At 50.9% G+C, this 243,793-nt stretch overlaps 12 protein-coding genes and 1 long non-coding RNA gene across 47 annotated transcripts in view; 7 read left to right on the top strand and 6 right to left on the bottom strand.

The window, feature by feature from the left end:
- Nucleotides 1-702: 702 nt before the first annotated feature.
- LOC140606744 (uncharacterized protein C17orf113) lies at nt 703-53,977 on the top strand. 14 transcript variants are annotated; one of them, XM_072780563.1, is made up of 9 exons: nt 703-766; nt 24,612-24,863; nt 44,853-45,001; nt 46,829-46,939; nt 48,533-48,698; nt 50,683-50,976; nt 51,467-51,660; nt 51,948-52,058; nt 52,573-53,977. In XM_072780563.1, exons 2-9 carry the CDS (start codon nt 24,614-24,616, stop codon nt 52,807-52,809), a joined length of 1,512 nt encoding a protein of 503 aa, XP_072636664.1. In that variant the 5' UTR covers nt 703-766; nt 24,612-24,613; the 3' UTR covers nt 52,810-53,977. The 14 variants fall into 14 exon arrangements, with proteins under 14 accessions (XP_072636664.1, XP_072636662.1, XP_072636661.1 ...); XM_072780561.1 differs by lacking the exon at nt 703-766 and adding an exon at nt 18,412-18,824 and having other exon boundaries at nt 50,686-50,976; nt 51,948-52,043; XM_072780560.1 differs by lacking the exon at nt 703-766 and adding an exon at nt 18,412-18,824 and having other exon boundaries at nt 51,948-52,043.
- A 159-nt stretch (nt 53,978-54,136) lies between these two features.
- NKIRAS2 (NFKB inhibitor interacting Ras like 2) lies at nt 54,137-58,081 on the bottom strand. The gene is made up of 4 exons (XM_072780589.1): nt 57,930-58,081; nt 56,853-56,960; nt 56,204-56,445; nt 54,137-55,594 (listed from the first exon to the last, which is right to left on the bottom strand). Exons 2-4 carry the CDS (start codon nt 56,944-56,946, stop codon nt 55,355-55,357), a joined length of 576 nt encoding a protein of 191 aa, XP_072636690.1. The 5' UTR covers nt 56,947-56,960; nt 57,930-58,081; the 3' UTR covers nt 54,137-55,354.
- A 2,192-nt stretch (nt 58,082-60,273) lies between these two features.
- Nucleotides 60,274-90,096, top strand: DNAJC7 (DnaJ heat shock protein family (Hsp40) member C7). 6 transcript variants are annotated; one of them, XM_072780574.1, is made up of 17 exons: nt 60,274-60,903; nt 64,820-65,003; nt 65,422-65,580; nt 69,790-69,988; nt 73,011-73,099; nt 74,152-74,276; nt 74,656-74,769; nt 75,466-75,540; nt 80,144-80,262; nt 81,199-81,352; nt 81,890-82,054; nt 82,896-82,987; nt 86,277-86,350; nt 86,809-86,955; nt 87,230-87,382; nt 89,283-89,345; nt 89,755-90,096. In XM_072780574.1, the coding sequence occupies exons 6-17, from the start codon at nt 74,154-74,156 to the stop codon at nt 89,790-89,792; spliced, it is 1,317 nt and encodes a 438-aa protein (XP_072636675.1). In that variant the 5' UTR covers nt 60,274-60,903; nt 64,820-65,003; nt 65,422-65,580; nt 69,790-69,988; nt 73,011-73,099; nt 74,152-74,153; the 3' UTR covers nt 89,793-90,096. The 6 variants fall into 6 exon arrangements, with proteins under 6 accessions (XP_072636675.1, XP_072636676.1, XP_072636671.1 ...); XM_072780572.1 differs by adding an exon at nt 71,064-71,140 and having other exon boundaries at nt 60,278-60,903; nt 64,820-65,580; XM_072780571.1 differs by lacking the exon at nt 69,790-69,988 and having other exon boundaries at nt 60,278-60,903.
- Nucleotides 68,887-78,952, bottom strand: LOC140606758 (uncharacterized). Its single transcript, XR_012009025.1, has 2 exons — nt 78,384-78,952; nt 68,887-70,071 (listed from the first exon to the last, which is right to left on the bottom strand). It is a non-coding gene; the product is annotated as an uncharacterized lncRNA (long non-coding RNA).
- Nucleotides 90,097-91,300: 1,204 nt separating the features above from the next.
- CNP (2'',3''-cyclic nucleotide 3'' phosphodiesterase) lies at nt 91,301-98,855 on the bottom strand. Of its 2 annotated transcripts, none has more exons than XM_072780579.1 (4): nt 98,718-98,855; nt 96,929-97,598; nt 94,176-94,315; nt 91,301-92,780 (listed from the first exon to the last, which is right to left on the bottom strand). In XM_072780579.1, exons 1-4 carry the CDS (start codon nt 98,718-98,720, stop codon nt 92,331-92,333), a joined length of 1,263 nt encoding a protein of 420 aa, XP_072636680.1. In that variant the 5' UTR covers nt 98,721-98,855; the 3' UTR covers nt 91,301-92,330. The 2 variants fall into 2 exon arrangements, with proteins under 2 accessions (XP_072636680.1, XP_072636679.1); XM_072780578.1 differs by lacking the exon at nt 98,718-98,855 and adding an exon at nt 98,551-98,681.
- On the bottom strand, nt 97,465-124,134 carry ODAD4 (outer dynein arm docking complex subunit 4). Of its 5 annotated transcripts, none has more exons than XM_072780536.1 (12): nt 123,875-124,129; nt 121,097-121,213; nt 120,711-120,861; nt 119,956-120,017; nt 119,519-119,684; nt 117,967-118,191; nt 117,580-117,787; nt 111,503-111,589; nt 109,818-110,014; nt 106,246-106,346; nt 103,606-103,690; nt 100,302-101,270 (listed from the first exon to the last, which is right to left on the bottom strand). In XM_072780536.1, the coding sequence occupies exons 1-12, from the start codon at nt 123,986-123,988 to the stop codon at nt 100,726-100,728; spliced, it is 2,058 nt and encodes a 685-aa protein (XP_072636637.1). In that variant the 5' UTR covers nt 123,989-124,129; the 3' UTR covers nt 100,302-100,725. The 5 variants fall into 5 exon arrangements, 3 of the variants coding, with proteins under 3 accessions (XP_072636637.1, XP_072636636.1, XP_072636638.1); XM_072780535.1 differs by having other exon boundaries at nt 121,097-121,228; nt 123,875-124,127; XR_012009020.1 differs by lacking the exons at nt 100,302-101,270; nt 106,246-106,346 and adding an exon at nt 97,465-97,598 and having other exon boundaries at nt 121,097-121,228; nt 123,875-124,134.
- An 8,334-nt stretch (nt 124,135-132,468) lies between these two features.
- On the top strand, nt 132,469-177,119 carry ACLY (ATP citrate lyase). 5 transcript variants are annotated; one of them, XM_072780521.1, is made up of 30 exons: nt 132,469-132,592; nt 133,294-133,339; nt 136,922-137,108; nt 138,245-138,367; nt 140,366-140,428; nt 140,893-141,083; nt 141,573-141,652; nt 143,236-143,366; nt 144,172-144,290; nt 145,340-145,476; nt 146,384-146,445; nt 147,680-147,797; nt 149,628-149,782; nt 150,292-150,382; nt 151,499-151,528; nt 154,064-154,205; nt 154,490-154,658; nt 157,397-157,501; nt 158,380-158,576; nt 161,928-162,009; nt 162,673-162,783; nt 168,129-168,256; nt 168,845-168,938; nt 171,865-172,019; nt 173,074-173,224; nt 173,425-173,568; nt 174,508-174,621; nt 175,153-175,235; nt 175,676-175,752; nt 176,140-177,119. In XM_072780521.1, exons 1-30 carry the CDS (start codon nt 132,505-132,507, stop codon nt 176,232-176,234), a joined length of 3,468 nt encoding a protein of 1,155 aa, XP_072636622.1. In that variant the 5' UTR covers nt 132,469-132,504; the 3' UTR covers nt 176,235-177,119. The 5 variants fall into 5 exon arrangements, with proteins under 5 accessions (XP_072636622.1, XP_072636623.1, XP_072636619.1 ...); XM_072780522.1 differs by lacking the exon at nt 151,499-151,528; XM_072780518.1 differs by lacking the exon at nt 133,294-133,339 and having other exon boundaries at nt 132,502-132,642; nt 136,927-137,108.
- Nucleotides 177,120-178,626: 1,507 nt separating this feature from the next.
- On the top strand, nt 178,627-188,887 carry KLHL11 (kelch like family member 11). 2 transcript variants are annotated; one of them, XM_072780534.1, is made up of 3 exons: nt 178,627-179,249; nt 179,867-179,988; nt 183,454-183,592. In XM_072780534.1, the coding sequence occupies exons 1-2, from the start codon at nt 178,705-178,707 to the stop codon at nt 179,931-179,933; spliced, it is 612 nt and encodes a 203-aa protein (XP_072636635.1). In that variant the 5' UTR covers nt 178,627-178,704; the 3' UTR covers nt 179,934-179,988; nt 183,454-183,592. The 2 variants fall into 2 exon arrangements, with proteins under 2 accessions (XP_072636635.1, XP_072636634.1); XM_072780533.1 differs by lacking the exon at nt 179,867-179,988 and having other exon boundaries at nt 178,643-179,249; nt 183,454-188,887.
- Nucleotides 188,888-189,013: 126 nt separating this feature from the next.
- On the bottom strand, nt 189,014-194,337 carry KLHL10 (kelch like family member 10). Of its 2 annotated transcripts, none has more exons than XM_072780567.1 (5): nt 194,009-194,337; nt 191,558-192,047; nt 190,223-190,840; nt 189,692-189,841; nt 189,014-189,465 (listed from the first exon to the last, which is right to left on the bottom strand). In XM_072780567.1, the coding sequence occupies exons 1-5, from the start codon at nt 194,200-194,202 to the stop codon at nt 189,091-189,093; spliced, it is 1,827 nt and encodes a 608-aa protein (XP_072636668.1). In that variant the 5' UTR covers nt 194,203-194,337; the 3' UTR covers nt 189,014-189,090. The 2 variants fall into 2 exon arrangements, with proteins under 2 accessions (XP_072636668.1, XP_072636669.1); XM_072780568.1 differs by lacking the exon at nt 194,009-194,337 and adding an exon at nt 193,790-193,957.
- Nucleotides 194,338-194,931: 594 nt separating this feature from the next.
- On the top strand, nt 194,932-204,343 carry NT5C3B (5'-nucleotidase, cytosolic IIIB). 3 transcript variants are annotated; one of them, XM_072780580.1, is made up of 9 exons: nt 194,932-195,086; nt 195,330-195,428; nt 196,027-196,096; nt 196,183-196,229; nt 199,029-199,114; nt 199,678-199,767; nt 201,541-201,703; nt 202,582-202,782; nt 203,859-204,343. In XM_072780580.1, exons 1-9 carry the CDS (start codon nt 195,075-195,077, stop codon nt 203,991-203,993), a joined length of 903 nt encoding a protein of 300 aa, XP_072636681.1. In that variant the 5' UTR covers nt 194,932-195,074; the 3' UTR covers nt 203,994-204,343. The 3 variants fall into 3 exon arrangements, with proteins under 3 accessions (XP_072636681.1, XP_072636682.1, XP_072636683.1); XM_072780581.1 differs by having other exon boundaries at nt 195,043-195,086; nt 196,164-196,229; XM_072780582.1 differs by lacking the exons at nt 194,932-195,086; nt 195,330-195,428 and adding an exon at nt 195,190-195,329 and having other exon boundaries at nt 196,164-196,229.
- Nucleotides 204,344-206,083: 1,740 nt separating this feature from the next.
- Nucleotides 206,084-214,853, bottom strand: FKBP10 (FKBP prolyl isomerase 10). Its single transcript, XM_072780569.1, has 10 exons — nt 214,521-214,853; nt 211,004-211,149; nt 210,380-210,569; nt 210,138-210,283; nt 209,575-209,764; nt 209,257-209,402; nt 208,312-208,504; nt 207,766-207,908; nt 207,430-207,593; nt 206,084-207,112 (listed from the first exon to the last, which is right to left on the bottom strand). Exons 1-10 carry the CDS (start codon nt 214,763-214,765, stop codon nt 206,927-206,929), a joined length of 1,749 nt encoding a protein of 582 aa, XP_072636670.1. The 5' UTR covers nt 214,766-214,853; the 3' UTR covers nt 206,084-206,926.
- Nucleotides 214,854-215,890: 1,037 nt separating this feature from the next.
- Nucleotides 215,891-222,624, top strand: P3H4 (prolyl 3-hydroxylase family member 4 (inactive)). Of its 2 annotated transcripts, XM_072780576.1 has the most exons (8): nt 215,894-216,413; nt 216,824-216,976; nt 217,070-217,241; nt 217,900-218,028; nt 218,905-219,050; nt 219,804-219,887; nt 221,748-221,892; nt 222,188-222,624. In XM_072780576.1, the coding sequence occupies exons 1-8, from the start codon at nt 215,934-215,936 to the stop codon at nt 222,208-222,210; spliced, it is 1,332 nt and encodes a 443-aa protein (XP_072636677.1). In that variant the 5' UTR covers nt 215,894-215,933; the 3' UTR covers nt 222,211-222,624. The 2 variants fall into 2 exon arrangements, with proteins under 2 accessions (XP_072636678.1, XP_072636677.1); XM_072780577.1 differs by lacking the exon at nt 217,900-218,028 and having other exon boundaries at nt 215,891-216,413.
- A 10,819-nt stretch (nt 222,625-233,443) lies between these two features.
- Nucleotides 233,444-243,793, top strand: part of JUP (junction plakoglobin) — a 24,718-nt gene continuing 14,368 nt past the window's right edge. Inside the window, exon 1 of one of the 3 annotated variants that reach the window (XM_072780530.1) lies at nt 233,444-233,599. The gene's annotated coding sequence lies outside the window, so the exon portion shown is untranslated. Of the gene's footprint in view, nt 233,600-234,139; nt 234,256-243,793 lie in introns of those variants that run through there. The other 2 variants (XM_072780531.1, XM_072780532.1) reach the window with 2 other exon arrangements.

Genomic DNA, 243,793 nt, shown 5'->3' with positions numbered 1-243,793 from the left:
TCCCCTGCCAGCAACGTGCCTTTTACAGGTCAATAAAATTAGCGACTGGGGGCAGAGGGAGGGGGGCAGGGGCCCAGGGGTGCTAAGCTCAGTGGCCTTGAATGCGGCTGAACGCACGGAGTCTGGACGCCTGTCATTCCAGGGCTAAATGATGACAGCTGAGGGGCCCCAAGCTGGCATTGGGGGCAGGGGATAGTGTCGCAGGGAGAGATGGGTTGAGGATAAAGACCGGGGCATCTAGTGGTCCCCTCAGTGGTCTGAACCCCTGCATAGCTGACCCCTGGATGGGAGGCCCTGACTTTAGAGGGGGTGACCTATCTCGCACCCACCTTACCAGGCTGGGAGAACTTTCTTGAGCTAGGATGGAAGGGGGAACTCAGGCCAGGAGAGGTTCCCAGGCTTGCTTCTTCTGATGAAGGGTCTTCACGTGGAGCCACGTGGGCTAGGCTGCCCGAAGCAGGGGGCTTCAGGGGGTCCTCGGGACGCAGGCATCCTACCTTTTCAGTTCTCAGTAAGCCAGAGCTCCAGACCCTCCTTGGTGGCCCAGAAGCTCTCCTAGCTTTCTGCACACCTGAACGAACCCGCCCACCCGCCCCGACCGCGACTCGGGGCCGGGCTCGGCCGCGGCTCCCCCTCCCAGGCCCCGCCCCTCCGGGCCCCGCCCCGCCCCTCCCGGGCCCGCCCCCTCCCCGGCCAGCCCGGATCCCCGCGCTCCCGAGCGCAGCGAGAGCAGGTGGCCGCGGCGGGCTCCGTCTCTGCCCTGCAGGTAAGTCAGCGACGCGGGCTGGTCCACGCTGAGGACTCGAGGGCAGGGGCGGGAGATCAAGGCAGCCCCCTCCACCTGTCCTCTTCCCTGGTCTCAAAAGTGGGGGACCCCCAAGGGACAATGAGGACAACCCTTTGGCTCTGCGCACGGACGCTGGGCATCTAAAGGGTGGAACTAAACTCTGGAGAAGTTTAGAGGCTCCTGGCTGGTTATCCCTGATGCCGGGGTGGGCTCTGAGGGGTGAGGAGGGACAGGGCCGGGCATTAGGCACGCAGCTTTCTGGAGGAGAGCAGGGTGAGGGTAGTGACTACAGTGCTCTGGGTAAGGACCCTCCAAGTGCAGCATCCTCTCCCCGCCCTTAGGGAGTGACGGAGTGACTCAATCAGCTTCTGTCCTGTGGGTAAATGAGGTAAGAGTGCTTAGCTGAGCTGGGACCTGTGTTTTCCAGTAAGCCCAGGGCATCCGCATCATTTGTTACACCTGGGTACAGATGTGCATGGGTGAGGGGGATTGAGGGAGCAAGGGATCGTCCAGATGGTCTGGGGAGCCCAGAGAGCCTGGGGACTGCCTAGTTACTTTCTGTGTTCATGTTCCAGAGCCAGGTGGAGAAGGTGATCACCGAAGAGAGCCTTATTGCAGAAACAGGGTGCATTTGTACCCTCTGTATTGGGATTTGGGTTGTAGGAAAGGAGTCCTGCCTCCTAGTACTCAGGGTAGGCTTCCTGGAAGAAGAGGTCCAAGGCTGACAGCTCAGATGTTGTGCTCAGAGCCACAAGGGAGAGTCAGACTTTGGGCATTGGTGCTGGACTGGGGTAGAGCAGAGGATTCCAGACTGTAGATAAAAGGGAGGTCTGGATCCAGCCAGGACCCCACAGACCTTCCAGAGGCCATCACAAGCCCAGGGACAGATAGAGATCCAACACAGGCTTCCTGTGTATGTCTAGTTTCCCCATTCAGTTGTCTCCTCTCACCACCCAAACTCTCATTGTCAGAAAGTTCTTTTTCGTATATGACCTTCATCCCTTCTGCTTCTGTGCTCACTTCTTGCTTCTGGGAGGCAGAGTGCTATAGTGGAAAAAGTGGGGTTGTTGAGGTCAGTTAGACTTGAGTTCTATCACCTGCACCCACCGTGTGACCTTGGACAAGATACTTAACCTCTTTGAGTTTGCTTCTCCACCTGTAAAATGGGGATAATAATAATAGAACCCACCTCATAGGGTGGCTGCAAGGATTATATGAGAATACGAATGGAGCGCACTTAGCAGAGTGTCTGGCGCCTGCTGAGAGCTCAACAAGTATAAGTGTCCCCTCGCGTGTAGGACAGCAAAGCCGATCTGCGGGGGGGGGGAGGGGGGGGGCTGAGGGGGGGTGGAAGGTTTTTTTTTAACTTGGCCAGAGAGAGCACCACCCTTCACCACCACCACCAGCCCCGGCCCCGTGCTGGTCCTGGATCTCAGCTGGACCTGGCTGGGCTGCCCAGGGCCCCTCTCCTCCTCTTTTCCTCGCCCTATTTTTTTGTCTCCAGGGTGAAGAGGGGGCCCCAATGGGGGAGGGGCCAGTGGCAGCAGGAGCCAGGGGCTTTGCCTCAAGGGAACAGAGTGACTTAGAGACCCAAATGAAAAAAAAAAAAAAAAAAAGCCCCGTTGTCATCACCTCCCTGCCTTCCCCACCTCCAGAAATCCAAAGTTGGTATCAAGCCGCACTAAATTTTTCCAGGAAGGTAAATAATACAAGTGACTGAAAATCCTGTTTGGGGGGTGGGGGTGGCCCAAGCTGCCCTCCAATGGAAAGATAGCTTCAGCTGCTGGCCTGAGCTCTGGAGGCTGCTGGGGAAGGCTGAATCCAGTAAGCACCCTTAAACCTGGGCAGGGGAGGAAGTGCCCGTGTCCACCCTGAGTGACTTCAAGGGCTCCACTCACATCCTCCTCTGGCCCTCCCGCTCCCTGTGGAGTGAGAGGCTCAGGGAATGAGCCTGTACATCTCCTTCAAGATCACATTCCCCAGACCTGTGGCTTGGGGGGGGTCCCTGCCCAGATGGTCACCTGCTTGCTGGTAGCCCATGCAAGCCTCTACCCTGGACCTATCCCCAGTGCAGGCTCTGCCACTGGTGTGTGCACCCCTAAAGCTGAGGGCACCTGATAATGGCTAAGGGGCAGTTGTTTGCAAGGCATGAGGGCGGAACCAGGATGTGAAGCTGGGCACCCACCCACATGCGTGCACCTGAGTCCCTTCTGGGGCAGAAAGGAGCTCTCCCTGCACAGCATCATTCTCCCAAAAAACTCCCGGGAGGCAGAGAGATCTAAATCGGAATGTGGTCTTCCAGGTTGTTATGAGAGTGTCCTTGTCAAGACAGGACAGTAGAACATATTTTAATTAAGAGTTTGTTGGCTCGGTTTCTACCTTTTATTTAGCTATTAAATATTTAGACATGTATATGTGGGCCCCCACTTATTCTCTTGCCCTCAGCCCTACAAGTGTTTGGGGTGAGCCTGGCCGCACCCGTATTGAAACTGCTATTCGGTGAATTCCCTTCCTACCCTCTGTGTCCCCCAGGAAAGTAGCAACCCCCTCCCCCCACAGTAAAACTGGGTTTAGGACACGCCCACCTAGACCAGGAAGGAGCTTCAAGGTGAAATGAAGACTGTCAGCTGTCACTGATGAGCAGTCCCCGCTTGGGCTCGCTAACCTCATTCTCCACCCCAAAATTGGGACAGTTTTTTCAAATGTCCTGTGACGCTTACGAGGGAACAGGGAATGGATGAGAGGAGAGAGTTGCTTTGGCTCCTGAGCACGGGGAGGGTGTGGGCTCTCTCTGGGCCTCAGGAGCTCAGCGGAGCTGCAGCAGCAGAGGGGGAGGGATACAAGACTGGGGGTGCTCAGGGATGCACCCCCCCACCACCCCTCCCGCTGCCCTTCTCAGAGAGAGAGGCACCGCAGCCAGGAAGGGGCTGTGCGTCCCTAACGTGGGTCCTCCCATAAGTCTGGATCTGGGGCTTTGGCTGGAGAGGAGTGTGGGGACCAGCTGGCCGGACAGTGGGAGTCATCCCTGGTGGGCATGAATGGCACACTGGTCTCAACTACCGTTGAGTGCCCTGTGGCACCTGGGCATACCGTCTGTTCAGAGGAGAGAGACGCATGGGCTCTTTGTGGCCATCTCTGACGCTCATTGACTCCGATTGGGCTCTTTGAGGATGAAACCTGCCGCCTTGGCCTCATTGGCGCCGGGAAGTATACTTGATGGAACTGGACACAGCCACACTCACACTCAGACACCCTCGCGCAGCCCGGCACACATGCCCACTACGTGAACTCGCAGATGGCGCTGTGTACAGTTGCACCCCCTACACCCGGCTCCAAGTGCAATCTCTAGGTATGGAGCCCCTACTGGCCCAGGCTGACACGGGCACCTGGGCCACCCGAGGGCTTCCACTGCAGCCACAGTCACACCCTCCCCGATCGGTGACTTTTCATTCACCTTGGGTGACCTGCCAGCTTCAGTGGCCAAGGGTTGGCTGACTTGAGGGTGGCTGGGGGCCAGACGCCTACAGTGCTTCGTGTAGGGGATAGAAGACGGCAGCAGTGCCCTCCCGGGACTCCCTGCAAACCCTATTGCATTGACATTCAGCTCCTCCATCCCCCACCTCCAAGTCTGTCCTGAGTGTCCCTAGGCCCTGAGTCTCTCAGCCTGCCTGTCCCTGTGTCCCCTGCTTGGGCCTTCCCCTGCTCTGATGCCTGTCATTTCCATCCGTCCCTCCTCTCTCCCAGTCTCTGGGGAGAGAAAAGCCATCTCTTTTTTGGTCTTTCTCTCTCTTTCCTTTTCTTTGGAGGAGCATCTCTGTCCCTCTCTAAGTCTCTCTTTTTTTTCTTGAAGATTTTATTTATCTATTCATGAGAGACACACAGAGAGAGGCAGAGACATAAGCAGAGGGAGAAGCAGGCTCCATGCAGGGAGCCCGATGTGGGACTCGATCTCAGGACCCCGGGATCATGACCTGAGCCGAAGGCAGACGCTCAACCACTGAGCCACCCAGGTGCCCCTCTTTCTTTTCCTCTGTGTGTCTCTGCCCTTCAATCTCTGTCTCACACACACACACACACACACACACACACATGCATGTGTACACACACACACATGCATACGCACATACACTTCCCCACACATACAGTCTCTCTCCTTATTTCTCAGCTCTATGCCTCCTGATTGTGTGGCATCTTATGAGTTTGTCTTCCTGTATTTACCTCTCTCCATCTCTGCCACTAAGTCTGCATGTGTGTCTCTCCGAACTCTCTCATACTCTCGGGAGGTGTCCCCCCGGAACAGAACAGTCAAATGTCTCTGCATGTGTAGAAGGACAGAGCATGGGGTGTGGTGCTGCCTTCACTTCTGGGCCGCTCCCCTCCCAGGCAAAAGAGGGGAGGAGGAATATCAGGTTCTGGAGAGGACAGATGCCAGCCTGCCTCCCCCGGTTCCTCTGCTGAGAACTTCTGAACTTGGGGGATTTGGCTCCAGACTTCTTCTTCTTCAGCCACAAGGCCCAGGGTCATAGCCTGGGAGCAGGGCTGGAGGTCCAGAGCAACAAGGACGAGAGCCCCTTGTCTGTCTGATTCATCTGATTGACCCTGAGCCAAAGAAAGGGTATTGGGGACTTGGAGTCTCCCTCAGAAGAGGCAGTGATCAGAGTGGGCCTGACTTGACACTTTCCCTTTCCTCGAAGCAGCCAAGCGCAGAGCACCCACCCCAGGCCCAAGCTTCCTGCTCCAAACCACCAGCATGCTCCCCGCCCTGTTCCAAACTCTTCCGCCAACTGCCCCCAGGGTGAGAGGCCTGCTCAGCCTTCCTGCCCTCTCCCCAGGCATCCCCACCTCAGCCGGCCTCTCCTCACTGCCCTGGCCTCTAGCACAGGAGCAGCTGTGTTGGCTGTTTATTTGACTAAGGTTTCCTTGGGTGGGGAGAGGCCCAAACCCACAGACACTTCTCCCCAGTTCAGATGCCCTGGCAAGAGGCCAGTCCTGGCCTGCCACGTCCCACCACCCTCACTGCCCTCCCCCAGGTCCCACCTGCCTCTTCTTTGTCCTCCTGACCTCAGTCCATGATTCCCCGGATGGCCTGATGCTAGCCACCCCTCCCACTGGATGGGCAGGATGGGCAGGTGTGAGCCACACTCCTTATCACCCCCATCCCTCACCTTGGGGAGGGGAAACATCTAGGGAAGGTATTAGGAACTGGAACCCTTGGGTTCTTTGGGGGTTCCCAAAGAGGAACATATCCCGTATGGTTTTCGGAGAGTGGGAGAAGTCTGCCCCTTTGCCTAATCCACTCTCATGGCTGAGGCTTGAGTCGTGGCTAGCGTGAGACTTGAACAGAGAAATGATGCTCTAATGGGCTCGGGACCTCCCAGGATCCATTCCAGAACCATCTCCTTGGGAGTCTAAGGTCCATGCCTGGATCGTGGTACCATACTATATACAGAACTGTCTCATCCTGCCCTCTGAGTGCCTGAAGAGGTAAGGAAATCCCCACTGAGGCAGAGTCTGGCCTTGAAACCAGGTCTCCTCACTCCCCACAGATAGGCCTCCTTACCAGCTTGAGCCAAACCTGCCGCTTGAGCAAAAAGAACCCACTTCTCCCTGCATCTCCCCCTCCCACATCCCCTCTGTCTTAACTGGCCTCCAAAAGAGGCTCTGCTCCCCACCCATGTCTCCTGTTGGAAAGGGAGTGTAGGGGCAGGTAGCATTCTTGTGACCTCATTCTGAGATCTGCTGTCCTAGTTAGCAGCTTCCTGAGGGGAGAAGGACACGAGAAGCTTTTAGATATGGTTTCAACCATCTGGGTGCTAATTGGGAATGCGACTGTCCCTTGGTTGAGTCTGGGACAGCTATTCCGGGGCTTCAGGATGAGGTGTGGAGGTGGGGAGGCTAGAGGGGAGGTCAGGAAGCTTCCCCATATAGCCTAGCCCACAGCCAAAAGTGGGAGCCAGGCAGTGGTGGGGGCAGCCTGGCTGGGAGGCAGCGGGTACAGTTGGCACGAGGACCTGAGCCTCGGGAAGTTGGGCAAGGGGCAGAGGTGAAACACGTCTGACATTGTCTTCTCTCTTCTCTCCTGCTAATGGGGCTCTCTGGAACTTGGAATCATGAGTAAGGGGGGCGGGGGGTGAGCAGAGGTGGAAGACTGTATCTCTGTCCTGTCCCTTTTTTCTCTCAAAGGCCCTTGTGAGCTCCAGCCCATTCCCCGGCCCCACACCCTCGTGACGCTGATTTATTCATTCATTCCACAAATATGTATTGAACACCTACTATGTGTTGTACTTGCTAGGCTTGCCCTGGGAATTCAGGAGGGGATAAGAGAGGGTGAAGAAGAAAGAGCTCGGGGAGGCAGGAAGGAAATCTATCTTAAGAAGGGCAGCGAAGGGAGACGCCTGGGTGGCTCAGTGGTTGGGTGTTGCCTTTGGCTCAGGTCACAATCCCAGGGTCTGGGGATCGAGTCCCACATCGGGCTCCCTGCAGGGAGCCTGCTTCTCCCTCCGCCTGTGTCTCTGCCTCTCTCTCTGTGTCTCTCATGAATAAATAAATAAAATCTTAAGGGATCCCTGGGTGGCGCAGCGGTTTAGCGCCTGCCTTTGGCCCAGGGCGCGATCCTGGAGACCCGGGATCGAATCCCACGTTGGGCTCCTGGTGCATGGAGCCTGCTTCTCCCTCTGCCTGTGTCTCTGCCTCTCTCTCTCTCTCTCTCTCTCTGTGACTATCATAAATAAATAAAATTTTTTAAAAAATAAAAATAAAAAATAAAATCTTAAAAAAAAAAAAAATAAGGTAGGAGCCAGGAGGAAAGGAGTGCTCCAGGCAGAAAGAACAGGGTATGAGAATGCTCCTGAGGTCAGAGGAACATTGCTGTGCTCCAGGGAGAGAAAGAGCCCAGTGTGGCTGGAGTGTCCTATGCAGGGGAGGGAGTGGTACAAAAACATCAGAGGGGCATAGGATCTTTTGACCTGGACATTTGGACCCCAGGATGTTTTGAATGCAAACATTTTAAACCAAAACATACCAGCACTGAAGATTTTTTTAGAAAGTGGTTTCCTGTTTTAACTCTTTTCATCCAATTTAATTCCTTGATCAGATTTTTCAGTTTTTCCTATATGGTACAGCTAAACACATAGCCATTTTTTTCATTCCATTTTAATCTTACTGGAATTATTTTCATCGACATCAATTCGGTATAGATTTTGCTGTCGCGATTTGATCCATCAATTAAAGGCTCCTGGCCTTTGTCTCAGCCATTGTGTAACTGATTGAGTAAGTGCATCCAATTTTGGAAGATCTAAATTTTCAAAAGCATTTGTGGTCAAGAATGGATTCTTCTGTCCATTTTAGTCAATGAGGAGTTTTTCTGTATCTGGTTCTAGCTGTCAGTTGTTAGCTCTACTGGTAATATTCTTAGGAGAGTTGTTTTTCTTTCTTTTTTTTTAAAGATTTTATTTATGAGACACCTGGGTGGCTCAGTGGTTTAGCGCCTGCCCTCAGCCCAGGGCATGATTCTGGAGTCCCGGGATCGAGTCCCACATCGGGCTCCCTGCATGGAGGCTGCTTCTCCTCTCTGTGCCTCTGTCTCTGCCTCTCTGTGTGTGTCTCTCATGAATAAATAAATAAAATCCTTAAAAAAAAAAAAAAAGAGGGGAGTCCCTGGGTGGCTCAGTGGTTTAGCGCCTGCCTTTGGCCCAGGGCGTGATCCTGGAGGCCCGGGATCGAGTTCCGCGTCAGGCTCCCGGTGCATGGAGCCTGCTTCTCCCTCTGCCTGTGTCTCTGCCTCTCTCTCTGTGTGTCTTTCATGAATCAATCAATAAATAAAATCTTAAAAAAAAAGAATTAAAAAAATAAAATAAAAAATAAAGATTTTATTTATTTATTTGAGAGAGAGAGAGAGAGAGAGCATGAGCAGGGGGAAAGGCAGAGGGAGAGGGAGAAGCTGATTCCTCACTGAGCAGGGAGCCCAATATGGGGCTGGATATTGAGACTCGATCCCCGGGTCCTGGGTCACGACCTGAGCTGAAGGCAGATGCTTAACTGACTGAGCCACCCAGGTGCTCTCAAGAGTTGCATTTCTTATCTCAGTAAATCTGTGGGAGGAGTCCAGTGGAAGGGCAGATCTGAAGAGCAGAAGGGTTTAAGGGAGACGGCAGAGGCCAGATATTCCAGGCTGGGGATAAGAAGAGGTGAGAGGGAAGGCTTTGGAAGTTTAGGGGAGGAGAGGGATGTGACTGGATTTGCCTTTTTGAAAGGCTCCTTTTGGTGCATGGAGAACAAACTGGGAAGGTGAGAGATGGAGAAGTGGAGGCAGGGAGGCTGGTGAGGAGGCTGTTATGTCAGTCTAGGTGGTAAAGAGGAGCCATAGATTGAAGAAAGATTGGGGAGACAGAAAGGGTGGGTAACCAGAGCAACCTCCATGTCATTCCCCACCCTCTCAGCCCCTGCCTGTCCCTTCCACTAGGGCCCCAGGCACCTTAGAGTCTGGCCACCTGGAATTTGCACGGGGTGGAGACCAAGGATGGGGTGTTGTCCTTGGGGCTGCCTCCCAGTCTGTCTCCTGGCTGAATGTAGCAGAGGAAGGGTCAGGGATGCCCTGCTGAGATTGGAGTGGGGGGCTGGTAGGGGTAGGGGACGGCCTGCAGATCCACCCAGCCAGAGCACGTGGCTGGAGAGGCCAGGGCAACCGCAGGCTTGGCGGTGAGACAGACCCAGACACAAGGCGCTTGTTTGGCTATGGCTCTGAGCTCAGGGTGTGACCCTGGGCAGGGGTACAAAGGGACCTCTGTCAATGCAGGGCACGGAGCCCACCTGGGCCAGGCCAGGAGCCCGAGAAGTGAGGGAGGTGGGCCTGGGGGTACTAGAGAGAGAAGCTGGAAGCGCTGTACATGCAAGGTTTGGGTGTTGTCCAAGGCAGTCCCTTCTTCTCCTTGATCCTCAGTTTCCTCACCAGTAAAATGGAATCTTCATCCCTGCCTCCCAGACCTGGTGCATTATCAGGACCCACTTCGTTGATGGACTAAAGCATCATCTTCATAGAATTGTGTATTTTTTTTTTGAATTGTGTATTTTAAAACATTATTTAAAAAACACACACAAAACAAACAAACACACATAGTGATTACCATGTACCTGTTTGCTGAGACCTTAATGACTATTGCCTTATTTAATCCCCCTAATAACCCTCTGAGAGAGGTACTATTTATTCTTTTTTTTTTAATTTTTATTTATTTATGATAGTCACACACACACACACACACACACACACAGAGGCAGAGACACAGGCAGAGGGAGAAGCAGGCTCCATGCACCGGGAGCCTGACGTGGGACTCAATCCCGGGTCTCCAGGATCGCGCCCTGGGCCAATGGCAGGTGCCGAACCGCTGCGCCACCCAGGGATCCCTATTCTTATTTTACAGATGGGGAAACCAAGGTACAGAGCTGGCCAAGGTCACACACAGTTAGGAAGTGGCAGACGTAGGATTGAACCCAGGCATTATGGCTATACTATGTTGCTTCCTTTTTTCTTTTTTTAAGATTATTTATTTATTCATGAGACACAGAGAGAGAGAGAGAGAGAGAGAGAGAGAGAGAAAGAGAGGCAGAGACACAGGCAGAGGGAGAATCAGGCTCCACTCAGGGACCCCGATGTGGAACTCGATCCCGGGTCTCTAGGATCACACCCTGGGCCGAAGGCAGTGCTAAACCGCTGAGCCACCCAGGCTGCCCTACTATGTTGCTTCCAAAGAGAAAGGAGTGGCTACCATCCCAGACACCTGGAGTGGGGGGGCCCTGATTCTTCAACAAGGGTAGGGGTGTATGCTGGCACACTTTTGCCTTGGAGAACCCAACTGTGCAATGTCTCCCCTCCCAGGGCCTGGCCCCTGGGGCAGGGAAGAGTGCAATAGGAGAGAGAGAGAGTCAGACTGTACAAGAGGAGCCCAGGATCAGAGACCTGGGGAAGGGACACAGCATGGATCTCTCAGAGCAGGTCACAACCCTATCACCTTTGGCACAGTTATGAGGGCATCTGTGCCCAGAAGAGGCGGGGGTAGATTTGCTATTCCTTCAACTAGGATGAGGCATACCCTTGTGCCATGTGGTCGGAGAAGCCAGCCCTACCCGAGAGCCCCGGGTCTGGCCGGGCATGAAGCATGGACAGAATGACACAGGGGCTTCAGCCAAGGGGCTGAGGTTGGCAAGGAAACAGATCCCAAGCCCACAGCAGTGAGGACCTTCGGGCTCCATGACAAGCCTAGGAACATGCTCAGGACCTGATGGGGAGAAAGAAGGCGCTTCCCAGACTGAGGGCAGAGACGGGTCAGTGTGTCCTGAAGCCGCAGGAGGTCCTGTGGGGGCATGGCTGGGGTGAGTAGTGGGGGGCTCTCAGTGCCAAGCTCTGAGCTCAGACTTCATCTTCTAGACACATCTCAAGATCTGCCTAATTTTCAGAATTACCCGGGTACTTTTTAGAAAGGCAGATGCTGGGCCTCACCCCAGCCCCTAAATCTGAGCCCCTAAAGTTGTAGCTCAGCACAGGATGCCAGAGACAAGCCCCCCAGGTGACACTCACATGGATAGGCACTTGGGAAAACTGTAGGGGAAGGGGTTCTCACCTTTGACTGCACACCAGGATCACCTTGGCAGAATTTAAAATCTCCTTTTCCAGGAGACACCCCAGCCCCATCCCACCAGAACCTCTGATCAGGAGGGGCCCTGTGATCAGATGCTTTCAGAGCTGCCCCTGTGATTCCAGTGAGTAGCCAGGGCTGAGGACCCTCAGGCAGGCCTGTCCTTCACATCAACCAGGTTTGGGTTGAACTGTCCTCTCCTGAGGGAGGCTGGCCACTCTTCCTCCCTGACCTTGTGTGGTTTACTTAGTGACTGTGACAATTGCCCCCAGATTGCAAGCGCCATAAAAGTCCCCTCAGGACTTTTGTTCATTGCTGGATCTCCTGGGTGAAGAATGGAGAGCCTGACTTACAGCAGGTGTCCAGCAGATGTTTATTCTGTGAGTTTACTGAGCCCCTACTCTGTGGCAGGCACAAAAGGAGGCACCTCCCTACATCGTCTCTTAATTTTCCCAACAACTACATGACATAGATATTATTGGGCCCACTTTACAGATCAGAGAGGTGAAGCCACTCACTTAAGGTCTGATGACTCCAGTGCGTGGTGTGTCCTGAGCTCCACACCACCTCCCAGCTGAGGCCATCGAGCAGCCCTGCCATGGGAAGCAGCCTGGGGGCCAGGGGACATGTTGAGCAGCCCATCCGGGGGCGTTCTTGGAACTTCTTGGCTCGTTTTGAAAGGACTCCTTCATGGCCTGCAAGGGCCGAGTGCTTCCACCCCCCTCCAGCGGATTTGAAAGGAGGACTCCTTGATGTGGTCGGCACTTCTCCCTGGCCAGCAAGGTAGACCATGGCCACCCCACCATCTCCCTCCCTCCAACTCAGGGTGACCCTGGGATCTTAGGGTCATTTTCTCCCTGCCTCCATTCTTCTGGATTCAGCTTCTAATACTGAGGAAGGGGAAGGGCCCCAAGGTCCAGTGGGGTGGGCTGGGGTGGGAGGATTCTGTTGAACAGAGTAACTAAATAAGAACATCAGGAAATGAAGGGTGGGTCGAGAAAATTCAAAGTTCTTAATTTCTGCAGGGTTGATCCTGGCTGGTAGTCAAAGCCTTTCCCAGCCTGCTCTGAATGCAGCCCTTTAAGTAAGAGGGAAGGTAGCCAAGGTCCAGGTGAGGACCCTCAGGCCCACAGGCTTTCCCTTCCCTCCCATGGGCAGTATGGGGAAGTCCTCCCAGCAGGCTGAATGCCTTCTTGATCGCCGCTATTGAAGTTAATATTCTAGGGAGGGGGCCACCCTGCTGTGGGCACCCCAGTTCCCACCTCCCTTTCCTCTAGCTCTGGCCTCTCCTATACAACCCAGGCAGCTTTGCGAAGTTGGGTGAGGAGGTTGAAATAATTTCCGTTGCATTGGCAACAAGCACAGGTTGGATATAGCTTTGGACCAGGAAAGAGTGAGGACAGGCTGGCAGCCTTGCAAGGCAAGATGATGGGCAGGAGGGGAGGTGTTTGGTCTGGACATGGGGATGGGCACCCTGGGCGGAAAGGGGAATTGTGGGTGACATTTTGGGGGTCCCACCCAGGCCCATTGGCCTTGTCTCTCTTCTTGCCCCCATTGGTCTCCCATGCACAGCTGTGAGGAAGTTCTTTCTACAGCCCTATCTTTGTCCCTCCTGCTGTAACTAGCAATGCCATCCTTCACACCACCATGGCTCTTTACAGCTTGCAGGGTTTTGTCTGTATGTTATCTTAGTTAATCTCCTCAGCTGTCAGCCTTGGGTCAGGGGAGTTACTAATGGTTATCGTTATGGTTATCCCCATTTCACAGACCAGGAAACTAAGGTGTGGAGCAAAGGGGTGCGTTCCTGGGCACAGGGTAGTAAGTGGCAGAGTTGTACCAAGTGCAGGTTTGCCCAATCTCAAGTTCCTTGAGTTCCCCTGAGGCCCTTCAAACTACTCCCCCAGACAACGCTCACCCTTCTTCCCTGACTCCTCCCCCTGCCATCTCACCACAACTCAGATGTAGCCCAGGCCCAGAGAGGTCATCCCCCTGCCTCTAGCCCAATGCAGTGGAGCCTCCAAGTGGCCAGTATCTGGAGATCATCTGGCCACGGTCCAAGAGAAGGTGATGGTGGCGGTTGGGGGAGTCAATGGTGTCAGCTGCTGCTGCTTCTTTTTGAGCAAAGACTTTTAAAGTTTAATGTGATAATCTCGTCCTGATCACTGCAGACTGAGGACCTCATGCTCATCCAAGAATCCATCACCAGTCTCACATGAGGAACAGGGGGGCTCCACTGGGCCCTCCTGCCTCCCCGCCCCCTATCCTCATGTATGCTGAGGTGGACTGAGCCTTTTGGTTTGGTTTTAGTAGAAAGAAGATGGTTCTAGATCGTGGGAGGGATGATTTGGGCCTCCCTACCTCCAGACCTGGACAACTGGATCCCGATCCTTCCCTTCGACATCTGCGTAGTTAGTGTTCTGGGCAGGTAGGAAAGAGCTGCCCATGAGTCTGGGTGGGAGGCCGGTCAGAGGGCATAGAAAGTCAGCCCAGCCAGGGATGCAGGAAGTCATGACAGCCCCCGCTCCATTTTGCTGTCCGGGAAACCGAGGCCTGCTGCCGTTGCCTCCACATCATGCCTGCCCAGAAGTAAACCAATTAACACCGTGTCTGGTTCTGTGTTCCCAGCGCCTGTCTCATTATTTGGGGATTTATGTCTCGGTCACTGTGAAGGACGACTGTCCCGGTTTCCACTGGGGGGAGCCTGGCCAGCCCTGGAGCTCAGCAGGGTAGGAGGTGGTGCCATCCTGCTTGGGGCAGGATGGGGATTTAATTTCAGGGGGATTTGCAACCAGTGGGGAGCCGCCCTGGGCACATGGTGGCTCTGGGCTATTTTAGGAGGCAAAAGGCTGGCCCCGTTGGGGGAGGGATCATGGCAGATTTGTTCAAGTCTTCAGTGATTCTGCTCTTTTGGTGGGAACAGAAAGGAGCTGTGATGGATGGGACAGGCCCACCTGAGGCTGAGGGTTCTCTCACCCTCCTGGAACCCAGGGGCCCGGAATTACTCTGCATTCCCCAAGCCCAGTTGGGGCCATGAGCAGAATAGAAGGCAGATGGCTGGGCAGGGGCCTATGGCTCCTTGCCTGAGTCCCTTTGCTATGGGCTTTGCTTCAGCTGGAACTCTTGTTACCATTAGTATGAGTGATTAGTGTAACCATCTCATAATTTTGGGGGAGAAATTATATTTATTGGGCACTCAGGGAAGGCCCCACAGGGCTGGGAATAGGACTCAGCCTTAAAGCAGGCACAACCAGGCTCCTGTCCTGTGCAGGCCAGTTCCAAGCTGGTACCATGTGCCAGGCAAGTCCCGTCTCTACTCTGAGCCCCAGCGCCCTGTCCCTCAAGCCGGTCCCCTAACACCTCATTAATGATGTTCATATTATTGGCCAAATGCATGTATGTCAGGCACTCTGCAGGGCTGATCTCCTATTACCCTGTGCATTGCTGTTATGTATTCATACCCCATTTTATAGGTAAGGACACTGAAGCTCAGAGAGGGAAAGTAACTTGCCTCAGCCCACACAGCCAGAGTAAGGACCCCGTCCATTTCTGGTGCTCACAATGAGAGTTGGTTCATTCCTCAAATCCAACCACATGTATTGGTGGATTTGTGTGCCAGACACTTCTAGGGCCGGGGGATCCTCACAGATATGGCAGAGGAAGAGGAGCTAACAGGATGAGACTGGACTGTACTGAGAACTGAGTGGTCCAACTAGACTCGGCTTTGCTTGGACTGATGGTCACTTTCCGACCAGGGAAGGCAATAACCCAGGGCCTGAAGCCCTCCTCTGGTGAGTGGTAGGTGGGCAAGAAGCACCAGTACCACCTGGCACTTCCAGCTCCCATTATTATGAAGAGGCTTTCCATGTTTCCTTCTTTCCCATCCCACTGTTACTGGACAAAAGTCCCCAGAGAATATTAAGATAAGGCCTTCAGAGGCACAAGGACCCAGAGCAGAGAGCGTAGGACTTGGAGTCAACTTGGGTGGGTTTCAACTCCACCCCTTTCTAACTGTGTGGCCTCTGGCAGTTGAACTAGATCAGAGCCTCCCTTTCCTTACTTTCAAAGTAAGGAGAGAAATACCGACCTTTCTGGACTCTGGGAGGATAAAGGTGTGGGAAGAATACAGAAGGCCCACAATTAATGACAGTGTTTTGTCTGTGTGCAGGGTTGGAGTTTGGGGGTGTGTTATTCCTAGGTATCTAGGTGAAGCCACGTCTTTGCAGTGGCACTAAGCTGGCACCTGTGGTCTTGTTGAATGATTTCAACAGGCTGGGCAGAACGGGAGCACCAGCAAGCCTAAGCCTAAGGTCTGGTGCTCACAGTGCAAGAAATTGCTCTTGGCGACTAGATGGGGAGGCTGAGTTTGCCAGCAAATCACGTGTGAAAATAGCCCTGGGGGGTGGTGGTATGGACCTCCCACCCCCAGTTCTGTACAGAGCTGACTCAAGAGTGCAGAAAAGTTAAGAGATGAATAGAAAACAGGGTTGAGAATGGGGAAAAGTGATTCTCTCCCTTGTTCTGTTCTAAGGACATTGAAAGCCTAAATCAGGGGCTTAGGTTGTGATCCCAGGATCCTGGGATTAAGCCCTGCATCAGGCTCCCTGCTCAGCAAGGAGCCTGCTTCTCCCTCTCCCTCTGCTCCTCCGCCTGCTTGTGCTCTCTCACTCTCTCTATATATATCAAATGAAAAAATAAAATCTAAGAAAGAAAGGAAAGGAAAAAAAGCAAGCAAGCCTAAATCAGTTTAGAGGGATATGACCAGGATAATAATACCACTCCACCCCACCCCGAAACAAATTGTTATTAAGTTGCTTATTTCAGGTGGGTTGGTCACAAGCAAGGGCATGAATAAAGGCCTAGAACTACCTCCTCTTAGTGCAGAGCAGTGGCTGGAGCGGGATTTGGGGAAGACATTTCAATACAATGTGAAAAGTACAGTGTTAGGGACCCATACAAAGTGTCCTAGGAGCACATAGGAGTGGCTTCCTGGGGGATCCCTGGGTGGCGCAGCGGTTTGGCGCCTGCCTTTGGCCCAGGGCGCGATCCTGGAGACCCAGGATCGAATCCCACATCGGGCTCCCGGTGCATGGAGCCTGCTTCTCCCTCTGCCTGTGTCTCTGCCTCTCTCTCTCTCTCTCTCTCTGTGACTATCATAAATAAATAAAAAATTTTAAAAAAAGGAGTGGCTTCCTGGAGGAGGTGACCATCTCAGGGGAAGAAGAATTGAGGGAAATGGGTCTCTTTAGCTGGGAGAAGAGAGCCCTTAGGAAGAAGCTGCCAGGGCAGCCCTGGTGGTGCAGCGGTTTGGCGCCGTCTGCAGCCCAGGGCGTGATCCTGGAGACCCGGGATCGAGTCCCGCATCGGGCTCCCTGCATGGTGCCCTATTCTCCCTCTGCCTGTGTCTCTGCCTCTCTCTCTAGCTGTGTCTCTATGAATAAAAAAAAAAGAAAAGAAAGGAAGAAGCTGCCAGCCCTGTTCAGTGGGCTGTGGAAGGGGGTGTGTGTTTCTTCTAAATGACCCAGGAGTGGATCCAGGACCTGTGCATGAGCATTCTAGGAAAGCAGCTTTCCAGCCCCCCATATCCATGAGATTCCTGTCACTGACAACCACCCAATAATGGAATATTCTGTCTTGTGAGGCAGTGAGCTCCCTATCTTTGGCATATGCAAGCAGAGGCCAGAGGGGACAGGATGACCTCGAAGACCTCTTCCAAATCTGAGCAACTGTGATTCTCCATGGACAGACACAGGATGTGGACTGTGCCGGTCAGAGGTGTGACTGGATCAAGTGAGAGGACGGGTGTGCTGCCGGATGGCGAGGGGCATGTGTACCATGACAGTCAGCCCCACCCTGAGCCTTTTTTATAGTAACCACTTTATTAAGATCTCATTCACACAGCATACAATTCCCCAGCTGAAGTGTGCAGTGTAATACGGATTTGCTTTTAGAGTGGAAATGAACTCATGCATTCATTCAGCAACTGTTTATCGAGCATCTGTTAGCTACGCATCAGGCTTTGGGCTGGTGCTTTAGACACGTAGGAGATAAAGGCTGTGCCCTCACGGGGAGACAGGTAAGTGTCCAAGCAGAAGAAGGACATCTTGGGAGATGTGCCAAAAGGGAAGTAAACCCGAGACTGGAACAAGGAATAGTTGGGCTGTGACAGTGGGGTCTGGGGAGGTGACACTGGAGCTGAGGCCTGAGCCTTGAGGAAACAAGCCTGTGAAGGTCAGGGGAGCGTTCCAGGCAGGGGGAACAGCAGGGGCAAAGGCCTCAAGACAGGAGTGAGTTGGTGGGTGTGAGGTACAGGAAGAAGTTCTGCGAAACTGAGCAGCAGCCAGGTGCCCTGCCCCAGGGGGCGAGGCTTGGCCAGGGCTCCCCTTGGTGGGACTTCCTCTTTCCAGGGCCTGGTAAACACAAGGCCTGCCCTGAGCACCATGGGGGGGTGAGCAGCACTGACACATCTTCTTTGGATATACAAGAGCCATTCTATCCTCTTTCTTTGAGACTCGCCTCCTTACCCCATTACTGCCTCTCCATTAAACAGAAGGACGGCAGAGCGTTCTCAGGAGGTCATACCTGAGGCCCCCCGCCTGCCCCTGCTTGGCTTCATGCTCCTGCACTGTGCCACCACCCTGGGCCAGACGCCATGCACTGATTCCCTGGGAGAAATCAGAAAAGAATCCCAACGGCAGGCATGGGTGAAGTTTTCCCCACTGGCTGTCTCCTCTGACCTGCAGAAAGGGATCCTAGGAGTCTGGAGTCTCCCACTTGATGCTCACTTCCTGCATGACTTCGGGCCACTTACTTAACATCCCCGTCTTTCAGCTTCCTGGTCTGTAAAATGGGGATCAAACCAGTTCAGGGAGAGTGGTTATGAGGATTGATGCCATCTCTCCCGGTACCCAGTAGGTGCTCCCTGAATGTCAGCTTTCTCCTTCTCTCCGAGCTCCCCACCCCACCCAGAAAAGAGGCGATTTAAAGGGGGTGGGGAGATCACAGCAGAGCCCTGGGAGGTGGCCACTTTGGGACTCCCTTTCCCGATCCCTAGGACCCTTCAGACGCCAAGGGGCATTCATGCCTGGCGGGGGAAGGGTAAGGATACTCACCAATGGGCCCAGCCCTTCTGCAAGGAGCACCCCTGGGTCTCCCCTCGTCTTTCCTCCCCGGGAGCCCTGCCGCGCAGCTCCTTCCCGGGGTCTCGCCTGTGCTCGGCTCCCAGCGGCGCGGCTCCTGGCACCTGCTCGGCGCCGGCCGGCCGGGGGCGGGCTCGGGAGACCGGCCGCCGTGCTGGGACTCGCAGGCCGGGACTCACCCGCCGCGCACCTCCAGGAGCCGAGAATCCGGATCGTCCCGGGTGGCCGAGGGCAGCTGGATGCGGCCCCGCTCGGGTCGCGAGCGCCGTTCAGGTAGGCGCCGGCGCTGGCCGCGGCCCGCACTCCCGGCTGCCCATCCCGGACGGAGCCCGCTGGGGCTGAGCGCCCAGGGGGCCGCGGCGCGAGCGGGGCGCGGGGGTGCTGTGGGTGGCTCTGTAGGGCTCAGGGACCCTGCCCCACCGTGTGGGGTGAGGGAGGTGGGCAGCCAAGAACTGCACCGTAGTGAACCGCCGAGGTTGGGAGATGGCAAGAAGGACTTCCAGTTCCCCCTAGGGGAAGGGAGGCTGGAAGCCCCAGGGCAGAGAGGGTGAGACCCCCCACCCTACGGAGGGGACAGTTCTCTGAAGACAAGGAGCTCAGCCAAATCACTCCCTTTCATTTCCTAAGGAAACGAAAGAACCCCCAAATCAATCCATCCTTATCAGCCCCTGGGATAAAGTAGAATGGAAGGAGTAGGGGAGGGGTGATTGCCTATTGTGTTTTTGGGGGTGCAAACAGCACACCTGCCCCCCCCCCTCCACTGATATGATTCCTGGTCATTGGAGGCCTTCCTGTCCGCCCTTCCCCCTCCAAGCCCAGCTGCCTCATCTTCAGCAAAGGGCATAGGTGGGGCTCTCCTGGCCTGCCTTCTACCCAGAACTCTCAAACAGACTGGGGACTCCCAACCCTCCTCCCCCTGGCTCCTTGGACTCACGCCCCAGCCCCAGCTTGGAAGCGCTGATGGTGGAGGCATCACTGGCAGGGAATGGGGTTTGAGGGAGCCACCGCTCAGCCTGGGGAAAGCTGGGCTGGACAAGCAGGTCACAGATGAGGAGACCAGGGACCAAGATCCTGGGCCCTGGTGGTAAGAGGGGTGGGGGTCTAGGGGATCTCCAGCACAACAGGTCAGGTTTCCCAGGACTTGCCTGGCAACAGAGGCTAGAAATGGGGGTGCCAAGGCTAATACTCTCTTCTTAACCACCTTCCCCCCATCATCATCTTAGAGGCAAGGAGAGTTGCAGATTAGATAGCAAGAAGGACTTCCTTCCTGGGGGTGGCTTGAGGCTCTTTTGAGGGAGTATCACTGCCCAGGAGAGGCAGCCCCTATCTTTGGGGGTGTCAGGATGGCAGGAGGCCCTCTGGGACACCCAGCCACTAGGGGTGAGGACAGAGCAGGCTGGGGGAGGAGAGGTGTTGGGGGATGGTGACCTCATCTCTGGACCATGGCTCTCCCTCACCTCCCATGCCCTCTCTCTCCCTTCCTTAGAGCTGAGTGTTGGCTTTCAGCACCTCTTAGCCAGTTTACTCCACAAATCCCCAGCACCCAGCATCTCCAGGGGAAGGTGTTGGGCATTCTCTGTCACCACTTTGGATGGTTGGATGGGAAGACAGACATGGCTGCCTTGGTTTGCCCCCCCCCCCCCCACCGCTGGCTCCTGATACCTGGAGTGGAGGAGCTGTTGCCCCATCCCAGGGCCTCCGACTCTGACAAAGCAGGGAGGTATGGGCTGGGGGTTGGCATGGCAGGTCCCAAAGGGCCATCCTACTCCTCTAGGTGGGAGTCTCTGGCTCCTCCAGGGAGTCTTGGGTGTGACCTGGGTGTGACTCCAGCTCTCTGAGCCCACAGGATGGCTGGGGCAGATGCCACCCTGTTAGTGGCCATGCACTGAAGTGGCTAATACCCTCCTCCTCACCCTAGAAAGCTGTCAGCCTTGGGAGTGGGGAGGTGGCAGGAGAGACCAAAATGCTCAGTGGTGGCTCCTCAGGGGCACTGACCCGGGCCCAGGAGGGCTCACACTCTGCTAGGACAAGAACAGACAAGGCCTCTCTTCTTCCAGACACTTCTCTCTGCAGCTGGGTTGGTGGGGAAGGGCAGGATCCCCAACTCCTGTTGGTGATCCTGTGAGTGAGAGGGATGGGGGCTGCCATGGTGTGCACCCCCTCCCCCTGCATCACGTGATGGGAGAGGACTGGCCCCACTCACCTGCCTCTCTTTTCAACTCTGAGCCTTCATTTCCTCATTTGTAAAGCCTCACAGGGTTGTTGTGAGGGTTAATGGAGATGCTGTTTGGCCAGAGGGCAAGGAGCACTCACCAGGTCTTTCTCCATACCCACCCCGCCTTCCTCTGGTGGCTGGAACAGACAAATACGACCTGGTCTTCCCCTCACCCCCACCTTAGAAGCAGCTGCTCTGTGTTGCAGTGGCAACACAGCCTGCAAAGGACCTGAGAGATTACCCCGGCCCCACCCCCTCTCTTTAAAGAGGGAAAACTGAAGCCCAGAGGCACAGGGACTAGCCTAAAGTTGGCCAGCCAGCTGGGCTCCCTTCTCAGAGGCAGGGCCTAGGACCTGGCTGGGGAAGGTAGGAGGGTAGATGTTGGCAGGCATGGGGGAAAATACCAGAGTGTAATTGGGCTCATTAAGGATTTAGTGAGGGAGCCCTTCATGCCGTGCCAAAGGCTGGGGACAGGCCTAGAACCTTCCTCTCCTGTTAACCCTCTGGCAAAAGCAGCTCTTTCCTGAGGACCCCTTCCCCAGGCTGCAGCTGAAAAAACTCCCTGCTTGGCACTGTGTGGCTTCCAAGGTCCCTTTCCAGCCCTCTTTGGACAGGCGGGCCAAGAACTCCACCCTACTGCCTTGCCGAGGGCCCCATGGAAACCCAAGCTGAAGTCCATTCATCATGGCAAAAGGGGTGGAGGTGGAGCCTGGGTGCTCCCTCCACCCCCCCCCCCCCCCAGTTCCCTATGGATGGACAGACAGACAGGCAGCAGCCCTGGCCTCCATCAGCTCTCCAGCTCTGGTGTGAACCTGTCTTTAAATGAGTGGCTCCCTCCACAATCCAACCCTGCTGCAGCTCTAGCCCTCTCTCAGGGAATGTGGGAGCAGGAGGGCTTTACCCCCTTCCTGTGCAAACCGCAGACAGACACCTGGGTACGTGCATGCTCTTTCCCCTGCTTTCACTTGGTCTTTCCAGAACTCAGCTGAGGTTCTGTTCTTGGGCTTTCTTCACATCCCTCCCTCCCAGCCTCTCTGGCTCCAACCCCTTCTGGCCAGGGTGTGGCCCCTGTTAGGGGCTGGGCATCCCGAGGGTCTTCTCAGGAGTTTCCTAGAATCTGTAGGGTCTTCTCAGGAGTTTCCTAGAATCTGTAACACCCCCACCCCCAACTAGAAGTTCAAAAGAGGGCTTGGCAGGCTTTAAGGAGAGGTAGGATAGGTCAGTGGTTAAGGATTTGGGCTCCAGGGTCAGATTGTCTGGCTACGAAACTTCTCAATGCCTGTTCTCTAATCTATGAGGTGGGATAATAGGTTAATAATAGTGCCCACCTCATGGGGTTGTTATGAAGTTTAAAAGAGATCCTATGTATAAAGCGCCTGGCACATAGTAAGCTCTCAATAAATGGGGTTGTAAATCTAAAGAGGTGGCCTGGGCAGCTGGGTAAAGAAGTAGTCAAGGAAGCTTCTAGAAACAGCTCTTCACTGTGTTTCCATGTACTTTGAAGCAAGTCCACCCCCCTATTCTGGGACTCAATTTCCTTTTCTGTAAAAGAAAATGCACCAGCCAGGCCCTGTCCAAGTATAGGTCCAGCTAGGGTGAGTCATCCTGCTTCTTTATAGGGACCAGGGCAGGGGGTGCTGGCCTGCTGATGCTAACCGCAGGGGTTAGACAGATGTGTATGCGCCCTCAAAAGTGTCCACTCCTCCACATTTTCTGGCTGGGAATCATGGCTTAGCTGGGTTGGTGTGGCTCCTGAGGGGACAGCTGGGAAGGCTGGGTCAGGCAGGGCAGGTTGCAGCAGGCCAGCAGCCTGGCCAGAGGAACACAATTAGCCCCGGAATCCAGGCAGGCCCTGTGAGCCCAGAGGCTGTATATCACAGAGGTTTAATCAGCCCCCGGCAGATATTTGTCGGCTCTCTTGGGCCATGTCCTCAGCCTGCCTGTCATAAGTTGCACCAAGATTTCAAAATCCCCCTGTCCCCTCCCTGGCCGGGCCGGCCATTCTCCTCCTAGGGGTGGCCAGGAAAATCTCAGGCCCCTGAAGCCTCTTCCCCACTGGCACGTTGGACCCCTCCTAAAACACTTGCACCCCGAACTTTCTCCCTGGTCCTTCCTCCTGCTGCCAGAGTGGGGGACGACTCGTGCAGGCAGGAATGTGACTCTGAGAACCTCCACCTAGAGCTGAGAAAGTGCAGAATGGAGGTGGGGACTCAGCCTAGGAGGGGGTCCCTCACAAGGTGATGGGAGTGACCTCCCAGGGTGCCCTCTGTGAGCAGAACTGTGCCCTGGACCCCAGACACAGTGCCCGGGAGGCTGGCGGAGCTCGGGGTAGGGGTGGCAGCCTGCCTGCCCCGGGAGTGCAGGAGCGGGGTCCTCCTTCCCGGGAAGGGTCCGGAGCTCCAGCCCTTAGCTTCCCGCGAGCTGTTCGCTGCGCCACCTGGAGGCTGTCGCTGGTACTGCATCCTCGCCGGGGCCCCAGGCTCGCGGGCCGCCGCGCTCAGGCACCCAGGAAAGCCCGTGGGTCCGGCCTTCCACGTAGCAGTTTCTTAGTTCCGTCGCACCAGGTGGCCTGCACAACAGAAATGTATTGCCTCACGTCCCGGAAGCTAGAGGTCCAAAATCAAGGTGTCCTCAGGGGGGGTTTCCTCTGCGGGCTCTGAGGAAGTCACGTGTCCCCGCCAGCGCGGCTCAGGCCCTGCCCGCAGGAAGCCCCTCGTGTGCAGCACAGGCAGGGAGCGGGCACACAGGCCCAGGAAGTGAAAATGAACACAGTTCGGTGTGAGAAAGGGAGCTGGCAACCCCAGAATAGCGCAGGTCAGAGCTGAGGAGTCGGGCAGGAACGTTCCAGAGAAGTGAGTTGGAATGGAAAGATGACATCTGTGTGTGGCAGATGAGGGGTCTGGAGGGGTGGGGTGGTGTGTGTGTGTGTGTGTGTGTGTGTGTGTGTGTGTGTGACAGAGAGAGAGAGAGAGAGAGAGAGAGAAGAGGCTGTGCTCAGCAGACACAGGCAGGAAGGCCCAGGTTGCTACTGAAAATATCAACTGTTGCCACGGCCTGGGTGGCCAACACAGCAAGGGACATCTGGAGCCACGTGGGTCAGGGGTGGGGATGGCTTCACACGCTGTCAGTGTTTGTGAATGTCACCCGGCCAGGCACTGGGCACAGGGAGGTAGGGTTTCTGCACTCACCCCTCTGGCTAGTGGTTGCAGCAAGCGCCACATGCCTGCCTGTCACAGGACTGTCAGCGCCTGCTGTGGGGCTGAGAATAGGGCCCTGGCTTCCCCCAGTGTCACTCCCCTAACCTCACTGCTGCCTCTTCCTCCATGATCCCCCGGCCCCCAAAATCCAAGTCTTCCTCTCTGAGCTTTGCTCTGTGGCCAGGCCCCCAGGTGTCAGCCTCTGGGTGTGTGGACACATGTGACACTCTTCCAGATGTTCCTGTGTTTTATTTTTATTATTTTTTAAAGATTTTATTTATTTATTCATGAAAGACACAGAGAGAGAGAAAGAGGCAGAGACACGGGCAGAGGGAGAAGCAGGCTCCATGCAGGGAGCCTGACGTGGGACCCCATCCCGGGACTCCAGGACCACGCCCTGGGCCGAAGGCAGGTGCTAAACCGCTGAGCCACCCAGGGATTCCCTGTCCCTGTGTTTTAATGCTGCTTTGTTTGAAATGGACCCTGCCATGCTCCCTTTTGCCACCCTTGTGTTGGGAATGTTCAAAAGCCGGGGAGTTTCACCTGGGACACAGGACGGAGGTGTCTCCATGACTTGAACTCCTCTTGCTCCTTCTGTGTGTTCACAACACTCAGCCTGTTTACTGGTCTCCCTCTTTATCTGCTCAGGTATGAAGCGGCCACTGAGTCCCTCTCCCCCGGGTGAGAAGGAGCCCCCCACATCTGGAGCTACGGAGTGCCCCCCTCGGCCCTCAGAACCGCCTAAGCCCAAGCGGGAGAGGAAGCGGCCATCCTACACTCTCTGTGATGTCTGCAACATCCAGCTGAACTCAGCAGCCCAGGCCCAGGTGCACTGTGGGGGGCGCGCCCACCAGCGGCGGCTTCGGCAGCTCAGCTTGGGGAAGACCCCCACAGGGCCAGGTCAGTGTGGAGGGGCAGAGGGACGCTGCTCCCACAGGCTTCTTCTGGGCCCCATGATAGGCTCTGGGTCTGTGGCCTCTCTCTGGGGAGGGTCTTGGGTCTGGGGTGCCCTCAATGGGGTCTCGGGGTCACAAGTCTCCCTGACACATCTGGACAACCTTCCATAGGGTCTCTCAGGATCTGAGGGTCTTCAGGACTGAGGGCTTCTCTTCAGGTCTTTTTGGGGTGTGAGAGCTCTCCCTGTGGGGTCTCTTGGGGCCAGGACTCCTAAAACATTTGTCCAGTCTGAAGCCCCCTGGCATGGAGAGTCTTTCTGATCAGGGGTAGCCTGGGCTCCTGCTCTAGTCTCTGAAGGTCAGCAAGGTACATGACACTCCTGCTGAGGGACAGGGAAAGCCCCTCTTCCTTTGAAGGCTGGACTCCTGGCCAGGATTTCTGCTTCTCCCTGGCTAGGGTGACTTTGCAGAGGTTTGGCTGGCAACAGGGCAGATTTCTGGGGGAAATGGGTGAATGCATTCATGAAGGTGATTCCAACTGACAGGCATATAGGGGCCATGGGGAAAACAAGGAGAGGCAGGCTGCTGGCTGGCAGGGGAAACAGGTTCAGAACCAGGCCCAGTGTGGGAGATGGTCAGGGCCAGAACTTCTACCTGGTTCTTGACAGTAGCCACCAGAAGCCTACTTTGCAGCCTGGGCTGGTAGCTTTGCCAGAGGGCTACACTCTGAACTCTGTAACAAGGCAGCCTGTTCTTTTGGTGAATACTCAGGGGTCACCCACTGTGTTCCCTGGGAACTGGAGACAAATTCTCATCTTATTCCTCACTATCCCGCTCTGAGATGGAGTATGTCTTTGGTCTGAGGCGGACACAAAAAGAACATTAGAGTGTTGTGGGGGCCACATGCGGATACAAAGGGAGAAATAGTGATTATACGCTGGGGATAAGGCCAGAAAAGGCCTCCTGGAAGAAGAGAGCCACACTGAGCTTTGGGAACAGGGGCCTGGGAAGAAGGGACACTGCAGGCAGAAGTCACTGCATAAGCAAAGGCAGGATATGGCCTGATGCTGGGACCAGCTCCTCTACCTGAGCGCTTGGGGCTGGACACCAAGCGTGTGACTCTGAGGAAGAGTGTATCTGACTGTATGGATATTTCTGGAGTGTGTGCGTGTGTGTATATATGTCTGTGTTCAAAAGTCACTCATTCATTCATTAGCTATTTATAGAAACCAGTTCTGTGCAAGCTATAGAACAGTTTGTTTGGAGGATTCGTATTTTACTTTTTTCTAGCTTTATTGGGGGTATTATTGACACGTTTGTCAGTTTAAGGTATACAGTATGATGCTTGCTACACATATGTATTGCAGGACGATTACCACATAAGGTTTGTTAACACCTCCATCCCCTCACATAATTATGATCGTGTGTGTGTTGATAACATTTAACATCTCTCCACTTAAGTAGGTAATACAGTATTGTTCATTATAGTCACCACACTGTGCATCCGATCCCCAGATCTTTTTATTCTTAAGATTTTATGTATTAGGGCAGCCCCGGTGGCGCGGCGGTTTAGCGCCGCCTGCAGCCCAGGGCGTGATCCTGGAGACCCTGGATCGAGTCCCAGTTCAGGCTCTCTATATGATGCCTGCTTCTCCCTCAGCCTGTGTCTCTGCCTGTCTCTCTGTCTCTATGAATAAATAAAATAAAAATCTTTAAAAAAAAGATTTTATGTATTAATTCATGAGAGACAGAGAGAGAGAGGCAGAGACATAGGTGGAGGGAGAAGCAGGCTCCCTGTGGGAAGCCTGATGCAGGACTCAATCCCAGGACCCCAGGATCATGGCCTGAGCCAAAGGCAGACACTCAACCAATGAGCTACCCAGGTGTCCCTTGATCCCCAGATCTTATTTGTCTTACAGCTGGGAGTCTGCGCCCCTCGACCAACATCTCCCCATTGTCCCCACCTACCAGCCCCCGGCAACCAACTGTAATCTCTATTGCTATGGTACTGGCTCTTTTAGATTCTGCATATAACTGAGAACATACAGTTATTTGCCCGGGAATTCATATTTTTCAAAGGTGGCATACCTGCCTGTCAAAGAAAGAGCTGTCTGAAGACCCATGCAGACAAGTTTGTCCAAGATCATAACGGGTTTCGAAGAATACGGTATAAGAATACGTAAGAATAACGGTGCTTGGAGAAGTCAGAGGCAGAAGGGAATTGGCAGAAGTCAGGGAAAACCTCAGAGAAGTGACACTGATGTCACTTGTTGGATCTCGGAGATGGAAAGGAAATCCCAGGCAGAGAAACAGCTCGAGCAAATGCCATGGGGCCTGAGGCCCGCAGCCTGCCGGGAGCGGTGGACAGTGCTGGGTGTGTGGCTGTGGTTGAAGCTGAGCAGGAACCACCCATGAGGGCCTCACAGCCAGGCTGGGTGTCTAGCCCTTGTCCCAAAGGTGATAAGTGTCACTGAAGGGCTCTGAGCAGGAGTTGTCGGTATTTCTAGATGTCTCTAGCATGGGGGAAGGGTAAGACTTGGGGGTGCATGAGAAGAAGGAGGAAACAGGTTCTGGGGTTTTTTCTATAGCAGAGCCAGCAGGACTGGGTGACTGGACGATGTGGAGAGGAAGGTGCCCAGGATGGCTCCAGGTGGGGAAGGCCAGTCTTGCCTGGCTGCCCACCCTTCCACCCCTGCCCCACGTGGCCTCTTCAGGCCCTGCTTCTGGGCAGCAGTCCCTGTGGTACAAGCCTCTCTCTTCCCCTTCTCACCCACCATACCCACCTGGAGAGAGCAGGCGATGTGTGTGCGAGGAGCAAAGGCCACAGCACCAGATGTGGCCAGAGACAGACTGCCCAAGGGAAGGGGGACCCCTTTGTGGGGCTTCCTTCTTCCCACGGTCCTCATCCGCAGAGTTCTGGGTAGGGTTGTGGGGACACCAGGAGACATGATGCCTGCTACTCCTCTCCAGATGATTAAATGGGAAGTGAGTCACTGTCCCTCCAGTCTTCTGCGTGTGCTGGTCTGAGCCAGGATTCTACTCAGTGCCTGCCCTTGGGTATAACAGTCTAGGGGGGGAGACAGCATTGGGGCCAGACCTTTCTTTTTCTTTGTGGGGGGGGGGGCAGACCTTTCTAACAGCCCTGCTGAGGGAGTGAGCAGCACTGTGGGAGCATGAAAGAGTGATGACTAATGCCTAGTGCAAGGGTGAAGGGCCCTCAGATTTCTGGGAACCCTGGAATTGGAGGCTGCAGCCAAGAACCTGTTTGCTGTTAGCCTCATCACTTCTGAGGCTACTCTAGGCCATGACCCCCCAACACCCACCCACTTCCATGGATTTCTCCTGTCTCCTGGATTCTCCGAGAGCTGGGGCTGGGAGAGGCAGCCCCAACAAGAAGATGCTAGCAATTGCCCTGGGGTTAGGAGTGGGGGTGAGGGGACCTCAGCCATGCTGCAGGCCTCTCCCAGCACTTGGTGGGTACTGGGCCAGAGCAGAGAGCCCTTAGGGTGCAGCTGACTGGGGCAGCCTCATCCTCTGAACAACAGAGTCACAGTAAACTTTCAAGAGCCATGAGGCAAAATATGAGGAGCCTTTACCACAGGGCTCTGTTGCTAGACACTAGACACGTGAGGTCTCAGGTCTGTGGCAGCTAGGAGGACCACTCGTTTGTTGGCAGGCTGCTGAAGGTGTGGGGGTGGGATGGTGCTCTGGGAGGCCCCCTGGAACTGTCACTTTGATTAGGGGTCTGTGGGGCTGGAGGCTTGCAGGGTGACAGACCGTCACAGGCAGTGAGGCGAGGACCCTCTCCTGCTCATGCCCCTGAGGCCATCTGTAGGAGGGGGAGGGCGGGGACTCTTCCCTCTTCTCAGAGGCCTCCTCACTCAGCCATACCTAAGTGAGCCTGGAACACCTGGGAGGGGCGCAGCATGGGGAAATGGCAGGTGCCCATGCCCACGCTTCCCCAATTCCCTCCTGCAGGTACTTCCCCAACTTCCCCTCCCCACCCTCCACCTTATCTGTCTCCTACACAGCAGGCCCTTTCATTCTGCAGGAATGTGTGTATGTGTCTTGAGCCATCTTTCCCCACTCCCCTTGTCCTTCCTCCACCCCTCACAGGGTGGGGCCTGTGGGCACCAGGCACCTCCATCCCAATAAGGCTGAACTCAGTGACCCTACTGACGATCACACACATGCCTGTGCGCGCGCGCACACACACACACACACACACACACACACACACAAATTTTAGGTGGTTCTTGAACACCTACACAAAGGTTTACTGGTTCAAGCCTCTTAGCCCCAAACTCTAGTGTGGATGTTGGGCCAGCCCAGGGCAGGAGAAGGGTCCACTTAGTACCCAAACTGCTTGGAAAGCACTTCCATGTGCAGCAAGGCATTCCCTCCTCAGTCACACCTGGAGTAGATGCTGGCACTCAGTTCTCACTTTACATTGGGATGTTGGAGCTCAGAGAGTTTAGCAACATACCCAAAGGCACAGAGCTGGGTTCAGATCCTAACGTGTCTGACTCCCCGATCCTACCCTCCTTGCTGCTGAGGAGAGCAGCATATATTAAGAGACATTGGACCTTGATGTTTTAGGAATGGGGAGGGATGGCCAGAGAAGGCAGACTGGCTCCCAGATGATTCCACAGTACTCAGAACCCATGGCTCTCCTCTGCCTTGTGCCTTGGTATCCTCCACTGGAAAATGGAGATGCCAGCCATCTCCCACTTGGTCTCACCTGGCTGGGGAGGGGAAGGGAGCCTCCCGAAGCCAATCCCTCCCATCTCCCTTCTCTTGCCTGGACTGACCCAGCCATACAATTCACTACAACCCCCCCCCCCCCCCCCCCGCCCACCACCACCATCCTGCAACATGACACCAGAGCGGAGAGAAGGGGATTTTGAGTATGACTTAAGTTCTGACTGGGTCAGGGGGGCCTTGGGTGGGGAGTGCAGAGTAGACTCTAAGGGGGACAGGAGAACACAGATGAAGTCTGATGGTAATGGATTTCAGGGCAAAGGTGCTTTGGGGGTGGCCAGGCATCAGAGTGGCAGGTGGAGGCTGTCCCCCCAACCCCCACGCCCCCACCCTCAAATCCCCCCCCAGCTCCTGTTCTAATCAGGCCCTCCATCTCCTCTTAGAGTCTCTTTGACTGCACAAGCCTCTAGCTGCATTCTGAGCCCCAGAGATCAAAGACCTTGAGCTCAGGTCACGCCTGAGTCACCGGTTTGATGAGCTCCTCACCCCCCACTCCCCGCAGATGGATTAATTTCAGTCCCATCAGGAAGCCCTGGAAGGCCTCCAGCCTGTCCCCCCAATCGCTTCAGTACCTCACTTGGCTGCTGATTCCTCCGCGGGGCCCCTCAGTCCATCCTAAGGCCTTTGGGTGCATGTTTCAGAGAAACGGCTCCCCCGAATGCCACTGGTAAGTTCTTCTTGCAGTCTAACCAAGAGTGCTAGGTGCCTGCCCTTGGGTATACACAGTCTAGACTGCTGCTGTTCTCCGCCAGTGACAGGTGACACTCTCTCTGGACCACCATCACATCCTCCTCCCCCAGGGGCGAACCTGACCATCAGACACTCCCCCCTCCCAGGGACCACCTGGAAATGCAAGCTTGTCTGGGTAGAGAATTAGGGGGCTTAGCTCAGATCCCTGTCCTCAAAAGACAAAGATTCCATCTGTGTCTGGGTGGGTTAATTAGCCGTGGGCTTGAGTTTCCTTCCTCTCCCCAAACCAGCAACTCTGTCCCCCCAGAGCCTCTTCCTAACAAACCTGTTTTCAGGAGCTGCTGCTGCCAACCCCTCCCCAGACCCTCTGCGGGCTGTACTGGCTGCTCCAGAGATTACAGGTTATTGTCTGGTGGAGACAGGATGCTGAGGGGGTGGGGGGCTAGCGCTGGGCCTGGGCTTGGAATGCCAGACTGGATCCAGCTGTGGGTTGGCTGCCTCCCCCCCCACCCCCATTCCACTCCCTCCCAGTCACCAGGTGCTCAGGTGAGTAGAGAGCTGGCCCACAGTCAGGAAGAGGAGGGGGAGGAAGGAGCCAATGGAGGAAAGCAGAGACTAGACTAGGGGGGTAGGGAAGGGTCTGGAGCAGGGGAGTAATGTCAGAAAGGTTCTAGCTGACCAGATGACCACCCCCCTGCCCCACTGCCCACCCCAGGCATTGCCCAGGTAGTAGGTCCAATGGTCCAGGTACTGGACTAAGAGGGACAAGCCGCCTGGGGCCCCTTCCCCCAACACCATGGCCAGTGCTCTGGGATGAGGTGGTAAGGCCTTTCTGGGCCAGTTTCCCCTTCAGCCAAAGGAGGTAAATGTAAGGGGATGATGGGCCAGAGGATGGAGCAAGGCTGGGTAGGAATGAGGGCTCCTGCAGCAGCAAACCCTGAGGCAGGGCTTTAAAGTTCAGCAAGAACTTTCTGGCAGACTGAGAAGGGGCTGGTAGCCCCTCCTTTCTGGAGGTCTCTAAAGGCAGGGTCAAATGCACTGAAGTACAGGATACACTAGCCCGAGACTCTGGGGAGGAGGGGGATGGAATCCACCCCCCACCCCCCAGGCCCTACATCTGCCCCATCCTCCACCCTTGGGGCAGGAAGTGCTCTATGCCTTCCACCCTGGTTGGGATGGGAGCAACTGGGAACCTGGCAGCTCCTTCCAGGCAAGGCGAGAAAGGGCCCTGCCACCGCTGCTTTCCAGCAGGAGTTCCTCCCTCCGCCCTCCCCTCCTGTCCCTCGCATCCCCACCCCTTCCCTCTGTCACTCTCTGGCTGGTTTCATTCGCTCCTCAGACGGCGCTCCGCGGTGCCTCCGAAGGCGAAGGCGGAGAATGCTCTTGGGTGAGTGCTGAGGATGCCAGAGCATGGGGAGGGGGCTCCCAGGAGGGTGGGTCTCTCCTCTCCCTGCCCAAACGTTGGCTGCTATTGTGGGTCCCCAAAAGTTGTCTGTGGAGAGATTCTGGTAGCTAGCTGACTCTTGGTACCTTTTCCCAGGTCCAGGGCTGGGCAGGGGAGCCCCCACTCTGGCGGGGAACAGAGGTGGGGGTGGGGGGTGGAGGGCAGGACTGGTCAGGAAACAGGAGGTACACCTTGCCTGAGGGAGGTGTGCTACACTCTGGGCCAGATGCATATTGCAGGAGCCTGTGCCAGAGGCTCCTTGTATCAAATCATACCTTCAACTGCCTCCAAGGGGCTGCCAGGAGCCTCCAAGGAGGGTTGTGGCAGGTGGGGCAGAGGGATTGTTGAAGAGGGAGTCATTATTTCAGCAGAGAGAGAAAGAGAGAGAGAGAAATGGACAGAGGGAGAGGGGCAGAAATCTGGGTGGCTCCTATCTGAGATCCAGCCACTGCCCTAGGGTTAACACCTCTGCCCCCCACCTTTATCCATGGTCTCCGGGCTCACCTCTCCACACACGGGTTGTTTGGCACTCTTTGAGGGAGACAGCCATTACCTTTTCAGAAGTATTTTTGGGAACCCCTTCCACAAAAGCAAGGGCTGGAGGTAGAGTTCTTCTTGTGTCTGGTCTTGGGGGTCTCCCTCCAGCTCAGGAAGGGGGCTCTGGAGAATGTGGGGAGCACCCTCTGGCCATGGTGAAAATCCTAAGCCGACTGGGGAGTGGGCAAGGAGATCTCAGATCAACCCCCCCATTCCCTACCTTTGGCTCTGTCTTCCTCCTAGATTCCCATTTCCTTCAGTTTTGGTTTCATCTGTGATAGGATGGGCAGCTTACTATTTGAGATGTGTGTGTGTGCCTCAGGGAGGACCCTCCCATCTGCCTTTATGACTTGTGATGGGGCAAGAGAGAGACTCTGGGTTTGGCGACATGAGCTTGTGTGTTTATCTGATGCATTTCATGTTGGAAGGGAGGCTGTGTGCATACACCTATCACCTATTTTTTTGAATACTTCTGTATTTTTATTTTTATTTATTTTGTATTTTTATTTTTAAAAATATGCGTCTGTACATAAGTCTTTGTATATACGTGTCTCTGTGATGGTGCATGCCGCTGCCTGTCTGTGGTTTCGTATTATCTGTATATGCCTTACTAGAGGTCCGGGTGCCCTCCTGTGTCTGTCCCCCTGGGTATATATGATCTGAGTGTGTCTTTGTTGATCTTGCCTGTCTGTGTGTACGTGCGTGCTTGTGTGTAGCCTCTGGGCCCTTCTTTGCCCCCCACCGGTGTGGGTGTCTGTCCATCTCTGCATGGGTACCACTTCTGTATATGCACACATCAATGTGCCTACATGGTCTCATCATGAGGGGATGTGTGTAAGTGTGTGCCTTGGTGTTTGTGCCTGTTGCCATCTATGTGGGTGCCTATGGATCTCAGGGTGTGTGTTCCTGTGCTTTCCTGTGGATCTTTCCAAGCAATGGCAAAACAGCAGGATGTGGTTTGCCCCGATCCTCTCCCTTGGGTGGCAGCCAGAGTGAAGTTAATTCATAAGATACCTGCTCTGTGCCCCAGCCTCAGTTGGACCCCAGGGGGTGGCCTTTTCTCTGCTACTCAGTCTAGTATGTTTATGTTTGACCAGAGCCACAACCCACCCTCTTGAGGCAGCCATCCAATGAGCTGTGGGTCCCAGCTGTGGACCCCCGGTCAGAGTGGGGAAGGGAGGGACTTAGCCAGGGTATTGTGCTGCAAAATGCCATCACAGGAGACCCCTCCTCCCCATACCTGAGCTTTTCATGGGTGTGGGGCTGTGCGGTCCCATCCTGGGACAGGTTTAGGGTCTGCAGTGTCTCCTTTCATTTGAGTGTACCCACAAGCCAGGCAATCTCGTGTGTGTGCATGTGCCATGACTCATGCGTCATCCCAGCAGCCCTGGGGGCCAGGGTTCACGGTGAATGTCAGCAGCAGACGGTGGGTGGTACAGAGCAGTGCTGTGTGAAGGGTGCTGGGGGAGCTTCCAGAAACCACCGGAGACGCCCTGACCTCAAATCAACGTGTGGCCTAGGCCTTGTTTGGGAGAAGAGTGTAACCCAATGGAGGGGTGGGGGTTGCTGCTAGGAGGCATTTCTGAGTGACTATATTGATGGGAAGGGGAGACTAAGTCACCAAGTGCCTAGGCGGCTCCCCTTTTTTTTTAATTTTTTTTTTTAAGACTTCTAATGTCCTTTTTTAAATTTATTATTTATGATAGTCACACACAGAGAGAGAGAGAGAGAGAGGCAGAGACACAGGCAGAGGGAGAAGCAGGCTCCATGCACCGGGAGCCCGACGTGGGATTCGATCCCGGGTCTCCAGGATCGCGCCCTGGGCCAAAGGCAGGCGCTAAACCGCTGCGCCACCCAGGGATCCCCCCCCCTTTTTTTTTTAATATTTTATTTATTTATTCATAGACACACACACACACACACACACACACACACACAGAGGCAGAGACACAGGCAGAGGGAGAAGCAGGCTCCACACAGGGAGCCCGACATGGGACTTGATCCTGGGTTTCCAGGATCACACCCCAGGCTGCAGGCGGCGCTAAACTGCTGCGCCACTGGGTAGGCGCCCCCCCCCCTTTTTTTTTTTAATACTTCTGTATTTTTATTTTTATTTATTTTGTATTTTTATTTTTAAAGATTTTATTTATTCATGAGACAGAGAGAGGCAGAGACACAGGCAGAGGGAGAAGCAGGCTCCACGCAGGGAGCCTAGACGTGGGACTCAATCCCGGGTCTCCAAGATCATGCCCTGGGCCGAAGGCGGCGCTAAACCACTGAGCCACCAGGGCTGCCCTTTTTAAATGGCCTCCACACCTAGCTCATTTCTTCCTCAGACCCATCCTGCCCTGCCCTTTCCTCCTCACCCAGCCTTAATTCGCACTGAACAGATGGAGGAAACTGAGGCTTATAGGTAAGCGTCCAGCCCAAGGCCTCAGAGGTCAATGTCCCTGGAGCTCCAGGGCAGGCCTCTGGACCCCAGGTCTGGGAGGGGTGGTCTGCCACAACTCCACATGCCTCCATCACCTCCTCCCCTCTCCTGGGAACCCACACAGGGGTGAGGGTCTCCTGTGCATCTTAGACTTCTAGGAAGCCATCACGCCTCTCTCCACCAGCACCCCTCCCCCACCGGATCCAAGTATTCCCATTACAAATAACTCACTAGATTAAAAATTGAGCTCCCAGCTCACTTTCTGAGCTTCCCCACCAGGCCAGGGGTATTGAGCCTTCCCGCAGCAGCCTCCCCTAGCCCCCCCCCCGCCCCTTGACCTTTGTAGACCGCACTGTACTTGCAGCTGCCCCAGGGTTGCTGCGCTGCCCCCTGCCTGGGATGTCTTCCCTGGTAAAACTTCTCTTATCCGGCACTTAACCTAACACACTGTCCCCGCAGACCTTCGGCTTCACCGCCCCCCCCCCGCCCCTCTTCCTCTGCGATCCCAAAGCATCTTGCTGGGGCCTCCCAGCGCTCCGTTTGGCTCGCCCCTGGGAGCTCGCCGCGGGGCGCCCCTCGGGGAAGCCCTGCCCCCTCGCGCTGGCGGGACAGCCCGGGCGGTCTCCAGTCCGTGCCCCGCCGCCTGCGAGCGCAGGCCGGGGTGGGGGTGGCCGCGGCAGGTGAGCCCCGGGGCGCGGGCAGGGCGGCCCTCGCCGGTGCTGTGCCTCTGCGCCCCGGCACCGCTAGTGGCTGCTGTCGCTCGGCGGAGCCCGCGGAGCCCGCGGCCAGAGCGTCCACCGCGCAAGATGGTGGCTCCCGAGGCTCCGTGAGTGTGTGCGGCTGGCGCGGAGCCCGGGCCGGGCGGGGCGCCCCCTCCCCGAGCTTCCGGCCGGGGGGGCGGGTGACCGGCGGGGGCCCCGCGGGCGGGGCCGCGGCGCGGGCGGAGCTGGGGGGGGGCTCCGGGACCTTCGAGGGCTCCCCCCACGCGCCCCCCAGAGGAAGCTCCCCAGCCCTCGGCGTCCCGGCCGGGACGAGCGGGGAGCCCCCACCTCCGGGCCCTCGGCCGCCGCCCAGAGCCGGATCCCCTGGGGCCTCCCTAAGGGGCTCTGGGAGGAGGCTGCGGACGCCCTCCTAGGGCCACAGGAGCGCTCTGAGGCCGGCCTGCCAGCCCGACCGGTACACAGTCACCCCAGGGCCCCACAAGTTGTGGCGGCTCACCTCCAGGTGCGCAGGGTGCCGAGAGGTGTGAGGGACCTGGGGCTGACAGGTGCGCCCTCCTGGTCACCTCTTGTTTGCACCCCCCCAGGAGCTAGCCTGGTTCCCTCAGGTTGAGGTAGAGGAATGTCCATGGCTTCGGCTGGGTTGTCTTAGAGCAGTGCGGTCCAATAGAACTTTCTGGGGGTGAAGTAAATGTCCTCTGTCTGAGCCATTTACTACAACAGCCAGTAGCCATATGTGGCTATTGAGATCTTGAAATGTGGCTAGTGAGATTGAGGAATTGGATTCTAAAATGTTTTTCTGATTTTTTTTTCTTTTGTAAAAAATATTTTATTTATTTATTCATGAGAGACAGAGGCAGAGACATAGGCAGAGGGAGAAGAAGGCTCCCCACAGGGACTCCATCCCAGCACCCCGGGGATCACGACCTGAGCTGAAGGCAGATGCTCAACCACTGAGCCACCCAGGTGTCCCATGTTTTTCTAATTCTGATTAATTATAAACAGCCACATGTGGTTACTACCTACCATATCTGACAGTGCCATTTTATTTTATTTTTTTATTATTTATTTATTTATTTATTCTTAGAGATGCAGAGAGAGAGAGGCAGAGAGAGAAGCAGGCTTCATGCAGGGAGCCTGATGTGGGACTCGATCCAGGGTCTCCAGGATCACGCCCTGGGCTGCAGGCCGCGCTAAACCGCTGCGCCACTGGGGCTGCCCTGACAGTGCCGTTTTAGAATCCATCTTTCCATACATCCTCCCAGAGTGCCTACTCTTTTGTTCTTTAATCAAAAACATCCTGGGGATCCCTGGGTGGCTCAGTGGTTTAGCGCTCGCCTTTGGCCCAGGGCGTGATCCTGGAGTCCCGGGATCAAGTCCCATGTGAAAGGTTTCTGCATGGAGCCTGCTTCTCCCTCTGCCTGTGTCTCTGTATCTCTCTCCGTGTCTCTCATGAATAAACAAATAAAATCTTAAAAAAAAAAAAATCCTAGGTCCCATAGTAATTTTATCCTTCTGCAGAATAGGGCAGGATAGCCGGTTTCTAGGTATATGGAAAGGAGTTGACAAACTTCTGAAGGGTACCCCCTTGGAGTTGCACCTTCTCTCCATCCTAAGATCCTTTGGATGGTGGTGGACTGGACAGGGTCACAGAATCATGGGATCTCGGGAGGAAAGGAGGTCAAAAGCAGTTGATTTAGCCACCCAACAGGTGCCCAAGGCCCCACTCCGTTGTTCTTTCTGTTTGAAAACTGGTGCTTCCTTATTCACTCCCCAAATTTTGTGGAGCACCTGCAGGGTGCCAGGCAGCATTCCTTCTCAGAGGTTCAGATGTGAAGTTAGTTACCTTTCCTGCCCTCAAGAAGCTTGCATTCTTGAGAGAGAGGGAGAAGAAGAAGAGAGAGAGTGCCAAGCAATAGAAATTGGAGAAAATAAGATTTGTAAACCCCGAGGTATACAATGGAGGAAACAAACAGAAAGTAGTGACAGAAAAGAAAGGGATCTCCTGGGAGGGGATAAAGAAGTCTCCTTGGAAGAGGGGACCAAAGGGGAAGTGAAATAGGCAGTGTCCAGAGGAGTTGGAAACATTCTAGAAGAAGGTACAGCATATGCAAAGGCCTTGAGTATGGGAACCTGGCACTCTGGAGGAACTGAGGGAAGGCTAGTGTAGCTGGAAGGGGAGAGAGGCACAAGTGGCTACCAGAGAGGTCAGCAATGCCTGGGCATCTAGCTGACCCTGAAAGGGATCCTGGCACTGGCCTCAGAGAACAAGCAGTCACAGAGGGCTTTGAGCAGTATGTTTTCAAAAGCCCCCTCCACCTGCTCAGAGAGGGGTAAGAGTGGAAACTCAGAGTGCCATCCAGAAGTGACTGCCATAGTCCAGGCAAGAGATGCAGGATGTCCTGGATGAGGCTGGTGGCAATGGCATAGAGAGAAGAGACAAGTTATGGGCAGATGGTGGAGGTGGAGCTCAGAGAGCCTGTGGATAGACCAGATCCACAATGTAGAAGAGAGCAGGGGCTGGAGGGGCAGGTTTCTGGCCAGAGCATCTGGGTAGGAAAGCATGTGTCTCCTGAGCTGGGGATGACTAGGAAAGGAGCATATTTGTAGTGACAGACTGATAGTTCCATCTAGACAAGCCACAAAAGTGATTAGATCAAGAGGTGTGATGCCTAGAGGAGTGCTGGGGCTGGGGTTATTTCAGGGTGACCAGCAGAGGTGGTTCTGAAATTTGGGGACAGTTTTAGGTTAGGAAGAGGAGGAGGGGATAACATCAGAGGCCGAGGAGTGCTGATGGGGACAGTGGACATAGGGTCTTAGAAGTCAAGGAAAATGCATGTTTCAAGGAGTGTGAGGTGAGCAGTACCAAATGCCACTTGGCATCTAAGGGAAGAGGACTGATGAGTTTCATTGCATCTGGCACTTCCCTTGTACTGAACAGGCTGCCCCTGGAATTCTGTTCATCTGCCCTCGTTTTACTTATCTACCAAGTGCTAGGTTCCTTGAAGGGTGCTACGTATGTCTATCAGGAGGACAAGACAGTCCCTGCTTTCCCAGAGCACAGTCATCTAACCAATAGCCTCAGAAACAGGAAATTCTTTCATACAGCCCAAATCTGTCCCTCCATTCTCTTAAACAACACACTTTTGCCAAAAGGCATCTGCATGCTGAGCCCTGTACGGGATCCAAAAATGAACAAACGTGATCTTCGCCTTCCAGGAACCAAGTGCAGAGACACACAGAGAATCCCTGGGTTTACCATATTGTATTACCCACACACAGAGAAGTATGGGATACTAGAGGACAGGCACCAGCGGGGGTTGGGGGTGGGATCAGGGTGGCAGAGGGGATTCGGAGCTGCTCTCTAGGAATGCATGGGAATTAGCCAGGGAGGAGGGATAGGAAATTCCAGGCACAGAGGATGAAGGCAGGAGCAGAGTAACAGCTGGGTGTGTGGGGGGAATGGTAAACCTTTGGAGCTGGCCCTGCAGCCAGGAGCAGCAGGAGGCTGGGGAGGGCCTCGCTGGCTCTTGGTGAGGTGTGTAGATTCAGGCAACTACTTAGGATACCAGGGAAGAGGTGGAAGCAAGGGAGCGATCCGTGTGTGAGCCTGCTCTCTGAATGCTGAGCAAGGGATGAATTTGGGGGCTGACTGCAGAGGTGGAGGTAGATGCATAATCCAGGTGAAATAGTGCAGGCTAGAGTCTCAGCGTGGCCTCTGGGGTCAAGTGGACGTAGATACTAACTCTGTCTCACCCACTTACTGCTGTGGAACCCTGGGCAAGGCACTTAAAATCTCCGAGCCTTGGTTTCCTCTTCTCCAAAATGAGAATGATACCACCCTCAGAGAGTACTTGCAAGAGTAATCTTGGTCTTCTCACGTAGTCACTGCAAAGTCCTTAGCACAAGACCTGACTCGGTTTACAGCTGACAAATGGTGGTCACTGCTGCTGTTAGTAGTAGACATTTAGGGGACAGGTTGAGGGATAATAAGGAGTTTTGGCCGTTGGCTGGACGTGGCCTTCTGGTCCTGAACGGCTCACCTGGCCTCGTGCCTGGGGTGGTAGAAGAGTGAGCAAGGTTACAGGCAACCAGCTAGCTCCTTCAGTCTGGGGCCTGGCCCCCACTTCTGGGCTTCCCTTCCCAGAACCACACCATCGGGGTGCCTATGTGTGCGTGTGAATGCACTAGTGTGTAAGTTTAGGGAAGGGAGATCCAGAGAAAACAAATGCCATTCCTTGGCCCCGTGGCTCTGAGAGCTCAGCTTTGTGCTAACTTCATTCTGATGAAATAAATGATTGTGGACTGGAGAGACTGGCCATCCCTTAAATGAGGAGTCAAGGTCTGAATTTCAGTTCTAGTTCAGTCACAGATCATTCATGAGCCCCAAGAACTGCTGTCCTGGACCTGGACTCAGTGTCCCCCACGTATAAAATGTGATTGGACAGATGATGCCAGTCTTTCCAGAGCTGAGTTCTCACATACTTCAACAATCAAAGCAAATCAGTGCCTTGTCCCTGATTGGAAGGAGACCCTCAGAGTGGGCTGGGGCCCCTAAGCCTTCCCAACTTTGGATAAAATTCTATGGCCCTTTGCATGACTCCACTCATTCCCAGTAGTCCTTCCCCATTCGGTCTAGTCCATTCGTCAGTTGGGGAGTGCTCTGCGGGCAGCATGAACCCACGGTGGGCCCCCTAACACCTCTCCCTTGTCTCTTTCATCTCCAGTCTCCCACCGGCGGCGCGGGAATAAACTTCCCCCGCTAAGTTAGATGGATGGTCCCCATTAGCCTGGCGTGCTGCTCCCCTCCTGCCTCCCCACCAGCTTCCATTGTCAAGGGAGGTGCTGCTGTGTGCAGGGGGGGCTGGGGGCCCAGAGCATTCGGGTGGGGATTGGGGGTGCCCTGCCCCTCGAGCAGGAATGGTGCCCCCAGGGAAGAAACCAGCCGGAGAGGCCTCCAACTCCAACAAGAAGTGCAAGCGCTACTTCAATGAGCACTGGAAGGAGGAGTTTCCTTGGCTGGACTTCGACTACGAGCGGAAGCTGATGTTCTGCCTTGAGTGCCGCCAGGCCCTGGTGCGGAACAAGCATGGCAAGGCCGAGAATGCCTTCACGGTGGGCACAGACAACTTCCAGCGCCACGCCCTGCTGCGCCATGTCACGTCGGGGGCCCACCGCCAGGCTCTGGCCGTCAACCGGGGCCAGCCCACTTTTGAGGGTCAGGCTGAGGGAGGAGGGGCCTACCCAGACCTGGAGACCACCCCCACCTCCAGGGGCGTCAAGGTGGAGGTGGACCCCGCCAAAGTGGCCGTGCTGACCACGGTGTACTGCATGGCCAAGGAGGACGTGCCCGACGACCGCTGCTCTGCCCTGCTTGAGCTGCAGAGGTTCAACCTGTGCCAGGCACTGCTGGGCACAGAGCATGGTGACTACTACAGCCCCAGGCGGGTGAGGGATATGCAGGTGGGTGGCAGCCAGAGGTGTGGGGGAGGGCTTGAGGAGGGAGGACATCGAGCTGGTCTGGGTGCAGTGCCAGTATGCCAGGCCCCCGGGGCAGCAGCCAAAGTACTTCATTCATACCTTCACCCAGCAGAATCTTTCACTGAGGCGTACTATGTGCCAGGCCCTGGGCTAGCTGCTGGGGGCACAGCCACAAAGAGGCCAGACCAGGCCCTGTCCTCGGAGGTATGGGGGCTTTCCCTCACTGCCTAGGCCAGAGGTGCAAGCTGGTCACCTTGGGGGCTTGACTGACCCACAGATGTATTTTGTTGGTTTTCACAGTGCTTTTGGAAAACCTAAGTTAGTTTCCAGGTTAAAAAAAAAAAACAAACACAAAAACCAGAGAGATTACATATAAAAATGTGGATTTGTGACTTCTGAAAAGCTAGGTCCCTGTGCTCTCATGCCATGAAGACCAGACCCACAGCCTCTCCATTCCCTTTGGGGTATCACTGACCCTCATCAAGCCCCATACCACCTACATGGCCCCTTGGGGCATGCGAGTTGCAGCCCTGTCCAAGGTATCAGCTCTGTGAGTCCTAGGGAGTGGCATGAGGATGGGGGGAGCTAGATCTCATCCTACAGAGAGATGACAGACGGACAAACTGAGCACACAGTTGGGGCTCTATGTAACTAGGAGGGAACATGTATGTCAATTAATCCCCGAGCAGCAAAGTGGAGGGAGAGCCCCAGGATTAAGAGCTGGGGCAATGCTGTCGAAACTACACACAAAATGCTGCAGAATCTTTATAGTTCCTCAAGCATCTTTACACTCACAAGCACAGCCAGTGTAACAAAAAGTTACATTTATAATTGACTACAACCTTTTAAGGAGCTGAGAGGCAGGTAGTAGCCTGATTTCAGAGCTGAGGAAACTCAGGCTCAGAGAGGTGAAATGACTTTCCCAAGGTCACAGAGCCAGTAAGCAGCAAAGCCAGGATGGGTCTGTCTGCCCCCAAGGCCTCCCCTGCTCAGGACAAGCCTAACTTTGTCCCTCCCTTTCTCTCCCTGGCTGTCCCAGGTGGCCATTGCCAGTGTCTTGCACACAGAGGCCTGCCAGCGCCTGAAGGCATCCCCGTATGTGGGGCTGGTGTTGGATGAGACCAGGGACTGGCCTGAGTCCCACAGTCTGGCCTTGTTTGCCACTTCGGTGTCCCCCTGTGATGGCCAGCCGGCTACCACCTTCCTGGGCAGTGTGGAGCTACAGGAGGGTGAGGCCACTGCTGCCCAACTCCTGGACATCCTGCAGGCCTTCGGCGTGTCTGCTCCCAAGCTGGCCTGGCTCACCTCGAGCCTCCCCAGTGACCGCCTTGGGCATGTGAGCCCGCAACTCCGGGCTGCCTGCCCACTGCTCACCGAGTTACACTGCCTCCCTGGCCGGACAGATCCCGAGCCCCCTGCCTACCTAAGTGAATACGAAAGCGTGCTGGACGCCCTATTCCGGCTCCATGGTGGCCCCAGCTCCCACACGGTCCCGGAGCTCCGGGCGGCACTGGACCTTGCAGCTATTGACTTGGCAGGACCGCGGCCAGTGCCCTGGGCGTCCCTGCTGCCTATTGTGGAAGCAGTGGCTGAGGCTTGGCCTTGCCTGGTGCCCACACTGGAGGCCTCTGCCCCCACCTCCCCTACGGCGAGGCCACTGGCTCTCGCCCTGCGCCAGTTCACCTTCGTGGCCTTCACCTACCTGCTGCTGGACACTCTGCCCACCGTGCAGAAGCTCCCCCTTGTCCTGCAGCCAGAAGAGCCGGACTTAGCCTTGCTGCAGCCCCTGGTGATGGCAGCGGCGGCCTCCCTCCAAGCACAACGCAGCTCGGGTGGGGCGCGCCTCCAGGGCTTCCTGCAGGAGTTGGCTTCCTCCTGCCCCGACTCTGGCGGTGGGCGCTGCACCTACCGCGGCGTGGAGCTGCTCGGCTACTCTGAGGCCGCCGTGCGGGGCTTGGAGCGGCTGCGGGGGGCCTTCCTGGACTCCATGCGGAGGGGACTGTGGGACTCCTACCCCGGGCCCTCGCTGGACGCCGTGACCGCCTTCGCGGCGATCTTCGACCCGCGCGGCTACCCGCAGGCACCCGAGGAGCTGGGCGCGCACGGCGAGGGGGCGCTGCGGGTGCTGCTGCGCACCTTCGCTCCCGCCGTGGTGCGCCAGCGGGCGCTGGGCGACTTCGCGCTCTTCAAGCGCGTGGTGCGCAGCCTGGGGCGGCTGGGCCCGCGCGCCCTGTGCGCCAAGCTAGCGTGCGCGCGCTCCGAGCTGCACGAGCTCTTCCCGGACTTCGCCGCCCTCGCCGCGCTGGCCTTGGCGCTGCCCGCGGGCGCCGGCCTCCTGGACAAGGTGGGCCGCAGCCGCGAGCTGCGCTGGTGGGGGCCGAGCGGGGCCGGGGAAGGCCGGGGCGGCCCGGCGGTGAAGATCGCCGTGGATGGGCCGCCGCTGCACGAGTTTGACTTTGCGCTGGCCGTGGAGTTCTTGGAGAGCGGGTGGGCGGAGGGGCTCCTGGGGTCGCAGCTCACGTGAGGGCGGCCGCCTTCCCTCCGCCCCGCCAGCCCGGCGCCCTGGGCCCTCCAGGGGCCAAGGCGGATTTGGCCCAGATGACCGCCTGACTGTGGCCTCCCACCCCCCTGGCGGGTGCTTCCTCCGCTCCACGCTGAGCCTGGGCAGCGAGCTGGCAGAGATGCTAGATTTGGGGGCACCCTCCACATCGCTCCTGCCCTTGCCAGAGTTTGGTGAGGAATAGCTCACCTTTTCCCCTCTGGATCCAGCCCAGGTTGGGGTCCTAGAAAAGCTGAGGAGGCTTGGTTGGAGGGAGAGAGGAAGACTGGGTCTCAGGGATTGAGGGATTGAGGGAAAGGAGAATGGGTTCTTGGCTCTTAGCTCCCCTCCTGGCAGCATATCTTCTCAGACAAAACTGGAGAGCAGATGACTTTCCTTGGTTTTGACACACAGCATGGCACCTTCTCTGTGCACTGGCTACCAGTTCAAGGGAGGTAGTGGTGCCCTCCCTCCCCTACCCACTGATAGGTAGGCTGCCTGAGGTTCTTCTGCATATGGCTGTGTATATAGACATATACCTCTGTAAGTGTAAAATAAACCTATCTTGAAAATTGTTAACACAAAATCTAAAAGGACTTCTTACGGTTTTGCAATGAGAAGGTCCAGGAAAGTCCCAATGGACTGGATTTATTTCTAATTCTTTTCTTCCTCAAAGTCTGGCTGTGCCCAAAGTTCCTAGCCGTCCCCTGCCCTTGCCTCAGACCTTTAAGACCAAAGACTGTAAAACCACAAGGCTGGACCGGCCGACTCTGAGGACCAGCCTCCAGCCTGGCCCAGGGGTTGGAGGGCTTTCTGCCTCCTGGGAGGAGTCGGGCCTCAACAGAGCTAGGGGAACACATCCCTTCAGATTCCAATGGGTTTGCCATTCTCTCTGTCAGCCTTGCTGTACATGATGTGGGGATCAGGAGGGGGGGGCAGTTAGTGAGAGGGGAGGGGGGCTGGCCTTTCCCCAGGCCTCCTGGGTTTGGGTTTGACTTGCAATAAATGGAAACCCGGTGCATCACACAGTCTCCATGGTGGTGTGTGTGTGTCAGGACTCCTCTGTCCCCTCCCTTGGCCTGACTCTCCGTTAGGGTTCATTGGGGCCCTCAGGCTGCCTCCGGAGGGGATGCGAGGGGCGTCCTTCGGGACTGGGAACTGAGGATGATGTTCTCCCTGATTCTGCTCCCCCAGTTGAGGCGAGAAGAGGCACAGAAGTGGGCTGGGAGTGCCCCTGGGGCTTAGCCAGTGCTACTCTGTGAGGAGGGAGACAAGAGTTTCTGCCCTGGCCCCATGCCCAAGAAGCCCATCAGCCTCTTTTCCTGGCCATGGAGGCCAATGCGAGCCCTGTGGCTCCCCCATTTCAGACCCTGCCCTTCTTCCTCCTGCAGCAGGCCCGGCCTCCAGCGCCCCCAGCCCCCTGCTGGCCTCCCTGCCCCTGCCTGCCAGGCCTCTGCAGCCCCCGCTGGACTTCAAGCACTTGCTCGCCCTCCACTTGAATGGCGCCACCCCGCTCAGTCTCACCCCCAACTTCAGCACGGTATGGGGGGCTGGTGGGTGGGGGGCTTGCAGCCAAGCCTGGGGGTGGGCAGGGAAGGTGGGTGCAGCTGGGCTGGCTCTCAGAAGCTGGGTATCCAGAGGAGCAACATCCCCAAGAGTGACTAGGCACTCCCCAGACAGGGGCCCCCGGGCCGGCTTTCCCTTAGGCCAAGGAATGGGGATGGTGTCACCCCCACCCCAATAACAACTGCTGGGCCTGGAGCCTGGAGGTTACCCTTGAGTGTTTGCATAGGGACATTTATGGGTGATCTGTGCGTGTCTGTGTGCATTTGGGGTGTGCCCTTCAGTTTTAGTTTATGTCTGTAAGGGTCTTTGTGTGTTACTTGTGGATGTGTGTGTTTATAAACAAATTCTTTGTGCCTTGGTAATTGTATGTAGTTAATGTATGTACCTGTGTCTCTGAGAGATTTCTTTTGTGTCTTTGTGTCAAGTCTGTACGTATTTGGTGTGTGTCTTACCTGTGTGTGTGTGTGTGTGTGTGTGTGTGTGGTTTGGGAGATTGTGAATTTGTCTGTGGAAATGTGCCATTTGTATGCGTATGGGTGTGTATCTTTCTGCATGGCTCTGTGATTGTAACTGCCATGGACTCTGAGTCTCTGTATTTCCACATGTGCATCTGTGTGAATGACAAGTGTAGGGAGCATGAATTTTACTTCGCTACATGAGCTAGAAGATGTACCCCCCTTTCTTTAATTCTGAAACATCAGGTGTAATCATCAAGGAGCCCTACTCCAACCTGACAAGATGGTGGGAAATTCAGTCACAGTAGCCCTTAAGAGTCCCATTCTTTCCAATCTCCGGGTCACCCAAAGGTCTGCAGGAGCTTGAGAGCCATGTGGGGAGGCTCTCCTGTTCTTTGGTCCCTTCTATCACTCGCTGACACACCATGCCCACAGCCCCTTGGAAGCTAGTATGGCTTTGGTTGCCTGCATCGTGGGGCATCCTGTAGACTATTCTGGCCTGGTGAGGTTGAGATGAGGGTTAGAACCTCTTTCTGTGCTCAAGGAAGTTTCTGAAACCATGCTTTCCTCTCAAAGCCTCTGTTCTCTCAGGAAGGTTTGGAGAGTTCCTCTTGATAGGCAAACCCAGACAACTTCTGCTTTTAGACCAGTAAGCAGCCTCTGAGAAAAGGGAACATAAAGGCTTAGTTTGATAGAAGGGAAAAAAGAAAAGTTAAAATAAGGAAAAGGAAAAAAACACATAAATTAATATTCCAAAGAAATAATCCTACTATGGAGGGAACCCAGTGGCCTCCATGTGTTGCCACCTGCCCCTTCCTGGCCCCATTCCTGCCCTGGCCATGCTCTCACTCACCCTCTCAGGCCCTGTGACAGTGGCAGAGATGATAAGATAAGCCGTCTCTCCTCTAGCCCCCGGGGCCCAGCACAAGGCTGGGTTATGGAAGAGGATTTCCAACATAGAGTCTTTGTCCCCTCCCTACTTCTCCCTGCCCCCAGCTCTGTCCCAATAGTTATGATTCTTGTTAACGAGGGGATAAAAAACAACCCAGAGACCAGAGGGGCAGCAAGAGATACCAAGGTGATCATCAGGACATGGTTCTATTTCTCATGATCATGGAGGTGACCCTGGCCATCCCCCTGCCTCCAGGCAGAAGCCCAGGCAAACAGAGAAAGTCAGCCAGGAAGAGACTGTTCGTTTTGTGGGTCTTCTATCCACAAGGATGGGGAAGTTCTTCCTGTGTCCTGATGCCTGCCCTCCTCGATAGTCTTTAGTTTTTGGCATTGTGTATTGCCTCCACTTCCAGAGCCGACCCCAGAGTTATTGTGCCCTCCCACCCCCTTCACAGATGGACCCGATCCAGAAAGCTGTCATCAGCCACACGTTTGGGGTCCCTTCCCCTCTGAAGAAGAAGCTCTTCATTTCCTGTAACATCTGTCACCTGAGGTTCAACTCAGCGGTGAGAGGGAGTAGTGGAAACAGGCTGGGGAGGGGGCTGGGCAGGAAGAGGGCTGGACACTGGCTCTTGGGGTCTTTCCTGAAGGAATAGGACTGGCAGAGGGACTGGGCTCTGTATTTCCTATCTCTGGGTGCAGAAGGGGCGCTCCCAGTCCTTTACCCATCCTGCCCTCTCTTCTCTCTAAATTCTTCTGCCTCATCTCTAGTGGCCCTGGGGACTCCGTTTCCCTCTCTTCTGCTTCTCTCCTGTGTTCTGGATCCTTCTGCCAGAGAGAAGACTGCCCTTCCCTGCTCTGGGTCCCAGGGGCCTGGTTTGGAGCTGAGTTCTTAAAGCATCCGAGAGCTAATGTGTTGAATATGTTCATGCCCATCACCTTAATTAGTTTTCACGATACTTTGTGAGATGGAAAGAGGTGCTACTATTATCCCCACTTTTCTTATGAGGAAACAGCCTCGGAGAGGTTAAGTGACTTGTCTGAGGCCAAACAGCTGGTGAGTAGCCGAGCTGGGGTTTGAACCCAGGCCTGGCTGACCCCACGGTCAGCCTACTGATCTTTATACCACAACCTATCCCTACATAGTGGAGAAGCTTCATTCTGGCCTCCCAGGGAAGATTTACCTTCTGTATGAACAACTCTGGGGCTTGGTGAAAGGGTCTAGGGAGGGGGCACAGGGACCTGTCTTTCCTATACTTGGGAGGAACAAGCAGTGACCCCTGGTTGAAGCAGGGAGGGCACTAAAAGGCCAGACTCAGGGGTTCCCTCCAGGTTTTTAGGTTATATGAGCCTTGCAAGAGATGAACAGGACTTTACTTGGAGGGAGGGGCCGTGTCTTCTCCATGCTGGGCCCCTGGCACAGAACCTGGCAAAGAGCAAATGCTCAAAAACCATTTGCTGAAAAAAATGAACAAAGGGATAAATGTTCTGGGGTGCACATCCCCCAAGTGTGAGGACTGCTCTATTCTTTCCATTTGTGCATTTATGAACTTGTAAACTCACATTCGTAGAGCACCTGCTCTATGTACTAGGCCCTTGTCATTTGTGTTCTATTTATTTTATTTATTTATTTATTTATTTATTTATTTATTTATTTATTTATTTATTTTCTTAAAGATTTTATTTATTTATTTGAGAGATCAAGGGCAGGGGCAGAGGGAGAAAGAAGCTCAAGCGGACTCCTGGCTGCATGTGGAGCCCACCTTGGGGCTTAAACTTATGATCCCAAGATCAAGACCTGAGCCAAAATTGAGTCAGCCACTTAACCAACTGATTCACCCAGGCGCTCTTCATGTTCTTTTTAATTCTTACAACCCTGTGAGGTCACTATTGCCACAAAGTTTACGAGTCAGCAAACTGAGGTTCAGAGAGGTGAGGCAACTAGCCCAGAGACACACAGCTAATAAGTGGCTGAGACAGAATTGGAAGACAGAGGCTGCTTGCCTGGGGGCTCATGTATGAGAATGAGTTCTATAAACCCTAGGGTCACACAGAAGCTGTGATGACAAGGATTCACCTCTTGTCTGGCTGGAGCCCCTCATGGAGGGGACATGCAGATTCAACAAATAAATGGTGACTCCAAGCCCTCCCCTCCTCAGAATCAAGCCGAAGCACATTACAAAGGCCACAAACATGCCAGAAAACTCAAGGCTGTTGAAGCTGCCAAGAGCAAACAGAGGCCACAAACCCTGGCCCGGGATGGGGTGCTGGTGTCCCCAACCCCGACTCCAGCCAGTGGATCCCCTGGAGAGCCGCAGAGCAAAGGTCAGTCCTGAACTCTTCCCCACTCCTCCCCACTCCCCAGTCCGAATCTGTTTTTTGGTGAGGGTTTGGGAGCTTTCTGCTTTTTATTTTTGCTTGTGTTGGGATAACCCATACATACAGAAAAAGGCACAGATCTTAAGTGTTGAGCTCAATAAACTTTCCCAGTCTGAAAATACTGAGATCAAGAAACCAGACACAAGCATCCAGAAGCCCTCCCAGGGCCTCCTCCCAGTCACTACCTTGTTGTATTAGCTTCCCAGGGCTACTATAGTGATTGACCACACTGGGTGGCTGAAAACAAGAGACATTTGCTTTTTCATAGTTCTGGAGATGAGAAGTTTGAAGTCAGGGGTGACTGGGGTTGATTCCTTTGTGGGGGCTCAGAGGAAAATCTGTCCCATGCCTCTCTTCTAGCTTCTGGTGGTTGCTGGCCATCCTTGGTGTTCCTTGGCTTATAGATGCGTTCCCCCCAATCTCTGCCTCTGTCTTCACATCACATTCTCCCCATGTCTCGGTGTCTCCACATGGTCTTGTTTTGTTTTATTTAAGTTGTTAGTTAATATGTAGTATATTATTAATTTGGGGGTAGAATTTAGTGGTTCATCAGTTGCATATAATTAATACCCAGTGCTCATTATATCAAATGCCCTCCTCAATGCCCATCACCAAGTTACCTCACCAGCAACCTCCCTCCCCTCCAGCAATTCTGTTTGTTTCCTAGAGTTAAGACTCTCTTGTGGTCTGTCTCCTTCTCTGTTTTTATCCTATTTTATTTCCACATGGTCTTCTTATAAGGACACCAGTCATTGGATTAGGGCTCACCCCCGGTCCACTATGATTTCATCTTAACTACTTAATATCTGCAAAGACCGTGGTTCCAAATAAGATCACACTCTGAGGTTTCAGGCAGATGTGAATTTTGGGGTGACACTATTTATTTATTTTTTTGGGGGGGATGACACTATTTAACAACCAACACCCCTCTCCAGGGGATCTTGACTTTTCTGCCATCGATCAGTTGCCCCTGGTTTTGATGACTCCTGAGTATGGAGGTTTTTTGTCTGGCTTCCGTATTGTTCCGTGTAGCTGTAGTTTGTCTTTTTCATTGCTGAGTAGAGCTCTCTCTCTCTCTCTCTTTTTTTTTTTTTTGAGTGAGTAGAGCTCTCTTAAGAGACCATACACTCTTTTTAAAAATATACTCTCCTTTTATGGACATTTGGATAGTTTCCAGTTTTGTCTTTTTTTTTAAATATTTTATTTATTTAAGAGAGAAAGAGAGAGCATAAGCCAGGTGGGGAGGAGCAGAGGGAGAGGGAGAAGCAGTCTTCCCACTAAGCGTGGAGCAGGACACGGGGCTCCATGCCAGGACCCTGAGATCAAGACCTGAGCCAAAGGCAGCCCTGGTGGGTGGCCCAGCGGTTTGGCGACGTGTTCAGCCCAGGGTGTGATCCTGGAGATCCAAGATCAAGTTCCACTTCGGGCTCCCTGCATGGAGCCTGCTTCTCCCTCTGCCTGTGTCTCTGCCTCTCTCTCTTTCTGTGTCACTCATGAATATGAATAAATAAAATCTTAAAAAAAAAAAGAAAAGACCTGAGCCGAAAAGGCAGATGCTCAGCCGACTGAGGCACCCAGGCACCCTGGAAAGTTTCCAGTTTTATGCTATTATGAATATCGCTCTATGAATATTTCAGTGCATATTTTTGGTGACTTCCGCTTAATTAACAGTTAGCTAACAATTCTGTAAAGTATTGGCTATGAGGGCTTTCTGAGACCCCTCTGTCCAACTTTATATGTTCAGATGGGGAAGTTGAGGCTTAGAGGCCCAGGTCTACCCAGTGAGTTGGTGGGAGACTGGGGTCTGGAATTCATGCTGGCCATCCCTACATCAGGGACACCTCCACTCTGCCATGCCACCCCCAGTAATACCACTACTTAAAATCATGGTCTCAAGATGATTCTTACTTGATGCCTTCCATCTCCCCAGCAGTTCCTGCAGCCCCTCCTCCTGGCCCCCAACTCCAGCCAACGCTGACTCCGGACCCCACACCCAGGGAGCCGGCCCACTCAGACCTCTTGGATCCTGCCTCCTCTTCCTCTTCTTCCTCCTGCCCACCCTGCTCCCCGGAGCCTGGGAGAGAGGCACCAGGGCCTGAGCCAGCAGCGGCTGCTGTGGGAAGTGGTGTGAGTGGGGAGGGCAGGGGCGAGAAGGGGCGCCTCTACTGTCCCACGTGCAAGGTGACCGTGAACTCTGCCTCTCAGCTTCAGGCTCACAACACAGGTCAGTGTGCTGGAGTCTAGGGGAGGAGAGGAGCAGGCCAACTGCTCTCGCCAGCTGCAGGCAGGCTGGAGTTTCTGGGCACTTTGCTTAAGGGCTTGGTGACACAGACATTGTGTTCAGCAGTGATTGGGTGGGCATTCTGGGTCCTCCAGCTAATGCTTGAGGTAGGAGAATTAAGAAGAGAAGTCTGGGGCAGCAGGAGCTGAAGGGTCACTGGGAGAAGGCAGGAAGCACCTCCTCCATCTGTCCTTAGGTTGGATCCAGGAGAAGGCATGAGAAGAGGGTGGGAGGAGGCTGGCCAGAAGTGACAGTAGCTGGGAGGACCTTGCAGAGGTGGGGAAGAGAACGCTCAGGTGGCCGGAAGGGAGAGCAGGTGTAGAGCAGCCTGGAGGCTCAGCGGGGCAGCCAGACTGATCTAGTTCGGAGGGGGTCTCCATGGCCCTTGGAGCCCCTCTTCAGTGCTGATGGGCTGTCATCTCTCCTCCCTCAGGAGCCAAGCACCGGTGGATGGTGGAAGGTCAGCGAGGTGTTCCCCGAAGGGGCCGGGGCCGCCCAGTGCCCCGGGGAGCTGGACACAAGGCCAAGAGAGTGGCAGGGGGCCAGGGGGGCCGACAGGGGCCCAGCGCCCCTTTTCACTGTGCTCTGTGTCAGCTCCAGGTCAATTCAGAGACCCAACTCAAGCAGGTGGGAGAAATGAGGCCTGGGACTGGGGCTGGAGCAGGGCTGAGGGGGTGGGACTGGTGTTGGATGCCAGGGGGGAGCAAGCAGAGGAGGCGGCGGAAGGCTGGAGGGACAGTGGGCTCCTAGAGGGCAAAGGCTAAGATTTACCTCCCCTTCCAAAGGTGACACCCCGTAAATGTGCATCTAACATGTGACTCATGGGTGGAGGATGGGTTAGCCAGTCTAGGATAGTAGTTTGGGGATCCTTGGGGTTCCTCATCCTGTTGCCAGTCTGTCTATCTGTCCATTAGCACCTGAGCAGCAGGAGGCACAAAGACCGCCTGGCTGGGAAGCCCCCCAAGCCCTCCAGCCAGCACAGCAAGCTGCAGAAGCATGCAGCGCTGGCTGTGAGTATCCTCAAGGTATCTGTCTCCAGGCAATAGGGCTGGGCCCCTGGGTCAGGAGGGGAGAGGGTGGGCCAGAAGGGCATGCTGGGGAGACTGAGGGGGGAAAGGGGGTGGGACAGGAAGGCAGGAAGGCAGCCACTCCCTCCCCCAAGGCTGCCTGGGCCCAGGAAGAGCTGGGGGGGTGGGGTGGGGGTTGGCCATCTTGGGATCTGCCCAGAGGAATTTCCGGGGTGGGGGTGGGGGGGTGGGCTGAGATAGTAATCTCAAGGTCAAGAGCAAGGGGTGGGCGTGCATCCCTTAGAGACCATCTCTGCCCCCCACTCCCCATAGCCTCCTTCCTCTGGGCAGGAAGACAGGTGGTGGAGAAAGCCCTTTGGAATGAGTGTTTGGGGGTGGGAAGGGAGGATTTAGGTTTGGAACCCTAAAAGGCACGTCTTTCCTGCAGCAGAAAGCCCAAGGATGGAGCCCTGGGAGGGATAGGATTTTTCCTGGGTCAGACCATGTCCATTCCTCTTTCTCCTCTCTACAGTCGAAACTGGCCTTGCAGAAGCAACTCACCAAGACGCTAGCAGCCCGCTTCCTGCCCAGCCCGATCCCTGCTGCGGCCGCAGCCATCTGTGCCCTGCCAGGGCCCCTGGCCCTCCGGCCTGCCCCCACAGCAGCCACCACACTCTTCCCAGCTCCCATCCTGGGCCCGGCTCTGTTCCGTACCCCAGCAGGAGCCGTCCGCCCTGCCACAGGGCCCATCGTCTTTGCCCCCTACTAGGCTTCTGAGGAGGCCAGGACTCATTTCCCAGCAGTCACGGTCCTGGCTCTACTTCCCCAGATGCCTCAGTTTCCTCCATCCCCCAAGAGACTGCCTTGTACAGCTTAGGACTTCCTGCCCAATCTAGGAAGAGCTAGGCTAGTTTCAAGGGCACCTGCCCTTTACACAGTCTGGACTAGGGATTCCACTACTACCCTCCTGGCCCAAGGACCTTCTATCCCCACCCTTCTCAGGCTAGTGCTGGGCTCCCCTGCATTGCCCAGACTGATTTATGGGGAACAAACTGAGAAATCCCAGAGATCTATGCAAAACCCTAACCCCAGCCCCATGGTGCTCTCATTTCCCCATCTTGAGACTTATACTCCCATGGCCAGAGGCCCTAGGAATATTACCTTTGAGCCTGGGGACAAGTCTGTGGAGGCCCTCCCCATTCAATGGATTCTCTGGAGAATCACTGGAGGTGGCAGATGGGGTCTCAAGCTGGAGAGGGTTCAAGGCTATTTGGACAAGGTGACCCCAGGGGAGTAGAAGACCGTGGAGGAGAAAGGGAGCAGTGTTAAGTGGGGGCAAAGGCAAGGTGGGGCTGGGGCTGAAAGCTTTTTGGGTTCCTCTGCTGACAAGATGGGGTAGGAGAGAGGTAGGTGGGGTGATTTCTCTGGCTGGGCCCAGTTTTAACAGGGGTGATCAACCCCACACAAGCTCTCTCAGCCTTTCATTGATTCCTGGTGAACCCCAGGTGGGTGGGGGGCGCACTAGGTCTCCCTCAGACTCTGGACACAGCTAACACCAACCCTCCTGCCAGGCCTCCCAAACAAAGAGCTTTCCCTCCAGCTCCTCACCCCAAACTGGTCCCTAACACTAAATCCAGCTTTGCCTCCTTGCAAGCAGCACCCAGCTCCCTCACTGTGAAGCTGAGTGTTGGGATCCAGGCTGACATACTCTCAAGACCCATTTTCATGCTGTCAAAGTTAACATTACAACCTCCATCCCACCCCCCAGCACTGCTCCTTCACCCCACAATATGGGACTTTGCCAGTATCCACCTGTATCTTTTCTTTTTTTAGAGATTTCCAAGGGAGGACAAGAAGGGGGGAGGGGAGGGAAACTTTTTGATAACAGTTGTGGTTTTATTTGTGTCCAACGCATCAATAAATGAGTTCAAGCCCGAGCCTGTCTATGCCCTATTTTGACTCGCCCAGCCCTGGGCTGCCTGCCCTGCTCACCTCTCCCATCTTGGGGAGAAGGGGCGGGTACTAGAGGTCACCTGGCTCTAGTGTCTCATCTACGCTGGGTGTGCACATTAGAAGCATGAAGTGGACACGGGAAGTTGTGGGTGACAAGCTCACTTTATAGCATGTTGAAAGTGTAACCACCCTTCTGAGCCCCGACAGATCTGTCAGCTCTGAGAAGCTGCTACTGGTTTGCCTTGTTCTGTTCAGGCATCTGAGGTAAGGAAAGGCTAGAGGAGCACCGTGTCCAGCCTTCACCATGGCAGCAGGCATAGAAACACAGGTAATTTATAAATAGAAGTCCACCTATTAGCTGAAAACAACCACAGGAAGGGGTGAAGACCAGGCCCCACCAGTGTGAGGTCCACTGATTGGACACTGGGTGGGCACTCCTGCCCCCTGGTGGTTGTGGGGAGCAGTGTTTCAGCCTCCAGCGCCCGTAGGCATAGCACCTTGAAGAGGGAGACGCCGAGGGAACAGGAACAGCCAGCCCGAAGCTGCAGGCAGGATCAAATCAGAGGGCTGGAGAGGATCCAGAGAGATCCGGTTTAAACAACTCCCATCACATTACAGATGAGAAAACTGAAACCCAGAGAGGGGGAAAGGCCTTGCAGGGTCCCAAAGCCAGTGGGTGAAGCCCAGCCATCATTCCATCCCATCTCGCCAATGAGGGGGCCAAGGGCTGTGTGCTCCCTGAGCAGGAAGAGGAAGTAAAACAACTGGGACGTTGGGGGTGGGGAAGAGTTAAAGCCCAAAATTACACTTCCCAGGAGGCTGGCTTCTTCCAGCCAAGGAGAGGACAGAAGATCAGGGTGTTGGAGTTGGACTCCAGCACGCATACACATGCGCATGTGTACGTATCTACACGCACATACGTGATGCCCGGACACCTTTCTCTGGAGTCCAGGCTGGTGCCATAAGTGTGAGTGTGTGAGGCTGTGTCTGTCCGTCACTGGCCAGGAAGCCCACAAGTGGGGGACCCCTGTGACAGGAATCAGAGCCTGGACTGGGTACTTCTGCAGGGCAGCTCTGCTTCCTATCCAGGGCAGGTGGTAGGGGACATTGATCCACAACTGCCCCAGATGGCAGCAGGGTAGGTAAGATGAAAGCTGGAAGGGAGGGAGGATTTGGGGGCACTAGCCTAGATTATCGGCACTTCCCAGAGTTGGGAGGGAACAAAAAGTGACCTGAGCCTGGGGCAGCCCAGCTGCCTGGCCTGGGAAGGATAGCTTGCTTAACCCCACCCCTGGAGAACATCTTCCAGAGCCCCAGAAGCCAGAATGAGGCTAGGAAGGTAGAGAAGGGATGGCAGCTCTTCAGCCATCCAAGGAGCCGCTGCCCTTGTTCTTGCGGCTGAGAGGGAAAGCAGACTTGCTCTGAGGTTGGGTCATCTTGCTGGCCAGGTAGACGAAGGGCTCCAGCAGAGAGCGGCGGTCGGCCACAGACACCTCCCACAGCTTCACCTTCTCGGACTTGGCCCAGTGCTGAGCCACGTCTGGGTCTACACGCCGCTGCTCCTGTAGGTCACACTTGTTGCCAAGGACCACGATGGTGACCTAGGGAAGAGGGACAGAGTAGAGGCCTGAGGATGCACCACGGACCTTGGGTTTCGGTTGATCCCTGGCAACTACCTAGGAGTCCTAAGAGAAGGGGAAGTCTGAACGGTTAATGTTTCACATCTTTCTATGTTAGAAACAATGACTGGGGAGAGGGAGGTGATTGCTTTGTCCTCTCCTACCTCTGTTTAAATTCTGGCCTCCATATGGCCGTCCCTTCGGGAGTTTCCTTACAAGCCCTGTATCACCTATGCCCGCTCAATACTAACAATCAGTCTGTTAACTGGTGAGGGAGCAGCCCCCAAATGCCGGCAGCTTAAAGGGGGATTTGGGAACCAAAGAGCCTTCACAGCTAAGAGCAAGGAATCATCATAAAGAAAGATTAGTGGGGGCTTCTGGGGTTGGGTCAGGAACCTCTCTGGTTAAGCTGCTTCAACACATGGCCACCTCCAGGAGGAAGACAGCCTCTAGTGGCCTCCATCCCCCTCTAGCCCCTACCCCACCTCCTGGGATATGAATGAAAAACAGAGTCATGCCAGGCTCCCCAAAACCAGCCCAAGGCCCACTCCATCTCATCACTAGTGTCCTCCCCGATCCCCTCCCATGCACCTCCTTCTTGTCCTTGGACTTGTCGATCTCCTTCTTGAGCAGCTCCACACGCTGAAAGGACTCTCGGCTGTCCGTACTGTAGACCAGGACATAGCCGTCAGTGCAGGAGAAGCAGTGCCGAGGCAGCTCAGCCCCATCTCGGAGCCCCCGGGTGTCATAGAAACGCACTTGCTCCCGCACCCCCCGGTCGGTCTCAATGGAGCCCACGTAGATGTCTTCCTGGGTCTCAATCATCTCAGAACCTGGGACAAAATGAAGAGAAAACTTGTTTGCAGAGAGAAGGAAAATGGGAAACATGAGTGTAACAGGCTTACCAGACAGGGATGGAAAGGAATGTGTGGCTGAGGAGAGAGAGGGCCAGGAATTGACAACAGGCCGGCACGACTAGATGACTTGGGAGGAACAGACATTAATCTCATGTTAATCCCGTGCTAAGCAAAAGTGTGACTTGAGACTTTTCCCTCCCTATGTCAAACACTGGGTTTCCTCTCTCCGGATTTCAACATGCTAGGGTTGGGGTCATTATGCAGATTTCACTCTTTGCTGTACAACAGCCACCGCCACCAGCTTTTAGCCTTTTCATGTTGTGATCGCATCCTACTTATTCTTCAACATCTTGCACTGTGCCGTTACCCCCAACAACACTCACCTACTACATGGTTCCCATACAGAAGCTGCTCCAGGATGGAAGTTTTACCCACAGATGCTTGGCCACACACGACCACCTTGCAGCTCTTCCCCATGCTTAGCCTTCAGCCTTGAAAGACAGGAGCACAATGTATGAGGTGGGATGAAAACAGAGGGCTAAATACACAGCCTCAGGGATTCAGCACTGTCTGTCCCCTACTCTGGTCAGGGCGTATTGGAATGATGCATCTACGTCCTGCTCCGGAACAGTGAGCTATACTTTATGCACCTTTGTCATAACCAGTACATGGCCAGTAACTGGCTCACGGCAGATTCTTGGTAAATGCCACAAAGGTTGGGGGGGGGGGCAGTTTCTGGTTTAAAGGAATCACTGTCCACGTTCCCTTCTGTGCACAGGATGTGGAGGACCAGTTGCTGAAGGGAGCTCTGGCTCAGCTTCCTGTCTTGAAGCAGGACTCCACGGAGAAAGAAGCAGGAATGCTGTTTTGGGTGGATCTGTCTTAAGCCACTCTTGGAGGAGAGTGAGCAAATAAGGAGGGTACTTTGCTTTCCTGTATGACTTATCTGGACCACAACTAATTCCCTCTAATTCCCAGTCAAGTCCGTGGCTAAGATAAAGAACATCACACAAGAAAAGAGTGGGGAAAAAGAAAAAAAAAAAAAAAACTAAGGGGAAAAAGGCTTCGGAGAGGAAAAATCTGTGCCTGCCCTTGAACCGACAAGCCCGGAGGAGGAGGCTCAGACACAGAAATCCCTTCTCCGGAGAGGTCCCAGACAGAGATCTCGTCCGAGGCATTCCCAACACAGGCTTCCAGGAGGAACCCCTGACCTCGACTGCCCCGGAGAGCAGATACAGATGTGGTGTCTCAGACACTTCTCGAGAAAACTCCGGATATAGACCCCTCCTCCCTCCTCGGGATCCTATATCCTGGGCCCTGCAACTACGGGATACCCCCGGGAGAGACTGCCAGGGGCGCTTCCGCCACCGATTGCCCTCGAGGGGGCCCCCCCCGGGGGATCGGAGGCAGGGACCCGCCTCCTAAGGCAGTCCGGACGCGGCGGCCTCCCCGCTCCGTACCTCCCGGAGCCCTCGCAGCTCCCGGGCCGGGCCCCGCCAGGCGCACCGGGACCAGGGAGGCGCCGCACAGCCACAAGCGCTCGGCCGCTCCCGGGTCCTTCCAGGCTCCGACTGGCCCCGCCCCCCAGCTTCCGTCCGGCAGGACCAATTCCGGCGGCGGCCAGCAGGGGACGGACACACAGCGCCCCCACAGGCCGGCGGGGAGAATGACGGCACCTGGGCTGGTGTGCACCTGAGCGCACCTGAGCTCCCTGGACGCGCGGTGGCCCGTGTCTCTGATGCCCAAATGTTCTTTTTCTAAAGGCTACCATAGTGCAGCAGCACTTTTTTTATTCAATCGCTTATTAGTCAGATGTCTTCGGAGCACCTACTCTGATCAGGCATAAAACCACATACTGAGAAAAATGGACGAATTAGACAGGGTACCTGCTCATTAGAACGTCACCGTCTAGAGGAGCTAGACATCTAAACCAACAATTACAGGGCAGCACGGTGAGAATTATTATGGAAGTGCTATGGGAGCACAGCAAGGGGCATTTAACTTCAGGGACAGCGGGCATCACAGAAAACTTCCTGGAGGACGTTATGTCTGCTTTGAGATTTGAACGGTGTGGAAGAAAAGAGTGGAAGAAAAAACTGGCAAAAAAAAAAAAAAACATGGCATTTTCTGGAACTACAAGTATTTGGGGGGTCAATATTGATGGTGGAAAGGAGGCAAATAATCAAAGACTGGGTATGGTAGGTCAAGTTCAAACTGTTTTTTTTGTTTTGTTTTGTTTTGTTTTGTTTTTTACTCATTCACGAGAGACACAGAGAGAGGCAGAGACACGGGCAGAGGGATAAGCAGGATCCATGCAGGAAGCCCAACGATCTTCCTGGGCCAACGATCCGGGTCTCCAGGATCATTCCCTGGGCCGAAGGTGGCGCTAAACCGCTGAGCCACCAGGGCTGCCCTCAAACTGTATCCCAACAGCAGTGGAAAGCCACTGATAGATTTTATGCCAATGAAGTGACATGATCAGTTTTTGCTTTTAAGAAAGTCATTGACAAAAAGAAAGAAGAAAGAAGAAGAAAGAAAGAAAGAAAGAAAGAAAGAAAGAAAGAAAGAAAGAAAGAAAGTCATTGACAGAAGAGTGAAAAAGAGAGAGATGAGACTGGGGGCCAGTTGGGAGACTATATGGAGAAATATAGGAGAATCAACAAGACTTGGTGATAAATTGGGAATCAGGAGTGAGAAAGAAGGCATTTATGGAGTCTCCTATCTTTCTCATTGGGTGACCAGTTGAATGGTGAATCAATTTGACAAGATAAGGAATTCAGGAAAAGAGAATCAAGCATAGCATTTGTTTTTTCCTTTGTCGAAGAGTGGGGAGAGAACTACAAGTTCAACTTCAGTATGTTATGTCTCCAGGATTTGTGAAACACCCAAGAGATCCAGTAGATAGTTGGATATACAGATCTAGAAATTACAACTGAGAAATCCAGGCTGGAAATATCAACAGAGTTGAGGGTCATCTACAGCTAAAATTAAAGCTATGAGAGTAAATGAATTGGTTTAGATGCAAAGAACACAGTGGGAAGATGGTCTAAAGGCAAGTTGGCTTCCTGCAGTAAACCGCAGACCGTGAGCCATTGGTTGACAGGGCAGGTGGTCTTTGAGTCTGTGCCCTCCCAACCTAGCACAAAGTAGGCACTTTGGAGAGGCTAGTGAATGATTGGCTGGATGAATGACTTCCCTCTTCCCACCCACTGAGCCTCTCTCATCCTTCCCTACCCGTTGGTGGGTGTGGCTTCTGCTCTCTTAGCACTGTGAGAGGAAGACCTCCTAAGAAGCCTACTAAGAATGGCACATGCTATGGAAGAATAGAGAAAAGGAGTCCATCCTTTTTTTTAAATTCACTTGCTCCCTTATTTTAGTTCCCCTTGACTTTTTTAACCTCAAACTCCCCCAATTTAACCTCAGAAAGCCCCAGTGTAATCAAACTCCACAAATACTGTTGGTTTGGGTGAGGGAGGTACTACAAAGATTAGGCTGTGTCCTTGCCCTCTCTGAGTTCCCAGTCCAGACTGCATTCGGCAAGACAAGCGTGCTGAGCAGGGTATTTCTATAAAGAGTGAGAGACCTGGGGACACTATGGAGCAGGGACCTCACCCTGCGAGCTGCCTTATAAACTCCAGGGCAGGGTCGGGGGCGCCGTGCTACCCTCCCTAGGCTTAATGCTGAGATGGCACTCCTAGGCAGCTGACATGAAAGCAGCCTCATAAAAGGCTCAGCGTCATTAGGGTGATGAACCAGTTGTTGCTTGGAGATCCAGAGGGGATGAAAGGCGCGGGGTGAAGACGCCCTGCGTTCCCCTGGCTTGGTTGGGCAGGGCTTCCAAGGGCCGATGAAAGCTGAGGGAACTGGGCTCAAAGTGTGTCTTCCTGCCTTTCCCGGGAGGAAGCTGTGGACACACTCAGAGGTCGAGAAGGTAGTAGTGGGGGAACCTTTCCCTCCAGGGTCCTGGGTCATCGAGTCCTCAACCCAACTCAGACTCTCCTGAACCTTAACTGGAGACGCTCTAGGATCGGAAGTTGCTATGGCAACGAAGCTCTCAGCATACTGAGAAGAGCTCAGGCCTAGAGAGGCGCCAACCTCCTCTACCCCCCACTTCCGACCCACGGATAAAGTGGCGCCCCCTACGCACAGGAACCGTTCCTGGGCCCCCGCCCCGGCGCGGAGACCACCGTGGACCTCCGGGGGCGGGAGGCCGCTCTGGCCCCAAGCGGAGCCTCTCGCTGGTAGACGGGCCCGAGGGAGCCCCTCTGGGCGCAGCGCCGCTGAGCTGCTCGATGCTCCAGCCGGAAGTGCTCTTCACCGCCTGCCTCCCACCCGCCTCTCTGGTCCCGGCGGTAAGATGGCGGCTGCCGCGGAGTGCGATGTGGTAATGGCGGCGACCGAGCCAGAGCTGCTCGACGACGAGGAAGCGAAGAGGTAACCGGGTAGCAGGGTAGTGGAGGGCGGGAGCTTCAGCTCCTTGACTCCGGGAAACCGGTCCCTGCCATGGTGCAGCCCCCGCTGAGGCGATGCCCCGCCCCCGCGACCCCCCCCCCGCCATCGGAGACCCCCTGAAGGGGCGCTCCCGGAGGTCGGCCCTCCCCTCCTGCTTCCGCCTGGCTGGGGAGCTGAGGCACGGCCTCGTTCTCTGGCAGAGAGGAACGTCGCCCTTATGGTAGAGGCCGGGTGTTGGGAGTCTCAGAGATCTGTTGTGAGGTGGGGGAGGCTGCGCGGCGACTATGACGACTTCCTCACATCGCCGCCGACCCCCGCCTTCTCTGGTTAACTTCTGTGCATTGTTGTGTGTCAGCACTTTGCATCTCCCAAGCCCTTGTTCTCCTTACTCCCTGGTCTCCTCAGCCCCGTTCCTCAGTGATAGGCCCCAGGGACCACTAGCCTAGGTCCGAGTGTGGCTCCCTTATTGACCTGGGGGTCCCCTCCCCGTACCCCAGAAGTCGGAGCTGGGAGAGAAAGAAGGAAGAGTGGGGGCCTTGTCTCGTGCTCTACACGTCAAACTCCTGCCCTTGCGTCCTTCCGGAGTAAGATCCTCATTCTTCCCGGGACTGCTCTTTCTTGAGTTAAACAGAGGAGGGCAACTGCTTGGGCGCTGTTGGCACTGCTGGGCAGCCGCAGTGGCTCGAGATTGCCAGTCCGGACTAGCCAAGGGAGCTGCTGAGTGAGTGCTTTTCGAGAACACTCTGGATTCTGGCTACAGCTAAGGCAGGTTATTGGAAGTGGGTTGGAACACAGTTGTGGGTAGTCCTACTTGTCCTAATCCTGGAGGAAGAATTCACCAAAACGTCCGGAAGCCTGGAGCCCTTTCCTTAGAGAGGGGCTGCATCCCCCCCCCCCCCCCCCCCCCCCGTCCCCTCAGTCTGCTTTCCTCCTCTTTCATACCTTTGTACTATTAAGCCCTGTATGGATGGCTTCAGTCTGGCTTCATGAGGTCTGAAACCAGGATTCTGAGAATTTTTTACTATCCGAGTTAGAAATACAGGAGGTACTCAGGATGACTTAATAGTTGTCAAGTTTCAGGGTTGTTTACTACAGCCTGTGTCCCAAGATGTGTGGAGAACTGAGAAGCTTGACAAAGTGTGTAGTAAGTCCCCAGGATAATCAGAGAAAGCGGGCATACCAGAGTCTAGTCTCTCTGTTCTTAGTTTTGAGTTTTCACCTTATACCCTAGTTCTTCTCAGGGGTTTAGGATTAAGCGTCATTAGCATCATTAAGGAACTACAAAATGGGAAACAAAGCTCCTCCCCTCTACCTCACACAGTTTACGTTAATTGCAAGGATTTACTTGGTATTGTAAAGAGTTCAGTGGGACTTTTTTTGTGTGTGTTATAAATAGGGACTTGGGCTATATGTAATAATTTGAAAAAAAACCTTCTCCTACTTAGTGTAGATCTCTGACTGTCCCTGATTGGGGTTTTACTTCAGACCCCTCTATCTAAAGCAGGTCCTTCTCTAAAAAACAAACACAGTCTCATAAAATTATAGTAAATGAACCTGAAGATATATTAAGAAATGCAAAAATAGGTGATGCTGTAACATAACCACATGACACAAAAACGTGATATTGGTTGCAGTACAGCGGAATAAGAAGGGGTGTTGACTTAAGCTAACTGCCTCATTTCATGGAATTTAAGATGTCAATTTAAGATGGTTGTAAAATGCAGTTTTATCTACCGCTGAGAAAATGTACTGTAAATTTAACTATGAAAAACTACATTCTTGCTAAATAGGCATATACGTAATACGTATTTATATTGATCTCTTTTAGATATAATAAAACATAGATACTTATATACCACGTATATGAGCAAATCAAAAGGAAAATACAATGAAATTTAAAAAACCACAGTTTGACTTTCTGGCATATAAGGCATCCATAGGAGAGTAGAGACTAGGCTCTGTTAGTAAGAAAAAGCCTCGTTTATGTATGGTTTTCCAATGCTGAAAATGGAGTGACAATCTAGAAGTTTTGGAGGAAGGTGGTTTTACATTTTTAATATATCCTGGAATCCTGTGTAGCCACAACAGAGGGCTAGGACAGGGACATCCCTTACAGATGCCCTTTAGTCATTTGGCCAAGTTTGTGTCTCTTGTTACAGTCCTACTACAGTTCACTTGGGGACACGGGCGTTGATGGGTCTCTGGGGTTGTTTTTGTGAAGTCTAGCAAGGAGTCCTTCCTTCCTAGCATCTTGGCTCAAGGGCGTGCTGCTGCTGCTGCTAAATTGTTACAGTCCCACAGGGGACAAAGTGAGAGGAGCTTTCAAGACTTGGGGCCTCATAGTTGCAGCATTTTAAATGACTGCATGTTTTATTTCATTAGCTTCAGTGTCTCTAGAGAGAAAAGAAATGAATTTCAATTTTTTCTTGCCCATCATTTTGACAAAGTTCTTTTTCCCCCACAGCAGCTGAGAGGCTAAAATAAAAAATGTATTAGTTGGCACTCCAAAATAGATCAGGGTTCTGAACATGAAGGTTTATTTCTTTTTGCCCACCAGAACAGAGAAAGCTACTTAGAGTGCCAGAGAGCTAAATTTCAGTGGTTTTACAATTCAGCTAATTTAACTTAATTTAATTAAATTAATTTCAAGCCTTACACTTTCCTGGAAAGTTGCTGATTGCTTTATCTGATATATGAATACTTGTCTCTAGTGAAGGCCCTCTGGTCACATTTCCTCGACTGGGGAGGTGTCCGTAGGTAGTCTTTATTATGGTAAAATTGAAGTATTTCAAGTTGCTCCAAGTTGCTCATGGATAGAAGAAGCATTCTCTGTCTCAGCATGAATCCGTGAATCCGGTGTGACCACCGGACAATAGGTCTAAAGGAACCAACGAAGCCTGAAGCCATAGATTTAGGAGATAGAACATCCTTATCTGATTCCTTGATCTGATAACCTCTGTATCTGTTTTCATGGTGGACTCAAGGAAGACCATTAGGTCCTTTCTTAGTATCTAGGTATGGTAAACTCTGTAGAATTTGCTTTTTATTTCTCTATTCATGTTGTTGGTGGGAAGTGCTGAACCCTGAATCCATATCCCAGGATATGCTGCAGTTGTTTATTTACTACAGCTTCCTGGGACATTTTGGAGTTCATGGGCATAACTGAAGAGCTTGTGGGGATGCCTCTCCCAGCTCTCCTTTCTCACTCTGTTTTAAATTCTTAGGTATTTGTCTCTCTAAACTTTCTCTTGAAGTTCCAGGGCAGGCAGCTAGACATTTCAGTAAGCCCACAATCTAAATGGGATATTATCTTTTTTTTTTTTTTAAGATTTTATTTATTCACAAGAGACACAGAGGCAGAGATATATAGGCAGAGGGAGAAGCAGGCTTCCTGTGATCCCCGGATCCGAGAATCATGACCTGAGCTGAAGGCAGATGCTCAACCACTGAGCCACCCAGGTGCCCTGGGATATTATCTTTGATCTTAAATCCAAGTCCGTGAAAACACTGCTCTCATCCTTCATTTTCATTTTGGTATACTTCTAAGCGTGGGGTCAGAGGGGAAGAAATGGGAGGTGGGACAAATAAGTCATGGTTGGGACGCCTGGGTGGCTCAGCAGTTGAGCGCCTGCCTTTGGCTCGGGGCATGATCCTGAGGTTGTAGGATTGAGTCCCACATCGGGCTTCCTGCATGGAGCCTCCTTCTCCCTCTGCCTGTGTCTCTGCCTCTCTGTGTGTCTCTCGTGAATAAATAAAATCTTAAAAAAAAAAAAAAATAAGTCATGGTTAAGAAGGGATAAAGCTAGGAATACAGGATCCTGAATACAGGATCCTGAATACCAGGATTGAACCTGATTACCTAATTGATTAATTGAACCTTTTTTTTTTCTTTTTAAAGATTTTATTTATTCATTCATGAGAGACACAGAGACAGAGGCAGAGACACAGGCAGAGGAAGAAACAGGCTCCATGCAGGAAGCCCGACGAGGGACTCGATCCCGGGACTCCAGGATCACACCCTGGACTGAAGGCGGCCCTAAACCGCTGAGCCACCGGGGCTGCCCTGAACTTGATATTAACAAGTAGCAAAATTGTTAAATCAAGGGTGCTTGGCTGGCTCAGTCGATAGAGCATACAATCCTTGATCTTGGGTTTGTGAATTTGAGCCCCATTTTAGTGTAGAGATTACTTAAAAATAAAACCTTTTTTAAAAATTGTTAAGTCATAACTGGAGCTAAGGTAAAGTATAGAGGAAGGGTCTCTCTGCCCTTGCTGCTTTAATTTGGGTGCAAATACTAACCAGAACCAGAAACCAACCAAGTCGAATGGCAGTTGCTCTCAAGTCTAGGCCATTCCCAACGACCAGAAATCTGATTGGCTGAAAACCCAAGCTTATTGAACATTCTAGCCAATCAGGGATGAGTGTAGTCATTAAAGCTAGTATTTTAAAAGTTTTAAAAAGCTGAGTACTGGGCACTTGCCTTTGCTTTTTTTCTCTAGGACTTTAGAAGATTGGAGAACAATGGTCAGCGGCTGCCTAGGTGCCTTGTGGTCTGATGCACAGTCCCTCTGAGAGCCCATTTCTCTCTTACTTCATTAATGTTTGGTCCCTTTTCTCCAGTGCTGAGTGATGTGGAAGTTACTTAGAGGTCGTTCCAGGTATTCTTTTAAACTGTCTGAATTTCAGCAGTAAGAGCAGGATTCATCGTGCAGGTTACCCCAATGTCTATTCATTGTATTGGGTTGACAGGTTTTTTTCCTTCCCCATCTAAATCAGAATAGCAGTTTCTATGTTTTATCCCACCATTGGCAAGGATATGGGTGGTTGAGGCTTTTGAGAATGAAAATATGAAGAGAGATAACTTTCAAAGGCTAATTCTGACATCTAATATTCTCTTGTCATGTTACTTAAAATTTTTGTGGGGAGGCCAAATTGTCAGATAAGCAAAGTATTCACCTTCTCTTCTGATTCTTTTATTAGGCTTTTGGGGAGGGTATGTGAGGAAGCAACATTTTCTCTTATTCTTGGGGAGTTTCTGTCCTAAGAGTTCTTCCTCTGGAAGTTTGCCCTGAGATAGTCAACCACCTGTTAAAGTAAGGAATCAAGAGAACTTTATTTTACTTACTTATTTATTTATTGAGAACTTTAGCAGCAACATACCAGGTGACAATCTAGACTTCCCACTCTGGTTCCCCCCTCCACTCCCACCTCTCCCCAAAACTCAAAGCAGCCTTTTTCTTAATTATTTTCTTAGTTCTAGATTTTTGTTGGATGCTAATGTCCCTAAGAGGATATTAGGAGAGCTCACAGAGTGAGGAACCATGGGATAGAAAATGGTGGGTTTTGGGGTATGTTATGGAAACAAGCCTCTGGCTGTTGGTGAAAGGCCAATGACTTATGTCCTCAGAGTGGCTTCTCAGAAGCAGCTTTATGGTTGGATCCCCTTTTCTGTGGAGTAAAGATTAAGTAGATGCCACAGATTGTGACACTTCTCATTTAAGGAACTAGCATCAATTTATTATGATTGAGTCAGCTATTTCATGTGAACATCTTTCTGAGTGCAATAATTTCTGTCTGGGTCAATTGATTAGTTGGTTGCCCCCCCGCCCCCCCGCCCTAAATAAGACATTGCCAACTCCAGTGTGTTGCCTGGTGTCCTTCCCTGCTCTAGCAGTAGAGAGTGCTATTGCCTTGTCTAGACTGTAACTTCATTTGGTCCCTTCTGGCTCTGCCCCTGTTGAGGCTTTCCCCTGAATGTCTAGAAAGAGAATAATTTGAACTGGTATGTTAATTAGTTACCTTCATCTCCTCCCCTCTTTTTGGGGAGAAGGGTGGGTATTTGTGCATTGAAGTGTAAGCAGAAGCACTTTATTCTAAAGCAAATTGGGTAAAAGAAACTGGGTAGCCCACTTTTACCATCTGGTAGCAATTAGAGAGCCCATCCTCTGTTTTCTCTGGACCATTTTTTTTTTTTATAAGATTTTATTTATTTATTCATGAGAGACACACAGAGAGGCAGAGACACAGGTGGTGGGAGAAGCAGGCTCCATGCAGGGAGCCCGACGTGGGACTTGATCCGGGGTCTCCAGGATCATGCCCTGGGCCAAAGGCAGGTGCTAAACCACTGAGCCACCCGGGCTGCCCTTCTCTGGACCATTTTGAAGCCTTTATTCATACCCAGCATATAGCACCTTGCATTCAGGAAGCACTGAATCTGTGAGATTACTCCACCTATCTCTATAAAACTTGTTATTTCATTCCTAGGCTAGTTAGAAAAGAAAGAAAGAATAATATGCATTTGGTAAGATGGAATAAAAGGCACCTGGCCTCCTTTTACTTTATTCCCTCATGGAGGTCAGAAAGAGTACAACTTGAAACAGGCCCTGTGACGTGCCTTTGGGGACAAGAGGTCTCAGATTGTGGGAAGGAGGAAGGAATTTCTACTCTGAGACTGGCCAAGATCCCATAAATTCTAAAGGGTGGAGGATATTTCTAGATCAATGGACAACTAATAAACTTGACTGAATAAAAGAAAGGGGCGAATAAGCACAGAGTGAAGGTGACATTTTGAAAGTTAGGATGCATAAGGAATATTTGACTTAGGGGCAGTATAAAGTGTTGTTAATAGATAGCTTCTTCTAAGATTCTTCCTGCCAATAAAAGTCTCCCAAATCAAAGGCCCTGAAACATTACTGTGCTCTAACCAAAGAAATCATCTTGTCCTAAGTTGTATTTTTAGCAGTTAGATTTTTCTGTCATATCAGGAGTAGCAGAATACATCAAGAAAATGCAAAAAAGAAGATCTCATCCAAGCTTCTGCATCCCCTTTGATTTAAACTATTATTCATGGCTATTAGAAGAGCTAAACTTGATTAAAAATGTATTATTCTAGGCAAATACTTGAAATAAGTAAAAGCAGTCAGTTAAGTTTTTGTCATACAAAAATATCAGCATATCCTAGGTTGCAAATGTTACAGAATAGTGAACTGTGCTGGTCTTTATTTTTATGCACAGAGGTAACTAAATCTTAAAGTGAGGGGTGCCTGGGTGGTTGAGTCAGTTAAGTGGCTGCCTTCAGCTCAGGTCATAATCCTAGGACTCTGAAATAGAGCCTGATGGAGCAGGGAGCCTGCTTCTCCCTTTCCCTCTGGCTGCTGCTCCCCTGCTTATGTATGCACATTCTCTCTCAAATAAATAAATAAAAATCTTTTAAAAAATAAATCCTAAAATGATACTGTACAAGTGATGAAGGATCTCATCTCTATTTTAATAATTCACAAATACATGAAATGTGAAGCATTTCCAAAGAGAACCCACTTATATTTGAGGGCGTTTTAAAAACTACCATCCAATGAATCCTGCATTAATGAAAGCTGATGAGTAAAATTCGCTCTTTCATTGCTAAGATAGATTAGTTGGCCTAAGGCGAAGAGCTTGCTTAACATCCAACTTAGAAGTATTTAAAGAGAAAATGGAGATTTTTATAGGGCATCTAATTTGGGTCACGTTGCAATGTCAACTGCGGTGTTTTAATGTATGTTTAATTTAGCTGTGCTGTAAATGTGTAGAGTTGACTGGTGATTATAAGCCCATGTTGTCTGAACTGATCACGTGATGCTGAGCCCTGCTAAGACCTGTGTAATACCAAATGATTCCCTTGGCACTGTTCATTGGAGTAATTAGCATCTGTGAAGAATGAGTGCTACATTGGAGGAGAGAATATAACTGCATGATCAGAGGATATACAGATTTTTAACATGTGTAGTGTAGAAGAGCAGGTGCCAGGCTGTAGTTTTGATTGATGAGGTTATTTCTGAAAAATACAGGAATATATTTTAAAATAGCAAAGCCGACCAAGAGTGATATGTAGTCTCCTTACGTGTATCTGTCAGAAGGCCACCCAGGCCCTCCACTGATCCTGCTGTGGTGGACCCTCCCCACCATACCTCCTGAGAGGATAGAAGTTTTTTTTTTTTTTTTTTTAAGATTTTATTTATTTATTCATGAGAGACACACAGAGAGAGGCACAGACACAGGCAGAGGAAGAAGCAGGCTCCATGCAGGGAGCCCGATGTGGGACTTGATCCCGGGTCTCCAGTACCACACCCTGCGCTGAAGGCAGCGCTAAACCGCTGAGCCACATGGGCTACCCAAGATAGAAGTTTTTGAAAATCTCTCAGTAGCTCTTTTCACAGGAATTTGTGAAAATTCAAGTGAAAGGACTGGTTTGGTGGAGGATTGAATCTTTCCCAGCATCTTTTGGTGAATCAGAGGTGAAGCTTACTCTGCTTAGAGGTTGGGTGGAAAACTAGATAAATTAGTTTTTAATCTAAAAACCTTGACGCTGGTTAACAGGATCTAGTGGGGAGAAAACCAAGGACTGTGAAGTTGGGGAGCCTGTGTGGTGGCCTTGGGTGCCTCACTGGCTCTTTGTTGAAGAACTTGTAATAGTATCACCATAACCACTTCAGGATGCCCAGATCTTCCCTAGGAATGCCTTTGAAAATCTGAAAAAGGACTAGAGATGTAGTGTAGCTATTAATAGCTCCTGCAGGTCAGTTATGGCGTGTCTATATTTTCATGTGGCATTATATTTCAGGGATTAGTCTGAATTTTATTGTGTGTCCATAGAAATAATCTGTAGTGTAATTTAGTCCCTTTTGGACTTCTTTCCTCTTTTTGGTTGGTCCAGGTGAACCTAATTAATCCTAATCCTTCCTTTCTCGGTGCTGATGTGTTTGGTAGGTACATGTTATAACTTCACTTGGTTATCAAATCAGTGATCCTGGCGGTGAGTGGAGTGACAGATACCAGCACCAGGCTGTCCTCGATTCCAGTGTTAACCAGCTCTTCTCCTTCTTTTCCAGTCCCACGCCTTTGACATCTCATCCTTCAGTCCCTTTGCTGTAAAGGCAACTTGAACAAGCTTCAGCCCTTTCTCAGACTCCCAGGGCAGGACTTGAATGGATTTGACCCTGGAATTGTTCCTGATGCAGCCTTGTTCAGTTCTTGCTGCTGCCATGCTGGATTCCAAAGATCCACTTTTTCCTCGGCTGGTCTCACTGGGTCAGGCCCATTGGTTAAAGCTTGTCTCGTATTTGGTGGGGAGGTTCAAAATGAAGGAGGGGACTCCACTCTGAGAGTTGGACCTGGAGGCAAAAAATAAGCATTCAGCCTAAATGCACTAAGTGCCTATTGTTTAGGCAGCTGTTAATCAACCATGTTTCTATGAAAATAAGTCCTTTTCATGAGGCAGTTGTGTGGGAATAGCTAATTCTGGCCTGATGCTGTGCAGTGTGAGGTTAAAAACATGGTAACTTGTCACAACACAATTCTTCTTGTTCTTTCTGCTGTGGGCTGACTCTACATTACTCGCTTTGTTTGCTCTAGAATGGAATCTACTCACCATTTACTAAAATGAAATGCATTTCTTGGGGGAGGCAAAGTCCAGTTCACTAGGTCTTGCGTCTTAAAGAGAAAGGAGCCCTGCTCTCTCTGTGACTAATTGTTAGGAATGTCATTTAGCTTGTTTAAATCTAGATTGCAGTTCTGGAGTTGGATTTTATATGCTAGGGCTATTTTATGTCTTAGTTTGAAGAAATACACATTCATTGCCCATGTCTTGTTCCCAGCAGGACAGATTAATTTTTTAAGTCTTAAGAAATAGATACAGATGAGCATTGGAGAGAAAGCTTAGCATAGTAGATGGTGCATAAGCTTTGGAATCTGATAGGTGTGGGTTGACATCCTGACCTTGGGCCAGTTTTTTATCTCTGCTCCTTATTTTACTTCTCTGAGCTATAGGAATAATGAAACACCTGGTAGAAAGATAACATATGGAAGTACCAGGCTTCAGTAATCATTTCTTACTTTCTACAGCCCATGCAGAACTCCCTTGCCTCCATGGAAGTTTGTGTTTCAGGAAAGAAAGGGCACTTTTCTGTAGCTCTACAGATTGTTTCACCTTTGCTTAACCAGCTTTATACTACTAATATGGTGTCTAAGTGTCTGGATACCTTTGGTTTTCTTTAAGCATTTGTGTATTCTTAGCCACTAGGCAGCTGAAAGGAAGACTAGATCTTTTCACATACATTGTGAGCCTAATGTTTCCTTTGAATTTACCACTCTGGTTTTTTCACAGCAATTTGACTCAGCTTCTGACATCCAGTGTTGGGGAAGCCCTTTCTTCAGATCTCTTGGCATATCTGCTCTTAAAGGGTAGGCTCCTCATAGTTCTTAGAATGCTTTGCTTAATTTAGAGTTATAGGATGGTGTACACCGTGCAGAAAGATTGCAATTGGTCCTATAAATCTTGCATTTGGGGGATCCTTCTTGAGGACTTTTAATAGCAGATGGCCTCTTTACAGCCTTGTGCCAGTTGGTGTAATAAAATTATTCAAATAAATTCATGTCCATCACAGTTCAGATCTGTCAACATTTATAGATCATTCCCATTTTCCTTCTCCTTTCTTCTAGCAGCCTTTTCATGTTAGTAGGGCTTGCCAGGACAGTGCTGGAGAAGAATGGAAAGGAAGATCAGGGGGATCCCTGGGTGGCGCAGCGGTTTGGCGCCTGCCTTTGGCCCAGGGCGTGATCCTGGAGACCCGGGATCGAATCCCACATCAGGCTCCCAGTGCATGGAGCCTGCTTCTCTCTCTGCCTCTCTCTCTCTCTCTCTCTCTCTCTATCTCTGTGACTATCATAAATAAATAAAAACTTAAAAAAAAATAAAAAAAAAAAAAAAGAAAGGGAGATCACCTCAATAAAAGGAGGGCAGCTTTGCCATTCTGTAGTTTAAAATACGTAAGTAAATAAATCACAAATCCTTCCATTACCGAGGTGCATAAAATCAAGCTGTAAACTCCCATTACCATCACCATGGTTAAAAACTGGTACTTTTGTCTCTATTTCCCTTGAACTGGGTTCTTTTTTGGATGTGTAGAGGAAAAGAAACAAAGATTCTTTCTTATAACAAAAATGCTAAGATATGTTGCAGAAATCATTTGGGTAAAGAATTATCTTTGTCACTCATTAGAATGATTGTTGGTCATTAGAATGATTTGGGGTATCTTTGGTAGGGGTTACCAGTTCTTTTAAAACATTGTTGGTCATGTCTTATTCGATTCTAGTTCCTTGATCTGGAATATAATTCTCACTTACATAACATTGTTCCTTTTGGAAAATACACTTTGTCTGGTGGCAGAACTTCAAAAAAGGATCTTGGAGTAGGGTAGAAATTCTGATATTATCCACTTGGTGGTTATACAAGGTACTATAGGAATGGTAGAGGGGGCAATAAGTACCCATGTGGATGTGATGGGCAGAGAGAACATCAGTAGAGGGGTATTTCTTAGAGCATGGCTCTGGCAGGCTGTACCTCATATGTTCCTGTTACCCAGGTTCTTGATCTCTGCTATCATTGAACTCTGTCCTCCATCTTAAACACCAGTATGCTATGCTTTTAACTCCTTTGCCACCTGCTTCTGCTCTGCTTGTCCTTTCAGTGACAAATGCATGAGCCAGTTTTCAAGAGAATATATCGTTAGAACTCTAAGGATGTGACCCATTTCACGTTAAGAAGTCATTGCCCCTGAATGGAATGATCTGTAACTGATTTTTTTATGTTTGCTAAAGAAGCAGCAATTGTGACACAGTGGGAAGGAAATACATATAAAAATTCAGGGCACCTGCCTGGCTCAGTTGGAGAAGCATGCAACTCTTGATCTTGGGGTCATGAGTTTGAGCCCCATGCTGGGTGTAGAGACTACGTAAATAAATAAATAAATAAAGTTAAAAAAATTCAGTCTCTATGAGAGATGATCTAAACTTGCTTATTGTATGGAATATAACTATAGGCGGGAATAGCGAGGAAAAGGCACGCAACATGAGAGAGGTTTTTTTGATTTAGCTTGAATATATCTAAGTGACAAAAAAAAATAGCATTGAACAAACCTATAAATTCCTTCAAGCATTGCACTAACTTTCAGTTCAATATGCCTGGGGCTCTAGACCAAAAATTGCTCCTGTGAGATTACAGAGGTTATTCCCTGTGTATAATAACATGCTCCTCTTTCTCTTTCCTTTTCAGGGAAGCAGAGTCTTTCAAGGAACAAGGAAATGCATACTATGCCAAGAAAGATTACAATGAAGCTTATAATTATTATACAAAAGCCATAGGTGAGAACTACTGCTTATGCTGAAGACAAATTTGCTAAATACTATTCTGAGTAGCACCTTTCAGAAAAGTAGCCTTTGGCTTGTGGGTTCATAACTTACTGTGTGAACTCTTTTGGACTTCATGAGGATGATTTTTCCTAGCTCAGATGGGTAGTTCTTCATTTGACAAAGACAGTTTAAGAAGTTCTAGATATAATGGCAAAAAGATACATACCTAAATGCATCTCAGCCATTTCCAGTTCATTTAACTATGTTAGAAAATGGCCCTCATAGATATTATCAAGTCTTAACTACTTCCATGCTCCACTTGCCCACATATTTTATTTTATTTATCCCGTGTCTCCAGGATCACGACATGAGCCAAAGGCAGATGTTTTAACTGCTGAGCCACCCAGGTGTCCCATGCCCACATATTTTAATCCCATGTCAGCATGTTCCTTACTTAACTTGCTTACAAACTCTCCACCCCTAATTCAACAAATATAAATTCATTTTCATCTCTTATTATATACAATACAGTTCCTTAAGAAGATGAATATGCGGGGCAGCCTCAGTGGCTCAGCAGTTTAGCGCTGCCTTCAGCCCAGGGCGTGATCCTGGAGACCTGGGATTGAGCCCCACGCTGGGCTCCCTGCATGGAAACTGCTACTCCCTCTGCCTGTGTCTTTGCCCCCCCCCCCCCCCCCCATCTCTCAGGAATAAATAAATAAAATCTTTTTAAAAAAAAATGATGAATATGCTGACCCATCCCCTCTAAGGGGTGATCAGTACACTTTAAAGCTAAGTGTAAATTATTTTTAAGTAACTTTTATTTTTTTAATTGGTCATACCATTGCTTCTGTCCATTTGCACAGGTAGTCAAAAATTTGGCCATTGCATTTTAAAGAGAGTATGTTAGCATTCCTATTATAGTTTGATTGCCTTGATGTAGTTCTGAGGGGAGATGACCCCTGAGTTTTTGAAGCACTGACCCATGCCAAGCTTTATTTTACTTTATTTAATAAATATTTATTTATTTACATGCTAAGCTTTATTTTCTGCCCTTCCTGTAGATATGTGTCCTAAAAATGCTAGCTACTATGGGAATCGAGCAGCCACTTTGATGATGCTCGGAAAATTCCGGGAAGCTCTTGGAGATGCACAGCAGTCAGTGAGGTTGGATGACAGTTTTGTCCGGGTACGTAATGCAACCATCTGGGGAGGACAGATTGCTGCAGTTGAGTTCCTCTAGCCCAGGACTTCTCAGTCTTAACACTGTAGACATTTGGGACCAGATAATTCTTTGTTGTGGAGAGCTGTCCTGTGCATTATATGATGTTTAGCAGCGTCTCTTTAACCGCAGGTATAAGTAGCTCCCCTTTCTCTCCAGTTGTGACAACCAAACATATCTGTAACATTGCTAACTGTCCCATGGAGAGTGGAATCTCTCCTGGGTGAGAACCACTGCTCTGGCCACTTTCATCCCTGTTGGTTTTGTGTGGGTATTTGTTACTGCTGTTGATTACTCTCTACTTGGCAGTCATGCTCCTTTTCTTCCCTCTTTGCATTTCTTCTAGGGACATCTACGAGAGGGCAAATGCCACCTATCTCTAGGGAATGCCATGGCAGCATGTCGTAGTTTCCAGAGAGCCCTAGAACTGGATCACAAAAATGCTCAGGCGCACCAGGAGGTATGGTTCTGTTCTTGTCTGTATCGAAAGAGGCAGTGTGGTATAGTGACCTGAAAGTCAGAACTAAGAGCTAAAAAATAACAAAAAAACCACCTAAGAGCTAGTCTCACTTCTGACTTTGCCACACCTGGGTAATGAATCTCACTGTCTGAGCCTCAGTTTCTTACATGTAGACAGTGTTTTGAATATTTTTATTTATAGCTTCAGAAATCTATGAAATGGAGGGTTTCTGAGATAGCTGGGGAGTGGGCAGATGCTGCAAAGAACTGACTTTTGAGTACGTTCAAATCCTCATTACATCAGTAGCAGCCAAAATGTATTTTAGTTGCATCTCCATATAGACCCAGTTTACCTTTGGATGCATTTTAGTGAGAATCTGGAAATTCTCAGTCTCATTTGACAATGTCGTGCCTTTGTTTTATGTCTATCAAGGCACGACTCTGGTATTCCTGACTTGAAATTCAAACTAATGGTACAGGTGGGGCTTTAGCCTGCCTGTTGTTAGGAGTCTCGGCTGCATTGTCACCGACTTGATTTGTGAAGTATGTGGTTCTGATTTTCTTGAACTCCTAATTCATCAAAGCCTTGATTTTTTTTTTTTTTTGTGGTTGTTTATTTTTTTTTTTTATGTATTTAATTTTGTGGTTGAAACTACAACGTCATTAAAACATTCCCTTATCTGATTTTCTGGTATAGTTCAAGAATGCTAATGCAGTCATAGAATATGAGAAAATAGCAGAAACGGATTTCGAGAAGCGAGATTTTCGGAAGGTAAAGTACCACTATGGGGAAGTCTCCTCTACAGTTTATCACAAGGCTGTGCATGCGTGTGTATGTGGTGTGAGTGTGTATACACGTGCGTAGTATGGTACGGAAGATCCAGAATAATAAATTACCCCTTCAGTTTGGCTTTGCCTTTTTCTTTCTCTCTCTCTCTCTTTTTTTTTTTTAAAGACTATTTTTTAAGAACAGGTTCACAGCAAAATTAAGAGGATAGGGCAGAGAGTTCTCATAATCCTCTGTCCCCACACATGCATAGCCTACCCCATTATCAACATTCCCCACCAGAGACACATCTGTTAAAGTCACATTTTTGACAGTTATGAATAGAGCTGCTGTAAACATCTGTGTCCAGGTTTTTGTGTGGGCATAAGTTTTCACCTCTTTGGGTTAAATATGAAGGAGTGCAATCGCTGGATCATGTGGTAAAAGTATGTTAAGTTTTGCAAGACACCCATCAAAACAGCTGTACCATTTTGCATTCCTGCCAGCAATGAATGAGAGTTCTCTTGCTCCACATCATCAACAGCATGCGTTCATTCATTCATTTATTTATTTTGCTAAGGTACTTACTTGTTAATTATATTTGGCTTTATGATAAAAAGTGAGTTTAATTGAGTTTGTTCCTGTGTTTGATACAGTAGCCTAAAAGTACGCTGGTTAGTAGAAGAAACACTAGTTGGAATAAAATATTAGGTTTGGATAATCCATTTTAACTTGAATAATGGGAGCTAGCTTTAATTCCTGTTTTATGTGAACTAGATGCAGGTCTAAATAAAAAATAGAGGGGATCCCTGGGTGGCTCAGCGGTTTGGCGCCTGCCTTTGGCCCAGGGCGCGATCCTGGGGACTCGGGATCGAATCCCACGTCGGGCTCCCGGTGCATGGAGCCTGCTTCTCCCTCTGCCTAGGTCTCTGCCTCTCTCTCTCTCTCTCTCTCTCTCTCTCTCTCTGTGACTATCATAAATAAATAAATAAAAAATTAAAATAAATAAATAAATAAATAAATAAATAATAGAGGCTCCTTTAGATTTTTGAATAGTGTACATAACCTGTTGTCCCACCAGTTTGATGTTAGGCCTTTCTGTGAAAGCACACTATTCTTTTGGAGCTATGTGATAGTGAAATTTACATTCCAAAGGGGTTAACCTATCTGAAAACATGGGAAAGGTATAAAAGTTCTAGATAATCTTTCTAGATCTAGTTTATAGTGGTTATACCTCATCTGTATAATCCTTAATTCCCTCCTTTAGATAATATTTGGAAGTAGCTTTCATTAGTGTTTCAGAAGGGGAGGCGAATGACCCCCTAAAAAGGTAAAAAACACTGATAAAGTTTCAACTTTCAAGATCACTTAAAAGAGGTTTGTATCATCCAAGGAACAGATGTTGTTACTTTATATGTGGGAATGTGTTCAGTGCTTTCTGTAGAAGGTACTCAATAAACATTTGATAAAACGGTACAGTTAAGAATTGCTTTTTTTAAGATTTTGTTTATTAGAGAGTGAGCAAGCCAGAGCAGGAGTGGGGTCAGGGGCTAAGGGAGAAGTAGGTTCCCCACTGAGCAGGGAGCCCAACGTGGGGCTGGATCTGGGACTTTGGGATCATGACCTGAGCCAGAGGAAGACGCCCAACCAACTGAGCCACCCAGGTGCCCCAAGAATTGTTCTTAATTATGCTTAAGTCGCCAACTGTGCAGGTCTTTTATTTGGTAATAAATATTTCTGATTAGCTTATACAGAGTCTCAGCATTAACTTATTAGCATCCTTCTTCTGTCCATTGGTTTTAATAATCACAGTGTCTTTGTAGTGTGATTCATAAGGTTGGGGGGGCGTCGAGTGTGTTTGGAAAGCGATTGATTCTGCCTTTTGTCACGTTTTTTGAGGTTTACATAGGCAAAAGCTTTGTCTCAAAGGCAATCTTTTGAGTTTCTTTTCTCTCTTGCCCACTCTGGAGCCAGAATCCCCAGTTTGTGACAGAATCCTCTGTTTGCGACATCCCAGCCCCCCCACTGTAGCTCATGGTGATGTCACAAATGAAGAATTATGATCCTGGCAGGGGAAACAGATGAACTTGGAAGAAACAAAGATCTTCTTTGCCTGCAGCTGTCCCTCGTCATGGGGAGGTGGGGGGTGGGAAGTGAAGCGCTGAGCCTTCAGCTGACACTCCACTGACCCGATGAGCAGAACCATCTCCACACAACGTTGCGAAGGCAACAGGGTGTGGCTGCTTACATCTGACTGTTTCCCCTATACCCCCCAACTAGTTCTATTTCTGTTTAAGGGGGAAAAGTTAGCACCATGACTTTATCTTACATGATGCGTGAACTTCCAGAATCCTTAGAACTTCTAGGATAGTACCCCATGCCCTGATAGAGAGGCATCCCCAACCACTGCTCTGTGAACACTGCATCTTCCCAGTGGGGCAGCTCTTGGTGCTTTCCTACTTCTGCATATTTTCAAATTTAAATTTTTGATTAGGTGCTATTCATTGTTCAAAAGTTAGAAGTATGAGGTGGGGGGCAGGGAGCTAGAAGTATAAACTTACTCAGTGATAGGTATTCCCCTAAACAACTATCTGCCTAGTTCTCACCCGCTAAAGTAATCTGTGTTCTTATTTCTTCTCTTCCCTTCCAGTTTGGTTATACATATATCAAAATACAGAGTTCTAATTTTTCTTTTTTTGCGTGAAAGGTCATGTTCTTCACTGTTCTGTACCTTGCTTTCTTTGCACTTAGTAGACCTTGGAAGTCTTTCTGTACTAATACATGGAAAGGAGCTTTATTCTGTTTTAGAGCTATGTGGTATTCCATTATATGAATGTCTAATCAGTTACCTTTTGCTGGAATTTGACCTGTTATTGCTTCTGAGCTTTTAGACTTCATCTCTTCCTGATCCCCATATTCAGATTCTTAGAGGAAATGGGTATCTCTTAATTCCGCATTTCTCCTTTGGGTTATTTATCCTTGAAAAGAATATGATTCAGTAAGGATCTCCCAGGTATAGCAGCTAAACCAAAAATGAAGGCTCAGGGAACAAACTTCTGAAAAGAGAAAAATGGGAATATATGTTGAGTATAACAATCTGATAAACTATTTAGGGCCATTTAAAATGAAACATTTTGGGGTGCCTTGGTGGCTCAGTTGGTTAAGTGTCTGCCTTCGGCTGGGGTTGTGATCCTGGGGTCCTGAGATTAAGTCCCAAGTTGGGCTCCTGCTCAGTGGGGAGAGTCTCTTTCTCCCTCTCCCCCTGCCCCTTTCCCTGCTTGTGCATGCATGCTCTCTCTCTTAAATGAATAAATAAAATACATATTTTTAAATGAACTATTTTATTGATATATTTCTACTAAAATAGAAGTGGAGGGGCACCAGGGTGGCTCAGTCAGTTGGGCAACCAATGTTTGGTTTCCAGCTCAGGTCATCTTGGGGTCCTAAGATTGAGCCCCATGTTGGGCTCCTTGCTCAGTTGGGGGGTGGGGGGTCTGTTTGAGAATTCTCTCTCTGCTCCTCCCCTGCTTGCACTCCCCTCCCCCCCAAAACCAATTTATCTATCTTTAAAACATAAATAGGGGTGCCTGGGTGGCTCAGTGTTTGAGCGTCTGCCTTTTGTTCAGGTTGTGACCCCGGGGTCTTGGGATCAAGTCCTGCATCAGGCTCACCACAGGGAGCCTGCTTTTCCTTCTCCTTATGTCTCTTCCTCTCTCTGTGTATCTCTCATGAATAAATAAATAAACTCTTTGAAATAAAAATAAATTTAAAAATTAAAAATTAAAAAAATTTAAAAAAAAATTTAAAAATAAAATAGAAGGAAAGGTGGCCACTAGGGTACTTAGTGGGATGTAAGGCTCATGGCACAGGGAGGAGGGAACTGTAAGCAATATTAATAATATAGGGGGGACACCTGTGTGGCTTAGCGGTTGAGCATCTGCCTTTGGCCCGGGGCGTGATCCTGGAGTCCCGGGATCGAGTCCAACGTCGGGCTCCCTGCATGGAGCCTGCTTCTCCCTCTGCCTGTATCTGCCTCTCTCTCCGTCTCTCATGAATAAATAAATAAAATTTAAAATAATAATAATAATATAGGGAGCGATGACTGTATCAGGTTATTTTGGGTATCCTTGTCTTTTGTAGTAACCTAAGCATGGTGAGGTGTGCAGGATAGCAAATAACAGTATTTCTACACTGTTAGTGTAGCTATTAACATGCAGCTTTTAACATGATGATTAAAGTAACAGGCTCTGGAGTCATAGTGTCTGAAACCGAATCCTGTTTCTGTCATTTACTAGCTTCGGTGACCGTGAACACATTCCTTAATCTCTGCATTTTAGTTTCTCATTAATAAAATAAGGTACTTTGTAAAATTTATAAAATTGTCATGAACATTAAATGGATCAGTATATAAAGTACGTAGTAAACGTTCGTTGTCATCTTCTGGATCAACTGCTCCCCTCGTTTCAGTGGTTTAATCAGATGACTTAGATATGTTCCTAACCTCTGATATTACTTTCTTTTGAATCTGTCTGTTGCCTGTGGCCAGACTAAATGAAGATATTTCTAGAGTCCAGAATGAAGAACCTTACTTGCTTTCTTTTCCCCATAGGTGGTTTTCTGCATGGACCGTGCCCTAGAATTTGCCCCTGCCTGCCATCGCTTCAAAATCCTCAAAGCAGAATGTTTAGCAATGCTAGGTCGTTATCCGGAAGCACAGTCTGTGGCCAGGTATGAAATCAGGCCAGTTCTGCATTGAAATGCCAGATACCACTGGACAGGTGCTGTCTGGCAGCTCTCTTTAGCAGGAGTTACCATATGTCCTTTAGGTAGACCAGCTATTGCTGATCGACCTTCCTGGGCCTTAAAACCAAACAGACTGGATTTGAAAACCTACCAGATATAGAAGTACAGTAGGTACTTTAGCTATATATGGAAGAAGAGATCGTGTGAGGTTTTTTGTTTTTTTATTTTTTTTTAAACGTAATTTTCTTTTAACACTTGCAAGTTTGCAAGTTCTGTAAAGGGCAGTAGTAAATATTTTAGGCTTTGCGGGTCATATAGTCTCCATCGAAATTATTCACCTCTGCCACTGTGGTGCAGAAACAGCCATTGATAATAGATAAATGGATGATGTGGCTAGGTTTCAGTACAGTTTGATTTACAGAAACAGCGGTGGGCAGGATTTAGCCCTTTGGGCTGTAGTTTGCCAATCTCTGTTCTAATAATGACTGAGACACATGAAGTGTATTAAAGATAAATATAGGGCAGCCCGGGTGGCTCAGCGGTTTAGCGCTGTCTTTGGCCCAGGGCGTGATCCTGGAGACCTGGGATCAAGTCCCACGTCGGGCTCCTGCATGGAGCCTGCTTCTCCCTCTGCCTGTGTCTCTGCCTCTCTCTCTCTGCATGTGTGTGTCATAAATAAATAAAATCTTTAAAATAAATAAATAAATAAATAAATAAATAAATAAATAAATAAATAAAGATAAATATAGGTCATTTATTTGGGGAAGGTATGGGAAGAGCTTATTGGGATCTGTTGACCTTTGGATGCTTTCCATACTAGACACATGGTCAAGGGAAAAATTAGTGATAGTAATCACAAATGATAGTAATGGTAGGGAGATCCAAACCATGGCTGAATGTTCTCCTCTCTGGCTATTGCAGTGACATTTTACGAATGGATTCTACCAATGCGGATGCTCTGTATGTACGAGGTCTTTGCCTTTATTATGAAGATTGTATTGAGAAGGCGGTTCAGTTTTTTGTACAGGCTCTCAGAATGGCTCCTGACCATGAGAAGGCCTGCATTGCTTGCAGAGTAAGTTCTAGGCCCCAGATCTGAGTAGGAAAGAAAACTTCCTTTTTGAACCTGTGAATCAAAAATGAAAGGTTCTAGGATCACATGAAATGTGATAGCTCCTTTTCCCGCTTTGCCAGGATGCTTGGTCTTTGATTAGAAATTATTTCAGAACTACGTTTATTTACTTAAAAGTAAATGTGATCATGTAGGGTCAGATCCTTCTAATACCTAAGTGTGCTTTTTCTTATTTTCTTCCCTCAGTGAAGAAAAAATAGTAATGCTTATTCTAGGGAGTGGAGGTAAATCCTGGGCAAACAAGTCTCAATGATATTCTGTTGCAAATCTTGGTTTCTCCTGTCCACTCTGTAGGAAGCACCAGTGAGCAACAAAGAGCCCAGATGGTGGGGGTACGGGCGGAGGGGTGGGTGGTTGTGGTAAGGATCAGTGCGAGGCTAAACAGCTGTGATCTGAGAAATCAAAAATAGACTTGGGCCTCTTGTACAGTTGTCTGGGTTTCCTGGATATGAACTAACTTCCCCTTGCTTTTCCCTGTAGAATGCTAAAGCACTTAAAGCAAAGAAAGAAGATGGGAATAAAGCATTTAAAGAAGGAAATTACAAGCTAGCCTATGAACTGTACACAGAAGCCCTGGGGATAGACCCTAACAATATAAAAACAAATGCTAAACTCTACTGTAATCGGGGCACGGTTAACTCCAAGGTAAGCACTTGGTCTGGGTCTTGGGGTCTATGGAGATATGTTTAAGGGACCTCAAAGAGGTCTTGGGGAATCTGCCTAATGAGGGCAGCCAGATGAAAGGAGAGAAGATGATTTTTGTTTGAGAGTTCAGCTTGTTAACAAACTTCCTTCTGAGAGGCAAGCTTTTTTGCCTTTTCCTCGAAATTGAAGGGCACTTGAGGGACAGTTTGGAAGGATATTCCTACCTGTTCTTCCTCAAGATCCCTTTCCTCCACTAAGAGAATGCCAGGGGCTTTGGCATCATTTTTAGGCAAATTTTATCATTGTTTTTGGCCTAAGCAAGTGATTATTTCTTTCTTAGGAGTAATTTGAAAGAAATTAGAGTATGAGGCAGGCTTAATTTTTTTTATCCAGCATAACTGATGGTCACCATGCTCGGCTGGAAACAGTCTGCATCTCCACTGTAGTCCTGCATACTCTAAGAAACAACAGCAGGCCCTTGCTCTTATAGTATTCCAGTAGTTAGAAATCAGAGTAATTCATACCCCTCTCATTGGCCTTTGGGAGAATGGAGGGCAGGAACCACTATTTTCCTGTCTTGTTTGGGCACTACCCTGGAGTGGTAGAGGTGGTTTATCCCTGCACAGAAGTGTGCCTGACTTCTATCCTGTAGAAGAGAAACCGGTTTCGAATCTGGCGTCCTTAGCCCTCTGAGACACTAGCTTTCTCAGTGACCGAGAGTGTGTGACAGTTAGGGGGCTAGCACGACTGATCGTCTTAGAATTCTGAAGCCGTGCTCACAGCCTCCGGGCTCCCTCAGTCTGCAGAGATGTGAAGTATGACTGCTCTCTCTCTCCTGAAGCTTAGGAAACTAGATGATGCAATAGAAGACTGCACGAGTGCAGTGAAGCTCGATGCCACTTATATAAAAGCCTACTTGAGAAGAGCTCAGTGGTGAGTGCCTCCGGCGGGCGAGGGGAAGAGGGAGTTGCCGCTGGCCTGCCAGGGGAATTGCACTGTGGCTGCTGAAGCAGACCCGGGGATGTTGTGAGGTCATTTGGTCCTTCCCCCTGCCTCTAGGTGGGATTGTTCCAGCTCTAGACTATCTTTATAGACCCCCAGCGGAGGAGATTGCACAAGCTCCCTCAGTCTCCCATGACTGTGTCTTACGCCCCTCACGGTCAGTAAGTTTCCTCTGATGCCTGACCCAAATTCCTTTTGTTAAAGTTTAAATCCGTTTCCTCTGGAGATTGTATTTTGTGTTGTACACTTTTGCTCTAACTTGGCACAGTGCTTGGCACACAGTAGGTGCTCACTCAATAAATGTTTTTGTGGGATGAGTGGATGGTGCTTGGAAGAGGAAGAAATAAAGTATCTCTTGGAGACAGTTGAGAGTTGTGCTTATCCTGTATGTTCTGGGTTAGGGAAGACCGTGTTTCAGTTGGAAGGGATTTAATCTTGCTCAGCCTCTCAGCAGTATCAGGAAGTCCCTTTTGAAGTAGCTCTGTGGGCCTTGGTGATTCATGAGCCAGGGTATGCCTACTTAGATCTAGTGTCCCGATTGGCCTTCAGAGTCAGCACACTCCCCAGCTTGTACATCCAGAGTTTTCTGCAGATAGGAACCTCAGTCAGGGCTAAGAGAGTCCTCCCCCCAAATCTATCTCTTTTTATTTCAGATTATTTCCCAGACAGAGAAGAACATTCTATCTTTAAAGTTCCAAAAGGAAGACCTATTTGTTGTATACTAATCCTCCAACACTCATCCTGTTTCTTGTCATAAAATGTCCAGTCAGAGAACTGATGTTACTGATGTCTGGCGAGCCCATCATTCCTTAAGCTCCTCTGTCTCATCAGTGGTGGCGGGTGTGGCCTGTCTCCCATTTAGTTGGCCCAGAATTATCCACATTTTTTAAAAGTAGGAAAATTACTACTGTGTGTGGTGTTGTTTTTTTTTTTTTTTTTTTTTAAGTGGAATTCTAAGTAGATGAGTAAGTCCATCAGAGACATCCACAGAATTGTATTATAGACTCTGTGAGACCAGCTGTCAGTCACCTCTTGTTTGCAAACCACTGGCAAACATGGAAGCTTTGGAAGACAACACATACCCTCCGACCCAGCTAAAGACTCATTTTAACAGATACAAAATGCTATATACAAGTTTACTGTGGTGTTATCTGTAATAGCCAACAAAGAGAATCCCCTAAGTGCCTGGTGGGGCAGAGGTGGCTAGGTACATGACACCATGTCAACTCAAGGGACACTCTAGTTTTAGAACAGGGAATGGGTGAGGAGAAAATTCTTGACTTTTTGGGAAGATAATGGGGTAGATAATTATACCTTTACATGTGTTCAATAAGGAAAAATCAATATGGCTTTAATCAGACAAATCCTTATCTTTATGGAAGAAACAATGTTCTCTGAGTGGGTCTCTCTTTGAGATCCCACCACAGGGGACAGCATGCACTTTTGGGCACAGTTGGGCACATCAATTGTTCTCCTCACATAGCTGGGATTGACACGAAGTAGTGATTAGTTCAGACCAAAGCCTCACCAGAGGCCTGACTCCTGCCTTAGTCTGCCTCAACTTACCCTTAAAGTTGGGGAGATGCCAGATCTTTGCTACATCTCCTGTCTTGGGCTGGAGTTTCCCATTTTCCCTGAAGCTGTGCTTCTCTACTTTTTCTTCAACCTAAAAATATACTAAGTAGGCATATACTTGACATACGGTGTTATATTGTTTCAGGTGTACAACAGAAAAAAATTTAAATGTAAATATCTCCTTGAATTTTATTTTTTTTAAAGATTTATTTTTATTTTTTTTTAAGATTTTATTTATTCATGAGAGACCCAGAGAGGGAGAGAGGCAGAGACACAGGAGGAGGGAGAAACAGGCTCCATGCTGGGAGCCTGATGTGGGACTCGATCCCGGGACTCCAGGATCGCACCCTGGGCCAAAGGCAGGCGCTAAACCGCTGAGCCACCCAGGGATCCCCTCTCCTTGAATTTTAAAAACATGTTAAGTAAAAATGAAAAATCACTATAATATAAGCTTGTTTAATACATTCCAAAAGGACATGGCAGGGTCATTAAGGCTGCTTATCTGATCATCCCACAGCTGGGGCCATCAACTTATATTATTTTTCATCCTGTATATTATAGCTTCATCTCTGAGCTCCTGGTAGCATTTGTGCAGTGTCTTCAGGGCACTGGTTTTTCTATTTTCTTTTCTTTTTTTTTTTTTTTCTCACTATTTTTTAACGAAAGTTGTAAATCATGGTGTTGCCAGAAAATCAGAGATGCTGAAGCAGTTGGGCTCCTGTCTTGCCAGCCATGTCAGTAGCACTGCCTTGCCCTGGCCTCTAAACCTGGTGGGGCTCTGATGTTTGTGTAGGTGGGTTGGTGTAGTGGCAGCACAGTACATTTGGTCTCTGTTGTGCAGTGGCTAGCTGCGCTGCACGGTCACTCCTGCTCCCCAGCTGATGTGGTCTGGCTCAGGAATTCTACCACAGTCTGTGTAAGAGGTAGGCCAGTCTTGGTGTCAGAGATCTTATCAGGATGTGAAAAATGCCACTTTGCTTCTGTGGAAGAGGTGGTCTTAAAAGGTCTGGCAGTCAGTCTGTCAGGCTAGATCCTTCTCCTCTTGGACCAGCCCTTTTCTTCTGCACTATTGAAATAGGAGCAAGTGTGTGTTTAGAGTCTCCTTTTCTCTCATTTACCTGCATCTCTCAGATTGATTAGACTCAGTAGGAACATTTGCCAGCAGCCATCACCTGGAACTTGTCCTTTTAGTGGCTCACTAATCCCACCTCTACTCTGGATTGGAGCTGGTCTTGCATGTTCTACGGCACTACAGGTTTCAGAGCTTTTCCATATCCATTGCTCTCACTTGATCTTTTTTTTTTTTTTTTCTTTTTTGCATTTCAGTCCCAAGTAATCGTTCAAGTAGGTGCCTTTTCAGATGCCTCTTGAGGGCTCTGTGAAATCAGAAGGAACCTTCTCCTGTTGGTTGCTTTCTGCCCAGAGTATCACTTTGCTGGTGGGTGCAAGTGGCATGAGATCTCTCTCTTTTTTACCTTGAGGAATTGGTAGTTAATTTTTTCTCACAGCTAGCTTAAGGACTCCTGTTTAATTAAACATTTCAACCAAAAGTGTGTCTCTTGCTTGAGCTGTGCCTCTTCTACCAGAGCAATACTGAAGGCCATTGCTATTCATGTTGCTGTCCTGCCTTGTATTTCCTTTTCAGTTACATGGACACAGAACAGTATGAAGAAGCAGTGCGGGACTATGAAAAAGTATATCAGACGGAGAAAACAAAAGGTAAAGTGGTTTGAGAGCATGTTTCTCAGGGAACTGTGAGGTCTTACTCTTAGGCCCTTAAAACTGGACACAGGAACGTTTGATTCGGGGATCAGAGATATACCTGGAGCTTATTTAACCACTGGCCAGGAAGAAGTGAACAGAGATGCCAAGTGCCAGGATAGGGCCCTTCTTTTCTGGCCATTAATCCTCTCTGTCACTTTCCCTTCCTTTTGTGTATAATTAGGCTGATGTGAGGAACTGAAATATGAGTAGGTTTTTTTGTTGTTTTGTTTTTTGTTGGGTTTTTTTGTTTTGTTTTGTTTTTGTTTTTTTTAGTTTTCAGAAGAAAACACCATAACACCATAAACGTGCCTGGTATGGTTAACAAGGTTTCTGATGGCAAGGCATCTGGGTTAGGGCCTGGTAAGGGAAACCAGAGTCAGATTTATCCATTGATTCTCGATGTCTCCTTCTAGAACACAAACAGCTCCTCAAAAATGCACAGCTGGAACTGAAGAAGAGTAAGAGGAAAGATTACTACAAAATTCTGGGAGTGGACAAGAATGCCTCTGAGGATGAAATCAAGAAAGCTTACCGAAAACGGGCCTTGATGCACCATCCAGGTAGATAGAGTGTGTGTGGTGAGCAGACTTGGGAAGAACAAACGGATCCGGCCCTGCCAAACTCAGGCTAGAATAAAAGTTTCTGGCTCTCTGGCTGGGAACGAGGTTTTGCTAACTTCCATACTCTCCAAACTTTGGAAGTGCCAGATTCTAAAATTGGACAAAATTGGAATGAGGTTTTGCTAACTTCCATACTCTCCAAACTCTGGAAATGCCAGATTCTAAAATTTTGTTTTCTTGGGACTCAGTTCTTCCCATACTCCTCCCCCTTTAGATCGGCACAGTGGAGCCAGTGCTGAAGTTCAGAAGGAAGAGGAGAAAAAGTTCAAGGAAGTTGGAGAAGCTTTTACCATCCTCTCTGATCCTAAGAAAAAGACTCGCTATGACAGTGGACAGGACCTAGATGAGGAAGGCATGAATATGGGCGGTGAGTTGGTTGGGGCAGTCTAGGATGAGCCTGACAGCTGTGGATTGTTACAGTTTTTCTAAAGACACTCCAGAGGGAAGTCTGTATAACAACCAGTGAGGCAGAGTGATGTGTAAAACCCACCCTGGATGAATACCTGTGATGTGTGAGGTACTGTGATGGGTGCTGGAGATAAAGGTAAGTCAACCAGGTCTCTGAGCTCTGAGAACCCAGTCTTGGGCTTTGCACCCAGACTCACAGGCCACTTCTGACCCCCGGATATGGAGTCCCAACCCAGGGTGCAGAGTGGATACTCAGGAGGTGAGCCCTAGGAAGGGAAGGGTTGGAAGTGCAGAAAGAATACCTTCAGGGAGCTGCAAGGGGCTGAGTATGAGAGGATAGAGGGTGCCTAAGGCAGGAGAAGGTGAGACATGAGGCCCCAGAGTAGCCGGATAACTCCCTCTCCCCCACCAGAAGGCCTTAGCAGCTTGAATAGGGAATAGGAGCCTTTTCCTATGGACTGGAAGTTTCTGCCCACTGCAGGGCATATGCTGACTGAGATTTACGTTCGTCACCCATTCGTGGCAGGCTTCACAGAGTTCAGTTTCCCCCAAAGACTTAAAATGAAATAAAGCATAGCTAGCTGTCAGTGTTGCTGCTCGCCATGAGCTCCGTTGGAGATGAGGATAGGAACTATGCAGTGGTTCTCAGACCAGTCTCCAATGCCAGCCTTTCTCCTCCATTAAGAAAATCTATTGGAATTTAAAATAGGATTGATGATCCTAGATAGTCCTCCTCTCTCTGGTTCAGGGTGTGTGTGCACTTTAAAAACCTAGGTTTACCAGTAGTAAACATTGCTCTGCCCAGCAGTTGAGAGGAGAAATAAGCAGTCAAAAACTATTGAAGAGTTCTAAGTAGGGGAGCTCCGAACCAGAGTTTGGCTCCAGAAGTATATTTATGATGGCAGTGAAGAGGTGGTTTGGTGCAGTGAAGGGGGAGATGGAGGAAAGCACAAATGGGTAGGACAGGATTGGAGGCCACAATGGGAGGAGACGTGGCAGGAGATGGTTGCTGACATATTGGAAGAAGGGAAGGATGAAGCTGAGTGGCTTTGGGTGGCTGACTTGATGGAGCTGGTCACTGAACTAGGAGACCCAAGATGAGCAGATACACAGGCAAGGAAGAATTTAATTTTGGATACAATGTGCCTGTTGCACCAACTGGTGGAGATAAATCCTCTGTGGCTTAGGAAGTCAGGTGGAGGTGGGGACAGCAGACCTGCTGTGGCCTTATCACTAGGCCACAGCACTGGAGACCGGCCAGAGCTGGAATGTTTGCTTCTGCTGCATTCACTGGCCACATGATCTTGAGCAAGTTACTTAAGTTCCTTTGTCTGGTTTTATTGAGTATAATTGGGGATGATGTAAGGTATGCAGAGTACCCACCATGATTGGCACCTGGTAGGTGCTTAATAAACCATGGCTTTTTTTTTTTTTTTCCTGTCATACTGTCTAGACATTGCATGGAATCAAATGAATACTGTAAACCTTAGATCTTATTCCTATATTTAGTGTTAGTATTCCTATATTTAGTTTAGTTTCTAGATTTTCACCCTTTCAGTAGCAGCCCCAGCATTATAGACAGACAGAATGGGGTGTCTCATGTCAATAAGTGCAAATGCCATCGCAGTTGTGATGAAGGTCCAGCAGAGGAGGTTGAAGCAAAGAAAGCTTTCATTCCGGCCCGAGCTGGGAAGGAGGGAATGTGTCCTACAAGTGGGGTCGAGCAGCGTTAGGTATGGAACGTGGGGGCAGATATGCCCACCCACAGTCAGGTTTTGGAAAAGGATGCACATCATAAGTTCCTCTTCAGACATGTCTAACTTTTTCCAACTTTCCCTGTCTTTTGCTCTGCTCCATAGATTTTGACGCAAACAATATCTTCAAGGCATTCTTTGGCGGTCCTGGGGGCTTCAGTTTTGAAGGTGGGTATGCCTCCCACTCTCGGGAGTTCCCCAGATCACAGGCCCATAATGTGACTCCCCCCTCAGGTATAGTAGCTCTTTGAAAGTCAGCGAGGCCCATCTAGCAGGGTACCGATCCACTCAGGTGCTGTTGAGCGTGGAGGCAGGGAGGCTCCTGGGCACACCATACCTTGGGACTGTTAGTGCCACACCTCTGCATGGCCGGGAAGGCATCTCAAAGCTGTCGAGTGCCAGGGCTTCTCTGCAAGAGTGAATGTTAGAAGCTACACACGAGCTGTGCTCATATGTTCCCGACACCCCAGAGCCTAGGCTGGCAGTTTTTCTGTTGGAGTTCGAAGCAGCCCTTGAAAACGAGCAAAGTGATCTTTCCACGCAGAGCCAACTAACAAGCCCTTCTTTTGCCTTACAGCATCTGGTCCAGGGAATTTCTTTTTTCAATTTGGCTAATGAAAGGAAACCATCCGGAACCCAGAAAGTGCAGACTTGCTCAATGTAACCTTGAACGTGGGCACAGCTCACCTCCTCCCTTCATCTCGTCTCCCCGTCCTTAGAGCAGTTGCGTTTTCTTAGTTGGATACCCCTGTGTCTGTGTGAGTGGGGGGAAGGAAGGGAGCCAGCGCGGAAGACTGCGGGGAGGGGAGAGGGGTGGGGGGTGGACAGGGAGGCAGCTTGTGAATTTTTGTTTTACTGTTTAACTTTATTAAAAAAGAAAAAAAATTAAGAGAATAAAATGTTTTGACCCTTTCTGGCACTTTGCTCTGGCAGCTGCTTTGTGTCACTCCAGAGTTGGTAGGCCAGAGCTGAGCCCCCAGCACGGAGTTGGTACGGACATGGATTGTAGGCTCTGCATCTGGCCCATGAGGGGTGTGGGCACCTGGGGCATGATGGCTGGGGGATGCTGGCCACCTCTCCCAAGCCTATTCAGCCTGAGTGCTGAGCAGACCTGAGAATGCTCAGTCATAGGTTATCTGATGGTAGGGGCCAGCACCGCCCACCAGAAGCTACGTGTGTCCAAAGCACACATGGAGCGTGGCTGGGTATGCTCAGGCTGAGCTGACCCAGACTGAGGACGTTTACACAGGCCCTCGTGGTCCTGTTGGCAGTGCAGGCTAAGGGACATGGGGACGGAGACAAAATCCTGCCTCCCTGACCCTTTCAAGGTGGGACACACAGCTCCTGGGCGCAGGGGTCCAGGCACAGACCTGAAGCTCACATGGTTGCATTCTTAGGAGATACCCTTCACCTTATCCACTGCTGTCCCTTCTGTGTGGGAGATGAGGAAGCAGTGACTAGTGTCCTGCTGTTCAAGTCAAGTGTAGTGGTCGTGGCAAGTGATCTTTTTGGCAGAGAGATTTGAGACTTAGACTGACGCTCAGAATTTTAGCACTTCAGTAGCAGAGATGGCTGGGAAAGGACTATGGACCAAATAGGTAACTTATGCTTCTCTTCCTTCTGACCCCCCCAACCCCAACCCCATTCTTTCCAGTCTTCCTCCACCAGCACCAAGGCCACGGCGATAGGATGACTGAGTTAGGCCTGAGAAGCTCCCCCATTGGCCTGTACGACACTCCTGAGGATGGCCTTCCCTAGAGAACTGGTGGAAACTCAGACCAGCACCGTGGGTCTAGCTGAGCAGTCCCTCTGATTGTTTGGGGCTGGCACACCTGTGGGTCTCTTGCCTCAGTTAATGGGGGACGACAGGCTCTGCTCCACGTCCCTCAGACCCAGACACCCCCCACTTTGTGTGCATCTAAGATCAGCCGCTCTCCTTTCTGCCGCCTCATGAAAGCCAACACTGTTCAGCTGCCCAAGCTCACCACAGCTGTGCCCAGCCAGCAGAGGGGAGACAGGACCGATGGCCCCAAGTTGCGGGACAAAGCCAGTCCTGATACACCAGCCCTGGCCCCAGGGAAGACTGAGCTGGGCACAGAAGGGTGAGAGAGACTGCACACGGCCAGGATTAACACGGTTTATTTCACGGTCAGTCTTACAAGTCACTGAGGTTGGGCAAAGCCAGGATAGTAACTTAAATCTCAAGCACTTTCGTCCAGTGACAACCCGATTAGCAAGGCCCTGTTACTGAGCAGTGGGCAGTGGAAGGCACCCCAGAAACCACAGCACATGTACCAATGTTAAAAACCCCTTCCCAGAGGCACTAGCTGGGGCGTGGTCCTCACCAGCCAGAGGGCCACTCTGTTGGCGCTTGGTCCCCACCCACTGGCCCCCTGTGGAGGAGGCAAGCTGGACCCGGCAGACGGCAAGATGGGAGCTTCCCCACCAAGGTACTTGCTCTGGCCTCCATCTTCCCATCCCGATGACACAGCCACACCACTGCACAGGATGGCCAGCCTGTCCCCTGCCTGGGGCGAGACCAATAGCCAACTGGGATGTGGCTGTTGCTTATTCTTCTCTTTTCTTCCCTACTTGTCAAACTATTCCCTAGTTATAGTGTGGAGGAGGAGGGGACAGGCACTTAGGACTGAAGGTGGGATGAACCCCCCCACCTCTCTTTTCTACCCTGGTAAGAAGCCCCAGCCTACCATGGGGCTGTAATGATTAAGATCCAGGGTCAAAGCCCAGGGATCCCTCCCACCCTCTCCAGTTCCCATGGACGCAGTGACCACCCTGTGGGGACATGCAGCTCTGGGGCATCTCTCTGCGCTAGCCAGCTTGGGGCAGGGGCACCTGGGACAGGCAGCAGGGCTTGAGGTTGTGGCTGCGGCTCCAGGCCCAGGCTAGCTCAGCCTTGTCAGCTTCGCTCTGGGTTCCTGAATGGCGCTCCCCCACACCCCTCTAATGTTGAAAGCTTGGGTGTTAAGAGGGGACAAGGGTGGGCAGGAGAAGCTACAAGTTTTTAAAAAGTTACGGAACGGTTAACTTTGAGTAAAAAAAAAAAAAAAAATTTCCTAAAGATCAAGCAGAAGGCATGCTTCCCTCTCCCCCCACTTCTCTTCTAGACCGGGGGGCTGACAGCGGTGAGAACACTCAGATGATGGTGCAGGACTGCAAGGCGCCTCCCTTGCGGCTGCCGTGCGTGGGCACAGGTTTGCCCTTCCCGTAGTACCCCGTGAAGATGGCCCTGACCTCTAGCTTCTTGGCCAGGCTCAGCAGCCAGCGCCCATTGCCCAAGGAGTAGAGTTTGCCCCGGTTTAGCTCACCCACCTCCTCACCTCGGCTGCCCCCCTTCTCCTGCCGCACAATCTCCAGGAGGTCAATGCCCGTCTGCACGGGCTCCACGTCACCCGCACAGCCGAGGGTGATGTGAGCCCGGCTTCCCCGGGGCAGGCTGTCGGAAGGGGACAGCTTGTCCACGTCATTTGGCCACAATGGCAGCTCCTGCTCGCTCAGCTCCACCCGGGCTCCAGCAGTCTTGGGCGTCACAAAGAGGGCAGTGATGGTCAGCGTGAAGGCCTTGCAGTAAGACTTCTTCACCACCTGCAGAGACAGAATGACAGCCCTAAGCTAGAGGTGGTAGCCCCTGGAGCAGACAGTTGACCAAGAGTGGGCTTAGCAGAGGTGGACACCACTGAGTAGAATACTCGGGTAAAAGCTGCGCACAGCCTGTGTTGTGAGAGGACATCTTTCTGCTGCCCCCATCAGGCTGATGTGAGAAAGTGGAGGTGCCAATGGTGCTGGACACCGGGAGCTGAAAGCCAGGCTTCCTGAACTCATCCTGGCTCCCCACCTACTAGCTGCAGGGCTTCGAGCAAGCCACTTAACCTCTCTGCATTGGCTCATTACACAGGGGTGATACTAGAACCTACCCCAGTGTCTGGATGAAATGAGTGTCTGGGTGAAGATTCTAGAACAGTGACAGGCATGTGACAAGTGCTACTGTCATTACTACTCAGCTCAGCCTGGTAAAAGCCACCATAGAGCCCAGGCAATATCCCAGACGACAAGCTGAGGTCAGAAATAAGTGCCTCTGATCAAAATCCACCTTGTACACCTTGGTTTACATCAGCTCACACTAATCAGATCCGATTAAATCTGATTTTCTGAGAAAGACCATCTCTCCCAACCAACCATAAAAGTGTCTCTATTTTTGCTCACAATCCCTTGTGCCGGGTGCCTAACAGGTGCTTAAAAAGTACTGCTGGGCACACGGATGGTTGAGATGGTAGCAGCCAGTGTTACATAGTCCCTCATGCAGCTACGCTAGGTGCCATGAATACTACAGTAAAGACAAACTAAAAAATGCAAGTGGGGGAAACCAATGAACAATCAATAAAACGGCCCTGCATTAACCTAGCAGACAAGTGGGGGAGACAGGTGGAGAGCTGGAGGAAGGCCTGGCTGAGAAGGCCACACCCCGGAAAGCTGGAGACCAGTGCGCACCCAGGCCACATGCCTGCTGCTTAAGGAGCATGCATCAGAGGCGGCAGACAGGAGAGAACGGCTGAGTGGGAGGGAAAAGCGTGGCACCCCAAAGCCAAGAAGCCTCACTATCCCTCAATGCGCCCTACTCCAAGGCAAGGCCAGGCCTGGGACCCGGGGACAGGGACCTCAGAGCACCAGGTTCCCAGGGGAACTCAACACAGGCTTGGAGAGGCCAGAGCAGGAGCCTGCTGCCCGCCCTCCGTCTGCGGATGTGAAAGGCACTGGTGGGCAGGCCTTGGGGGCGAATGCACAGTACTGGGGGCGGTGGCGGGTAGAAAGGGCAGCTGACCATCTGCGCAGCAGAGCCTATGGAGGGGCGAGCTGGAGCAGGAGGTGCCATTTTTTCTTGGGAGGCTGTCTTGTGTCTGGGCCCTGCCTTGAGCCAGCCCCCATCTCCAGAAGACCCTGCCCTTGCCCCACCTCAGCCAGGAGTCCCCAGGGAGCACTCACATCCTGCTGGGCATACTCGTCTGCCCCGGCAGCCTTCCCGTAGTCACAGAACTTGGTTGTGCAGTGCAGCACGCCTGGGGGTCTCTTCCCAAAGTAGGTGACCAGCTCAATCTTCTCTCTGGGCTCATCCCCAGAGACAACTGCAGGGGGAGAGAGTGGGGCCGTCAGGGCAGGAGAGCAGGGGCTACCAGCCCAATACCACTCACCAAGACAACGGGGACTCCAAGGAAAAAAAAACTGGACATCAAGCCTGAGTTCTCCAGCAATCCACCATAATTCACTCCTTCATTAGGTGGTCAAACCAACAGCCACATCAGAGTTACGAAAAGGCCTCTCAATTCCCTGGTTTCACGACTTGTAGATTTTTACACCTCTTTTCCGGACTTGAGAACTAAGGTGCTCGTAACCCAGAGAATAGGCAGCTCAGGCCAAGGGAATTTTGGCTTTATTAGCTACATATTTAGAAGAGGGAAGCGAGTCATGAAAAATGGGGTAGAAAGGCCTAAGGCTGTTGGAGCCATCGTGGTAGGATGGAAGAAGTCAGGAAGTGACATTCCAGCCCACTTACAAGTCCTTTGGCCTGGGGCAGGTGACCGACACTTATCTGTCAATCAAGTACCATTAGGGTGACCACACACCCATGTTCCCAGGGTCCCCGGGGGAACCTAGGAGTGCCCCCTTTCACTCGGGCCTAACAGGACGAGAAGTTACCCAGTCACTGTGACACGTACCTTTCAAGCCTGTCTGATGGGCTGAGAGCCTACCAAGGGCCCAGAGTAGGAAGGGTCTTGGAATATAACGAGAGGATACTTGGCGAGACCTGAAGTATCCATGACTTCAACTGCCTGGCTCCAGGCCTGTGGCCAGTTTGAGCCACTAGATCTGTCCTCTTTACTCTCAGAGTTGAGTCCCTAGGAGGATGTCACTCACCCTCCAGGCGGAGGGAGAGTCTGCTCTGAGAGCACGCCCATTACATTTCTCCTGTTGTGTCCTAGGCAGGAAAGGGTTGCAATTTTTAATGGAAAAGGCAGCTTCAAAAGGCAGTCACCCCACAAGGCAGAGCCACCAACTCTAACCCGGAGCCCTACGGGGTGCTTTTCTGCCAAGAAATTCCAGGTACAGGGCTCACGCCTGGACAACGTCACTGCAGGAGTCACAGCTCCCTGGTTCCCAGCGTTCCAGCTTTAGTGGCCAACAAGAGTTCTCTGAGCACATATCCAGGCACAAATTTTGCCCCTGAGCCACACAGGAATACGGGTGGGGATACTGCAAGTAGGAGGATAATCTAAAATTTGTTAAAGGATGGGATCCCTGGGTGGCGCAGCGGTTTGGCGCCTGCCTTTGGCCCAGGGCGGGATCCTGGAGACCCGGGATCGAATCCCACGTCGGGCTCCCGGTGCATGGAGCCTGCTTCTCCCTCTGCCTGTGTCTCTGCCTCTCTCTCTCTCTCTCTGTGACTATCATAAATAAATTTAAAAAAAAATAAAAAAAAAATTTGTTAAAGGAATAGATGGAGGGGTCCCTGGGTGGCGCAGCGGTTTGGCGCCTGCCTTTGGCCCAGGGCACGATCCTGGAGACCTGGGATCGAATCCCACGTCGGGCTCCCGGTGCATGGAGCCTGCTTCTCCCTCTACCTATGTCTCTGCCTCTCTCTCTCTCTCTCTCTGTGTGACTATCATGAATAAATAAAAAAAAAATAAAAAAAGAAAAGGAATAGATGGATTAGTGGATGACATACCCCTAAGAGGCCACTATAGGACAGTAAAGGCCACCAAACCCTATCCCAAACCTACCCTATTCACTGGCTCAAACTGCCCTTGTCAGGAGAGGTCCAACCCAATTTGGGGAGGGCCCTGCTAGAGTTGACAGCGTCCAGGGCTCTCGCTGTGGCCCTGGGCAGATCCCATACCCCTTCTCAGTGTTTTCCCATCTGAAAATGAGGGGCCTGGACCAGGTGGGAAGCTGTTCTCTGGAGCTGTAGGAGGCCACAGGAGGTGCACTGGCAGTCTGAGACCTAGGACCCATACCCAGGGAAGTCCCAATACTCCTAGCTCTGACTATTTTGCAGCTTAAGATTCTGTGGAATTTTTTTAAGTTATTTTAATTAATTTATTTATTTAAGAGAGCGAGGTAGGGAATGGTAGAGGGAGAGGAGAGAGAATCTTAAGCATGCTCCACGTCCAACATGGAGCCCCACGCAGAGGTCCATCTCACCATCCCAAGATCATGACCTGAGCCAAAGCCAAGAGTTGGATTAAGCCACCCAGATGCCCATTAAGTTTATTTTTTTAAACTAATCTTTATGCCTGACATGGGGCTGGAACTGACAACCCCAAGATCAGGCTCTACCCACTAGGCCGGCTGGGTGCCCCTCTGGAATACTTCATTTCAGAAAGATGGCTCTGGGCTAAACACAAGCTAGACACACGGCACCTGGTTCTTCCTCTCAGGTTGTATGAAACATGGACACGCTTCCTGTGATGCCAGGAATGTGTTTTCCCCCCTGACCCCAGAGACAGTGCTCTCCATCCAGCGGGGAGGGCGGCGCGGAGGAGGGGGGCCCTGGGAAGCAGCTCTCCCCACGTCCCCCTGCGCCTCCACCTCCACCGTGAGGCAGCTCTGCCTCGCCCCAGGTGGGCCTCCACCTGCCGGCCACGCTGTGAGAACGGCCAGTCCCGGGCGCACAGACGAGGGGGGCTTAGGGATGAGGCCGACCCTCTGCGCCCTCCCCGGGCCCCGGCCCCACCACCTACAGTGTCGCAGCTCCTTCTTGAAGGCCTTGTGATTCCCCAGCTCCTCCAGGAAGGCCTGGCCGGCTTTGCGGAGGCTCTCGGAACTCTTCTTGGTCAGGAACCAGCCGAAGTAGAGCGGCAGGAAGTCCTTCTCCAGCCCCGGCTTCAGCTTCTTGAGCTCGTCGGCCGACAGCTGCCACTGGTTCTTCTCCTTGAGCTGGGCGCAGTCCAGCCGCCACGCCGTCTTGGGCTCCACCAGCACCACCTGGTACTGGTACTGGTCGGCCAGCTCGAAGAGCTGCTCCAGCCGCTCCCGCTCGTGGTTGGTGTCATCCAGCACCAGGACCCGCACGTCCCGGCGGCAGTAGGCGGCCAGGTCCTCGTCCAGCCGCTTGTACTCCTCAGAGAAGTCTCCTCGCGCGCCGGGGGTGATCTTGTAGGCGTCGGCGGACACCATCTTGGTGCCATCTCGGTACCTGTCCACGATGACGCGGGCCAGGGTGGACTTGCCGCTCCCCGGCAGGCCGCGCAAGATGAAGAGCGTCTTGCACTCTTGCAGCGTGGCCACCGTCTCCTCGTCCTGCAGGAAAGGAAACTGCAGCTCTGGCTTGTCCTTGGCCCCCGAGGATGACATTTTGCGGAAGAAGATCTTGGGCAGGAACGCGTGGCTCTTTCGGGAGAAGCTTCTGTTCTGTGTGAGGAGGGAATGGGCAGGTGTCAGCCAGCTCACTCGAGGCCACCCCACCGGTGTTGCCCCCTTGACTCCGGCCTCCCAGCCCTGAGTTATAGGTGCCCCCGGAGCTGTGGGCGCCTTCCCAAGCCGAGGAGCCGACCCTCTCCTCTGTCCTGTGTGGCCGCCAGCTGCTCCTGGTCGCAGAGGAGGGAGGGGAGACCTCCTCGGAGCCTTCCTAAACTCTGAACTGCCCCTGCTCAGAGCTGTAGCTTCAAGGGTCCCCCACTGCTGCCACCTCTCAAGGGAAAGTGCGCTGCAAGCGCATGCCTGTGGTTCTGGGAGCGGACCCTAACTTTATATTCTTGGCACCTATTAAGGATGACCTCTTTGGAGGTGGGGCTGCTACGTCTGGGCAAAGCCACAGCTGCCTGGGCTCTGGGTGTGCAGAGGACGGTGGGGGTGGAGGAGGGTTACCCAAAGACTGCCTCCCCTCCCCCAACAGGGGCAGGGACAGATAATACTCTCTTGTCTGGGATGGGGGGGGACAATGGTCCCACAGAAGGGCTGGTGGGGGGCAGGGCGGGAGAGCGCCGGACAAAGGGCCTCATTCACCACGCCTGCCACCTCCTCCTCCGCCCCCGGCCCCCCACAAAGTCGTGGTCTTTGTGCCTGCCCCAGGCCCGGGCGGCCCAGGGCACCTGCGTCCCGCTCCGCCCCACCGCTTTGCTGTGCGTCCGCGGCACCTCTCGGAGCCACGTGCTCTCCCGCCCTAGGTGACGACACCTGTTGCGGGAAGCGCCGCGCTGGCTTTTCTCCGACGGGGCCCCGGCGCGGGAGGCGGCGAGGGGTGCCCGCCCCACCCCCCCCCGCCCCCCCCGCCCCGGACCCGGCGGGCCGAGCTCCCGGGCGCCCGGCCCTGCCCTCCTCCGGCGGCCGTGCCCGCTCCCCGCTCCGCCCGGGCCTCCCCTACCTCAGGCGGCACCCGACGCCCCGAGAGCCAGAGCTCAGCTCCGGAACCTCGGGTCCTCATTTGCATATGCCACTTCCTCCCGAAAATCCCCCCGAACTCCCGTCTTCCGTGGGGGTGCTTCCCCGGCCCGCCGCCCTGCGCCCGCTCACCCCGCTCACCCCGCTCACCATGATGAGGGGGCGCCGCCGCGGCCTCCTCGGCAGCCACTAGCTCTCCGGGGCCGCCCGCCTGCGCGGAGGGACACGGAGCCCAGCGGTGGCGCGACCCCCCGCGGGCCCGCCTTACATAGCCCGGGGCGGGGGCGGGGCGCGGGGCGGGGGCGGGGCGGGCGCGGGCCCCTCCGCGCAGGCGCGGCGAATCGAAACCCGAAACTGACCCGGCGCGGGGCGCGGGGCGCGGGGCGCGGGGCGCGGGGCGCGGGGCGCGGGGCGCGGGGCGCGGGGCGCGGGGCGCGGGGCGCGTCCCGCCCGGGCCGCAAGCGAGCCCCGCAGAGTTCCCCGGGAACCCTAGACAAGACCGGGGCGGCCCCATTTCTCCCGCCCCGCGTCGGGGCTGGGATGGGGCCAGGGAGGCGGGGTCATGCAAGGTCAGCTCCTGTCTTTATTTAAAATTTTGATATTCATCATGGGGTTTTTTGCGTGGTGTCTTTAACAAAATTACGTTAAAAGCACGTTATATGTTGTTTACTGAGTTTCTTGGTGCCCCGTGAAACGGTGCATCTGACATGCCTCACTCGCCTGTTAGTGGGAGCCCGGTACGAACTTCAGTCCTAACCCTTCCTTCCAGGGACTGAAGATGGAGTAGCCGGGATGGACAGATGAATAATGTAGTAAAATCCTAGCTCATCCTCTGCGGCACCTGTTGAGCCACCACCTCCTCTGCGAAGCCACCGAAAGGTCGGTTGGATTTTGGAGAGCGTCCCGCATACCAAGCGCTGTGCTAAGCACTCTTAGGAGCCTCCCACCAACCCCGGAGGTAGATACCCATTCTGCAGAGGACGAAACCCACTTGCTTACGGAGCCCATTTACTTGACTGTACCGCCTGAGGTGCCGCAGGAAGGGTCTAGCCGCCACTCCCACTGCGGACGCTCCCTCTTCTGGGACAGGAGCTTTCTTCCTCTGGGCTGCTGGAGCGCAATGCCCCTGTGAGTGCCAGCATTCATGTCACTGGGCCTTCCAGGCTTCAGCGTGTTGTCCCATCATCATTTCTTCCATAAAGCCCCACACCGTGCCCTGACCACAGCAGACACTCAGCAAGATGAAGCAATGGCCAGTGGTTGTGCACACATGCCTCCACTCCCAGGCTTTTCTTTCCTTTTCCTCCCCTCTTTAAGCTAACCTGGTTCCTTGGAGCTAACCTGTTGACTTCATCATCCTGAACAACTTTCTTTTAGCACCCCTCTCATTTGTTCCATGAGGTCCTTGGACAGGCCTGGGGAAGAGGACCACATTTCCCACCTTGATCACACTTCAGGTCAGGCCTTGCTTGGCTTGGCGTCTGTGTTTATCACCTGGTCAGGGTAAAGTCAGATTTTTTTTTTTTAAAGACTTTTTGGGGATCTCTGGGTGGCGCAGCGGTTTGGCGCCTGCCTTTGGCCCAGGGCGCGATCCTGGAGATCCAGGATCGAATCCCACGTCGGGCTCCCGGTGCGTGGAGCCTGCTTCTCCCTCTGCCTGTGTCTCTGCCTCTCTCTCTCACTGTGTGCCTATCATGAATAAATAAAAATTAAAAAAAAAAAAAACAAAACAAATAAAGACTTTTTGTTTATTCATGAGAGACACACACAGAGAGGCAGAGACATAGGCAGAAGGAGAAGCAGGCTCCCTGTGGGGAGCCCGATGCAAGACTCGATCCCAGGACCCCAGGACCACAACCTGAGCCAAAGGCAGACACTCAACCACTGAGCCACCCAGCTGCCGCTAAGGTCAGAGTTCTGCCTGGAAAGTGGTACCCCCAATTGGCTCATCATTCTTGAGGACTCTTGTGAGGGCGGCAAAATGACAGACTCAAGGTTTGTAAGAGTGAAAGGTATCTATTTAAAGGGAAAACTAACAGAAAGAGGCCAAGGTGACCTGCAGAGCCCAGTCCACATGTTCTCCAATTAAAGGCAAATCTTAGCTGGAAAGCCCAGTCAAATAAGCCCCCCGAGGTCCCTGGTCCTGAGGCCTGCTGCTTCATCTTTCTTTTTCCATATCTTCACCATTTTCTGCCATTGTCACTTCCGCTGTTTCTCCCAGTTCTATTTTCTCTGCTTCTTCTGACTCTTTTTTGCTGGCTTCTGAAACCCTCCTCTCCAGTTCTTCTGATTCCCTTCTGCTTAATTCTCCTGAGGGTTTCTGGTCCAGCTCTGAAGGCCTCCTGTAAATTTCTCTTGATTCCATCCTGGTCACTTCTAACGGCTTCCTGTCTGCCTCTCCCGCTCCTCCTTCACCCAGGTCTCTGGACACTATCTTGGCAACGTCTCCTGAGTCTTGCCTGGTGGCTCCTGGCCCTGTTCTGAAAGAGCTGGCTTCCTGTGCTTCTCTCTGCCTGTTTTCTTCTTGTTCACTCACTGCGACCTTCAGAGTCTCCTGAGACAGTTCATCTTCTGTCTCTTTCTCACTCTCAGCTGGCTCTCGCTCCCAGTGCTTCACCACCTTCTCCAGCTCGTCTCTCCCTCTTTTCACGCTTTCCTTCTCCTTTGCTGCCACTCTCAGACTTTCTAATTCAGTGGCCTCTTCTGAAACACAAGAGAAAGGAAAGAAGAAGAAAAGTAAAACTTTGTCCATCTCTGGGTTTGGTGGCACCTCAACCCATGGGGGCCTGTGTTTCTGAGAGAGAGCACGTCTTTCCAAAAGCAGAGATAGGGAGTCATTGTTTCCTGAGCATCAGCCCTGTTCCAGGCATCAAGCAGGCTGCAGAGGTGATGCTGTGCAGTGGTCATGGAATTAACGGCATAGTGTCAGGGATTTGAGTTCATAGTCAGAGGACATGAAACTGATGACAGAGAAATCACAGCCAGTGGTCGCACTGCAGGTTGAATAAATGGCAGGGCCAGAATTTGAACCCAGGATGGTCTGCTCTCAGAGCACATTCTCTTTACCTATGAAAAATAACACAGGTGCTGGGAAACGACAGAGGGGTTCTTTTCTCCAGCATCCTCATTCGGCATTACTCTTTGTCTCTGGGAAGTACATTCATCATTTATTAGGAGGTTCCCTATCAAAATATGAGCAGCGTCTTAGCAGGAAGTTCAGGTGGAGAGCTATTTTTACGATTAAAAGGATCCTTGTTCCATGTTTTTATGAGCTACAGAGAAAAGTCACAGTGGCCTCCTGAGTTTCCCCTATACTCTCTTTTTGGAAGTCCCTGGTCTCTATGATGCCCACAGGGGCTCTAAATTCACAGCAGGGACAAGGCCACCATGTGGCGACGAAGACCTAGGCAATGCTGCCACCTGCCATTCTGGGAGGGAAGTGCCCAGCAGCTGCTGCGGCTGCGAGGCCTTCCCAGTGAGTTTTCAGGACACCTCCCCAGCACACAGCCTGCCAAGGGAATGGGGAGCCACGGTGAGCTTCTGCCCTTTCCTTGCTGTATCTCTTCACATCTCTTGCCTCCGTGGATCCTGAGAGCAGCTCTAAGGACATGGGAGCAGAAGCAGATTCCCTCCCTGAGGAGCTCCAGCCACCACGTGACAGGCGCTGGGTAAGAAAAGGCTGGCATCTGGCTGCTGGGATACCCAGAAACCTCACACCCAGTTTCCCGCTGCTGCTGCTGTGCCTGGATCAGAGAGGAGAGAGGACTTCAGCGTAGGTGCCTGGAGGGGGCGCTGTCCCCCAGGGAACACGGAGCCTAGGCCTCGCAGCCTTTCCATGCCTGGCTGCTGGAGGATTACGCCAGAGCCCAGCACGCAGAAACTGTAGAACCAAGGTGGAAGCCCCGGTTTTAGGCCAGGCTGCCTGAGACTGGAAGCTTCTGTGGGACTTTTGCCTCTGTGTCCTCATCCAAAACATTAGTAATCCTTATCAATACTTATTTCATAGTGTTCTTGGAGGAATCAGACAGGTCAGCATATATAAAGCCCTTAGAAGAGAGCTTGGCATAGAGGAGGCACTGAGTGGAGAACAGCCTCTCATCACCCCATCTCCTGGGGCCCATCCCCGCTGACTCCTGTGGGGCCTGGGGTCCTCCCAGCCGCCACCTTTTCCCATACCCTATCCTGGAGCTGGGTGGGACAGGGGGATGTCAAAGGCTTCTTTACTCCCTGGAGGTCAGATCACTGCATGCCCTACCCACACAGGCCCAGGAGAGCAGTAGCACCCAGCAGAGGACAATGTGGCTCCAAGTCAGACAGCCGTGTGGCCCAGACAGGTCACCCAACCTCACTTGGCTTCCACTGACCCCCAAAACCAGTACCTACCTTCTAGAGTGGTGAGGACTGAGCAAATCATTCCTATCTGATGCTTATCCTTGTGCCAAGTATGCAGGAAGAGGCCCCCAAAGTCTAAGTTACTGTCATCCTGCCACCATGTCTTTGTTCCTGCTGTTCTCTGCTGTAATGCCCTCCCTCTTCCACTCCGAGCCTGGAAAACCCTGGGGCATTTTTTGGAGGCTAAAGCAGATGATTCTTCCTCTTTGGAGCCTTCTGGATGGCCCCAGAGATAGCCAGAGTTCTCTGCTTGTGCTCTCAGAAGAGCCATTCCTCCCAGGCAGCAAGCAGTGCTCACACGCAAGGATCCCCTTTGCTGACAACTCAAATCTCCTGGCTTTGCCCCAGGGCTGTGGACTCCTCTGAGGCAGGGGCCCCAAACCTCTGGCTTCCCCAAATCCCACACCTTCCCAGCGCATAACAAGTGCTTAATGAATATCTGATGAGCTAACTGGAGAAATACCGGAGTGGCCTCTCAGGGCAGTCAGCGTGGACTTGGACACCAGCCCAAGATGGGCTGGACCTCCTTCTGACCCAGGGGCAGGCTGGGGCCTCAGGGCACCCTGCAGCCAGAATCCCAGCCCTGGATTGGAGGCACTGCTGGGGAGTACAGGCAGGAACCCTGCAGCCACCTCTGGGTGCTCACCTCTCTCTCTCCTTTCTCTCAGCATCTCCCTGTAGTCAGTTTTCTTCAGCTCTTCAATGATGCCCTTGTTGGCATCGTCCAAGGCCTGTGGGTGGAGAAGCTGGTGACCTCTCCTAACCTGTGATGGCACCCACACCTTCCCTTTCTCCACCCTAGCCCCAACCCCAGAAGGCAGGGCTCTGCACCAGCCTTGCTGCCCTCCCAATTTGCCCAGGCTCCTCTCTGAACTTCTGCCCCGGGGTTAATTTATACTTAGGGACCTGGAATTAGCTACACTAGGAGGTAGGAGATACACAGCTGCAGCTAGGAGATACATGGGCCTCTTTGGGCTTAGATATTTCAGAGTTGCCTTTTGTCTTCTCATTTTGGCCTCTTTACTAGGAGCTTCTTTGGGCTCCAGCTATTGTGAAGCCCTTAAAGCACTCAGTGAGGCAGCCAGCCCTGGAGGGGACTTGGAAACCCACTGCTGGGTGGGACCAGGGTGCTGGCCTGTCTCCCGGGAGCCCTGAGGTGTCTGCAGGTTCCCTGGCGGCCTGGGGCTCAGCCTGTGCGCCTGTTGTTCCAGGCAGAGCAGTGGTTAGCACTCGGGAACCATCCACAGAGAGACCACGGGGGCCTTGGATGCTCTTGTGGGGTATTGATCTTCCCCCAGTATACCTTCCCGCCTGGAGCTGCCAGTCCAGGATGATGAGGTGGCAGGAACCTGGTCTCATGAGGGGCCCATAACAACAGGTGCTTCTCACTGCCTCTCATTTTCAAAACTCTGCCCAGCCTTCAAGGTGACCCCAGACCTCTCTTGCTGAGAAAGCCCAGCCCTGCCTTGCCCACCGGGGGGCTCTCACTCTTACACCTGTTGTACCTGGTCAGGGACAAGGGGTTTTTATTTTAACCTTCCTGCTGACAGCAAGCTTCCTGTGGGCCAGGACCATAGCTGTCACCTTTGGGCTGGGCAGCTCAGAGCCAACCTGCGGTCAGCAAGTATTTACTGGGTTGAACTACGGAGCTGTCCCTCTCTGGTTGTAGGGTGATCACGCAGAAGGGCGTTAAGTGGGAGGGGTGGTGCGTACGAAAGGAGGGGCAGCCACAGCACTTCAGTGAAGGACCGCTTTTCCACAGGAGGGCAAGGTGCACACTTGGGGACCTGACCCCTCTACTGAGGAAGAAGACAGCAGTCCCGACCCAAGCTGCCCTGGGACAGGTGAAAGGAGAGCATAGACGGCCACGTGGTGGAATCTCTCAGGAGCGATTTCCCCACCACAACAGGAGAGAGATGGCCTCACCGGGGTCCTCACAAACCATGAGCTCACATCCTAGAAAACCGAGTAGGTCAGGTCTCTCTGCCACTCCCAACCCTTCAGGTCTAGGCTGGTCTACCAACTGTCTAGGGTCCTGTGGTCCTGCTCCATCTGCCATCATAAGCTGGCCCTTGCATCCAGGCCCAGGGGCTCTTTTTCTGCCTCCTGTAGACACCTCAGGGCCCATGGCTTCCTGTGCTTTCAGCGCGCTTGCCCCTTCTCAGCCTGGTCCTTCGTAGGCCAGCATGAGGCCCACCTAACTGGAGCGTCCTCAGCTGTCACTTCCCAGGGTCCCTGTTCTCTTTCCCAAGCACCTGCTGAACCTTCAGCCTGGTCCCTGAGGCCATGCCCCTTGTGGGGCCCCCTAGTTATTATGTCTGACCTCTCTTAACCACGGGGGCAGGCTCCCCAAGGACTAGAGCCCTGCTTAGTTCACACCAGCAGACACTGACTGGGGTCCAGCTATGTGCTGGTGGGAAGCTCTGGAATTTCAACATGGGGCAGCCTAGGGGTGGGGGCGTGGGAGGTGAGAGGCCAGGAGATTCACTCAAACTGCCTGTGCATCTGTAAGGTCAGCATGCTGCCCCTGCTGAGGGTATGTATCTGCCTGGAGCGGCTCTGGCAGCAGTGGCAAATCTGGTGCACCTGCAGGCTTGCCCTGGCTTCATCTCTGGTCTCTGCCTCCAGAAGCTAGGCCAGCAACTGTCCAACAGAAATTTCTGCCACCATGAGAACCCTCCAGATCTACACTCTCTGGAACCCACAAGCCACCTGCGGCTATGGGACAGCCACATTTCAAGTGGTTTGAAATGTGACTGTGGGACTGAGAAAGTGAATTTTCAATTTTATTTCCTTTTCATTCATTTGAATCTAAATAGCAGCATGTGGTGGCGGCTGTCTTGCTGAGTGCTCTAGAGCCTCCCTAAGCATGTGAGGGAGGCAGTCACACTGAATGTATTTCTTGTCTCCTGGAGGAGGCAGCATTTTCCGAAATGCAAGTCCTAACATCAATTGAAGAAGTTGCAACCAGCATTAAACAAAAGAAAATAAAATGGAAACTATAGGAGAATATAACGGGAAATATCAGCATACAGAGTAAAGGTAAATATGTCTTGTAAAACTTCCATTTCTATTGTTTGTTTATCTCAAATAAAAATAGGTTATATTGGGTTGCCTTATAAACTGATAGCAATAGCCAGAGTGTGAAAGCCACTACCCCACCTAGAATGTGGCCTGCAGTTGGTGGGTAATAAATACCCAGGGACTGGCTGACTGAGGGGCTGTGAGCCTGAGGACCCAGCCACCCCCTCCCCACAGCCAGCGCCCAGTGGGGTGGGCAGCTCACGCTGATGATGGCCTGCTGTGCCTCGTTGTTATGGACCAGCTTCGCTCTCTCCAGGGCCTTCTCAAAGTTGCTCACCGCGGACTCGAAGTCTCTCAGCTTGACTGGAGAGCAGGGAAGAGGTCACAGCACAGGGAGATTGTGACACTATGTATTGCACAATGTGGCTGCCTGGCCCCTCCCAGGATCAGTTAGAAGCCCCAGGCCTCGGGCAGCAGTACTGAGCTGCCTACCACCACCCTTTCCATCACATTTCTGAGCCATCTCACCACTAAGGACCAGAACCTGGGAGCCTGAGTCTGGACAGCAAGCCATTCAGAGAGGCCAGAGAGGAAAGAAGGGTCTGGGGTAGGGCCTGTGCACACATCATGTGTCTCCAGGGCAGGGAGACAATTCCATGTTGCCCCAATTTAAAATTGTTGCAGAAGTGGAAATCCAGGGGTGCCTGGATAGTTCAGTGGTTGAGCGTCCACCTTTGGCTCAGGTCATGATCCCAGGGTCCTAGGATGGAGTCCTGCATCAGGCTCTCCATAGGGAGCCTGCTTCTCCCTCTACCTATGTCTCTGCCTCTCTCTGTGTCTCTCATGAATAAATAAATAAAATCTTTAAAAAGTGGAAACCACATATATATATACACATTTTATATATATATACATATACACACATATTTGTATATATGTGTATATATATATATATATTTTTTTTTTCCATCCAGTATGGGGCTGGAACTCATTACCCTGAGATCAAGCCTGAGCTGAGATCAAGAGTCGGATGCTTAACTGACTGAGCCACCCAGGTGCTCCTGGAAATCCATATTTTATTTAATTATTTCATTTTATTTATTTTAAAGATGTATTTATTTATTCATGAGAAACACACACACACACACACACACACACACACACAGAGGCAGAGACACAGGCAGAGGGAGAAGCAGGCTCCAAGCAGGGAGCCCGACACGGGACTCGACCCCCGGTCTCCAGGATCACGCCCTGGGCTGAAGGCAGGCACTAAACCACTGTGCCACCGGCGCTGCCCCCTATTTATTTTTTTTAAATAAGGATTTTATTTATTCATGAGAGACACAGAGAGAGAGGCAGAGGCATAGGCAGAGGGAAAAGCAGGCTCCCTGCGTGGAGTGAGGAGCCTGATGTGGGACTCGATCCCAGGACCCTGGATCACAACCCAAGCCAAAGGCAGACACTCAACCACTGCGCCACCCAGGCGTCCTGACATCCATATTTTGAAACTGTTCATTCAAATTGCCCAAACATGCTGTGAAGGCCAAGAGAGATACCAAAGGGCTGGATGTGACTCACAGGCCAGCAGCTGGAATCTAGCCCCCACACTGGCACAAGCTGAACCCAGAGAGGAAGTGGCAGCTGTCCGAGCTCACTCACCCACCCACCTAGTTAGTGCTGGAGCTGGGACCTAATCATTGACTGGCTGACTGACTGCCCAAGGTGTCTGCCAAAGGTTTCTGAGCCTGAGTCGAGCCCTGTGTTGAGCTCAGTGCTCAGCATGGAATCTGCTAAAGTTTCCTCCTCCCCTAAAATAAATAAATAAGTAATTTTTAAATATTTATTTATTTATTTTAGAGAGAGAGAGAGAGAAAGTGCACAGTGGAGAGGGGCAGCAGAAGAGGGAGAGAGAAACTTTAGCAAATTCTGTGCTGAAAGCAGAGCCTGACACAGGGCTCAATCTCAGGCCTCTGAGATCAGGACCTGAGCTGAAACCAAAAGTCGGACGCTCAAGGGACTGTACCACCCAAGTGCTCCAATAAATCAATCTTAAAAAAAAAGGAGCAGGGATCCCTGGGTGGCGCAGCGGTTTGGCGCCTGCCTTTGGCCCAGGGCGTGATCCTGGAGACCCGGGATCGAAACCCACGTCGGGCTCCCGGTACATGGAGCCTGCTTCTCCCTCTGCCTGTGTCTCTGCCTCTCTCTCTCTCACTGTGTGCCTATCATAAGTAAAAAAAAAAAAAAATAAAATAAATAAATAAATAAATAAATAAAAAAAAAAAGGAGCAGACTGAGGACAACATCGACCCTGAGGGGTACATTGCATTTCCCTCTCAGCTTACTTGATGTCCTCCTAAGAACAGGAAAGGGTTCTAGGGAAAGCACCAGTGTTCACAGCTTCCCCCAGTTTAAACTTCCAATGGCTGTCTCTACTTGTGCTTTTAGGGAAGAATCTCTGATTTGTAAAGAGGCCCATGAAGCCCTGCGGATCTGGCTCCTCATCACCCTCCCCCATCCAGACCTTCAGGGCCCCCAGGGGCCTGGGCTGACACTGGCCTCCCTCAGCTTCTTAAATCCACCAAACTCCTCCCCACCTTCTACACACTGTTCCTTTGGCTGGAAAGCGCTGTCCTCAGCTTTTAGAATAGTTGGTGCCTTCTCATCCTTAAGGTTTCTTTCTTTCTTTTTTTTTTTTTTAAGATTGTATTTATTCATGAGAAACACAGAGAAAGAGAGGCAGAGACACAGGCAGAGGGAGAATTAGGCTCCCTACAGGGAGCCCGATGTGGGACTCAATCCCCAGACTCTGGGATCATGCCCTGAACCACTGAGCCAGCAGGGTGTTCCGCATCCTTAAGGTTTCTACTTCAAAGTGATTTCCTCAGACATGAAGGCAGGAAATGGTTACCAATGGTTATCCCCACTGAATGCCCCACTTGGTGCCTCAAAAGTGCCAAGGAAGTATTTGTGCTAAGAATAATGAATGATGATGCCCTTGACTCCAGTCCCTGCCACATCGCCTCCCTCCCTTGGGGTCCGCTGCACACTGGGGTCAGGGAACTGGACTCTAGTCCCAGCCTCACTGCTTACTAACCTGTGGCCTCAGCAGTTTCCTTTTTTACTTTGTATTATGAAATATTTCAAATATACACAAATGTAGATGGAGTATAGCAAGCCCCTACTACTCATCATCCACCTTCAACAATTATCAAAATATCACCAACTCTGTTTCATCTATTCCTGCTCACCCCTATCCCTTGCTGGGTTATTTTTTACAACTTTATTGAGAAAAAATTAGATATTATAACATGCACCATTTGTAAGTATACAATTCAGTGATTTTTAGTAACTTTATGGAGTTGTGCCATGATCCCCACAACCCAGTTTCAGAACATTTCCATCGTTTTGAAAAGGTCCCTCGTGTGACCTGGGGCAATCAGCTGAACCTCTCAGTGCCTTAGTTTCCTCACCTGCAAAATGAGGACAATCATACCTTCATCCTTAGCTCACATGGTAAGTAGGTGTAAGAGTGCACATGGGAAGGGTACCAAGGCCAGAGGAAATGAGCATTGTTTTGATGATGACACAATGCTGTGCAGATCTGCAGCTGGGCTCCTCAACAGCAGCTTCTGGGGTGTCCCAGGCTCTCGCTGAGCTTAGCTTAAAGAAGGTGTTTACCACACACTGGTTAAAATGGAAGGGTTGATCCTCCACTCTCAGAGTCCAAATTCAGCTGGTGGGGGATGCACTGGGAGGGTAAAGGGTTCCCAGCCCTGGCATGTCAACTCGGCCTAAGAGCTGGGAAAGCAAGGGTAATCCTTCCAGAGCCCCTACCTTGTGCCTGTGCCACCAGAACGCTGGCGTTCAGCTGCCACTCGATGTCCCCTTCTTCCTCAGCACACTGCTGGGACTTCTCACCATAATGCTGGGCCTGCCAGGCCTGGTCCAGCTCCAAGTAGCAGCGGCCGATCTCATGGAACAACCAGGTCTTCTCCAGGGTGGTTTTTGCCAGAGGGATCTTCTCCTCCCACCTGGGAACATGAAAAACCAGGGTCAGTTCTTTCCACGCAAACTGTTTACTCGGCCACAGTGGGCCGAGGATTCTTAGCCAGTGGTGGAATAGAACCTGTTCTCCAACTACCGGTTCTTTCAGAACGGGGGCAGAGCCAATAAGCATTCAGATATTTTAAAACTACCAAAGCCATTTTGGTACATTTACAGATGGAATCTGATACCACAATTGAAAATAATGTTTATAAACTTGCATTTCAAATAACATAAAAATAACATTGAAGAGTATTATTAAGTATATAGGAGATAAAAGCCACACAGGAAAGATGAGAATGGGAAAAAATGAGACATCAATAAAGTGAGATTAGAGTTAGATCTAGTCTTTAAGTGGTGAAACTGAATAATTTTTCTGCTACTCTTCTGCATTTTCCAAATTAATATTCTAATAATAGGCATAAGTTTCTTATATTTTCTTACAAAAAGAAATGAACGGGTAAGTGAATTCTTAAACTCATCTGTCTTTTGGCACATAGACACCAGGGGCCATCCTGAAAACCAAGTTATGTGGAACAGAAGGATCCCCATAAATGAGCCTAATCTGATCCAGCGCTGGGCACCCGGAGGACATTTGTTCTCGGTGCTATGTGAGTGGGCCCGCGGAGCCAGCCCTCCCAGTGCAGGCTTGGCCAGGTCAGGTCCTGCCCTGAGTCTCTCAGGGGCTGAGTTGTGCCACTGGAGCTGGTCACCAGCCCCAAGGTTGGATATCAAAAGTTCAGCAGTTGGGCCATCTGGACAACTCAACCTTTCTTCCCAGTGACCCCATGACCACACTCACAGAAGACCCTCAGAAGAGGTCCCCAAGGTCACTTAGTCTATCAGTTTCTAAACTTGCTCAAGGTAAGGAACATCTGGAGGGCTTGTTAAAAACAGGTTCCCAGGGCATCTGGGTGGCTCAGTTAGTTAAGTAAGCATCTGTCTTACTTAAGGTCATCATCTCAGGGTCCTGGGATTGAGCCTCACAGGGAGTCTGCTTCTCCCTCTCCCTCTGACCCTCCTCCCAACTGATGTGCTCTCTCTCTCTCTCTCTCAAACAAACAAATAAAATCTTAAAAAAGAAAGAAAGAAAGAGAGAGAGAAAGAGAGAAAGAAAGAAAAAAGCAGGTTCCTGTGCTCCAACCCAGACCTGGAAAATCAGAATTTCCAGTCAGAGATCCCAGTAATTCATGCACCTGTGCCCCTGTCCCTGGGAAATTGTAAGCAGAAGCGGGTTCTTTTTTTTTTTTTTTTTTTTTTTTTTTTAGGGAGCAGAAGCGGGTTCTAGTCAATTTAACGGATGAGCCCCAGAGCCGATAAAGTGACTTGTCCATGGTCACCTAGCAGAGCCAAGAGCCAAACTCAGGTCTTCTGATGCCTCTTTGCCTGGCACACTGGCCCTAAGCTGGGAGTCCAGTGTAAGGGTGGGAAGTCCTGGCCCTAGGGTGGGGAAGGGGCAGTCCTTGGTCACTCACGTGTCAATGGCTTGCTGGAATTTCCCAACTCTGGCAAAAACCCTGCCAATGTTGTCAAGGGCTCTTGACTTAGCATCAGGAAGGTCACTGTGGGGAAGAAGCAGGATATGTTGTTCACTAGAAATTGGCCATTCTAGGGGCACCTGGGTTGCTCACTTGGTTAAGTGTCCAACTCTTAATCTCAGCTCAGGTCTTTTTTTTTTTTAATATTTATTTATTGAGGCACCTGGGTGGCTCAGCTGGTTAAGCATCTGCCTTCAACTTAGGTCATGATCCCAGCGTCCTGGGATCAAGGTCTGCATTGAGCTCCCTAGTTAGTGGAGAGTGCTTGTCCCTCTCTCTCTGCCCACCGGACCATGCTTGTGCATGCACATGCTCTCTCTCTCAAATAAATTTTTTAAGAATATTTATTTATTTGGGGGGAGGGGAGACGCAGAGACAGAGAATCTTTCAAGCAGACTCCCCACTGAATGAGGAGCCAGAGGTAGGGCTCCATCCCACAACCCATGAGATCATGACCTGAGCTGAAACCAAGAGTCAGACGTATAAACCAACTGAGCCACCCAGGTGCCCCTCATCTCAGGTCTTGATCCATATTGGGTGTGGAGCCTACCTAAAAAGAAAAAAAGAAAGAAAAAGAAATTGGCTATTCTAGGCACTGTGGAAATTGAAGAGAGGCAAAGAGGGGCAGCCCGGGTGGCTCAGCGGTTTGGCGCTGACTTCAGCCCGGGGCGTGATCCTGAAGACCCGGGATCAAGTCCCACAATGGGCTCCCTGCATGGAGCCTGCTTCTCCCTCTGCCTGTGTCTCTGCACCCCCACCCCCCGTCTCTCATGAATAAATAAATGAAATCTTTAAAAAAAAAAATGAAGAGAGGCAAAGACAGGAGCCTTGGCCTCAGTGGTCCAGTTGGAGGGATGATCCCCAGGATGCATAGCTGTGGCACAAAGACCCTCTCATGCCCTGTGGCATGAATGAACCCCATTGGAACCTTTCCGGAGAGCAACCATCCAAGAGTTTACAAACATGTCCCTTTGATGCACCAGTTCCTTTTCTAGGAATTTACCTTGAGAAGATAATGTGACAAGAACACTTGTTAAAGCATTGTTTTTAATAATAAACATTGGAAACAACCTCAATCAGTGACCCAGCACTGGCGATTTTTGTGTATTAAAAAAGTCCCTAACATATTAGGTTTTAAAAAGTTAGATTAGGGACACCTGCGTGGCTCAGGAGTTGAGCATCTGCCTTTAGCTCAGGGCGTGATCCTGGTCCAGGGATTGAGTCCCACATCAGGCTCCCTGCATGGAGCCTGCTTCTCCCTCTCTCTATGTCTCTGCCTCTCTCTCTCTCTCATGAATAAATAAATAAAATCTTTTTTAAAAAGTCAGATAGGAGTATATACTACATCTGTTGCCCCGTTTGTGCTAAAAATAATAATGCAGGCCTGAGGCATGATGCTGTGTTCCTCGCCTGACAGCAGAGGAGTGAATGGGATCATAAGGTGAACAGGGTACTGAGTCCAAGTCTAGAAGGTGAAAAAGGCTAGAAGCAGATTCTCCTCAGAGCCTATGGAAGGAGCGTAGCCTTGCCAACACCTTGGTTCTGGCCCAGTGATAATACCTTTAGACTTCTAACCTTCAGAACTAGAAGAGAATGAGTGTGGGGCATCTGGGTGGTGCAGGCAGTTAAGCATGTGACTCTTGCGTGTTAGTTCAGGTCAGGATATCAGGGTTGGGAAATTGAGCCCCATGTCAAGGTTCAAGCTCAGTGTGGAGTGTGCTCAGGATTCTCTTTCCGTTCCTTCTCCCTTTTCCTCTCCTAACTCACTTGCTTGTGCTCGCTCTCTCTCTCTCAAGTGAATACATAAAGTGTTTTAAAAAATTAACTTGGGTTGTTTTAACTCACACCGATCTGTTAAAAAATTCGTCCTCGGGATCCCTGGGTGGCTCAGAGGTTTAGCGCCTACCTTTGGCCCAGGGCATGATCCTGGAGTCCCAGGATCGAGTCCCAATAGGACTCCCTGCATGGAGCCTCCTTCTCTCTCTGCCTGTGTCTCTGCCTCTCTCTCTCTCTCTCTGTCTCTCATGAATAAATAAATAAAATCTTTAAAAAACAATTCATCCCTAACAAATTTAATAAGAAAATCGTGCCCCAATGCTCCCCCCTCCCCAGCATCTCCTTCCACTCTCTTCCTCCTCATCACCCCTCAAGGCCCTGCCACTCAGCAGGCTCCTAGGTCCCCCATGAAACTTTGCTTCTTGGACTCATTCTCCCCATCATGGCCGAATCTGCCTTTCAAATATGCAGGTCTCATCAAGCCATTCCCCTTCCCACAGATACATGCACACAAATGTTGCTGTGCTTGATGGCAAAAGTGGGACAGTCTGAGTGTCCGCCCACAAGGATGTAGCTAAAGATATTACTATGCACACTGAAATGGATTTGTCTGGAGCCATTTAAAGAATTAGACCCTTTCTGAGACACATGCTTTTGGGTTTTGTTTTGTTTTTTTAAAGATTTTATTTATTTATTTATTTATTTGAGAGAGAGAGAGCACAAACAGGAGGAGCGACAGGGAGAGAGGGAGAAGCAGGCTCCCCACTGAGCAGGGCTCTATCCCAGGACCCTGAGATCATGACCTGAGCTGAAGGCAGATGCTTAACTGACTGAGCCACCCAGGCGCCCAGAGACACGTGCTTTTTAAAAATCAAAAAATGAGTTGCTTTTAAGAACCCTAGGTATGTGCATATGTACATAAATGTATAGGTAAATACGCTGAAAAGGGGCCAAAGGACACGTGTCAACATGGCCCCAGGTAAGTAAGTGGAGTGTGGTGTGAGGAGAGACTTCTAAGTTCTGCTTGAAGTGCCACAGAGTAACAGACCAAATACAACACTAACACTAGCACTTGTGTAAAAACAGACTCTTCCTCCATTTGCAGTCCTTTCCGGCATGGGAACTAGACTGCCACTCCCCCCAGGTCTCACCTCCCCGCCCTGCATCTTCCATCTGTGCCACTTCTCTCCCTCCCCCTCTGTCCGCTTGGCTGACCTGTCCTCTCTGAAACCCTCTCAGCTCCCAGCAGGGCTCCCACCTGCCTCTCTCCTTGGACTACGGCCATACCGTGCACTTGCTGCTCTGACAGCACCTCTGATGGCAGCCTCCCCTTCTAGAGTTGCTCTCTGTATAGTGTGATGAATGAATAAGTTGTGATATATCAATTCATTCATAATACTATGCAATAAGAAATAACAATAGCAATGAGAAAGCATGCAAACAAATCATCTAGAGTATCTGGAGTAAGAAAGGCTGGGGTGACCAGAGACACTGCTGAGACAAGCTGGGGTTTGAGCTGTGCTTTGAGGGCCAGCAGGCTTTGGGTGGGGGGTTGACATGCAGGGTGGGGGGGGGGGCATGGCTGATTAGGATGAGGGAGTACCTGAACCGACAAACAAGACCAGAGGCCCGTTTATGGGTGGTAAAAAGGGACTAACATTGCCAGAGGAACACCTATGTTTATTTAGTCACTTGGCATGCATTTATTACATGCCCACTATTGGGAAGGTGCTGGAAAAAGAAAGATATAAGACAGTTCTTTCCAAAGTCCACAGTCTAATGGGGGATCTAGAATCCACATGGTGTGTAGAGAGGGATCACCAAGGTGGGGGCAGGGGGTGGATTTCTAAATCATGCTGGGGAGGGGGGGGTGCGTTACTTGGAACTTTCCTGAAGGAGACACATTGACAATTTGAAGGATGGGAAGGAGGGAGTTGATGAAGAAAGAGAAGGGAGTCCTGTTTAGGGGCTACAGGAATAGAGCCATAAGGTATTGGCTGGGGCACAGGATGACCAGGGGCCAGGAGAAGACAGGTCAGGAAGGGCAGCCTGAGTTTAGCAGAATCAGGAGCTGGAACTTTATCCCAATCCTACCACTGGACTTGTTTTGCACAGAAGGGCCAGCTGGGCTACAAGAAACCCAGGTTGGAGGAATCAGGCAAGAGTGAGAAGGGTCTGGACTGAGTGGTGGGAGGGAAACAAAAAAGGACCTCAGAGACAAGGAGGAGGAGGCCCAGACAACATGCAGGTTGGCTGGGTGCGAGCAGAGAGGGAGGGTTCTGGGAAGCTGCCCTGTCCCCTTCTTGATGACTGAAAGGCCAATAGGGCCATCCTCACAGATAAAGAACCCTGGAACAAGAGGTTTAGGAGGAAGATAGGGGGTTCCACTTTGGATACATTAAATTTAGGGTTTCTGTGGGACATCCAAGTGGAAATGCCTTGGAATCAGTTGGATATGCAGGCCTGGCGCTTGAGAGGGAGGTCTGCTGAGAAGTTAAGATTATAAGTGAGTCTTTAGGGCAGAGGAGATGGTTGCATTTGTGGCATTATATATACATATCTGATTTAATCCTCATAATCTCTAGGAGTAAGAGATGAGCAAACTGAGAAGACAAGCAATTTAATCAAATCCACACAGCTTCTGAGTGCCAAAGCTAGGAATCAAAGTCAGCTCTGTCTCCCAAGCCATTGCTTATTTTCTACTTCTGGACTGGCCAATATGTGATATTTCTGTTCAATACAGCAAAGGCCAGTGAGAAATGAACTGGGAATAGATAGCACATGGGGCTCAGGTGAGTGAGGAGAGGGCAGGGGGGTTTGAGAAATACAGTTTGAGGATGCCTGGGTGGCTCAGCTGTTTAAGCATATGACTCTTGATTTCAGCTCAGGTCATGATTTTGGGATTGTGAGATTGAGCCCTACATCAGGGTCTGCACTCAGTGCAGAGTCTGCTTGAGATTATTTCCCCCTCCTTTTCCCTCCTCTTCTGCTCCTCCCCGACTCATGCTCATTTTTTCTCTCTCAAATCAATAAATAAAATCAAGAAAGAAAGAAAGAAGAAAGAAAGAAGAAAGAAAGAAGAAAGAAAGAAAGAAAGAAAGAAGAGAGAGAGAGAGAGAGAGAGAGAAAGAAAGAAAGAAAGAAAGAAAGAAAGAAAGAAAGAAAGAAAGAAAGAAAGAAAAGAAAAATTTGATCCAAACAGAAGAGTGATGTGGAGGGCTATGAAGTGGGTTCAGAGGGAGCCTCAAGTGCCAAGTGATGCCATGTGCTTTTAACCTTCAGGCAATGAGAGACTGAGGCCTGTGTGTCAGCAGGGGAAGAACTGCTGGGTGAAATGCATGCCTCTGGAGGTGACATATGGGAGCCCCTGGGGGCAGGAGAGCCGAGACCTGACTGTGAATGGAAATGGAATGATGGGAAGTAGGGAGAGGCTCAGACTGTGGGGCAAGTGGAAACTAAGTGGAAGAAAGTTGTGGAAGGTTCCAAAGGTTAGAACCAGGATGCCTGGAAAGTGACGGTACCTTTGCCAGGGGCCCTCATGTCTAGGGGAGAGCTGACAGTTGGTATCAGTATTATTATGGATACCCAGCACAGTCTTGAGATCTGTACGTGCGCTTCTCCTGTCCTCTCTCTTCTGCTCTATCGGGAAGGGGCTATTGATGGGCTCACAGGACAGAGGAGACCTGGCTGGGAGAGGTGAAGTGCTTTGCCTGAGGTCCCCGGCTGTGAGGCACAATTTGGAAGCCCAGGGCAGTCTGACTCCAGAGCCCATGCTCCTGGTCAGCACCATTGTACCTGAGGCCCTGCTTCATCTGACCCCTGCCGTTGGGTCTGGCTTCTTCTTGGCCACTCTTCCCCTGGTAAAATGTCTTCATGATACTTCCCACAATTACCATTTATTAGCTATGTCACTCTCTTTGTTTTGCATCTGCGGGGAGATGACCCTTGTGTCTAGCCCCTGTTGTGTTCCCCCACTAGCACCATCTGGCAGGTCTGAGGTTAATGTATGCTTGTTGAGATGATTTGAAAATAGAAATATCCCCTCAGAACCACACTTCTGGGAGCTTTTTGGTATTTGGGGGCCACTGCCTTCCTCCTTGTGGCAAAAAAAGCTGACAAACTAGGTCTGCCCTGTAGCCACCCACCAGCAGCCCTGGCAAAAGGTTGGCTTGGAGCCCCTGCCTGCTCATCTGTGGGCCCATGGGCCTCAGCCACTCGGAACTTCCCTGGGCACTCACTATTCCTTGGCGATTTCCAAGTCCTTTCTGTGGCTCTGTAGGGCTGCGACCATCTGCCCCAGCTCAATCTGGGCATTCCCTATGCAGCTGTACAAGTTTCCAACCAGCTCGTCCTTGTTGGGCACCTCCTCTTTATTCCATTCCAGCACTTTCTTCAGCACTTTCTCAGCTTTCTGAAGGCTCCCTTCAGCACTGCCACTGGTCAGCACTAGGAAGGGAAACAGGGTGGGGGGGGATTCGGTGGTGGGAGCAGCCTCCTCAGGCTGATGGGAGAACCCGCCTCCCCCCCAGATATGACCCACAGGCCAGCGAAACCAGGGGTTTGGGCCCTGGTGTTGCTCTCCCACCACGTGGCAGGGACCTCGCCCTCCTGAGAATGCTACCCACACATATCAATGTCCTCGAGGCTCTTGAGGATGTAGTGGGCTGTCTGTGAGGGACGGCGCTTGCGGTCCCGCAGCCACTTCTCTTGCATCAGCTTCCGGTCCCGCTCGCTGGCATAGATGGGCTTCTGCTGTCTCCAGAAGTTACTGCGGGTATCCAGGTAGTTGATGCCTGTCATGATGAGGTCCTCCACGGTCAGGCCATGCTTAATGGTGCCTTTGATCAGGTCTGGGAAGAATGGTGTGAGGAGAAACTGACTAGAACTGGTGTCTAAGGGAGCCACCTCCTCTTGGCTGGGGATTCCTGCTGTGGGGTCCCCTGTGGGGCACTCTGCTTTGAGCTGAGGAGAGCAAGAGCCTGTAGATAGCAGAGTGGTTCTATGTGGACCCAGACAAGGCTGGAGCCCCTCTTTCAGGCACCCCCTGCAGAACTTATTGCATAGGCCTCTCATGGCAAGATATAAGGAGACAGCAACTGGCAGACAGCTGTCTGAAAGGACTCCAACCCTCAGGGCCCCCTTATTTCAGGTCATGTCCTCTGAGGAGACTGAGTATGAATGTACAACCTGGACCCGGCTGCCAACGCCAAGGGATTCCCCAGGTGCCAAGTGGGCCAGTGTCAGTTGGGGGCTGGAGGCATGTGCCCAAGTCTGCCTGCCTGCCAGACTAGAGGTTAGAGTTGGCAACAAAACTGCAAGGCTTCTTAGGGTAATTTTCAGGCTACCTCTCCTCCGTAGAAGCTCCTCTGGAGGAAGTGTCCAGGCCTCTTACAGAGATGTGCCAGCAGTAAAACTGCTCCTGAGACACAGGCCTGCAGGGTATCCTGCAGATGACCTCAGGAAGTCAGTTCTGGAGAAAAGGCATTCGATTCAAGGATGATCCCTGCTTAGGCTTGTCAGCTAATGGCAGTATGCCTACCCTCCCACCTCATTTCAAGGCTCAGCCTATTTCCTGCCACCACCCCACAGTATGGTGGGAAAGAGCTTTAGGCTGGAGGTTAGGAAGCTGGCCTCTGGGGTCAGCTTCACCACGAACTTGCTTGGCATCTTGGACTAGTTGTTCCCCAGTCAGGGTCTCTCTTGCCTTATCTATAAAAGGAGGAATTAGACCAGATGAGATTTTGGAACATTCTAGGACTAGTATCACAGGATTCCCCTTTTAGCACATCCCAGCTGGATTCCTTTGCCCTTTCTACAAATTGAAGACCCAGGGGATACCCCCTCTAAGGACCAAAGTGGTAAAGGAACTCCAATCTCTAGGGTTCCCTCCCAAGGGTACCATAGTGCTAAGGGCACTGGTTCTGAAATTGGACATCCTAGATTCAAACCCAAAAGCCCTGTTACTGTTTACCGATATGTGACCTTGGGTGCGTTATTTATCTTTCTGCACCGGAGTTTCTTCATCTGTAAATGAGAATGAGAATACTAGGAAAACCTGTCCACAGGAGCATGACGGCTAGTGTCACATGACAGGCTCCATCTTCAGCTCACACATTAAGCATCTGCCCCAGATTTCCTTAGCCCCAAGCTCCCTGTTGCAAACAAAGCATCTGAAACCTTCATCCAATAGGAGCTTCTCCAGATACTCCTTGTCCACGTAGAGCTCGCCCAGGAGCTGGCGGACAATCTTCTCACTCTTGAGCGAGCCCTTCCTCTTGGACTCTCTCTTGGGGTGATGTAAGAGTTGTCTCATGGGATGAGGCTTCTGCTGGGCTTTCATACTCTGGGAAGATGGAGCAATACCCAATAGAGCCTCAACAAGGAGCACAGAGTGCCCAGACATGGCCCCAGAGTCTGTGATCCCAGACATCTCCTCCAGGAGCTCTCTGGGGGTCAACAACCATGGAGTGTGTCTGGTTTGGGGACAGCTAGACTCCTAAGACCCCTGTGGAGCTGGGGCAGCCGTGGGGTTCTGCCCCACGGCTGCCCATGATGGGCAGGAACTGACTGCCCCCAGGTAAGAAGGCCACTGAGACCTCAGGTAAGATCCTTACCTCAGCCTGCTTGCTTAAGAAGGAAAGGTTCCCTTTGTTCTCTAGTTTAATTGAAGAAGGACCTGCAAGAAAAGAAGCTGGGGCTCAGCTATGCTAGGCCCTCAGGCATGACCTATTATACCTTTTTACGTAGAAATGGCTGCCTTTGGGGGTGGTGGTGGTGGTAGAGGTTGAGGCAAAGATGGGTCTGAGCAGGAATAATACTCTCCTAAGAGCCAGGCAAGCCCTCCTAGCCCAAGGCATGGCAGCCAGATTTCCAAACAAAGGCAGTCCCTGAGCACTGGGGGAGCTCCCCATTCCCAGCTATTTCCACACTCTGCCACCCACAGCAGCAACTTGTATTCTCCTCCCTCCTCTCTCTACCACTAAACCAATGGGTAAGGCTGGTCCTTGGTTGCATACATGGTAAAAAAGGAAGCCAGGTACTAGGGAAGATAAGACTCAAGACCCCATTCTATCCTATGAAACCAGGCCAAGGGCAAGCCTAGTGTGAACAGCCTTTGCATCTGGCTTAGAGAACCAGAAGTGGCAGAACTGAGCTCAGTGGATCAGGGCCTGTTCTCTGGATAGACAGTTCCCAATCTTCAACAAAATCAGCAGCAACCAAAAAACAAAAAACAAAAAAAATCATCAGCAACCAAATCCAACCATGAGATTCCCTGCAGGCCTGGTGGTGGCTGCTCACTCATTGTACCTTCAAGCCTAAGGATTCCAAGAGCCTCCCTGATAAGGGCATAGGTCTGATGGTCACTCACTTCCTACTGAGTTGTTGATGGCTTTCTGGGCTTTCTGAATTCCAACTTTGAATTCTCGGTCAGGCCGCAGCTTGTAGCCTCGATGATAGAACACCAGGGCAAACTCAAAGTCTCCCATGGTGTACAGGGTCTCAGCCTTTTGTAAAATCCCCTGAAATGGGAGGATGTCAAATTGAGGTAGCAGACAAGGCCTTATAGGACTTAGGTGTGGTGGTACAGAGGATCCTGAGTGGAAGATAAGGTGGGGATACAGAGGCAGGTAGCTAGGTAGGTGACCTAGTGAGAGAAAAAGGCATCAAACCCTAAGCACTCTGGCTGGTTCTCCAGCTTCTTCTAATCAGAGTCTATGACAGGCAACGGCAGTGGTGAAGGCCAGATGGAGTTACCTTGCAGAAAGTCGGGTCACCCTGAAGTGAAGCCTCAGCATCCTTCAAGGATTGCTCCAGCTCTCCCATCTTCAGGAAGCACTTGGATCGGGCAACCAGGCAGTTCTTATCTGCATTCTGAAGGTGAAGAGCCTAAGAAAGGAACCACCCACCCAGGTTGACAGGCACCAGGCAGCACAAGGTGGGAGCTTGATCGGAAAGAGCACCCAAACCCTCTTGCCAGAATTTTTTTTTCTTAAAGATTTTATTTATTTATTCATGAGAGACACAGAGAGAGGCAGAGGAAGAAGCAGGCTCCATGCAGGGAGCCCGATCCGGGACTCAATCCCGGGTCTCCAGGATCACACCCTGGGCTGAAGGCAGTGCTAAACCACTGAGCCACCCGGGCTGCCCTCTTGCCAGAATTTCAAGGGGACTCCTCCTCAAGGCCAGCAAACAGGTCTCTGGATCCTTTCAGACACTGATCTTTGCTCAAACTGATTGTCTGTATGTAGCTCATCTTGAACAAGTTCAAATCACTAGCTATTATTGTGAAAGGCACTGGTGGAGATGTGTGAATATGCCACTCTGTGGACTTACCACATTTCACCAGATGTCTGGGGTTCCTCCAGCCTGCTCAAGCAATAGAAGCTTAGGAATTTTAGTGTGGACTAAATTCAACCACAACACTCAAAATACATTTCAGAGGCTGAGCATTCTGAAGGCTAACAAAATAGATTTTAGGACATCTGTAACTTGAATCATCCACTCCCCTAACTCTCTTTTTATATAGCTTATTGAGAATGAATCATTATTTCAGGAGATTAAGATGAAAATGCTAGCAAAATCAAAACTGTAATTTGGGCAGTAAAGAGGGAATGGAACACTTCTGCTCCCCATGTCCCCTCTTCTGTTTGAAATCATCATTGGAGGGGTACCTGGTGGCTCAGTCAGTTAAGTGTCTGCCTCTTAATTTTAGCTCAGGTTATGATCTCAGGGTGGAGAGATGGAACCCCCAGGTGGGGTAGGGCTCTGCACTCATTGAGGAGTCTACTCCTCTCTTTCTCCCTCTTCCTCTGCTCCCCCCACTCCCCCACCCCCCACAACTGAGCATACATGCACAGGTACACACACTCTCTCTCTAAAAATAAGCAAACGGGGATCCCTGGGTGGCTCAGCCGTTTAGTGCCTGCCTTTGGCCCAGGGTGTGATCCTGGGGTCCCGGGATCGAGTCCCACATCGGGCTCCCTGCATGGAGCCTGCTTCTCCCTCAGCCTGTGTCTCTGCCTCTCTTTCTCTCTGTGTCTCTCATGAATAAATAAGTGAAATCTTTTTTTTTTAAGATTTTATTTATTTATTCATGAGAGACACACACACAGAGAGAAGGCAGAGACACAGGCAGAGGGAGAAGCAGGCTCCATGCAAGGAGCCCGATGTGGGACTCGATCCCAGGTCTCCAGGATCATACCCTGGGCTGCAGGCAGTGCTAAACTGCTGCGCCACTGGGGCTGCCCAATAAGTGAAATCTTTTTAAAAAATAATAAAAATAAAAAAATAAAAATAAGTAAATAAATAAATCTTAAAAAGAAAAGAAAAAAATCATTATTGGAGCTGTGATGTATTGTTCTTCTTGAGGTATCAAACTGCACTCATACCTATCTAAGACCTTTCTCCTTTTCCAGGAAGAGGAAGTAACTACTGGCTTTTGTGGAAGGTGTCTACTTCTCTCACTTAAAGCTATTTCCCCTCAGGGTGTTCTTTTCTCTTTGCCTGAGGGCTTTTGAATTCAACAGCTGACCCATCTGGCCAACCATTCGGGTTTTGGGGTGTGATTGATGATTGAAAGGGACAAAGACTTTGGGTAGCAGTGGAGAAGGTTGATGTTAGGAGGAGTCTTGGGACTGGTAAGAGGACTATCCTACCATTTCTTCTAGAACAAGAAGTGGGCTATTCGTTGTAAAAGAAATTGTGGTAAGAACATCGAATAGCTTGGGGCGCCTGGGTATTGTAGTTGGTTGAGTGTCTGACTCTTGGTTTTGGCTCAGGTCGTGATCTCAGGGTCTTGAGATTGAGCCCTCAGTGGGACTCCACACTCAGGATGGAGTCTGCTTGGGACTCTCTCTCTCTCCCCCTTGCCCGCTGCGCATGCTCTCTCTCTCTCTCAATAAATAAACAAAACTTAAAAAAAAATAACATCTAGTAGCTTGTGAGAGAGTTTGTATGGTGGTTAACACCTCAGTACTGGAATCTGAGTGTCTGGATTCAAATCCTTTCTCTTGCCAGTTCAGTGATCTCGGGTATTTACTCAACTTCTATATCAGTTTCCTCATCTATAAAATGGAGTAATAACAGAACCTCCCTAGGGTTGTAACTGCCCTTAGCAGCGGTGTGCCTAATATCTGAAAACAGCGCTTAATCCCCACAGGGTGGGGTTGAGCAATTTGTACTATGATGTACAATAATGTTATTTACTCGTCATCATCTGTGAGCAACTGCGTGCTTGAGATTTCGCCACTTGTGCATGCAGCCTCGAAGCCAATTTCCCAGCCAATGATGGAAAGAGACCAGTCACAAGACATTTATGTAAAAAAAAAAAAAAAAAAGGCAGAAGTCACTGTTAATGGAGAGAATGGTTATTAACAGTCAGGCAGGAGGCAGGTGGGAAATGGTAGAAAATGGCCAAGCATGACAGGAGTTGACGGCAGTGCGTCAATCAGGAACAAATGAATAATAGAAACAGTAGGGTCCTCCAGGTACCACTTGGTGATGGGTGACTGGGAGGTTCAGAGACCGACTCACGTTACTGAAGCTGTGGGCGGCTTTAGAGAACTCTCCGCACAGATACAGCCGCTCGCCCTCCGCCATGTACGAGGGAAAGGTGCTTCGCAAGCTGTCGGCTTCTGGGTCCGACATGGTGGCTGGATTCGGTGACGCTGAAGTAGAAAAAGGGAGGAAGAGAAGCCGGAGAACCTCGGTGCGGCTTGTAGAAGCCCTGTCGCTTAGCAACCGGGCGGCGCAGAGATGCTTCCGGCCCCTCCCCTCGCTCCTGGGGCGGGAGTCCCGGGTCCGTCGGCCGCCAGCGTGCGCGTGCGCGTGCGCGTGCGCATGCGCCTGCCCGGTAGCGCCGGGGCGACGGCGTGATAGCCGCGTGGCGGGGGCTGCGGGCGGGCCGCGCCGGGCGGAGTGTGCTGCTGCCGGCTCCGTCGGCTCTCTCCCGTGTCCGGAGTTTACAGCCAGAGAAGTCAGCAGAGCACCGGGGGCAGAATTCCAAATAGGGATAAGGCGTACGTAGCAAGGATATGTGCACTGTGCACCGCCACATGCAGGATGTGAGGATTTGCAAGAAACTTCGTGGAAGATGAGGTTGGGTTTAACCTTAATTTAACAGGGCACCTGGGTGGCTCAATAGTTGAGCGTGTGCCTTTGGCTCAGCTCGTGATCCCGGGGTCCTGGGATCGAGTCCCACATCCGGCTCCCCGCAGGAAGCCTGTTTCTCCCTCTGCCTCTGTCTCTGCCTCTCATGAATAAATGTTTAAAAATCATTAAAAACAACTTTAACGAATTTATTGAGCACCTGCTAGTGGTAGGCTCTGATGCAGGCCTTTCCTGACGTCTTCCCCCATTCCCTCACTATGCCAAAAAGGTAGGCCAGATTCTTCCAGGTTCCAGCGAGCACCTTGCCTTTGCGACGTTACTTTTATTTTATTTTAAGATTTATTCATTTATTTATTCATGATAGACAGAGGAGAAAGAGAGAGAGAGAGAGGCCGAGACACAGGAGGAGGGAGAAGCAGGCTCTATCCCGGGAGCCCAGGATGACGCCCTGGGCCAAAGGCAGGCGCTAAACCGCTGAGCCACCCAGGGATCCCGTCACGTTACTTTTAAAACGTCAACTTCCAAAAAATAAATTAAAATAAAACAAAACAAAACATCAACTTCCAATGCCAATGAGATTGTGACCTCCATTAAGGTAGGGACCCTGTTATAACCTTGTATTTTCAGAATTCAACTGTCTGGCACATAGTAGGAGCTAAATAAATCGTTGTTAAAGTTTAAATAGTTAAAAGATTGCCCTAACTACCCACACGTGTACACAGGAGTACACATAAAAGTGGAGAAATGTGAATAAGGTCAGTGGATCACATCAGCATCTATTTTTTGTTGTGTTATGGTACTCAAGGCTTTTAAGATGTTGCCACTGGGGGAAACTGGGTAAACGATAGATGGGATCTTTTCATTATTTCTTACAACTGTCTCTGCATTTACAATCACCTCAAAATAAAAGTGTAATTAAGAAAAGATGGGCAGCCCGGATGGCTCAGCAGTTTAGCGCCGCCTTTGGCCCAAGGCCTGATCCTGGCAGCCAGGGATCGACTCCCAGGTCGGGCTCCCTGCATGGAGCCTGCTTCTCCCTCTGCCTGTGTCTCTGCCTCTCTCTCTCTGTCTCTGTCTCATGAATAAATAAATAACATATTAAAAAAAAATTCAATGGAGGAAAGGATAATCTTTCAACAAATGGATAGCCATTTACCAAAAGAAAAAACCTTGCCTCACCCTATTACAAAAATTAACTCTGAAGACTTCAATGTAAAAGGTAAAATTAGAAAATCAGAAAAAAAAAAAGTAGGTGAAAATAACAAAGCACAGGGGCACCTGGGTGGCTCAGTGGTTGAGCGTCTGCCTTTGGCTCAGGCCGTGACTCCAGTTTGAGGATGGAATCCCACATTGGGTTCCCCGGGGGAGGCTGCTTCTCCCTCTGCATATGTCTCTGCCTTTCTCTGTCTCTCATGAATAAATAAATAAAATCTTAAAAAAAAAAAAAAGAAAATAGCAAAGCACAAAAACATGAAAAAGGAAAAAATAAATTTGACATAAAGATTTTGTTCTTCAAAAGACACAGAAAAAAATTAAAAAGCAAGATGCCTGGCTGGCTCAGTCAGTAGAGCATGCCTCTATCGATTTTGGGATTGTGAGTTTGAGCCCTGTGTTGAGTGTATGTAGAGATTACTTTTTCAAAGTAATCTGTAAAATGAAATCTTTACAAAAAAAAAAAAAAAAAGAAAAGAAAATTAGGCAAACTACAGGCTGAGATAAAATAAAATATTTGCTAAATGTATATCTGAGGGTCGCCTGGGTGGCTCAGTCACGTTAAGCATCTGCCTTCAGCTGGGGTCATGATCCCAGAGTCCTGGGATTGAGCCCCACATCAGGCTCTTTGCTGGGTGGGGAGCCGGCTTCTCCCTCTGCCTCTGCCTACAGCTCCCCCTGCCTGTGTGCGCTCTCTCTCTCTGTATCAAATAAATAAATAAAATCTTAAAAACACACACACACACACACACACAGTTAAGGGGCACTTGGGTAGCTTAGCCAATTAAGCATCTAACTCTTGATTTCACCTTAGGTCAAGATCTCAGGGTCATGAGATGGAGCCTCTAGTTGGCTCTGCGCCTAGCGAGGAATCTGCTTGAGATTCTCTCTCTTTCTCCCCCGATCTTGCTCGCTTTCTCTCAAAAGTAAAATCTGTATTAAAAAATAGTAATAATATTGTGTGCTTTTTGACAGAATACAAAGCACGCTGTGATCTTGACAGCATCACAATGAAGGATGAAAAATAGTTTTTCTATTTTTTTTTTTCTGGGTTCATAGATGAAACAATGAGACTGAGAGATGTGACAGAGCTTGCCTAAAGCCACATCACCAGGAAATAGGTGAACTGGGCTGGGGCCCATGCCTTACATAGGATGGGTTAGGGTAAAAAGCATTGGAATTAGTTCCCAACCTGTCCCAGCCTTTTATTAACTAGACTCTTTATGTTACCTCGTTATATGGCCTTCTTTTTCTTTTCTTATATCCTATTGTGAAATATAACATAGGTGCAAAAACGTATATGAAATGTACGTATACAGTTTATTAAATAATTATACAACGAACACCCATGCAACAACCTCAAAGGTAAATCGAGAGATATTGCCAACTGGGGGCTCCCTGTGAGACCCCTCCCCAATCACAGTCTCATCCCTGCCTTACCCCCTCCCCAGCAACCACCTTCCTGGTTACTATCCTGGTCTGAGCCCTCATTGGCTCCCTCCAGGATTACTGCAATATTCTTCTAATTAGGTCTCTTCTACCTTTGCCTCCTTCCTTCTCAGCACAACAGAATATTCCTTTTAAGGGACACCTGACTGGCTCAGTGGGTAGAATATGTGACTCTTGATCTCAGGGTCATGAGTCCAAGCCCTGTGGTGGGTGTAGAGCTTACTTTAAAAAAACAAAAAGTCAAAAAAATAAAGTTACCCTATTAAAAAAATATTTCTTTTAAAATACAAGTCAGATCCTGTCACTCTGTGTTCAAAACCCTATAGTGATCCCCCATTTCATTCAGAATAAAACCTACTCTCTCTATCACTTCCTGTGCTCTGGCCACTTGGCCTCTTAACTGTTCCTTGAATAGGGAAATAGTAGACATGCTCCTCCTAGGGCTTTCACTCTGAGTGTTCTCTCAGCCCCAAATGGTTTGGAATTGGTCTGGAATGCTCCCTCCTGGCCACTTAACAGATCCTTTCCCCTCCTTCATGTATTTGTTCAAATTTCTCCTTTGTAATGAGACTTCTCCCAACCACTGTATTTAAACTGTAACCTATTAGCCCTTGTTTTTTGCTATTTCCCCTGATAAAATGTGAGCTACACAAGGCTGAGCATCTTGGATTGTTTCATTCATTGTTCCTCAAGTGCTTAGAATAATACCTGGTTGCAGGTGTTCAGTAAATATGTATTGAATGAAAGCACGAGAGTCCATATTTCTTGTGATAACCATTTCCTTGCTTTTCTAGGTACTTTTCCCACCTATGTATCCATTCCAAATAATATAACTTAGGGTTTGTTTGTTTTAACTCTATGTAAACTGAATCATCTTGTACACATACTTTTTATGCTCCACTTTCTTTTGTTCAACATTATGTTTTTGAGATTCATTCATGTTGTTGCATGTGGCTGCAATTCATTCATTTTCCCCTTCTGTCAAGTTTTTCCTTGTATAAATGATATCTCAACCTGTAAACCATTCGACTGTTTAAGGAAATCTGGCCTCTGCCCAATTTTTGGACAATCTCACAAGTATCTTTGGGCACGTATGTGTATGAGATTCTCCTGGGTCTATCTAGGAGTGGAGTTGCATGGTCTCTGTGTATGTGACTCTTTAGTTTTACTGGATAATACCAGATGGCTTCCAGAGGGATGCAAACATCTGCCCTCCTGCATTGCCCATCTGCAGTATGGTCACCTTTTTGGGCCTCTGTTGCTCCTGTATTTCCTTTGTAAAATAAGAGAATTGGATGAAGGGATTTCTGAGATCTCTTTTGATTCCGATGTTTTGTGATTTTATGATCAAGGAGGCCTAAATAAGCAGCAGTCGTGGCTGCACGTCCTTGAGGCAGTACCTAAATTATGAAGGAGGGAGACAAGTGCACCTTCAAGCACCCTCTGGTGAGGCACAGTCCTAAACTCTAAAGACTGGTGTCGGGATCCCTGGGTGGCACAGCGGTTTAGCGCCTGCCTTTGGCCCAGGGTGCGATCCTGGAGACCCGGGATCGAATCCCACGTCGGGCTCCCGGTGCATGGAGCCTGCTTCTCCCTCTGCCTGTGTCTCTGCGTCTCTCTCTCTGTGTGTGTGACTATCATAAATAAATAAAAATTAAAAAAAAAAAAAAAAAGACTGGTGTCGAGGAGCACCTAGGTGGCTCAGTCGGTTAAGTGTCTGCCTTCAGCTCGGGGCATCATCCTGAGGTCCTAAGATAAAGCCCTTCATTGGGTTCAGTGGGGAGCCTACTTCTCCCTTTCCCTCTCCCTCTGCTGCTGTGCTCTCTCTTGCTCACTCTCTCTCAAATCAGTAAATAAAATCTTAAAAAAAAAAAAAAAGAGAGAGAGACTAACATCAAAGTAGAGACTCTGACCCTCATGGAGACTGGCAATTCTCATTTGTATACCGTGATTTCTGTTTCTGCCCACCCTTGTGAGAATTTCCAAACAGAGAACATGGCAAAGAGAGACAAGAGGCAAAAATAATGAATTCATTCAGAGAGAAGGATACACATGTCAAGTCAAAATCAAGGGTAAGTGATGTGTGTGTGGAAGGAGCTGTGCAGGTTCTGTCTTAGGACAGGAAGTGGCAAACTGTCTTCCTACGGAAGGCATCCTGAAAGAGGAAAAGAGGAGGGAATCTCACAGGAAGACACCTGGTGAAGATGAGGCAGTGGCAATTTTTAGAACAGGGTGAGTGTTGAGCTGGGGACAGACTCTGGGAAGAAACCAGGCAAAAGCTGCTTGGTCTGGCTAGAGAATATTTCTTGTGCACAGAAGCCGGTTCTGGCTGCACCTCCCTTGGAAGCTTCCCCGGGACACATAGGCTCTTGGCCCTTGGCTCCAATTGAAGGCTGCTCGGTGCTGGGCAAAAAATGAAAGTTGCAGGAGTGAGAACCTCCCTCATGCTTCAAAGGGCAATTCATGATGGGCCTCTGCTGTAAGCCCCTGTCTCTGGTTGTCACAGGGAGACAGGTGGGTTTGTTTGTTTGTTTATTTATTTATTTTAAGATTTATTCATGAGAGACACAGAGAGAGAGGCAGAGACATAGGCACAGGCAGAAGCAGGCTCCCTGCAGGGAGCCCGATGCAGAACTGGATCCAGGACCCCTGGATCACATACTGAGCTGAAGGCAGATGCTCAATTTCTGAGCCACCCAGGTGTCCCAACAGGTGGACCCTTGGCCTGGCTGCATCTTGTCTGTCCTCCTCTGCTCTTCTATAATTTCTTTCCTTTATTCACATGTTCATTTCAGCATTTATTCAGTCATGTGTACAAGGAGTGTCTAATGTGTGCCTAGCTCCATGCGAGGCACTGGGGATGCCAAAAGGAATGAGTCACAGTCCTGGGTCTTGAGGAGCTTCCAGCCGAGTAGGGAAGAGTCACTGGATATGACTCCTCACCTTCCTCCTCACCTACTAGTTGGTAGTGGACAGGGTCCAGAGAGTCAGTTACTCATTTGCAAAATGATGATGATGCTTAACTCAAGAAGTTGCTGTGAGGCATATTCATTAGCATCCGTACCTTTCATATAGTGTTTAATGAATATTAACTAAGATGGATTAACATCTAGAAGGGAGTCACTGGGTAGTTCTAATGCTACTGTGGTGGAATGTCTGTAGCCTAGATGCAGAGGTAGTGCCTATATCCTTCTGTATCTGGTGACATAGACTTGTCTTCCAGCCCTATCTAAAAGAGGAGGGAGGTGATTCAAATGGCAAAACAAAAGAGTTTAGGGCTTTTAAGTCAGAGAATAGGAAGGTAAGAAAATGGGGCCCAGACTGATCGATCATTTTAGAGCAGAAGAGCTTCTGCAGGAGCATAGAGGAGCAATGCTAGTTTTTCCTGGGGGAGGTTGAGAGTTGTTGGGGAAAGACCTAGCATTGAATCACTCAGAGAACTGAAAAATCCCAGTGCTTGGTTGGCTCATGGACCCTCTGGCTAGCACCTCTCCTCCCTCACTCCCTGGACAGCTCCTTTCTTGTTGCTCCCACACAGGACGAGTCATATTCGGGTCCAGCAACACCTATATGGGGGACTTACCTTCTCAGCAAGTATTTATTGAGTGTTTACTATGTACCAGGCCCTATTCAAAGTGCTGGAGACACAGCAGTGAAGAAAACAAAGAGCTTCATCTTTGTGTACAAATGCCCCTATATCTGAAGGATAAATTGTTAGAAGTGGAATTGCTGGGACAAAAGCATGTGCATTGAAAATTTTTATTGATATTGCCGAATAGACAAATGTTCTGTTACGGTTTATATTCTACTTAGATGACGGAGGGTATCTTTCTAACTAGAGGGATAATTGCTACACAAGTGATTCCTCCTGACTGTACTCTTCCTGCTAGCCCCAGAACACCTTGGGGGGTTGCTGTTCCCTGAGGCTAGAAATGGAGTACCTTTTTAGGAGATGTTTTCTTTATCTACCGAGGGGTGACCCTTTGAGATTTGTGCTTTTGGGGAAGATTCTTGATAGGGTTGGAGCTCAAGCCACATAGAAGACTCTCTAGGAGCAACAACAGAGAGGAGATGAAGAGTTGTTCTTTCAAAAGGATGACTGGAAAAAAAAAAAAAAAAAAAAAGGATGACTGGGAGGAAAGGAACCAGAAAGTGACATTTGGGATCATTTGGATCATTTGGTCCAGGCATGGGCAGCAAGTTTAGCTGCCCCACTCCTGACCACAACTGGATTGGGGGAAGGAAGGCTTCCCAAAGTTTTTGTCCACAAGAATGTCGCAACATTGTTGCAGTGTCAGTATGACCAGGGGCTTGGCAGGGGGCACAGGCCTGGTGATTCTCTGCACACTGGGCTGACCCTTTCACCTGACCTGGCCAGTGCTCCATTGGTTCTCCTTCCTGGAGCTAGGTAGCTGTTAGGGTCAGTGAGTTGCTCAGGAGACCTGCAGGACTGGGGTGAAAGCTCCAGAATGTCAGAGCAATAGATACATGTCCTGGCTTTCAGGATTGCCTGATTTCAAATATTCTACCCCACAAGTTCACTGGCACCTGTCAGATCTGGTGTCCTAGTTTTTGGTTTGGAAAATAGCCTGTCTCACAGGTAATGGAGAAGGAGGCAACAGTTCATTCATCCCAGCATGGAAGCTGGGATGGCGGGTAAGGGGAAGCAGGAGACCTGCAGATACAGCTCTAGCCCCATGCTAGAATCTCCCGGTGAATTCTCAGCTCCACAAGGAGGTGAGGTGAGTGGGACGCAAAGCGGTGTGACTGGCACCCACTTAGCCCCACCCGCTCACCCCATTCCCGCCCTATCCCACATTAGGAGTTCTAATCTCGTCTCTTAATCTTGCCCCACCGGCTCATTGGAGAGGGCCCACGTGCAAATGCAAATCCAGCCTGCCACTGCTACTTAAAAAAGCGGGTCTAAGCAACTGGTTTCAGTGTGGCCGATTTTAGGTGGCCGGGATACGGACGTTAGTCTCTCCCAAGGGGAGAGAAGAGGGAGACTCCAGGTCTCCAGAACTGCGCTACAGCCCATTCCGCCAACCCCACCCCCACACCGCTCCCTTCAGAGTGGCGGTCGGCCCAGCCCCTAAGTGATCAGGCCACGGCCCCCCGCCCCGTACGTTCTTCTCCAGCATAGACCGGCCCATCTCCCCACCCGAAGCCCCGCCCCAGCCCCGCCCCCAGCCCCTCCCCGGCCCTGCCGGCTCCCGAGAGGCGGTGCCGGCCAGCTGTCTGGACGGACGCTCCAGGTGGACTACAAGTCCCAGCAGACCCTGCGTCCCTCCCCCTGGGGCGGAGCTATACCGGGCAGCGAATTGGGAGGAGCCCTGGCGCTCAGGCTAGGGAACGCGTGTGACCAATCGCAGAGCCGCTCGCTCCGTGTGCCGATGGGGGCGGGGAGAAGCCCGCAGGGGCCCGGACAAAAGCCGGATCCCGGGCGTCTGCTGGAGGCTGGAGCGCTCCGGGCATTGGGCGGTGAGGCGGGGCCTGCGGAGGGAGCGCCGCGCACGGACTTTCGCAGCGAGGTTAGTGGCGGGCTGCTGCCGTCGCGAGAGGGACCCTACCTGCCCCGGGAGCTTCCCGCCTCCCTCCCCCAACCCGGAACCGCCTTCCCCGACGCCGGCTTGGTGCTCACGTGCCCTCCCTGCACCTGCCTGCAAGTTCTGGGGGTCTTCGCTTTAGGTTAGCCTTCGCTCCGAGCCCCGGCTGGTGGCCGCGTGTCGGCGGCCCCACCCCCACTCCCCCACATTCCAGTTTCTGGGAATTTGCACGCAGTGAGCCGTCGTCCTGGCTGCTTCTCCCTCCGCCACGCTGCCTTTGCGCTATCCGGGCGCCCCTCACCCCGACCGGGGGCCAGTCCTTGAGCCTCTTCGGGCTTCAGCGGGCTCCCTTGTGTGCCCATCCGGGTCTCCCCACCGCACGCGGGGGACGGGAAGTAGGAAGAGTGGTGGCCACTCGCCCCACTCCTGCCCGGGCTCAGGCCCTTCCTCAATTTTTTATTTTTTAATTTTTTTTCCTTCCTCAATTTTTTTGTGAAGAGTCGACCGAGTCCCGCGCGGAGAAAGTGGAGGGAGCGAGCGGGATGCACAGCCTTGGCAGCCACGCGGGGCCGGGCGGTCCCACGGTGCCCGAGGCCTGGCCTCGCTGTGGGGACCTGCCTGTGGGGCAGCGGGTAGGACCCTCCTCGCTCTGGAAGTGCCTCCGGGCCCAGCCTCCAAGCGACAGATGGCCAGAGTGCCACTCTCCCTCCCCACCTCAGGCGCTGACGCGGAGCCTGGCCAAGGCTGGGTCCTGAAGGAGCCTCAGGATGCGGCCGCCGCCCTCCTGTAGGGCCTGGCTGAGGGCCAGACCCAGCGCCAGCTGCCCTCCAACCTTGCCAGATACTGTGCAGTACCCAGGAGTTCGGCCTTTGGGAGTCCCCTAGGGTCTGCCTGGCAGGGCAGTTTTAGCGGGAAGGAGCAGTGCATGGCACAGTTTGGCCGGCCAGCCTACTCCCTCCACCCTTTGACTTTGCTCTTGCAGCCTGCTCAGATCCTTGGATATCTGAAATACTGGGTGAGGAAAAGCTGGTAGACCCCAGCTGCCCAGGGCTGGTAACTTTCATCTCTGAGAGAACTTTAACAGGTTGGGCCAAGGTGACAGGAAGAGCCCTTGGACACCGGGTAGCTGGTGTCTCCACCCGCATTCTGACACTATGCTTGCTGCAGGAGGGGACCCTCACAGAATTCTGCTTCTCCCTTTTCCTCCAGGAATTGCTTGTCCTCTCAGAAACAAAAACCACACCAATCTTATGGATACTAACCTAAAAATGAATGCTTTCTGTCTTTCCCAGACAGAGACCCTAAGTAGCATCCCCAGTGGTTCCTCTGCACTGGCTGTGTCCCAGGGGTACATTCCTGGGGGATGAACTCCTTTCATTCAGCCTTACTGTGGGCTGCCTCACCCCTCAGTGGCTGCTGTGGATGAACTCAATCCTGGGTTGCTTACCTGTCTACAGAAAAGACCCCATTCAGCACATAAAGTCCTTCCTTTGAGGGGGGAGAAAGAGAGTGAGTGTGTGTGTGTGTTCAGGTTCCTTGGCATGATTTCCCCCGAATGATTTACTTGGTATTAGGTGACAGTTCCTGGGGCCTCAAAGCAGACCCCGGGGGTCTTAACTCTGTCCTAAAACCACCTGTCATCAGTTTGACCACATAATTCAGCCCTTGGGGAGTTGGTGGCCTGGATTCCCAGATCCAGATTGGTATACACTTGATTTGGGGCGGGGGTGGGGGATGTTTGTTTTGTTTTTTAACACTTTATGTCCCATTGTCACTAGAGCAGATTCTCTTAAGTGATGGTCTGTGGTCATAATCAGAAGCGCCTTGAAATGATATGCACAGTCAGGTAGGGGCACATTTTTCTGGGCTTTAGGTGCTCAGGAGTCTGAGACCTCAAATAGATGAAGAGCCGTGGCCCTAGAGAGACTACCAAGACCCCCCACCCCGAATGATTAAATTTTTGAGCTTTCTCTACCCAGTCTATTCCCTGGGTTTGTGAGCCTTACCCTGCATTGGTGAATATGCAAAGGCCAGATACTGTCCCTACTGTTACTCTATCATATAAATCCTGCCTGGGCCTTGAAAGGCCCTGCCCCATCTAAGCCACAGTGCTCTGGTGGCATCTGTTGTTTTGGTAAGATGGCAAATATGTTCTATCCTATATTGTGCCTGTGTTGTGTCTCCCCCCTCCCTCCAGGACCCTGTGGAAATGATCTCTTGGGTCTGAGATTTGATCTGGGGCTCAAGAAAGTTGTGATTTTTCAGCTGCAGAACATCTCTTTTCTCAGCCTTATCTTTTGTCTGCTTTGGGAGGTGCCAGGTTTGGGGGGTCGTTGTTCTGGGAGTGTCTATCAGACTGCTCTCTGCTGGGGAGGCTTAGCTGAGGGGCTCCTTCCTCCTGGAGTTTGTGATCACTGGTGCCTGATATGTCTGAACTGCTGAGGGTGGTCAGCAGCTGTGCCCTCCTTTCCCTGATTCATCTGCCCTGGGTTATATACTCTGTTTGGGAGGGGGGTGGGGGCAGGTGTACCCATCTGATTTCAGGACCAGTTTTTCTGGTCTGAAGTCAAGAAGGTTGGGAAATGGAGCTGGAGTGGGTGGGGGGTGGAGGACTGTGGGACACTGGGGCTGGTTGAGGCATCGCCTTCGGAAACATGTCGAGGAGGAGCCGGAAGTCATCCCAGGGGAAGGCTAGAAAAGGAAACATTTCTTTTGAGCCCCTTCCCAACTACCCCACTTTGGGCCAGACACCAGACTGAAAGCACCCATTGTGCTGAGCTGGAGACTAGCTGGGAGGCTGAGGGGGCCAGCCAAGCCAGAGTGAGAACCTGAAGCCCCAGCCTGGTCAGTTGGGAGGGAGGTGGAGTGTGGCCTCTGGAACTTTGGCCTGTCCTGAGCTGGGGATGGAGACCAACCTTCCTGGGTATATAACCCAGCCAGGCCTCTAACTCTGCCCTCCTTTATTTGAACGACTTTTCTTCTCCAGCAAACTCAGCAGCTTCAGTTCTGGATCTTTGTGGGAGAGATTGGAGTGACTTTTACTGATCTGGACAAACTCTTAGCATGAATGATGGTTTCCTTTCATTCCCTCCCCCCACCTCTCATTCCTTTCCCCAACTTGCTCCTGTCACTACCCATGAGAGAATGGGTGTTTCAGGACACAGCAGTGGAGTGGGAAAATAAGGAGATTGTCATCACAGACTCTTCTGTGAGGTGAAGGGGGGGCCACGGCCTGGTCCTTGGAGAAATGGTCTTTTCTCTAAGGCTGAGGTGTTAGGCGTTTTCTGGGGACCAGGAATAAGGATTTGAGTTCAAGTCCTGGGTCTCCTGCTTATTAGTTTGACTTTTGGGGCTAGTTATCTTAATTCCTCTGAACTTTTATTCCTCAACTAAGAAAGAGGTGAATTTCAGTGTACTTCCCAGGGTTCATGTAAGATGAGCGTCTACATGCATGTGACCAAAGATGACTTCTGGCTTCCTTCTGAGCTCTGGCTCAGTTAGAAGTGACCAGTACAGAGCGGTCCCCAAAGAGGCCCCTGGCTTGCTCTAAACTAGCTGCTGGGTGACTCATTGGAGCGGGTGGGATGCACTGAAGGTCACTGTTCCCCTGCCCTGTGTCTGCTCTGAACTCAAGGGTGGGAGCCTAATGTCCTGGGAGAAATAAACTCTGAGATGACTCTTCCTCTTTGCTCCTTCGGGACTTGATCCTGCCTGAGGTTAAGTAAACTCACTTGCCTGGCTCTCAGCCTGGTTGGTGATGAGAGTAAGTGTGTGAAGTGGGTGAGTCTGGGCGTGGGGGGGATAAAACCTGTAGGGGGAGTAAGGGTAGCATTGCACAATTCTGGCTGGGCGCCCCGTAGGTCACAGAACCAAAGGGTGTGTTTCCGTGTCTGTGTGAGACCTCGAGTGTGACCAGTACTCGGGTTTGGGTCACACACTGGTATTCCTGTCTCCCCATCCAGCTACCTTTTACTGCGAGACGAATGTGAGTTGGTTTGCTGAGAAGAAAGTAGAGACAGGATTGAGGCCAAGAGTCCTGGGGGAAAATACCACCTTTGTTTTTCTCCACTACCTTCTCTCCCATCATTTCCTGATCCTCCTTCCCTGCTGTCAGAAGTGGTCATTAAGATCTCCCTTCCATCCCTCCGACTGAGCCAGTTTTCTTTCCCTCTCTTGAGAAGCACTAAGATCTGATGTTATTGTCTGGGGGCAGCTGTATACTGATCTGTTTCCCCTGCCCCTTCCTACCAGCTCCTCTTCCCCCAACAGGTAGAGCGGGTCCCTCTGCAGCCATGTCGGCAAAGGCGATTTCAGAGCAGACAGGCAAAGAACTCCTTTACAAGTACATCTGCACCACCTCGGCCATCCAGAACCGGTTCAAGTATGCCCGGGTCACCCCTGACACAGACTGGGCCCGCCTGCTGCAGGACCACCCTTGGCTGCTCAGCCAGGTGAGCCTGCCCTCCCCGGGCCCCTTCTTCCAGGCCCAAGGTCAGAGGAAGAGAAAGGATTGGTGTAGTGGAGACATCACAACAAGTCACGTGATGGCATACTGCCCGCATCAATAGACAGTGTGCAGTGCATTGAGTGGGGTTTTGTGTTCTGCTGTGGACCCCACATGTTGAGGTGCCCTCGTAGGAGACAGCACATGGGCTTGGAACTGGACAAACTGGAGTCCAGATTGAAGCTGTCTGTCGATTAAACATGTGGCCTGGAGCAAGCTGTTTTACCATTCTTGAGTGTCTTAATTCCCCATCTGTCAGGTGAGCGTAACACTCACCCTGTGAACAGTACAGAATTAGCAGTAACGTCTGGAAAGCATTTAGTGTGCCACGTGGCACTTGGTAGATGTTCAGTAAAAGTAGGTTTGTGCCCCACCCCCCAAATGGAGCATAACAGGAATGTGTCCACAAGGAAATGTGCTGTGAACTTTGTGTAGAATGGCTGATAGCCTTGGGCAGCTGGCCTGGAGTCTGGGGTCAAGGCTCCTTCATCTGATTCCTTACAGGGCCATTGTTGGGAAGTGCAGACTTCCTGGGTAGGGCCCAGAGAGCAGGACTAGGACCCGCGGCAAGTTCTGGGGGTGTATATTCCCTCCTGCTGCCTTAGGAGATGGTGCCTTTCCTGGCTAGCAGTGTGTGAGAGTGCTTAGGGGCTGCTTGTGGGGCTTGTAGGCAGGATCAAGCACCGGGATAGGATTGATCAGGTCTCTAAGGTCCTTTGTCACCCCAGGGCTCTGTCTCTATTCTTCCTTTTGGATCACAGGTGCTGATCCATATTCTGAAGAGTTCATGGTTCAGTGAAGCTAAGATACCACATAGAGAGGGTAGTGAATCATTCATTCAGCAGGGATTTGGCGAGCACCTACTCTGCCAGGCCCGATCCTGGGCCATGGATGGCTCTAGATTTCTGGTTAGCAAAAGAAAGGTGTAGGCTGGGAGAGGGGAAGGAAGCTTCCAGAAGTTGACCCTGAAGAGTAGGTGCATGGATTAGAAGCCACACAGGCTTTCCTGTGCTTTGGGTCCCCAAACTATAGCCTCTTGCCCTTCCCTTTCCTTGCTCCACATACAAACCCCTCTCATTTCAGAGTTTGGTAGTCAAGCCAGACCAGCTGATCAAACGGCGTGGAAAGCTCGGCCTAGTGGGAGTCAACCTCACACTCGAAGGCGTTAAGTCCTGGCTGAAACCACGGCTGGGACAGGAGGCCACCGTGAGTATGGGGACAGGTTGAGGTGGAGATGCTCTTGTAACAGAAGCAGAGGCGGTCACCTCCAGATCAGTGGCACTGTGGGTTACCCTTCACCTATCCACACTGTAGCCTGGGGAAGGCGAGAGTCCTGAAGAGCTAACTTGAATGGCAGGGCTAATCATGGTGCCCATTCCCAGCTCTGCCATCAGGGAATGGCAAGATGAGCTGCAAAAGTCACCCCAGTACAGTTCACAGCTGGGTGAAAATGGTGTTTCTTTAAAGGTGATCATGGAGATGGGACTCTGAGGCCCATTCTGGGAATTCCTTCTTTCCTTCCTCCTTCCCTCCTTCCCTCCCTCTCTCACTCCCTCCTTCCCTCCTTCCCTCCCGTGCTTGCTTGCTTGCTTTTTAAAAATATTTATTTATTTGATGGAGAGAGAGAGTAAGAGAGTAAGCACACAGCAGGCAGAGGGAGAGGGATAATCAGGTTCCTAGCTGAGCAAGGAGCCTGATGCGGGGCACAATCCCAGGACCCCAGGATCATGAGCATGAGCTGAAGGGAAGTGCTCAACCGACTGAGCCACCCAGACGTCCCTGGGAATTCCTTTCTTTTCAGTTTCCAGAAAAGGCATGGCAGCTTGTGACGTGTATACCAAAGGGGGACGGGGGTGGTACTGTTCAAGAAGGGAGATACAGACTGTTTGGGGCCGAGAGACTCAGATGAGACTGTTAATACTGAAGAGTAAATTCAGTTTTTGGCTTCTCCCAGCTTGGTGATTAATGTCTGCTCTGTAGATGAGAGCTAAAGTGAGATATGGTTTGGGAAGGCAAGGAGAGGCTTAGGGATAAAATTGCAGTTCTTCTCCCTCTTAGAAGGGGCTGGAGAGGGGGAGGGGGCTCAGGTGTCCCTGAGACCAGGGAGGGTGTGCTGTCCTGTGACTGTGACCAGGGGTGAGCTATTCTCTTCCTTGGCAGTCCTGGAAGTAGGATGAGGATGGCAGTGGACTGTCTTCCTCTCTTACTGGGCTTTCTCAAATTAGCTCTTCATGGTAATTTCTCAGTTTCTGGCTCTTGGAGTCAAGAGGGCTTCTTTTTTTTTTTTTTTTTTTTTAAAGAGGGCTTCTTAAAGTCGTACATGGACCTGGAGGCAGAGGGATCTTGACTGGCCTTTGTGCTTGCAGTCGTCTGGGGAGAGGATGGCAAGGTTAGGGGCTGAATGTTTATCTCCAGGGAGGTCCTTAGGCTGGCCCTTGGGAGGGGGATGCCAGCAATGTCTGAGCTGGCAGCAGCGTCAGTCCCAGCAGGAGCGGCTCATTAGCTCTGATGGATCACTGTCTGGTTCCTGACTCAGCAGTGACGCACATGGGCGGGCGGGGGCTTCGGGACACACTGGGATGAGGACTGTCTCGCCTCAGCAGGCTCCAGGGACACACTCAAACTGATTAGCTCTGCAGGTCTGTTATCCTCAGCCAGGAAAGTGTGTGTGAAGTTTTCCCTGTCAGGTTCTCACTCCCTCCCCCTGCACCCATCCCTGCTATTCCCTGGGCCTGGACTTCCATCCTTGGGTGGTGTCTCTCTGGTTGAGCTCTGGGATGGAGTGCCTTGATTTGTCTGGGCTCTTTAATTTGCACGGCTGACGGCAGGAGGGAGAGGACTCCTGTTGTCTGTGACTTTGGGGCTGGGGCAACATTGTCTGCCCAGCTTGTTTGTCAGCCTCTAGATGAGGCAGAAAAAGAACGTATGAGGTCAGTACACTTCAAAGTGTAGCTGGAATGAGGGCAGTGAACGGAAAAGACTATCTCATGAAGACTTCTTTAGCTTAGGGGTCTGTGACCCCATTGCCCTGTTTTGTTTTTGTTTTTGTTTTTCCTGGAAAACCTAGCTCTGTCAGATGTTGTAGCAGTAGTACTTGGGCCCCACCTCCGATGGGACAGCCAGGCGGGAGGAGCAGAGGGCAGTCCTGTCCTGGGGAACAAGATATGCTGTCCATCCAAGCTTTATATTCCTTGATCCCCATAGGTTGGCAAGGCCCGAGGCTTCCTCAAGAACTTTCTGATTGAACCCTTCGTTCCCCACAGTCAGGTATGTGTGAGGTGGCTTCAGGCTGGGTCTTCTCCCTTCCTTTGTGTTCGTCAACCCTAAAATGGTAAAAGAAGAAACGAAGCTACTGGAGAAAAGTCAAAGGGACCAGAGTCTCTGAAGCTTCACCAGTGGTCTGAGGGTGCCATGGAGCAGGCAGTCCAGAGATGAAGGAAAAGACTTAGTTTGTAGCAGGGAGGAATCAAGGCTCATAACAGAGGGAACTTCTCAGCGCTGAGATGAGAAAGACTTAGAGGTAGGCATCCTCCCCCAGGTCAGTTCACAGTGGCTGAGGTTGTCAGCTAGCGAGGCAGTGACCTTTTCTCTCCTCTTGTCCCCGAGGGGAAGATGGGGGACAGGTCTCCCCAGGTGAGTGTTCCCTACTAGGGTTTTAGAAATGAGACGACAGGGATTGGGCTCCCCAGGTGAGTGCCCCTCACTCCTGTGGTACTGGCTTCCCCTTCAAGGCGGAGGAGTTCTATGTCTGCATCTACGCTACCCGAGAAGGGGACTATGTTCTGTTCCACCATGAAGGTGGGGTGGACGTGGGCGACGTGGATGCCAAAGCCCAGAAATTGCTCGTTGGTGTGGACAAGAAACTGAATCCCGAGGACATCAAGAAACACCTGCTGGTCCATGCTCCTGGCGACAAGAAAGAGTTGAGTGAGAGGGAGGGCAGGCAGGTGGCATCAGGGAAGTGGGGAAGGCTGACAGCTCAGGGCACAGAGTAGGGAAAGCAAGGCAGTCTTCCCCATGAGGGCATCTGCTGACCTGCCCCAGCATCTGGGTGGGAGGGTGGGCACAGCCTGTACCCGTCCCGAGGAGGGACGGGTACTGGGGGCGGACAGGAGGCTGGCTCACATTGAAATATGCCAGCAGTGTCCCTCACCTCGTTGCCCCTGTGTCTGGCATCACCGCCTCCAGCTTAATGCCTGACAGCTCCTTTCCGCCTGGATGGCTGAAGAGTGATGTCCAGGGAGCAGGGTTCACTAGAAGAAAATGAGAGGTTGGCAGGGCGAGTGTTAGGAAGTGGAGCTGTCAGTGGCAGTGAGAGGTTGCTATAGAGAGGGCATGTTTGAGGGGCTGCTGCTGAGCCTGCTCCGTGGCTCCCTGAGGATTGACCATCCCCTTCTCGCTCCCCCTCTAGGATTCTGGCCAGTTTTATCTCTGGCCTCTTCAATTTCTATGAAGATCTGTACTTCACCTACCTCGAGATCAACCCCCTTGGTAACTGGCTCTGCTGGGGTGGGCCTGGGCGAGGGTCAGTTACAATAGGGTCCCAGTGCCTGTGGTAACCCTGACATTGACATTCAGAACACCAGACCCCACCCCCAACACTGGTAGAGGGCAATACAGACAAGTGTGTTTGCAGAGGGATGTCTGGGCTCATGGAGTGCAATCTCCTGTTTCTGAGCTCTCAGAAGACCATGATTATTCCTCTTTGACCAACTCCAGCTTTCTTTGGTTTCAATTTGTTCTGTGATGGGGAAGTCCTGATTTTGATCTCTCTACCTACTGGGTGTTCCTGCCCGTGGGTTAAGCTGTACTGCCAGGATCTGGGCTGCCTCTGCACAGGTCTGACCATTCAAGCCCTTCTTTCCTCTGAGTGCCCTCAGAGCACCCCCCCAGGAGTTGGTCAATCATTGAGCCCCAAGGCTGGGAAGACCTTAGTCCAAGCCTCTCAGGCTGTGAGAGAGGAGGGTGGCGTGAGCTGGCTCTGGCCAGGACTGCTCAGGGCAAAGTCCGATTCCAGATTCTAGCTGGAGATGCAGCCCCTCTAATGAACCAGATGGTTCTGTGCTAACTTAATTAGCTAAATGGCCCTGGGGTGAAGGGAAGATGAATGTCCAGTTAGATGGCAGTAAGTGAATCCTGGCTGGGGGCCCAGTGCACCCCGTGGCTTCTCACTCCCCAGACACTGAAGGCTTCCCAGCCAACCTCAGGAAACCCAGATGTACACACTCTGGGCTTCCCATCAGGGGTATTCTGACAGCAGCCTTTACTTTAATGCTTTTTGTTTTAATGGCAAAGCTATGGAAGGGTCAATGGTTAGATTTAAGGTATGGAATGTACCATTGTACTTTCTTCCTTTTTTTTTTTTTTTAAGATTTTTATTTATTTATTTATTCATTTACTTGTAAATGAACAAATGAATGAATGACAGGCAGAGACATAGGCAGAGGGAGAATTAGGCTCCCTGCAGGGAACCCGATGTGGAACTTGATCCCAGGACCCAGGGATCATGACCTGAACCAAAGGCAGATAGATACTCAACCACTGAGCTACCAAGGTGCCCAGAATGTAGCATTTCAGGAAATGTTTAAAATCTGCCATGGCATAGGGGTACCTGGGTGGCTTAGTCAGTTAAGTGTCCAATTCTTATGCTCAAGTCATGATCTCATGGGTTGTGGGATCATAGGGCTCCGTGCTCAGCAGGGAGTCTGCTTCTCTCCTTCTCCTACTGCACCTCCCCTGACTCACACGTGTTCCCCCCTCCCTTCAAATAAATAAATACATACATATTTTTTTTTTAATGCCATGGCAACTAAAACAGACTTCCCTGTCACATTACCTGTAGGTCAGGGCTGAGGGGTAGTGATCTTAAATGATTTTCTTTTAATGGGGTAAAAGCTGTGTGGAAGGGCCATCTGGTCTTCTGTGGAGCTGGGCAGTTAGTTATTAAGTCTGGGTGGGACCCCCGGGGGGAGGAGGGAGGTGGTTGGTGTGTGGGGAAGCCTGTGGAGGTGTTTGGAGGTTGGTGGTTGTCTCTGCCTGGGGTCTGCCTCTGATTGCCTCTGCTTTTCTTGTAGTTGTGACCAAAGATGGCGTCTATGTCCTTGACTTGGCGGCTAAGATAGATGCCACGGCTGACTACATCTGCAAAGTGAAATGGGGTGATATAGAGTTCCCTCCTCCCTTTGGGCGGGAGGCTTATCCAGAGGTAAGGCTGCTCTGGGGAGGAGATGGAGGGTGAGGGGGACCTGGGAGAGGGTGACTGATCTCAGAGGAACATCAGGCTCCCCTCGTGGGCTGTACATTTGGCAGGAAAGGAAGGTTGAAACCATTTAATTTTCTTAAAACCCCAGAGGAGGGGGTAGTGGGAGTCAGCCAAGCCTCTGAATCATGGCCAGAAATCCTTTTAGACTTCTCTCTTAATCAACCTCCCTGGGCTCTTAACTTGATTTGTTGATAATTCCGAGTGGCTCTTGCTAATCCTGCCAGAGGAAGGTAGTTCTTTTGGCCACTTGCTGAGAATTTTAATTGCTCTTTCCTACCTCATCCTCTTGAGAGGTCCTCACAACAGGATCAGGCCTGTGAGTCATAGCTGAGGCCAGGAGAAGAGGCTAGGCTGGGAGAAGGGATGGGGCCTGCAGGTGGACATTGGGAGTGGGGGCCATGGTAGAAGCAGGGTAACCAAAAAAACCAAACCAAACAAAACAAAAGAAGCAGGGTGACCTAGTGAGGCCTGGGGCTTGAAACGAGGGCCAGGAACTTGAGGTCAGAGAGAAAGGAGTTGGGAAGTGTGTCCCGAGGCAGTGACTGCGGCCATGGGGGTTTCGGTACTTGAGAGACATCATCATGTTTTGTCCCAGGCACATAGGACCTTACACAACTCCTCTCCTTGGCCCTGTTAAGGCAACTGAGGACCTCTTCATGTGTCTCCAGGGAAAGGAGCAGGGTCCTGGGAGCTGGGACCCAATGAAGGGGGTACCTCCAGGGCCCACCTATTGCTCTCTGGTCCCTAGGAAGCTTATATTGCAGACCTGGATGCCAAAAGTGGGGCGAGTCTGAAGCTGACCTTGCTGAACCCCAAGGGGAGGATCTGGACCATGGTGGCCGGAGGTGGCGCCTCTGTAGTGTACAGGTGACGGAGGGGCTGCTGCAGGGATGGCAGCTGGGTGTGTCCGGAGTCCACGTGTGTATGGTCTGGAGCAGACTGCTTCATCTTGGGGTGGGGGTGGGGGTCGGAGTGGGGCTCTTCATTTTCTCCCCTTCATGCAGAGCAGAGGCTCTGGTAAAAGCCTGTATGCTACCTTCTGCAACTTTCTTGTTGGCTTCCAAATGAGGTTATTTTTTATTGGTTTTCATCTCTGTGATTAATGATACGTGCTTCACACAGGTATGATAAATGCAGAGAAGAACCTAAAAGTAAATGTTGCCCGGCTCTTTCCCCACCCCTCCTCCCAGTAGGTCACCATAGTGAGCACGGTGCTGCTTATCCTTCCAGCTGTTTAGATGCCTGTATAAGTACTCATACTTTCACATTCCACAGGAAAATTGGGATTGTATTCTTTTTTTTTTTTTATGATTTTATTTACTTATTCATGAGAGAGAGGTAGAGACACAGGCAGAGGGAGAAGCAGGCTCCATGCAGGGAGCCCGACATGGGACTCGATCCCGGGTCTCCAGGATCACACCCTGGGCTGCGGGCGGCGTTAAACTGCTGTGCCACCAGGGCTGCCCTGGGATCGTATTCTATACCATTTGCAATATCTGGTGGTTCTGCACTATTTCTAGGCAGTGATCTACCATGTTCCCTTCTGTGCCTGGCTGGACCCTCCTCTAGCTGCAACCATTTCACTTCCCTGTTGGGTAGCCTGGCCGGGACTCCTGCAATATGTGATTTTTCCTTGTGTCTGGAAGTGCTCCTTGTTTCTTTGACTTGCCAGTATCAGTCTAGGGCCCCATAATGGCCTGGGGCTAGCAGAGCTCACTGTCAGGGAGCGTCTGGTGTAGTGCAGTTGATCTTCAGGCATGCCTTTTGTGGACCTGGAGGGTGTGAGTCCCAAGAGATTGGCTCCGTGGGCTGGCTACTGGGCTTTGGGGGGCATCTACATGTCCTCCTGGGCACCCGGCTGCCACCCTCTGCCACTACAGTCAGAGCCAGCATTGACTTCTGTGTCTCCCTGGCAGTGATACCATCTGTGACTTAGGGGGTGTCAACGAGCTGGCAAACTACGGGGAGTACTCAGGTGCCCCCAGCGAACAGCAGACCTATGACTACGCCAAGACAATCCTTTCCCTCATGACCCGGGAGAAGCACCCAGACGGTGAGATATACACGCTCCTTCCCCAGGACAGCCCCTTGTGCTGCAGTGGCAATAGCTTTGGGCGAGAAGGCACTTGGGTGGTGGTCCTAGTCCTTTGCAGCCTGGGGTTAGTCCTTCAGCTTCTGGACCTCTGTTTCTCCAACTAGACAGTGTGCAGTGTGGCATCTGTTAAATGTAGTAGGCTCTGGAGAGGCAAGGAAGTGATATGTATATAAAGCCCTATGAGGGACTGCAAAGGGGGTAGCAGTGTGCTCTTAACAACTGCTATAAACTCAGATCTTAGTGGCCTACTTCTTTTTTTTTTTTTTTTTTAAGATCTTTTTTATTTGAGAGAGAGACACAAAGAGAGAACAAGAGAGGGAGAGAGCACAAAGCAGAGAGAAGGGCAGAAGGAGTGGGAGAAGCAGACTCTCCACCAAGCAGGGAGCCCGATGTGGGACTCATCCCAGGAGGGATCACAACCTGAGCCGAAGGCAGATGCTTTACTGACTGAGCCATCCAGGCACCCCTAGTGGCCCAATTCTACGTTTACTATCTGGGCTGTGGGATTTCCAGCTTCCCTTTACCACCTGTCCAGTGTTTGGGGACTACACATACCAGTTTCCCCGCCCTTGGGCCAGAAGAGATTCCCACTAGGGGTATCCAGAAACCAAACTGAGTTTCTCAGTGCCAACTAGGAACAATGTAGAGGTTCCTAACCACCTGCTTGGTGGCATAGGTGATGGAAGGCTGAGTTGGTTAAGATTGAACGGACGTCAAGGGAAGCCAGCCTATTCCCTGCCCCACCCAGCCTCTGTATGGATACCTCTTAACACTTGGGGAACCTTTGCTTTTGAACTCCCTTAGTTGTTGGCTATCTGGTAAGATGTTCATGTCTACCTTTCTAACCCTTCTACTTCAAACACAGGCAAGATCCTCATCATCGGAGGCAGCATTGCAAACTTCACCAATGTGGCCGCCACGTTCAAGGTAATCAGCCACAGAGGACTATGCAGCTTCTAGGGAGTGTGGGTTTGGGGGAAGTCAGGAAGGGAGGTTTCCATAAGCAAGGTTTGAGGCAGAAGCAGGTTCCCATGACTTTTACCCAATTCAGTAGGTGTGCTTATCCCAGGGTTCCTTGTTGGGGATGCAGAAGACACCGGGATAGATTCGGGTCTTCTCCTAAAGGTCACAATGAGGAAAATGGTTCAGTGATCTGGGGCTCTTGTTCAGCCAGCCAGGGCCTATCAGCCTGGGTCTGTGTGCCCAGGTCAGGGGTGTGAGCACTCAGTTCAGAGTATGACTGCTGGTCAGGAAGAATAGCAGCACTATAATGGCTTGGGAGTCATCCCCTTCTGAGCAGCCACCCCAGGAGGCTATTTCTTGTTCTGTATTGTCTGATTGCTCAGTGAGGTTATTCAAAAGAATGTGTCCCATTTAGTCGTTGCTAGAAGTCTTGAGAATAATGAATAAATAAATGTCAGCCTTGAAAATCTGAGTTCTAAAGAAATAGGAAGACCAGGCCTTGTCAGTTTTATCCTAAAACAGGGTCTCCTTCATTGGTCCCAATTCAACAAACAAATCTGAAACAGGTGAATCTTGACAGTTTTGTGTTCACTTCTGAGTGATCCTATAATAAAGGCAGCAGTGTTGATTGGGTGCTCAGGTCTGGAGCAGGAACTGGGTATAGTGCATTCACCTTGGGTGACAGTAGACACTCCACTCCTGACTGAGGGAACCAGCCTCCTGTATGGAGAGACAGAACTGATATGTACCTGTACATTGTCCCAAATTGTTTCCAGAGTTGATATCCTTTGCAAGGGCTGTTCCATAAAATTGCTGGAAGAAGCTTTAGTATTTAAGTGGACCAGGTCCTAATACTTCTGAGAACTCTTGCATAGGACCCTGGCCTTAGTTTCCCCCCAGACTGCAATAAGAGATAATGGCTGGAGCCAGCACCCTGCGTGTTGTGGGGCGTGACTTCCAGATCCTGCAATACTGTGTCAGCCACATCATGAGTGCCTGGGTGTCCCAGGCCTTGCAGTTGATTGTGCGTAGTCCAATCCACACATGTGAAACTCTTGGCTGCCTGTGCCTGCCATGCTTCTCCATGAGGAAGCCACTTTCGTTATGTGCACCCTGGTATGTTTATTGTAATTGTAACTAACTGACTTATGACTGCCTTGTTTTTAGTCAAATGTCTGTTGGCCCTTCATGCTTCCAGGGCATCGTGAGAGCGATTCGAGATTACCAGGGGCCCCTGAAAGAGCATGAGGTCACCATCTTTGTCCGAAGAGGTGGCCCCAACTATCAAGAGGGCTTGCGGGTGATGGGAGAAGTCGGTAAGATGGGAACCTTTTCTCTCCCAAACCACCATATAGTGGCCTACCTCTGTGGGCTTTCTGGAAGAGGCTCACTTCCGTGAGCAGACACTTCAGTACTCCTGCCCTCCCCTTTCTGGATGTGCAGCTTGCTTCTGCTAACATTCTCTGTGCTCATCTGACAGAACCCCTGACCTAAACTTCAGAATGGTTCAGAAAGCATTTCCATTCAGCTGTTTGTTGACCAAATATTTGTGGAACGCCCGCTCTATGCCAAGCACCAGAGTTAGAGCTGCACATGTGACAGATAGCAGGCCCCTTGTGCTGTTGTGAACATTGACTGTAACATCGGGTAGCACTAGGTGCCACAAAAGCAAACAAAGCCAAATAAAGGGATGGTGTGTTTGTTGAGGGGGACAGGACCAGTTTTAATGGAGTGATCAGCGAATGCTTCACTGAAAATGTGACATTTGAGCAGTGAGCTGGAGGAGAGGAGGGAGCAGCTCAGCGGCAACCACAGAGGGAAGGGCAAGTCCCAGGACCCTGTGTGGGAGCGTGCTACTGTGTTAGACCAGCAGGCAGGACCAAGGGAGCAAAGGCAGGTTGTTGGCAGGTGAGGCGGGGAGACAGTGGGAGCCATGTGGGGTGGTACAGGTACCAGGGGCACTTGGCCATGGCCCTGGGCTGGCAATCTCTGCAAGACTGAGGGAGTGGCACACCTTGACTTAGGGTTGGAAGGGTTGTTTGGCTGCCAGGTGGACAGTAGGTTCAGAGGCAGGAGGGTGGCGACCTCTTGGGCTGTGGGGGAGAGGAAGGGCAAGTAACTGGTAAATGGGAAAGCATTGTCCGTTGCTAAGATGAGGGACAAGAGGGTGGTGGCCTCTGTTTTGGTTTCCTTTCTCCCTTCTGCATTTTGAGTGTCTCCGGCAGGTTCCTGAGACCTCACGTTGAGAGGTTTCCAGAAGCTGGGGACCTCCTCTCAGTCTGGACTAAAATTGTGTCTCCCTAAGTTAACCTCACTGAGCCTGAGAATGTGAATTGGTCACCAGCAACTTTGATCTTCCGTGCAGCCCTCATTGCTAAGAGAGTTAGTTGTGGGGCAGGGATTCATGTGAGATGTCAGAGGGGTGACGGAAGATGCTCTTGCTCCGGGAGCAGGTCGTGCCTCCATTTATTTTGGAGGGGCAAAAGCTTCCCATCTTCCTGTTTTCCCAAATCTGGTGGGTTTGGCAAACAACCCACCTACTTACTTAAAGGGGTGCCAGGCCTCATTTGCACCGACCGCTGAGTTCCTGCTGGGGGCCCAGCCCTTGGGGACAGCACGGTGAATGTTTGTCACAGGCAATTCAAGTAGGAGGACAGTAAGCAAGTAAATGATTACTAAAAGAAGATGCTGTCCGGTGGGGATGCATACGGTGGAGTGGCAGGTGCGGGGAGGAGGTCAGGGAAGGCCTTTCTCAGGAGGTGGCACTCCAAAGGGTTCCAAACAGAGGAAGGAGAAGGACCAGAGCTCCAAGGAAGTAAGCCCAGGAGCTCAGAAACAGAGGCCAAGCCAGGCAGATGTCAAGGTCGTGGGGTTGGGGGGGCCAGGGGCCAGCTTCCAACAAGACAGTGCAGACCCTAATTATGCTTGTGGCCACTGCAGGGTATCAGCAAAGCTCTTTCTTGCTTTACTCAGCAGGTCATCTTTACAAAGAGTTGCTTGATGCTGAAAATATGACAGTTGGTCTATCCTGGATAATTGGTCTTGTGCAGAAAAAAGCACTAGATGTCAGGGGCCTTTGTAGAGTCATGTGGACTTGGGTACTTATTTGAAAACTTGAATGATGGATTCTTTTCTTTCCCTCCTAGGGAAGACCACTGGGATCCCTATCCATGTCTTTGGCACTGAAACTCATATGACAGCCATTGTGGGCATGGCTCTGGGTCACCGGCCCATCCCCAACCAGCCACCCACAGCAGCCCACACTGCAAATTTCCTCCTCAATGCCAGTGGGAGTACATCGGTAGGTGCCACATGTCCTCTACATAAAGCATGCTGTGTCATCTTTGCCTCCTCATCATAACCTTCCTCCCATCTAGAACACAGTGCCTGTCCTCTGTCCCTAGCCATCTGGGGGCATTGGAGAAAAAGGTTGGTTTCTTTAAAGTAAGCTCAACACCCAGCATGGGACTTGAACTCACAACCCCAAGATAAAGAGTCGCATACTGCACTGACTAAGCCATCGAGGTTAGATCAGGGGGTTAAAAATCAGACCTGAATTTAATCCTGTTAAGAGTGGGGCTTTGGCATGTGTCAGAGCCTCAGTTTGCTCATCTGTGACATGGGACAATACTAATTCGTATCTCAAGAGGGCTGTTAGAATAATACTTTTGGAAGCGCTTTGTAGAGGATGTGCATCGTTCTTGTTACTGGATTTCTTTGGGCCTTAAGGAACCAAAGCTTAAGGACCAAATAGTTCTTTTTCCCAGTTGCTACCTGTGACTCTTACCCTGTCTCCTTGTCCCACCCCAGACTCCAGCCCCCAGCAGGACAGCCTCTTTTTCTGAGTCCAGGGCTGATGAGGTGGCACCTGCAAAGAAGGCCAAGCCTGCCATGCCACAAGGTAACTACCAGCAGGCTCAGGCACCCCTGTCTACCTGCCCTATCCAGGTTTTACTGGGGCGGGCCATGCTGGGGCACAAAGCTGGGCTTTGCTATGAGAGTGGGTATGGCGCATGGGCCAAACGGATGTGAGGACATGAAAACTCGGGCCTTTCCAAGCCTTCCTGTGGGCTCTCCTGGCACTGAGGGACCCATACTGTGCCTGGGTCACCCCACTCCTCGCTATCTTCTCTTCCACCCCCTTACTTCCTGTGGGGGCATGTGAGCCAGGCAGGGAAGCTGTGGAGGAGTCAGGGAGACAGCAACACCCGGAGGTGGCAAGGTCTCCCAGACTCTGTATTTAAGCGGAGAGCAGGAGCCTAGAGCTGGGACCGCAAAGGAAGCACCCACGTGGTGGTTCCTGTCAATGCAACCTCCTGGGGTTATTACAGGTACCACCCATCACCCTTCCTGCGAACCCACCGTAAAAGCACACATAGATACCAGCCTGTCTGCATTTCGCGTACCCTGTTTATCCTCTGGTTCATCAGATGCGACCCCTGCCACCCAGTCCTTGCAGCCAGCATCAGATAATAGGCATTAGCGTGGGGCTGATGCTGCCTCTTTTTTGGTACACACAGTGTGAGCATGAGGCATTTTGTGAAACAGTTACACGGGCTCCAGGCACTCGAGATTGTAGCTGTTTCCGCAGTTCCCAAACCAGTAGCTTTGTCTACAGCACAGAGTGACACATCCAACGCTACAGTGACGTAACTGTCTTATTGTGCTTCGTGGGGATAACCCGGAATTGACATTATGAGGGTGGATTCAGCCAGCTGCCTCTGCTCCAGGCCTGGGGGTCTTTGGTGTTTAGCACCCCCTCCAAGCCTTCTTGCCCTTCCCGCCCCCTCTCTGGCCCTTTGGCCCTTTGCCCTTTGGCCCTTTCTTCTGCTCTGCTGATCAGTGCTCTCTTCTCTTCTCTTGGCTTCACTCCTGTCTATTGTGGAATAGACAAGAGACTGAGGGCATGAGCCCTACAAGGCTTGTTCTTGGGACCCTTCCCTCTTCCCACCCTTTCCCTCCAAAGCCTCCAGCCACCAGCAGGTAACTCAGCTGCCTTGGTCATTTTCTTTGACAGATTCAGTCCCAAGTCCAAGATCCCTGCAAGGTAGGATGCCCCCACCCCGCCCCAGCTCTGTGTGTGGCTTTGGTTAGCGGGTTATATAGCCTTACCGTGTGCTTTGTTTGCTCCCAAGTCCTATTCTTCGCTCTCCTTCGCTGTCCTGCCGCTACTTAGTCACTCCCACCTCCACTCAGCACTCTCCTGGCTGGCTCTCTCTGGCTCCACACTCCCAATAGGACAGGGTAGGGAGTGTGGGAGTAAGAGCCAGGCCCACAGTCTTAGTGGAGTGGTGCCTGCTGAGGAGGGAGGGGCGTCCTGGGAATGAGGGAGCCATGGAAGCTGAAGGGGGAGTGGCAGCCCAAGGGCAAGGAGGGCAGCAGCTGCCCTCCAGGATTCCCATCTCCGTCTTAGAGTCTCTTCTTACTTTTCCCATCTAGCCTCACCACCACCTACTGCATCCCTGAGCTCTCAGTGCCAGCAACAGGTTTAGATTTCTCTGGGTTTTGGGTGGAAGACAGGGTAGACAAGTCAAGGAGAGAGGTATAAGCCTAGATGGATGTGCAATAAATCTGTAGAGGGGACCTGGGCTTTGATGTATGAGGTCACTGCTTATGGAGGACATTTGCTGTGTTCATTCACACATTTGTGCAAACACATGTTCCCCTGTTGACTAACGTGAATGGATTCATCCCTCCAATGCCTCAGGGCTTCCACTGAACTTTTTGACATTCACTTCTGTGGGAGAATTCTCCCTGGGGAAGGGGGAAAACTTGATGACCTTTGATTCTTTGCTAAGGGGAGGGGAAGGGGCAGCTAAGCTAGATCAAATATCTTCCCCTAGAAAAGCCAAGAATGCAGTCCTCTCACCATCTGCCTTTAATCCCTATGTTTCCTGTCTCTGGAAAGATCCTTTGTTACTTGAAAGACTAGACCTAGCCCTGTGTGGAAAGAACTGGGGCCTAACCCCAGTTCTGAGAGCTCTTCCACCCAGCGGGTGGGCTTATCCTACTTAGCCAGTGGAGTAGCCTGGTGGGGGGATGGTAGCCTGTAGCATGGGTTCCCAGGGACTCATGCTGCTGGTGGGGTGAGGATGATGGCCTTTGGCTTTGCCATCTCTGTGCTGGAGAGGAGCACGCTTGAAATCTGCCCCTTTTATGCTGGAAGTGCAGGGTGGGGGCTTGTAAAGATTCCAGGTTTAGTCTCCTTTCTGTAGTCTTAGGTAGACAGATGCATGTGTGTGTGTTTGCTCACACTCTGACTTGGGGGAGTGTGGGCTCCCCCCCTGAGGGTGGGGAGAGGCCAGGCCCTCCTGGCTTGGATCACACCCTCCTCCCTTGCATGGTTGTGTTGCATCATAAATTAGTATATAATCTGGCCCTGATGCGAGATGGCAGGATCTCCATCATTTGGCATCTCTGAGCTTCAGGTTCCGGGGCCTGGGAAGCAAGGGTACTGGATTAGGTGGCTTCCTTTGTTCTGTGATCTCCTGTCTCTTGAGAACCCCAGTAAGTCTGATGACAGTAAGTCCCAGGTATTTGGAACAGCAGGAGCCTTCTGGTATGAGAAGCTTAGAGCTGAAAGGGAAGAAGCAAGCTTGTGTAGGGATGGGAACCCTGCACGCCTAGGGAGAGTGATCTCAAATTTATTTAATTGGATCTTGAACCTAAGGAGCCAAGCCTGCGCTAGTATACCAGGTTGATCAATACCAGATGGCCACTGAGCTCAGTGCCTTGTTCTCCCTGGGGGAGCTGAGAACCTCCCCTGGGGGCTACTTTCCTGCAGTGGGACTTGGGGACTTGCAGAGAATGGGAGAGTCAGGTCACCGGTCTGCAGAGTGATGAAGGGGCCTTTCCCTTCAGGCAAAGGAAGCACTTGTAACAGATTTTCTTTCCCCTTCTCTTGCCTCTCATTCCTTTGTGCTGTTGGAGAGCTGCCCTGGAGCATTGAGCAGGAAAGGCCCATCTGCTGGAGGGGGGCGGGCAGGAGGGACACAGGGCAGAGAAAGTTGGGAGGTGCCGAGAAGCCAGTGCGCTTCAGCCAGAACCTCAGGAGAAATAAGACTGTGGCCAGCCTCTTCTTTGGGCCCATGCTGACCTAGAATCCTGAGGATTCGGATCCTGACCCAAGCTGGTTTATGTCCAGAGTTAAAGGTGATGATTGTCAGGTTGATTCAAGTCCCATGCCTACTAAAATTGGGAGAGCTTGATGTTTTTTTTCTCAGTGGCTTTAAAAATAATTGATTAAGCCTTCATTGACATGTAAGCAAAATGCTGATGACATGCCTCTCTTGTGAATCAATTCCCTGTGGGAATTCTCTGCCTGGGAATCCTTTCTGCGTTGATTGCTAGCTCTTTACCAGCTAGGCAGGCCTTCTTAGCTCTCTTCCCTCTCTCTGCCACCTCTTTGCAGAGAGACCAAGGCACCTCTTCCTGCAGTTCTCAGAATCCCATCCTCTTGACATCCCTTTGCCGTGGTGATGAGTCCCCCATCCCTGGACCTGGGCATGGAGGGGTGTGGCAGCCCTGAGGGTCTCCCCGGAGTGTGTGTTCTGGGTGCACTCGTTGTGTCTTTGCTCACCAGGAAAGAGTGCCACCCTCTTCAGCCGCCACACCAAGGCCATCGTGTGGGGCATGCAGACCCGGGCCGTACAGGGCATGCTGGACTTTGACTACGTCTGCTCCCGAGATGAGCCTTCAGTGGCTGCCATGGTGTACCCTTTCACGTGAGTCCCACCGAGGCGGGAAGCTAGAGATGGCTGCCAAGTGAGACTTTGTCATCTCATCTCCCTCACTGAGACAGAGTTTGGGGAGCCAGCAAGGTTACCCCCTTTGCTGGGGAAGCATCTGCCATCCCAGACTGGGGTGATCCATATTCCTGGGGGATGTTTCACACACGTGGGACCCTGTCTCTCCACCTTCTAGATGAAGCTCCACCCCTTGGCTTCCCCCTCCCCAGCCCTGACAGCTTAGGGGTGTTCTGACCCCTCCTACTCTTCCTTTCTCACAGTGGGGACCACAAGCAGAAGTTTTATTGGGGTCACAAGGAGATCCTGATCCCTGTCTTCAAGAACATGGCTGATGCCATGAAGAAACACCCAGAAGTAGATGTGCTGATCAACTTTGCCTCTCTCCGCTCAGCCTATGATAGTACCATTGAGACCATGAATTATGCGCAGGTAGGTCAGCGGGCATTGGGATGGGGAAGCAGGGAAAGCTCCTGCATGGTGTCTACCAGCACTGCCACCTGGGACAAATGGCTTGGCACTCAGGACTGTCCGGTGGTTTGGGAGAAAGTGGTTGGATACACTTGATCTTCAGGAGGTAGGGTGGTAACAGGGTAGGTAACAGGGCAGGCAGGCTGGACAGCACTGCTTAACTAGGTTAACAAAGAGTCCGTTCAGGATCATCTGCTCCCCCTCCCCACCCAGGTCTTTGTTGTGCTTCTAAGACTGGCTTTCACAACAGAATCAAAAGCAATTTCTTATTATAACATTATTACGTGGGGTTTGTTTTGTTTTAGATTTTTTTTTTATTCATGAGAGAAGCAGAGACATAGGCAGAGGGAGAAGCAGGCTCCTAACAGGAAGTCGGATGCAGGACTTGATCCCAGGACTCCAGGATCACGCCCTGAGCCGAAGGCAGACGCTTAACCACTGAGCCACCCAGGGGTCCCTATTACATGTTTATTGTAGAGAAAACTTAAATACTTTTAGGTAAAGAGAAAAAAATGAATACCTCAGTCAATTTCTATTTCTCAGAAACATAGTTGCCAACATTTGAATTTAATCTTCTCCACTTTTTTCTCTGGATTTGAACATGTGGAATAATACTGTCCGTGGCTGTTTTGTAATCCGTTTTTTTCAATTACTCTTTTCACATCCATAAATATTCATTGGCAACATCAGTTTTGCTTTTTCTGGTCTTGCAGTGAGCATCTTAGATGAATATTTGCATATATGCTTAATTATTTCCCCAGCATAAGTATCTAGAAGTCAAACTGCTGCATAAGAATGTGCAGATTCAGAAGCCTTTGATCCATCCTGCAGGTGCCCTCCAGAAAAGTTGTAAGGACATAAACTCCATCAGTGGTTCAAGAAGGCCTGCTCTCTGTACCCTGGCCAACTCTGAATGTTTGCATTTTAAAAACATGTATTTGGGGCCTCTGGATGACTCAATTGGTTAAGCCTCCTACTCTTGATTCAGCTCAGGTCATGATCTCCGGTTGTGATCAAGCCCTGCGTCTGGCTCTGCATCGTGCATAGAGCCTGCTTAAGATTCTCTCTCTCTTTCTCTCTCTCTCTCTCTGTCCCTCAACACTTGCTCCCACGCGCGCCCTCTCTTTCTCTCTAAGAAAAACAAGCATGTATTTGACAAGTGATAGGCATTCTATTTAATTTGCGTATCTTTTTTCTTAAAGATTTTATTTGAGAGAGAGAAAGTGTGCACACAAAAGTGGGAGGAGGGGGAAAGGGGAGAAGCAGACTCCCTGCTGAGCAGGGATTGTGAGGTGGCTAGGTTCCAGGACCCCGGGGTCATGACCCAAGCTGAAGGCAGATGCTTAACTCACTGAGCCATCCAGGCACCCCTAATCTGCAGATCTGTAATTATTAACTAAGATGAGCTTTTAAAAACATTTATTGACCATTTATATTTTGTGACTTGCTCTTCCTTTTTTTCTTTTTCTTTTTCTTTTTTTTTTTTTTTCTGTTAAGGTATTTGTCTTTTTGTTAATTGATTTGTAAGAGCCTATAGACTAAGATACTGATTTTTCTGTTCAAAATTATTGTCTGATCCCAGACTGGCTTAGTACAGTGTGGGAGAGACTGGAGAATGTAAATTTGTTTTCCCATCTCGGTGAAGCAAAAACAAAAGCACACCTGCTGAAAATGAGCTGCTTTTTCATTCTAGAGCAAAGTTCAGCAAACTGTAGCTGACAAGGGTCAAACCTAGCCCCCTGTCTGTTTTTCTTTTTTTTTTTTTTTTAATAACTTTTGTTTTTATTTTTTTTTATGATAGTCACACACAGAGAGAGAGGCAGAGACATAGGCAGAGGGAGAAGCAGGCTCCATGCACCGGGAGCCTGACGTGGGATTTGATCCCGGGTCTCCAGGATCGCGCCCTGGGCCAAAGGCAAGCTCCAAACCGCTGCGCCACCCAGGGATCCCTCTGTCTGTTTTTCTAAAGTTTTATTGGAACACAGCCATACTGTGTTCATTTACATATTGTTCACAGCTGTCTTCATTGCTACAGAGGCAAAGTTTAGTAGTTATTGCAGAGACCATATGACCAAAGGAGCCAGAAAAAGTTTGCTGGCCCCAGGTCTAGAACCAAAGAGAGATAGTTCTTGATCTTTCCTGCCCATCCCCACTCCTTCTGGCTTTCTCCTCCAGCCCACTCTGGTCTGAGTGTGGAAGCAGCTCATTTGTGTTCCATACCCACCCTGAGACATAGAGTCAGAGACTCAGAGGATACAGTGGAAAAAGCCATAGATACCTGCTTTATGAACAAGCACCAGGACAGGTGGGGATCAGGTGGGTCTGAGTCTGGTGGGTTTTTGGATGGGAGAGAATATAGACACTTTTGATGGTAGAAGGGTTTTCAGAAACATTTGCTCCTTCTTGGTTACTGAATTACTGTGGTGTTAACCAGTGGGTAGAAGGGTTTTCAGAAACATTTGCTCCTTCTTGGTTACTGAATTACTGTGGTGTTAACCAGTGGAGATTGGTTTTGGATGTCTACACCTCTTTTTTGGGAAAGAGTTGGAGTCATCAGGCTAGGGACAGAGCCCTGTAGGAAGAAGGGTTTGTATACCATTAACATTACTTTATTCTTAGAGTCTAGAAGGGGGCATGGAAGGTGGGTCCTCGTTGCTTCATCTGAGGCACACAATTAACAGGAAGGGACTGTCCTTTAGATCCGGACCATCGCCATCATAGCTGAAGGCATCCCTGAGGCCCTCACAAGGAAGTTGATCAAGAAGGCAGACCAGAAGGGAGTGACCATCATCGGACCTGCCACCGTGAGTGTCCTTTCTGGAAAGCCTTTTAAGTTCAAGCCTGTCTTACGAAGTTCTGGTCCCACAGAAAGCTAACTTACTAATGCTTCTGTTTCCCTCTTGGGTTGAAAAGATTCAGAGTATAACCATTACAAGTCAGTCTGTTCATATTCAGTTACTTTAACGGGCTCCCTCCCTGGTCTGTATCACCTTTATAGTTTTAAGGGGCTAACTTTATAGTTTTAAGGGTTTTTTTGTGTGTGTTAGTCCACCTTCATACAACCATAGCAATCTTTGATTATTCCTTTCACTATGATCCAAGGAAGAATCTACTTAGAGGTTTTATTTTATTTTATTTTATTTTATTTTATTTTATTTTTTTTTTTTACTTAGAGGTTTTATTTGCCCAAAAGTCGTCACATAGAAAGAAATCACTCTGAGAATATTTTATTGTTGTTTTTCCTTAGCTATTGCATTAAAAAGTTGTCTAAAGGTCAGATTCTTTAATTAAGCAAGGGGCCTTTCTTTCATCTCTGAGGCAGGGGGTGGTGACGTTGAGCAGAGGCACACACATGTGTTTTACACTTGTCCTGGGTGCCGTCGCCCTTTTAGACCAAAGGAGGTGACTTAAGCCTGAGTATACGTATCTGAATCCGCAGTAGTAAGCCATGTTTTACAAGGAAGGTTCTCTTTTTTACCTGTGTAATGGCTCTTGACAGGGAGATGAGATACTTCCCGAGCTGAAAACCCATTGTGCAGGTAGTTAGCTCTCTCGGACCATTTTCTCCCCATCCTGACCAGAGTGGGGGGAGCAGGTGGTATTGGGCTTTGTGATTCCCCTGAGCTCTGTGGTCGATCAGGAGCTTCTTCCTCCCTGACTACTGTTTCTGCCTCCTCAACAGGTTGGAGGCATCAAGCCTGGGTGCTTTAAGATTGGAAATACAGGCGGGATGCTGGACAACATCCTGGCCTCCAAGCTGTACCGCCCTGGCAGCGTGGCCTACGTCTCGCGTTCTGGGGGCATGTCCAATGAGCTCAACAATATCATCTCTCGGACCACAGATGGCGTCTATGAGGGTGTGGCCATTGGCGGGGACAGGTGATCAGCTGGGCCAAGGCAGGCCTCCCACACTTGGGAGTGGCAGTCTGGGAGAAGAGGGGCACTGGGTCTTCCAGTCTCTGCTCTTTGCTGCTGAGTTGAGTCCATAAAACAGAGCATTTCTACTCTGCCTCAGGAATGACATCAGCATGAAATCAGGGGGAAAAAAACAGGAAAAGGTGTTTTTCAAAGATGTTTGGGCTTTAGGGGTAATTCTGTTTGTTGTCTGAGTTGTGGCCATAGCGAGGCAGCAGAATGCAGTGATTGGACTAATTCTGAAATCAGAGCAAGGGGGCTCAAATCCCAGTTTCTCTGTTTACCAGGGAGGTGTCCTGCGCAGGTCACTCACCCTCCCTGGACCTCCATCATCCTTACAGATCAAATGGGCAAAATAATTGCACCCCCCTCATGGGTTGTTGGAAGGATTAAGTGAGGTAATATTTATATTAAGTGGCTAATACAGGACCTGGCACTTAGCAAGTACTCAGCAGGTCTAGCTATAGTCTGTAATGGTGAAAGGAAGAACTGTTTCTTTTTTTTAATTTATTTTATTTTATTTATTTATTCATGAGAGAGAGAGAGAGAGGGAGAGAGAGGGGCAGAGACATAGGCAGAGGGAGAAGCAGGCTCCATGCAGTGAGCCTGACGTGGGATTTGATCCTGAGTCTCCAGGATCATGCCCTGGGCTGAAGGCAGGCACTTAACCGCTGAGCCACCCAGGAATCCCAGAAGAACTGTTTCTCTACTTTCTTCCATGATCTCACTGACACTTCTGGCTACCAAATGTTGGGATTTTTTTCCTCATATCAAGCAGTTCTCCGCTTCTTGGCTGGGTGTCCTATAGTTCGTTTCAATTCTGACAGTATCTACCTGGAGTTAGTACCAGATCCCACAGGTGAAGGGCTCAGTCCCACAAGATGCCAATTCCAAGTCCAGGCTTCTGATACTCCTGACCAGCTGGCTATACATTGGGGGTCTCCATAGCTTAATTCTTGGGTTTGGTAATTGGCTCGAATGGCTTGCAGAATCCAGGAACAGCCAGATGAAAAAAACACGTATGGCAAGTTACGGGGGGCAGTGCATGGAGTTTCTGTGCCCTCTCTGGGCACGCCACCCTCCCAACACATTGGTGTGTTCACCAACCCAAAAGCTCTCCAAACCCCCTTTTTTAGGGATTTTTATGGAGACTTCATCATATAGGCACAATCGATTATAAATTCAATCACTAGTCCTCCCCTCTGCAGAGGATGGTGAGTAAGGCTGATAATTCCAAGCCTCTGATCACGGCTTGGTCTTCTAGCAGCCAGCCTCCATCCAGGGGCTCTGTAGGCCCCCACTGGGAGTTGCCTCATGAGAACAAAAGACACTCCTACCACCTAGGAAATTCCAAGGGTTTTAGGAGCTCTGCATCAGGAACTGAGGACAGAGACCAAATCTCTATTTCTTATCTCACAAATAGTATATTCATTGTTTTTGTTAGTGTGAATGGTAATCAGGATATTATCAATAGAGTATTATTTTTTTTTAAGATTTTATTTGAGTTAGAGATAGCAAGAGAGAGGACGAGTAAGGGGGAGAGGGAGAAGCAGGCTCCCTGATCTGGGGCTCAATCCCAGAACTCTGAGATCATGACCTGAGTTGAAGGCAGACACTTAACCAATTGAGCCATCCAAGTGCCCTTCAGTAGAGTATTATTTTAGAGTAATGACTAGTACTTAATGCCATAATACACATTAGCCATTGCTGTTTATTATTATTACGATTGCTGTTTCCCTCAACCAAAAGCTATTGGGAGAGCCAGTCACCTTGTCTGTCTCCTGACTCTCCTGTATTGTGTCAGATGGACTTCCCAAGTGAGAAAGATCTCTCACCCAGGTCTTTAGGACCATGGCCTGGGGGACCCTTGTCCCCAGTGCTCCCTGACAATGGGCTCCAGCTCAAATAAATCTAGGCCATTCCACTGTCCCTTTGGGATTTATAATGTTCTTGAAGATCTACAGAGTCACATCCTGGCCCTTAATCCTTTTGTAAACTCACTTGGTAGGAGAAAATTAAAATACAGGTGACCCTCAAACAACATGGGTTTGTTGCATGGGTCCACTTATATGCAGGTTTCTTTCTTCTTCTTCTTCTTCTTTTTTTTTTTTTTAGATTTTTTTCAATAAATACAGTATAGTACTTTATTTTTTTCTTTCTTATGGTTTTGTTAATAACATTCTCTTTTTTTATAGCTTGGTTTAGAGTAAGAACACAGTATATAACACATATAACATAAAATATGTGTTAATCGATTACTGATGTAGTCAGTAAGGCTTCTGGTCAACAGTAGGTAGTTAAGTCTTTGGGGGAGTTATAGTTATACTGGATTTTTGACTGCATGTGTGGGGATTGTTGTTCCTAACCCACACGTTGTTCAAGGGTCAACTATATATACAGACCGGTATATGGACCTAGCAATAGCCTGCCAATCCTGGGACATCAGTTGGCATGCTATATTGGTATGCTATATATTGCTTGTTAAAAGAAAAAAAAAGTTATATGAACTGAGTGGTTTCAAACTATAATAGAACATTTGTTCCCTGGTTTTCTGTGGGGGTGGTCATACTCAGGAGTGGTCAGGTAGGTGCGGTTGGGTAGTGGTGTGGCCGAGATGCTATTCTCAGTTAAGGCCTGCTTGAGGCTGGAGGTAGCTCCATCCTCAGGGCTGACACAGTGCTTTTTTGTGGGTTTCCTCCATAGGCTGCTCAGTGTTCTTCTAAGCATAGTAAGCAAAAAAAAAAAAAAAAAAAGGAATAGTGACCAGCTCAACCAAGTGCCAGACAGAAGCTTGACTGACAGAAAGCTAATTGTCAAAGAGTCTTTCTTACAGTTATAGAAGCTAATCTTTGGCCATATTCAAGAGAGCTGAGCTACCCTTGTTGAAATAGAATTTTCAAGATATTTTATTTAAAAAAAATATTATATATCAGAGAGCTGGAGCCAGAGGAGGAAGAAGCAAGCTCCCTGTGGAAGCCCAATGCGGGACTCGATCCCAGGAGCCCAAGATCATGACCTGAGCCAAAAGCAGACACTCAACCAGTGAGCTACCCAGGTGCCCCTTTCAGCCATATTTTAAAGCCACCACACATGTACTCTATAAGCATCTCTTACTGCCAAGCAAACCTCCCTTCTCCTTCCTTTCCCTTGTGCTTCATTTATTACCCACCCCCCACCTCACCCCTTGCCTCTTGAGGCATCTCTGGGCCCTCACTGGACACCCACACTCACAAAAAACCTCACAGTAGCCTCCTATACCTGTACATACATCTCCCCATGTCTCCTGATCCCATGTGTTCTCTCTGCTTTTACCAGGTACCCCGGCTCAACATTTATGGATCATGTGTTACGTTACCAGGATACTCCAGGAGTAAAAATGATTGTGGTTCTTGGAGAGGTGAGTTTTGTTTTTTAATTTTATTTTTCTGACTCTAATGTGTGACCCCAGTTTTGAAAAAAAGCTCATGTATTTGGTTATATATAACTTAAAGTGACAGTCCCTGGTAATCCCGCTCCCTACACCCTGGGCCATAAAAATTGTCACTGTTAAAACTGCCGTGTCTGTTCCTGAAAACGTTCTTGCCTCTTGGTGGCACAAAACTTTTTAGTACCGATAAAGAAGAAGCTTTTGGCTGACATTGGTCTCTTCACAGTGCATAGGTGGAGTAAGAAGTGGTTTCATAGTTTGGGAGAGTCCTCTCACCCCATTCCTTGCTTGTGTCTCTGAGCAGGTCTGATCCAAAATCATCTTCTACTCTTTTTTTTTTTTTTTTTTTTTTATCTTCTACTCTTAAATCAAGGAGGGGAAGTCTCAGGGACTCCAGAGGATACCCACTGCCCTTTTACAATTCTTCCTTGTCTCCAGTCTCAATCTTCCAAGCTATTGTTTGGCCAAAGCCCATGTTTCTTCATTTCCTAACCAAGCTGTAACTCAGGACTCCTGGCGCCTCTGACCCCCACCTGATTTGGGAGAGATTTTCCTGGTGCAGTGCTGCCCATGACAATTTGGGATGGGTTCCACTAACTTGTGGGCTTTTTCTTGTTCCCTGTTCTTTGGCAGATAGGGGGCACTGAGGAATATAAGATCTGCCGGGGCATCAAGGAGGGCCGTATCACCAAGCCCGTGGTCTGCTGGTGCATCGGGACCTGTGCCACCATGTTCTCCTCCGAGGTACCGCCGGGACACGACACTCCTGGACAGGGAGGCCAAAGGGGGTGTCTGAGGTGAACTGTGTGGTCATCTCGTTGAGCAGCTAATTCCTCCAATGATCATTTACTACTTGAGGGTTACCGCGAGGTTCACCTAGGGCCCTGCTCTCTAGAAGGTTAAATCCAGTTGGGGGGGTGGGGGACAGTCATCAGATGAAGACCAGAGCACAGCTCTGAGTCCCTGCTAGGATTGGAGTAGGGCACACTTCTGTCTGGAGCAGTTAGGATGGCTTCACAGGGAAGGTGAGGCTTGTGCTGCATCTAAGGGACGAGAAGGAGTTTACTGAGCAGGAATTTACTGAGGGAAGTGGAGGAGGGAGAGGGACAGAGCTGGGGAGGGGCAGGGGGAGAGGCTGTAGAAGAAAGCCAGGTTTGTTCTAGATGTAGAAGTATGCCCAGAGGCATACAGTGAGTGCGGCATGGCCCAGGCATCCAGTACCAACACTCTGCGTCACCTCTCTCTGGCTGGGTATGGCAAGGCAGACTGCAGGCCCAGGACTCCCATCTTAGAGGACCCTCTGTCTTGAAGATGGCCCATCCGGTGATGATGAAATTGGGGAAACAAAGAATTGTCACTGATCAGTGATCAATAGCTGAGCAGGCTCAAGGGTGAGGCCTTGTATCAGCAGCATATGCGCTATGTACAGATGAAGGTAAGACCCGGCCATAAGGCTTCCTGCAACAGTGCTAATCCCTACTCTGAACCTCCTAACCTTCCCACCAGTAAGCCTGTCACCCTATTCTTTCTGCCTGCAATCCTGCGATACTTGCCTTCCCCACTGAGATTCGTCCCCACCTCACAGTGACAATATTTGTGCAGTTGTAAAATGCACCTCTCCTTTGAACCAGCTGTTCCGCTTTTACAGATTTACGGGTCTGCGCACAAAAATATTTCGAAGTGTGTGTGCAAGGACACTCAAGATTTTAATGGTAGAAAATAGAACAGCCTAGGGATCCCTGGGTGGCGCAGCGGTTTGGCGCCTGCCCTTGGCCCAGGGCGCGATCCTGGAGACCCGGGATCGAATCCCACATCGGGCTCCCGGTGCATGGAGCCTGCTTCTCCCTCTGCCTGTGTCTCTGCCCCTCTCTCTCTCTCTGTGACTATCATGAATAAATAAATAAAATCTCTAAAAAAAAAAAAAAGAAAAGAAAAGAAAATAGAACAGCCTAAATGCAGGTCTAAAGGGGATATGTCATCCCGGCCCAGCCATACAGTAGAAAACCCAGCAGGCAGGAGAAGAATGAGGTGATTCTTGATATGTTGATAGAGTTTATCAGATTAAAGAAACAGCAGGATGTAGTAAATGCTTATAATATGATTTTGTATAAGTATTAACTCTGTATTTTTTTTCCTAAGTAAGTAAAAGGAGAGGGGTGCGTCGTGGAAATTATTCCCGTGCCTCATGCTTGACTTCCACCCTCCCCCCCGCCCCCCCTGCTACAATCAGATCTTGGTCGATCTGTATAACCAGGGCAGGTCATTTGGCCTCTCCTGCCTCAGTTTCCTGGGCTGTAAGATGGGGATGATTCAGGATTGTTCTGTGGCTCACATAAGAAAATAATTGAAAAGTTCTGGCATATACAGGTCTTAGCAAATGCTCATTTCCATTCTTCAGTTCACCCGATTCCATGAAGCTTTTCCTGATTCTCCTTTTTCTTGACTTCTCTCCCCTCCGTCTGAGCAGCCAAAAATAATTTGCAAGTCCCAGCCGCATTGTTTCTCTTAACCAGCTCTGCATTACCAGCCCTCCTTTTCACCCCTGCTAAGCTGAGGACACCGCCAACAGGGCAAGGACCTCACTCTTATGTTTCTAGCTGGGCACGCATCATCACCCCAGGGATGGTACAGGTCCTCAAGGTGTTCCATTTTTGTCTTTCACTTAATTTTTTAAAACATTGGGAAATTTCAACCATACACAAAGTAGTATAGTACAGTGCCCAGCTAATAAATGATTTTTGATTTTTTAAGGTTTTAAATTGATTTATTTGAGAGAGAGTGCGAGGGAGTGAGAGGCAGAGGTAGAAGCAGACTTTCAGCAGGGCAGGAAGCCTGATACGAGACTTGATCCTGGGACCCTGGGATAATGACCTGAGCCGAAGTAGATATTTAACCAACTGAGCCACCCAGGCATCTGTGATTTTTGAGTTCTTAAGCAGATCACATGACCTTACAGAACGTTTGGCCCTATAGAGGTCAGGTAGGCATGCAACAAAATCTCCACCTGTTGGCAGGCAGAGACAGCTCCTCAGGAAAAACAGAATTAAGAAACAGGCAATGGGGATAAAGACCAGAGTTATTGGTAAGGTGACATTTTTCAGAACTATGTTCCACAAAATTGGTCCTGTAGCAATGGTCCTCAAAACAAAACAAAAACAAACCAAAGCAAACAGAAAGGGGAGCTTCTATAAATTATGAACATGCAACATAATCTATTTCTCTTTAAAAGTTTTTGGGTTTGGGATGCCTGGGTGGCTCAGTGGTTTGGCGCCTGCCTTCAGCCCAGGGTGTGATCCTAGAGTCCCGGGATCGAGTCCCACGTCGGGCTCCCTGCATGGAGCCTGCTACTCTATGTTTCTTCCTCTTTCTTTCTGTGTCTCTCATGAATAAATAAGTAAAATCTTTCAAAAAATAAAAATTTTGGGCAGCCCCGATGGCACAGCGGTTTAGCGCCGCCTGCAGCCCAGGGCCTGATCCTGGAGACCCTGGATCGAGTCCCACGTCAGGCTCTCTGCATGGAGCCTGCTTCTCCCTCTGCCTGTGTCTCTGCCTCTCTCTCTCTGCATCTCTATGAATAAATAAATAAAATCTTTAAAAAAAAAGATTTTAAAAAAATTTAAAAAAAATTGGGGGGTTTGTGGGGCACCTGGGTAACTCAGTAGGTTAAGCTTCCAACACTTGCTTTTGGCTTCAGTCATGATCTCAGGTCATGGGATCGAGTCCCATGTCAGGCTCTACACTGCTCAGTGCGGAATCTGCTTGTCCCTCTCTCTCTCTCTAAAGTAAATCTTTAAAAAAAATTTTTTTTTGTTTTAGTTTAGAGGAATCTCAGAGTTAAACTTTTAATTTCCTCGAACGCAGCATTTTGTTTGAGTACAGAATCTCTCCTCCTTCCCACCCCATCCACCCATGCAGATTCAGTCCTATAAAGAATGCATTGGGAGCCGGCGCTTTAAACCCTGTGTTTTCGAGTGTTGCTAACCAGAGCAGTGGTTCCTGACCTTTTCCACACTTAAGGCCCCCTTTGTTCTTTTTTTTTTTTTTAATTTTATTTATTTATTTATTTATTTATTTATTTATTTATTTATTTATTTATTTTTATTTATGATAGGCACACAGTGAGAGAGAGAGAGGCAGAGACACAGGCAGAGGGAGAAGCAGCAGGCTCCATGCACCGGGAGCCCGACGTGGGATTCGATCCTGGGTCTCCAGGATCGCGCCCTGGGCCAAAGGCAGGCGCTAAACCGCTGCACCACCCAGGGATCCCTAAATTTTATTTATTTATGATAGTCACACACACAGAGAGAGAGAGAGAGAGGCAGAAACACAGGCAGAGGGAGAAGCAGGCTCCATGCACCGGAAGCCCGACGTGGGACTCGATCCCGGGTCTCCAGGATCGCGCCCTGGGCCAAAGGCAGGCACCAAACCGCTGTGCCACCCAGGGATCCCAAGGCCCCCTTTGTTCTATGTAGTGGGTAGGAACGCAGGGAGAGGCCATACTGCCTGGGTTTATTAAATGCTACCTCATCCTACCTGTGTGGCCTTGGGCAAGTTAGTTTACCCCTTTGGTGTTCCACTTCCCTTCCTTTTTTTTTTTTTTTTTTTTAAGATTTTATTTATTTATTCATGAGAGACAGAGAGGCAGAGACACAGGCAGAGGGAGAAGCAGGCTCCATGCAGGGAGCCCGACGTGGGACTTCGATCCCAGGACCCCAGGATCACGCCCTGGGCCAAAGGCGGCACTAAACCACTGAGCCACCCAGGCATCCCTCCACTTCCCTTCTTAATGGAAGTAGCCATAGCTACTGAAAGATGAAGTGGGTAAACTACACAGAAAAGTGCCTGGATGTAGTGTTACTCAAACAGGTTAGACATTATTGTGATTACCCACCTCAGCCTGCCCTAATCAAGGTTTTGTACTGCATCTTATTTGGTTACCTTGTTTTCCCCATTGCATGGTCAAAGATACAGTTACCATGTAGCTCTTCCCATTGGTTTTCTCTTCCCTGATGCTCCCTTCCATAGCCAGTCATTTCCTGTGCCATTGGGTTTAGAGTTTATCTTAACTGTGTGCTCAGGTGAAAGGGAGCAGTTACTAACTAGGTGACCCTAGGTGAGTGCTGCCATGTGAAAATATAGACCTAGTGGTACACAATCTGACTTCTTATCTTTTTCATTTTTATTAGGATTTATTTACTTTCCAGAGGGAGGCGCAGGGGCAGAGAGAGAGAGAATAACTCAAAAGGACTCAGCACTGAGTGCAGAGTGCAACGTGGAGCTCAATCCCACGATCCCAAGATTATGACCTGAGCTGAAACCAAGAGTTGGACAGTCAACCGATGTAACTACCCAGGCACCCCTACAATCTTACTTTCTAAAAAGAAGCTAGAGGAGGGGTGCCTGAGTGGCTCTGCTGGTTAGGCATCCAACTCTTGATCAGATCAGGATCTCATGGTCATGGGATCCAGCCCCACATGGGGCTCCACACTCAGCAGGGAGTCTGCTTGAGATTCTCTCTCTCTCCTCTCCCTATACGCCTCCCTCTGTTTCTTTCCTTCTGTCTCTCTCTCAAATAAATAAATAAATCTTTAAAAAATAAACATCTATAAAACTAGGGATTTGTATTTTTACATGAGACTTTATTTTTTTTAATATTGGATATATTTTATAAAAAGTATGTGTAGGATAATCCAATTCTGCCTGTGAAGTCAGCTCAGCCTTAAGGTTGCCAGCATGTAACTTCACTTCTCACAGTGGCTCATAACTAGGGCTGTTCGCCGACCTCCACCCACCCCTGAAGGCTGCTGCAGGGAGATGGGCCTCCAGGCTTTGTGTCCTGGCTACAGTACACAATAGCTGTGTGACCTTCTAACCTTCTGGGAATTCTCGGTGCTTCGGTCTCTTCTATAAGTTGAGGGCGTCATGTGGTATATCTATTGAGTGGGCCTGTGTGGGGCTTGAATGAAGTGATTCACATAAAGCGTTCAGCAGGGTCCAGCCTGTAATGGGTACAGACACTCCTAGGAGCCTGTGTTTTCTCCCTTCCAGTATTAACAAGCCCAATAGAGCCTCTCCCCTTTGCCTTCCAGGTCCAGTTTGGCCATGCTGGAGCTTGCGCCAACCAGGCTTCTGAAACCGCAGTAGCCAAGAATCAGGCTTTGAAGGAGGCAGGAGTGTATGTGCCCCCGAGCTTCGATGAACTTGGAGAAATCATCCAGTAAGTGGACTGTGGGGAGGATGCCAGCCTCCCGTTCCCTCTCAGAGCCCCCGTGAGGATTACAGCCTCTGTGATACAGAGGTGTCTGAAATTCCTGGTCCCTTTTAGGTGACAAGTACAACCATACAAATGGTCCAAAATCTTTTCTTTCTGGGTTTTGTTTTATTTTGTTTGTAGACAGTCACGGGCTGTTCAGACTGGTATTAAAACATGTTCGGTTTCTGAGCCTACCTACTTGGCTGTTCTGTAAATAAGAAATGAGCATAGAAGCAGCTAGAAGGTATCACCTCTGATTGACAAAGTTATTGGATAACCTATTGTGTCTTCCCATTCCTCCCCTCTGTTGTTCCTTATTCTTCAGATTCTGTAAAAGCCCCGTGGGGCTTGTGGTGGGTCTTGGCCAAAACTGGTTTTCCTTCAGTTCTCAGGAATCCAGCTGGTGTGTGGCCTTGCCAGGAGAGGCTGCAGACCTAGAAAACCTAGAATTCTGGGGTTAGGTGGAGGAATGTTCCTGGGATGGCTTAGAAGCACTCAGAAGCCTAAAATCCACCCGGATGTCTTCCCTTCTCCCCTTCCCCCATCTCCCAGGTCTGTGTATGAAGATCTTGTGGCCAAAGGAGTCATTGTACCTGCTCAGGAGGTACCGCCTCCAACTGTGCCAATGGATTACTCCTGGGCCAGGGTAGGTGCCATGGGTGCTTCTGAGAGTGAGAGTGAAGCAGGTAGTGGGGGGCTGACAGGGTGGGTTTTGAGTTCACTTGGCTTGAATTCCTGGAAACCAGGCCTGTGTTACTAGTTGGGGCAGTCCTGTAAATCACTACTCTGGCCTCCAAACCAAGCCCCCAGGGGCAGCTCTACTCCAAGGGCATCAGAAGAAACAGTGATGATTATTCTTGGATTCCAGCCCCTCCTTGTGGAGCTGGAGCTTGTGAGCTTGCCCCTTCCGACCAACGAGTGAAACAAATGCGGCACCAAAGAGGGCCAAGGGCAGCATGTATCTCCCACAGCCACGTGGCCTGGCCTGGAAACACGGTCTGAAGACAGACAGTATCCCCAGAGTTGTTTGCACTTGCTCTAAGGGGCTTCAGGGTGAAGCAGAGAGTCCACTCTGCCTGCTTGTCTATGTAACAGGGATGAAAAGCTAATATTCTTAATACACGAGAACTCTCTGAAATAAATTTTTAAAAGACCACTAGAAAAATGGGTAGGAGATGGCCTTTCAACATGCAAAAATAAATGCTTAACCTCACTCATAGAAAGGAGCCAAAGTAAAAGCTGTGATACCAATTTTCCCCTTTTGGGTCAACAAGAAAAAAATTCTTTGATAGAAGATTTGTCTGTGTGGGTATAAGGAGACTTGTGTGTTTCTCCATTGGTCATGGGAGTGGAACTGGGCAGAACCTTTGTGAAAGGCACCTGGGTAACATCAGATTTAAAAGTGCTCATCCTGGGATGCCTGGGTGGCTCAGCAGTTGACCATCTGCCTTCGGCCCAGGGCGTGATCCCGGGGTCCTCAGATTGAGTCCCACATCAGGCTCCCTGCAAGGAGCCTGCTTCTCCCTCTGCCTATGTCTGTGTGTCTCTCATGAATGAATGAATGAATGAATGGATGGATATTTTTTTCAAAGTGCTCATCCTAGGGGCACCTCGCTAGCTCTGTTGGTTATGCATCTGCCTTCAGCTCAGGTCATGATCTCAGGGTCCTGGGATTAAGTCCTGCATTGGGCTCCCTGCTCAGCAGAAAGTCTGCTTCTCCCTCTGCCCCTGCATGCTCGTTCTCTCAAATTAAAAAAAAAAAAAAAAAAAAACTTGGGGTACCTGGGTGGCTTAGTCGGCTAAGTGTCTGCCTTCAGCTTGGGTCATGATCCCAGGGTCCTGGGATTGAGCCCTACATCAGGCTCTCTGCTCAGTGAGTGAGGGGTCTGCTTTTCCCTCTCCCTCTGCTACTCCCCCTGCTCATGCTCTCTCTTTTGCTCCATCTCAAATAAATTAAGATTTTAAAAAATAAATAAATAATAAAATGAAATTAAAAGTTAAAAAACTAAAAATAAAAAAGTGCTCACCCCTGAGGCACCTGGCTGGCTCAATTGGTGGAATGTGCGACTCTTGATCTTGGGGTTGTAACTTCAAGCCCCATATTGGGGTGGGTGTAGAGATTACCACCAAAAGAAAAAAAAAAGCATGCTCACACCAGATGGCATAGTAATTCCATATCTAGAAAGCTATTTCAGGGAAATGCTTATGCATTCACACAAATGTGTTCAAAATTTTTCCAGTTGATGGTTATCAGTGGAAGAATGACTCCCTTGTGGTTTTGTCATATGATGATGGGATACTATATAGCAGATTAAAGAAATGAACTAGATCTATGTATGTGCCAACATTTATGGAATTCAAGTTCATTGAATAAATAGGATATTATGGTATATATGGATATATATGGTATATATGGACATATTTGGATATGTGATAAACAGGAAGTATATCATGATTACGAAAAAACAAAGGTATACAAAACTGTTGTGTATCCTCCATGTGTCTGTGTATGTAAATAAAAGTGAAGAAAGGAAGGCCAAATAGATGTCCATTAAACTGACAAAAGCTAAGGCAGAAAGGTGGGGTTTTTTTATTTTTTAATTAAAAAAATTTTTTATTTTATTTTATTTATTTATTCATGAAAGACACACAGAGAGAGAGGCAGAGACATGGGCAGAGGGAGAAGTGGGTTCCATGCAAAAGCCCGATGTGGGACTCAAACCCAGGACTCCAGGATCATGCCCTGGGTCTAAGGCATATGTTCAACCACTGAGCCACCCAGGCGTCCCCAGAAATGCATTTTTAAATTAAAATCGAGGGGATGGAGCCCTGCATTGGGCTTCCCACAGGGAGCCTGCTTTTCCCTCTGCCTATGTCTCTGCCTCTCTCTGTCTCTCATGAATAAATAAATAAAATCTTAAAAAAAAAAAAAATTTAAAATCGGTAGGCCCTTCTCCCTAGCAGTTAGCACTGAGATTGCAGAGTATGTACTCTGGGCTTGGACACACATTTATTATTTTAAAAATTAAAAAAAAAAAAAAACCTTTTAAATCTTAAAATTGATAGAGGATAATGGGAGAAATGGTCTTAGGCAGAGTTGGCAACGATGTCCCCCCATTGTGCCCCAACTCTCGAAGCTAGAAGTTAGGCCCAGTCCCTTTCCTTGGGTGAAGGATGTCTTAAGGGGATCCCGTTTCCACAGTCACGTGCCTCATTACATTTTAATGGGGGGATTCGCAGCTGACTGTGAAGTGTTAGAAAAATTTCCCTTTAGATTCATTCTTGGATTTCTTAGCCAGGTGACCTTGGGTTGGTTTCTGAACTCTATTCCCTCTTCTTGGGACCCATTTGTGAGGTAAAAAGGGACATGCAGATTGAAACTGTGGCTGCTGTGGGCATGGCACTCCTATTTTCTACACCTGAAACCGTATAATGAAAGGGTTTTTGTACTTCTTTCTTGGGAGAAGTTTGTCTGAGAGTTGGTATTTGGCAGTCAGAATTTAAGACCTATTTGGGCCACTTTGGTTCTGTGGTCACATCATGTTGCTTCCCCCGCCACCATCTCTGCTCAGGAGCTGGGCTTGATCCGCAAACCTGCCTCATTCATGACCAGCATCTGTGATGAGCGAGGACAGGAGCTCATCTACGCAGGCATGCCCATCACTGAGGTCTTCAAGGAAGAGATGGGCATTGGTGGGGTCCTTGGCCTCCTGTGGTTCCAGAGAAGGTAAGGGAATGCTAGGGCAAAAGATGGCAGGACTCTGGCACCTGTGACTCAAAATTAAGGATTTTCCCCTGACAAGGGAGTGGGGGTGGGCAACCTTAAGGGAATATGTCCAGTATCAGTGGCCACAGATCAATTGCAAGGCCAGAGGAAAGAGATACCGGCTGTTCCTAGGTCTTCCAAGGACAGAGAGGCCAGTCTCAACCAAGAGAAGTAGAAAGCAATGAGCCCATCAGGGATCTTAGATCAGCCTCTGTCCTTGGGGCTCTTAAAAAAATGAGACAGAATAAATGTAGGCCTTTTGAGAGAAAGGTCTGGATGGGTCTGGTAGCTCAAAGGGTGCTGGCCTGGTAGAGTTGCTAAATAGGCATGAAGTACCTTGTACAGAGTCCTCTCTCATCAGCCCATTAGAAAAAATTAGTTTCTCTGCAACTCCCAAGCTTAGCCTTCCCCTGGGACTGACAGCTGGTAAGGGGGCCAGTGAGTACCCGATTCACAGAGCCCTGGCTTAGGGTCACCGTGAGCAGAAGGCCAGGTCAAAGTCTTGGTTTGTGTCATGCCCTCAGAGGCAGAGATAGATCTTGATTATGCTTTAGGCCCTTCCTGGGAGGAGTTCATGGGTTATAACACCTGAGTGGGTTTCCCTGTCTGCTCCTGCATCCCCATGTCTCCAGACTTCATTCTTAATCATCAGTTGGGGGAAACTTAGGGCCTCCTACACTGGGAAGGGGGCAGGTGTCTCACTTCTCCTTCTGTCACGTAGAGGGAAGCCACAACTGCAGGTTACATTCTATTGCAGCAACTTACACTGAAAGCCATTGCCTAAAGGAGAGATTTTCAGACCCTGGTGGCTAATTCTGTTTTAAAAGCAGTATTTGTGAGCCACCTGGGTGTCTCACTTGGTTAAGCATCTGTCTTTGGTTCAGGTCAGTTCAGGTCATGATCCCAGGGAGATGGGAGCAAGTAGGAGCTTGGATTCTCAGGTCAGCGAAGCTCCTGTTCAGCTGCTTGCCTCTATTCTGACCCTCCTCTTAGTGTCCCTTCCCTTCGCCTCTAGGTTACCCAAATATGCCTGCCAGTTCGTCGAGATGTGCCTGATGGTGACTGCAGATCATGGGCCGGCCGTATCTGGGGCTCACAACACCATTATCTGTGCTCGGGCTGGAAAGGACCTGGTTTCCAGCCTTACCTCGGGGCTGCTCACTATTGTGAGTACTGGCATCCCGGGAGGGGAGAATTTCAGGGGACATGTGGCGTTGGCGATGTGGGCTTGGCTGCCACGGGGTCCTAGAAGGGGCCTTGGCATGTAAAACCCTGTTATGGGGAAGTTTGGGGTATGCCAGATTGGTCTGCGAAGCTGAAGGAGGCTCTTCCAGCTTAGGACAACATGGGCTTGCCTGTCCTACAGGGGGACCGGTTTGGGGGTGCCCTGGATGCAGCTGCCAAGATGTTCAGCAAAGCCTTTGACAGTGGTATTATCCCCATGGAGTTCGTGAACAAGATGAAGAAGGAAGGAAAGCTGATCATGGGCATCGGGCACCGAGTGAAGTCGGTGAGTTGTGGTTCTCCTTAAGGTAGATGGAGACAGCATTGTTCTAGTTGGGAACACCCAGGCCCCTGATTTCCTTTAACCTGCAGAGCTTTGGCCGTGTTGACAGATGTCAAAATAAGGCAGCTATTTTTCCATTATAATACAGAATGCCCTTAAATAGGTTTGCATTAGAATCAGGGACTGTGTTAATAGCTCTGAGGGACATTACATCCAGGGTTTGCAGCCTCAGTGACCTCCTCCCTTAGCAGAGATACGCTGGGTTAGTTTGGATTCCATAAAGGAAGAAACCCAAAAGCCTGAGTGTGGCAGCACAGGGCTGACACTCTCTCCGAAGGAGGCCCTGCACTGTGGACTGGAGCAGTGCTATCTGCTTGGGAGCTGGTAGTGGCTCAAGTCACTGTAGTATTGGGACTTGGCTGGCACCTGAACCACCTCCCTGCCCTGCTGACCAATTATTGCTTAGTGTGGGTCTCTAAATGGGCTTTGCCGGCCCGTGGACAGCAGGTCCAGGGCTTTTCTTCAAATATCAGGGGTGCTTTGCTTCCCCACATCATTAAGTGCTTGCCAGTTTAAAAACAAAGAACTCTATTGAACTTTGTTGCAGCTGGATGAGGCTGCTGAGCTGGTGGGCAACATGATTTGTGGCCAGAACCTAAAACTTTTGGAGATTGGGTCCCCTGGTGCTTAAACTGAGGCCTGTGGTGAACTCAGTTAACATCTCCAGATCTCCAGGTCTCAGTTCCTTGTTGGTAACATAAAAGACTTTAGAAACCTTGAGCCCCACGGTAGTATCTGTCATAATCTGTGTGAATCAGTTCCCTGAAACACACATCCTGGATGTGATACATGCGTTTGTGTCTGTCTGTGGCAGGAGCACAAACATATCTCTTAATAGTGATGTTAGGGCAGGTTCCTCTATAACTTTGGGTCACTTTCTAGATAAACAACCCAGACATGCGGGTGCAGATCCTCAAAGATTACGTCAAACAGCACTTCCCTGCCACCCCCTTGCTTGACTATGCACTGGAAGTTGAGAAGATTACCACCTCAAAGGTAAAAGAGAAAATGTCCCTAATTCCCAAATCATAGCTGTGGGTGAATTTCTTGGGGAAAATAAGAGCCAGCCTACATTTCGATTGTGCAGCCAAAAATCAAACCTGGTTTTCTGGGAACTTTTATATATTTGTTTATTTTTCAAGATTTTATTTATTCATGAGAGACAGAGAGGCAGAGACATAGGCAGAGGGAGAAGCAGGCTCAGGGAGCCTGATGCAGGACTCGATCCCAGGACTCCAGGATCACGACCTGAGCCAAAGGCAGATGTCTGCTCAATCCCTGAGCCAGCCAGGTGCCCCGGGAAATCTTATTTCTGTTGCACTAAGTTCAACAGATACATACCAAGTATCAACTAGGTGTTGGGTCCTTTGCTAGACATTGGGAGTTGAACTGACACTTCTTTCCTAACCAGCTGGGGTGTTTTGTTGGGAGGTTTGTAAATTGTGGTCAGAATCTATAGTTAGATTAGTAGTAATTGTTGAAGATTACAAAGAAATAGTAAGTGCTTTGAATTTTTTGCCTTCCTAGAAACCAAATCTTATCCTGAACGTAGACGGTTTCATCGGAGTTGCATTTGTTGACATGCTTAGAAACTGTGGGTCTTTTACCCGGTGAGTTCTGTAGCCATTTTAATCTTAACAATTATTGATGCTGTTATTTCCTTCCAGTTCCAAAAGCAGAGTAATGCTCATTACAGAGGATTTTTTTTTTTTTAAGATTTTATTTATTCATGAGAGGCAGAGACCTAGGCAGAGGGAGAATCAGGCTCCATGCAGGAAGCCGGACGCGGGACTTAGTCCCATAACCCCGGGATTACGAACTGAGCCAAAGGCAAACACTCAACCACTGAGCCACCCAGGCACCCTTCATTACAGAGGATTTAGAAAATATGGAGAAGCACAAAGGAAACAAAAATTATCTTTACTTTTAATACCCAGAGCATCCTTTCTCTACTTTGAAACTTTGTTCTTGGGCAGAAGTTGTATTGTCTGTGGGGAGGAAGGTGGTCATGTGAGCCGTTTTAAAACCACAGGTTGATTGTGTGTTGCAGGGAGGAAGCTGATGAATATATTGACATTGGAGCTCTCAATGGCATCTTTGTGCTGGGAAGGAGTATGGGCTTCATCGGTGAGTTGGTAGTTGTTGCTGTTATTAAGAATTCAGTTTGATTTGGTTTCCCCCCCATGGTTCATCTAGAACACTTAACCTATGTGGGAAGTTTCTACATGTCCTATTATCTTCATCATTGTCCCTAATCCTTCCTTTCGTACTTTAACTTCCCCCTTTATCTATATTCCTTTGTTCTTGGAAATGACTGCTAGCCCAGGAAAACAATGAAATCTGACAGTTGCCTTTTACCCAGGCTGTCATCCACCTATGCAGTAGATCTGGATTTACTTCGTTTTTTTTTTTTTTTTTTTGTATTAGATTTCTCATCCTTATCCTCTCCCGCTTGCCAGACTTTTAACAGACTCACCAACTCTTAACAAAAAAGATGCCTTTGCTCCATTTCAGGACACTATCTCGATCAGAAGAGGCTGAAGCAGGGGCTTTATCGTCACCCTTGGGATGATATTTCATATGTTCTTCCGGAACATATGAGCATGTAACTGAGCCAGGAACCCTATTGCAGTAAAGTGAAGACAAGAACTCCTCCCCTGGGAAACTGCGTACAGACAGCCGGCACTGGAGCTTGCTATAGGATGGGCCTGGAATGTAAACAGCTATTGATGTCCAGGCACCGAAGACAGCCACAGGCTAACACTGGTCAGTCCACACAAAGAAGCTTAGTATTTTTTTTTTTGTAAGCATAGAATAAAAACCAAGCCAAGCCAATAAATTGTGACATTTGCTCTGGTACCTGCTGTATTTATTATATGGAAGCATCTAAGCACTGTAAGGATAGTGTTTTTCCTTGTTGTAGGATATTAGGATGTTGCTTTCTTCTTTCTATTAGTTAAAAAAAAAAAATTTTCCCTCAGAGGAAGGGAATGAAACTTTTAAGACCTCAAGACACTATCAATTGAAAACATCCCTAATGTCTTACTTTTCCACTTCTCTTTCTTCCTCCTATAAACTGAAGAGTGTTGTGTTAAACTGATTTTTAAAGATCTGTTGATGTGTTATGTGTTAAGGGTTTGTTTGGTATCTCACCGAAATGTTCTATGTTGCAGACCAAACTCTCCTTATGTCAGGGGGATGGGACCATTGCATCCTTAGCCATTGTCACAAAATACATGGAATAGTAATTTAAAATGTAAAGTTGTAACATACATATGTTTAAAACAAACGCAAAGCGAAAAGCTGTGAAATGTCTCGTGTCTTTCATTCTCCGTATTTATGCAACTGATTTATCAGTCTGTTACTGAAGTGTGGGTTCAACGATTTGTCTCCAGCCACTTTGCATCTGTAATCCACCAAGATTCTGGGAGCTGCCACCTCAGTCTCTTTTCTGTATTATCAGTTTGGTTTCAATAAACTATCTAGTAACAAGACATACTGTCTCGTGTCCTCTGTGTCCTTTCCTCTGTATTCCTTTGAACTATACTTTCTAATGGTTTTACTACATGTCATTTTTTAAAATGTTCATCCATTTTTTCACACACAGAAAATAACTAATCAAAACACTAGCTTCAGGGCAGCCCGGGTGGCTCAGGGGTTAAGCACTGCCTTCAGCCCAGGGCCTGATCCTGGAGACCTGGGATCGAGTCCCATGTCAGGCTCCCTGCATGGAGCCTGCTTCTACCTCCGCCTGTGTCTCTGCCTCTCTCTCTGTGTCTCTCATGAATAAATAAATAAAATCTTAAAAACAAACAAAAAAACCCACTAGCTTCAAAGGAAACCACCCCCTGTGCGCACATAACCCCTGCCAGGGGGCTCCTGGCTGGCTCAGTTGTTGGAGCATCCGACTGGATCTCAGTATTTTTTTTTAAATTTTTTATTTATTTATGATAGTCACAGAGAGAGAGAGAGGCAGAGACGTAGGCAGAAGGGAGAAGCAGGCTCCATGCACCGGGAGCCTGACATGGGATTCGATCCCGGGTCTCCAGGATCCCGCCCTGGGCCAAAGGCAGGCGCTAAACCTCTGCACCACCCAGGGATCCCTGGATCTCAGGATTGTGAGTTTGAGGCCCACCTTGGGTATACTAAAAAATAAAACTAGAAAAATTATGAACAAATAAAAACTCCATCTTCTCCAATCTGTACCACTCCCTTAGTGAATAGGAACCAAGCTCTACTCAGATACTCAAGCCACAGAGAGTCATCCTTTTCTACTCCCCTTCTCTCTGGTTGCCACCTCCTAGGGATCTTATCCTTTCATTATCCCTTTTATCTACCCATGTCTCTTCTTTTCACTAGTGCCACTTTTTCATTATTTCTAGAGCCACCAGTGATATTTTAAAACACGCATCTGAGCCACTCCCTTGCTTAAAACCCCAAAGTAGCTTTTATTCATCTTTTTAACAAGTATGCATGGAACAGTAAGTACGAATCAAACCCTACGTAAAACCCAAGCATCTCGTTTAATCCTCACAGCCATCTCCCAGCATAGATATTATTCCATTTTTTTTTTTTTTGGATACTATTCCATTTTAAGAAGATAAATTAGATCAGAGGCACTGAGTAACTTCTCACCCTCATCCACTTACTTGGGGCTCGGTCTCAAGCCTTTTTTTTTCTTTTCTAATGTTTACTCTAAATCCATGTTAACTCTAAAAATCCACTGTTGCCACCCGAGACACTAACAATGGGTGATGGTCCGGGGTGGCTCCTGTTCTACAACACGGCCACGAGGAGCATGCCTTCGTGAAGGGGAAGGAGACAAGCCGCGCGCGCACACGCACACGCACACGCACACACAACCCACCGAAACTCGGGTGGGACGTCTGCGGACAGCAGCACCGTGGAGCCCTGTCCAAGGTGGGACGGACAGCTCCGGGCGGGGGGCGGCCGCGCGTGCGCACACCCGCGGCGCCGGCTCCGCCCCGCGCCCACTATTTATTCCCAGAATCCCTCTGTGTCGCACCAGAACGGCTGGATCGTTCCGAGACTGCGGAGGTCGGGCGCGGCGGCGTCAAGATGGCGGCGGCGGCAGTGGCTGCGGCGGCGGCGGCGGCAGCGGCCGCGTCTCTGCAGGTGCTGGAGATGGAGAGCATGGAGACGGCCGCCGCCGGCTCTGCAGGGCTGGCCGCCGAAGTCCGAGGCAGCGGCACGGTGGACTTCGGGTCTGGGCCCGGCATCTCTGCAATGGAGGCGAGCGGGGGCGATCCGGGCCCGGAGGCCGAGGATTTCGAGTGCAGCTCTCACTGCTCAGAGCTGTCCTGGAGGCAGAACGAGCAGCGGCGCCAGGGCCTCTTCTGCGACATTACCTTGTGCTTCGGCGGCGCGGGAGGCCGCGAGTTCCGGGCCCACCGTTCGGTGCTGGCCGCCGCCACCGAGTACTTCACGCCCCTGCTCTCGGGCCAGTTCTCGGAGTCCCGCTCGGGCCGGGTGGAGATGCGCAAGTGGAGCTCTGAACCCGGGCCCGAGCCCGACACGGTGGAAGCCGTTATCGAATACATGTACACCGGGCGCATCCGCGTCAGCACGGGCAGCGTGCACGAGGTGCTGGAGTTGGCCGACAGGTAGGCGGGATGCGGAGGGCCGCGCGCGGGGCCGTGGAGATGCTCGCCCGCCGAGGGCCGCGTCCGTGGAGGAGACGGGAGGCAGTGCCTCCGGGGGGGCCCCGAGGGGATGCATTTGGTCGATACTTCTGGAGCGTCTGTTGTGCGCTCTGGGGCAGCCACTGCGCTGGGTACTGAAGATGCAGCCGGCCCGTCTGACGAGGGCGCCCTGCTCTCGGGGAGCTCAGATTCCAGGTGGAGGGACAAAGGCAGTGAAAAAGAAAGTCTGCGTGTAATCAGTGCTGTGTTGACATTTGAAAAGGATGAAAGGATAGTGATTGGGTAGAGGAAAGACCTTTCTGAAGAGGTGACATTTAAACCGACCTCCAAACGATGGGAAAGACCTATTGAGCAAAGATGGGAAATGAGCATTCCAGGCAGATGGCACAATGGCCCTCATGCAGGACCCAGTTTAGCTTAAAGAACTAAAGGAAATATCCAGTGGAGCTGGATCTAGTGGGTGAAGGGTCTGTGAAATGCATTGAAATAAAGGAGTTTGATGATTTTTTTTTTTTTTTTTTTTTTTTTACTGTGGTGGGAAGCTGGGTGAAGAAATTTTCTCATTTGATTATTTTTAGAGATGATTCTGCTGCTGTGAGAAATGGACTGAAAGGGATAGGAATGGAGGCTTCAGAGACTGGTTAGGAGGCAGGTGAATGCCATTTTTAGAGACGTCTGTTGTGGCAGTATTGTGTTACAGGTACGTTATTTTAACGAATACCTATTGAGTGCCTGTGATGCGACAGACACCGGGTTCTCAGATGCTAGGAATTCAGTGGTGAACAAAACAGACAAAAGTCCCTTTCCTCATTGCACTTACCTTGGTAGATGGACAAGTAAAGTGAATAGGTGTCAGATTGTTACAGTTTTGATGAAAAAATACAGCATGGTAAGGGCCTATAGAAAGTGCTGTTGGAGAGGAATTGTGTTTTTTAATTGGGTGCAGATAGAATGCCTAATGAAGAAGACATTTTGCAAAGAACCAAAGGAGATGAGATAAAGAGTGTTTCAGGTAGGGAGCACAGGTGGAAAGGCCACGAGGTGGAGCTTATCTGGATGTTAGAGAATAGTGGGAGGCCAGTGTGGCTAGATCATTTGGATGCAGATAGAGAGGGGTGGGAGAGACCCTTCAGAGTGGTGATGGGGATGGATCTAGATTCCATGCAGTTCAGATTCCAAAGGGTTTGCGGTCTGTGGAAGGACTCCCAACTCTTACTCTGAATGAGATGGGAAGGTTTAGGGGAAGAGGAATGATGCAGTCTGATTTGAAGAATTTTACTTTGGGGGCAGAGGAACAATGCAGTCTGATTTGAAGCATGTACTGTGTTGAAAAAAGAATGGGGTGGTGGGGAAGGAGCCCCTGGGGCAGAAGCAGAGAGATGAGGTTGTTGGAATGGTGGTAGAGGCTTGGATCAAAGAAAAGTAAAGGTGAGTAGTGCGTCAATTCTAGATATGTTTTGAGGGTATAAGGGACAAATTTGCTGATGGGTTTGATGTAGAGAGTAAGGGAAAAGACTGCTAGTTTTTTGATCCAAGCAGTTGGAAAGATGGAGTTATTTATTTATTAAGATGTGGAAGAGTGTAGGAAAGCAAGTTTGGGAAGATCAGGAGTTTGGTTTTGGTCCAGGAAATGTCTGAGTAGGCAGTTGGATATAAGAACATTAGGAGAGATTGGGAGGAATAAGGCATGGCATATAGATGGTAATCTCATATCATGAGATTGGATGAAATTACTTAGGAAGAGAGTGTAGACGTAGAAGGGACAGGATTGAACCTTGGGGTTCCAAAAGATTAGAGGAACCAGCAGAGGAGATGGGTCACACAGAAGCCTTAGAAAAGGGTGTAGAGGAGGGAGGGGGTAGCCAATCATGTCAACTCTGTCAACCATAATAGATGATTGGATTTGACAGTAATAGAGGTCCTTGATGGCATTAACAAGAGCCATTTAAGTCTTCCTTTAAAGAGGGTCAGAATAATGATACACATGGAAATGTTTGGAGAAGAGTCAGGGGAGGTTGTTTTCTCCCTTGTAAGATAGGAGATACTAGAGCTTGTTTGTGTGCTGGAAAAAAAAAAAAAGACGACTCAGTGGAAGAGGAGAAATTGATGTTACAGAAGTGGGGGAATAATTGCAGGAGCAAAGTCCTTAAAACCAAGAATGGGACAGAATCCGTGTTTAAAATGGAAAAGTTGGGCAGCCCTGGTGGCACAGCGGTTTAGCGCCGCGTGCAGCCCGGGGTGTGATCCTGGAGACCCGGGATCGAGTCCCGCGTCGGGCTCCCTTCATGGAGCCTGCTTCTCTGCCTGTGTCTCTGCCTCTCTTTCGCTCTCTCTGAATAAAGAAATAATTAAATCTTTTTAAAAAAATAAATAAATAAAATGGAAAAGCTGAACTGGGAAGGCAGAGTGCAGGCAGATTGACCAGGGGGAGATGATGTTTCTGCCTGATTGCTTTTCTCCAAGCACAGGGGTGGGTCATTCATTAGAAGGTGAGGAAAGATGGGTGCAAGTATAAAGATTTTGCTTATTTTATTATTTCAAAGCAAAAGGGTGAGGGGCAGAGGGAGAAGCAGACTTCCCATTGACTAGAGAGCCTGACATGGGGCTTGATCTGAGCTGAAGGCAGATGCTTAACCAACTGAGCGACCCAGGGACCCCAAGATGAAGGCACGTATAGATCTGAGAGAGGGAGGTTTGTTGAATGAAAATGGATGAACATGGTCATTGCACTCACTCAAGCTGTGTTTGTCTCTGTCATGTGGTCTTGTTTTTCCACCCCCCCCCCTTTATAGGGGGAATTGGAGGTGAGGAGAGAAGGCCCCAGGCAATTTACTTAAAACTCTTAACTTCTCTCCATCTGTCAGCTGCTTGAGCAGCTGCCTTGTGTTAGGCACTGTTTTAAGTGCCTTGCAACCATCACATCTAATCTTACGCATCAGTTCTGAGGCAGCATCCCTCTCCTTACCACCCATATACTCTGTTGATGATACCTTCCTTCAAGGGTACTTACAAGGAAATAACAGGAAGTGCCCAGCACATGACGAAGGCCTGGTATACGATATCTGTTGTTTTCATAGAGCAGTGTTTCCAAACACCCTATCCAAGGGAAATATGTGTCAAATGTATTTGGGTGAACAGACAACTTCTACTCCGCTACATGCCAAACCACTTCCATACATTTGTTATTGTTGTTTGAGTTTGCTTTGCACCCCTACTTTTAATGAGAACCCAGCTCAGGCTACACCCTCAAACCACCACCCCCTGCCCCTATCTGCTGCCCAAGGAGAAAACTCTGGTGAAAAGGAGATTAAAATCTCTGACACAAGGCCTCTACTGATGTTCTTTCTGATATTTGAGGAAACAGCCTCCCAGGAGCCACAGTTCCTGTACCATGTAGTTAAGGCTCAATAAAGTCTCTTCCGAGATCCTGCCTCATTGAAGAAAAGGCTAGTGACTGACGGGATTAGGACAGGAATAGCATAGACAAATTAGGATTGGGATTTGCCTTTGCTAATAAAGTGTGGGACTATTGTATTTTTTTTATTAATTTTTAAATTTTAATTCCAGTATAGTTTGCATACAGTGTTATATTAGTTTCAAGTGTACAACATAGTAATTCAACAATTCTATACGTTACCCATTTCTCATCACGGTAAGTGCACTCCCCAGCCCCCATCACCCATTTCAACCTCCCTCCTCCCCTATGGTAACCATCAGTTCTCTATAGTTAAGAGTCTGTTTCTTGGTTTGTATCTTTCTTTTTTTCCTTTGCACATTAGTTTTGTTTCTTAAATTCCACATAAGAGTGAAATCATATGTATTTGCCTTTCTCTGACTATTGTACTTTATTAAAGGATATGTTCCAGAAAACCTTACATTATGAAGAATTCTCCATTGTGTATATATGATACATATATAATGTATCATATATAATTGTATATAGACTATATAATACAAATAATTTAAAGTATATATAAAGATGACTATGCTTTTAAATATACTTTGCAGCATAAAAATCCTTTTTAATTTGGGGGGATTTGTCTTTTTTCAAATGTTGGGTGTAAATTAAGATGAAGTTTACCATTTTAATTTGTATAATTCAGATGTTCTCAAAATGCAACCACATAAAATATGCACATTTGAAAATTATTTTTCTTGATTTTAGGTTCCTTTTAATTCGTTTAAAAGAATTTTGTGGAGAATTTCTCAAGAAGAAACTTCATCTCTCTAATTGTGTGGCCATTCATAGCTTAGCTCACATGTATACCTTGAGCCAACTTGCACTGAAAGCTGCCGATATGATACGGAGAAATTTCCACAAAGTAATTCAGGATGAGGAATTTTATACTTTACCTTTCCATCTCATTCGAGACTGGCTGTCAGACTTGGAAATTACGGTTGATTCTGAAGAGGTTCTCTTTGAAACAGTTTTGAAGTGGGTTCAGAGAAATGCTGAAGAGAGAGAAAGATACTTTGAAGAACTTTTTAAATTGCTCAGATTATCCCAGATGAAACCTACTTACCTTACTCGGCATGTCAAACCAGAGAGGCTGGTGGCCAATAATGAAGTTTGCGTCAAATTGGTGGCTGATGCAGTAGAGAGGCATGCTCTGAGAGCTGAGAACATACAGTCTGGCACCTTCCAGCATCCCGCTTCTCATGTCTCATTATTACCTCGCTATGGGCAAAACATGGACGTGATCATGGTTATTGGAGGCGTGTCAGAAGGAGGGGATTATTTAAGTGAATGTGTGGGATATTTTGTCGATGAGGACAGATGGGTAAACCTGCCCCATATTCATAATCACCTTGATGGACATGCTGTTGCAGTAACAGAGTCCTATGTGTATGTTGCCGGATCAATGGAACCAGGGTTTGCTAAAACTGTGGAAAGATACAACCCAAATTTGAATACATGGGAACATGTTTGTAGTCTGATGACGAGGAAGCATTCTTTTGGGTTAACAGAGGTCAAAGGGAAGCTCTACAGCATAGGAGGACATGGCAACTTTAGTCCTGGCTTTAAAGACGTGACTGTTTATAATCCTGAGCTTGATAAATGGCACAACTTGGAATCAGCACCAAAGATTCTTCGAGATGTCAAAGCGCTAGCCATTGAAGACCGGTTTGTGTACATTGCTGCCCGCACTCCTGTGGACCGGGACACAGAAGATGGATTAAAGGCTGTAATTACTTGCTATGATACTGAGACTCGACAGTGGCAAGATGTGGAATCTTTGCCACTTATTGACAATTACTGCTTTTTCCAAATGTCCGTGGTCAATTCAAACTTTTATCAGACAGCATCATGCTGTCCTAAGAGTTATTCTTTAGAAAATGAAGAGGCAGTCAGAAAAATTGCCAGCCAAGTTTCCGATGAGATCCTTGAAAGCTTACCTCCAGAAGTCCTAAGCATTGAAGGAGCAGCTATCTGCTATTACAAAGATGACGTTTTCATTATTGGAGGCTGGAAAAACAGTGATGATATTGACAAACAGTATCGGAAAGAAGCCTACCGATATTGTGCTGAAAGAAAGCGGTGGATGCTTCTTCCTCCCATGCCACAGCCGCGTTGTAGAGCCACAGCTTGCCATGTGAGAATTCCATACCGGTACTTGCATGGCACACAGAGATATCCTATGCCTCAAAACTTAATGTGGCAGAAGGACCGGATCAGACAAATGCAAGAAATACATCGGCACGCCCTAAACATGCGACGAGTGCCGAGCTCTCAGATTGAATGCTAGGTTCTCTAATAGGTGCAGCTTAAAACAGTTGTACCTGTTTCATGAGGCTGAGGATACCCAGACTGTTACTTGAAAAAGTATGTCGATAACTTATTTTCTACCTAAACTGATTATTGCCCCATATAAAGGAAATATAGTTAAAAACTGAAGAATGGGAAACTCTATTTAATATGTGGTAACTTTTGTTGGTTTGCAGTCTTTTTCTGTCTTTGGTTTGTGTGGATATGCTAGCTTAATGAGATCTTATTAATGACAAGTGGAAAAACCAAGTATAGTCACTTGGGTGTTTTTCTACCAACAAGTTAAAACTCCTTTGTCTTAGGGACTGTTTTGAACATGCTTTAAGCAACAATTTTATTTGCACATTTACTTTGATATTCCTTTTGATTTTATTTCCTGTATGGCGGTTTTGAAAAGGGCAGAATATGCATTGAGCCCTCATCTGCAGGAGGTATGTGCAATAGTGATACTGAGATTTGAAGGGAAAAGCACAATATTTCAGCAAGATGATTTCAGAAGATTTGCATTGATATTTTGTTGTATGTGCTTATCTAGAAGTGCTAGTTTGTTTATTTCTAGAGGAGATGACTGATTAGAAATTTGTGATTGGCTCATTTTTAAAACGTTTTTCATTCTTCAGCAAGTGTTACAGACATGGAGCCATCACTTTGAGATGATGGTAGTTGACAAGAATATTGATCTTTAGCTGATTGATTTAATACAGAGGAAGTTATATATGTGAAATTTGTTTCTTTAAGAAGAAAAGTATTGTAGACTGAGCAATCAAAGGCATTAAAACATTTAAATGCTTTTTTCAGGAGTCGCAGGTTTATTTGAGGATAAGTTAATGAGTGTAAATAATGCCTATGACAATCAACACAATGCCTTCAGTTTTAAATTTTCCCCTAATGTATATTGTATAGAATCCTTATTCCTTTCTAAAAGAAACCTTTTCCAAATGCGAAGGAAGGGACAATTTAGAGAACTGTTGCTAAAGAGAAGCCGTATTGTTTCTCAGCCCTAGTTGTTCTAGTATTTTATCTAGTTGCCCTAGACTTTTATTGGAACTTTGAACCTAGAATACCAAATTTAGGTACACAATTATGTCTCTTAAAAATGTATTGCTTTAGTTATCTTTTATTTTTATGCATTCTTCTGATTCTCTAACACACTCCCAAGCTTTAGCCTAAAGGACTTCTGCTCTAATGGTTTGCAAAAGGGATCCATTATATGTTTGTTTTGGAATACCCATCTCCTTAGACATTCCAGAATGCAGTACTAGAAGTTGAATTCGAAGTGCAGTGATTATTTTTTCCCTAGTCCATTATATTAGCCTCCTTATTATATCAAACATCAAAAGAAAAAAAAAAAGTACAACCAGAAATATTGGCTCTCAATTTGCTGCAAGACTATTAATATTTAGCTCTTGGACTGTATACTAAGAACTTCCCTGAAATTTCTAAATTAGCATCCCTGCCTAGGACAGTTTTTCAATAAATGTGTTGGAAATCTGCTTTAAAACCATTTCTTTTAGATTGGAGTGGAGGTAGTAAACTTCAAGTCCTGTTTCTGTAGGAGGATATATTATCCTATGCCACCTCCTCCATTTTATCAATTTCCATTTGTAGTTATTTTGATAAAAGCCATTTCTGAGAAGTGCTAATTCTGAGTTGAGAGAGGTCTATGCAAGTGAGACAGAAAAGCTCATTGAGTAATATTCTCCTCTCTGATAGATGCCGCTAGCTAGCAGACTTCCTTTTCTTGGTGATGGTGAAATAATTCAGTAGTGCACTACAATGGCAGTTTCTCTCCAGAAGGTGTGATGTAAGATTTTTGGATCTTATCTCAGAGTTGTCTTCTGAGACCATCGTTACCAAGTTATTTGGGGGGTGATCTTTTTTCACGTGATGTGACACGTTCTAACTCCTCTTAAGATTTAGGTATAATCTAGTTTTGAAAACTTGATTGAAACTGTTATTTTTTAACTCAGCAGGCAGCCTAGGCCATGGCTGAAAAGAAGTGGTAAGTCCTTCCTTGCATGATGATGTGTGCAGGTTTTCCTGACAACTCAATTTCTAATTTTCATATTTGAATTCACGTGTGACTTCACATCAATAACTTGTGTTTCTGAAATATCCTAACTAACTTGTTAATAAGGAAGGAAACCAGATTTGCTTAAATCTGTTCAAGGCTGACATTCTGAAATCTAAACTGGAAATAACTTTCAGAGTATTTGGAAAGGTTCTGACTATAACCAGCCTAATGGCTTTTTGGGAAGGAAATTTCCTTTTTGATGAAAACTTAAGAGTGTGTTTGGTAATTTAAGCAGTTAAAAATATAGCTTTAAAAAAGACAGCATGTTTTCAAGCAAACCTGTTGTTACTGTTGCTTTTGTTTATGTTTTGTGGAAGGAAAAGACAAGAATTGATTATCCCAAAAAATAATACCTATACATAATTTCGAGTGCTACTTATATCTTAGAATGGATAGCCTTTAATTATACCTACCACACCATGGTATACAAAAAAAAAAAAAAAAAAAATCTGTGGTATACATTGAGAATGTCAGTCATGAGCTTAGTGTTTAAGTAATACATCTCACTTGCAGTTGTTTGCATGATTAGTCTTGTATATCTTGATATCCAACTTTGCTTTTGTTGTGCCGATTCAGAAATATTTTGCTAAAAAAAAAAACCCTCAAAATTCATTGACTCAGTTTTGTTTTGATCACTTAGTTTTATATAGTATTGTTGGGACCAAAAACTTTTAAAATATTGACTTTTTAAAAAAATACAGAACAGAGGTTTGAAGATGGAAAGATAGTGTTTATCAAAGATTTGTGTGCTTTTTTTAAACTGTTCAGGCTGCTGGTAAGACATTTTCTAGGGCACACTTTTTTCTTGTTTCTGGACTAGTGTAGCATGTGGTATGTTTACTTCATTCTCTGCTTTATAGTTCTAATAAGACACTATTCTGTAGGTAGACAAGTAAGCTAAATTGTATATTTTAGTTACTTGGCCTAATCAAGCATAACTAAAGGGACTTTTTTTTGTACTTTCCTCAAATTAAGCTTAAATAAAAAGGACATATTGGCCACACTTCCTGTCTTTTGAAAGTCCACAGAATTGTGAAGCAAGTTCTCTGCCTCCACTAGAAAAATAGGGTACTTATTGGTTGCCATTTAACTGTAGAATACTTGAGAAACAGTTCAGTCTCTCCTTTAATTGTCAGACATTTTGGCACGGTCCATCACTCCAGTTTGTCACTTTCTTGAGAATGTCCGTTTTTGTTGTTATAATGCCTACATTATAACGTGTTCTCGTCATTGGAAACAAAACAGCTCCTAGTTGAGTAATACAGTAACAATAACATAATATAGTAGTCCTCTTGCTTCAAGGAACTTAATTAGGTAGCCAAATAACTGCTTTGTTGATTACCTTGGTAGGGCTTTTGTCTTACTCTCTGAGCATCACTACGGATGTCTGACATTGAAGCACATACAGTAGAGCACTTGTTAACTTAATCCTCCTGCATAATGCACTTGTGAAAAATTAAGCTTGCTAGGTGTTTGAAGATTATGATCCATGTGCCTCGGGCTCATTGAGTTATTTGTAAAATACATATTTAGGTCAAGTTGACACACAGTGAGTTTTTTGGGCTATCAGTATCCAAGCCCCTACTCTACTGAAAGTATAATCTTGGCTCTCTCCCTTAAAGTCAGAAGAGATGTAGAATTTAGGATGCTTTGAGACATTACATTGTAAAATAGCTTGTTTTATGTTCCTGAAGCTATCTCGTTCTGTGTTGACGCTATTGTCTCCATGTAAGTTACAAATAAACGTATTTCTTTAGAGCTGGTTTGCACTGTGTTTTTTTTTCCTTTTTAATGATGCACTGTTGGATATAAATGCTTTCTGCCTTTCCTCTTACTCCCTCCTTCAACCCTTGGCTCCCTTAAGTTGAACATTTTCCAGTACTCTTACAAGTTTAAACACTGTATTTATTTAAAAAAAGAATTCTTATTGCTTAGACTCTTTATTAGCTAAATGAAGAGACTCATACAGGTAGGGTACTTGTCGAAGCGGAGTACTTTACTTCATCTCGCAGTGCTAATCCTGTGAAGTTGTCCCGTCTAGCTGCATATTCCCCGACGTTGGCCAGCCCTGGCACCACACAGCAGCTCAGAGCGCTGCGGTAGATGCTCATGTCATGGGCGTCATACCACTCGTCCGTCTTTTCGTCATAGCACTCCACGTTAAAGGTGGTAGTGAAGCCATTAAAGCCGCCCACCACAAACAAGAGGTCGTCTACCACCTCGATGCCAAAATTGCTACGAGGATTAAACATAGTGGGGATTGTGCGCCAAGTATTAGCCACTGGGCTGTAGGCTTCTGCACTCCTAAGTCGATTTGCTCCATCAAAGCCACCTACCTATGGATGCAAGGGAGACATGGTTGACTGTTAGCCATTACTTCTGTTCAACGAGGAAGAGGCCTTCTTTGGGGGTGGGGGTGGGGAACCAGTGATTTCATACCTCCCTCTTTCCACTGTTTTCCACAGAAAAAATGCTTTTCAAATGCTTACCAATAATAGCACAAACCTATTTGTGAACAAAAAATCTAGGGTTATCGTTTTGTGTGGTACAAGATAAACTCACCGCATATACATGTTCTCCATAAGCAATTACACCTATTCCACTCCTCCTGCTTCTCATGGGTGCTATGACTGTCCACTGATTACTCTCAGTGTTGTACACTTCTGCTGTAAACAGACACTCATTTCCGTTAAAACCACCACATATGTAGACCTGTGTGAAGAGAGGCACAAGGGGGACACCTGGGTGGCTCAGCAGTTGAGCATCAGCCTTTGGCTCAGGGTGTGATCGCAAATTTCCTGGATCGAGTCCCACATTGGGTTCCTTGCGTGGAGCCTGCTTCTCCCTCCCGGGACTTCGGGATCACGACCTGAGCCAAAGACAGATGCTTAACCATTGAGCCACCCAGGTGTCCCTCATTATTGCTTTTTAATGAGTAAAATTTTAAAGGATCATTACAAGGGGCCACTCGGTCATTTGAGGACAGTTAGTACTGCAAAGTGAGTATTGCCTCTTCTATTTTCCATCCATCCCCAAAAAAACAAAGAAGAGCATTGCTTCTGGACATGTTCTTTTCCCCTTCCCCATCCTTACCTTCCCGTAGAGTGTTGTGGCACTTGCGTCGCTCCTCTGCTCGTGCATAGGGGCAATGAGCGTCCACTGGTTGGTCTCTGGCTCGTAACGTTCAGCAGTGTTGAGACGCACATAGCCGTCAAATCCTCCCATGGCATAAATGAAATTGCTGAGGACTGTCACGCTGACATAGCAACGTCGGGAGTGCATCGGGGCCACCTGATGCCACGTTTTCTTGACTGGGTCAAAACGCTTAACGCTATTGAAATAGTCTACACTATCGAACCCCCCAATGATATAAACGTAGCCTTTCAAATAGGCTGCCCCATGGTAGGCACGGGGACTCTCTTCCTCACAAGTGACATTCACCCATCTGTCTGCCCGAGCATCATATGCCTCAATGGCATTGGTGGGGCTCCCACCACTCCAGCCACCAATTGCAAATAGAATGGCATAGGGCAGGCGGGGCCTGGTGAGTGGGTTGGTGAAGTCAGAATTAGAGGGTCCATTCATGTTTAGGTCATACATGGCCTTTAGGGCATTGATGATTACTGGCTTGCATTCCTCACTATCTTTGACATAGTCGTTCATCTTCACATTGTTCATGAAGTACTCAGCATGCATTAGGGCCAAGCGAACCTAAGAAGGAAATACAGGAAGTCAGATGAGGTGAGGGTACCTGGAAAACCCATCTCCACAACTCCCTGTTTACAATCAGCCTTTGAATTGCAGCCCTTTGAACTACATATGAATGAATATGCAGTCATATTTTGTTTTGTGTTTGAAATTTACAGCTCACAGTTTCAACATTTGTTTTTCAGAGGTGGCATACATTTGGATGCTGAGAATGAGCTAGATAGAAGGCACCTCAGTGGTCACAGAGCCAGCCCCCTCCTTAGACCAGAGAAAGCTGTGGTGATTGTTCAGTCATTGAACATCTATGTTTCTCTATAAAATAACACAAATTAGCACCAAATGGCTGTAATTGTGTATAATACTCACAGTTTGGTGTCTAGTCCCACTTCTACCTGGGGTTTGGGGAAACTCACAGAATAAAAAAAGGGTGAACGGAAGGCCCTTTAGAATTATTTTGAAGGCCTTGCTATCTCCTGCCCCACTGCCAGGGAGAATTTTGGTCAAAGAATATAAGTGGGGTGGAAGCAACTAGCAATGCCAAGGGCAAAGAAAACTGCAAAATTCCACAGAACAGTAGGCGATGCCTTCTATATAAGTGTATGTAAATACAGCCCCCGGAATCTGCCAAACATCTGAATATGGCTCTTCGCATAGTCCCTCCGGGATTAATGAACCCAACATGAACAATTAAGCATCCCACAAAAAATAACTAAACTTGACCTTGGGAAGCAAAACTGAAATATGCTGCTTCCTATTTTGGGAGTCATGAGAAATCCATTTTAAAATGGCCTCAAATACAGCGTCTTCTTGTTTGACGTTGAGCTCATCTTTCTCAATGATATCTTTCAGCTCAGTGACTGAGAGCTCTAAAAACTCAGCCGAGACTTTCACCATCTCCTCAAAGTTGTGCAGTATGAACATGTAGGCCTTCTGCCTCAGCTCGGGACAGTAGTAATAGTCCGTGAATTTGCAGATGCCAATACAGTTATCCAAACACAGCTCCGACTTGAGGAACTCACAGCAACCCCTGACGATACCCATGATGTTAAATTGGTCTGCGGCTGCCAGCAGCTTCTCCACGTTGTCCGGTGTGATCGGGACGGTCCGGGTGTATGCATATTCAATAATCAGCTTCATCATGTCAGGGGAAATGCCAGGAATGTTGTATACCTTCTTTTCAGTGTTGTTCCAGCCACTTGTAAACAAAGCTCTGGAAGAAAGAGAGAAACTAGCAGCCACTGAAACATTTCTCTCCAGTTTGCCAGGTTCTCCCTCCCCACCTTTTGTTTTTGTTGAGGAGAGTTTGGACATTTCCCAAATAGTGCATGGTGAGTAGCCTGGAAATAGATGGGTAGGAGGGAGTAAGACCTGTGTCTCTTCTATCTGAATCTTGCTTAAGGGAATTAAGCTTAAGCAATATGCTTTTTAAATAAGTACCATTCAGTCAACACACACTCAGGATCTGATGGCTCCTCACCGGTTACTGCTACCTCCTTGGTCCAAGCCACCATCATCTCCTGCCTAGATGATTGGGACTAACCTCTGAACAGATCTCCCTGCTTTTGCCCTCGATGCTACCAGAGTTTACCGTCATACCCCAACCACCTTACGAGTTTACATACCCCTTGCACCCTAAACTTTCCACCGACATCCCTTCTTACTCAGAGTAAAATACAAAGTCCTTCCCAGGGAGTACAAAAGTCCTCTAAGATCTGGACCAGTAATACCTCACTGGCCACTTCCTCCCACCTTCCCCCTCCTTCCGTTCCAATCCCACTGGCCTTGCTTGCCTTGAATACACCAGAGGTGCTTCATTTTTGGTCCTTTGTACATGCTGCTGCCTTGGCCTAGAAGGCTCCCCACTGCAGATCTCCATATTTCTCCCTCCCACATCCCCCTTAAAGTCTTTGCTCAAGGGACACCTGGGTGGCTAAGTGGCTGAGCATCTGCCTTTGCCTCAGGGCATGATCCCAAGTCCTGGGATCAAATCCCATATCGGGCTCCCCACAGGGAGGCTGCTTCTCCCTCTGCCTATGTCTCTGCCTCTCTCTCTCTGTCTCTCGTGAATAAATAAAATCTTAAAAAGTCTTTGCTCAAATGTCACTTTGTCAGCAAACATCATCCTATTTAAAATCACCACCCTCCTCTCCATACTTTCCCTTTTTCTCCCTAGCACTTATGATCTGCTGTTTTTTATGTATTGAGTGCCTATTCCTCCTACTAGGAGGTGAACTTCATGAGAACACAAATGTTTATCTCTACTCCTTGTTTTATTTCTAGTACCTCAGATAGTGCCTGTCACAAAATAGGCACTCGGTAAATAATTATTGACAGTGTACTATTCCAGAACTATTTATTGGGCTCCCACTGTATAGCTAGGTACTTTTTTTTAGGTGTTGAACAAGACAGAAGTCCCTGCTCTAACAAATTTTTGCTTCCTTTTTCTAGGTTGCTTCAGGGAATATGGGCTTGGAAATCAGAGATTCTTCTCTAGAGCAGGAGTTTGCGAACTTACAGCCTCTGGGCCAGATTTGGCCCACCTCTTGTTTTTTGCACCACCTACGAGCTAATAATGTTTTTTTACTTTTTTTTTTTTTTTTAGAGAGAGAGAGAGAGTGGGCTGGGGGGCAATAGATGGGGCACATTTATCATATCTTCATTGGAATTGATTACTCAAACATGTTTAAGCTCATGAACAAAATAGCTCTGCCACTTTCTAGGTTACAGTGTTGTGGCCCAAACTCCCTTTATCTTCTGATAAACATTTCCTCGGTGCTTTCCCGCATCGTCCTTCCCATCTGCTCCATCCTTGTTTGAGATAGTCTCTATTGGGATGGGGGCACGAGGGGCAGCTGAAGTGGCACCTGTCATCTAGGTTTAAGTAGGAAATCCAGTATGGGTGTCCAACCTTCCCAAAGGTTGGTTTGGGTGAGAATCAAAGGAAAAAAGCACCTGGCCCACCAACAGTTGGTTGAAATCCAGTTGAAAAGCAGAGAGGAGGCTCTGGCCCTAGTTGTACCTCTTCCAAAGACAAAGGAGCCAGGCCACAGGAACCCCGAGTTTGACAGTGTCCCTAACTTAAGATGGTAGGGGGTGGGAAACATGAAATGAACCAATGTCTCAAAAGGAGCCCCAGTCCCCTTTTGGCTGAGCCTGGCCACCGTGTTATACCTAAAGTAGGAACTGCAGCTACAGAGGATGTTCTTGTGGGCATTGAACTCAAAGCCATTGACCTTGATGACCACGTCGCAGAGCTTGCCCTCTAGCCTAAGCTCGTTGAAGATCTCACAGGTCATCGCACTCATCTTCCTCTCCATGTGAGGCTGGTGGAAGCGTGTGGAGGCCGCCGTGCTCTCCATCTCCATGGCACCCTGGGACCAGCGGAGAGAGGCTGCTGTCCTGGGGTGTCGGGGAGGGTTGTGGGGGGCCCCTTTAGCCTGCTGTCGCTCCTTTTCCCTACTACATCTTTCATATAGGGCCCATCAGGCAGCCCAAGTTCCAGAATCCTGGGCCTGCAATGAGATCACTCTCAGGATTGTGCTCTCGGGTTCTGGAACCCTCTCCTGTCTCCGTCCTCCTTTCTCTCCCCCCCCCCCCACCATTCAGGCTGAAGACCACCCCACACCTTCCAAGCCCTTGAATCTGGAGCGGGTTGGTGACCATGACACCACATAAGAGTTTTTATCCATTCTAGCTCCTGTTGCCCACTTCAGTTGCCCAGTTCTGTATCCTGGTAGCATCATCTACCTTCTTCCACTGCTAGGCAGTGGCTCCCCAGACACTGAATTCGAGGAAACTGAGTCAGAGGAGGCAGAAGGAAGGGAAGCTGCTCGGGAGTTAATGCTGGCCCAGCTGTCCAGGGCCGTCCTGCGCTGCAGACTTGCGTTAGTGGCTCATGATCTTTTGCCATGAGGAGTGGGCCCAGGGAAGCCCCTTCTGGACGTTTGCCATATCCCCCTCCCTTCCTGCGGCTTTTTTGGGGGTTTTGGCCCTGCACACTTTGTGTTTGGAAATGACCGTTTTTGCTCTCGACGGTGGCATCCGGTCACCCCCACCTCTTAGGACCCTCGCCCTCCTCGACACAGAGCGGGGAGCCACGCTCTTCTCCCGGCCCCGCCCGCCGCCCTCTCCCGGCCCGGCCCGGCCCCGCGGTCCCCGCTCCCGGCGGGCGACGCCTGCGCAGTGCGGCCGCGGGGGAGGTCGTTGTCCCGGCGCCGTCGTCCCGGCCGCGAGCGCCATGGCGGAGGAGGTGAGGCGGGAGGAAGCGTCCGGCGTGGGGCGGGCCCCGACCCCCGGGGCGCTCCGAGGCCCCCAGCGGGCCGCCTGGGCCCCGCCGCGCCACCCCGGCCAGTAGGCGGCGGGGCCGGCCCGGAGCCCCCCTCTGCGCGCCCCGCGCCCCGGCCCGGCCTCTCGGGGCTGCCGAGCCGGCCCCGGGCTCCCCTTGGGCCCAGCGCGGTGCCGGGGTCAGCGCTTCTCTCGGGTCTCGGGACAGGTGAGCACCCTGATGAAGGCCACAGTCCTGATGCGGCAGCCCGGGCGGGTGCAGGAGATCGTGGGCGCCCTCCGCAGGGGCGGGGGAGACCGCTTGCAGGTACGGCGGCCGGGGCGAGGTGGGGCGGCTGGGGGGTGACCTGCCCCGGGGCCCGTCCGCGCCGCTGCGGACGCTGCGGGCAAGCAGGCGGCCCCGCGTGATCGACCTGGGGTAGAGCTGGAGAACCTCCATTCCAAACGTATCGGCCTTGACCAGCTGCTGCTTCCTCTAATTAGGTGGAGAGCACCCGGCACCCGGCACCAGGCCCTGGGGCCTTGCTTGCACATCTGCCCCGTCAACGCCCCCTCCCCCCGCCCCGTTGCAGATGTGGAGATGGGTCACCTTGGGAGGGACCCGGGGCATTGAGATGGCAACGCCAAGAGTCAAAGGGGGTCTTGATTCCTCAGTCCCCCATCTGCCAGCGACCTGCAAGAGGCTCGCATCCTCAGGCTTAGCACGTTACTACTAACTGGGATTAGTTCTCCCTTCCACACCCTGGCCTTTCCTAATTCCTGCAGGGCTTTGCCCACTGGCTGGGCACTGAGCTGGTTTGCCTTTCATAATCGTCCGTGCCCCGTCCCCGCCCCCATCCCCGACCCCCAGGCAGGGCCACACGGGAAAGAGCCTGTATGGACAGCATCTCTCTTTTGCATTTTAGATCATTTCTGATTTTGACATGACCTTGAGCAGGTTTGCATATAATGGAAAACGATGCCCTTCTTCTTACAGTAAGTCACGTACTAGGTTGCTTTGTTGGGCTTGACAAGATGGTGGTTTCTAAGTGGCAAATGAAAGGAGTTTTGTGTTTTTGCAGACATTCTGGATAACAGCAAGATCATCAGTGAGGAGTGCCGGAATGAGGTGGGTTACTCCCCTTCTTTGTTCAGAGATGGCTATCATATATGACTTCAGACAGTTCTTGGTTAGGACCAAAGATTCCAGGGTAGAGATCTTAGAAGATTAATATTTCTAAAAATTGTTTTTCTCATGCTCAAGTGAACCTGGTCTCGTACACTGGGGCAGTGTCTCCTTTTTGTTCAAGATGTGATGATTGGTGGTTAGAATAGGGATGTTATGGGTACTGCTAGCTAGAGTTTACAAGAGACTTCAACCTCGCTGTTTAACCCTCAGGCAATTCCGAGGGGTGGATAGAACCACTATGATCTCCACTTAACAGATAAGAAAACCGAGGCTTGGAGAGGGTAAACAACTCCTTCAAGGGTCATACAGGCAAGACACAGAGCTTGATTTTCCCATAGATCTGATTCTGTCCCAAACTCTTCACTATTATGCTCTTTCTTTAATAATATAATTTTGGGGAGGGTGCCTGGATGGCTCAGTGTGGGTTAAGCATCTGCTCTTGGTTTTGTTTCAGGGTGGTGGAATCTGGGTTCAAGCCTACGGAGGGGCTCCCTACTTAGCAGGGAGTTTGCTTGAGATTCTTTCCCTCTCCCTCTGACCCTTCCCCTGCGCATGTGCACTCTTTTTTTTTTTTTTTTTAAGATTTTATTTATTTATTCATGAGACACTGGGACAGAGAGGCAGAGACACAGGCAGAGGGAGAATCAGGCTCCCTGCAAGGAGCCCAATGCAGGACTCGATCTCTGGACCCCGGGATCATGTCCTAAGGCCAAGGTAGACGCTCCACCGCTGAGCCACCCAGGTGTCCCTCTCACTTTAAAATAAATAAATCTTAAAAAATACATAATTTTTTGGTAAGGTAACCGGTATCAAGAAAGACCTCTGAATCAATGTCAATATATAATAACACTCATTTCCGTGCAATACATACAGATATACATCCTGCAGCCTTAGAGTTCATTTCACTTTGCTCCATGTTCTTCCCATCCATGTCCTCTTTGCCATAGGAGAGCCATGCTGGCTGCACATTTCTCTGCAGTTTGCCGAGCTCTTTCTACTGAATAACTCTTACTTAGTTTCACTTCGTCACTAAATTACATACAGAGGGGTCTCTCAGTCTGTCATATTGGTCAGCTCCTCCAGTACTGTCATGATTACTTTTTATTTTATTTTTATTTTTTTTTAAAGATTCATTTATTTATGATAGAGAGAGAGAGGCAGAGACACAGGAGGGGGGAGAAGCAGGCTCCATGCTGGGAGCCCGACGTGGGACTCCATCCCGGGACTCCAGGATCGCGCCCTGGGCCAAAGGCAGGCGCTAAACCGCTGAGCCACCCAGGGATCCCCAATTACTTGTTATTAAGATAGGCAACAAAGCAGGATGCCTGGGGGGCTCAGTTGGTGAAACGTCTGTCTGCGAGGGTCCTGGGATCAAGTCCCATGTCGGGCTCCCTGCTCATTAGAGAGTCTCTTTCTTTTTCATGTCTTCTCTTCTCAAATAAATAAATAAAATCTTAAAAAAAAAATGGGCAACAAATTATAGATAATTCTTATATTCCTACAACCTGTCTCTCTGGAGATGCACTTTTGGTTTAGTGTAAGTTCTGGCTTCAGGACCTTTGGCAGGTCACTTTTAGTGGTTCCCTGACATACCTGATCTTATCAGCTTCCAGAAAGCTGCCCCCACAAGTAAGACAGCTGGTTTGGGTGCCTGCTCAGGGAATGTGCTCTTAGGGAAAACCAAGATTCTGGGTGTTGATGAGCTCCCCCCAAAATTAAAACAGCAAAGTTTATGCATAGAATCTTTTTTTCTTTTTAAAAAAGTATTTTCTTCTCCTAAATTATTTTATACTTTTAGAAAAATGTTCTCACATCCCCCCCCCGCAAAACGTGTACATTGAGAATCTTAATGCATTTCAGGAGGTTTCTCCCTTTGTCAGTTTGTGAACTTTGCCTTTAACTCTCTTTTGGACCTGTGGTCAGGGACTCTATGTATGATCTCATAATATTCTGAGATTGTGCGTACATTAGAATTAAATTTTTTCCCCAATCAGTTTCCATTTTTATTGGGCGCTGTTCCTGACTGGCCCAGTGTGACACATGGTCCTTGAAGCGGTCTCCCTGGACAAAGGTCCTGGCAGGTGGAAGGAAATCTTAGCAGGGGGAGGCACTTGAAAATGCTCGTCAGGTGGTTCACCCGATGTTGGCGTTGTGATGGTTGTCCACTAACATGTTGGCTCCCAAATTCACTCCCATGATTTTTCTACTTCTGCTTTTTGCCATGTCTGTGGTGATTTTTACCACATATTTTACTTAAAGTTTGGTTACTATTAAAAATCTGAATGCAATTAGAAAAGAAACAATCTTTGTGAAAGCCTGAGTTTGATGTGCTAGGAGTCTTTTTCCTTAACATGCATTAAAATGAATCTAAAACTGCTAACATGAAAAGTGTTTATCCACATGCCCCTAAAGTTACTTTGCCTACCCCCTGAGAAAGTGTACCCCATTTTTGGGAAATACAGCATTAATCCCTTCTTACTGGTTAAGCCCTGCCAACTGAGCTAATGAATAACAACAAAATCCTAGTAACCGTTCCCTTGAGAGCAAAAGGTCTTTCTTGATTTTTTGGCCTCAGATTCTGAGGGTGCATGTGAAGGGCTGACCAGCTCTGCAGATCAGTCACTCTCTAACACAGAGTTGCATCTTCTAGGTGATTATTTTCTCACGATAAACTGTGGGACTTCGCTGGGAAAAAGTTGACGCGGGCTAACGGCTTTTCTCTTCATTTGGATGTCCCAGCTCAAAGCGCTCCTTCACCACTATTACCCAATTGAGATTGACCCACACCGGACCATCAAAGAGAAGTTACCTCATATGGTGGAGTGGTAAGTGACAGTGGTTTTGAACCGCTCCTGAGCCCCACGATGCACTGATGCAGGAGGGGGTGTGCTTTTCCTGAGCCTGGATGAGGCGGCAGGCCCCCTCTTACCTTATTCAACGCCTCTGGCCCACCTATTAGAACAAACCATCCAGCCACGGTGGGGATGCTTTATGGCTGCTGCTAGAATGGGAGGCCCACTGAGAATCCTGGGAATGAGGTGGAAACCCCTTGGTTTGGGGGAATAAGTGCTTTGGAAAGATAACTCTCCTACAGGAACCAGTATCACTGGATGGAGCCTCAGTTCTCTGGAATATGGGGTCACCAAGGGAAGGATTCAGAAGAGTGGTTGACTTCAGCAGTTAGCTCACCCAGTTCTTGTTCCTGTGGCTATAGTATGGCTTTCTCACCCTCTTCCTTTTAAGGATGGCCAGAGTCTTTCAGGAAGTGGCTTGGTGGAAAAGGATGAGGCCTCCATTAATCTTTCCAGAGGGAACTTGGTCCTTAAAAGCGAAAAGACGCTTTACTTAGTGGTTGGAATTTGGACTTTTGTCGGGTGTCTGTTTCTAGGTGGACCAAAGCACACGATCTCCTGTGCCAGCAGAAGATTCAGAAGTTTCAGATTGCCCAGGTGGTTAAAGAGTCCAATGCAATGCTTAGGTAAGTGGCTCGCTCTGGAAAACATTTGAAACTGGTTTGCTCACAAAAAAGAGTCTGAGAGGGAGTGGAAGGGAGTCAGTTGCTAGGGGAGTCAAAAGAGACAAAACACTGTGAGTGGCTGATGTGAAGATCTTGCTTTTCGTCTCTGAATATAGCTAAAGAATATCTCACCCTTGGGTGCTTCCTAGGAAACTGTCTACTGCTAGCGGATATAGTATGAATATGACCAAGGCTTCATCTCCTAGAATAAACAGTTTCTAGCTCATTTTCTCCAGTTGTAAAAAGACTTTGGGGTCACCCTGATGACTGGTGTTCTGAACTCCAATATGAGAGTTGGCTGGCCCGGGACTCTTGATCATCAGCAGGCTTCCCAGTGCTGCCATGTTCTTTACTGGAGGAGGGATGAGGGCACATAGAGGAAGGAGGCAACATGGATGCCTGCTCTCAAGGATTGGATGTCTTCCCTAGGGAGAGCCACAAAAAGCCAAGAAAGTAGAGACACATGCAGACCCAGTAAGTGCCGAGGGGTTGGGGTGTTTCCTCAGTGAAGCTGTCCCAGATAGCTACCTGGTTGTATTTTGCTCGAGCAAAATAAGGCAGAAACAAACAACAGCCCATTTATATGAAGTTCAAGGATAGGCAAAGCTAATCAGCAGTGCACATGAGGTCACAACAGGAGGGGATGGCATTGGTTGGAAAGGGAACCTTGATCTGGTTAGTAATTACATGGGTGTATACATATGTAAACATTAGTTGAGTTGAAGACTTAAGATTAGTGCATGTTAACCATTTATTATATGTATTTTATACCACAATTTAAAATGTTTTTAAAAAGAAAAAATGTGGGATCCCTGGGTGGCGCAGCGGTTTAGCGCCTGCCTTTGGCCCAGGGCGCGATCCTGGAGATCCGGGATCGAATCCCACGTCAGGCTCCCGGTGCATGGAGCCTGCTTCTCCCTCTGCCTATGTCTCTGCCTCTCTCTCTCTCTCTCTCTCTCTCTCTCTCTGTGTGACTATCATAAATAAATGAAAAAAAAAAATCTAAAAGGAAAAAATGTGGGCATCCCTGGGTGGCGCAGCGGTTTAGCGCCTGCCTTTGGCCCAGGGCGCGATCCTGGAGACCCGGGATCGAATCCCACATCGGGCTCCCGGTGCATGGAGCCTGCTTCTCCCTCTGCCTGTGTCTCTGCCTCTCTCTCTCTCTCATGAATAAATAAATAAAATGTTTAAAAAAAAAAAAGTAGGGGCTCCTGGGTGGCTCAGTCGGTTAAGCCCCCAACTATTGATTTTGGCTCAGGTCATGATCTCAGGGTCGTGAGATCAAGCCCCGTGTCAGGCTCCATACTCAGGGGGGAGTCTGGTTAAGACTCTCCCTCCCTCTGCCCCTCTGCTCCTCCCTCCCTGCACATGTGTGCGCTATCTCTCAATAAATAAGTAAATCTTTAAAAAGAAAAAATTTAAAAATATATCACCAAAGTAGAAAATAAAGACCAGGAGCAGCCACCCAGGGTGCCTGGGTGGCTCAGTTGGTTAAGCATCTGCCTTCAGCTCAGGTCACAATCCCAGGTCCTGGGATCAAGCCCTATGTCAGGCTCCCTGCTCACCGGGGAGTTGGCTTCTCCTTCTGACCCTCTCCCCCCCTTGTGCTCTCTCTCTCTCTCTCTCTCAAATAAATAAATAAAATCTTAAAAAAAAAAAAAAAGAAAAGAAAAGAAAGAAAAAAGACCAGGACCAGAGGCAGTGCAATTGCAGAATCCATCCATCTCTTTTCAGGGAGGGATACAAGACGTTCTTCAACACCCTCTACCAGAACAACATTCCCCTTTTCATCTTTTCCGCGGGCATTGGTGACATCCTGGAGGAGATTATCCGACAGATGAAAGTGTTCCACCCTAACATCCACATCGTGTCTAACTACATGGACTTTGATGAGGACGTGAGCCGGGTCTCCTTTAAGCTAGGGATGGAAGAGGGGTGGGGACCACCAGCCCCCAGGGCCATATCTGAAACTGTTAACCCTAACCTGGGGAGGGAAGGCATGCTGGCTTCTTGCACTCAGTCAGTTATTTATTTCTTTATGCCAGCTAAAGACAGTTACCTCTGAAGGACCTGCCCTCCCTCGGGTGCCTACTTTAGGGCTCAGGCAAGCCCCATGTCCCTGCCCTAGGTCATGTGCCATCCTAGGTACTCAAACTCAAGGACTTAGACTTTGATTTGTTTTCCTGGAGTCAGAGGTGGGTTACTCTGACTCACCCATGCTCTGACTTCTTCCCTTAAACCAATGGCTGGAATTCCCATCCCTTTAGCCTGAGGTGAGGACATAGCTCACAGCTGAGGGTGAGCACACATGTAGCCTGAACAGTGCTTGTGTCACGGGCTTCATGCTACCCCAGAGTATGTGAACAATGATATTTGAGGGTCCTTGTGAGTTTAAATCAGGGGTTACAAACTTTTTTTGTAAAAAGCCTGGTAGTAAAAAAAAAAAAAAAAAAAAAAAGGCTTGGTAGTAAATATTTTAGACTTTGTGGGATAGATTTTATGGTCTGTCACAGCTACTCAACTCTGCTGTGGAAAAAAAAAAAAGCAACCGTGGACAAGATGTAAACCAATGAGCCTTGCTGCGTTCTGATAAAACTTAATTTACAAAAATAGGCCAAATCTGGCCTACAGGACCTAATTGGCTGGCCCCTACTTTAGACTACAATGAGATTTTGGCATTTCTGTCTTTCAGGATTCCCTTTCCTCTGTGACAGCAACAATGGAAAACTGGCTGTAGATGGGTCTCTGTAGCTCTTCTGTCTCTTGATTCTTTAGGGTTTCCTCCAGGGATTCAAGGGCCAGCTCATACACACATACAATAAGAACAGCTCCGTTTGTGAGAACTCTGGGTACTTCCAGCAGCTTCAGGGGAAAACCAACATCCTCCTGCTGGGAGACTCCATGGGGGACCTCACTATGGCTGATGGGGTGCCTGGTGTGGAGAACATTCTCAAGATTGGCTTCTTAAATGACAAGGTAGGTGTGAGACTGGGGCTTCTTATCTTAGTGGCTTGCTTCTTTTTCAATTCCTGTTACCAAATGCCTGGTGAACACTCTATGTGCTAGTCACTGTCGAGTCTTAGAGGCACTGAGGTAAGTCACAAGCTATATTTTCAGAGGAAAACAAAAGAGATACACAGTGATGGCTATGTTGGGCACATGGCGCGACAGGAGTTCAGAGACAGGGTCATCAGCCTGCACTTACTGTTGGATGCTCACCACATACTGGGCACATCGACCCATTTAATCCTTATGGCAGCTGTTTGAGGTAGTAACTCTCAGATGGGAAACCGAGGCAAGGAGGTTCATCTACCCATGGTACATAGTATAGGATGTGGTGGGGCTGATTGCTGTCCTCCTGTCGTACCTGTAAGGCATGACTGAAGTGGGAGAGAAGTCAGTATTAAGAAAGTGCATTTATAAGAACAGACCAGGGCAGCCCCGGTGGCGCAGCGGTTTAGCGCCGCCTGAAGCCTGGGGTGTGATCCTGGAGACCTGGGATCGAGTCCCACGTCAGGCTCCCTGCATGGAGCCTGCTTCTCCCTCTGCCTGTGTCTCTGCCTCTCTCTCTGTGTGTGTGTGTCTCTCACGAATACATAAATAAAATTCTTTACAAAAAAAAAAAAAAAAAAAACATCTATAAGAACAGACCAGAGGCCGACGGGTGCAAACACCGTGGTCATAAAGGGGCATAGTATGGTGTCAAATTAGAAGGCCACCACTCGTATCCTCCCCTCACCATCAGCCAGCAGGTGCTGAAGACCTCTAGAATGCTTGAACCTTGTGAAAATTCAATCCAGTTGGACTAGAAGTAACATCTGTTTTTTAAATTTTAATGCTTGTACTGTCCTTTTGCCACTGACACAAGGGTTAATTGTGGAACCCTATGCCCACTGCCATCCAAAGGGCGGGTCCCTGTCACCTGGAACTTCTCTTGAGAGTTGCAGCCTGAATGCAATCGTCCCCCTGCCCCAGGTACCTGAGAGGCAGAGGCAGAGAAGGCAGGGCATCCTTGGGACTCTCTGTCACCCCTCCCCCCCTCCCCTGGGCAGGTGGAAGAGCGGCGGGAGCGCTACATGGACTCCTATGACATTGTGCTGGAGAAGGACGAGACACTGGACGTGGTCAACGGGCTGCTGCAGCACATCCTCCATCAGGGGGACTGGATAGAGATGCAGGGCTCCTGAGGGCAGGTGTGGGGCTGGAGCTGCAGGCTGCGGAGAGGAGGGAGCCTCACCCGGAGGCCGCCCTGTGGGGAGCGCTGCTTCTCCCTGTGTGTGCAGAGTCCAGGGGGGTCCAGCTGCTGAGCCCAGGCCTCTCCCTCCTTTCCCAGCGTCTTCTGTTGTGTTCTCCAGAGTTTTGCGGGAAGCCCAAGAGATGGGAGGGCCAACCAGGTGAACACAGGACCTATAGAGTGTTAGCACTCTAGGGACCATCTAGTCCAGGGGTTCTTTTTTCCCCCAATTTTTAAAAATAGGAAGCTATTCTTCAAACATCTAATGTGTGAAACAGATCAAAATAAAAAAAGGAAAAAACAGCTGTTTTGATTTGGTGGGTACAGGGCTGGCTGGCTCAGCCTATTGTGTGACTCTTGATCTCAGGGTTATGAGTTCAAACCCCACGTTGGGTGTAGAGATTACTTAGAAAATAAAATGTTAAAAAACAAACAAAATCCAAATTCACTCACGATACCCTCTGAGCATACCATAAATGTGCCTGGGGATGGAGGTGGGCAGGTGCGGTTGGAAGGGTGTGTTTCTGACCTGAAATGGTTTGACTTGATGCTAAGGTAGCCATTACACCTAAAATTCTGATGGGGTCAGCCAGAGTTCCCTTTTTATGCATCCCCCAAAGGGATGCATGTGGGTGTTGATTTTCTCCCTGAGCCCTTGGCTCCCGCCCTCTCTTCTCTTCCTTATGTGGGCCCAGGGCCATGAAGATGGCTGACTTAAGGGGTATCAGGACCTGGGACTTGAAGGGAGAAGGTGCTCTGCGACACAAGAAAGTGGAAGTAATTTCTACTCAGTCGTCTGGCATCACTGGGCTTCCTTCAGAGTTTCTTTCCCTTCTTCCTCCCCTGTTGACTTGGATGGTCAAGAACTAGCAGAATTCTCTCTAGGGCACCTTTTGAAGAGAAAATGTAAAGCAGCTGATTTCACCTGGCCTTATTTAGCCTGTCCTCAGAGGACTTCACCCCTCCTCCTCCTGCAGAATACTTCACCCCTCCTCCTCCCCCTGCAGAGGACACCTGGCTCTGGGAAGTGCAGGGCTGAAGAAGGTGGCAAGGTGGCGCAGGCCTTTCAGACCTTCCCAGGGCCGTGTAGTTCCCATTTACAGGTGGCTTGGAAAAGACCAGAAACTTGCTTAAACTCCATAGCTAGAAGCAAGAGCCAGGATTTCAGGGTTTCTGACCTAAGCCATAGCATTTCTCTGGCATCACTCCTCCCTGCGGGCTTTGGTTCAGAGCTGGCTTGTTCGCTTTAGGAGAGGAGGTGGTTACCCTCTGAGGCCAGTGGGTAGCCACTGTCAGAGCCTAAGGTGCCTTCAGGATGCTTTGTAGCCTGGAGTGTCCGGGATTGGTTGTGGGGAGAAGCCGTGTCTCAGGATCCTGGGCAAGAAATGGGTGCTTGTGGGGGGACAGGTCAGTCCAGGGAGCCCAGTACTATTGGCTTCTCTCCCAAGCCTCCCCCGCTTCCCCATCCTCTCCTGGCTTAGGACATCTTTGACGCCCTGGCCAAATTCCAGCCCTGTGGGTGGGGGGGGGGCGGGTGGCCTGCCTGCTGGCTGGAGCAATTCCTCCCTCAAGACACTGTAGATTGGAGCTGATAAGTTTCCTTCAGATGAAGAGAGGGGGGATCCAGCAGGTGGTAATGGCTGGCAGCCAGGAGCAAGGAGAGGCGGAAGGTAGCCTAGTATTGGAACAAATCTACATGGAAGAAAGGAATCCAACCTGTGCAGCTTAATTTAATCCTTGAATTTCCTCAGTTTGAGGTTGGGGGCGAGGGGACCCCACCTTTCCATTCAGTTGGGACAGTTAAGAGCCAGGGATCATCTTTCCACACCTCCCCTGCAGGCCCCCCTGTAGATGACCACTCCCCACTCTCCCTCCAGCACACAGGGGGCTCCCTTTCCATGGGGAGAGCCCTGGTTAGGCCACAGCAGGTAGGAGGCAGAGACCTAAGGACGTGGTATCTTGAACGCCCACTTTCTTCCCGGTTCTTCCCCAGTTTTGGGGTCCCAGGGCCACCCTCCAACTGAAAGAGCACATCCTGAGGCCTTTGGTTTAGTCTTTTATTTGGTACAAAGGAGAAAGGGATCTGCCACCAATTTAGCCTTTTGAATGTGCAGAGCTGTCTACCCCCCTCTCACTTCAAGCAAGCCTCTCTTCCAAGTTTATCTCTCCCCCAAACCAAGGATTTCGTAGCCCTAAGACTACCATCCATCCTTATCCCCACCCCCTTCACCTTCCTCTTCTCTGTCCCATAGAGAAAGAAAGCAGGGACAGAGAGGGAGGAAGGGCAACACCAAGCCCAGCCCTGAACAGAGAGCCCCAGGGTCACTCCAGCCACCACTGGACATTGTGGGGGGCCAACAGCAGAGGTGTGGGGGAGGGCAGTGCCCTCCCTAGAAGCCCCCAGGGCTGAGGGTCTGGTGAGTCCTGGTCTATGCTCTTGGGGGGCTGCCTGGACCCAAGAATACAGACCAGAGCAGGGTAGTTGGGGACAAGGAAAAGTATGGGTAAAAGGAAAGTCTGAGAAAATAAAGGAGTGAACTGGGCCTTGTTCAGTGTCTGGTGACGTTGGGGGCGGGGGATATGGGTGAGGCTCAGCAATGGCCCCACCCGACCCCCAGACTCCGCCAACAGATTGGCTTTGTGACTCCAAAACTTGTAAGGGAGGGGTTTGGGGCCAGAAGAGAAACAGTAAATCGAGGTCTGTATTGTGGATTTTGCTCTCGGGCTGGTGGGGAGACCAGAGTTGTCTCCTCTGACCATGTTTCAGGTGTTCCTAGACATGATGCCTGCACAGGGGAGGGCGACCCTTGGAAGGTCAGCCCCAGGGCCCACTGTCCTCACAGAAGCGGGCCTCCACATTTGGGCCTGGGCCCAGGCTCCTGGCCTTCAGAGCTCCTCATGGACCCGCTCCTGGTCTTCGTCTGACTTCAGTTTGAGCTCCTCCACGGTGATCTTGCCATCCTGGTTGCGGTCCTGATTCTGGAACATGTCTGCTATGGTTTTCTCTGGGTCCTGCCCAGGCATGAGGCGTCCTTTGCCCTCGCTGACTTGAGCCTTGATGAAGGCGGAGAACTGGGAGCCAGGAGAGCCAAGGGGAGAGGGGGGTGAGGGTCTCACCGGAGCAGCTGCAAGTGGCCTTGGGAAGGGTCCCAGAGGGGGCCGGGGGAGGAGGTAGGTGTGGAGGACAGGCAGCAGTGGAAGGGGGGAGCTGGGCTGCATGAAGAAGAGGCAGGGACAAGACCTGAGGCACTGTGACCCAACACAGGGGCAGAGACAGGTGCAGCTGGGACTGCAGACATACTGCGCTGCATGACACCACCACAAACAGCAGCTCCTGTCAGGGTGACAGTGTGGGAGAAGCTATCAGGAGGACCAAACTCCTCACCCACCTCCTCCAGGGGGACCTCGCCGTCCTTGTTGAGGTCCAGGCCTTCGAACAGGTTGACAGGAGGGTCCTCATGCCACACGAACAAGTAGCCTGTAGGCAGCCCCTCCTCCCGGGACACCAGCTCCACCTCAAACAGCAGCACTGCACTGCCAGGGACACCCCGGGCTGGAGATGGAGGGGAAGAAAGGGAAGCATCCCAGTCAGGCGGAGGCCTGGGTCTGTCCTGCAGCCTGCCCTAGGTGCTCCTCAGTCCCCAGTTTCCCCTGTTGGACACAGAACCCTTGGGAAGGCCTCCCTCATGGGCCCCAGCAGCCCCCAGTGCCGGTCTGCTCCTCACCTCCACTCTCTCCGTGCGCCAGGTGTGGGGGTACCATGAGCTGCCGCCTCTCTCCCACACACATGCCCTGCAGGCCTGTGTCCAGGCCTTCAATCACCTTGTTGGCCCCCAGTGTGGCCTCCTGGGGGTCCCCATAGTCATGGCTGCAGCAGGGGGAAAGCAGATTCCCAGGCCAGTCAGCATCCCATCGTCCCCCACCAGCCCAGTCTCCCAGCTACTCCTCCTGGTGCCTGCCCCACACAGCCCAGTGCTGGGCCCAACAGTTCAGAGGTAGGATGCCGTCCTCATCATGCCACTGCCCCCCAAGTGCGGCCAGGAGGGCCCATCTCTCCCTGCTTTGGGTTCCCCTCCACAGATGGAGACAGCAGCTCCCCTAGACTAACTGGTTCACCCTCCCTGTGCCCGTGCATAGAGAATCTCAGCTCCTTGGGGTCCCCATGCTGGCTGGATGGGAACATCACAGAAGCACCCATCGGGGTGTGTCGGGAGGACTCCCCAAGCCTGGGCCCACCCACCTGCCCAGCCCTGGCCCTGCCCCGGACCCACGAGGAGAAGAGCTTGGTGCCATCCAGGAGCGAGCAGTTGTAGTGGTAGCGAACAAAGTCCCCAGGCTTGGCTGTCTCATTGCAGGTCTCCGGGGGTGGGGACAGTATCTTGATCTCCACGGGATCCCCAGGGTTGTGGAAGTCAATGATGTGGACATCGAAGATCAGCACAGCAGAGCCGGGGATCTTGTCTCCTGGGGTCAGAACGGAGAATGGATCAGCTCAGAATCCAGGAAGGGCTGCTCAGGCCTCCCCTAGGCCCCTAGGCCTCCCCCCCACCCCACCCCCACCCCTGTGTCTGCAAACTAGGATGGGCCACAGTCTTTGTCCCCAGGGTCGATTCTTCTAATACGCTCTTGTGGGGGTGAGGGACAGGGGAGGGGAGGACCAGGCCAGTTAGAAAGCCCATTACAGACGCCTAGGTGGCTCAGTGGTTGAGCATCTTTTGGCTCGGATCATGATCCCAGGGTCCTGGGATCAAATCCCGCATCGGGATCCCCTTGGGGAGCCTGCTTCTCCCTCTGCCTATGTCCCTGCCTCAATCTCTGTGTCTCTCATGAATAAATAAATAAAATTTAAAAAAAAAAAGTAATTTGTCCCATTTTACAGGTGAGGATACTTAGGCTTCCAGCAAAGCTGGGTCTCAAGTCCAGGTCTCTTTGCTTCCTAGGGCTATTTCTTTTCTTCCATAACAACCCCACCTCCCCAAAACTCAGGAGTTGGCTGCCCTCTCCATGATGGAAGGGAGAAGTGGGGCGGGGGGTGCCCCAGGAGGAGAGGATGGAGTCTGTGTGGCAGGAGGCGGGCAGGTGGCAGGTGTGGCAGGTGACTGTTGGTGACGAGAGGGGCAGAGCGGTGGCTGGAATGGCCATGCGCCCCTGGGGAGTCAGTGGACAGTCTGCAGTGATGCTGCCATAGTGACTGTGAGCACAGGGGACACGCCTACCTGTCCCGTTCTCCCCGTAGGCCAGGTGTGGGGGGATGGTGATCCTCCGGCGCTCCCCCATGCAGGCGCCCTGCAGCCCCTGGTCCATCCCGGGGATGATGTAACCCTGCCCCACATAGGTGTTGTAGGTGTGGTTGCGGGAGTAGCTGTAATACAAGGCAGGGAGGGCCAGCAAGGGAGGTCACAGGGCCCCCCACCCGGCCCTGCCCGGCAGCTCAGAGCCACCTCCAGCTGCTGCCTGGGGTGACCCCAGGTCCTCACTCCCTCTTCCACCTTCTGTCCTCAGGAACCCTCCTGCTCCCCCCGCCCCACACTAACCTGGAATCAAAGAGGGTGCCGTCCATCAGTGAGCCGTTGTAGTGGTAACGCATGAAGTCTCCAGCCACTGCTCTCCGGACGCAGCCAGGAGGTAGTTCCAGCGTCTCTAGCTGGATGGTATCCTTCGGGTTGTGGACGTCAATCAGTAGCACGTGGAAGACCAGGGAGGCCTGAGGGGGGATCACAGTCCCTGGGGAAGGGATAGGCTTGAACCATACAAGTGGAGAACAAACGGGGCTCCTTCTCCACTCAGGAAGGCCCGTGTGAGCACCCTGCAGAAAGGTGCTAATTCTGCTCTCCAGAGACCTTGCTCTATCCTCAGCAGCCCTGTTTCTTGATCCCCCTGTGAGGTGTGAGCTAGATCCTCCCCAAGGCCATCACTAGCCCCTACTGAATGTCTGTGGGAATCAGAATAAAGCACCCTTTCTTAGTGAGATCATCACCAAGAGAGATTTCATCTCTACGGCGTCCTGAGTGCCCTTTTGCAGGACACAACCCGAACAACCATACGTGTACGTGACAGTCCTCTTCTGGGGAATCCCCGAGACCCTGTCTGCCCTCACCATAGCCTTTCTCGCCATAGGCCAGGAATGGAGGGATGATGATCTTCCTTCTCTCTCCAGGACACATGCCCAGCAGCCCCTGATCCATGCCCTTGATCAGCCATCCAGAGCCAACGTAGGTGTCATAAGTGCCGCCCCTACTGTAACTGTAGAAAATGAGGTAGAGCTGCTGGAGATGGGCCCTGGACACCCTTCCCATCATACCACAGCCCCCAGTGCCCCAGGACCCCTCTAGCCCTTACCTGGTGTCAAAGGCGGTGCCATCCAGCAGTGTGCCATTGTAATGGTAGCGGACAAAGTCGCTGTCCTGGACCATGCGGGGGCAGTGGGCTGGGTGGTGCAAGGTGCTCACCTGCACAGTGTCTGCCTTGTTCCACACATCCAGCAGGACCACATCAAAGTAGAGGGTGGCATCCGGGGGAATGAGCCCCGCTGTGAGAGTCCGGAGGCCACAGCTCATGTCCGGTGCAGCCTCCAGGACCCCTCACCATGCCACAGTCCCCTACGCCCAGAACTCCCTCTTGCCCTTACCTGGTATCAAAGGCGGTGCCATATTTGCTGCAGCCCCAGCGTGGCAGGTTGAATGGCCACTTGAACGTCCTGCTTGGCCACCCCCTCTACTGCCCCTAGTTCCCCTTCTCCCTAGTCAAGCTTTGATTCTACCCAGGGCCTGTCATTTCCTTTCCTCCCACTCCATGGGCAGGAGACTGAAACTCTAGCCCCAGACCTGTCTCAACGCATACTGCATAGGCAGTGTGACCTTGGGCAAGTCACTCTCCCCCTCCGAGCTTCAGTTTTTGGCCCTGGGGTCCTTGTCTGCCTTCTGGGTCTCCTCCATCCCCATGCCTGTGCCCAACCCTTCTCACCCACACCGATGCTGCCATAGCCCAGGTGGGGAGGCACAATGAGGCGTCGCCGCTCGTTGACACACATGCCCATGAGGCCTCGGTCCATGCCGGTGATAAGGCGCCCCACGCCCACCACGATGGCCACTAAGGTGCTTCGGTCATAGCTGGGGGAGGGGAGGGAAGAAGTAGATGGGGTTCAGTGGTCTCTGCCCATGGTCACACACATGCGCAGGTGCGCACACACTCTATCCGCCTCCCTATACACAGGCGTGGGTCCACATACTCCTGTCTCCTCTCAAGCCTCCCTCCTCCCTTAATAGGATGGGCTGCTACAGGAGAGACGTCCCTGAGGAGGTCAGGGGCTTTTATTTGCCTGGGACATAGGAGGTCTGCATAGGCCTGTGTGCTACCACTATCTGCTGATAGCAGAGGGGTGCTAAGTATGGCACAAAGGGGAAAAGGAGCATTTACTGAGCATTGGCCATGTGCCAGATGAAATCCTTGACCTTTCCCTTTCACCACCTTATTTATTTTATTTATTTACTTGAGAAAGAGAGCACTGGAGAGACAGAGCAAGCATGAGTGGGGGGCAGAGGAAGAGTGAGAAGCAGGAGCAGGCTCCACTAAAGCCCAATATGGGGCTTGATTGATCCCAGGACCCCGGGATCATGACCTGAGCAGAAGGCAGATGCTTAACTGACTGAGCCACCCAGGTGCCCCTCAATACCTTATTTAATTCTTTCCCCTTTGAAGTGGGCATTAGCATTTTCATTTTTCTCATGACAAAAATTGAGACAAGACACTGACTTGCCCAAGGTCACGCAGCAAATCCGTGCCCTATTCAACTCCATGTTTGTGCCACCACACCATCACTTTTCCAAGGAGAGGAGGGGGAAGCAGAGCTAGCTGAGGATAGAGATTAGTTTCCAATTCTGGAAAGACACATTTTAAAATTGCCATGGCCTGTATTGGTTTTTGTTTTATCTTACTTTTATTTATTTATTATTTGTGGAAGTATAATTGACATACAAGATAATACTAGTTTTGGGTGTACAACATAGTGATTTGACATTTACAGACATTAGGGGAAAATCGGACTAATAAATCTAGTTAGCACCTGTCACCACACAAAGTTAATATGATATTGTTGTCTATGCTCCCCGTGTACACTACATCCCCATGATTTGTTCATTTTATAATTGGAAATTTTTACCTCTTGACTTTTATTTGCTTTTAGTTAGTTTTATTTTAAGTTTTCAGATGCTAAGGGAAGCTGAGAGGTTTTTATTTTTTAGAAGGAAATTCCTTTTTTTTTTTTTAAAGATTTTATTTAGGGATCCCTGGGTGGCGCAGTGGTTTGGCGCCTGCCTTTGGCCCAGGGCGCGATCCTGGAGACCCAGGATCGAATCCCACGTCGGGCTCCCGGTGCCTGGAGCCTGCTTCTCCCTCTGCCTATGTCTCTGCCTCTCTCTCTCTCTGTTTGACTATCATAAATAAATAAAAATTAAAAAAAAAAGTCTTCATAAAAAAAATAAAAAAATAAAGATTTTATTTATTTACCCATGAGAGACACAGAGAGAAAGGCAGAGACATAGGCAGAAGGAAAAGCAGGCTTCCCGCAGGGAGCCCAATCTGGGACTGGATCCCAGGACCCTGGGATTAAGACCTGATGCTGAGCCAAAAGCAGCTGCTCAACCACTGTGCCACCCAAGCGTCCCTCTTTTCTTCTTTAAAAAAGATTTTATGTATTTGAGCGTGAAAGAGAGACAGAGAGAGAGAGAAAGAGCAGGGAGGAGAGACAGAGGCAGAGGGAGAAGACTCCCCCTGAGCAGGGAGCCCAATGTGGTAGTGGATCCCAGGACTCCGGGATCATGACCTAAGCTGAAGGCAGACACTTAAATGACTGAGCCACCCAGGCGCCCCGGGAGACTTTTATTTAAAACAAATTTTTAAATCACTTTTTTTAAAGTTTATTCAATTTTTTAGTAAGCTCTACCTCCAATGAAGAACTTGAACTCCTGACCCCAAGATCAAGAGTTGCATGCTCTTCCAACTGAGCCAACCCTGGGGGACTCCAAGAGATTTTTCTTTTGACCAAAAGAGTTAAGAACCATGGGTTAAGGACGTTTTTCCAAGCTTAGCACTGCATGAACTGGGGCCAGCCAGGCTCCCAGAGTCCCACCAAGGAAGCCATCCCCGGCTCCCAACCCCTCCCTGACTTGGGCTGTATTCCTGGCCACCAGCCATCCCTCATTCTGCCCACTGAGAGGCTTCCTCCACAGTGCTGTGGTGAGGGCCCAAGCCCGCACAGAAATTCTACCAGTTACACACTATCAGAGCACTCAATCCTCCCCAGAGTCAAGGCCCATGTGCCCTGAACTTGCTTTCGGATTGGCAGGCGCTGCATGAAATTCACTTTCATTCATCATCATACTTGAGCCCTGTTATCAGCCTTAGGAAGAGGGAATTGAATTTTCCAGATTATTTTTAACCTCTGTTTTTCAGATAAGGAACATGAAGCTGCAAGTACTAAAATTTTTTGTTCATGGTCACAGGCTGGATTTGAACTCGGGGTCCTGCACTCTGGAGCTCATGTCCTTCATTCAGTACACTGCCTGCCTTTCAAAGCCATGGCCAACGATTTCCCATAGGCTGAGTTGTGTGTTTTGGGAAAGGGTCTAAGAGGGACTGAGCTCTTGGGATATGGTGTATGACTCGGCTCTGAGGTTTAACCTAGGCTGGCGTGCAGCCCTGCCCTGCCTCTACCCACAAAAGTAACTTGCCAAAGCAGATCAAAGGTCTGATGAGACCAGAAGCCCATCTCTCAAACCCCAAGGCGGACAAGATGGGAGGCAGTCCTGGGCTGGTAGAGCTAAGATGGAGGGAGGTGGGGGGGTGCAGGGAAACCCAGAGAGGGAGCTGAGAACCCCCTGAGGAGCCTGGGGGTCAATGCCCCGCCCTGTGACACGTAGACACATAGGGTCCCTACACAGAGCTATGCCCTCCACTCCTGGGTCACCCTGCTTTACCACCCTAGCTGCTCAAAACCCCCGTGGCCTCCAAAAAGGTTCTAGTGCCTCTTCTCTGGTTACAAAGGCTGGAAACCTGGGGCTGGAACCAGAAGGGATTCAGGGGGTCCCAGATTGAGACCACCGGAGGATTCACATGTAGCAGGGACCCTGCCCTTCCCTCCAGCACTAGGGACCAGAACCTCCCTGCCAGGTCTTTAAATAAAGCACTGGTAAGTAAATACAGCAGTTCACCTCCATCATCAAACACTTTGGGGAAAACGGGGAGCTTGCTGTAAAAGAAACTGGGGTCCTTTGAGAGGTGAGGGTTTGAAATTGAGGGTAAGGATGTCCTGGGGAAGATGGATATCTGGAAGTCCCCATTCCCAGGGTGCTGCATTAGGGGTTGGAAGACCACGGAGTGAGTAGGGGATGCAGACCCAGCCTAAAGGGACTACGGGATCTCCAGGATTACAAGAGCCTGGCCCCAAGGGGAGTGGCCAGTCTGGGGGCACCCAACCCGTTACCTCGAGTCAAACTTCTTGCCATCCTCGAAAGTGCCGTTGTAGTGGTAGCGCACAAAATCCCCCATCTGCACTTCCCGGGGACAGGTCCTGGGGATGTGGTACCTCTCGATGACTACATCTTCCAGGGGGCCCCCGGTCGGGCTAGCACGGCCCAGCCCCCTCCCCACGGCCTGTACCAGCAGCAGCAGCAACTGCAGCAGGGGGAGCCGGAGGAAGGTGTGGCTGGGGAACCCCGCGCGGAACATGGTGCCTGGAGCGCGGACGGCCAGCAGTGAGGGCGAGCGAGGGAGTCGCCGCCGCCAGCCTCCTTCCCCCGCTCCTCCGGGAGCAGGCTCCCCCCCTTCCTGTCCTCGTCCCCACCCCCGCCCTGGCTGGTCCACGTGGAATGGGGGCTGGGGAGACTGAGCTGGCGGGACGGGGGGCGGGAGACGGGGGGTGGAATCGGAGGAGGGGGCGAGGCTGAGTGTTGGAGTTACAGGAATGCGCGAGAAAGAACTCCAGATTCCCCCTCCCTCCCGGGGCTCTGCGTCCAGGGGCCCGGCCAGGGAGGGAGGTTCGGGAAAGCCGAGAAGTAGGAGCTGACTCCCATTTCAAAAAAAAAAAAAGAAAGAAAGAAAAGAAAGCAAGCAAGAAAGAAAGAAAAGAAAAAAGTTCGGCATCTTTTTTTCCGGAGTCCCCGGGTCCTAAAGCCGAGCTGAAACATCCCCGGCTTCTCTCGCCACCACCTCCAAATTAGGCTCCTCCAGATGGATGGAGGGGCTCCAGAATCTGGGGCTATCTTGGCATCTCCCCGCCCCCACTCCCCCGGGGTCCCAGGGAGGGCCTCTCCGGGGACAAGCCGCCGTGCCTCGCGGAGGCTGGCCGGCCCGACCGTGCCGCGCGGGGCTGGAGGCGCGTGGGCAGCTGCGGGAGCGCCGCGCGCCCCCCAGTCGCGAACTGGGGGTGCGGGCGGCGGGGAGAGGACACTAGCGGTGACTCCTTCAGGGCTAGGGGCGGAGAAGGAGCAGAAGGGACCCTGTAATGGAAAGAAGACCAGGTGCCAGGGTTTGGGCAGAGTGGAGGAGGCGGCGCTCCGTCAATTTCTGGACCTTAAGGTGGGGGTTGTCTTCGCGTGAGGAGGGGCTTTGCGGGCTCCCAGCCCTGCGGGAAGCGTCCTTCCATCCGCTTCCAGAAGGTCAGGGGGCAGACCCCCAAGGGCAGGAGGTGGGCCACCGTAGGAGACTCGGGACACCCCGGGGCCTCTGCCCCTCGGGGGAGCTGACCCAGCCCGCGACCCCGCCCTCCTGCCCTGCTGCCCGGCACTAAGACCCAGCGGGCGCGCCGCCCGGCCCCGCTCCCGCCCGGCCCGCCCGCCGCCCCGCCGGGCCCTGCCGCCTGCTCCGCCCCGGGAGAGCCGGCCGGCGCGGCGCGGCCATGGGGCGGGCGGCGTGGGGGCTGCTGTGGCTGCTGCTGGGCAGCGCCGCGGCGCAGTACGAAAAGTACAGCTTCCGGGGCTTCCCGCCCGAGGACCTGATGCCTCTGGCCGCGGCCTACGGACACGCGCTCGAGCAGTACGAGGGCGAGAGCTGGCGGGAGAGCGCGCGCTACCTCGAGGCGGCGCTGCGGCTGCACCGGCTGCTGCGGGACAGCGAGGCCTTCTGCCACGCCAACTGCAGCGGCCCCGCGCCGCCCGCGGCCTCGCCCTCGGGGCCCGCGCCCGGCCCCGACGGCGGCCGCGGCGAGGAGTGGGCCCGCGAGCTGCAGCTCTTCGGACACGTCCTGGAGCGCGCCGCCTGCCTGCGCCGCTGCAAGCGGACGCTGCCCGCCTTCCAGGTGCCCTACCCGCCGCGGCAGCTGCTGCGCGACTTCCAGAGCCGCCTGCCCTACCAGTACCTGCACTACGCGCTGTTCAAGGTGGGCCCCGCCCCGGCACCCCGCCCGGGGCCCCTCCCCCGGCCCTGGAGTCCCCCCGCCACCCCCAGCCCCGCCGCCTCTTCCCCGACCCCCGAGTCCTCCCGCCCCGCCTCCCCCATCCCTCCTCACCCTCCCCCGCAGTCCGGGTGCCCCTCGACACCCCCCCGGGGCCCCCAGCCCCGCCTCGCCTTCCGCGACCCCGGAGTCCTCCCGCGTCCCTCCCCGCTCTCCCTCGCAGCCCGGGTGCCCCCCCAGCCCCCCCAGCCCCTGCCCAGCCTCGCCCCCGGGGCCCCGCTGGAGCGTGTGGCTCCGAGCGGCCGTCGGGCTCCGTGCGGTCGGGAGCGGAGTCGCGCGCACTGCCCAGGACCGCCAAGCCGGCGCTCCCGACCCGCTCTGTCCCCGCCCCACAGGCTAACCGGCTGGAGAAGGCGGCAGCCGCGGCCTACACCTTCCTGCAGAGGAACCCGAAGCACGAGCTAACCGCCAAGTATCTCAGCTACTACCGGGGGCTGCTCGACGCGGCCGAGGAGCCCCTCACGGACCTGGAGGCGCAACCCTACGAGGTGGAGGCAGGGGCAGGGCTGGCCCCCAACGGGGCTGGGAGCGGAGAGGAGGGGGTGGCGGGGCTCCCTGACCCTTCCCACGCTCCCCTCCAGGCCGTGTTCCTCAGGGCTGTGAAGCTTTACAACAGCGGAGACTTCCGCGGCAGCACCGAGGACATGGAGCGGGCCCTGGCCGAGTACCTGGCCATCTTTGCCCGATGTCTGGCCGGCTGCGAGGGGGCCCACGAGCAGGTGGACTTCAAGGACTTCTATCCAGCCATAGCAGGTATTGCCCACCCCCTCACACCCTTGTGGGCCTCCTGCTCTCCCACAGGGCCCTGCTTCCCAGAGCTCTCAGGCCCCTTAGCACAAGTTTTCATCCCCTACATGTTTATGAAGCACCCAGGAAGTTCTTGGGAGGTGGACAGGAGTGAGGTGTTATCCCGCCCTGGGAGCCTTCAGTCTGTTGAGAGGCATGGGCTACAATTCTGTCCCAAGTGTGGGCATGGGTGCAGAGAGGTGGTGACATCCCACAAGGGGCTTGGGACACTGGGTTCACAGGCCTTCCAGGCAGGAGGGCAATGCAGGGGCAAAGGTGCCAAGGTGCTATGTGCAGGATCAGCCCAGCAGATGGGTGCAGAAGGCAGTTTGTGGTCAGAAATCACACCTAATTGGGATCCCTAACTGTAGGGTCCCTCAGCAGGGGCAGAAAACACCGTCCGAAGCTTCTCTGTCTAGGCTTCTTACCTCCAAACCTCATCCGCTTCAGAATGCGCCGGCTCCCTCTGGTTTCGGGGTAGGGGTGATGTTAGCTCAGGCCACAGTGGCAGTCCTTAGCACTGTCCTTAGTATGCTCAGCAAAGTCTTCTCCGGCATCATCTCCTGTGATCGTACAGGCTGGGCAGCCACCAGCTCCTCACCACTGCCTCCCCCTCCTCCACTAGATCTCTTTGCAGAGTCCCTGCAATGCAAAGTGGACTGTGAGGTCAACCTGACACCTAACGTGGGCGGCTTTTTTGTGGAGAAGTTTGTGGCCACCATGTATCACTACCTGCAGTTTGCCTACTACAAGTGTGAGCCTCCTGGTGGGCTTGGGGTGGGGGGCAGGGGGCAGAGAGTACGGCACTGGGAATGTCACAGAGCCATGGGGAGCCACCCCTCAGAAGTGAGGACCCTGGGTGACGGGAGGGAAGCCTGGGGGTGGCGGGCAGGTGAGAGGGAAGAACAGAGAGCAGCCTTAGCAGAATTCAGGAACCTCTTAGTTAAATAAATGACTGGGTACCCCACAATTGCACAGAACTTGACAGTTTACATGTCTGTTTATCTCACTTGATACTTTTACCCCCAACCAGCTGACATTACTGGACCCATTTTTCAGTTGAGGAATCTGAGGCTTATATAGTACAAGGGGCCATTAGTCACATGGCTAATGAGAAGTAGCACCAGGATTTATGGCTCTTCTTGTCTGGGGGAGATCCTGGGCATCAGCTGGGGCTGGGATGGATGATCTCCAGTGTTCCTGCAATGCGAAGATGCCGAGATTCGGATGGATGCTAGAGTTGGAGCAGAGGAGCTGAGGCCAGTTCCAGTTGGCAAAGAGGTTGAGGGCCGGGCTGCTGGGCTCTCATTCCCTAGTGCCATTATACTCCAGCTGTGTGAGCTTGAGAAACCTACCTAACCTCTCTGTGCCTCAGGTTTCTTGTCTGTAAAATGGGGATGATGATAACGGTGAAGCTTAAATGACCTGGGCCTGGCACATGGCAAGTGCCCGGTACATTCTAGCTTGCCTTATGATTTGGGGGGAGTGAGGTGCCTAGAAGATATTCTGGGAGGCAGCTGGGGAGCCAGGTGCACTGGATTGAATTGGGAGATGGGGCTGGGCTAGGAAGGTGTTGTCCCTGAAAGTGGGGCAGTGCCAGGGCTGCTCCTCACTCCTGTCCTGCCCGCAGTGAACGATGTGCGCCAGGCTGCCCGCAGCGCCGCCAGCTACATGCTCTTCGACCCTGAGGACAGTGTCATGCAGCAGAACCTGGTGTATTACCGCTTCCACCGGGCTCGCTGGGGCCTGGAGGAGGAGGACTTCCAGCCCCGGGAGGTGGGCACTGCCTTTGGAGGCACTCTCAGGACACGTGGTTTAATTAAAAAAAAAAAAAAAATATATATATATATATATATATGTATATGTATATATATATATGTATATGTGTATATATATATATGTATATGTGTATATATATATATATATATATATATATATATATATATATATATATATATTGGCTGCTTTGGAAGGCCAGATTGGAAGGGAAAAGAAAGACTATGGGTTGTGACTGGGGTCCTGTGTTCAAAGCTGGCCGCCCCAGCTGAATGGGCCTGGGAACATTACTGATCCTTTCTGAATATGTGGCCTCACCTGCAAAATGGGAGTGGGACTGTCTACCCTGACAGCCCAGTGCTCAGGCTGTGGGAGTCGCAAGATACCTGTCCCTGTCCCCGCCTGCTCCCTGCCCCACCTTCATCACTCTCACTACTGGCCTTTGCAGGGACCCCGTAGCTTGGACCAACTAAGGAACCCCTGGAATCTAGGGCAAGACTGGCAGTTGGGGGCACATGGTATCACCCTGGATTTCTGCTGATGGATAAGGAACTTTCTAGCAGCCCTCAGAATCCTCCTTAACCCAGGCACTCCCAAGCAGCTGTGATTTTTTTCAGTCAGCATGTGAGCTGATACCTATTCCCTGCTCCTTTGACTGAAAAAGGGTGGGAGACCCAGAGCTCCAACAACTTGGCTCCTCCCCCCATCTGGCCACAGGGTCTGGCTTACCCCCACTTCCTCCCCTCCTCTCAGGAGGCCATGCTCTACCACAACCAGACCGCTGAGCTTCGGGAGCTGCTGGAGTTTGCACACATGTACTTGCAGTCAGATGATGAGGTAAGCAGCCCCCCTGCTGTCTAGGCTGGGCCACGATGGGGACCCTCAATCTTTTTCCAAAGCTCGGCCCCACCTCCTGGTAGTCATATGCTGTGACACAGGAGAGACCTGTCCCTTACCTGTACCTGCGCTTTTCTCCTCACTCAGTGTTCTCATGCTCCCCTTCTCTACATGTCTGAATCTTGCCCAGTAACTCCGCAGCCCAGCTTAAGTGGCAGCTCCTCCAGGAAGCCCTTGGTGCATGCCCTGGTTCTGTCTCCTGGGCTTTCAGGGCCAACTTTGACCCTCTTTGTCTCCCTGGACCTGGAGTCATTTGCAGCCCCGGTCTATCTCACCCCCAAACCCCTTCTCTAGCTGGGCTCCCAGAGGACTGTGCTCTGGGATGGGACACCAGGTTGTTCCAGCTTTCCCACAGCATCTGCTGCGGAGCTGGTGTTGGGAAACTTGAGTTTGAATGAACCAACCGATAAATGAATGAATGCAGGAAGGAAGGGCTACCATGTGGTACCTTGATTCTTTTTTTTTTTTTTTTTTTGAAGATTTTACTTATTTATTCATGAGAGACACACAGAGAGATGCAGAGACATAGGCAGAGGGAGAAGCAGGCTCCCTGTGGGGAGCCCGATGTAGGACTCAATCCCAGGTTCCCAGGATCATGACCTGAGCCAAAGGCAGATGCTCAACCCCTGAATCACCCAGGTGTCCCAGTACCTTGATTCTGAACGAGGGTTTGAGCGTCTGAATTTTGGTGAGGTGTTGCTGCTCAGTGCTCTTTTTTTTTTAAAAGATTTTTATTTATTTATTCATTCATGAGAGACACAGGGAGAGAGAGAGAGAGAGGCAGAGATACAGGCAGAGGGAGAAGCAGGCTCCATGCAGGGAGCCTGACGTGGGACTTGATCCCAGGTCTCCAGGATCACGCCCTGGGCTGAAGGTGGCGCTAAACCGCTGAGCCACCCGGGCTGCCCTGCTCATTTATTCATTCCCCCCTTTGTTCACTCACCCATGCCCCTACTTATTACATATGGGGCAGGGGCCACATCGTTTGTACCCCGCCTTTGGCGATAGCCAACCTGGGCCCCACCACTTACCAGTTTGGGTGGCCTCCAGGCAAGTCTTAGGTAGCTCTTGAACTTCTGTTCCTGCATGTGGAATGGGAAGGATAATGTCCGTGTCACACCAGCATGACAGTGAAACGAGATCAGGTATGGAAAGTACTTAGTACAGGTGCTCGGTAAATGGTGGCCATTTTGATTACTGTTATTCTTGGCCTGCTGTTTGTCAGACACTGTGTGGGGCTGGGCTAAGTTGATGGAAGGCACCGTCCTTTCCCTAAGTAGCTCACAGTCTAGTGGGTGGGTGGGGAGCACAGACAGTGCTTGGGAGAGGTCAGCACCGGCTACCAGAGGAGGGTTCCAGATCCAAACCAGGCTCATGCGCCAGGGTCACATCCTTGATGCCTGGCATTGGCAAGGTTAACGAGAGCTGTCCAGGCGCTATCCAGGCGCAGGGTGGTGGTTGGGGAGACGATCATGTTCCTGGCCAGGAAACTGCATGAGCAGACAGTATGCCTGGATTAGCAGCATTTGCTGTGGAATTCATGCTTGGAGAGGGAACACTTATGCTGACGTTGAGTCTCTGCTGGGGGAGCCCCATGCATCGGCTCCAGGAGCAGTTTGGGAGTGGTACCTTATGGGAGAAACTCTCAGATCAGTCCTGGGTGGGATCCTGAGCCTGGGGAAGGAGGGGCTTTGGGGACTGAGATGAGGTGAGGGGGGTGCATATCATCCAGGAAGGAAACCCATCTGGCTTTGTGCCTGCTGTGACCTCATTTCTCCCTTCACCCTGGGGCTGCTCTAGATGGAGCTGGAAGAGACAGTGTCGCCCGGAGAGCCCAAGGATCCGCCATCAGATGCTGAGTTCGAGGGCGAGGGGGACTATGAGGAGGGCATCTATGCTGACTGGTGGCAGGAGCCAGATGCCAAGGGCGACGAGGCAGAGGCCGGTCAGTGACTCGAGTCCTGGTGGAGGGTGGGGCTGCAGCCTGGGGTGGAGGTTGGTCACAGGATCCATGTCCTGGGCTGCAGAGGCAGTCGGAGTGCTGGGACCCCTCCTTTGGGGCCTTCTAGCCTGTTAGCCAACCCTGTGTGAGGGGGTGGCATCCTTTCTGGAGCTGGGACTCAGCTGAGGCCTGTCCATGGGAGCCTCTCTCCCGCCTGCCCCCATCCCCCAGGACAGCACCTAGATACTTGCTGGGAGTGGGGGGGGGCTAACCCCATGTCCCCTCCTTTCCTTTTCAGAGCTGGAGCCTGACCTAGCATGAGAGGAGGGCCACCCTCATATCCCTCAAGAGCTGGGAAAGCCTCAGCCCCGTGGGACCGCCCTCACCAGCCTGGGCAGCAGCAAGAACTATTTATTAAAAATATAAAATGGACAGAGCTGACCAGGCCCCATCCCATCCCACCTGTGCTCCCCAGGCCCCTCCTGTGTCCTCTGGGGCTCTGGGCCATGGGATGGTGGTGCTACAGCTGCTGATGGCCCATCTTCCTCCCCAGTGCTCTCCTCACCCGGACAGGATGCTGGGGAAGAAGGTTCCTGCTCCTCCAAGTGGAGTCTCAGCCTGAATTTCAGGGACAGCAGAGGGGCAACTGGTGTCATGAAGACCACTGGACCAGGAGTCCAGTGGTTCCTGGTACACTGGCAGTGGGTGCTCAATAAATGTTTCTTGTTGAATGGATTGCAGGACCTGGAGTCCAGTCTCCCCTGGCCTGAAGGTGCAGGTAGTTCCCTCCCTCCCTCCACGTCCATCTCCCCTGTTTGCACGTATGGGATGTGTGAGGGCTCAATTCTTTGTTTGGCCTTGGATCCTGGGCATTTGTGAGCAGAGTGCAACTGCAGATCTGCCCACCAGGAGGCGTGAGCACGCAGTTCCTGCCCCAGTGCCTGGAAGGTGGTTTCAGATTTCTAAGATGGGCTGCCCTACATTCTCCTGGTTCAGCATTGCTTCCCTCTGGGGAGTGTGGTAAGCACGGGGAGGGGGCTAAGGACATTTCCGGCTTTTACTTTCTAGCCGTTTCCTGACGCAGGTTCTCCAGGGTCTGAGCAAGCGTGCCCTCCCCTGCTCTCTGCCCATTCTCCCATTCTTCACATTTAACAGATGTGGGGGGCTCCATATCAGCAGCCAGAGGGGCCCCAGGATCACAGGTCGATAACATGAGACCTCATGGTGGCAGTGGACCTGCCAGATCCTCTTGCCCAATCTTCATCAGCTCTAGGGGGCAGGGAGTCTGGAGGTACAGAGGTAAGGGTGATGCCAGGTGGCTAATTGAGCGCTGTGATGCACCGGTGTCCCCTCCAGCCCCCCTAGTTCCACAGTAGAGGGGCAGGCACTCTGGAGAGGGGCCCTGGGCCGGGACCAGGCAGGTAACAGTTCTGACTCCCTATGTTTCAGGCCTCCCTGGAGGCAGGGTGGTGTAGGAGGCTTCTCTTCCTACTGGAGGGTGGGGCTGATGCTGGGAAGCCCGGTTCTCACTGTCCGCACCCCTGCCCTCCCCACAGATGTGCCAGGTGACCTGGCCTGGGCCCTGCCCATCTCTGTGCCCAGGAGGACTCTCTGCCTCACCCCAAACCCCTCCCCTGGGTCTCTGGTGGGGACGACGACAGGAAGGCCAGACAGAGTCAGTCTGGAGCAGGGCTGGGGCAAGGCTGAGGGCACCGGTGACCTCACTCCTCCCAGTCTCGGTCTCCGGTAGGTGGGTCTGCAACGGTAGCGTCTCGGAGCCTCCCAGGTGCCACGGTGGCCCCGCCCTGCGCACCCCACCCCTTTCTAGCTGCTGGGCTGTCAGCCTCCACTGAGGCCCCGCCCCCCGCTTCTGGGAGGGGCTGCCCTTGGGGCTGGCCCTTCAGAGGGTGGGGAGCCGGGACGTGCTGCAGCGCGCCTGCTGTGAGTAGGAGCTTTGGAATCTGGACAGCTGGGTGTGAGTCTGAAAGGGCGTGTGCGCAGGAGCAAGGAGGTCTGTGCGCTTGTGTGCTTATGCTGTGTGGACGTGTGGTTCCGGGTGGGAGCCTGTGCCTGCGTGCACGTGTCTGAGGGTGTGGCAGTTTCACGGGTGACCGAAGGTGTTTCTGCACACGGATGCGTGAGACTGCGTGTACTTGTGAATGTGTATCTAGATGGGCTCACCCACTCAGCACGTGTTTATTGAGCACCTAGTACGTGCTAAGCACACTGTTGGCGCTGGCATACAGTGTGCAGAGAGCAAAGCAGGCCAGGCACCCTGCCTTCGTGGAGTTTGCGTCCCAGCAGAGAGACCTGCCATAAACAGTAGGTGTTGTAATGAATCATTTATGTGGTGAGTCTGATAAATCAGACAGAAAAAGAGACCTGGGGAGGTGCCATTTAAGAGGTGTGTTGTGTGTGTCTAAGTGTGCGTCTGAGAGTGGCGTCTTGAGTGTGTGGTGGTGAGACAGTCCTTGGGGGGGGGGTGTCCCCTGGAGGCAGGAGGCCAGCCCCTGCCTCAGCCCTCTCCCCACAACTAGGCTGTAGCTTGAGCCCTTACTCAGCTCTCCTCTTCTAGGCAGCCAGCAGCCCCTCCCATCTCTCCATGATGCCTGGCGTCTCCCCACTGCCAGGCCAGCTCCCCAAACCGGTGAGACCGAGTCCCAGCGTGGGGCCTGCTGCCCATTCTCCCAACCACACCCAGGGCAGACACCCTCGCCTCCTCCACATCTGTCTCACCTGGTCCCTCCTTACCCCACCCTCCAGCAACCTGCCCGGCACTGCATCAGTCATAGCATCTGTAGTGTAATGGGTAGAAGGTTGGGGAAGGCCAAAAAGGGACTGGGGATGGTGACCTCACACAATAGGGCCAGGCTCCAATGCCACGGAGGTGCCCGGACCCGGAAAGACCCTGTCCTGAAGCAAGCTTCACGCTGCAGCATTTTGAGTACCTACCATGTGGTGGGCACTTGGCGGGTTCTTCATAACCCTTAAAGCAGGCTTGTGACATAGGTATCAGCTCCCTTCTGCTACAGGTGAGGCTGAGGAATGAGGAACAACTTGTCCAAGGTTTCTCAAATTGAGCGATAGTGGCTGAGCTGCATTTGAAATTTCTCCCTGGGACGCCTGGGTGGCTCAGTGGTTGAGCATCTGCCTTTGGCTCTGGTGGTGATCCCAGGGTCCTGGGATCGAGTCCTGCATTGGGATCCCCAAAAGGAGCCTGCTTCTCCCTCTGCCTATGTCTCTGCCTCTCTCTGTGTGTCTCTTATGAATAAAATGAATTTAAAAATCTTAAAAAGAAGAAAGAAGAAAGAAAGAAAGAAGAAAGAAAAAGAAAGAAAGAAAGAAAGAAGAAAAAGGAAAGAAAGAAAGAAAGAAAGAAAGAAAAGAAAGAAAGAAAGAAAGAAAGAAAGAAAAAAAGAAGAAAGAAAGTTCTCTCCAAAATTGATGCTGCTCAGAGAAAGGAGAGAGAGATGCTGGCTTTAGGGCCAGATGTGTGCACAAAGCCCCCACATTGCCTCAGCCCACTGAGGGAGGTGTGGGGTTCTAGGAGGGAGGGAGGAAGTGGGTAGGGAGGGGAAAGGAAGAGCAGGTAGTCAAGTTCTGCATTTCAGCCCCAATTCCAGGGCCTGTGCCTCCCCGCTGCCCCCCATCGTCAGCTCCATGGAATTGGGCCAATGTTCAGGAGCCTGGGGACAGATTTGCCAGGGTCACTTAGGCCAGCACCTTCCTGAATCTGCAAAGTGAGGACCAATGGACAGGGAAAGTGCCACAGGCTCTTTCAAAATTCCAGTAAATTCTAATGGAAGAATTTCCTCCCCGCCCCTTAGGTTTGAGAAATAGTTCCTTTTTTTTTTTTTTTTAAGACTTTATTTATTCATGAGAGACGCACACAGAGAGAGAAAGGCAGAGACACAGGCAGAGGGAGAAGCAGGCTCCATGCAGGGAGCCCGATGTGGGACTCCAGGATCATGCCCTGGGCTGAAGGCAGGCACTAAACCGCTGAGCCACCCAGGCTTCCCTGAGAAATAGTTCTTAAAGTCACACCCTGGTAGGGGGAGTAGGGTCTTGCCTAGGGACAGAGAGCGACCCCCTCCCTCTGTCAGAAGGCTGTGTCCAGTTGGCACTAGTGCCAATAGCAGGTGTAGGGCCCTAGCCCCCCTGCAGCTCCCCACTCTGGGGTCTTCATCTAGGTCTTGCAACCCCTCTCCAAGGACAGCCCTGGCAGATGGCCTCACCTTCATGGATAGGGAAACTGAGGCCCAGAGAGGCTAGAAGGCTGGCTTAGCCCCAAGATGACTCAAGGATTTGGTGGGAATATGTTGGGGCGTGAGGGCTGCCCATCAGAGCCAGCCCCAGGCCAACCTGTGGACACATCACCTGTAATCACCACCTGCCTGGGTCTCACTTGGCGCCCGAGCAACTGGATAACATCTCTTCTGTCCCCCAGACAGCTTTGGGGTGGGAGCACCTCTCACACCCATGACTCAGGAGGGGAAACTGAAGTAAGGGGGGGAACATGCCTGCTTTTTCACACACACACACACACACACACACACACACACACACACACCACCCGTATACTTAATCCTCTGAATCTGAGGAAGAACTCAACTCACTAAGGTAAGCCACTACCAATGAAGAGTCAAGGAGACCTTGACATTTTCCATTCTGGGTCACTTTTTCATCTTTCCTTTTTTAGGAGAAGAGTGGGATATTACATTCTTGGAGCAAAGTAAGGAGTGGCCCCATTGAGATGCCTTCCTTTTCCCTTGACCACTTGGCTAAATCCTGGTGGCCTTCCTGGAGGAAGCTAGGAAGGAGCACAGTTCAGCCAGTCTGAGTGGCAAGTCTGGCTTCTCTCCCCCTGGCCCTGAAGGGTGTGGGGAGCAGGGGGCCTCTTAGAGGCCTTGCAGCCATGAAGGACATCCCATTAGAAGCTTTTGAGGGGTGGGGGGTGCCTGGCTGGCTCAGTCAGAGGAGCAAGTGACTCTTGGTCTCAGGGCTGTAAATTCAACCCCACATGGCATGTAGAGATTATTTAAAAGTAAAATCTTAAAAGAAAAAAGTGCTTTTGGTATCTCCAAATGAGGTTAGGCTCACAGTTACAGAGACACAGGGATAGGAATGAAGTCAGAAAATGCTTGTCGCATGACTTTAACCCTTTAGTGCAATTATTTTGACAAACTTAGTTGTTGTTGGTGGGTTTGTTTTTCTCCTTTGATAATGCATTGGGATCCTCAAAAATGGAAATGTCCCAGGCCTTGGAGTGCACCCACCGGCCTGCCCCGCGCACACTAACACACGCCACACTTTGGATGGACCTGGCCTCCCTCCAGCACCCTGAGCGTGTGCCCAGTCCAGGCTTCACCCACCCCCACGATCCCTGCCCCTCCCCCTCCCCCCTCCCAGGTTCTCTGCCGGGTGCCATAAATTATCCATGAGCTGGAAGTTGGCTGCTGCTTCCACTGAAGGCTGAAGTGCCGATGAAATATTCAGGGATCTCAACTCTCAAATTCCCTGGTGGCCGCAGGATGGGACTGGGGAGGACGGGATTCATGTACCAGGTTAGGGGGGGCCTCCAAGCCCTGGCTGCAGCTCCTGCCCTGCTGGAGTCTAGGGAGGTAGGGGAAAGGTCTCTGCCAAATCCAGAGCCCTGGTCTGGGTGGTGCCCTCTTGGTGTAGAGGCTTGAGTGGCAGTGAGCAGAGGTTACTGATTTCCAGCCCCAGGGAGGGCCGGCCAGCCCAGCAAGGCCTACCTAGCACCCTGGCTCTTGAATCCCAAAGTCCCCCCCCGCCACCCCCCCTCCCGAAGTTCCATCTTGAGGTGACTTCCGACTTCCCACACAACTGGTTCCCATCTCCCTCTAACACATACCCTGCCCCCCACCTTTGTAGAGGTAGGAAAGACCTAGGTTGGTGGGTCTGCGGGGCTGGTGGGCAGGAGACGAGGTTCAAGTCCCAGCTCTGCCAGGAATTTGCTTGTGTGACCCCAAGGTCAGACCTTCTTCTCCTAGTTCTAGACTCATTTTCCACACACACACACACACACACACACACACAAAAGAAAGGAGGCTCTGATGGATTGTTTCTTCTTCCTTTTCCTAAGAACTCTTCACGGTTTGGGGAGAAATCCTGTTATCAGTGTGTGTGTGTGTGTGTGTGTGTGTGCACTTGCACATGTGTGTGCCAGAGGAGGGGCGGCCTTTCTGTGGGAAGGCACTTGTCTGGGCAGGCATTTCTCCCAGCTTGTTGGGAGAGGGAGGGGCAGGCAGGCTGGCAGGCGGGTGGGGCCTCAGCTGTGTCAGCCTGTGCCAGGAGTCACCCAGGCCAGGAGCAGCAAGGGGGTGACTCAGGTAGCAAGGTTCTCTTGGCTGCGTCCCCCCACCCAAACTCTCAGGAGGGGGCAGGAGTTGCTCAGAAAGCTGGGAAGATACAGATCAAGAATTAGTCCCAATTCTTGGAGCACACCCTGCTGAATTCCCGAAATTCTGCAATCCCATCTTTTTGGGGGCTTGGGGTAGGGAAGGGGGGGACAGTCATCCCCTGGAGAGGTCCTGACCCTCTTCCAGCCTCCCCATCCACCACCACCTCTAGCCCCTGGTATCTCCCCCTGGCTTGTGCTATTTCTGGCCATCCTATCTCTGTTTTCTTGTCTCCCTGTTTTCCTTTTGACATTCCATGCCCGCCCACACGCCTTGCAGTGAAGTGTCTTGGGAGCTACCTCTATAATTAAGAGCACTCCCCAGGCTGGCTGGGCACACACCCTCAGGACCCAGCTGTGGGCAGTCTCTGGCCTCCAGACTCCTCCCCAGGACAAAGAATAGCACAAAAAGCAGGAGTACCTCACCACCACCACCCGCACCCACCCCCGACTCCCCACCTCTGCCCAGGGGCCTTGCACCTTCCTATGTGCTCCTTCTCCCAGCAATGGCTGGCCCCTCTCCAGGCTCTTCTGCAGCCGAGGTTGTCTTCCTAGCCCTGAAGGGATCACACTAAGCAAGTCCCCCCACCCTAACACCAGTGGGCAGGGGCCAGAGTACAAATGGAGGCCCATACACAAAGATCTAAATTAGCCACAAATTAAACTAACCAACTGTTAAATAAGATGCACCTTGACAAGGATACCCCCACAACACCCTCAAAGGCCAGGATGGAACTGAGAGTTCTGATTCCTTCTCGGAACACAGCATCTTGGGGATGACTGTTCCCTGACCCCCGGCACCCCCAGCCCCTGGGCCATCTCCCCTTCCCTTCGCATGCCTGGCTCCCTGCTCACTAGCACATGACAAAGGGCTTCCAGCACATGTGTGTAGATACCCTAGCATCATGTCAGCTGTGTCCATCCCTCCCCTATAACTGTCACCTCTATCATCCCTTTGCCTAAGTGTGCACATAACACACATGCTGCTGTTGTCCGCTCTCAGGAGAAAGAGCCAGAACAAGAGAACTACAGGCCCCCGGTGAGGGGTTAGCTCTGGGCAGGGAGTTTCAGTCTCCGGTTCAGAGGTCCAGAGTGTGATCTCAAAGGGCAGAGGGGGTATGTATGCTCTGTAGGCTCCTCCCCTTGTTCCTGTGTGGAGGGGGGCACCTGTGGGAGGACCAGAGCAGGGGCAGGGCCCAAAGTTTAGCCACCCGTTAGTTTACCCCATCTTCCTTTTTAAGATTTTTTAAAAATGTATTTATTTGAGAGAGAGCACACGCACACACACACACACACACACACACATGCATGAGTGGGGGCAGGGGCAGAGGGAGAGGGAGAAGCCGACTCCACAGCTGAGCAGAACTCCTGTTGAGCTCTATCCCAGGACCCTGAGATCATGACCTACTGAAGTCAGGTGCTTAACCTATTGAGCCCCTCCCCTATCTCCTTTTATAGGGGTGGCCATCCCTGAGGACACCTGGGGTCAAAGAGGAGGGAAGAAGGGAGTGTGTGTGTCTGTGCTGGGGAGAGTGCTGACACGCCCGGCATTGTATGTCTGAATTTGTGTCCGTCAGGGTTTATCTAGGAGGTAAGAGTACAGAAGGGTGTGTGTGTGTGTGTGTGTGTGGCTTTTGTAGATCTGAATCCCTGACGGCCTCCATGTGGGGAAGGGCCTCCCCCCAGAGAGGGGGCTGAGATGGATGACACAGCAGCATCTCTTCCACCCCCTTAGATGGCCCAGAGGGCTGCAGAGGATGAGCTGAGGAGGGCCGCATGGCTGTTCACCTTCTCCCAGGGAAGCATCTCTCTGTCCCCACCAGCTCCCCACCCCAACATTGGACCCTCATCATACCCCTCTTTGCTGGTAACTTCTGTTTCTGGGGCAGCTTGGGATGAGCCCTTTGGTGCCTGTTCCTTCTTTACTCAGAAAACCCAGAAAGCTGCAAAGCTGAATTAACCATTTGTGTTCTTCGCGGCCCCAAGACTCTGCTTCCACTGAACTCTCGGCAAGAGAAATGAACTTAAAATTCAGGAATACGAAGTGAAGCCAGACACAACAAGGAACTTAGAATAAGGAGACAAGGCTATTCATACAAGGGAGGCTGAAGAATTTCCTTTCCTGGAGATCTGTCAGAGAAATCAAGGCCTTATAAAGGCTTAGAGGAAGGGGACTTGTGGCCACAGTGACTCTCATGCCTGTCCCTAGGTGCTTCCTCACCCCCGACACCAAATCCCCTACACAGCCAGCACTTTGCAGTAAACATCATTTTCTGATTCTTTTCTGTATCCTACAGGTGAATCCTCAGTGCCAGAGAGGCACACAGTAGGTGTTTAATAAATGTGCAGAAAATCCCTTGACCTGGGAGGAGACACAGCTCTTATTCCAGTCTTTCCTGCTGCTGTGGGAGGTGCCTCCACCCAGTCCCAGTCTGATGCTTAGCTTTGGGGCCGGCATGTTACAGCTTGTTACAGGCTGACATACAGGGAACATTCTAGGGAGACACACACACACACACACACACACACACACACACACACACGATTTATTCTTTTTTTTTTTTTTTTAAGATTTTATTTATTCATGAGAGACACAGAGAGAGAGAGGCAGAGACACAGGCAGAGGGATAAGCAGGCTCCAGGGAGCCCGATGTGGGACTCGACCCTGGGTCTCCAGGATCACACCCGTGGCCTAAGGGGGTACTAAACTGCTGAGCCACCCCGGGCTGCCCCACAGGATTTATTCTGAAGCCCTGTTTGTGTCCCTCTACTCCACCAGGCTCTTCTACCCCTCTGTAGTCAACCAGCCTTCCCAGCCTGTACACAGAGAGGGAGAGAGGAAGGAAGGAATGAAGTCAGGCTTGGGTCTGGGAAGTGTGTGTGTCTGTGTGCAGGGGTGGAGGTGGGGAGATGGGCAGGGGATGGGGAGAGCAAGGAGAGGGAGGAAGTGAAACCCTAGGGTTAGGGTTGGGAGCTCTATTTCTCCCAAGCTGAGGGCTGGCCATGGTACTGGGGACTGGGGACTGCTGGTACTGCCTGGCTGGTGGCTAGGGGGAGCAAATAGGGGGGCAGGGAGGGACAAAGTAGGAAGATACTCAGAAAAGCAAGAGGAGGGGGAGTCAAGGCAACTAAATGAAGGACAGTGCCTTGGCATGTGGGATGGTACCTGGTTAAGGATGTTGATGTCTCCCTGACCCCCTCCAGGGAGGCTTCTTGGATGGCACAAGCCTCAGAAGTGAGACTGTTTTGGCCATCATTCCTTTCTCTGGTGGGAAAGTGGTCAAGGATACTGCTGGGGTGCCTTCACCTAGCCCACCCCAGGTGCCAGCATGGGGACTATGGAACTTGTTGGAGGGAGGACCTTTCCCTGAACAACCACTCCCCCAATTCCCACACACTCAGAGTGGCTATGGTGACCTGTTTATACTTAGCTCTCTGGGAACCTCTCGAGGATTGGGATCATTTTGGTTTTCTGTGTTCCCAGGGTCTAATCTGGTGCCTAGCATACAGTGGGTGCTCGATACTTGAATGTTGATGAATGAATGTCTTTAGGAAGTTCAGCATGCTGTACATCCACTGGAGCAGTCATCCATTTCATTAACCACAGAAAGGAAAGACCCTCATCTTCTTAATTTCCTTGCCTATTGGGAAGTTCTTTCTGATAACTAACCCACGACCTTCCACCAATGAGGGGGTGCTGCTGCCCCATTTCTTTTATGTTAGTGTTGCTTTCTTTTGGATCTGATGCCTGATTTTTTTTCCACACCCACCACTACTTTCTCTATCTTTGTCCCAAATCATTGCTCTTCTGTCTCAGCCCAGAATAGTTGTTTTTGGCCTTCCCCCTACCCCTCCCCACTGCTTTGACATTTTATATCTATGCTATTATTCCACCAGGAGAACATGCGCTTGGTGGGCCTTGATAAAATTAGAAGAAAGTGGGATGCCTGGGTGGCTCAGTGGTTGAGCGTGTCTGCCTTTGGCTCAGGTCGTGATCCCGGAATCCCGGGATCGAGTCCCGCATCCTAAGGAGCCTGCTTCTCCCTCTGCCTATGTCTCTGCTTCTCTCTCGAATAAATAAATAAAATCTTTAAAAAAAAAATTAGAAGAAAGGAGTTCTAGCGTGCCACTCTGTTGTTTTGTGACTTTTCTGAATTTCAGCTTTCCTCATTGTTGAAATGAGGCTCATTTTGTTGTCCTAATCCCCCCCCAGAGTTGTCATGAGAATTTTAAAAAACCCTCCATATCATTAAATTCTAACATTTAGCAGTCGTCCAAGTGATTTCACAAGCCTTAGTTTTATTCCCACACTCCCCATGAGACAGATACAGCTAATGTACCCAATGTATAGATGAAGTGGTGAAAGATGAATAATTTATAGATGAACAGGACGAAAGGTAGGGTAACTTGCCTGAGATCAGATAGCTACTAAGCGGCAGAAACCAAACTCAGGCCTTCTGATTTTATTTTATTTTATTTATTTATTATTTATTATTTATTTATTTATTTATTTATTTATTTATTTATTTAGGCCTTCTGATTCTAAATCTCATGCGCATTCCGTCTTTGGTGGGGAAAAAAAAAAATCCCAACCCAGAAAAAAAAAAAAAAGCCTATGAAGTGCTATACAAATATGTTATTATCCCTCTGTGGCAAGAGTGAATAAGCCCAAAGAAGCCTCACGCCTGACGCTGAGTTGGCTGGCCTGTGAAGGCGTCTGTCCTTTCCCATGGCGCCTCCTGACTCACCTGTTGGACAGGTAGGGGGAAGGGGAGAGTAAGGAGCCTCACCTGCTCAGAGCTAGGGTGGGGCAAGACACACCCCATCCTTCCCATTGGTGCTTTCCCCAGCCTTGCTGACAATCCCTTGCCCAATCGGGAGGAAGTAACCTTCTGTCTGCCAATAGGTGCGGAGGGAGGCTGGAACCTCAAGCTGGAGGCCGTCCGCGGAGCCGACTAGCAGTCCCCGGGGCCAATGGCCAGCGGATAAACAGAGGCTGCGGGGGAGGAGGCCCGGGCGCGAGGCCCCGCCCCCCGACGGGGCCGTCGGGAGAGGCAGCCAGTGAGCCCTCACCAGCGGGTGGGCGTCTCCCTCGGGGGCGGGGCTTCGAGGGGGCGAGAGGCGGGGCTTGGCTGTCAGGTCCCTTCGCCTTTTGTTCGGTTACGGAGTTGCTGCCTTGGCCAGAGTCCGGAGCAGCCGCCGCCCGAGCGCGCCGAGCCCAGCCCGCTGCCCGCGCCGGCCCCCAGCCCGGCGCGCCCCCTGCCTAGCCCGGCCAGGCTCCACACGCAGGTGCGCACGAGCGGGGCAGGGGCGGCGGGGGCGAGGGAGGGGCGGCGGGCGCCCGAGAGGCCGATGCCCGCGGTCTCCGGGCAGGTGAGGGCGCGAGCCAGGAAGCGCCACCGTGCACCGGCGGCAGGGGGCGCGCTGGGCTCCTTGGGGCCGCCACTTAGGGGGCGCGCGGTTCGGGAGGAGGCGCCGGGGGCCGAGTGCGCCGGAGACCTGCGGAGGGCGGGGAGGGACGAGGGCAGGTGTCTCTGGGGTAGCGCCTGACCCGCGGCCCGTGGGGTGAGCTCGCCAGACGCCGCGTGCCCGACTCGCGCCCTGACTCCCGCGAGGGAGACTTTGCCCTGCTCGTCTGCGTCCCAAGGCTTACTCCGTAGTCAGGAATGTACAGTTCGGGAAACTTGCTGCCGCTGGTGTCTTTGGGGCCACCCTCACCCCACCTCACGCGTCATCCTCGCTTTCCCTCCCTCTCTACTCCCCCAGGCTTGGGTGGGGCCCTATTGTCTGCGCCCGGCTTGCCCAGCCTTGGGGGCCGAGCGCACATTTTCCCAGCGACGCAGGCCCCACCTGCGGAGCAGGTGAGCGCCCGGAGAGTCCCGAGGCCCAGCCCTCCGCTCCTCGGCCTCGTCGGTGCTGTACCTGCGGCGCCTCGGTCCGGCCCGGTGGGTGTCGGGCCAGGGCCCAGCCCCCAGAGGTGGGATGGGATGGGATGACAGCGGGACTGGCGCAGGGCCCGGCTCCGCGCGCAGCTGGTGTCTGGCACCCGTGGCTCGGACTGGGGTGCGGGCGGAGGGGTCGAGCCTAGTTGGAGAATTCACTGGCCCTGTTTCCAGTGGCTGCTGCTTCCAGGGAACAGGACTGCTCTTCTTCTCTAACCTCGAAAAAATCACCCCAAACAAACTTTCTAGCTGGAAGTATTCACGGCAGCTTTCTCCGCGGGTTTTCCTGCCTCCTTGCTCAAGGGCTTTCCCCCAGGCTTAGGGGGTCCGTCTTGGGGCAGAGCCCCCTCCCCCAGCCGGCCTGGGTGAACCTGGGCCAGTGCCTGCTCTCTGACCCTGTCCTCCCTGCCCCCACCTCCATCCTGTTTGCTGGGCCCCAAGGGCCCGAGGTGGGGGCAGGGGTGGGGGGTGGGCCAAAGGGGAAGCAGCTTCTTCCTTCTCTTCCTGCCTCCGGGGACCACCACACCCCCTCGCTTGAGGCCTGCGCCAGTGCCTCTCTCCCAAGCTTTGCCCCCTCCCCAGGAATGGGGGTGGGGCAGGGCCAGGCCAAACTGAGGAGGGTGGGGAGGGGGGGAGCGATTGTTCTGGCCTTTTTTTCCCTTACCCCATCCCCCACGTTATATAGCTGGCTGGTCTTTGAGTCTGAAGAGTGTGGAGCTTGGGGTTTGGTTTCCATTTGATTTCTGGATTTTGAAGTTGCATTCCTTCTAGAGGCTTCTGTAGGCAGTCCCCCAGCCACCCCTTCCTGAGGTTGCTGGGTGGGGAGAGTGGGACAGGCTGTAGGGGGGAAGGTTTCAGGAGAGCTGCATGAGGGCCCCTTTCACTCCAATCTCCTGAGAGCCCCTTCCCAGGGCAGAGTTGGAGATCACCAGGCTTTCAGCCCTCGTTTTCAAAAATAGGAGGTGTGGTCTCTCTGCAGGGATTTGGATGCCAGCCTCCTTGAGGAGCAGAGGGGAAATAGAAGAGCCAGGCTTTCCCTCAGTCTTGGGGTGAAGGGAGTTTTGGAGGGAATCAGGGCTATTGGGCCTGACTCAGTTGGGAAGACCCTACCACCTCTTTCATGGTTGTAGTTGGGGGAGTGAGGAGGGGTCAGACCCATCTTCATGGAACGCCCTGGGTTAGGGGAGGCTGAGGAGGGAACCCCATCCTTCTGCTCTAGTGGGTCTTGTTCCTCCGGGGAGGCAAAAGGTCATGGAATTTGGGCAAAAATAACCTGTTTTCCTTCTTCTGTGTGCCAAAGTGGAGGAGGGGAAGGCATTGTAATTACATTGGTTAAATGATTAGTTTAGCTAATCTGGTTTGTGGCTGTGATCAAAAGATAATACTGAGGAAGTATCACTAGGAGGTGCCTGGTGGAAACTGGTGGTTCACGGGAAGGGAGGTAGTGGGGGAGGGGGGGAAAGGTAGGATCCAGTGAGCCATTTCTTGTTAGATCAAGCCCCACCTTGGGTGACAGGAGCCCTCCACCCTGCCCCCACCCCCATTCCCTCTGAACCTCTGTTTGGGGTGCCAGGGTGGAAGCTTTGAGAACATGTAGGAAGGATTCCCTCCTGGAGGCTCGTGGGGCAGGTTCTGATGAGGGGTTGGGGAGAGGAGCCCCTTGAGAGTGATGGGGTGACTGTCAGTGGAAGGGCTGTTGGAGAGATATTACTGTAGGGCAGTTCTGGGTTTGAATCCCAGCCCTGCCACTCATTACCTGTGTGGCCTTGGTCAGGTCCCTTCATCTCTCTGAGCCTCAGTGATCTCTACAAAATGGGAGTAATACCCATAACCCAATAAGTATTTGATAAATGGTGACTAAAAAAGCAAGGGAGGACTTTACAGATACTAAGCACTTTCATGGAGTGTTCTCACTTAATCCTGGTGACTGTCCCTAGAGGCAGGTTATCATTACCCTGTCCAGCAGATAGGGAAATTGAAACTCAGGGAAGTTAAGTAACTTGTCCAAGGTTGCACAGTGAGACCCAAGAAGGGCCAAGACTAGCCTTTGGGTCCTCTGGTTCCAAGCCTGGATCCCATTCTGCTGTACTGTGTATCACCCCACTACAGCTCTGGGAAGAATCTGCCACTGTTCTTTGAGAGCCTCTGTTTGGGAATCTGGGGAGAAGAGAATTCTAAATGACCAAGGAAGGTATGTGTGGGTGGTGAAGGTGGGGGCAGGTTGGTCAGGAGGGGGTGACTCATGTCCTAGCCTCCAGCCTTCTGAAACCTCCGTGGCTTGGTTTTTAGTTCCTGGGGGAGGGGGACATCTCCCCAAGGCCAGAGGCTGTGGACATGTGTGGAGGAGGCTGGTGGGGGAGAGGAGGGCAGGGGTCAAACTTGCTGCTGCCTCCTGGCCTACATTGGGCCAGACCCTGGGCTGTTCTGGGCTTGTCCCTGTATAGGAAGTGGGGCTTCCTGCTTTGCTGGGGACTGGGGCTGTGCCAAGATGAAGGGGGGCCTGGTCTCTGGGGAGGAGACGGAAACGAGAGTCAGATTTAGGACTGGGCCACTGTGCTTCAGGATTGTGCCTGGCTGCTCTGGGGCCTCAAGCTGGCTGTCCTCTGCTTGGGAGCCCGGGACCCTAGGACCCGGAAGTGCCTTTCTGGTGATGGGTGTGGGGTCAGCTAGGGCCTTGGTCCCTGAGGGAGGGGCTGGTGTCACTGTCTCTGGCAGCTGGGCACCTGACACCAGAATGGGCCTGGGAAATGGGGCCTCTCTGTTTGTGGGTGTAGCCTGGGCACTGCCTGTCAGCACTGGGCTTCTGAATCCCTTGAGGTCAAGAGGAGGATACCCCCCCCCCCTCCCAGGGTTATTGATCCTGGAGAAGAGAAGCCTGAGGGGACTTGATGTGACAGAGAAGGAAAGAGAATGATCTGATGCTATAGAGAGGGTTCTGGGCTTGCGGTTTTCTATCATCCCTGAGGACACAAGAGCCGGGACTGATGCTCTTAGGGAAGGAATGGAGGCTAGACAGGAGGAAGGACTTCCTGTCTGTTAGAGATGAGATCTTGCATTGCTGAATAAGAGGGAGAGATGGAAGGTCAGAGGTGACTCTTCTCTGAAGAGGAGGAAGCAGGGCTCTGTGGGAGCTGGACGAGGGCCATCATGCCCAGGAGAGAGGACAGGAAGGAGTCAGTGCCTTTGGTGCCAGTCTGAGGTCTGTGGGGGGGTCCCTGGGGAAACTCACAGTCTTGTGTCTGTTGGGAGAAGAGAGTCCTGGTGGTAAGAGGGACAGGTATCCATGAGCCCGCTGGCCCAGTGACCCCTGTGAGAGAAAGAGAGGTGTGGCTGGGGCAGGTCCCCCAGGCCTCTCCCCTGGGGCATGGTTAAATCTAGTGGCGGTCTGGGGACATGGACTGCCCCAATTTCTAGCAACTTCCTTGGCCAGGCCTGAAGAGAAAGCTCTTTGCTCAGCCTCCTGGCACCTTAGCCTTTGGGGACCCTCAGGACAAGAAGTTCTGCTCCCTGTGACCTGCAGAGTGTGGGTTAACAGGCCTGCTTTCCTTCTCACTGTAGGGACGGGGACTGAGTGGCAGAGACCTGAAGAGTTGGGAAGGGGCTGGGCGATCAGTATGCTTCTTGTTTGGGGCTGAGGGAGAGGCTGGACTGTGTGAATCCTCCAACCTCTTGATTGAAAAAGTGTATCTTTTCAAAGATTGGAAAGTTTAGAAAAGTTTGCAAGAGAAGAAAAAAAATCACCCATTATCTCACTCCATAATCCCACCACTAACATTTCTTCCCCTTCTCTTTTTCTTAGCATTATCTTGTTTCTTAGCCTCCATCTCAATGATCTCATGCTCTGTATACAATGACAAATTTTAGGGACGCCTGGGTGGCTCAGTGGTTGAGCATCTGCCTTCAGCTTGGGTCATGACCCTGGGGTCCCGTGATGGAGTCCCACATCGGGCTCCCTGCGGGGAACCTGCTTCTCCCTCTGCCTGTGTCTCTGCCTCTGTCTCTCTGTGTGTCTCATGAATGAATAAATAAAAATCTTAAAAAACAAAAACAAATTTTAACCAAATCTTTATCCACATCCTAGTTTTCTCCAGCAAATGCAGAACAGGGAAGTCATGGTCGGTTTTTCCTTGTACTTCCAGGAGGGGGTCAGGCAATCCTGCAGAATGAAACCCTGGGGACCACCCCCTAAGGAGAGGATACCAGCTGTGCCCCCCCAAGCCCCCCTCCAGGGGCCCTTGTGTGTGATGTGACACTGACCCAGGTCAAGCCTTTGTTGTTTCCTGAGGCTGGATGAAGTGTTTTTCCATTCCCAGGAGCCCTGGTTTGGGGTGATCCACTGATTTGGGGTTTTGCCCACAGAGTGTCAGCAGCAGAGACGGGAGTTCCAGCTGGAGCCCTCTCCAGGGGAGCCCGGAGGTTCTTAGGGTCGAGCCACCTGGCCCTGCATTTCCCTTCCTCCAAGTCCCCTTCATTTTCCCACCCTGGTTTGTTTGCTTTGGGAGGGAGCCCAGAAGGAAGAAAACAAACAGCAGCTGGGACGGCCTGACCTGAGCCTCCCCTACCCCCAGCCAGTCCTGGGCAGTAGCTTGGGCTGCCCTCCAGACCGGAAGCGAGGGTTTTCCTCTGGAAGCATCCAGGAGGATGGGCTCCTCTGTCTACTCCTGTCCCCAGGGCCCTGGCCATACATTGTGCCCACTTTAGTCTCTGCCTGCTTGGAATGATCATTCTTTTTTTTTTTTTTTTTTTTTAAGATTTTGTTTATTTATTCATGAGAGACCCACAGAGAGAGAGGCAAAGACACAGGCAGAGGGAGAAGCAGGCTCCACGCGTAGGGAGCCTGACGTGGGACTCGATCCCGGGTCTCCAGGATCACGCCCTGGGCTGAAGGCAACGCTAAACCACTGAGCCACCCCGGGCTGCCCTGGAATGACCATTCTGAATGGAGAGATTACAGTACCTGTCAAGGGACCTCTAGTCTGTGGGTTGTTTCCTCCTGGAAGCCACACCAGTCTGAGCGGGGAGGCCTAGCTGGGAAGCCCCAGCCTGTTGGGGGAGACAGGGCTCTCAAAGGAAGCAGTCACATCTGTCTCTACTTTTCTAGGGTCTGTTTCTGTCTGTTCTTGGGAGCGCTGGCCAAATCTCTGCTGGAGTCAGAGACAGTGGGGAAGGGTGGGGGCTGGTGGCCCTGCTCAGCCCAGCCTCTCTCCTGGGACTGCTATGTGGGGAATGTCCAGGCCTACTGGCCTGGCCAGCCCTGGCTGCAGGAAGCAGCACATGTCACTGGGGAAAGGCAAGGCAGTGGTCAGTGGGCAGAGCAGTGTCTTCCCTCCTGGACCAGGCACAACTCCCCAGTCACACCTCACCCCACTCCAGGGGCTCTGGCCTGGGGCTGGGAGGTAGACATCCTCCCTGGTCCTGGGTCCCAAAAAAGGAAGGCTTGGCCGCTGGCCACCTTGCTGGGCCTGGCTCTGCTGGCTCCTCCTCTGCCATTTCTTTGCTTTGCTAATAGAAAAAAGCTCGCCTGGGCCTTTACTGCCCACAGAGGGCTTCCACAGTCACGGCTGTGTTAGATCCACAATCCACACATGGTCTGAAGAAAGGAGTGGCTTGATTATCTCTACCTTGCAGATGAGGAATATGAGGCTCAGGGAAGTCGAGTGACTTGCCCAAGGGCACGCAGCCAGTGAGTGAGGATGGATGGATCGCCTCCCCTGACTCCCGTGCTCTCCGGCTTGTCCGCAGCCCCCTTCCTCTGTGCCCGTGATCTGCTGGTCTCTGGCCCAAGGAATTGCTGGAGAACCCTGCCTGTTCTCCTAGCTCTCCCATGCAATGTGTCTAAGTCTGCTTCCAGCTGGCCCATTCCTGTCCTCATTCCCAGGTGTTTTATTGACACTTGGCACCCCACCGCCCAGCCCAGCTGTGCCCAGCACTGGTGGGGCAGGGGCCTGAGGTAGGTCTGGTGGCAGGGTTTTTTTGTTGTTGTTGTTTATTTAGGTATTTATTTATTTATTTAAAAGATTTTATTTATTTATTCATGAGAGAGAGAGAGAGAGAGAGAGAGAGAGGCAGAGACAAGGCAGAGGGAGAAGCAGGCCCCATGCAAGGAGCCCAATGTGGGGTTCATTTTTTTGGGGGGGGTCATTTAGTTGTTTTTTTCTAAATATTTTATTTATTTATTCATGAGAGACAGAGAGAGGGAGAGAGATAGAGACACAGGCAGAGGGAGAAGCAGGCTCCATGCTGGGAGCCTGATGTGGGACTTGATCCCAGGACTCCAGGATCATGCCCCGAGCTGAAGGCAGATGCTGAAGGCGGATGCTCAACCGCTGAGCCACTCAGGCATCCCTTTATTTAGGTATTTATTTATTTAGATTTTATTTATTTATTCATGATAGACATAGAGAGAGAGAGAGAGGCAGAGACACAGGCAGAGGGAGAAGCAGGCTCCGTGCAGGGAGCCCGACGCGGGACTCGATCCCGGGACTCCAGGATCGTGTTCTGGGCCAAAGGCAGGTGCCAAACCGCTGAGCCACCCAGGGATCCCCCTTATTTAGGTTTTTAAAAATATTTTATTTATTTAAATAAATAAAATATTTATTTATTTAAAATAAAATTTTAAAATATTTAAAAATATTTTATTTTATTTTTAAGCAATTGCTATACCCAATGTGGGACTCAAACCCACAACCCCAAGATCAAGAGTCGCCTGCTCCTCCGACTGAGCTAGCCAGGAACCCCAGTGGCAGTTAATTTTAGCGTCTCGGCTGGACCACGCTGTGCCGGGACTGTCTTGGACTTAGGGTGCCCAGTGGCAGGCTGCTGGGGAGGAAGCAGGAATGAAGGGCAGGGTCTGTCCAGAGCTTGCCTGCACATTCCTACCTTGGCGCTCCTTCTCCAGGGCCCAGGCTTCTCTTCCTGTCCCCTGTACTGTCCCCACCCTACCCTGTGATCTCCTGAGCTGGCTTCGGCCTCCTGTGTTCCAGCAGTAGAGCATGCTGTGAAACAAAGGCCCCCCATGCAACTCAGAAAGCTGCCCGGTGTCTGGCTCTGCCCGGCTCTGGCCGGAGCGTGTGGGCAGGGCCCGCGCCTGTCTCACCCACTTCCACCCTGGCTCTGTCCAGGGGCATTGTGGCAGTCCCGCTCCGGGTGCAGGGTGGAGAGGGGTGAGACCAAGCTGGGTGCGGCCCCCTCCGCCCTGGGAAGTGCCAAAACAGCACTTTTCTTTCTTGGTGAGAGAGAATTGCCCTGGTTCCCCTGGGAGCCAGTGAGAAAGGTGGGGTGGCCTGACAGTCCTTCCTGAGGTCTGACTCCTCACCTTCCTGCTGCAGGAGGAGCTCACCCTAGGATCCTTTCCTTGAGAAGAGTTCTAGTGTGTGTCCTCTCTGCACTGTTTGCTGACTCTCCCGTGGCCCACCTTCAGCCTTCTCTTGTCTGTCTTGGGAAGGCTGAGAGATCTCAACGCTCCTCTGAGATCAGCTGGGCCACGCTCTCTGTGGATGAAGCACAGAGGGCAAGTAATTGCCTAAGGACACCAGTCAGCCTGGGTCTCTGTGGCTGGGACCAGGACCAAAGGCCTGGGACTCCTGAGTTCACAGCCAGGGCTCTCTGGCTCCAACTATGAGCACCCTTGGCCTCCCCAGCCTCTTCGCCTGCTGGCAAGGGGCTCAGCTCTACCCATGCTCTCGCCAGCCCCTGTCGTACACCAGTGTCTGGCCCTCTCTCCTTGCAGGGCGTCCCCCGTTAGGAGCCAGGGGAGCAGCCTTGTTTAGTGGGCTGGAGGCTGGTGTGCAGAGAGGCAGACCCCGGATCCCAGCAGAACGCTGCCCTGTTCTTAGGGTGGTGCCTCAGTCTCCTCAACTGGAAACTGGGACCGGTAAAATGCCCCACCAGGCTGGAGATTCATTTGACTGTAAAAGCAGCCGAGTGTCTCCGCCCCCATGGATCTTTTGACCTCCTGGTGGCCTCTGTCTTGCTCTGGGCAGCTGCCAGCCCTTAGCTTCTCTTGGCTCCAGGCCTGGGCTGGGGGGGTGGTAGTGAGGGGACTCCACCCCCGTCACCCCCTCCCTGGCTGGGAAAATGCTCCTCCTGTGGCCAGCCTTGACCTCGGGGGTCCCTGTGGATGGAGGCTGGTGGGGAGTGGGGTGGGGGGGTTGATTCTGAGGTTCAGGGTGAGGCCTGTGCCCCTCTGGCTGAGAAGCCCCAGGGGGAGGTGGAATGGTCTCTGCTCTGGGCAGGATGCTGGGGGAGGGGGGCTCTAACTGGCTCAGGTGGGGTGTTCTTACTGAGCAGGGCTGGAGATTTCCCGTTTGTCCTGAAACAGATCTCAGTGCCCAGATGCCTGCTCAGCCCTCTGCCTGGCATAGTGACATTACAGGGTTAATCCTGATAGAGTTTTACCTTCCTTCTGCAGCACTGGGCCGCCCAAGGCCTCCTCCCCAGGGCTTTCTCCTCCCCAGGGGCGGCTCCGTGACAAGCTTCCTCCTCCAAAGTTCTCTGTTCTTTCTCTCTCCCACCAGGGAAGGCAGGAGTACGCTGGGCAGTGCGTGGTTAGGGTGGGGGCCGAGGGCTCCTCCTGAAATAGCCGCACTTGGCCAGTGCCTAGGAAGCAGCTGGGTGCATCTGGTGGCACGGAGCCTGCTGTCTGGTGTTCTGGGCCTGCTTCTGTTTATCAGCTCGAAACTCTGAGTCACTTGGGGTGAAGGGAGGAGAGGAAGGAGGCAGCCGGGAGCTGGTCTGGCTCCTGCCTCTGCCTGTTCCAGGTGTGCTCATAGGCCGGGAAGGAGCCCGTGTCACCATAAAAGGCAGGGAGGCCTGAGGATCATTCATCCTCCTCCTTGAGGGTGACCCTGGGAAGACATACCCTAAAGATCTTTGTTCCTGGGGTGGGGCCAGGCTGAACCAGCTGAACCTGGGCCCCCATCACCATAGGACAATAGGTCTGAGGTACTGAGTACTGCCCGTCTTCATGGGTGGACCAGCCTACAGTCTGCATGTGCCAAGGCCTCAGACTGGGGTGTCACCCACACCTGTGCCTGGTCCCAGCTCTGCCACCTTACCTGGTGGAGCCTCAGTTCCCCTGTCCATAAACGGGGGGAGCAGAGGATCTGCATTAAAACCTGCTTGCGCAGATGACAGCCTTATTGAAAGCTCTGCACCAGGCAGGCCCTCACCGGAGCACAGCCCCCCTTGCCTCTCCTCCCAGGGGTGGGACTCAGGGGTCAGCTCCCGAGACAGGGAAGCCAAACAGACCAAGTAAGAGTCCACCACCCTGGTACACAGTACGGCCCAGCAATTCATGCACCTCAAGTGCCCCCACGTCTCTGCAGAGAGATGGAGGGGTGCCTGAATAGCAGCAACCCCTCCTGAGGCCTGCCTCACCCCTTATCTTAGCCTGGGTTCTACAAAGACAGGAAGTGGGAACCCCCCACTGAGGGAGAGGCACCGCTGATAGGTGGCCGGCCACCAACACCCAGCACCCACTATGTACCTGGCACCCGGCTGGGTCCTTTACAAATCTGGCCTTCATAACAACCTGCGGGGG

The sequence above is a fragment of the Canis lupus genome, chromosome 16 (assembly GCF_048164855.1).
Source record: "Canis lupus baileyi chromosome 16, mCanLup2.hap1, whole genome shotgun sequence".
In the NCBI taxonomy this organism is placed as follows: domain Eukaryota; kingdom Metazoa; phylum Chordata; class Mammalia; order Carnivora; family Canidae; genus Canis; species Canis lupus.
The sequence above is the reverse complement of the archived record's forward strand: the minus strand, read 5'-3'. Positions and strand labels throughout refer to the sequence as shown.

Bases quoted from the DNA above. Each gene is read 5' to 3' on its own strand.
- DNAJC7 (XM_072780570.1), top strand. From the start codon at position 60,827: ATGGCGGCTGCCGCGGAGTGCGATGTGGTAATGGCGGCGACCGAGCCA. The intron at 82,055-82,895 runs GTAAGCACTTGG...TCTCTCCTGAAG, and splicing joins GGGGCACGGTTAACTCCAAG to CTTAGGAAACTAGATGATGC. The intron at 86,351-86,808 runs GTAAAGTGGTTT...GTCTCCTTCTAG, and splicing joins TCAGACGGAGAAAACAAAAG to AACACAAACAGCTCCTCAAA.
- KLHL10 (XM_072780567.1), bottom strand. From the start codon at position 194,202: ATGGAGATGGAGAGCACGGCGGCCTCCACACGCTTCCACCAGCCTCAC. The intron at 190,841-191,557 runs GTCAAGTTTAGT...TTTCCTTCTTAG, and splicing joins TTTCAGTTTTGCTTCCCAAG to GTTCGCTTGGCCCTAATGCA. The intron at 189,842-190,222 runs GTAAGGATGGGG...CTCTTCACACAG, and splicing joins CCACAACACTCTACGGGAAG to GTCTACATATGTGGTGGTTT.
- KLHL11 (XM_072780533.1), top strand. From the start codon at position 178,705: ATGGCGGCGGCGGCAGTGGCTGCGGCGGCGGCGGCGGCAGCGGCCGCG. The intron at 179,250-183,453 runs GTAGGCGGGATG...TCTTGATTTTAG, and splicing joins GTGCTGGAGTTGGCCGACAG to GTTCCTTTTAATTCGTTTAA.
- NKIRAS2 (XM_072780589.1), bottom strand. From the start codon at position 56,946: ATGGGGAAGAGCTGCAAGGTGGTCGTGTGTGGCCAAGCATCTGTGGGT. The intron at 56,446-56,852 runs GTGAGTGTTGTT...ATTTTGTCCCAG, and splicing joins GTATGGGAACCATGTAGTAG to GTTCTGAGATGATTGAGACC. The intron at 55,595-56,203 runs GTGCATGGGAGG...CCTCTTCCCTAG, and splicing joins AGTCCAAGGACAAGAAGGAG to GTCACCATCGTGGTCCTTGG.
- CNP (XM_072780578.1), bottom strand. From the start codon at position 98,616: ATGCAAATGAGGACCCGAGGTTCCGGAGCTGAGCTCTGGCTCTCGGGG. The intron at 94,316-96,928 runs GTAGGTGGTGGG...CTCCCCCTGCAG, and splicing joins CAAGAAGGAGCTGCGACACT to TTGTCTCTGGGGATGAGCCC. The intron at 92,781-94,175 runs GTGAGTGCTCCC...CTGTCTCTGCAG, and splicing joins ACGAGTATGCCCAGCAGGAT to GTGGTGAAGAAGTCTTACTG.
- P3H4 (XM_072780576.1), top strand. From the start codon at position 215,934: ATGGGGCGGGCGGCGTGGGGGCTGCTGTGGCTGCTGCTGGGCAGCGCC. The intron at 216,977-217,069 runs GTGGAGGCAGGG...GCTCCCCTCCAG, and splicing joins TGGAGGCGCAACCCTACGAG to GCCGTGTTCCTCAGGGCTGT. The intron at 219,888-221,747 runs GTAAGCAGCCCC...GGGCTGCTCTAG, and splicing joins ACTTGCAGTCAGATGATGAG to ATGGAGCTGGAAGAGACAGT.
- NT5C3B (XM_072780580.1), top strand. The intron at 195,429-196,026 runs GTACGGCGGCCG...TTTGCATTTTAG, and splicing joins GCGGGGGAGACCGCTTGCAG to ATCATTTCTGATTTTGACAT. The intron at 202,783-203,858 runs GTAGGTGTGAGA...TCCCCTGGGCAG, and splicing joins TTGGCTTCTTAAATGACAAG to GTGGAAGAGCGGCGGGAGCG.
- ACLY (XM_072780521.1), top strand. From the start codon at position 132,505: ATGGGGGCGGGGAGAAGCCCGCAGGGGCCCGGACAAAAGCCGGATCCC. The intron at 137,109-138,244 runs GTGAGCCTGCCC...CTCTCATTTCAG, and splicing joins ACCCTTGGCTGCTCAGCCAG to AGTTTGGTAGTCAAGCCAGA. The intron at 168,257-168,844 runs GTAAGTGGACTG...CCCATCTCCCAG, and splicing joins GAACTTGGAGAAATCATCCA to GTCTGTGTATGAAGATCTTG.
- FKBP10 (XM_072780569.1), bottom strand. From the start codon at position 214,765: ATGTTCCGCGCGGGGTTCCCCAGCCACACCTTCCTCCGGCTCCCCCTG. The intron at 209,765-210,137 runs GTGAGGGCAGAC...TCCCTTCCCCAG, and splicing joins CTATGGCGAGAAAGGCTATG to GGACTGTGATCCCCCCTCAG. The intron at 208,505-209,256 runs GTAGGCGTGTCC...TTCTGACCCCAG, and splicing joins CTACGGGGAGAACGGGACAG to GAGACAAGATCCCCGGCTCT.
- LOC140606744 (XM_072780552.1), top strand. From the start codon at position 40,362: ATGGTGCCCCCAGGGAAGAAACCAGCCGGAGAGGCCTCCAACTCCAAC. The intron at 40,905-41,961 runs GTGGGTGGCAGC...TGGCTGTCCCAG, and splicing joins GGCGGGTGAGGGATATGCAG to GTGGCCATTGCCAGTGTCTT.
- ODAD4 (XM_072780535.1), bottom strand. From the start codon at position 123,988: ATGTCGGACCCAGAAGCCGACAGCTTGCGAAGCACCTTTCCCTCGTAC. The intron at 120,862-121,096 runs GTAACTCCATCT...CTCCCATTTCAG, and splicing joins GTGACCCGACTTTCTGCAAG to GGGATTTTACAAAAGGCTGA. The intron at 119,685-119,955 runs GTAAGGATCTTA...CCATCTTCCCAG, and splicing joins TCTTAAGCAAGCAGGCTGAG to AGTATGAAAGCCCAGCAGAA.